Below are 288,358 nucleotides of genomic sequence, written 5' to 3' on the forward strand. Positions count from 1 at the left end.
CTTTATACCGCCTCGGCACAATCAAGCTTAGCCAGGTGCCCCTTCTTGGTAGTCAACCACAGAGGAATGTTGTAGTTGACGATGACAACGGGCCATACACTGTAAGATGTTGATCTCTGATCAAATGGATTTACGCCATCCATAGCCAGGCCTATGTGCAAATTTCGAGCTTCCCTAGCAAAATCCGACCATGTATCGTCTATATGTTTCCATGCTGCGCAATCTGCAGGAATCCGTAACACACCATCCAAAGATCTATTCTCCTCGTGCCATGATGCTAGGGCGGCCATGGACTTACATTCGAAGAAATGCTTGATGCAAGGAAGCAGAGGAAACTGTCGCAAAACCTTTTCTGGAATTTTTGTTCCGTGGAGATCTACTCGATATCTCTCAAAATCACATTTCGGACATTTCTCCATGTCTATGTATTCCCCCCTGAAAAGAATGCAATCGTTAGGACAAGCGTGAATCGAATTGTAATCCATCCCCAAGTTTCACAAGATCTTTCTTGCTTCCTCTATGGAATCTGGCATCACATTATCGGTTGGCACTTGCGCTCTTTGAGAAATCTACACAAAAAAAACCCGCAGTACACTTGTGTAAGTAATCTATCATATCATTATACATCTAGAGTTTTTTATTGAAGTAAACACATTGTAATAGATCACCTGAAAAGTGTTGTGACGCTAGTGTCACTCCATCCAAACTTTACCTGCATGTTGAGAAGAACCAAGAGCGCCTTCAATCTAGACACACATGCTCCATCATACAATGCCGTATCGGCTTCACTTTTCATATCATCATAGATAAGCCTTTCTGAATCCATGATCGTCTCGATCATTTCATCGATCTCGAGCTCAAACATTGCCTCATTGGGAATGTGGTCTGCATGATCATCCTTCGAGCTGTCAGAGGTTACATCTTGTGGCCTCACGTATGCTTCTTAACCAAAGCGCCTGTGAACACGTCTATTGGGTTGCAAGATTACTGCATGTTGGCCAGCATCAGAGTCTGACGAGTTATAATTGGCAACAACTTGATCTATAATAGATGGATCAAACTCGCCAAATTCGCGAACGTGCTACAAAGAAACGCGTCTTGTCCATCGCACAACATGCTTGCATTGATTACAAGGACATAAGATCCTTGTTGAGAGATAGGTGTTCGGTTGGACGGTCCCACATCCTCGTCACTACTCATAATGAATGTAAAAACCTTATAACTTGGACATAAATTTAATCTTTTGTGGCATCCTCCGTCTTGTATCTCTCTCTCTCTCTCTCTCTCTCTCTCTCTCTCTCTCTCTCTCTCTCTCCCTCTCTCTCTCTCTCTCTCTCTCTCTCTCTCTCTCTCTCTGTTCACACTATAAACTACCTCACATTCTCTAGTTATGTATGATCCCCGCACACTTCGGTCTAGAGGTACACGGAGATCAGAACCACCAGGTTATAATCTCATCTTTATTGGTCAATGCCTATATTTGTGGGTACAAGAAATCTACACACCCATGTCAACATGATAGTGCATGTAGTGGACAAAACCCCTTTGCCTCTTCTCTAGCTGTAGAAATTCACATCATCTTAACATCTCTTCACAGTAGATCCTTGTTCGAGGGATTACTTCGCACATTACATGTTGGCCTCCAATCTGAGTATCATGCCTTTGAAAGTTTTCCAACTTAAGGCCACATCCAAAGAGAGGAAGAGAGGGATCACCGTTTGCCTAACTTTAATTTTTTCGTAATCCCGAAGATAGACTTTAATATAAAAACTAAATCCAAAATCTAATCTTAAATCTAACTTAATTGAACATATGGTGATTCTGAGCTAATTGAACATGGTTAGTGGGTGAGTTAATAGGTGTCAGATTTTGATGGGAATATACATATTGTTGTGTAACTAGTGTTTGCTCTTTGGGCAAAGCCTTCATTGACATGTCCTAAAATCTAATCTAATTTTAAATCTAACATAAATCTAAATCTAATCTAATCGATCTTAAACTCAACATAAACCTAAATCTAATCTAATTTTAAATCTAACCTAAACCTAAATGTAATCTAACCTAAATCTAAATCAATCTAATCTAATCTTAAACTCAACATAAACCTAAATCTAATCCAATTAATCTTAAATCTTAAACCTAAATGTAATCTAACTTAAATCTAATCTAGCTAATCTCAAATCTTGTCCTAATTTTAAATCTAACGTAAATCTAAATCTAACATAATCTTAAACTCAACATAAACATAAATCTAACCTAAACCTAAATGTAATCTAACCTAATCTTAAATCTAATTTAAATCTTAACGTAATCTTTAATCTAACCTAATTTTAGATTTAACATAAATTTTAAATATAAGTTAAATGTAATCTAACTTAATCTTAGATCTTAATCTAACTTAATTTTAATTAAATGTAATTTAAAATCTAACCTAACTTTAAATTTTAATATAGCATTTCATTTCATATTTTCTCTACTTTCTCTCTCTCTCTCTCTCTCTCTCTCTCTTTATTTTTTTCCCTCTCTCAATGTGTGTGTGTATGCATTCTTTGTTTATGCATGTGTATGTGCGTGTATGTGTTTTTTGTTTATGCATGTGTTCTCTCTCTCTCTCTCTCTCTCTCTCTCTCTCTCTCTCTCTCAAAGACACAATGTGTATGTGTGTGTGTGTGTGTGTGAGAGAGAGAGAGAGAGAGAAGGAGAGAGAGAAAGAGGGGAAGGGAACATGAGAGAGAGGAAAGGGAAGGAGCATACCTGGATCTCCTTCCTCTCCTCGTGTGTGTGTGTGTGTGTGTGTGTGTGGGGGGGGGGGGGGGGAGGGGGGGAGAGAGAGAGAGAGAGAGAGAGCGGGTTTACCTCTTTTGCTTGAGCGTTAAAACTCAGATATGAGATCTGAGTTGTTGGCGCTCTCTGTTTATCTTTTATCCATGTCGCCGTCGTTGGGCGTCACTATGAGCATCGCTATGTAACAAAGAAAATAGTGACGCCCATAGCGACGCCGTGGATTTTCACTTTTGAGCGTCACAGTGCGAGCGTCGCTAATGTGAAGCACCTCTTGTAGTTTCGATGAAGGGATTGTTTGGCCGCTATACTCCGCGGTAGCTTGCGGCCTACGATCTTTCTCAGTAGACTACGCCATGGGGCAGCCGGGGAGGGACTCCTTACGTCCATAGCCTCGCACCGATGGAACCTCCTTCTACGGTCCCTTCTTACTGCCCTACTCCCCTTCCATCACAAGGCCCCACGCCACTCCATTCCACTCCTCCTTCACCTGAGCATCATTGATGCACTTCTTATAGCAGCGCGCATTGACGTTCGTCTCAGGGCAACGAGCGTCGAGAGAGGCGGAGTGGTGGGGGATCCTGAGGCTTCGCTTGTTTTGGTAGTGGGGAAGAGACGGAATTCCCTATTTCAGAGCGTGCTGCCCCAGACGTAGAGGACGATGATATAGTAAAGTATGGCAGGAAGGTGAACTTTGGTACAACACAAGGAAGGGTGTTTTGACGCCATCTTCAGATTCTTATACAATCAACATATAAGAACTGTTTATGAAGTTCAGAGATCAACTTCTCGATCATGCACGCTGCATCAAGGACGCGTGCATGCTAGATTCCCAAATTTCCCCAATGAGCATCTTTCAGCACAATGGTTGGAGGGTTACATTAAAATATTTTTGAAAAACAATCAGTCCAATGTACGGTGCGCAACGGCCAACCAGGTTAGAGATCCAGACATGAGCTATCGCGGAGACAACATGGTAGATGCGGAGTGGGAGTGGGCAATGTAGGAAAAGTGCGAACAAGCTACAATGGGCTCATCCTACAAACAAAAACGTGAAGCTCAGGCCAGACAAACTCCCACACACTATGGTTTGGCAGGCAAAGCGGCTTGGATGGACAAATATGGAAGTTTGTTTAAATTGAAACCTAAACGGGGGATTAGAAAGGTTTTAGTTAATGAATTGCATTTGATATTGCTAACTTAGGAAATATCACTCTGAGTCCACCAACTAGAGAGATGGTCAAGTTTTGAGAGCGGCACATAGAATTTGAAACTTGGCGATGGTTGTTGGAGAACAATCACATCTCTCACAAGCAATTTGACTCAGCGGTTGGATCTCTACAGACGGTAAGTTTCATATTGTATTAATTGTTTTGAGTTTTTCATTTGTTTAATTTGGTTTTGGTTAATGTAGAGTCAGGGCAATCAAATGTAAGTGCCTATGGACGAGGAGAACGAGGACTTGGACACATATAAATTTATTTGTAGTCCTCTCTTAAAGTCCCAATGTGGCACAAGAAAAACTCTATGAGAATATGTATATACAATTGAACTATAATTTCTATCTTATTTGTAACTTTTTAAATAGTTGATCTTTTGTACTTTAAATTGTCAAGGTAACGTATATTCAAATTCTAATGTTTATTGTTTCTGTACACTTTTCCAAAAAACAATTGATGTTTCATATGTTTTACGCAGGTAAAAAATAAAGGTGCTCATTTGGCCCACCCAAAATTAGGTGGCCCAAATGAGCACCTTTATTTTTGAATAGCCGTTTAGCGGTAATATCTGCGGTAATAGGTGTGGCGATATACGCGAAAGTAGTTGTATACCCTCAACTATTACTACACTTATTGCTGAGAAACCATTGCCCACGTGTTGCCATGTCTATATCTATCGACACAAGTTTTTCTCTCTCCATTTTCATTTGTTAATACGCAGTAATAAAGGCGGTTCTCAATTTCTCCTCTTATAGTGTATTGTGATGCACAAGAAGTCATTGATTTGGTATGCATGCACTCTGGTGTCTCTCACTGCTAGATTTTTTACCATAGATCATTGCCGAATGTAGTGGAGTGGAACAGACTGACTCCTTAGGCGGACTACCACCATTATGTTGCCTCCTCATAGGACATAGCTCTCTCTTGGTATCATTGTTGAGTCTTTTGCTCATGGTGCCTCGGATGGAGTTGTCCACAAGTGTGGAGTTGAGTCCTAGCTCTTCATGACATACATTCATATAAAGTTGTCCACACTATACACATAGAGCTCTCTTCTCTCTCTCTCTCTCTCTCTCTCTCTCTCTCTCTCTCTCTCTCTCTCTCTCTCTCTCCAAACCTGGTTGTTCTCGCCTCCCCTGCGCTATTTGCAATCATTGCATCATTAGGACTACCCATCACGTATGTATGTGTCAACTCCGACACTAGGAAACATATATCCTTCTCACCCATAGGCAAAATTGTGCGTCCTGGCACCAACTCATCAGCCTCTAAGATGAGCGTATCAAAGAATTCCATATCTGTCAGCTTTGCTTCTGTCTCTAGGGAGCATACCTTCTCTACCTCTGCATGCACAAAGTTTGACAACACCTGCTGTGTCTCACTAGAGCACTGTCACTCTACCTCTGTCTCTACAGAGTCTACTGGCATGTCTTACACAGCTAAATGCTCTGTCTCGTGAGCATGGTGGAGCTCACCCACGAAAGAGACACGTCTCGTCTCTCACTCAAAGCATGCCAACAACAAAATCGATACTACACCGTCTCGAACGTCAGACACATGCATAGGATATACCAGGCCGTTGCGGGCTCCTCTGGCAATCACTAGTGAGCCGCAATGCATCTAGAAAGACTCCTCTCAAAGAAGTGTCTGACAACCAAAATCTGCTAACTATCTCACTGAGATCAAGCTTTGTCTTAGCTAAGGAACATAGCACACATGCCATAGCGTGTATGATACATCACTAGGAAAGACAAACGTCTCCAACACCCTCTATGTCAAACGCTGAATCATCGGCCAAGTGCACACAACCAAGTCTTCCACTAGAAAATGTGTTAAACCACTCATGACATGGTGTGATGTGGAAAGCAGCATTGCTATCTAGTAACCAGTGTGGAGAAAGTGTGCAAACCATAGACAAATCTACAAGAGGTACACTCGAGGCAAGCATGACATCACCGTCTCACTGGCATAGACTGCCACTAGAACTGCATCTCTAACCTGTGTCAAAGCCGTAATTGCACTACGCATACATCTCGACTGCTGCCTCATATGTCTGAAACAACGGCGTCTAATGTTCCCTGTGTGATCGCAATGCCAGCAACGCAAGTATCGGCAAGAACGAGACCTCCGTCTCTCGTGAGCCGTCATTGAAGACTCAATTGTGTCACACATCATGTCAATGCATACGCGTCAAAAGTGGGAGATCACTCGACCATTGCGCTAATCAAACATAAACCAACGAGTAGCTCAATAGTGAAAACTTGTAACGTGCATGCTGTAGTCTCACGTTCGAAATATGCGTTGATGTGAGAACATGAAGCAAAATCAAAGGAAACCTGTAACCACTACAAGCATACCATAAATGTATGGCTAAGAACCAAAGTATGGAGATAAATTTAGGAAAAATCTGACCGAATCTCCCCTGTAAAGTGAGCAAAACCTCAAGTACAATCTCAACCATAAACCATGCCAAACTGGCAACAAAGTGGGAGGTAACTCGACCACTACACAATGCTCAAAAGCATGATCAATTGCATCAAAATCGATGCTCACATATACATAAAACAACTCCAAAATCTATAAACTCTGCAAGCATAAACTAGGATAAACTGCTCAACCGAGCGTAAAGCGCATAAACATATACGCAAGTAGAGAGCAAACTAGCTCAAAACGCGTCCTACAAGAGAAACTTCCTGCAAAAATCTGCAAAAACCTATGACTAGCCTGTATTGTAGCCACAGAAGCATATGCAAATCCTCACTCCTATGAGAGTGGGTACAAGAACACCAAACCGTGTCCAAATTGACAAAACCTATCAAAAGTGAGAGTAAGCACTCAAGCATTGTCAAAGTGGGAATATATCGACCATTGTACAAGATGGCGTAACACTGTAAAATTTTATGGCGAGAAGACGGGGAAAAACGAACAGAATTTCCTTTGCAAAATGAGTCAAAACTCAACGCAAACCGCAAGCCAAAAAACTGCAAATAACTGTCAGAGTGGGAGTCAACTCAACCACTAAACTATCAGAGAGCAAACTGTGAATACGCATAACCATGGCGAGAAATCTTAGAAAAATCCGACAGAGTTTCCCCTGGAAACTGAGAAAAATTCAAAAAATCTCACCAAATACATATGACAATAGACATTGTCTTAGTAGAAAAATCCACAAAATGGTCTACATGCAATGCCAAAAGCATGGCAAATTGGCTCACTCCTGACCGAGTAGCTCTATGGACGTGTACATGTCCAAAATACACTGCAAACCTGTAAACCTTCTACCTGCAAGCTATGGCTAGCTCAAATTGTATCCGCATAATGCATACATAGCATGAAATTGCACAAAACCGTGCTAAAAAAGCTCTTTGAAATGCCCCACATAGTCAAACAATGCGCATGAAACCGCATCCAGATGTGTAACAATCCGAAAGTCACATCCCAAAGTATCACTTGCATATGCAAACACAAGGTGAATTCTCTCTCAAATAGCACCATAGTGTGCCATAGATAGCCAAAAATGAAAACCGCATCACTCTCTACATTGTAGGAATCAAACTGCAAAACCTCAATATGTCGAGATTGTTGACAGGCTGCTACAAAAAATTCAGTACTCAAAATTTCAAAATTATGATACAACCAGTGCGTCTGGAACGTGCCAAAACCTAGGGTAATTTCTTGGATCACATATATCCGAGTCCAAGTGTGAGAGATATGCAAAAAATCTCCGTTTTTGGCCCAAAAACGCAGCATAAACTTGCTGTTGTTGCACCTATTGTAATTCAGAGTAGAATTCAGAAAATGGACATCACCAGTGCATCTAGAATTTGCCAAAATCCCAACCTAGACTCCTGGATCATGTCCATCCGAATGTATGTGACGGAGATGTGCAAAAACACTGTTTCGGGAGGGACCCAAAAATAGCAGAAACAAGCTGCAACACTTCTTGTTTATGCTCTTTCTCTACACTCAGCAATGGCTTGTTACACAAGCTGAATATACATACCTAAGATGAGATCTGGCACCGTCGAGCTGTAACCACCTTCACAGAGCTCAAACCGCCATAGCCGAGCTCTATCACTTCTGTCTCGCCAAAGGAAGCCGTCGCACGCACATCCTAAAGTTCTGATACCAATTGTGAGTGCGCGAATGCTGTGCGTGTGCGAAGAGTGAGAAGGGGAGAGAGAGAGAACACAGGATGTGGGTGGAGTAGCCTCAAGAAGTAACTCAAGTGTATGAGTGTGGTGCTCCTTATTCTTGTCTATAGAAAGAATAAAGAAGTGGGTATACACAGTGGACGGTCGGACATTGGACGTCTGGGCAGGCAAAAGGCGAAGCGCTTTTACCCCAACACTCGTAGCATTAAAAACATTAAAGACATAGTTTGGAGATGTTGAGCCAAGGTATAAGATTGCTTACAAGTGGTTTTAACAAGAGTTTTGAGTAGATATTTGAGACTTTGCTAGAGGAGTAACTACAAAATAAAAGGTACATTTTGTATCTCCAAAAATAAATTCTATTCTATTATGACTATCCTAGAACACACACGTAGTAACCTATAATAGGGACATTAATTATCCACAATTCAGTGTTTTGCTTTGCCTTATCCCTATATTGGTTGGGTTGCAATGGTTGAGTTGACATCTTTTGTTATCCCTAGTTTAACTTATGCAGTAGTGGTGGGCCTTCATTTTAAAAATTTTCATTGATAGCCTAATAGTGTTCATGGTGCTATCCATCCTCCTTTGATATGTCCCTCTCTCTCTCATCTCTCTCCATTATCTATTATCTTTTCTATCCCCAATCATGCAGGGGTTAAGCTCAAGCGTCCATAGCTATCCATCCTCCTCCAATCTCACCCTCTTTTTCATCATCATGTCTCCCCCTTTGATCTTTTTATCACCTGAATATGGTAGGGCTTGACTTCAAGGGTAAACAACTTAGGGTCAAGCATATCCAATCATGGTGGAGGAAAACGACGAGTGCAAGCCAATCCCAATTTGTAGTGTATATCATGAGTGAGTGCATATAGGAAAGAGAGTAGCTATGGATTGTTGCAAGGTATTCAACATAAGATGCACTCACATGGGCAAGAAACGAGGTACATTCGATTGCATAGTTGGTCTCCCAAATTTATACTTTCTTGCTCCTATCGTGATGTGTCTCTGCACAAAAGTCCCCTTTTCGCTTTTTTCTCCTTCCGTATGGTTTACAACTATAGAATAAGGTGGGGCTTTTATTTTGTTTATTAATCTTTTTTGCTCATTTTGCATGGATCACAAATGTAGAGTGAGTTGATGTCCATGTGTATGTATTGAATAAGCATACCACAAGCATGTTTGAGAATAAACTTTACATTCATTCTTTGATCATAAGAAACGAGTAGCAGGGTAGGTTTTCAAGGAAAGATAATGACATGTTTTGATAAGAATCAATCATGTCTAGGGAGGAGTCAACTGAATTGAGGAGTGCCCATAAGAGGTCAAGTGGGAGGGGGGATGCCTTAAGAACCATCAACTAAGTTGAGTTTAATTGGAAATAGTTGTGGTAATGATGTTGAGCGGCAATGGTGTGAGGGAAAACTAGGACAACTTGGTAGTTATGAAGATGGGATCGATATATGGGAGGGCGAATGTAAACACGAAAGGACCACAAATGCGAAGTAGGAAGCAATGGATTTCAAATTGGGATTAATCTGTGTGCGACAAGATGCAACAATCGTTTTTAAGAGTGTATTGACACCATATGGTTTTGCAAGAGCACGTGTGGGAATATTGTTTAAATTCAAAGTACACAAAGTTATCTAGCATAAAGTTATTAACTCCTTTAGAACTACAGTGTAGGTATGTCTTCATAAGGAAATGTTGTTGATGCTCACAACATAAAGGAATTGCTATTGGAGTTTTGGACATGAGTTCGTGTATGTGCACACACAGGTCCCTATGCGACTCAGTGCAAGAATACCTACACTGTAAAAAATAGTGTGAGAGCAACTTTTTCTAAGGGCTAGAGCACTTTTGTCTTTCCCCCACATGCGTGCTAGCACTAGGGGTTGCAGCTCTGCAACAATTAGGTGGGATGTAGCTCTAAATTGCAGCTCTGCAACAATTAGGTGGGATGTAGCTCTAAATAGCAAGGGTTGTTTTTAGGGCGGATCCGCACGGAGTAGAGGGCGGAGGTTAAAGTTTCGTCAATTGCTTTGACGCTATTATTCTAACGCTGCCTTCACTAGTCCAACTCTGCCAAAAACGGCAAAGTTAGCTATGAAAAGCTTCGTTTGGGAGCTACAAAACATAGACGCAAGTGCAACAGGCTTTTCTGCTGGCAAAAACCTCCAAAAAGACTGACCGTGCGAATGTGCCCTTAGAATTCCAAATCTAGTAGAAAGTTCGTTAGAACATTCTCGGTCTTGAATGCAGGAAAGAACGGCACAAAATTTTTGGAGGGAACACGTAATACCTCAAGGAGGGCGCATTTCAGAAAAGTAGCCTAAAGGTTGGTACGTCGCCGATGTCTCTCGCCCTCCCTCCCCTCTCAAGTCATACAGACACGTTTTGGCGCAGGAATCTTCCATAGCGCAGGCGCAGCTACTCCAACCAGGCTCTCTCTCTCTCCTCTCTCTCTCTCTCTCTCTCTCACACACACACACACACACACACACACACACACACACGCATACACCTCTTTTTCCCCAGCAAAGCTGTAACGATCGCTACCCATATTCATGCTGCTGCTCCTCTCTCTCTCTCTCTCTCTCACACACACACACACACACACACCATTAACCCACCCATTGAATCCTTTCACACGCTTAGCTGTTATTGCAAGGCTGTTTGAAATGTGCAAGAAATATTATACAACCCGCAGCCTCATTCAATCGTACTTGTGATTGTATATGCAGAGGACCGTCGAAGAGAGTTGTCAATGGAAGAAGAATCTGTTTCGAGCCCAAATGCCTCTGGCGAAGAGGCTCTACGTCGGAGGAAAAGATCAATTGTGAAGGCGGCCAATTCTCACACTAGTGCCAGCTCTGAAGCAAAGGAATCTCTAGCTTCAAAACTGCAGTATGCATCTCGGTCTCGGTCTTCTGCGCCAGCACACAGAAAGCTAAGAGAAAGTCCCTTGAGCTCAGACGCAATTTTTCACCAGGTACGGCTGCTTCGTAAAACTATGGGTCTAGCCACTTATCTGCTGGCAAAAATGCTGAATGAACGTTCTTTTATGTAGCTACATACAATAAAATGTTTAACTTGGAACTTCTCCCGAGCGTAGATTAGCATTCTGATCACTCCTAAGTTTTGTTCTCATCACTCTCTCTGTCTCTCTCTCTCTCTCTCTCTCACACACACACACACACACACACACACACACACACACACACAGCCAACCAGCCACCTTGGCTCCCATGCTCTTAAGTGTAAGCGATCCCAAACCTAAGAAGCACTCAATCACCTTCCTTCAACAGTTGTGTGGAGGGTTTGAGCACATGGATGCCATACTATTGCCGCGTTGTCGATTTCTACAAAGCTTTTGATATAGGACCTATAGTGAGATTGATGCATAGGTAGAGTGTGCATGCAAGAGGGGCTAGTTCATTCCACGCTTAAGAGTGAAGTACCTGGATGTCTGCTCTTGAGATCCTACTCTTTACGGTTTGTATATTGATGAGGTATCAGACTATTTTGACAGAGAGGGTGATAAAGGTGCAGGGTTTTTAGGCACTTGGACACTTGGATATCGTTGCTTCTTTATGCGGATGATGATGTTCTCATTGTGGACTCACTAAAGGGGCTACAAAGATATAGTTAGATGCATTACATGGCTATGCACAGAATAGAGATTTCTTGGCGAGACCAAGGTGATGATATTTAACATTAGAGCACAGTGGGGGAGGGCATCAGCATCAATGGTCAGGAGGTGGTTAAATATGTAGAGTCATACACATATGTGGGAGTCATTTTTACAAGACCCTCTTTCTCTATGAGAGAGGCAGCAGCTTCGAGATTGACATGGGGGTATGCAGAACAGATATGCTCATTGTGGTACAGTGTCAGGAGACTTGGGCTAAGGTACTATGGTTGTTTGATACATAGATGATTATTTGGGGTACAGATTTGGGGACCCAGTCTAGACCGTCGTAGCGGGTCTGGCCGGATGTATGATGGGATGTAGAGATATGGAGAGACCGTTACTCACTATGATCTCTAGGATGATGGATGGAGAGGTATGGATATACGATGTATGAAGAGACCCATCAGTCACTATGATCTCCAGGAACAATGCCACATGAGGTCGTTAAGAGCGGAATTGAGAGCTACACCGATTGTGGTTGAGGCACTTACCAGGTGAGCAAGTGGAATGGAGTCAAATCAAGGAGGTAGGGTTTTACCAAGGAGTTAAAAAGAACCCCAAGTTTGCATCGAATGAAGCGAACAGAAATGCTGAAAGGTCTCCCCAGAAACAATAGTAGAATAAGTTGAAAAAATATTATATGCTAAGATAAGCTTGTGTATACACAAGTCTGTAAACACTTTGATCTCAAATGTATTTATTTGGCAAGGCCCTGCGTTTCAAGATACACATTCTCAGTATGACTTTCTGATGGAATTTGATTCAGAGTCACGCAGGGCTTTTCAACTTATGCATTGTGATACTTGTGGCTGTGAATAGCCGGCTGATAATAGAGAACTTAATGAAGGTATTATCTCTTCGTTCTTATGTTTTTGTGAGCTCATGCTCAGCTTGTAGATCAATAATGTTGCTTGAACGAATATCTGCACAGTATGGGATACTTATACGAAGAGGATTTTGGTTCAGCTCCAAATCTCTCAGAGAATGGCCTCTTTTCATGTGTGGGTAAGCTTTTAACACTATGTCTTGATGTTTTTCTATATGATTGATAAAGAATTGCCTCTTTTCATGTGTGGGTAAAGCTTTAGGTGCCATATCTTGATGTTAATTGGTGATGATCCGTGGAATTAACCACTTCAAGTGCGCAGGCTTTCCCTCCCGATTTTAGCTGCTTGTTCTTACATGGTAGAGAAAATGAAGATCTTATTTCGCATTCCGGAATGGGTAGGGTTCTCGCTATTTTATTTCTTTACAAGAAACAAATTTAAAGTGAACAAATACTGTTAAGGGCACTAGTTTTGGTGCCAATAGTTTCCGTGTCTACAATTGGTGTCATGTGAAGTGTCCTTTCAAGTTCCCAGCTTGGTTGTTCAATTTTGTTGAATACATATGTGATTCGTTGGTGGCTTGAACGCCCTGCACGGTGAGAATGTTTTTTTGGCTTTTTTGAAAAGGCTACTTCAAAGAAAGCTTATTACGGAGCTAAAGAACAAGTTTATTCAAAGAAAGCTTATTACGGAATTAAAGAACAAGTTTATCCAAAGAAAGTTTATTATGGAATTCAAAGAAAGCTTATTACAGAATTAAAGGAACAAGTTCAAAGATTGAATACAGGAGGATGCTATAAGGGGGACATTGACTAGCTTTAACAGGGGAAGAGTTTCTTTTGCACATTAGAATCACCATGAAGAATAGGGTTTACATCTGAAGCCTGACACTAAGGGAAAGTAGATCGGGAGAAGTAATTTGGGATAACTTAGAGCATATGAAATTTGGTGTTGGAGTCTCTAAGAGGGTGGGCAGGTCAGCCAGTTGTCAGAAATCATTGTGAAATTGTCTACAGAGCAGAGATGATTGATTAGAGCCTAGATCTGGCTTGATCCTTCCATGCAAGCTTACTACGCATGCAGTGGGGACCAGAGGTATTCTTGTCCTATGGGATGCCAATGAAAGCATGGACTAGCTGAATGTGTGTTCAAGCTCAGCCTGTGGCTCCTGGGTCGAAAATTCTGATCATGCTATGAATGCAATCATCTTATACCTATGAGGTGAGCCATTACCTGCACCCCCATGTATCTAAAGAGGGGCTGACCGTGCGTGCGTGCAAATAGCACTAATATTTATGGAGAGATTATTTTGGCATTTTCCATCTTGGATGCTTCTTGCAACAGAGGCAAATTGCTGATGCCATATGTCTTGGTATCTTTACTTCACCTTTTCAGGTGTTATTCTTATTCCAAAGGTTTGAAGTGGCAGCTATCCCATGCTTTGTGGCATCATTTTCTGAAGAGGCCATTTTGGAAACGCTTTTGGCTATTGCAATATTTCCTGGTCGTTTTTTTCAGTATCGTACCTTCTTTCTTTGGCTCTAACATCTGTTTCTTTATATCATATTGTAGTCTGGCATTTCCCTAGAATTTTAATGGCATCATTATGGATCCTATTGCACATTCAAGTGCAGAAGTAAAAGTGTGATGTGCTGTATGCTCTCTGTGGGTACCTTTCTATGTAATGTGCACAAAGTCTCACCCTCAAAAGAATCACATAGACATTGGAAATGACAACTACGCAGATAACCACGAAACAGAAATTGACTGTAAAACAACACATTTGGTCCTCAAGGCTCAGCCGAAGCAATCAACTCACAATGTATCATCTACAAGAATTGACAGGTTTCAGTCTCATCTCCAGATCAAGGACGGACAGGATACAGTGGGTTTGTCTAGGCTCAACTATGCATGGAGTGTGCTGTGAGACTGTGCCAGACACAAGACTCCAAACCAAGATCGATTGTTAATAGATCCATGACTGATATCATCCATAGTTTATGCAAGAGCAAAAAATTTCCATTGGAAGGGGATATGCTGAGTTGACTATGGTGGATGGTAAGCCAGGTAGGTGATGGCGTGAATACAAAACATTCATTTCCCTACCAAAGTAAGGTCCAGTGGTCTAGTGGTCCAACAGTCCTTGACTTGAACTAGTCCAAGACTAGGACTAGTCTCATTACCCTGTCCACCATCCATGTGAAATTAAAGCACTATAGATGGGCTACAGGCTGCCCGGCACAAGATCACTCACGTCTTAGTGAGTCTGCTGAGAAGGCTAAAGAGATTCCAAAGCAACATAGAATCTGGTACGGAACCGAAGATTGAAAAGTATAAAAAATACTGAAAGAACAGTATTTGCATAGATGGAGGAGAGTCGTCAAAACTGCTGCCCCAAACTATCGTTGGAATCGTGGCTGGAGGAAGGAATGTCATCCGTCTGTGGTGTTCGCACATACCTCGTGAATTGAGAAGAGGGGGGTGCCATCCGAGAAGGGCGATGAACATGGTGGTCGTAGTGAGACTTGTCTGAGGGGATGGAGCATACATCTGATTGAATAAAGCTCTATCAATAATGGGCAACGGGAACTGTGGCACTGACTGAGGAAAGCCCTGAAACTAAGGGAAAGTACAGTGGGCAGGCAGGCAGATGCATTCTGCAAGGAAGTGATACTGCCAATCACGAAATCCTCAATCTGAGACCTCAAATCTTCCATCTCCTATGTAAGTAGGAGGTTAGTGCGACTTCAATTCGTAGGTGGTAGAGGAAAAGCATCTGGAAAAGGAACATTACTCTCATAGAGCTTGGTAGTACCACAGGTTGCACATTGCTGGCCAAAAAGTTTGCGGTAGATAGAGATGCTTGTCAGCCAGGGATCTCAGGCACATTTAGGATTTGCACCAGCACGTTGCCTGTGTCAAGGCTTGTTTTGGCCATTTTATTATTTCTAAGATGAGGGTTTTATTTTTGGTCATGTTATTGGGGACAAATATTTTCCTGACCTTGCCATGGCTCACCATATGTGGCCTAGGGAGCTCTGTCCTTTTGTCTTGTTTCCCATCTGGAGTCATTGGGCTCCCCATCCTTTCACTCATCTATCTCTCTCTTCTCTCGTGCCATTGTCTCTTTTCTCTATGTAGCGGAAATAATGTGTCGTGCTCTCTACAGTGGGTGCTCCTGAGTGCAATGTGAGTTCGTTCTCACTCCAACAGATTGAAAACACAGAAGACTATGAATAACAAAGCAAACAACACCACGACTCAAAGTAACCTGAATAGCATGGGACTCGACTAACTCAAAGAAACCAATACACACTCTGGCATGGCAGCACACTCAGCTCTAGCCCAGAACTCACGGGTACAATGGGGGTGTCGAGGCTCAACTGTGCAGGGATGGTGTAGACGTGCTGTGCATGAACTCAAGATGCCAGATTCAAGACGAATGGCCATACAAAGTAGATGATGATGATGATGATAGATCTCGACGACTGGCACCAGCCACACATATGTATCTTCTTAAGAGCCACCAATGGCTAGCACATATCCCAATCCAGCTAAGCTTATCTCCAAACTGAGGTGGTGGTGATCTGGCCACGGTGTCCACTAGACCACCATCCGTATCACTTGCCACATGTCACTGCCCAGGCGAGAGTCCGTCAAGAACTCTTTATGAATTGTGACCATTTGAAACTAACTGCTTGTCCTTTGCCAGTGACACTGTAGCCTTGCTACAGGTTGCCCGCCACAAGACCACTCACCGGCCCTGTGAGAAAAAACACTGATACTGGAAGGAAGGAAAAAATGTAGCTAATGAGACTGAAGAAGCTGATGTAGGTATTTGCAGGAGATGATGAAGAAGTACGAGCAACTCCGCTAGAGAGAACACTGAAACTAGAAGGAAGGAAAAAATGTAGCTACCCAGACTGAAGAAGCTGATGTAGGTATTTGCAGGAGATGATAAAGAAGTACGAGCAACTCCGCTAGAATGAGATAATTTATCCAGCAAGCAAAAACTGAAGAAGACCCAAGCAATGACCAAAACACCGAAAGTCACAAAGCTACAAAATATGAGAAACAGGGAATAGGGGGTTGATGGAGAGGGGCAGACTAGAAAAATGCATTTTTCCATTACAAAGAAAATAAGAGAAACCTTGAAATGCTTCTAGTTTTAGGTCAAGATTCGAAGCTGTTGCAGGTAATTACACTAAAATTGCCGAGTTCCCTTCCAGGCAAGCTTGAATTCGAAGCTGTTGAAATATCTCGGACCGAGGAGGGAAGGCTGAGAAGGTGGATAGGGGAGGTTGAGGAGGGGGGTAGGGGCAAGGGGGGTGGGTAGGGACGAGGGTAGGGGTGGAGAGGGGCGAGGGGGGGAGGGTGGGTAGGGGTGAGAGCAAGGGGGGAGGGGGTGGGGAGGGGCAAGGGGGGACTGGAGTAGGTAGGGGCGAGAGCAAGGAGGAGGGGGTGGGGAGGGGCGAGGGTAGGTAGGGGCGAGAGCAAGGGGAGGGGTGGAGAGGGGCGAGAGCAAGAGGGGAGGGGGTGGGTAGGGGCGAGGGGTGAGGGGGTGGGTAGGGGTGAGAGCAAGAGGGGAGTGAGGGGAGAGAGGGGAGGGAGGGAGCGGGTAGGGGCGAGAGGGTGTGGGTATTTGCCCGAAGTTATATGGTTTCTGACATCTTCCTTCGGAGTGCAACTTCTGGCAAAGTGGGGGTATCCTGAAATGCTTACCATGGAAACTGTTGCTAAATGGACTATTTTCTTATTTTTCTGAGTAATTTCTTTTTATTGAAATTAGAATATTTAAATATGTGCACTTGAACCGTAAGGTTAGGAATTGTAGATCTATTGGAATTATTAAAAGCCATCAGGAACCGAAAACTCTAATGCGTCATATGATGGGTGACATTAAGCATCGCGAAGAGGTTGTACCGTTAGTTCGGTAGGAGAGAGCGGGAAACAGATATTCTCGATGCGTCACGTGATGGGTGACGGGAGCATCGGAAAGGGGATAGTCCGTGGGTCTGGCAGGAAACCCGAACTAGAAAAAGAAATAGCGTAAAGACGCAAGCACAAGAATAAAGATGGGTTCTAAGAAGCTTTTCTTAAAAAAAAACCAGAATATTTTAAGTGTTTTTTTGGGATAAGCAGACGCTTTCTCGTGAGGATCTGTGCCTGAGAACTGCACCTACGGATGCTCTGAATGTGCGTGTGTAGCATCAATTTTCAGCTCACTCAGTTCTATTGAGTTTTGTCCAAGTTCACATTTTTTTATTGGAAGTGATTAGCCGCCCACTTAATAAGTGGGCAGCCCATTAAAAATAAAGCAAGACTCATAAAAAAAAGCATCAATGATCTTTGTACGGCTGTTTTTACAGCCAACGCAACTCTCTCTCCTCTCTCTAGTTGCAAAAACAGCCAGCTCAAGACTCTCTCCTTTCTCTAGTTGCTAGCGCTAGCCCTCCGGGTTCGGACCGGCTATTCCTGCTGGTCCTCGAAACCTATAAAAACAACACTCGCCCCCTCTATTGGACAGAATTTTGCCAGCGCTAGCTTGGGAAGGAGCTCTGCCGAGAAGAAGAAGAGATTGATCGCGAGACTACGGAGCACGGAAGTCGCTTTTCCGTGCAAAGAGCGACAGGTATCAATTGTGGATTCGCCATACGAATTGTTGTCCCGTGTTTGTGTGTGTTTGCAGGTACTTCATCGCGAAGGAGAAGCGGGAAGGCCTCGGCCTACGCTTGGGAGTTCTGAGAACGAAATTCGAAAATTGTTTGGGGAACCTGAACTCCGAGGACAGACGAAAAAACTTAAAAGGATTGAGAGCTCGTCTCTCGGATTTCCCTCACGGGAAGGAACGGCCATCGAGTCTGAGAATTAGAACGGAGGGGTTTTCTTCGGTTCTTTTGCTTGTAAAAAGATTCTCCCTAATAAAGATTCTCTTTAAGGGGGGGGACCAACCATCTTCTGGTTCCAAATATCGTGTTGAACTTCTCCCTCAACTCTATTTAGTTGAAAGATTATTTATTTTCAGCTTGTTGATTATTTGTGTGCTTTGTGACAGTGGTATCAGAGCTCGGATTCCTCGCTTTCTTTGCAAAGGAGGACGATTCTGGGAAGGAATGGGAAGAACCATGACGAGCCACGGAAGAACCGTTGAAGACGAACTTCAACAAGTGCTAGCTCAACTCGCGGAACTGTAACAAGTTATTTCGTTGCCGACTGTCCAAAAGGCTTTGGATGGAATCAAGAAGCCGCAAGGAACGGATGCTGATGGGCGTAAGGAAAATCCTGCCAATGGAAGCAAACGCAAGAGGATGGTTCGAAAAGAGGTGCCGAAATGCACAAGGGATCTCCGGATCAGGACAAACAACTTTCCAAGAGCAAGGGTCAAGAAAAAGAACTTTCTCTTAACAAAAGCAAGGACGTCTCTATCTCTTCTCCATCATACTCTCTTCACTATACTACTACATCTACTTCTCATACAGTATCTAAATCTTCTCCCGAGAAGAAAACTCCTACTACTTTCCTACATAATACTAAAGAGAAGCCCCAATTCAAGAGGGATAACTGCAGACGTCACCGCAAGATGCGGATTTTCAAATCCGGGACAAGGATGTGACGTTTGACAACTACACAGGATGGAAAGATATCTCCAAGGCACCAGGCAGTTTGAAGTTGCTTTTGCCAATGGAAACTTTACTGAAAAATCCAAGTTGCGTCACGTTGGGATGCATCTCAAGGAGACTGCAAGCAACTGGTGGTTAGCCAAAATTTTGAAAGGTACACATGTCAGAACGTGGACTCAATTCAAAGCTGAATTTTATGAACAATTTCTTCCACCTGATTTCGAGAAGGACATTTGGAAGGAATGGGGTTGGCTTGCCCAGAAGGAACAAGAGAAAGTCACGGGCTTATGTCGACAAGTTTTGGTCGGTTCTTCTGGAAGTTACGTCTTTTATGAAGATTTCCGACGAGGAGAAGATGCGAAAGTTTGAAGCAGGCCTTCAACCCCTGCTTCAGAAGAGCATGAAGGTGTACCCACACGACACCCTTCAACGGATGATGGAGTTGGCAATCATTGCGGAGGATCTACATTCCACTGGTACCCCCAGACGAATGGAACATAGCACATATCGTGCAAGGCAAAGAGCGGTTTATGATGACCATGGCAACCAAGGCAAAAAGCGTCCCCCAGAGGACCCGGACCAACCTAAGAAGCCAGAGGGTACCGGAAAATGGCTCAAGTATCTCACGCCGTAGCAAGTACATACCTTCAAAGAACAAGGAAGGTGCTTCTATTGTGGTGAGAAAGGACACATGAAGACCGACTGCCCTGTTCGGCAGCAACGGCAGGAACAAGCATCTTTGAAGAAGGAACAATCGAAGAAGGAACCCGCTCCACCGAGCTTGAATTCCGTTCCTGATGTGCAAGGGATTACAAAAAGTGAGAAAGGGAAGCGTCAGCTCCTTAAAAGGTTGGGGATCAACCAGCAGGTGTTGATCCTCTATGACCTTGGATCGACAAACAACTTCATCTCATCAGAAACTGCGGAACGCTTGGGCCTCACATCGGCTCAGCTTGGAACTCCAGTCACTTCCGGATCGGCATTTGAGGGGTTGACCACCAATGCAACTCCCGTGCAAGGACAACTCAATCTTCGGATTGGCGAGTACAAGGACCGCGAATGCTTTTTGATGGCACCCATCGAGGGATGTGATATCATCTTGGGTATGCCATGGCACTACTATATGCAACTGGTCCCAAATTATGTAGAAAAGACCCTCGCTTTTGAGCATGAGGGCAAGAACATTAAAATTTTTGCCGATGCAAGGGACTGGCTATTCTCTATTGTAATCCATATCTCCATTAAGAAGGAATTAAAGAAGTGCATTTTTGCTTGATTTTCGCACGTGAAAGGGATAAAACTAATGAGGGTGCTCTCTAGTTTGGACATTGAACTTTTTCAATTTCTTGAAAAGTAAAAAGATTGTTTCACGGATACTCTACCGGACAAGCTACCTCTGGAACATCCGGAAGATCATCGGATTGATCTTGTACCCGGTAGCTCTCCCCCAAACCAACCCCCTTATCGGGTTAGTCTTGCTTAGCAAGAGGAAATTTTGAAGCAAGTGAATGAGCTTCTGGAAAAAGGTCTAGTACGACCAAGTACTTCGCCTTAATGCTCTCCAGTTCTACTGGTGCTGAAGAAAGACGGCACGTTTCAAATGTGCATAGATTACCGATCTCTAAACAAGATCACTATCAAGAATCTCTTTCCGATACCCCGGATTGATGATATTCTCGATAAGCTGCAGGGTGCAAGCATCTTTAGTCGCATTGACTTAAAGAGCGGGTATCATTAGATACGCACAGCCCCTGAGGATGTCCATAAGATTTCCTTTCGCACAACCTTTGGACTTTATGAATTTTTGGTGATGCCTTTCGGCTTGACCAATGCTCTTGCCACATTCAATCAAATGATGGATCTAATTTTCAGCCCACACCGAGCTTTCATAGGAGTGTTCTTTAATGACATACTCGTCTTTTCAAAGACCGAGGAGGAACATTGGAAGCACTTGGACATAGTTTCAGGAATTGCGAAAGCATGAGCTACATGTGAATGTAAAGAAGAGTGAGTTCTTCCTCCCTGAGATACACTATCTCGGCCATATAGTCTCACACAATCAAGTGAGAATGGATCCCGTAAAGATCCAAGTCGTGCAAGATTGGCAAACTCCCACTACGGTACATGATGCATGTAGCTTTTTGGGATTGTGTTCCTACTATCGGAGGTTTATCCGCGAAGGTTTATCCGAGGCTTTGTTCAAGTAGCAGGACCACTCCATGACCTAACAAGGAAGAAGATCTCTTTTAAGTGGGGATCGAGACAACAAGGTGCCTTTGATAGGCCAAAGTACCTACTAAGCCATGGAACTATTTTGATAGTGCCAGACTTAAGGAAACCATTCAAGGTTCATTGCGATGCTTCAAGTGATTGCATCGATGCAATGCTTAACCAAAAAGTCCATGTAGTGGTTTATGAAAGTAGACGGCTTAAGGATGCCTCGATCTACGAGAAAGAACTTATGGCTGTGATTCATGCCTTGTCTACCTGGAAGCATTATCTTCTAGGAGTGGATTTTGTGATCAAAACCGATCACTAGAGTTTGCGGTATTTCCTTACGCAACGGAAATTATCCGAGAAGCAGATGCGATAGGCCAACTTTTTGTCCATGTTTCACTTCCAGATCCTTCATACGGCTGGGAGTAAGAATGTGGCTGCAGACGCATTGTCAAGACGGTCTAGGGTGAATGCAGTTACTTTTGTGTATCACCAAGAATTGGAATCACTTCTTGAGTTGTATCCGAACGACCCAGACTTCTTCCCCATTTGGAGTAAGTTACAGAACGGAGAGGATGAATATCCCTATTCTATTCGGGATGGTTACCTCTATCACCATCAAGCAATTTGCGTGGGAGAACCATTGAGAGAGAAAATCATGGAAGAAGCACATGCTTCACCTTATGCGGGTCATCGGGGAATTCTTCCTACGACTTTAGCATTCGAAAGATATCTCTTTTGGCCAAGCCTTAGAGCAGACATTGATCAATATGTCAGGGAATGCTTGGTTTGCCAAAAAGTAAAGTATGATTGGCATAAGACGCTTGGGTTACTCCAACCTCTGCCTGTAACAAACTTGGACACTCCAAGTCAAAAATCAATCGCGACAGCACCAAATAACCACTTCAAAACAATTCACAGATCACAATAGATTTGCAATGGCCCGGCGGAGTTCCGTGCCTAGAGATATTGGCCCCAAAGACTGGCGCCCCTTTCGGTATTTCTTTTTATATTAATCAAATCAAAGTACAAGAGAGTGGCTAGGGTTTCACTCTCAGACTCTGCGTCCAGATGCTCTGAGAAGTGAGGCCCTCGCCACTAATTTAGAGGTTACAAGGGATGCACAACAGCAGAGCCCCAAAAGCTTCAAATCAAAAGCAATTGCTCTCTCTCTCACAGAGAGTCAAAACTTGAAAGCAAAAGCATTCTCTCTCTCTCTCTCTTTCTCATATTGTAGAGAAAAAGCAAAATTTGCTTCACTCATCATTTTTCAAATTTTTTTTTTTAGTAGCCTCTGCGATTTCCGAAAATTAGGAATTCTGGCAGAAATTAGGGTTTGCAAGAATTTTAGGGTTTTTGGCAGAAATTAGGGTTTTTGTTGTCTGCCACGTCATCACTTTGTGACATACCCCCCTCTTGAAAGCATTGTAATCGACCGCGATTACGCCTACAAAACCGACAAAAGCCATAAACCGTCTTAGCAGACACTGACTGTTAGTACCTACGTACTAGGAACACACATCTAGCACATGTACAAAATCGACAGTCACATCACACGACATCAGAGGACATCACAGGACATCACATGACATTCAACATTCATTCGGATCTTAGACCATGATTTATCGGCAATGTAGCTAGCAATCACATCTAGGTCCAATCGGGACCTCATCGATGTCCGATTGACTAACCCCTATTGCAACCATGTCTATTCGAGATCAATCAGACCAAAATGCGGCAGTCATTTCGTCTATCAGTTCCTGCACTCACAAGAAGTTAAGAACAAATCAGTATCATTATCAGGAATTTCATTTCATAAAGTCATCCAGCAGAATACTGTCAGCTCTTAGTATCCCTGAAGCTCAAAGAGACATGAGTGACTTTAGTATCGAAATCGAGGCATCTGTTGACAAAGGAGTGGAGTAACTCCTCTCTTGTGCATTCCACTGTACCAGATCTTCGGCCAAGCTGAATTTCTGGGTTCCGTTTGGAGTAGACTATGCTAAACCAAAACATCGAGGTAAAGTTTCACAATCCGAGGAGTATCTGCTAGGTCCTCCTCCTCCATCCACTTCGCATCAAATGCAGGAAAGTTCTTGAACTTAACCAAGAACCGCCTTCGGACTTTACCTTTCTTCGTATCGTTATGTGCCAAAATCTGTTCAGGAACAAGGATCTCCTCGTTTTCTTCCACTTCGGGTTGCTCATCAGGCTCCCTATCATCAGGCACATCACCCTTAACAGGTTTCAAGAGACTCACATGCAATGCATTGTGAATCCTCCAAGTATCTGGCAGTTTCAATCGGAAGGAGACATCATTTATCTTGTCAGTGATCTGGAAAGGTCCGTAGTATCGCATACTAAGCTTTGGAAAAAGCCTCTCCTTTCCCTTTTTCTTTCTTAGGCGTGTCTTCTCAAAAGTAAGAGCACCCAATCATCCTCCTTCAGTTTCAAGTCGCGACGATGGCGATCCGCTGCCTTTTTCTGTCGTTCTTGAGAGTCCTGCAAAGTCTCGCGAACCTTGGCAAAAGCCGTATCCAAATCTTGCGAATATTCATCCGCTTCAAATATCTAATCTTTCGTGCTCAGGAAGGATGGAACCTTCGCAGCACTTTCAACAATCTCACATGGCGTCTTCCCCGTCGAAGAGTGTATCGTGTTACTGTAGGCAAATTCCACCAAAGATAGGTGCTTTTCCCATTGAGTCTTCTGATCCGAGATACAAGACTTCAATAAATCTAAAATCACTGAATTGGCAATCTCAAATTGCCCGTCAGTCTGCAAGTGGAACGATGACGAGAACTGCAACCGCGTGCCAATGTTCTCCCAAATTGCCTTCCAAAACAAACTCATAAATGTGGGGTCTTTGTCGGAGACAATCGTCTCAAACATGCCATGTAATCGAAAAATCATCGTGATCATTCTATGTTCTCGGGAGATCAAAAATGAAATCCATTTCAATACTTTTCCAGGGGCGGGTGGGTATGGGTAAAGGCTTTAACAATCCCTGTGCCTTATGCCTGTCAAAATTGACCTTCTGGCATACTAAGCAACTGCGCACAAACTCTTCCACATCCTTTTTGAGTCTCGGCCAAAAAAAAGTATCTCTCTACCCCTTTCATGGTGGTAGCAATGCCGCGGTGACCCGTAAAAGGTGGACAGTGGCATTCAGTCATAACCTTATCCCTCAACGGCTGTGTAACGCACAACATAGTCTTTTTCATCAAGTAGCCTTCCTAAAGGGAGTATCCAGCTACTGTCTCCCCATCCCGTATCCGTGTGAAAATATTTGCAAAATCTGTATCTGTGGCATACTGATCGACCATATCCTCGAAGCTCCTATGATGTATCGTGGAAACAGCCAGAACCAACGGTTTCCGAGACAAAGCATCTGCCACCACATTCTTCTGTCCCTGCACATGGACAATCTGGAAGTGGAACTCTGACAAGATGTTCGCCCACCGCATCTGCTTTTCCGAAAGCTACTTCTGTGACAAGAAGTAGCGCAAACTCTGATGGTCTGTAAAGACAGTAAAATCCGCTCCGAGTAGGTAATGTCGCCACTGAGTAAGAGCATGGATAACCGCCAAAAGCTCTTTCTCATAGATCTGTGTTGTCATCTCCGGCCTAGAGGAACAAACGGCTCGCGTAAGCTATGACATGGCCTTCTTGCATCAAGACCACACCTAGACTACGACCACAACCATCACAATGTACTTCAAATGACTTCTGCAAGTCCGACAAAGTCAAAATAGATCCCGTAGTCAATTTCTCTTTCAATGTCCGAAAGGCAGTCACCTCTGTGGGTCCCCACGAAAAAGGTACTCCTTTCTGTGTCAAGGTATGCAAAGGGGAAGCAACCTCTGCAAACTTTCGTATGAACTGCCTGTAGTACGAACACAGTCTCAAGAAGCTTCTAACTTCATGGACATTCCTCAAATCGGGCCAATCACGGATAGTCTCTATCTTGGCCGGGTCCATTTGCACTCCTGTTGCTGACACAGTGTGTCCCAAAAAGTGTATCTCTGGTAGGAAAAATTCACTTTTCTTTGCATTAATCACTAACGTGTGATCTCGTAATGCCTGAAAGACTTGAAGCAGATGATCTCGTGTTTTGCCTCATTCTTGGAGAAAACAATGATGTCGTCAAAGAATGTGCCAACAAATAGCCTGTACTCTCGAAAAATCATGTCCATCATCCGGTTAAATGTCGCAGGAGCATTGGTTAAGCCAAAAGGCATCACCAAAAACTCAAATAACCCAAAAGTCGTCCGAAAAGCTGTCTTGTAGACATCTCCTGGCGCTATCTTGATCTGATGATATCGACTCTTCAAGTCAATCCTGCTAAAGCACGAGGATCCCTGTAACCTGTCAAGTATATCATCGATCCTAGGAATCGGAAATCTGTTCTTGATGGTGATTTTGTTGAGAGCACTATAATCGATGCACATTCTCCAAGATCCGTTGAGTGGCATAAAATGGTAACCATCTTTTTGCAACATTTGTCAGCCTACTCAACGTCCTCTTCCTCATATGTGTATATATTTTTCTACGCTATTAAGTTATCTAGAGTAAATTCCCCCTCTTCGTTTAACCTTTGTGGCGACACATACATTATACTCTTCCCAAAAATGTCACCTTAGTTATATATTTATATTACCACCCTTTTCTTTTTTGCTTTGTAAATAGAATAAGCATACAATAACCAACTATATACCCCTAAACTTTCTTACCTCTTGTGAATTAGTAGTAGAAAAATAATATATCCATCTTCCACCCCATATAGATAAATTCCCATGGAAATCAACTCTCCACTTGTCTTTACCAAAGATTATGGTCCCTCTCTACAAGTCTTCTATGCCCCCTACATAGATGGCCCAATATCTCTCAAGAATATACATATAGTTTCTCTCCTTTCAAAAAAGACTCCAATTGTATATTCTTTTCACAAGCAAATAATATTGGGCCCTCCTCTATTTGTTTAAGCATCATAGCCTTTTGAAAAAGCATGATTCCCCTTGGATGCATACAAGCAAAGGGCCCATACAAGAAGACTTGGAAGCAAAAGGTTCCCTAGCCTAGTGTGGACCTTCCAAACCGAATTCCTTGGTGCATGGGCGTGAAGAATAGTCCAAATTCATATCAAACATGTTGAGAAGGTCAATTTTGCCTTTTGAAGCATGTCATTCCGAGCTACAGGTAAAAAGTTATGGTCAAAATAGTGTAAATCTGTCAGATTCGCAGAAAAAGGGAACTGTAAATCAAGTAAATCAAAAGGGTGAGATCTTATTTTTCCCCTACTCATCTTTTAGAAGAGCAATGAGTATTCAAGGTCACTTGTATGTGATGGGACCAACCTAAAGATGCTTTCTAAATGCCAAGACAGACAAGTTGAGATACCTCGCAGGAGCCACCCGTAGGGCCTCATGGTGGGGCCCACCTACATTATGCACCCCTATGGAGCCTTCACGGTTTAAAATGATATTTTTGGTAAATAAATAGTCCCTTTTATGTCCAATATTCAATGAGTGGTCAAAGGACACTTAATTAGGTCTAATCACTTACTCTAATTAAGTGTAGCATAATCCCACTCCTACACAACTATAAATAGCCCCCCTTGGAGAGACTCAAGGACACACACCTATATTTTCAACTTCATGTTGTTTCTTGATCAATAGTAGAGAAAACCCCAACTCTCCCTCTTTCACATCCTCCCTCCTAACCCTCCTCTTTGGAGGAAGTGCAACTCTATTCTCCACTCTTTCCATTCTACAATCTCTTACTCCATCAACCCAATAAATCATTTGTAGCACCTCAATAACTTGTAAATACATCATGATCTCTCTCATGGTTATGTTAATGATCATGAAATCATCTTCAAAACTTTCAAGTGTCGCAATTCGTGACGGTTAGCAAGCGTCTGTCCTCCCCTTAAAAGGTGTGCGAGAAATCAAGTAAGTGCTCTATTCTCAATTTACCATTGGTTTGTTTCTCCACACTTATTCAATTGGTCTAAAGAAATTTCTCACTCCAACTCTCTTTTGCTTCATTACATATGCATGTGGCTACCTCTCATGGTGATTTTATTTGTGTCACGGCATTGCATAGATGGAGATGAGCTCTCTATGCAAAGTGTGTTAGTTTGATGTAAGTGATTCTCTTGTGTGTTTGAGAGGCAAGTCTTGTGCGCATGATTTTTTGATGAGTGCTTGAGAGAGGAAGAGTTTGGATGTATTATGGGTATTCTTATGGGGAGAAGGTGAATGCTATTCCACAAATTGCATATTTCATTTTGATGCACGGCATTGGGTTGCATAATCGTTGATGGTGTTCAAGTGTCCAAAGTGTATATAGAGTAAGGGGGTTTTCAAAGTGTGTTGCTTGAGTGGGTGAGTGCAAGTGTTATTTTTGATTGGTTTCCTTCTCCACTACCAAAAGAAGGTGGTGCCCCAAGTAGTGTGCGTACCTCTTTACGAACATTTTGTGAGGGTAGGCCCATTGGTTTGGGTTTCGAGGCCCCATTTCAAAAAGCTCGCTCTCATTAAGTGGTGCCCCCACTGAGGAACATATTTCCAAGTTACCTTCAAATTTTTTAGTGATGAACAATGGGGTTCCCATCTATCCATTTCATTTTGCACAACACATTAGAGTAAATGTTCACATAGATAGAAAAGTCTTTTTCCAGCAACGCATTGTTTTTATGTTTGGTGTAGATAGACTTAGAGAAATACTGGCATCACCCAATCCAATTATACTTCCAATCATCAATTATGAAACTTCTTTTGATGTTCACGTTTTCATTTTGTTTTAAAGGTAGGAACAAGCAGTGGTGAAGGGGTTCTCAAGGGCCATTTGAAGGAACGAGGTCTTCAAACCAACAACGAGGAGTAGCACATGAATCGCGATTAAAACAATGAACTTTTTAGGCCTATTGCTCGGCAATCCATTCATATAATCATTGCAACTAAGTTTAGGTTTCAATCTATCATAAGGAGGATATTTGGATCCACTCGCCTCAATGAAATCAATGCTTCAATTAATCCATTTATTCTACCTATGATAAAGTACGAATTAACAATGGATGTGTACATCTTCATTTTAATGTAATCAGATTTATAGTGTCAACAATCTTGTGCAGCCCGTAAGAGAAAAGTTTCTTTAAAAAAAAGAAATTTCAAAAAGTCTAAACAAAATGTCAAGTTCTTTTCCCACGTTCTATGCAAGAAGTGGGGAAGATGCGCAAGAGTTTCTTGACAACTTGGAGATGGCACATCTCATATCCGGGAGAGATGAAGAGGAAGTAAAGCTACGAGCCTTCCCGTTGGTTCTAAAAGCAGAAGCTAAAGCATGGTATGAGACCTTGCAACCCCAAATCAAGTCCAATTGGGAGAGACTGCGAGCAAGCTTCCTCTCCAAGTTCGGGCAAGGTGATACTTCTAAAGGACTATGGAAATGTCTTATTGGACATAAGCAGGTATCACTTGAAGACTATCCCTCTTATGAAGCAACCTTTGTCAATCTATGGGGTAGGTGGGAGGCTACATTAGAAAATCATGGTGGTGCACCTAACTTTCTAAAAAAAGAGAGATTCATGGTTGGCTTGTATCCACTTTTAAAGGCTAAAGTAGAGCTAAAATTCCCATCCACCTTCGAAGAAGCACGTGAGGTAGCCATCATCAAGTTTAGAAAACTACACTTCCAAGCACATAGAGCAAGGGGTTTGAATGAAGTGAGTGACAGGGAGTCTTCACAAACCATGGAAGCACCAATTAGGGCCCCTCTTGCACAATCTTCACAAATAGGAGATAACTCTCAACAAGAGGTTTTACAAAGGCTAACTCAACAGCTTGAGAACCTCACTCTGAATCTAGTACAAGGCCTACCTCAACAACGACAACCAAGAGAAGGGAATCGCAATCAACGAAGACAAGCTCAAGAGTTGCGATGTTGGAATTGCAATGAAATGGGCCATGGCATGTACAATTGTCCACATCCAAGGCGACTTCCGGGAGACATATACCCCCCCAGACCGCCTCCTCTCACTGTGCAGCAAGAACAAGTTCAAGGCCCACAAATCCTTCGTCGACCACCACCACCAGCAGATATACCTCCCGTCCCACATGAGGAGGAAGAAAGAGGAGTCAACATCATCAAGCTAGAAGAGGTAATAGATGAGCATACTCTAAACTTTGATGTTATGCCGGCAGAAAAACGCACAAGAGCACATGATAAGGATGAAGACATGAGAAGTGAAGGAACAAATTCAGCCAGAAGGGACAAGAAGAAGAAGTCAAAGATGGAAGAAGCTGAAGGTAACAGGAAGAAAAGATCAAGGCGAAGGGAGATTGGTATCAACGACTTCCCATTGGGAAAGGAGCTAGAGCCCTACAACATCCTGGAGGATTTACAAACCCAAAAGCCAAACATTTCATGGCCTCAACTTCTACACCTATCAGACAAAGTAAGAAGGCAATGGCCAAAGTTGGTAAGTACAAGAATTCCAAAAAAGAAAGCAAATCTTTCCATTAAGGTTGTGGCCTCAAAGCTACAAAAAGATGTGGAACCCATTGTGGATGCTTACATAAGGGGTAAAAAGGTGTCTAATGTATATGTTGATGGTGGAGCTCAAATGTGTGTGATCACGGAAAAATCAATGAACAGGTTAGGGCTTGAAATTACAAAGTCCTCTAATTGTCAAGCTAGGCTAGCCAACAACTCAAGTGTGAAGTGTTTGGGGATCATTGAAAATGTAAAAGTCTCTGTATGTAACATAGATGCACGAGTGGATATGTATGTCATGCCAGCTAAGGGGGAGGGCTATCCCATCATCCTAGGGAGGCCTTGGCTCATTGCTGTGAATGCAGATAAAAAATGGGGAAGTGGTCGTTTGATTCTTAAGAAGGGTCAACCGGTGGTGTATGATTGGCGAGAAGGAAAGCAACTAGATATCAACTATGAAACCACGGCAGATGAAGAGAGCGAGGAGGAGAGTCCTTACTCAAGTGATGAGGAAGCATCAACCAGTGCATCAACCAGTGAAGAGGAGTCTTTTTTGGAGGTAATGGGAATTGTATTCAACGCCAACACTCAAGATGTTCCAATAGAAGAAAAGCCAACAGACAATCACACACGAGGGGATGAAAGATGCCACCACCTTGAAGAAGGATTTGAGAAGATGCTTGCAAAAGATCTTACTTGTGAGGAGAAGAGGTCCTACATCAATATGTTAAGGAAGTATCCCAATTTGTTTATCACTGACTACTCACAAATAAGAGGTGTAGATGTAATAGAGCATCGAATTGAATTGAAACCAGGGACCAAACCCGTGGCTCAAAAGTTAAGGCGACTAGGATCTGTGCAACAAAAGGCTCTCCTACAAGAAGTGAATCGACTCTTGAAGGCTGGCTTCATCTATCCAGTATCCAGCTCCGAATGGGTATCACCTATTGTAGTCACTTCCAAGAAGAATGGTAAGTGGAGGGTCTGCGTGGATTACAAACCCCTCAACGCTGCGACAAAGAGGGACCACTTCCCTCTCCCTTTCCAAGATGAAATTTTGAATGAAGTAGCAGGTCACGAATACTACAGTGTGTGATGGGTATTCAGGATATTTTCAAATTAGGATAGCAGAAGAGGACCAACCAAACACCACCTTCATCACACCTTGGGGATGTTTTGCATTCAGAGTAATGCCTTTTGGGCTCACCAATGCTCCTAGCACCTTCATGAGATTCACAATATTTGTATTTCAGCCATTCTTTGGAAAATCCATAAGAGTCTTTATGGATGATTTCTGTATTTATAGTTGTAGATCACTTCATTGCCAAAAGGTTGAAGAGGGGCTTAAGAGGCTCCATCAATTTTGGGGACAACTCAACCCAGAGAAGTGTCATATCGGTGAATCTCAGGTGGTTTTGCTAGGCCATGTGGTTTCTTCACAAGGAATTCAAGTGGATCCCTCTAAAGTAGAGGCCCTTTTGTCATTATCTCCACCAACAACAACTAAGGAGCTAATGACCTTCAACCACAAAGTGAAGTACATGTCTCGCTTCATCCATCTCCTAGCAGAAGCCATCGCCCCTTTGCATAGGTTGGCAAGCCAATCTACATTTGAATGGGGGAGGGAACATGCAAAATGTTTTGAGGAAGTGAAGGGCATTCTTAGCTCTCTCCCGATCCTAATGCCACCAGATCCAAAGGAGACCTACTATGTCACTGCAAGTGTAGGTTTCGAAGCAATTGGTGTTGTTTTGATGCAAAAAGATCCTAAAACATCATACATGAGACCGATCTATTTTGCAAGCAAGGTGATGACTCCGGCCGAGAAGGGATACACTGAAATGGAGAAAGTGGTCTTTGCAATCTTGTTTGCGGTAAGGAAGTTTCGATCGTATCTTCTCCCTGTGCCATTTGTTTTTCTCACCTTAGAGCACAATCTACCATATGTAGTACAACACATGAGCCTCTCATCTAGAATAGCAAAGTGGGTGCTTGAACTCCAAGAATTTGAATACACTTTCCTTGTAGAAGATAGCACAAGAGCAGGACTTGCAGACATTCTCACCTACAAAGTGAGAGAAAGGGAAGGATCACGACTACAAATAGAGGAAGGCTCAAAACAGCTCAAAGTGAAGGAGATTGATAATGCCCATACTTTATGCTTTGACGGAGCTTATCAACGCCAACAAGACAAAGCAGCAGGGGGAATCATCATTTTGAACCCACAAAAGGAGGTAATTGTTAGAAAAGGTATCACTCTACCCAGTGTTCACTCTAACTTTGAGGCTGAGTATGCTGCTCTAACCCTTGGGTTAGAAGAATGCAAAGAATTAGGCATACAAAGACTTATTATAAAAGGTGATTCTTTACTAGTGGTCAGGCAACTCCAAGGGACTTGGAGGTGCAAGAATCGTACATTGTTTGAGTGGCTCAGTAGTGTAAGAGCTTTGATGAAGGGTTTTAAAGCAACACAGGTACAACACATTGTGAGAACTCATAACAAGGAAGCAGACTTACTCGCAAATGGAAAGCTTCAAATGGCGGTAGGAGGTGTGAAACTATATGAACCCAAATATCAAGGTCAAGAGGAGCTAAAAGACATTATCTTCTTTCTACAAGCAGGTGAGTGTCCCAAACACTTAGACAAGGTGCAAAGACATAGACTAGTTAAGAAGGCCACACCTTACCAGTTGATCGGGGATGATTTATATCACAAAGGGAAAGATTTGGTCTTGAGGAGAGTACCAGGTGTGCAAGAGATAGAGAAAATTCTTCTTTCATGTCATGATGATGTCTGTGGTGGTCACTTTTCTCCAGATATTACAAGTAGGAAGATTTTACAAGCAGGGTTTATTTGGCCGAGCTTACATCGTGATGTCCAATATTGGTGTAAGGCATGTAAGCCATGCCAAATTGCTGGGGATAGACGACTAACATATGAGCCTCGAGTCCCAATAATATCTTATGGCCCTTTTGAAAAGTGAGGTGTGGATGCAATAGGTCCCCTGCCTCGTACTTCTACAGGGAAGGTTTTCATCATCATGGGTGTTGACTACATGACACGATGGGCGGAAGCAACAAGCACAACCTGAATCACAGCTGAAGAGGTATCAAAGTTTATTTTTGATCATATTTGTAGTAGGTTTGGAACACCCCTAGAAATCTTATCAGATCGAGGCCCGGGTTTTAGGGCTGACCTTCTGAATGATCTCTTGAGGAGGTTAAAAGTGAAACATCTGCATTCCACACCCTACTATCCTCAATGCAATGGATTGGTGGAAAAAGTGAATGGAATGATATGTAAGATCATTTCTAAGCAGGTTGTGGACCGGCCTAATGATTGGGATCGCCATTTGACGGCTGCTCTTTGGGCGTATAGGACATCTTTCAAGGTATCTACCCAATTCACCCCTTTTCATCTAGTTTATGGACAAGAGACACTTCTCTCCATTGAGGTAGAGCTCTCAAGCTTGCGCGTTCTTGCAAGAGTGGCAAAAAAACCAAAAGAGGTTCTACATGAAAGGATCTTAGATCTCCAACGACTTGAGCTAGATAAAGAAGAGTGCATTGATCACTACATCACCAAAGCGACAAGCCAAAGGGATAAAATCAACAACAAGCTCAAGGGGAAAGGATTGAAGGAAGGTATGTTGGTTCTTCGCTATGATAACCGACTTGATACTCGACTTGACAAAAAGTTTTTGCAAAGATGGGAGGGACCTTTCATGATAAAAACAAAGTTTGGGAATGGTAGTTACAGATTAACAGATTTATCAGGAAAACTCCACAAGACCAGAGTCAATGGATGGAGATTAAAGTCCTACTTTCAACGTATCAATCCGTTGATAGGCAGTCATCTACCTACATCGTCTAAGCTCCAAATTGACATGGCTCCCTTCGGCTTGGCAAATGCTCCACCTATTTTTAAAGCTTTGATGTGCAAAGAAGAACCAACCTTGGAATCTGAACATACCCAAGGCAACCCTCCCATCTCCGATTTATGGGATTGAGGTAATGAAAAGCAGGTCTAATGGAGTAAAAGAGTGCATGACACTCCTCCTATTGAAAAAAAAAAAAAAAGTGGAAAAGGAAAAATGACAAAAAAAAAGAGAGAAAAAAAAGAAGAAAAAGAAGCAACACCGTCCTCCTAAAGATATGAATATCTCTAAGCTTGGGGGAGGGCTAATATGAGTGGCATAAAATGGTAACCATCTTTTTGCAACATTTGTCAGCCTACTCAACGTCCTCTTCCTCATATGTGTATATATTTTTCTACGCTATTAAGTTATCTAGAGTAAATTCCCCCTCTTCGTTTAACCTTTGTGGCGACACATACATTATACTCTTCCCAAAAATGTCACCTTAGTTATATATTTATATTACCACCCTTTTCTTTTTTGCTTTGTAAATAGAATAAGCATACAATAACCAACTATATACCCCTAAACTTTCTTACCTCTTGTGAATTAGTAGTAGAAAAATAATATATCCATCTTCCACCCCATATAGATAAATTCCTATGGAAATCAACTCTCCACTTGTTTTTACCAAAGATTATGGTCCCTCTCTACAAGTCTTCTATGCCCCCTACATAGGTGATCCAATATCTCTCAAGAATATACATATAGTTTCTCTCCTTTCAAAAAAGACTCCAATTGTATATTCTTTTCACAAGCAAATAATATTGGGCCCTCCTCTATTTGTTTAAGCATCATAGCCTTTTGAAAAAGCATGATTTCCCTTGGATGCATACAAGCAAAGGGCCCATACAAGAAGACTTGGAAGCAAAAGGTTTCCTAGCATAGTGTGGACCTTCCAAACCGAATTCCTTGGTGCATGGGCGTGAAGAATAGTCCAAATTCATATCAAACATGTTGAGAAGGTCAATTTTGCCTTTTGAAGCATGTCATTCCGAGCTACAGGTAAAAAGTTATGGTCAAAATAGTGTAAATCTGTCAGATTCGCAGAAAAAGGGAACTGTAAATCAAGTAAATCAAGAGGGTGAGATCTTATTTTTCCCCTACTCATCTTCTAGAAGAGCAATCAGTGTTCAAGGTCACTTGTATGTGATGGGACCAACCTAAAGATGCTTTCTAAATGCCAAGACAGACAAGTTGAGATACCTCGCAGGAGCCACCCGTAGGGCCTCATGGTGGGGCCCACCTACATTATGCACCCCTATGGAGCCTTCACGGTTTAAAATGATATTTTTGGTGAATAAATAGTCCCTTTTATGTCCAATATTCAATGAGTGGTCAAAGGACACTTAATTAGGTCTAATCACTTACTCTAATTAAGTGTAGCATAATCCCACTCCTACACAACTATAAATAGCCCCCCTTGGAGAGACTCAAGGACACACACCTATATTTTCAACTTCATGTTGTTTCTTGATCAATAGTAGAGAAAACCCCAACTCTCCCTCTTTCACATCCTCCCTCCTAACCCTCCTCTTTGGAGGAAGTGCAACTCTATTCTCCACTCTTTCCATTCTACAATCTCTTACTCCATCAACCCAATAAATCATTTGTAGCACCTCAATAACTTGTAAATACATCATGATCTCTCTCATGGTTATGTTAATGATCATGAAATCATCTTCAAAACTTTCAAGTGTCGCAATTCGTGACGGTTAGCAAGCGTCTGTCCTCCCCTTAAAAGGTGTGCGAGAAATCAAGTAAGTGTTCTATTCTCAATTTACCATTGGTTTGTTTCTCCACACTTATTCAATTGGTCTAAAGAAATTTCTCACTCCAACTCTCTTTTGCTTCATTACATATGCATGTGGCTACCTCTCATGGTGATTTTATTTGTGTCACGGCATTGCATAGATGGAGATGAGCTCTCTATGCAAAGTGTGTTAGTTTGATGTAAGTGATTCTCTTGTGTGTTTGAGAGGCAAGTCTTGTGCGCATGATTTTTTGATGAGTGCTTGAGAGAGTAAGAGTTTGGATGTATTATGGGTATTCTTATGGGGAGAAGGTGAATGCTATTCCACAAATTGCATATTTCATTTTGATGCACGGCATTGGGTTGCATAATCGTTGATGGTGTTCAAGTGTCCAAAGTGTATATAGAGTAAGGGGGTTTTCAAAGTGTGTTGCTTGAGTGGGTGAGTGCAAGTGTTATTTTTGATTGGTTTCCTTCTCCACTCCCAAAAGAAGGTGGTGCCCCAAGAAGTGTGCGTACCTCTTTACAAACATTTTGTGAGGGTAGGCCCATTGGTTTGGGTTTAGAGGCCCCATTTCAAAAAGCTCGCCCTCACCGTCTTTCTTCAAAACCAACAACACTGGAGAGCAATACGGTGAAGTACTAGGCTGGACAAGACCCTTTTCCAAGAGGTCTTTCACTTGGTTCATAATCTTTTCATTCTGTACTCGGCTCACACGGTAGGGTGACCTGTTCGGTGACGTGCTTCCAGGTATCAGATCAATGGTATGATCTTCAGGCCCTCTGAAAAGCAATCGGCATGAGTGTGGAGAAAAATCTTGGCGTTCTTTAGATCGAGTCAAAACATATTCAACCTTTATCCATCGTTCAGTTCTCTCCCAAAAGAATGAGTAAGAAACTGAAGTTCATCAAGTACAATCTCTAAGCCCTTCATTTATCAAAGTCGCTTTCTCGGCCCGGTAGTCAACCACGGTGTAGTTCTTGTGGTACTAAGGGATCCTGAGTAGAACGTCACTCGCGTGCCCTGAACACCCCTGTCATTGCAAACAAAGTTTGCCAATGCTCGGTGTAATGGCAACATCCCATCCGGGTGCTACGAACTACCTCCGCCTGTGGCATCAGTCTGTCGGGCGTAATTCCAAATCGAGCCGCCAATTCCAAGTGAAAAGAAGTTGGCCTTGGCTCCTTCAAAAGAGCTTCCTGATCCTTCACTTTGCCCCAAAAGCGGCAAAGTTTGTACTTTCATTCATTAGATTCAGTGCAGGTCCCACGCCATGTGGTACTAGTTCTGCTTTACTATTTGCCTTTTCTGCCACATTCCTCAGCTGCTCTTGAACTCTCAGGCCTGTTGTCGTCTTTATCATTCTGTTCTTTCTGTGCCTTATTAGGGCACTTCGTGGAGATATGTCCCTGTTCCCCGCATCCAAAGCACTTCCCCTCTCTGATGAAGCGAGCTCTCTCCTCAGGAGTAAGCTTGGGTCGTGCATCTGTTTTCTCTGGGTTTGCTCTTTTTCTTTCTACTTTCATTCCCAGAAGTCTGTTCGGCTCGTTGTGTCATGGCCTCATCTGTGGGGTAGGTCAGACTACCAGAGTGAATGGCAAAGCCCCGCTTCGCATGACTCATCAACTCCTGAATAGAAGCTGACTTCTGTTCCAAGCAGTGATCTCGGATCTCTGTAGGTAGACCCAAGGTAAACCGCTCAATCTGTTCTCAAAACGAGATCTTCTTGAATGAAGAGGCGGGTAGAAAAGAGCTCCAGAATCTTTCACAATAAGCATTGATTGTATCTTTCTTGGTCATCCGAAGATGGTTCCAAGCAGCTCGTACATCTCGTTCATATTCTTGCGTCAACCAAGAAGAAATAAAAAGCTTCTTAAATTTCAGCCATTTAACTAGCGCAATCTTGTTTAAAAGAAGCGTGGACCACCAAGTACGAGCATTCCCCTTAAGGTAAGAGGTAGCTCTCCGAATATTGGAGTGCTCTGAATAGCGTCCTCCCGCGAAAGCGATGTCAAACCGCTGTATAAAAGACAAAGCCTTCGAAGCATCTGAGTATCCTGAAAAAGTATCAAACTTGATCGAGTGGCCACCTTCCTTAAACTCTCGGACTTTCTTGCTTTTATCTTCGAGAAAGTCATACTGGTTGGCTTTGTAAACATTCTTCTTGTTCGCATAAAAATTTCCGTCATCGGAATCTGAGCTGTCTGTACACGAGTCCTCAGTAGAACTGTCAGTCTCTAGGCGAGATGTAGCCTTCTTTGCCTTTTTCTTGCCCTTTCCGAAGCTTTGTTTCTTGCTTCGCTTTTTACCTTTTCTGTCTTCTTCGCTCGAATCCGAGGAGCTAGAAGAACTATAAGAAGAAGAAGAAGAAGAAGAACTGGGTACTCCTTCAAATCGAACACGCTTCTTCTGTTTCTTTGCCTTGTCAAACGTCGATTGACGACCCAAATATGCCGAGAAGTCAGCGCTTTTCTTCTGCTTTTTTGCCGTGCTTATTGTCCTTCTTTTGCACGTTGAAAAGCTGAGCAATCGCATCAACCACGTTCTCTAGTTCCTTCTCCGTATATTTTCCTTGGAGGTAGAAGGTTTCTTGAGAGCGGGTTTTGGGAGTGGTGTTGTGGTTCTCTGTCACTCTGTTTGTACCTCTTCCAAAGAGGTCTAGTTTCATATATTTTGCCATCTTCGAGTCCTTGGCAAAATTGAGCATCATCTTTGTTGCATCGCCGATCAACTGGCGACGCTTCATCTCTCGCCGCTCCGCCTGAGTAGGCCGAGGCGGGCCATACTCTCTGCCGGAATCTTCGTTGTGATCCTTGCCCGCATCTCCAGATGCAGAGGGAGTCGACTGATCCTTGCGTGAAGCCATAGGTGCCGCGGAAAAAAAATTGGGGATCGGATTTCCCGTAGAAGAGAAATCGGCCGTGCTCTAATACCACTGTAACAAACTTGGACACTCCAAGTCAAAAATCAATCGCGACAGCACCAAATAACCACTTCAAAACAATTCACAGATCACAATAGATTTGCACTAGCCCGGCCGAGTTCCGTGCCTAGAGATATTGGCCCCAAAGACTGGTGCCCCTCTCGGTATTTCTTTTTATATTAATCAAATCAAAGTACAAGAGAGTGGCTAGGGTTTCACTCTCAAACTCTGCGTCCAGATGCTCTGAGAAGTGAGGCCCTCACCACTAATTTAAAGGTTACAAGGGATGCCCAAAAGCAGAGCCCCAAAAGCTTCAAATCAAAAGCAATTGCTCTCTCTCTCACAGAGAGTCAAAACTTGAAAGCAAAAGCATTCTCTCTCTTTCTCATATTGTAGAGAAAAAGCAAAATTTGTGTCGCTCATCATTTTTCAAATTAAAAAATAAAAATAAAAATTTATAGTAGCCTCCGCGATTTCCGGAAATTAGGAATTTTGGCAGAAATTAGGGTTTGCAGGAATTTTAGGGTTTCTGGCAGAATTAGGGTTTCTGTTGTCCGCCACGTCTTTGTGACACTACCTGTGCCTGATCAACCCTGGGAGAGTATTGCCATGGATTTCATTATGGATCTCCCAAGGACTTAGATTGAAAATGATGCAATATGGACCATTATGGACGGATTTAGCAAGCAAGATCACTTTATTCCAGTCAAGAAAACAATCAAAGCGGATCATATGGCTAGGATTTTTCTAGCGCAAATCTTTAAGCATCATGGGATGCCCAAGTCTATTGTGAATGATCGAGATGCTCCCATGACAAGAAACTTTTGGCGTGCCTTGTTTGATAACCTTGGCACGAAGTTGAACTTTTCTTCTGCATATCATCCTCAAACGGATGGGCAGAGTGAGATTGCTAATTCCATAATATTGGATATGCTGAAACCTTGTGTCAAACAGACAGTCTGACTGAGAGAAGTATTTGCCCCTTGTCGAGTACGCAACAATACCGTACATTTGTCTACGGGAAGAGCACCTTTTGAGATTCTTATGGTGAGCCTTTGCATCCACCAATCCTTGTCACTAAGGATAAGATTTTGCAGCAGATGAGTTTGTTCGAGATTTGGACACGGCCTATGGGCAAGTTAAGAGAGCAATTTTGCGCTCTCAGGAAAAACATAAGAAAGGTGCAGAGAAGCATAGAAGAAATCTGGACTTATTTAACAGTCGGTCAATTAGTCTTCCTCAAGTTTGAGAAGGCAAAGACTAAACAAACAAGCGACTCATAAAGGGAAAGTGGCGAAACTTTCCAATCGTTATTATGTGCCGTTTAAGATAATTGGCCAAGTGAACGATGTGACATTCCGATTAGATTTACTATCTAATTGAAAGATTCACAATGCTTTCCATGTTAGTTTACTCCGGCCATATGTGGGATCGCCTCCAAGTCAGCCTATTGTTGAGAAACCTCCTGAGGTTGAGGAAACGGAAGAAATACTCCAACCGGAGCAGATCATGCGTCATCAGGAGCGGCTACTCAAGTCTGGGAAGATTACATGGAAGTATTTGGTAAAGCTTAAGAATTATTCTACTCTAGACGCCCAGTGGATGACTGAGCAAGAATTAGCATCCTATCCCGAGATCTTGGAAGGATATGTACAAGCACTACAGTTTAGGACAACTGACTAGAAGCCAGAGGGATGTTGCTAAATGGACTATTTTATTATTTTTTTGAGTAATTTCTTTTTATTAAAATTAGAATATTTAAATATGTGCACTTGAACCGTAAGGTTAGGAACTCTAGATCTATTGGAATTATTAAAAGCCACCAGGAACGGAAAACCTTGATGCGCCATATGATGGGTGACATTAAGCATCGTGAAGGGGTTGTACCGTTAGTTCGGTAGGAGAGAGCGGGAAAGGGATATTTTCGATGCGTCACGTGATGGGTGACGGGAGCATCAGAATGGGGATATTCCGTGGGTCTGGCAGGAAACTTGAACTGGAAAAAGGAATTCGCTTAAAGACGCAAGCACAAGAATAAAGATGGGTTTTGAGAAGCTTTTCTTAAAAAGCGGAATATTTTAAGTGTTTTTCTGTGAAAAGCAAACGCTTTCCCGCAAGGAATCTATGTTTGCATTGTATCTGTGCTTGAGAATTGCACCCGGGGACGCTCGGAATGTGCCTGTGTAGCATCAATTTTCAACTCACTTAGTTTTGAGTTTTGTCAAGGTTCACATTTTTTTATTGAAAGTGACTGGCTTCCCACTTAATAAGTGGGCAACCCATAAAAAATAAAGCAAGAGACTCATAAAAAAAAGCATCAGCGATCTCTGTATGACTGTTTTTACAGCCAGCGCAAGACTTTCTCTCCTCTCTCTAGTTGCAAAAATAGCCAACGCAACTCTGTCTCTCTCACTCTCACGGATTTCTTTGGCCGGGTTCGGACCGCGGCTATTCCTGCCGGTCCCCGAAACCTATAAAAGCAACACTCGTCTACTCTCTCTGGGACAAGGAGCTCTACCGAGAAGAAGAGAAGAGTGATCGCGAGACTACGGATCACAGAGGTCGCTTTTCCGTGCAAAGAGCGACAGGTATCAATTGTGGATTTGCCATATGAATTGTTGTCCCTGTTTGTGTGTTTGTAGGTACTTCATCGTGAAGGAGAAGTGGGAAGGCCTCGGCTACGCTTGGGAGTTCCGGGAACGGATTTCGGAAATTGTCTGGGGAACCTCGACCTCGAGTACAGACGGAAAAAGGATTGAGAGCTCGTCTCTCGAATTTCCCTCACGAGAAGGAACGACCATCGAGTTTGAGAATTAGAACGGAGGGGTTTCTCTGGTTCTTGTGCTTTTGTAAAAAGATTCTCCCTAATAAAGATTCTATTTAAGGGAGGGGGGACGAGCCCATATTTTGGTCCCAAATACTGTGTCGAATTTCTCCTTCAAATCTATTTAGTTGAAAGATTATTTATTTACAGCTTGTTGATTATTCATGTGTGCTCCTGTTTGTGACAGAAACCCTAGCAGATTATAACTTGAATTTTCTCGAGATCTCTCAGTAGGTGTCTCTTCTCGAGTTGATAACCTTGGAGGTTCAGTGTGATTGCTATGTCTTAGGACTACCATTGCTGCCAGAGGAAGTCTGTCTGTCCAAGAGCTGATGGACCATGTTGTGGGCACAACCTTATGGGAGGAATCTAACCCTAATTTTTGGTGCAGGTTTCATGATGGAAAGTCAATCGACTTTTCGAGCTCGACTAATGTCGAGATTGCTTTTTAAATTTGATTTCTGTTTGAAAACTTGTTTGGTGATCCTGTTTAAAATTTGGTTGAAATGGATAGTATTTGTTTTGAACGTGTCTCGATGCTGATTTGAATTGTTTAACTCTAGTTTTAATATTGGTTATAATGATTTGTGATTTTAGTCCTGGGTGGAGAAGTGAGAAATGTTGTTTTGATATTGTCTGAACCTCGGAATGACGCAGACGGGATGTCTGGGGAGCGTTTCGTTGTATGCTTGAAAACCTTGGAACGACGCAGACGGGATGTCTGGGAATGTTTCGTTGTATGCTAGAAAACCTCAAAACGATGCAAATAGGATGTTTGGAGAGCGTTTGGCTGTATTCTTGAACCTTAAAGCGACGCAGGCTACGGTCTGGGGAGCATTTGGTTGTCTAGTCCTCTAAGCTCATGGCCCGGACCTTTTTAGGTTATTTGCGGGGGAGTGACGAGGTAGTCGTTGAGTATCTTCATTCCGCAGACCGTTTGTCTCAGGAGAGTGCTAAGCGGCGCTGTTCGTTGCGTCTTGTAACATGCATATGTGAGAATTTGTGTTGCATTGTGATGTGCCAACCACTAAATATTCCTTATTGGATGAGATACTTCAGGAAAGTCAACGACACAGGATATCAAGAGTTTCAATCTGGAATGAGACTCCTTATTGGATGAGATTCTTCTGGGAAGCCAACGACCCAACGGTCCAAGTGACATAAAGGCATTAAAATAAAGTTGGATCCACACACACACACAAAGCGTAAAAGCTGATGATGTGGCAACTTGTACAGAATCCCAGATTTCGCGCGAACATGCTGATGTGGCAATTGTACGGACGTCCGCAATTTGCGCTAACATGTTGATGTGGCAGCTATACGGATTTTCGCAAAATGCATGTTGGCGCTAGTGCTTTCGGGACTAGTTGCTTTTAAGTTTGACTGCTTTTCAAGGCCAGGGGCCTTTAAATATGTGCAGAGGGTGTCACAAATCAGTGACGTGGAAGCCATTTGGGCAGGACAAGGTGTTGTGGCTTGGCCCTGGACATGGGGAGCAACAGATGCACACACACACACTTTCTCTGGCCAGCTCCCAGAAATTCAGTGTTAGGGCTAACGTAACATGATTGTACACACTGCCCAGAAAAAGCGGCGCATATCACGGAAATTCCGTACTGCTGACGTGGCAGAATTGCGTAGGATTTTCAGATCAGCGTAGCTTTTTGGACATGCTTTTTCCTACGCATATTAGCAAGGGAGAGTGTTACAAGACGGGCACCACGTGCCAATAGAAAGAACAGACTGAACAGACTTGTAGCACTTCATTAACAATTGAACTGAGAGAGAGAGAGAGAACACGCGACACGGAGTGACAGAATTCCACCCCAGAGAGTATTGGCCCCAAACCTTGGCGCCGCTTTCGGTATTTCTTTATATTGCATCAACACAATACAAGCCGGTACTCCAGACTCTGCACCTTCTCTAGGAAGCATGCCAGAGAATGAGCCCTAACCTCATATTTAAAGGCCCTAGGCCCCAAAAGCAGTTTACAGTAAAAAGCCTTCAAACTCAAAAGCATCTAGTCCAAAAGCAAAGCCAAAAAGCTGCCAGCGTAAATCACGGAAATCCGTATAGCCTGCCACGTCATCAACCAGCGCAAAACGCGGAAATCCGTGCAGCTTGTCAGCGCAATTTTCGAAAATCTTCCACGTCGTCAGTTTTTGCATGTGTGTGTGCAGGTCCTGCTTTATTTTAATCCTTTGTCACTTGGGGCCCCATCAGATGGGGTCCCATAAGTTGGTAGGACTTCTTCTTGTGTTACTTGTTCTTCTTAGGGTTCAGGCTCCTCGGCTGGCATCTGTAAGCTGGCTCCATTCTTTAGGCTTTGACACGTCAACAGTTTGTTACAGAGAGAATTTTTAATTGCTTTATTTTCCAAGCAGTGGCATGAGAGAGAAATGCAAAAAGAAGTGCTTTATTTGTAAGCTTTTGATTTACAGCTTTTTGGGACTCTGCTTTTGGGCATCCCTTGTAATCTGTAAATAAGGGGGCAGGCTTCCCACTTCTCAGAGCATCTGGAAGCAGAGTCTGAGAGTGAGTGCGTGCCTACTCTCTTGTACTTTGAACACAGATTAATACAAAAAGAAATACCGAAAGGGGCGCCAATCTTTGGGGCCAATATCTCTAGGCACGAAACTCTGCCTGGCCAATGTCGAATCAATTGTAAACTGTGAACTGTCATGAAGTGATTATTTGTGGTATTGCGGTAGTTTCTCGACTTGGAGTGTCCAAGTCTGTTACAGTGGTATCAGAGCACGACCGATTTCTCTTCTACGGGAAATGCGATCCTTTTTACGCGACACTTATGGCTTTAGACAGAGATCAATCAACTTCCTCTGCATCCGGAGATGCGGGAAGAGATCACAACGAAGATTCACGCGAGGAGTACGGCCTGCCTCGGCCTACTCAGGCGGAGATCGAAGAGATGGAGCGTCGATGATTGATCGGCGATGCAACAAAGATGATGCTTAATTTTGCGAAGGACCTGAAATTTGCAGAATTTATGAGCCAGACCTCCTTCGATGAGGTGCATGCATAGTGGCACGGTAGACAACAGAACCACCCCTCAAACGGGCACTGAAGAAACCTCCTACTCCAAGGATGTACACAGAGCAAGAATTAGAAGAGGTGGTTGATGTACGAATTGCTCAGCTTTTTGACGCGCAAAACAAAGCAGAAAAGCACGACAAAAAGCAGAAGAAAGAAACTGAACTTCCTTGGTTATTTGGGTCGTCAGTCTACATTTGAATCGGCAAGAAAGCATAAGAAGCGTGTTCGAGAGTACCCAGTTCTTCTTCTTCTTCTTTGAGTTCTTCTAGCTTCTCTGACTCGAGCGAAGAAGACAGAAAAGGCAAAAAGCGAAGCAAAAAGTAAAGCTTCGGAAAGGGCAAGAAAAAGGCAAAGAAGCCTTAATCTTGCCCCATGGTTGACAGTGACTCGTCTTCAGATAGTTCGATTCTGACCCAGCAGCTTTTACGCAAAGAAGAAGAATTTTTATAAAGCCAACCTGTATGACTTTCTGGAAGATAAAGCAAGAAAGTCAGAGAGTTTAAAGAAGGTGGATAGTCAATTAAATTTGACACGTTTTCTAGATATCGAGATGCTTCGAAGGCTTTGGCTTTCATACAACAGTTTGACATAGCTTTCTCTGGAGGGCGTTACTCAGAGCACTCCAAGATTCGGAGGGTTGCTTCTTACTTTCAGAGAAATGCTCGCACTTGGTGGTCTACGCTTCTATTGAACAAGACAGTGCCAGTTAAATGGCTGAAATTTAAAAGGCTTTTTATTTCTTCTTGGCTGACTCGAGAGTATGAAGGCAACATACGAACTGCTTGGAACCATCTTCGGATGACCAAGAAGGATACAGTGGACGCTTATTGCGAGAGATTCTGGAGCTCTTTTCTACCAACCTCTTCATTTAAGAAGATCTTGTTCAAAGAACAGATTGAGCGAGGTTTTGCCATTCACTCAGGCAGTTTGACCTATCCCACAGATCAGATCATGACGCAAAGAACTGAACAGACTTCGGGAAATGAAAGTAGAAAGAAGAAGAGCACCCCAAAAACAAAAGAAAAGGATGCACGACTGCAGCTCACTCGTCAAGAGAGGATCAACTATATCAAAGAGGGGAAGTGTTTTGAATGCGGGGAAACTGGGCATATCTGCGCGAAGTGCCCTAACAAGGCACCGAATGAACAGGATGAAGAAAGGCCAGAAAGTTTCAAAGCAGCTGAGGGACGTGGCAGAAAAGGCACATAAAACAGCAAAACTGGTACCACATTGCGTGGGGCCTGAACCGAATCAAATGAATGAAAGTACAAACTTTGCCGCTTTTAGGGCAAAGTGAAGGATCATGAAGCCCTCTTTTTCTTTGATGAAGGAGTAAAGGCCAACTTCTTTTCACTTGGAATTGGCGGCTCGATTTAGAATTACGCCCGACAGCAGGCTGAGGCCACATGCGGAGATAGTTTGAAGTGGCACCCGCACGGGATGTTGCCATTACACCGGTCATTGACAAACTTTGTTTGCAATGACAGTGGTGTTTAGGGCACGAGGATTTCTATGTAATTTCCTTTGGAGATTGTGATGTCCTAATCGAAATCCCTCGGTACCACAAGAACAACGCTGTGGTTGACTACCGGGCCGAGAAAACGACTTTGACAAAAGAAGGGCTCAGAGATTGTACTTGATGAACTTCAGTTTCTTTACTAATTTTTTTTGGGAGAGAATTGAACGATGGATGAAAGTCGAATATGTTTTGACCTGAAGAAAAGAACGCCAAGATTTTCTCCACACTCATGCCGATTGCTTTTCAGAGGGCCTGCAAGGCGAGTTGTCACCAGCTCGTCCTGAGGATCATACCATTGATATGATACTTGGAATCGCACCACTAAACCGGCCACCTTACCGTGTGAGCCGAGCTGAGAGATAAACCTGTTTGGGACACATTGATTGGCCTGATTTGGAGAATGTCTATGAAGTTGAAAGCTTTTTGGGCTTATGTTCTTCCTACCGACGGCTCATCCGAAAATTTGCAGAGGTTGTTTACCCCCTTGCATTTGTCGACATTGAAAGGAGTCCTTTTCTCGTGGGGATCCACAGAAGTGACTGCCTTTCAGGAATTGAAACAGAAATTGACTACAGGACCAGTTTTTGACTTTATCGGATTTGCAGAAGTCGTTTGAAGTATATTGTGATACTTGTGGTCGTAGTTTGGATGCAATCTTAGTGCAAGAAGGCCAATGTCATTGCCTATGAGAGCCGATTGTTTTCAAGGCCTATAGCTCTACCAAGCGGCATACTCCACGGACTTGGCAGCTTTCAAGAAAATTTTTGCCCGAAGTTACATGCCTTCAGACATCTTCCTTCAAAGTGCAGCTTCTGGCAGACTAGGGTATCTTGAAATTCTTGCCATAGTGACCCTAACAGATTACAACTTGAAATTTCTTGACATCTCTCATCAGGTGTCTCTTCTCGAACCGATAACCTTGGAGGCCCAGTGTGATTGCTATATCATTGGACTATCATCACCGCTACAAGAGCATTGTCTATCCAAGCGAGTTGCGGCGAATTCAGGAGTTGATGGACCATGCTACGGTTGGCTACAAATTTTTGGAAGAAACCTAACCCTAATTTTTGTCTCAGAATGGAAAGCTAGTCGTCTTTTCGAGCTTGATTGACATCGAGAATGTTTTTTTAAGTTTGATTTAGCAGTTTTCTGAATTTTGTTTGAGAACTTGTTTGGTGATCTTGTTTTGAATTTGTTTGAAATGGATGGTGTTTGTTTTAAGCCTGTTTCGGTGCCAATTTGAGTTGTTTGACTTTGGTTTTAATATTGGTTCCAATGCTTGGTGATTTACTCTCGAGTGGAGTAGTGAGAAATGCTGTTTTGGTACTGTCTGAACCTCGAAACGATGTAGACAGGATGTCTTGGGAGCGTTTGGTTGTGTCAGTCCTTTGAGCTCATGGTTTGGACCTTTTTAGGTTATTTGTGCGGGGGGCGTGATAAGGTAGTCGTTGAGTAGCTTCATACTGCAGCCGTTTGTCTTGGGGAGTGCTTAACAGCGCTGTTCGTTGTGTCTTGTAACATGCATATGTGAGCATTTGTGTTGCATTGTGATGTGCCAACCACTGAATATTCCTAATTGGATGAGATTGCCTGGGTATGTAATTTTAATGCATCAAGACACTGGATCAACGCGGTCTGGGTGTGATGGCTAATTTTGCTACGTCGAAATGTCAAGAGTTTCGATTTAGAATGAGAATATACTCCTTATTGGATGAGATTTTTAGGGAAGCCAAGGACCCAGGATATCAAGAGCTTTAATCTGGAATAAGAAAACTGAATGTCCCTTGGAATCACCTTCATCTTTTTTTTCTAAAGCTAACTCGAGTTGTTTACAGTTATATGGTAATCGCGAACGATTAGGGGAATGTCACCAACTGCTGACGTGTCAAGCCACTAAAGACTTGGCGGGTCGGGAGTTCCCAGACTCGACCCTAGCCAACTTGGAGATCTCGGCCAAGGGGCCTGATCCCTAAGAGAAGAAGCAGCAGAAGAAGTTCTACCTACTTATAAAGACTTGCTATGTGGCCTAATTTTTAAAAGTTCCCACCAACTAATGGTGGGACCCGTTCGATGAGGGCCCAAGTGGCTTAAATAAAGAAGGGCACATTTCTTGTGTAAAAATTGATGACGTGGGAGCTGTACGGACAACTTGCGTTTTGTGTTGAGTGATGACGTGGTACTTATACTGATTTCCGCAAATCGCGTTGACAGCTTTTGGACCAGATGTTTTTAGAACTTGATTCTTTTCATGTAAAATGCTTTTAGAGGCTAAGGGCCTAATAATATGACCCCTGGGCTCTCACTGTAGTAGTCTACCCGCAAGAGATGCAGAGGAGAGCCATGGGAGTTGTACCTTGTTGATGCAATATAAAGAAATGCCGAAAGGGGCGCCAGGGTTTGGGGCCAGTGCTCTCTTGGGATGGAACTCCTCCACTCCCCGTCTTGTGTGTCCTGTATCTCTTTCAGTTCGGTTGTTATTTGAAGTGCTTAAAGTTGTTCAATTTGTTCTTTTCCGTTGGCACGTGATGCCCATCTCGTTGCACTCAGACTTCTTCTGCAGACAATGACTCCGTATCTGTTTGGGGAGTCCACAACAGAATTGCTTAACTTGAAGGTGATTTTTAAAAAAGAAGAGGCAATTAGAAAAGTATCCCAAAATCTTTGACGGTAGACATCAATGTCTTCCTTGGTCATCCTCAAATGATTCCAAGCGGTGATTATCGTGTGTCCTGTATCTCTTTCAGTTCGGTTGTTATTTGAAGTGCTTAAAGTTGTTCAATCTGTTCTTTTTCGTTGGCACGTGATGCCCATCCCGTTGCACTCGGACTTCTTCTGCAGACAATAACTTCGTATCTGTTTGGGGAGTCCACAATAGAATTGCTTAACTTGAAGGTGATTTTTTAAAAAAGAAGTGGCAATTAGAAAAGTATCCCAAAATCTCTGACAATAGACATCAATGTGTCTTCCTTGGTCATCCTCAAATGATTCCAAGAGGTGATTACATCTTGTTCATATTCCTGAGTGAGCCATGAAGGAGTGAAAACCCGCTTAAATTGTAGCCACTTAGTTGGTCCTTCCCTGCGTAGCAGTAAGGTAGACCACCATGTTTGGGCATTCCCTTTGAGATAGGGCGCCGCTCTTCTTACCTTGGAGTGCTATGAGTAGCGCCCTCCCAAGAAAGCGATGTCTAACTGCTAGACAAAAGCGAGGGCTCTGTGGGTATCCTTAAAGCCGGAAAACGTATCAAACCTACAAGCGTGCCCATCCTCCTTGAAATCCTTGGACTTCTTGCCCTTGTCCTTCAGGTAGTTGTATTGATTGGCTCAATATAGATACTCTCTTCGTTGCATACATTGGCTCATTGGAATCTGAGCTCTTCGAGGACGAGGAGTCCTCATCTAAACTGTTAAAGTGCTTCTGAGATTTTTTGCGGGATCTGCTCTTCTTTGCCTTTGTTCTTTCTCTGAGTCTTTCTCCGCTTCCTGCCCTTTCTGTCCTCGTCACTAAGAGTCAAAAGACGAAGAACTCTTTGAACTATCAGAAGAGGACGATGATGAATGTCGCGAGGCTGTGACAACCACTAACCTTAACTGTTGGTTTCTTTCCCTTGATTTTTGTTTAATTTTTGAGACCCTCTTTTTGAAGTGACAAATGGCCGGACATTGTATGGCCAGTGTGAAATACCCGATGGCCGAGAGTTTCACCTGCAACAGTGCTGAACTAACTTGATTGAGTTTTGCAGGAACCGATTGAGAGGTCTAAAGACTAGAAGGTGCAGAGGAAACAGAAGAAATCCCAACTTAAAAGGTCTTGCCGAGTGGCCCTAAGTAACTAAGGGGTATAACCCTAACTCCTACCAACTTATGGAGCATTGGCCTTGGGGCCTAAAACCCAAATAACAAAAGCTTGAACTCTAGAGCTGATTTCTGCAAATCACGTTAACATGCCACGTGGCACTGCTATACGGATTTCTGCGTTTTGCGCTGGCAGATTTCAATAGCTTTTAGGAGCAGATGCTTTTGGACTTAGGTGCTTTTAGAACTGATGCTTTTGGGCATCCCATGTAAGTTTATAAGTGCCTAGAGGATTACTTCTCAGAGGGCATCGGGACACAAAGTCTCGGAGAGAGCTGGACCCTCGGGAGTTGTAATTTGTGTAATAATAAAGAAATAGCAAAAAGGGCGCCAGTCTTTGGGGCCAGTGCCGTCTAGGGGTGGAACTTCGCCACTCCATGTCTTGCGTGGATTCTCTCTCTTTATTTTTTACAACTGTTTTGAAGTACGCAAGTGTTATCAAGTGTGTAGATTTCAGTTATCTCTGTGTTTCCGTCTGATCCGTCGCCGGAAGTGATTACAGCTCTTGATAGGCTCTTGAAGCATGAGAGGTTCTATGGGCAAGAAATCTGCATCCATGGAAGCTAGTTGCCGTACTGTGGAGGGACCCCAACTTTGGAGGGCTGGGTGAGGGAGCCATTGAGGTTCAATGACTAGCTAGGAGCTGATAAGGAGGGTGTAGTAGACATCCCCTGGAGGGGGGGGGGGGGGGGCTTTCATCAGAGCTTGGCTGGATGGTGACGACAAAGCATGGGAGAGACCGTGGCAGCCAACCACTCAGGAAGCTCCTCATTTCCTCCATCTGCAGGTTGCTGGTCTGGTTTAGACTCCATCGACAGAGAGCTATGGTGGACTTTCCCGAGCTTAATGGGTCATGCAGATGATCTAGCCGTTGAGATCCATATAGCGTCACATTCCCAATTATGAAGAGCCTTAGTGTGCCTTGGGCAAGGTCGGCTGATGAGCAAGGGCAAGCCACCCTCCACCCAAGGTAGACGCAAAACCAAGGGTGAAAAAGTGAAGTTCCGAACGTGGAGAGGGCCGATGGGACTGCTCAACAATGCCCATGGGCTCTGGGGTACACTATCCTTGGGTTTTCCAATGCAACCATGGACAGTGCTGGCCTTGTAGGCTGTAGAGCTGCCATAGTGAACTCACGCATGAGATCAATCCCTGAGCCTTCATGCACAATATCTCTGTAAATGCTCCTTGAAAATTTGGTAAATACTTTGATGGTGTAATGGTGTTCTATGAACACCCAAGCCTTGTGACATTCTTTCGCTATCTTATGAATCAAATCAACTTCTATTATCCTAATTCAGGGACTTTTGCACTGGTTTTAAGCTTGATTTAACCATTGTTCCTGAATGCTATGGTCTTCAATTTCTGGTTACAGGTCATCTTTGCACTATCCAAGACTAATGACATTCTTTTGCAATCTTATAAATCAAGTCCAGGGACTGTTGTTCTTTATTAAGGTGAATCAATCAGTGTTCCTAAATGCTATGGTCTTCAATTTTTGGTCACAGGTCATGTTTGCACTGCATTTTGCAATCAGCACTTCATCAATCCTCTATCCAGTATACATCATAATGAGGTATTTTTCTTCCAATTTCTCAGCTCTTTTTTTGAGAGTTTTCATTTGGAGGTAACTTTTTGAGGAGAGGGGCGTACATGCAGACACGTGCACGCACATAGTCTCACAGAGAGAATTGGGAATTAGGAAGGCATACAAATACAAGGAGAATTGAGAATCTACAGATACAAAGAGAAGTGAGAATCTGGAAAGGCACATGTATACACATCAAGAACTAAGAATAAAGGTAGGCATATTGATTTTTGCAAAAGGTTCAAGTGTACCATGAACCAAAGGACTAGGGATGTACATGAACGAGGTACATTGATAGAAACGCAATTGGAATGGATGTTGGTATAAAGAACCAGGATATTTTAGAGCGGAAGAGCATTGAGCTTCATCAAAACTTGTTATGGGAAGGCACCATGTGTCAATTGAAAAGAACAGAGCTAACACTTCAAACACAATTGAAAAACACACACACACACACACACTGTCACAAACTGATGACGTGGCTGCCCAGTGCGCACACACACACACCCCTGTGGCGGGCTGAAATGCTGATGTGGCTGCCAGTCCCGAGAATTGCGGAAAAGCAGGACACGTGGCAGGCTATACGGACCCCCGTGATTTGCGGCGGGTTTTACGGCAGGCTGTTTTTGCTTTTGGCTACGAGAGAGAGAGAGAGAGAGAGAGAGAGAGAGAGAGAGAGAGAGAGAGAGAGAGAGAGAGAGAGAGAGAGAGAGAGCTGGAGCTTATTGGATGGCTTTATTTCTACATTAAGCAAGAGAAAGAGAGAGAAAGACCCTTTGCTTTATTTTGAGGCCTTTTAGACTTGGAAGCTTTTGGGATTTTGATTTTTCAGCTTTTGGGGCTCTCCTTTTGGCAACCCTTGTAATCTATAAATATGTGAGTAGGCCTCTCACAACTTAGAGCATCTGGACGCAGAGTCTGAGTGTGAGTGCCTGCCCGCATTCTTGTACTTTGAAGTCAAATTAATACAAAAAGAAATACCGAAAGGGGCGCTAGTCTTTGGGGCCAATATCTCTAGGCACGGAACTCCGCCGAGCCAGTGTCGAATAAATTGTGAACTGTGAACTGTTTTGAAGTGGTTATTTGGTGCTGTCGCAGTAGATTCTTGACTTGGAGTGTCCAAGTCTGTCACACACACACACACACACACACACAAAGAGGGGAGAGAGAGAGAGAGAGAGAGAGAGAGAGAGAGAGAGAGAGAGAGAGAGAGAGAGAGAGAGAGAGAGAGAGAGAGAGAGAGAGAGAGAGAGAATTCACGCAGTACATAGAGTGGCAGAGTTCCACTCCCAGATTGCACTAGCCTCAACACCTTGGTGTCCCTTTCGGTAACTCTCTTACATTGCTTTAACAAGGTACATGGTCGGGGCTCTGCTTTGCTTCCGCTCAATCTAGAATGCGAGAGAGAGACCCCCTTTCCATACTTAAAGGCCCTGGCCTTCTAAAAGCCCTCTGTCATGAGGGTGTGGCAACCACTAACCTTAGTTGTTGGTTTCTTTTTCTTGATTTTTCTTTAATTTTTGGGACCCTCTTTTTGAAATCACAAAAGGCCGGACATTGTGTGGCCAGTGTGAAATGGGCGACAGTCGAGAGTTTCACTCGTTGTCGGGAAGGACGAGATGGTTGGGCAATCGGCACTAGAATTCGAGCAGTAAAAGGGTGTCTAGGCTCATTTCCAAGTCAATTAGGCCCCTCGCGACACTATAAGTTGGTGGGTACTAGGAATTTAACTCAAAAGAGGCAAAGTGGACACTTGACGGCTCTAGAGCAATCTTCCAACTTCCATGAAGAGGGGGCGCCCAAATTTGTGAGGGAAGGCTGATTTCGTTCATTCAAGTGCTACTGTGTGTGTGAGTAGTGGGTACAGGTAAGCTTGCCTTCTCCCTTGCTCTATGTAGTACGATGATTCCGCTCTCGTGCATCTCTCTTTGTCACGAGTCTGTGGCAACTTTACTTGTCGATTTCTTTTTGGGGGAATTTTATTTGACTTGTTTTAAAGCACCCCTCTGGAAATGCCAATGCCCGAGTTGCATGGTGTGAGGCGGACAATGAGAGTCTAGGCCGGACGGCCAGTGAGCACTGAAGTTGGGCAGATGGACTAAGGTTAGCCACGGTGTGGCTACGAGTGTAAATCACTTGATTGTTGGCCGACATTGCATTTTCCGATGTGGTTCCAATACTATAAGTTGGTGGGTACTAGGAATTTAACTCAAAAGAGGCAAAGTGGACACTTGACGGCTCTAGAGCAATCTTCCAACTTCCATGAAGAGGGGGCACCCAAATTTGTGAGGGAAGGCTGATTTCGTTCATTCAAGTGCTACTGTGTGTGTGAGTAGTGGGTACAGGTAAGCTTGTCTTCTCCCTTGCTCTATGTAGTACGATGATTCTGCTCTCGTGCATCTCTCTCTGTCACGAGTCTGTGGCAACTTTACTTGTCGATTTCTTTTTGGGGGAATTTTATTTGACTTGTTTTAAAGCACCCCTCTGGAAATGCCAATGCCCGAGTTGCATGGTGTGAGGCGGACAGTGAGAGTCTAGGCCGGACGGCCAGTGAGCACTGAAGTTGGGCAGATGGACTAAGGTTAGCCACGGTGTGGCTACGAGTGTAAATCACTTGATAGCTGGCCGACATTGCATTTTCCGATGTGGTTCCAATGGTGATTGATGGTCAGACGACCAGTGTGAGTGCCGTGGAAGCATCTCCTAAAATTTAGGGAACTGCTATTTTGGACCTGAAAATGTGTTCGCATCATTAGCTCTGGAATGACAAGGGGAACATTTTATTGCTCTGCTACCAAGTCGACTGACGCACCAGTTGAGATATTTTTAGCCAAGTTGGCCAAAGTCGGAAACTGGGCGAGGTGTCACTCTGTGAGCACTTCTGCCACTCTGGGCGAGTCTACAAGAGAAAGGGGGGCGCCATTTTCAGCTGTAGGCGGATTGCAACAGGTTGGAAGAGCTATGGGAGTGCTTCCTTTCCCTCTTATGTACAATCGGTGCCAGGAGTGATGCCCTGCACGCTACGCACTGCTCTCTCTCTCTCTCTCCCCTATGAGCAGTATGTTATGCCCCTCTAGTGGGCTTTTCATTTGACCAATGTACAACTATGTGGGTTCATGCGCGATTGCTGAGGCAAGAGCCTCTTGCACATGTACTAGATTAGCTAGTGGCTAATCCCCAACAGGTACAGGTGAATTCGGAGAGGTTTCATGTGAGAAATCTCGTCCGATTCAAAGGGCAAGTAGCCCTACAGGTGCGGGAGCTCGAGGACTTGCTACGGATGCGACCGGCACACGAAACGGAGCCCGAAACAGGGAATTACAGCCTGCTGTGTATTTTTGCAGGTTTAGGGTTTTGGCCCTAAATGGTCCCTAATACCCCCAGGAGTTCGGGGACGCGAGGGGACCGCTGTAGAGGTGATCTGGCGCATTTTCGTGGCCGAAAACAGAGAATTCAGCGTGCTGCAGATTCTCGCCAGGTTTTGCAAAGTGACCGTATGCGTGGGGATACTGACTGTGAAGCGTCCTAGTACAGTTATGTTGTCGAAATTGGGCCAGAACAAATGGAATTCAGCCAGGATTATGCGGGACAACTTGTAGGAAATCACAGGTTTTATTCCCTCTGTTAAAGAATAAAGAAATACCGAAAGGGGGGCCAACCTTTGGGGCCTACAGGTGTCGCTGTTTGCTTGGGAGCATTCTAGCTTCCTGGCCGTGCTTCTGTTTTGAAGTGTAATCCCATTCGCAGTTACAGGTTCCTTTTAAGTCATTGCTTTGTGTCGTAAAGTCGAGTGTTGAAGATCGGGTGAAAGCTAACGTCTACCGCCCTACGGGCCGGTTTCATGGTTCTGTTGCCGGGACAAGATCACTTTTTCCTTAAGAAGTGAGCCTTGGTTGGTTTGCGGCGAAGACACAAGGCACAGGAACTTGGAATTACACTATGGCTGATAGGACAGACAATGCTAGAGAAGAGGGTTCCTCTTCCAAAGGTAGACAGGCTATTCCTTTACAGCATGAAGTTGGCGAGAGTTCACGACCGCCACTGTCTACGCCTTTTTTTCATGTGAATGCACAGTGAGAACAGGTTCAAGGATTCATGATTGGGGACTTTGAAGAGGATGTGTTCAGGACACAATTAGTTGCTGCTGTGAATGTCTTCACTCAGTTGGTGCAGAATCCTAGGTTTATGGATTATCTGCAAGCACCATTAAAGTCACAGCAGGCAAGGGAATGCCCTCAGCGTACGGAGCCCGTTGAGACTCAAGCCTAGGTCCCCCATGCGACTGAGCAGGATAGGGGGCATTCACATGTTGTGGAGTCACGTCAGGCTTCTAGACAGGTCCCTCCTGTCCATGAACAAGTGGCGAGGTTCCCTACTCCACAGGTTTTGCCAATTCAGCCCGCCACCTTTCAGGGTCAAAATGTTGCAATGCGTCAGGTTTTTCCACCACCCACGGTACATCCTGGGTATTTCGGGGGTGGATCCGTGTTTCAAAGTATGGCTGGTTATGCGCCTGGAAACCAGCAGTACATGCCTGGAACAGTGTTTGGGGGTATGCATGGCATGACGCCAAACCCCATGTATGGTAACATTGGCATGCAACAAGGATTTCAGAGCAATCAGGGCCAGTTCGGGGTGCCACAGGTCAATTTTGGCATGGCTGGTTTTTTTGGACAGCAGCTATATATGGCACCTTTGATGCAGAATATCAATGACCAAGGGGCACAAATGGTCCCTACTACAGTGCCCATGCTGCAGACGCTTCCCTGTGACAATTTGGGGCCAATAGAGAAGCCAAAACCATACAAAGAAGGAGGTGCAGCTGTGAAGTTCAGCACCTTTAGTGGCTTCAAGGATAAAGCAAAGGCTCTTACTTTCCTCCAGCAGTTTGATAGAGCTTATGCAAGAGGGAATTTTACAGAAGCCTCTAAAGTAAGGAAAGCTGTCACTTTCTTAAAGGACAATGCGCTCTCATGGTGGACGACATTGTTAATGCAAGGACAAGCACCCGCCACTTGGGTTTACTTCAAGAAAATGTTTGCATCTGCTTGGCTGTTAGATGAATTTGAAGCCAACGTCATGACAGATTGGCACCAGCTTACTTTGGCTACATGCAAGAGCTTGCTGGACTACAATAGGAGGTTCTGTAAAGCGTTACTCTCAGTGACCTCCATTTGTGCCATTGCCAGAGCAGATAGAGAAGTACAGTTGTGGGTTGCCTAAAGGGCTTCGCGATTACTGTACCAAGAACAGAGTGGCTATCCTCACTTAGCTTATGGAAGTTGCTAACATTGGTCTTGCCTTGTTGAAAGGAGAAGACAGTGGGTTTCCTAGCAACGAGAAAGGAGGGCAGCCAAAGAAAAATTCAGCAAAGCAGCCCTTTACGAGAGTGGCTCCTGAAGCGTCCCAGGGGCCAGCTAGGTTCAATAAAGGCAAAGGTTCAGCCGAGACTTCTAGAGCGCAGGCAAGGAAGCAGAAAAGGAAGCCTTTTATGCGTAAGACGCCCGAGGAAAAGAAGGTCTTGATGGTTGAAAACAAGTGCTTTATATGCGAGCAGATTGGTCATTTTGCAACCAACTGTCCACAAAAGAAAAGGCCAGCTGACTCAGATGACAAAGAGGACAGGAAAGGAAAGAAGCCTATGCCCTCGGCAGGTTTAGTGCCAGACATGTTGGGCGATAGGCCTAGTACAGATGCCAGTGAGTTATGCAGAGCGTGGGGTAAAGTTAGAGACCAGATGGCACTTATCTTTTTTGATCCAGGTGCCAAAGCGAACTTTATCACGCCAGAATTAGCTATGAAGCTGGGCATCAGAGCTGAAGAGATGGGGTATACCGCAGAGGCAGGATTGGCATGTCCTGGCCACTCAAAGTGCGTTACTCCCATCATTGAAAGCCGTGTCTGCATATTCAGTCGTATGTGGACACAGAAGAGTTCTACATCATGCCACTGGAAGGATGTGATGTCTTGTTGGGGATCCCGTGGATGTTCCGAGTGCATGGAGTCTTGGATGCCTACAACAAAAAGATCATTGTATAGCATAGGGGCAAAACTCACATCTTGGATGTAAAGCTAAAAGGAGAGTCAGTCCCTATTGTATCTGCTTTTGCTATCACTTCTGTAATAAAGAATTATCTTTCTGCGTACTTGGTTTTTACACGTGATGTTTCAGACAATTGCTAGTCAAATTTATCTGTGTTAGATAAAGACATGTTAGCATTTTTGCAAAAGTTTAATGGCTGTACTTCTGATTCATTACCGTCTCAACTACCGCCGGAGAGGCCCGAGGATCATGCGATTGATTTGGTGCCAGGTTGTAGCCCACCAAATAGGCCACCGTATACGGTTAGTGAGGCGCAACGGAAAGAGATTATGAGCCAAGTGGAAGAGCTCTTAGAGAAAGGGCTGATTCAGCCTAGCTCGTCACCCTATTGCTCTCCAGTGCTCTTAGTACAGAAAAAGGATGGCTCATGGCGCATGTGTATTGACTACCGTGCGTTGAATAAGAATACTATCAAGAATAGGTTTCCTATTCCAAGGATTGATGATATTCTTGACCGCCTAGAGGGTGCAGCGATTTTCAGCAAGATCGACCCTTAAAAGTGGGTACCATCAGATTCGAATTAGGCGTGAGGATGTGCATAAGACTGTGTTTAGAACGACATTTGGTCTCTATGAGTTCTTAGTGATGCCATTTGGTCCTACGAATGCTCCTGCTACGTTCAATAGGATGATGGATAGGATCTTCCGTCCATATCAGAACTATGTTGGCACATTCTTTGATGACATAATAGTCTACTCGAAGAATGAAGAGGAGCATAGGCATCACCTGACCATTGTGTTCGAAGAGTTGCGCAGGAACAGATTGCTCATCAATGGCAAGAAAAGCGAGTTCTTCTTGGAAGAGATCCACTTCCTCGGACACATTGTGTCAAAGGATGGTGTCTGAATGGATCTTGCGAAGGTGGAAGCAATCAAGACATGGCCAGCTTTAAGGACTGTGCACGATGTCTGTAGCTTCTTAGGGCTATGTTCTTACTGCAGAAGATTCATTCGTAACTTTGCAGAGATTGCTTCATCTTTACATGCTTTGCAAAAGAAAGAGGTCACTTTCAGATGGACCCAGAAAGAGATTTCAGCTTTTAATCTCTTAAAGGAAAAAATGACTTCAGATCCAGTCATTGTTTTGCCAGATCTCAGGAAGTCATTTGTGGTTCAGTGTGACGCTTGTGGCAGTAGCATTGGTGGCAGTGCTAATGCAAGATGGCAGGGTAGTAGCCTATGAGAGCAGAATCTTGCAAGGGCCAGAGATGACCATGCAGGTCTATGAAAAAGAGTTACTGGCTGTGATTCATGCGCTCTTAAGTTGGCTGCTAGGTGCTGATTTTGTTGTCCAAACAGATCATCAGACCTTGCGATACTTTCTCACACAGTCAAAGCTATCGGAAAAGCATATGCGATGGGCAAACATTCTCTCCATGTTTCACTTCCAGATTGTGCATGTGGAAGGCAAGAAGAATGTTGTGGCTTTGCGTTATCAAGAAAGCCACAAATTTTAGCTGTGTCAATTCCTTATCATCATGAGCTTGATGACATGAAGGAATAGTATGCGAGTGACGAAGATTTTGCAAGGATCTTCGAACAGTTACAGGAAGGACAATATCATGAGCACTACCTCTTGAGAGATGGTTTTATGATGATGCATGGTAGACTCTGTGTCACTAGGCCATTGCGACATAAGGTCATGTCCCACCGTATGCAGGGCATCGTGGTATAGATGCTACAGTGAAAGCGGTCGAGACATTCTTTTATTGTTCTACCTTGAGAAGAGATGTGGATGTCTTTGTGCGAGCATGCGTGATTTGCCAAAAGGTCAAGTTTGACAGGCAAAAGGCACTAGGGTTGTTACAGCCATTGCAGATTCCAAATAAACCATGGGAAAGCATAGCTATGGATTTTATCTTCGATCTTCTCAGAACACAGACAGGAAATGATGGAATCTGGACCATTATTTGCAGATTCAGCAAGCAAGCAAGCTCATTTCATCCTGTTAGGAAGAAGATAAAACCAGATCAGATGGCACGTCTCTTTATGTACAATATCTTTAAGTACCACGGTATGCCACAGTCGATTGTTAGTGATCGTGACCCACGGATGACAAGTCTATTTTGGAGAGGCATATTTGAGAATATGGGCACTACGCTTAAGTTCTCATCGTTGTTTCATCCATAGACAGATGGGCAGTCAGAAGAGGCAAATTCTATTGTCTTGGATCTGCTTAAGTGCTATGCGTCAGAGCACAAGTCGAAGTGGGAGCAGTATCTGCCGCTGGTTGAATATGCGTACAATAACACAGTGCATTCCTCAACAGGCAAAGCACCTTTTGAATTTGTCGAAGGTCATGTGAAAGTTCCTCCCATTTTACATATCAAGGAAAAAATCTTTCAGGTAGATCAATATGTACGGAATATGGATGAAATGTATCAGAAGATAAAGCATGCCCTTGAAAGGACACAGGCAAAGCAAAAGAAAGCTGTTGATCTCCACCGTCGTGAATTGCTGTTTTCACTCGGTGATTGGGTACTGTTGCGGTTTTGAAAAGGCATTCTTAAAGAAGCGAAAAGGTAAAGAAAGTCTCTTTACAAAGCTTAGTATGCGCTATTATGGGACTTTTCAAGTGACTGAGAAGATCAGTGATGTCAGTTATAGGTTGAAACTGCCTGAGCATTGGAAGATTCACAATGCTTTTCACGTGAGTCTTCTCAGACCATTTATTGGTGATGTGCCAGAGGATATGCCAGTTGAAGAGCAGCCAGAAGTTGAAGAGCTTGATGAAATTCTGGTCGCAGAACAGATCATGGCACACAAGGAAAGAAAAGTCAAAGGCAAGGTTACTAGGTGATGTTTGGTGAAGTTCAAGAACAATTCACCTATGGATGCAAAGTGGATGAAAGAGAGTGAACTGTTAAGAGTCACCAAATGTATTGCAGCTCTACCTTGAAGCCTTTGGTTTACCACCTGCGTATTCTCCAACTCAAGAAGAGCAAAGGTCAAAAGGAAAGAGACCTGCGCTAGAGGGGGGTGATCCAGGAGCTAGCACTTCTCATTTATCTATGGATTTAGTGCAATAGAAGTGTACCCTGCTTGACAATTGCCCTTGGGGAATAAAAGTTTTGTCCAAAAGTCTGTTCAGTGCTATAGAAGTAAGTATATCTTGTCAGTTTTCAAGAGTACAGCAATTGCTTCTAATGAGTACATGTTGACGCATTTTTAAACTGTTGGTTTATTATGCTTGAAAGTATTCGAAGTGTACTAAAAGTTATGGACTCTATTAAAGCCAGTGGCACAGTGTGAAAGCTATCCACTATGTCAATGGAACAGTCTCACAGGTAGACGATACATGAGTTAACAAGTGTTGATTACACAAGAGTGTTAACTACGAGCATGTATGTCTCGTACCATGTCGACCAGGTGTATACACATGAAAAGGTTGACAGCCGTGATACGGTGTCCACGAAGTGTTGTACACACTAATGGATTGATATTCATGCAAACGAGGACGTTCGCGATTTCAAGAGGGGGGTATGTCACGAGTCTGTGGCAACTTTACTTGTCGATTTCTTTCTGGGGGAATTTTATTTGACTTGTTTTAAAGCACCCCTTTGGAAATGTCAATGTCCGAGTTGCATGGTGTGAGGCGGACAGTGAGAGTCTAGGCCGGACGGCCAGTGAGCACTGAAGTTGGGCAAATGGACTAAGGTTAGCTACAGTGGGGCTACCAGTGTAAATCACCTGATAGCTGGCCGACATTGCATTTTCCGATGTGGTTCCAGTGGTGATTGATGGTCATACGACCAGTGTGAGTGCCGTGGAAGCATCTCCTAAAATTTAGGGAACTGCTATTTTGGACCTAAAAATCTGTTCGCGTCATTAGCTCTAGAATGACAAGGGGAACATTTTATTGCTCTGCTACCAAGTCAACTGACGCACCAGTTGAGATATTTTTAGCCAAGTTGGTCAAAGTCGGAAACTGGGCGAGGTGTCACCCTGTGAGCACTTCTGCCACTCTCGGCGAGTCTACAAGAGAAAGGGGGCCCCATTTTCAGCTGTAGGCGGATTGCAACAGGTTGCAAGAGCTATGGAGTGCTTCCTTTCCCTCTTATGTATAGTGCGGTGCCAAGAGTGATGCCCTGCACGCTACGCACTGCTCTCTCTCTCCCCCCTATGAGCAGTATGTTATGCTCCTCTAGTGGGCTTTTCATTTGACCAATGTATAGCTATGTGGGTTCTTGCGCGATTGCTGAGGCAAGAGCCTCTTGCACAGGTACTGGATTAGCTAGTGGCTAATCCCCAACAGGTACAGGTGAATTCGGAGAGGTTTCACGTGAGAAATCTCGTCCGATTGACAGGGCAAGTAGCCCTACAGGTGCGGGAGCTCGAGGACTTGCTACGGATGCGACCGGCACGCGAAATGGAGCCCGAAACAGGAAATTACAGCCTGCTGTGTATTTTTGCAGGTTTAGGGTTCTGGCCCTAAACGGTCCCTTATACCCCCAGGAGGTTCGGGGATGCGAGGGGACCGCTGTAGAGGTGATCTGGCGCATTTTCGGGGCCGAAAACAGAGAATTCAGCGTGCTGCAGATTCTTGCCAGGTTTTGCAAAGTGACCGTATGCGTCGGGAAAGTCATCTAGTGCGTGGGGATACTGACTGTGAAGCGTCCTAGTACAGTTATGTTGCCGAAATCGAGCCAGAACAGATGGAATTCAGCTCGGATTATGCAGGACAGCTTGTAGGAAATCACAGGTTTTATTCCCTCTGTTAAAGAATAAAGAAATACCGAAAGGGGCGCCAACCTTTGGGGCCTACAGGTGTCGCTGCCTGCTTGGGAGCATTCTAGCTTCCTGTCATTGCTTTGTGTCGTAAAGTCAAGTGTTGAAGATTGGGTGAAAGCTAACGTCTACCGCCCTACGGGCCGGTTTCACTCTCCCCCTTTGAATACGGAAACGTGATCCCCCGCTCGAGGGCTTTCCATCTGTATGTACAATTGTGTGGGTTCATGCGCGATTGCCGAGGCAAGAGCCTCTTGCACAGGTACTGGATTAGCTAGTTGCTAATCCCCGCAGGTACAGGTGAACTCGAAGAGATTTCACTCGAGAAATCTTGTCTGATTCAATGGGCAAGTAGCCCTACAAATGCGGGAGCTCGGGGACTTGCTACAGATGCGATAGGCAGCGAAACAGAGTCCAAAACAGAAAAATACAGCCTGCTGTGTATTTTTGCAGGTCCAGGGTTTTGACCCTAATTCATCTCTAATACCTCTAGGAGCTTCGGGGAAGCGTTGGGATCACTGTACAGGTGGAAGATTTTTGGCCCAAAGGAAGTTGGTTTGCGTGGCCTACAGTTACCCATTCGGGGAGAGGAGCTTCTGAACGTTGAGATTGCTAATTATTCATGCATCATTTTGAAGGGCTATGAGGCCAATTTTCACAGGTGTGAGCAGGCCTTGGAGGTTCTTTGCTGTGCGTTGGGAGCATTGATCAACTGGCAAAAGATAGTGACTTTTTGGGTTGGTGATGCTCCCACGCCTGACTAGATTCCTGGAGAGGGCTTTGGTTGGATCCTCTTCTTGGGACGCTCGTTCGCTAGTTGGGATGCTAGGTTGGCCCGGACTTGTCACTAGAGCAGCAGACTGCTCCCCTCCTCCTAGCCATCAGGAGGAAACTGTTGCATTGGAGCTCTGTGTGCCTTTCCCTTGCTGGCAGGGTGGTTGTGGCCAACTAGGTGCTCTTGGCCACCATGTGGTACGTCACATCTTGTTGTATTTTCTCGAGTTCTTGTATTGGCCGACAAGAGAGGCTGATTAGGAACTTTCTGTGGACAGGGAGAGACACGTAGTGGGCTCGGGCCAAAGTCTCGTGTGTAGGTCATCACTTTATCTTGCTCTAAGGGGGGGTTGGGTATCATTGATCGGGCATGGCAGAGTAGAGCTTGCAGCAGGGCTACAGTGTCACTTCACAGGACAGACAGACAGTTAGTTACAGTTGGTGGTCTGGTTCACACTGGACGGACCCTCTGGGCTAGGGAGTGACACGTGGCAGGGTACCGACGATGGTCTTGTGGACATCGTGGCTAGGTCACCATCACCACTCAGTTTGGAGATAGTGAAACCGGCTCTTAGGGCGGTAGGCGTTGGCTTTCACCCGAAATTTTTTACTTTAAACACACACACAGAGCACTTTGCAAAGAGAACCTGCGACGGAAGTTAACACTTGAATACACACACGGCTCGGAAGCTAGAATGCTCCGAGCAGACGCCGACAACCTGTAGGCCCCAAAATTGGCGCCCCTTTCGGTATTTCTTTATTCTTTAGGAGGGTAAATTACAAGGTAAGGTCCTGGGAATCCTTCACGTGTATCCACCTAGATACCATTTGATTTGGCCAAATTTCGGCAGCATAACAGCCCCAAAACTTGCGCGAAACCAATTCCCCTGCTGGAACTCGCTTGCACTGTCGTATACCCTCTGATTCCTGTCCAAAAACAGTAAATTCAGCACGCTGTATTTACTGGTTTTTGCCCTGTTTTCAGCCCCAAACAATCCCCTAACTGTCCTTTGCCAGTGGGGCACGATTCCCAATGATCCTGGCGTCCGTACGGCTGAAAAACAGTGAATTTACAGCGCATACACAGCGCTGATTTTGCACATGTACGGTGAGGTTATGACCCTCACCAGTGCCTGCTTTGGAGCAGCAGTTAGCTACCCCTGTTCCTGCTCAAGGAGGCTTTTGCCTCAGCACAAAAGCATGAACCCACACAACTGTACATCAGTCAAATGAGTAGCCCTCTTGTGGGACATCACATAACTGCACGTAGGGGAGAGAGAGAGCAGTGTGTAGTGTGCAGGGCATCACTCCTAGCACCACACTGTACATGAGAGGGAAAGGAAGCACTCCATAGCTCTTAACCTGTGACAGGTTGCAAATGAGGCCTCTCCCAGCATAAAAATCAGCGCCCATTTTTCTGCAAGAGGAAAGTTCACGAAAATGTGACACTTGGCGCATTTTCAAGCATTTTCCCGTTTCGGGTTCGCCGTTTAAAAATATCCCAACCGACGCGTCAATTGACTTCGCGGCAGAGATATAAAATGTTCCCCTAGTCATACCGGAGGTAATGACGCGAACACATTTCACGGTCCAAAATAGCAGTTCCCTAAATTTTAGGAGATGCTTCCGTTGGGCTCCCACTGGTCTTCGGACCATCTATCCTCATTGGGACCGCATCCAAAAATGCAATGTGGCCCAACTGTCGGATACTTTTTGTTGGTAGTCCCACCTTGACTTTACGCCTTAATTGAGTTCACTTCCTAGTATCCACCAACTTGCTAAGTGCGACGGGGGGACCTATATGATCTTGCTCTGAGCCTAGACATCCTCTTACCATACGAATTCCAGTGCCGACCACTTCCCATCTGCGGGTGAATCTACCGTTCACATTGGCCATACAATGTCCGACCGTTTGCTACTTCAAAAAGAGGGTCTTAAACAAATAAAATAAACCCCATTGGAAAGAAACCAACAACCAAGGTTAGCAGTTGCCACATCTCTGTGACATGGTTAATAACTGCCACGTCCTCGTGACAGATAGACTTAGCTGATTGGACATTTATGAGCCGTTGGTGGCTCTTTATGGTTGTACACATGATAGTCGTTTTGGGGCCATGGACATTATCTTTCACGTAGTCGTCTAAAGTGAGTCGATACACAGAGCACGTCTTCACCATCCCTGCACATCTGAGTCTCGACACCCCCATTGTACCTGTGAGTCCTAGGTTGGAGCTGAGTGTGTTGCCATGCCAGAGTCTGTATCAGTCTTTGAGATAGTCTAGTCTCATATTTTTCTTTTATTTTTTCCGAGAAAAAGATCCTTCTATTAGTTAATGAAAACTGCCCATAGGGCTACAACCTCCTCTGCAAGAGAGGGCTACAACAAGCATGATGGGGAGACTCTCCCAATGAAAAAACAGCATATATACAATGAGGCTAAATCAAGAGATGGGAGGAGGGAAGAGCCACACAGGTGGACAGTAGTGCCATCTGAGCACCCCCTGGACTATGGTGTAGAAACGCCCAGGGCGCCAAAGTCGAAGGAAAGCCTCGCGGCGCTCTCGCATGTGGTCGGAGCTGCCCTGTAGTCCCTCAAGCTGTCCTCTGAGAGTATGGATCAACTCTAGGTAAAAGTCACGAACAGTCTCTGCTGGTGGCACAGGGCGAGCCTCAAAGATGCGGAAACAGCGGGCCCGCCAGATGAACTAAAGTGTCAGGCCACTGATGAGCTCCCAACACTCCTCTCTCTCACTGCACCACTCCTGTGGAGTAAGCTCTGTAGTAGGCTGGAGTGTAGGACGTCCCCTGTGCATCACTATCATCCTGCTGGTGGAAGATAGCTCAAACTGAAGTGCCGGGCTCATGAGGGTGGACCAAGCCGCTGCCCCCCAAGTGTACTGTCGAGCCGTGGAGAGAGCAGGCATCAGCCGAAGAACTCGTAGCCACACCTGCTGGGCCGAGGGAGAGTCCCAAAGACAGTGACGTTGACTCTGCACCAAATGGTCACAGGCTGCACATGTGGCCGAGAGACCACTATGCACTAGCCAGCTCCCTACTGCTGTGGCTCTGTGTGCGACCAGCCACTGAAACAAGGTGACTCACCTCGGTTGTCTAGAGTCCCACAACCTCTCCCAAAAGTCTGCCAAAAACTCGAAGGTAAGACCCTCCTCCTGCCAATGACGTGCTGCAGCGGGGAGGGCCTCTCTGTGTGCTGCTAGTATGTGCCGTCCAAGCTGAACAATGTATTGAAAGAAGGGGACTCCTGGGTGGTCTGCAGAAGAGAAGGGGTCCCTCCATAGCCACTCACCAGGATCCCACTGTACTCGTGCCAGTGGACAACACTCCCAAGCCCAAAGCCTCCAGTGTCCAGTCTCAAGAGCTGCTGGGTCAGGGTCTATGACGCAAGTCCTCCCACAGATGCCCACAACTCGGATCCTCTGAAAACAACACTCTACTACCTGCGGGTCCTCTACTGCAACTCGCTGTAGTCGTCCCCCATCCTGAAGCTCAAAGAACAGGGCTGGGACAGTCTCTGAGCAGGCCCTGACTGAAATGAGAACCTCCAGTCTTGTGAAGGCTCCCATCCACCGGGGTGTTATTGGCTCGAGAGGCGTGAGCCACTTAGCTGGAACTGACTCTGAGATGTCCTGACACATGCTCTTCACCCCTCTCATGCCCTGTAGCTGGAAACCCTGCACCTCCTCTGACAAACCTGTGAACTCTAGCCAGTCACCTAGAGAGCGCGCTGGACCTGCTGCCATGGGACCCCAGGAAACATGAGGTCGACTACCAATCAAGTGGCCTCTCTGAGTGCTAACCATGGGGTTCCAGATGAGGGGCTGCTGTAGGCGCTCCTCCGTGCACATCGGCTGTCGCTGCTCCAGGCCACGCCGTAGGAGCTCCCAAGAACGAAGCAAACTCACAGTGAAACAGTCCTCGAGTCTCCTGCTCAAACCAACTCGGCGCATCTTTGTAAAGATCCATCTGGTCGAAGGTTGCCAAGGGCCTCCTGACTGGGGCACCCTGGCACGAAGCCTCTGCAACAAGAACTCCTTCCAGGGCTCCTCACCTGGAAGAAGTCCTCTGACTATGAACTTCCCTAGAAGGGCTCTGCTGTGCTGTGCTAGATCAATGATCCCAAGCCCTCCCTGAGAACAGGGAAGCGTGATGACCGACCAAGCCACCTTGGCTCGGGCCATCTGAGTGTCACGTCCTGACCAAAGGAAGTTCCTGATCAGCCTCTCTACCTGGCTGATACAAGAAATCGAGAAGATCCAGCAGGAGGTGATGTACCACATAGTCGCCAACAGCACTTGGTTGGCAACTACTACTCTACCAGCCAGCGACAGACGTGCTGAGCTCTAATGTAACAGCTTTCTCCTGATGGACAGGAGAAGAGGAGCAATCTGTTGCTCGGGAGACAAGTCCAAACCAACCTGACAACCCAAGTACCGAACTGCAGTCCCTGGGGGAATCCACCTGAAAGCCTCTCCTGGCATCCAATCTGGCATAGGAGCACTACCAACCGAGAAAGCCACTGTCTTTCTCCAGTTGATCAGTGCGCCCGATGCACAACAGAAGGTCTCCAAAGCTTGCTCACATCTGTGAAGATTGGCCTCCTGGCCATCTAAGTACAAGGCTGAGTCATCGGCAAACTCAGCGTCCAGTAGCTCCTCTCCCCGAATAGGGAGTGCTAAGCCCCAAAGACCAACCTGCTGTGACACTAAAAATCGGCTCATCGCCTCCGCATAGAACAGAAAGAGAAAGGGGGCAAGAGGGCAGCCCTGTCTGACCGAGCGTGTGAGCATGAAGCGCGCACCTCTCCCCCCTGCCAAAAGCACCTGACTGTGAGCCTGTCTGTACAAAGCTGACACCCCTCTGATCCAAGCATCTGAGTGGGTCCTGCGAAGAGTGCCCTCTAGAAAGTCCCAGTCAACTCGGTCGTAGGCCTTCACAAAATCGAGAAGAAGAATCACAAGGTCCTCACCACGGAGCCGTGCCAGGGCAGAAGCCTCCCAGAAAGTAAAGATGTTGTCAAGGATACTGCGTTCCTTGACAAAACCTGTCTAAGTCCCATGTATAAGGCTCTCTAAAAGTGGCTGAATCCTCAAACTCAGAGCCTTGGCAAGAATTTTGTAGGCTGAGTTGAGGATGGTGGTGGGGCGCCATTGACGAATCTCATCCAAGGAGCCACCCTCCTTGGGAATGAGGTAGATCAGGCCCTCGCTCATGCTGTCAGGCATCACTCCTGTGTGCAAAATGTACTAAAAAGCACTACAAAGATCTGGGCCAAGCAGGTCCCAGTACTCCAAGAAAAAGCTGGGAGTCAACCCATCCTCACCTGGAAAGCTACCACGAGGAAGGGCCCTCGGAGTTGTGTGCAGCTCCTCAAGCTGAAGTGGCATCTCTAGCCTCTGGCGCATCTCCTCTGTCACAAGACATGGCATCTCTGCCCAAACTTGCTCCCTGCATGCATCCTGCCGCTCTGACTGAGGCTCAGCCGACAGTAACTCATGGTAGAAATCAGTAGCGACTGTACGCATATCCTCGGGCTCACAAGCAACTGACCCATCGGGCCTCCTCAACTGACTAACCTTGGCATGCGAGTGCCGAGGCCCCACTGTCTCAAAAAAAGCACCAGTCACTCTGTCACCCACTTGAGTCCACTGAGATGCCTGTCGGTGGAAGGCAAACTCATGACGCCTCTCCTCTGTGCTAGCAAGCTCCTATCGAGCTTGCTGTAACTGCTCCTCCAACCATGGACTGTCTGGATGCTGCTCCTGCATCCTCTCCAATGAAGCAATGCCCCGTCTGAGACGTTGCTCCGTCTCTCTCGCTGCAGCCCGGCGAGCCAGAGACTCCTGAAGAAAAAAGTGGCTAAGTTGAGCTAGGCTTGAGGCCACTCTGTCTGCAGGTGAATCCTGTCTGTCCATATCCTCTGTCCAGAGAGCCTCTACTCTCTCTCTGAGTGCGGAGTCCAACAAGACCCTCTCTGGGATGCGGAGCATCGTGCTCCCACTGTGAGGATCACTGGTGCATGGTCCGAGAAGGAAGTCCCTGCCAGGATGCCCACTGAACCCCGCAAGTCACTGAAGTGGTCACTAGTGTAGAAGCGATCTATCCACGATAGATTCACTCCTCCCACTCTGCGGTCCGATCTAGAGAAGGCAAGACTATCTGGGGGCCTCACAAAACCTGAGTGCTGCCATGTATCCGAGACCCTCAAAGTCATACAAAACCTCTCCCAAGCAGCCAACTCGACTCCATGCACAGTAGCATGGCTGCCACCAATCCTGTCAGAAGGGTCCTCCAACATGTTGAAGTCCCCTCCTATACACCAATGATCGGCCTGCGGCAAAGACTCAACAATGTGTGACCAAAACTCTGCACGAGCACTCGCCACATTGGGCGCATAGATGTTCAGGAAGCCCACAAGGCCACCCTGAACCTGCATAGTAATCCACTGAGCCTTGCCTGGCACAATAATCCCTCTGCCTACAATGGCCTGCTGGAATGAGTCCGCAATAGTCATACATACCCCTCCTTGGATGCCTCTAGGTCCAAAAGCAGCTGACCAAAAGGTATCATACCGCCCACGCAAAATCTGACCACAACGCCGAATGCGGCTCTCTCACACAGATGGTGCTCCTGAAGCATAAGGAGATCAATCTCTCCTCCCACAAGGCAACGCTGAAGCTCCTGACGCAATCGGCCCCGCTGTCGCTGAAACTGGGGCCCACCTAGTCCCTGCACGTTCCATGAGACGATCCTCATGGGGAGCGAGAGAGAACAGATGCTGCCGCAGCAGCAAGACGGGCTATCTTCAAGGCAGGCTTGGATGGGGAGTAATCCGCATCCGAGCGGCCTCTAGATAGGCGTGATTGGAGTGAGTGCCCAGCCCAAGCCCAAGCAGAGCGAGCCGTACGTAGCGCAACCTCCTCTGTCCAAGAGTCCTCATGAATGTATACATAGCAAGGCAAACAATGCGTATCAGCAAAGAAGTAATCTTGCTGAGTCTGGGGGTGTCACCACAAACTTGGCCAATGGCCACAAAGTCTGCAGCATATCTGTAACTCCAAATTCTCCCATGTGGTGAGAGAACTCTAAAACCTGTGTATGCAACCATCCCACCACTGAGTCAAGGGACCACTCTGTCTCGGTCCTACCATAGAGGGGGAAGGATAAACCAACTGTTGAGTCTAGGGCCTCTGTCCCCCTAGGGGCGAGGAACAAAACATGGACCCTGAAACAGGCTGCCTCATGGTCTGTTGCGGAGTCGCCGAGAAAACGAGTGAACCCGTAGTCGAAGAAGTCCCAGCGGCGTCTGATGTCAATGCTCGTCAGCCCACGAGGGATGGCTGCAAGGGAGGATGTTTGAATCTGCAGAGGGGGCCGCAAGAAGGGCTGACCCTCTCGTGCTAGGCGACTCGTGGTAAAAGCGCTGCCAAGAGATATCCTAGCCGTCGGAGAGGGACCAGTCGCCTGAGTCGACTGAGGAACTGGAGCAGGAGGATGAGAGGGAGCTGGGGCGAGAGGAGGAGAAGAGGGGCGGGATGGGGCGACAGAGGTAGAGGGGCGGGGTGGAGAGGCGACCGGAGCATAAGGCGGGGAGGATGAGGCAAAGGGAGGGAACTCTGGGGGGGGTGCAACTGTCGAGGGAGAAGCGGAGGTGGAGGTTGGCGTAGGGATCTTCTCCTGCTCAAGAGGACCAAAATGATTCCCCGTGGGAACCCACTGCTGCTGAGTCGGCACCTGAGGGCCACTCTGAGCGCCAGGCTGTCGCTGTGGCCCCTGGCGTCGGCGGCCACGGGCCTGCTGCCACCCCTCCTCCGCTGGAGCCCCAGGCTCGGAGGGTGGCTCTGTATCTGTACGCTGTGCCGCTGGCTGTGGCTGCGGGCCAGCCCTGGCAGGCTAGGGCTGAGGCTGTGGCGCAGGTCGCGGCCTCCTCCGTGGACAGGCGTTTGCTGGATGGCCCATCTGGCGGCAAATGAAGCACTGGTTCGGGAGGCCCCAGTACTCCACACTCTGTCGAAACCAACCCCCACTCACCTGAGGTAGAAGGATAACCTTCGGGAGTGTGGGGGTATCTCTAACCAAAGCTCGAACTGAGGGAATGCCAGCCGCCTTGGCAGCTATTGATGTTGCCGTGCGAGGTGTCTCCAGGACAGTCCCAATGGCGGAACCGATCCTAGAAAGAAGTGGTAGGTACTCCCTCCGTAAACCCGGAAAGCAGACTGAGATGGGGATGTCTGCCTCCTCTACTAGAACATGCGAAGCTGGGTCAAAACCATGTCGCCACTGTCGAAAGTGGGCACGTGAGGCTCGGATGGCCAGTGGACTCATAGCTATGACCTTGGACGCCATCTTGGAGGACTCAAACTCGATCTGATAATAGCCTCGTCCGAGAATCTGGACATCCAAAATCTTTCCCACCTCTGCGAGAAGGCGGGCCTGGAGAAGGTCTCGCAGCTCTCCTCTGCTAGGTCGGGTGCCGAGAATCTTGCAGATGACCGAGGTCGCCTGCAATCGCTCTACCTCGACGGCAAGGCTCGCTTTCTCTGTAGGCGAGAGAGCAAGTCGAATGGTGGGCTCAGCGGGGTCGGGCGAGGGGGCTTTTGGCGAGTCCCTGTGTGGCGAAGTTGGAGCCTCCATCTGTATCTACTGCTGTGGCGAAAGAAGAGGACAACGGGAGGATGCTGCAAAAGGGTGCGCCAACATTGCTCCAAGGAGTTGGAACAGCTGCCGAAAGTGCCGAATCTGCAGGGAGTAACCGAGGCGGAGGGCCCAAACTGATGGATGAACGGGCTGAGTCGGGGGGGGGGGGGATAAAGCGAGGGGGCTGAGGGCTGAGGGCTGAGGGCGTGCGGTGCAGCAGGGGCTGAGGCTGAGGGCGTGCGGCGGCAGCAGCAGGGGGTTGAGGGCGATTGGAATGGCTGGAACAGGGCAGCGCGAGGGGGGGGCAGAGGGCAGGCGGGAGGGGATAGGCAAGCGGGGGCTGAGGGTAGAGCGAGGGAGGGCAGCGGGCAGCACGCGAGGGAGGGGGAGTGTGAAGGAGGCGATCGCGATGGCGCAGCGGGAGAGCACAGCAACAGCAAGCCCGATCCCAGAGATGTGTCGAGTCATATGTTCTGGTCTGCTGTTGTGTTTTTGTGAGCTCTGTTGATGTCTATTGTTCCCTTTCTATTCCGTCTGCTTGAGTGAGATTGTCACGCACATTGCACTAAGGACCACCCATTGTAGAGAGCACGACACATTATCCGCGCTACAGGTGCTCTCATTTTGGCGATTACGGTGGGACCTCAACTGAAATCTCACTCTGTGAGGTGCAAATCTTGAAGCTAGTTGGGTCTATCTAGCTTCGCCTACCTTGCCTAGCTTCGCCGACCTTGCCGTGCACTGATCTCCTCTCGCCTGGTCCAACTGTTCTCCTCTCGCCTGGTCCAACTGGTCTAGTCCTCTCTCGCCCTGGTCCAACCTGTCCTCGTCCCTGGTCTAGACCTCCTTGACCCTGGTCTAGTCCTCCTCGTCCCTGGTCCAGCCTGGTCTAGTCACTTGCCTGGGCTAGTAGAGTCTAGACCAGTCTTCAGCAAGTTCTTGGCCAAAGGTTGGTTGGATTGGTGGTCACTGCATGACACATACAAGGCGGTCAGCCGAGCGACAAAGCGCACTACTGAGCCCTCTGAAGTACTATAATAGAAGACGACCTTTGGTGCCTAGTAGAAGTCCATCAACCTCATCACCTAGTAGAAGTCCATCTTCCAGATCACCTTCTCCAATAAAGCTCTCTCCTATTCTGCTACGGCAGGCTACTGAGCAACAGGCTCAGGCTCAGCACAAGGGGCCATGGAGCCGTTGGCTAGCGTTTTGGCTACGGTGAACATCAAGTTCCCTACATTCAAAGGACTCTCTTCAGAAGATGCTGACGACCATGCAAGGAGGTTTGTATCTCTCTGTAGGGGTCGTGGTCTTAACAGGGAAGATGCTTATTTGGTACTCTTTCCATCCACCTTGGATAGCTTAGCTGGCAAATGGTACAACCAGTTTGCAAATAACCATTTTGCAACCTGGGAAGCCTTAAGGCAGCAGTTCTGTGTAGCTTTCAGGCCCGGTGACTACTAGGAGAAGGTGTTGGATGAGTTAGCCAACATGGTGCTCGAGCCAGAAGAGACTTTTGCAGAGCTTATGACTAAGACCAAGTCTCTGGTTGCCAAGCTTCCTCAGCCACCCGGTGAATTTATGGTTAAGAAGTGGGTGGAGAAGGCGCTTCCCAAAACTTCTCCACAAAAACTCCGAGAGAGTCTCCGACCCGACGCCACTTTGGAGGAGTTCATCGCAGCTGCTACTAGGATAGAGGGGGCTAGGAAGCTGTTTAACAACTCCCCTCACATAGAGACCCCCTCTGTGTTTTCGGAAAGTCCTGCTAAACTAGTGACTTCTTTATGTAGAGAACTTGAAGCCCTAAAACTACAACGCGCTCTTCAAGAGGAGAAAAGTATCTCTCTTCGCCAGGAGAAACCCCCACATCTTGAGGCTTTGGAGCAAATCAAGAGAGAGCTAGAAGAGCTTCGGTCTCAACAGGAGACTAAGGCTATGATATGGTGCACCTTGTGTCGCTCTCCAGGACATCCTCCACAGGATTGCACCTTTCGGGCTTATTGCCACTTCTGCGAGAAGTCTGGGCACGAAGACAAGGATTGCTATTATATCAAGGGATTACAGCAGATACAACAAAGTCTAGGTCCTTCTCTCCAACAAGGGCTTATGCGTGCATCAAACCTGGTGTCATCATATAGCCATCAGAACCCGATGCCACCTCTACTGACAACACCTCCTATGCAAGGTATGCACAACAACTTTACATCCCCCAGCTTTTATCAGGCTAGTACTCCTTCAGTTCCCCAAAGCTTCTACACGTCAGCATCCGATCCAATGCAGCAAGGGCCGAGACCACCTCGCCCCTCAAATAGGCCAATTTTGTGCTACAGGTGTGGGGAGTATGTACACTATCAGAGCAAATGTCCCGTACCAGAAGGGTCCCCTCCTTGCCGACATTGCCCTGAAGCTAAGGATCACTATAGTAAGGATTGCCCAAAACAACGATCGTCCACATCTGCAAACACAAGCCAGAACCAGAGCCAGCAGGAGTTTACTTTTTCAAAGCTTAACCTCATCACAGTAAGCTATATTCCACAGGCACCGCCTTCCACTCTTGTAGTTGCCTCTCAATAAGGGTTGCAGCAAGTGGAAGAGCCGGCTGGGGTGCTCACACGAGCACAGAGAGCTGCTCTTGGCCTCAGCCTCCCTAGCGGTCCAATCTTTCCATCTCCTGTCACACAAATGAGTCAAACTCCAGTGGCAGCTGACAACCCAGCAGGTAGTGTCAAGAGCCAACCTACCTCGCTTCTATCAGATATTGATGGGGCTTTCATCGAAGCAGTAGAGGACTTGCAGAAGCTAAAGATACCAGAGCAAGCTCTTATCAAAGGAAACAAGCCCACAATAGAGTCTATCTTAAAAAACACTTTTCAGCAAGTGTCACTGTACGACATGCTTCGACTTGATGCAAATTTTAGAAGTGACACCTTTTCCATCATCCAGTCTCTGTACCCTGGTGCAGGGCCTAGTGGCGGGCACCTACCTGTCCAGCCCTTGGAGTCCTAGATGATTTCATATCCAACTGCTCTCCTCACCCACTACAAAAGTCCTCGTCTCACTGTGTCGTTTCTTGGGCATCAATTCTCAGGCGTCATAGTGGACGGTGGATCTGGGATCAATCTGCTACCAGAATTTACTATGTTGGCCTTAGGTCTGCAGCCTACCCGCCCTGCTCCATTCACTGTTACATTGGCAGACCAGAGGACAGTCTAGCCTGTGGGCATAGTAGAGAAGGTGTCTTTGATGATACAAGACTTCACATTTAGCTTGGATTTTGTGGTGGTCAGTCTTCCTGAGGTGGAGGGAGGATTTCCTTTGTTGATTGGGAGACCATGGTTGAGGCATAGTAAGGCACTTCATGATTGGGGCAACGACCCCGTGTGGATACATACTCCTGGATCTCCCATGCAACCAATTCGGCTCGAAGGAGGTATGGATCTAGAGGTATGGATCACAGCTCATTGTCAGTACAGTCCAACCTCGACCCTGAGCAACCCATCCCACCTGACGGGTCTGACGAAGACCTGATGCAGTGGTTGGAAGCTACCGCCTCGATGCCATGCTATGTGGTCTCTATTCAAAACTCACATGTGCCGGTAACACTCTCTCTTCCAACTCCTCAGGCGGACACAGATGTCACAAGTCCTACACTAGACAATAGTCCTATAGCAGACAGTGGAATAGTCCAAGAAGTAAGTGGGTCAGCCCCAAATTCTCATGATTCAGGTGATCCTCCTATGGAAGCCCTCGGCCTCGGGGAACCTATCACACATCATCGAAGGGGGGAAAAAATCTCCTTTGCGTGAACTCGCCAATGATTCCCCCCATCCTCTAACACCTCGCAGGTTGGATGCCCCGCCCACTCTAAAGCACCCTATTATGTGTGTGTCTGAAGATTTACCCTTCGATGAGCTTCCATCAGGATGGTTACAAGAAGAGTATGCGGAGTTTGCAATCGATCAAACGCCAGCACATGATGTCTCGAAGTTCCAAGAGGCAGCTCAGATTTCAACTTCTGAAGTACCCTCCACAGTTACAGCTCGTTACCCTGTCAAAAAAGTAAACCTGGGCGACCGTGACAACCCTCAACACGTTCTCTTAGCAGCTTGGTTATGGGAGCATCCCGCATTACTTGACGAGGCAGTTTCTTTTATTCAGTCTCTTAAGGATGTTTTTGCTTGGTCCTACAAGGATTTGGAAGGGATCCCACCAGAATTGGTTCTCCACACAATCCCTCTGGTTGAAGGAGCTAAGCCTGTCAGAGGCCGAGCTTATAAGCTCAACCCAAAGTATGCAGAGGTTGTCAAGTCAGAGCTCGAGAAAATGCAAGAGGCCCCTATCATTGTACCTATGGAGCACTCTGAGTGGTTATCACCCATGGTGATAGCGCCTAAGAAGCAATCCAATAAAATTCGGGTGTGTGTAGGTTAGCGCGCGTTGAATAAGGTAATTATTCGAGATGGTTTTCCCACACCTTTCACTGAGCGTGTGCTCGAAGATGTAGCAGGGCATGTTTTGTACAGTTTCATGGATGGGTTTAGTGGATACAATCAGTTGGGCATCCATCCAGGTGATCAGCTGAAAACGGCTTTTGTGACTCCTTGGGGTATTTTTATCTACACTAGAATGTCTTTTGGGTTGAAAAACGCTTCACCTTCTTTCAATCCAGCGGTATATCTCATCTTTTTTCCTCTGGTTACGGATCATCTTCGCATCTTCATGGACGATTTTTCGACCTTCTCAGGTGCTCAATGTTCAACCCCAGTGGAAAGCCTAGAGAAACACCTCGCTCAGCTCTCTGCTGTCTCAATCCTAACAAATGTCACTTTTTGGTCACTGAGGGCACACTTCTAGGCCATGTGGTGTCTGCCAAAGGTTTAGCACCAGACCCATAGAAGATCGTGGCAATCTTGAAGTTACCACCTCCTATCAATCCGAAAGGTGTTCAAAGCTTTGTAGGCCTCACAAGATATCATCGGAGGTTCATACGAATGTATGCACAGGTGGCTCAACCATTGACCCGACTCACTAGTGCTACAGTATCCTTTAAATGGTCAAAACCTGAGGCTGAAGCATTTGAATACCTCAAAAAGCGCCTCACTGAGGCACCTATTTTAGTGGATCCAGATTGGTCTCTCCCTTTTCATGTGCATACAGATGCCAGTCAACTGGCTGTGGGGACTGTGCTGACTCAGCCTAGTAAAGAGTACAACTTGGATTGCCTTGTTCACTACGCAAGTCGCCTGCTCACCAAAGCAGAGCGCAACTACAACACCACAGAAAGGGAAGGTTTGGCTATGGTGTATTCTTTACAAAAGTTTCGTCATTACTTGTTAGGGGTTCACTTCACTATCATCACTGATCATCATGCGCTACGCTATCTTCTTAATAAACCCCAAGTTGCAGGAAGAGTCTGGAGGTGGCTACTGATATTCCAGGAGTTCGACTTCGAAGTAGTCCTTAGTCCAGGCAAGCGGCACGTCATGGCCGACCATCTCTCTTGCATACACTCAGGTGAGCCCAAAACTGGGATTGATGATGACTTTCCTGATAGTCATCTCTTTAAGGTCGACACGACCCCAGAATGGTATGGAGATGTGTTACATCTGCTTTCTACTGGCCTATATTCTGAGAATGCTTCTCCCTTGCAAAACAGAAGACTCTTGCTGAAGTCTAGACCTTTCTCCCCGATTGGTGGACAACTCTATAAATCTGGGCCAGATGGTGTGCTGCGAAGGTGCGTCTCCCCTCATTAGGTAGATCACATCTGGAGGATGCACTCAGTGGTCCTACAGGTGGCCACTACCCTGGTCACATCACGGCGCAAAAAATCTTACACATAGGCTTATGGTGGCCCTATATATTTAGAGATGCTATTGCTCATGTTAAGATTTGTGATGTCTGCCAGCGAGCGCCCAAGCCTAGCAAGCAATCAAATCGCCCTCTGCAGGTTTCTATGGCGTGGTTGCCCTTTGAGAGATGGGGCTTGGACTTTGTTAGTCTAGTTACTCCATCTGCTCAACCAGGCAATCGTAAGTATCTCTTGGTAGCAACAAATTATGCAACAAAATGGGCTGAAGTGGTGGCTACCATCGATTGTACAGCCGCCACTGTCGCAAAATTTTTGTATGAAAATATTTTTTGCAGGTTTGGGTGTCCTTTGGAAGTCACCAGTGATCGAGGTAGTCATTTTGTCAACGACTTGATCTCCACTCTCCTCACGAACTACAAGATTTTTCATCGCAAATCTTACTCTTACTATCCTCGAGCAAATGGGCAGGCTGAAAGCATCCAACATCTTGGGCTCAGGCTATCCTTGGCACAGTTTGGGCTTATCGCACCTTCTTCAAGGCAACCACTAACTACACCCCATTCCAGCTAGCTTTTGGCTTAGAAGCGATTGCACCATACGAGTTCAACTCAGGTTCAACAAGTGGGAAGTGTTCGTGTCACAGTTAGGATTGCTTCAGCAAACCTCTCTCGTCTCTCAATGTTAGAAGAAAGCAGGAGGTTAGCTTCACATGCTCTCCAAGCTTAGCAACTTCGTCGCAAAGCGTGGCATGATCGCCATCTCCGAAAGCCAAAAATAACGCAAGGCACCTTGGTGCTACTCTATCAAGCTAAGTATCTGAAGAAAGCTAAGAAGTTGATCCCAGCCTGGCAAGGGCCATTCAGGGTACAGGAGATTTTGCCACAGGGGGCTGTCCAGTTGGTCACTTTGGAAGGCGTTCCTTTGCCACTGGTAAATGGCTCTAGAATCAAATGCTATTACTCTAAGTAAGCAGTCTGCAGCGACTTCACCATCAGTAGGTTCTAATGTCCCATATATCTGCTCCCATCTACCTTTCCACCAGAATGGGTGTTCTGTTATTGTCTCAATCTTTGCTAATTCTGTAGAAGTTTGCATCTTTCCGCCTAAAATATCCTTTCTCCATTCAGCCTCAGTAATTGGGTATTGTCTTGGAACTTCTTACAATCCTATCACTCTTTCTCTAAGTGTTTCTATCATCTGTGTTATTTGACCTTAGCACTACGGTATTTCCAGTTAAGCTCCTAGTCTCTTTTGTGATATTTCTTTAAGTTTACACGCTTTTCTCTGTAGCATAGAGTTGTTTGTATCTATGGTCACCCATTCGACCATTTGACCTCTATACTCTCCGTATAGGATCTCTTTGTTAACACGGCAAACCCTAGTAGACAACATTTGCCCGACACTGGTAATCAAGTCATACATCTGTGCTTCATTGAAATGGGAATTAAGGTCCCCCACATTTAAGAAGTTTGTCGTGTAAACACTTGATTAGTAAATTCTTAACTTGGCTTGGCCTTCATAAAAAATGGCGTGGCATTGTTCCCATTGTGACCTTGTGGGCCCTCCCAAATAGTCTCCCTCCCCTACCAGTTCGTCCCCGCTCTGCTATCAAATTTCCCCTACCTTCTTCAATCTCGTTCCCCTCTCTCCTGTCCTATTTCGAACCTCCCTCTCCATTCGCCCTCTATTTAGAACCTCCCTCCCCAGTCGCCCTCTGCAAAAAGTTTGCCCCCTGCTCATATTAGCTATTCCCTCCCTATTCGACCTGCCTTTGCAAAATCTCCCTGCTCTCTCCTTCGCCCCTACCCTCTACCCACCCCCTCGCCCTACTCTCTCCCTAAACCCTCGCCCCTACCCCCTACCCGCCCCTCGTCCCTACCCTACCCACCCCCTCGCCCCTGCTCTCTCCCTCGCCCCTACCCTCTACCCAACCCCTCGCCTCTACCCTCTCACCTCTCGCCCCTACCCCCTACCCACCCCCTCGCCCCTCCTCTCCCCCTCGTCCCTACCCCACCCCCTCGCCCCTACCCACCCCCTCGTCCTTGCTCTCCCCCTCGTCCCTACCCTACCCGCCCCTGCTCTCCCCTCGCCCCTATCCTCTACCCAACCCCTCGCCCCTTTCCTCTCACCTCTCGCCCCTACCCCTACCCCTACCCACCCATTCGCCCCTACCCTCTACCCTCTACCCTGGCCCCTACCCTCTACCCTCTACCCTCTACCCACCCCCTCGCCCCTACCCTCTCTCACCTTGGCCCCTACCCTCTCTGCCTTCTCACCTATCCACCCCTTCCCCCTACCCCTACCCCTACCTCACCCCTCGCCTTATTTCCTGGCCCCTACCCTCTCTGCCTTCACACCTATCCACCCCTTCCTCCTACCCCTACCTCACCCATCGCCTTATTTCCTTTGGCTCGTTGCCTGAACCCTCGCCCTCCTACAACTCTACCAGTCTGTGCCTAGCCCCTACTCCAACTAACACCACTCGACCCTACCAGGAATCTCAAAAACGCGCCTATCGAATCTACATCAACCTCTTGCTAGTGTCGGGGATCTCGTACCTGAAACACTCTTCCAACTCTTCCAACTGTACTCACTATCGCAGGAGGTAGCAAAAAACAGACAGAAGGTGGTAGCAAACAAAAAGAATTGTTGCGAAAGAAGAAAGCTGTGGCTGCAGAATCAGAGAGTGAGGAGATGTCAACCAGTAGTAGCAACGGCTTGGATGACATATCTTCCAGCGACCCCAATGATGAAAGCTATAAAGCAGACTCACCGTCTGAGTCAGAAGAACACTCCGAGTCAGATGCTTCGAGTGATCAAGAGGACCATACAAAATCAGCTCAAAAGAAAGGGAAACAGCCAACCATGAGTCATATAATCAAGAGGCCTGCAACATCAAAAAATCGCACCGCGTTCTCTTTGGATTTTTATTTACAGCAGCCTCGACCATCTCTGAGCGAGGTCTTTACCAATGCTTAGCTAAAGACTCTAAGTCTCACAGCATTGGCCGATGCCGATCTCGCTACCACTGTTCCTGCGGATTTGATACATCAAAGGTTAAAAGATTTTCCCAAAGTAATGGCATCGGGTTCTGATGGCTATATGGTGACACCACTGTAGTTTGACTCATTTTTGTGACAGGAGATGGAAAGATTGGACCACCAGGGAGGCTAAGGCCAAGAGCAGCTCTCTGGGCCCATGTGAGCACCCGAGCCGGCTCTTCCACTTGCTGCAACCCTTCTTGAGAGGCAACTACAAGAGTGGAAGGCGGTGCCTGTGGAATATAGCTTACTGTGATGAGGTTAAGCTTTGGAAAAGTAAACTCTTGCTGGTTCTGGTTCTGGCTTGTGCTTGCAGATGTGGAGGCTCGTTGTTTTGGGCAATCCTTACTATAGTGATCCTTAGCTTCAGGGCAATGTCAGCAAAGAGGGGACCCTTCTCGTACGGGACATTTGCTCTGATACTGTCCATACTCCCCGCACCTGTACCACAAAATTGGCCTATTTGAGGGGCGAGGTGGTCTCGGCCCTTGTTGCATTGGACCGGATGCTGACGTGTAGAAGCTTTGGAGAACTGAAGGAGTACTAGCATGATAAAAGCTGGGGGATGTAAAGTTGTTGTGCATACCTTGCATAGGAGGTGTTGTCAGCAGAGGTGGCATCGGGTTCTGATGGCTATATGGTGACACCAGGTTTGATGCAGGCGTAAGCCCTTGTTGGAGAGAAGGACCTAGACTTTGTTGTATCTGTCGTAATCCCTTGATATAATAGCAATCCTTGTCTTCGTGCGCAGACTTCTCGCAGAAGTGGCAATAAGCCCGAAGGGTGTAGTCCTGTGGAGGATGTCTTGGAGAGCGACACGAGCTGCACCATATCATACATAGCCTTAGTCTCCTGTTGAGACCGAAGCTCTTCTAGCTCTCTCTTGATTTGATCCAAAGCCTCAAGATGTGGGGGTTTCTTGAAGAGCGCGTTGTAGTTTTAGGGCTTCAAGTTCTCTACGTAAAGAAGTCAATGGATCAGCAGGACTTTCCGAAAACACAGAGGGGGTCTCTATGTGAGGGGAGTTGTTGAACAGCTTCCTAGCCCGCTCTATCCTAGTAGCAGTTGCGATGAACTCCAAAGTGGCGTCGGGTCGGAGACTCTCTCGGAGTTTTTGTGGAGAAGTTTTGGGAAGCGCCTTCTCCACCCACTTCTTAACCATGAATTCACCGGGTTGCTGAGGAAGCTTGGCAACCAGGGACTTGGTCTTAGTCATAAGCTCTGCAAAAGTCTCTTCTGGCTGGAGCACCATGTTGGCTAACTCATCTAACACCTTCTCTTGGTAGTCACTGGGCCTGAAAGCTGCACAGAACTGTTGCCTTAAGGCTGCCCAGGTTGCAAAATGGTTGTCTGCAAACTGGCTGTACCATTTGTCAGCTAAGCCATCCAAGGTGGATGGAAAGAGTACCAAATAAGCATCTTCCGTGTTAAGACCACGACCCCTACAGAGAGATACAAACCTCCTTGCATGGTCGTCAGCATCTTCTGAAGAGAGTCCTTTGAATGTAGGGAACTTGATCTTTACCTTAGCCAAAACGCTGGCCAACGGCTCCATGGCCCCTTGTGTTGAGCCTGAGCCTGTTGCTCAGTAGCCTGCCGTAGCAGAATAGGAGAGAGCTTTATTGGAGAAGGTGATCTGGAAGATGTGGAAGCGGATGAAGGAATGGGTGATGTATGTGGAGGTATAGGTGATGAGGTTGATGGACTTCTACTAGGCACGAAAGGTCGTCTTCTGTTATAGTACTTCGAGGGCTCAGTAGTGCGCTTTGTCGCTCGACTGACCGCCTTGTATGTGTCATGCAGTGACCACCAATCTAACCAACCTTTGGGCATGAAAACCTTGAACTGGCTGAAGACTGGTCTTGACTCTACTAGACCAGGCAAGTGACTAGACGAGGCTAGACCAGGGACGAGGAGGACTAAAACAGGGTCGAGGAGGTCTAGACCAAGGACGAGGACACGTTGGACTAGGGCGAGAGAGGACTAGACCAGTTGGACCAGGCGAGAGGAGAACAGTTGGACCAGGCTAGAGGAGAACAATGCAAGGCAAGGTCGGCGAAGCTAGGCAAGGTAGGCGAAGCTAGATAGACCCAAGTAGCTTCAAGATTTGCACCTCACAGAGTGAGATTTCAGTTGAGGTCCCACGGTGATCGCCCCTACCGTCTATCCACCCCCTCGCCCTACTCTCTCCCTAAACGCTCGCCCCTACCTTCTCACCTCTCGCCCCTTACCCCCTATCCGCCCCCTCGTCCCTACCCTACCCACCCCCTCGCCCCTGCTCTATCTCTCCCCCCTACCCTCTACCCAACCCCTCGCCCCTACCCTCTCACCTCTTGCCCCTACTCCCTACCCACCCCCTCACCGCTGCTCTCCCCCTCGTGCCTACCCCACCCCCTCTCCTGTACCCACCCCCTCGCCCCTGCTCTCCCCCTTGTCTCTACCCTACCCCCTCGCCCCTGCTCTCCCCCTCGTCCTTACCCTACTCAGTGAAAGGTGTGGGAAAACCATCTGTAATAGTTACCTTATTTAGCGCGCGGTAATCTACACACCCGAATTTTATTGGACTGCTTCTTAGGCGCTATCACCATGGGTGATAACCACTCAGAGTGCTCCATAGGTACAATGATAGGGGCCTCTTGCATTTTCTCGAGCTCTGACTTGACAGCCTCTGCATACTTTGGGTTGAGCTTATAAGCTCGGCCCATGACAGGCTTAGCTTCTTCAACCAGAGGGATTGTGTGGAGACCCAATTCTGGTGGGATCCCTTCCAAATCCTTGTAGGACCAAGCAAAAACATCCTTAAAAGAGTGAATAAAAGAAACTACCTGGTCAAGTAATGCGGGATGCTCCCATAACCAAGCTGCTAAGAGAACGTGCTGAGGGTTGTCAGGGTCGCCAAGGTTGACTTTTTTGATAGGGTCAGGAGGTGTAACTGTGGAGGGTACTTCAGAAGTTGAAAAATGAGCTGCCTCTTGGAGCTTCGAGACATCATGTGCTGGCGTTTGATCGATTGGAAACTCCGCATACTCTTCTTGTAACCATCCTGGTGGAAGCTCATCGAAGGGTAAATCTTCAGACACATACATAATAGGGTGCTTTAGAGTGGGCGGGGCATCCGACCTGGGAGATGTTAGAGGAAGGGGGGAATCATTGGCGAGTTCATGCAGAGGAGATTTTTTCCCCCTTCGGTGATGTGTGATAGGTTCCCCGAGGCCGAGGGCTTGCTTTTTGAGGTATTCAAATGCTTCAGCCTTAGGTTTTGACCATTTAAAGGGTACTTTAGCACTAGTGAGTCGGGTCAATGGTTGAGCCACCTGTGCATACATTCGTATGAACCTCCGATGATATCCTGTGTGGCCTACAAACTTTGAACACCTTTTGAATTGATAGGAGGTGGTAACTTCAGGATTGCCACGATCTTCTATGGGTCTGGTTCTATACCTTTGGCAGACACCACATGGCCTAGAAGTGTGTTCTCAGTGACCAAAAAGTGACATTTGTTAGGATTGAGTTTTAGCCTTGCGTCTCTGCAACTGAGGAAGACAGCAGAGAGCTGAGCGAGGTGTTCCTCTAGATTTTCCACTGGGGTTGAACATTGAGCACCTGAGAAGGTCGAAAAATCGTCCATGAAGATGCGAAGATGATCCGTAGGCAGAGGACAAAAGATGAGATATACCGCTAGATTAAAAGAAGGTGGAGCGTTTTTCAACCCAAAAGACATTCCACGGAGTCACAAAAGCCGTTTTCAGCTGATCACCTGGATGGATGCCCAACTGATTGTATCCACTAATCCCATCCATGAAACTATACAAAACATGCCGTGCTACATCTTCGAGCACACGCTCAGTGAAAGGTGTGGGAAAACCATCTGGAATAGTTACCTTATTTAGCGCGCGGTAATCTACACACACCCGAATTTTATTGGATTGCTTCTTAGGCGCTATCACCATGGGTGATAACCACTCAGAGTGCTCCACAGGTACAATGATCCCTGCCTCTTGCATTTTTTCGAGCTCTGACTTGACAACCTCTGTATACTTTGGGTTGAGCTTATAAGCTCGGCCTGTGACAGGCTTAGCTCCTTCAACCAGAGGGATTGTGTGGAGACCCAAGGGATTGTGTGGAGATCCAATTCTGGTGGGATCCCTTCCAAATCCTTGTAGGACCAAGCAAAAATATCCTTCAAAGAGTGAATAAAAGAAACCACCTGGTCAAGTAATGCGGGATGCTCATATAACCAAGCTGCTAAGAGAATGTGCTGAGGGTTGTCAGGGTCGCCCAGGTTGACTTTTTTGACAGGGTCGGGAGGTGTAACTGTGGAGGGTACTTCAGAAGTTGAAAAATGAGCTGCCTCTTGGAGCTTCGAGACATCATGTGCTGGCGTTTGATCGATTGGAAACTCCGCATACTCTTCTTGTAACCATCCTGGTGGAAGCTCATCGAAGGGTAAATCTTCACACACACACATAATAGGGTGCTTTAGAGTGGGCGGAGCATCCGACCTGGGAGATGTTAGAGGAAGGGGGGAATCATTGGCGAGTTCATGCAGAGGAGATTTTTTCCCCCTTCGGTGATGTGTGATAGGTTCCCCAAGCCCGAGGGCTTCCATAGGAGGATCATCTGAATCATGAGAATTTGGGGCTGACCCACTTACTTCTTGGACTGTTCCACTGTATGCTATAGGACTACTGTCTATTGTAGGACTTGTGACATCTGTGTCCGCCTGAGGAGTTGGAAGAGAGAGTGTTACCGGCACATGTGAGTTTTGAATAGAGACCACATAGCATGGCATCGAGGCGGTAGCTTCCAACCACTGCAGCAGGTCTTCATCAGACCCGTCAGGTGGGATGGGTTGCTCAGGGTCGGGGTTGGACTGTATTGACAATGAGCTGTGATCCATACCTCTGGATCCATACCTCCTTCGAGCCGAATTGGTTGCATGGGGGATCCAGGAGTATGTATCCACATGGCGTCGTTGCCCCAATCATGAAGTGCCTTACTATGCCTCAACCATGGTCTACCAATCAACAATGGAAATCCTCCCTCCACCTGAGGAAGAGTGACCACCTAAAAATCCAAGCTAAATGTGAAGTCTTGTATCATGAGAGACACCTTCTCTACTATGCCCACAGGCTAGACTGTCCTCTGGTCTGCCAATGTAACAGTGAATGGAGCAGGGCGGGTAGGCTGCAGACCTAAGGCCAACATAGTAAATTCTGATAGCAGATTGATCCCAGATCCACCGTCCACTATGACGCCTAAGAATTGATGCCCAAGAATTGACACAGTGAGACGAGGACTTTTGTTGTCTGTGAGGGGAGCAGCTGGATATGAAATCATGTAGGACTCGAAGGGCTGCACAGGTAGGTGCCCGCCACTAGGCCCTGCACCAGGGTACGGAGTCTGGATGATGGAAAGGGTGTCACTTCTAAAATTTGCATCAAGTCGAAGCATGTCGTACAGTGACACTTGTTGAAAGGTGTTTTTCAAGATAGACTCTGCTGTGGGCTTGTTTCCTTTGATTAGAGCTTGCTCTGGTATCTTTAGCTTCTGCAAGTCCTCTACTACTTCGATGAAAGCCGCATCAATATCTGATAGAAGCGAGGTAGGTTGGCTCTTGACACTACCTGTTGGGTTGTCAGCTACCACTGGAGTTTGACTCATTTGTGTGACAGGAGATGGAAAGATTGGAGCGCCAGGGAGGCTGAGGCCAAGAGCAGCTCTCTGTGCCCGTGTGAGCACCCCAGCCGGCTCTTCCATTTGCTGCAACCCTTCTTGAGAGGCAACTACAAGAGTGGAAGGCGGTGCCTGTGGAATGGAGCTTACTGTGATGAGGTTAAGCTTTGGAAAAGTAAACGCTTGTTGGTTCTGGTTCTGGTTTGTGCTTGCAGATGTTGATGCTCGTTGTGTTGGGCAATCCTTACTATAGTGATCCTTAGCTTGCGGGCAATGTCGGCAAGGAGGGGACCCTTCTGGTACGGGACATTTGCTCTGATAGTGTCCATACTCTCCGCACCTGTAGCACAAAATTGGCCTATTTGAGGGGCGAGGTGGTCTCGGCCCTTGCTGCATTGGATCGGATGCTGACGTGTAGAAGCTTTGGGGAACTGAAGGAGTACTAGCATGTTAAAAGCTGGGGGATTCAAAGTTGGTGTGCATACCTTGCATATGAGGTGTTGTCAGTAGAGGTGGCATCGGGTTCTGATGGCTATATGGTGACACAAGGTTTGATGCAGGCGTAAGCCCTTGTTGGAGAGAAGGACCTAGACTTTGTTGTATCTGTCGTAATCCCTTGATATAATAGCAATCCTTGTCTTCGTGCGTAGACTTCTTGCAGAAGTGGCAATAAGCCCGAAGGGTGCAGTCCTGTGGAGGATGTCTTGGAGAGCGACTGGAGCTGCACCACACCATAGCCTTAGTCTCCTGTTGAGACCGAAGGTCTTCTAGCTCTCTCTTGATTTGATCCAAAGCCTCAAGATGTGGGGGTTTCTCCTGGCGAAGAGAGATACTTTTCTCCTCTTGAAGAGCGCGTTGTAGTTTTAGGGCTTCAAGTTCTCTACGTAAAGAAGTCAATGGATCAGCAGGACTTTCCGAAAACACAGAGGGGGTCTCTATGTGAGGGGAGTTGTTGAACAGCTTCCTAGCCCCCTCTATCCTAGTAGCAGCTGCGATGAACTCCTCCAAAGTGGCGTCGGGTCGGAGACTCTCTCGGAGTTTTTGTGGAGAAGTTTTGGGAAGCGCCTTCTCCACCCACTTCTTAACCATGAATTCACCGGGTTGCTGAGGAAGCTTGGCAACCAGAGACTTGGTCTTAGTCATAAGCTCTGCAAAAGTCTCTTCTGGCTCGAGCACCATGTTGGCTAACTCATCCAACACCTTCTCCTGGTAGTCAGCGGGCCTGAAAGCTGCACAAAACTGCTGCCTTAAGGCTGCCCAGGTTGCAAAATGGTTCTCTGCAAACTGGCTGTACCATTTGTCAGTTAAGGCATCCAAGGTGGATGGAAAGAGTACCAAATAAGCATCTTCCCTGTTAAGACCACGACCCCTACAGAGAGATAGAAACCGACTTGCATGGTCGTTAGCATCTGTTGAAGAGAGTCCTTTGAATGTAGGGAACTTGATGTTTACCTTAGCCAAAACGCTAGCAAACTGCTGAGCCTGAGCCTGAGCCTGAGCCTGAGCCTGAGCCTGAGCCTGAGCCTGAGCCTGAGCCTGAGCCTGAGCCTGAGCCTGAGCCTGAGCCTGAGCCTGAGCCTGAGCCTGAGCCTGAGCCTGAGCCCGAGCCCGAGCCTGAGCCTGAGCCCGAGCCCGAGCCCGAGCCCGAGCCCGAGCCCGAGCCCGAGCCCGAGCCCGAGCCTGCTGTAGCAGAATAGAAGAGAGCTTTACTGGAGAAGGTGATCTGGAAGATGTGGAAGCGGATGAAGGAATGGGTGATGTATGTGGAGGTATAGGTGATGAGGTTGATGGACTTCTACTAGGCACGAAAGGTTGTCTTCTATTATAGTACTTCAAAGGGCTCAGTAGTGCGCTTTGTCGCTCGACTGACCACCTTGTATGTGTCATGCAGTGACCACCAATCCAACCAACCTTTGGGCATGAAAACCTTGAATTGGCTGAAGACTGGTCTAGACTCTACTAGACCAGGCAAGTGACTAGACTAGGCTGCCAGAGAAAAGGAGGACTAGAACAGGGTCGAGGAGGTCTAGACCAGGGATGAGGACAGGTTGGACCAGGGCGAGAGAGGACTAGACCAGTTGGACCAGGTGAGAGGAGAACAGTTGGACCAGGGCTTCAAGATTTGCACCTCACAGAGTGAGATTTCAGTTGAGGTCCCACTGTGATCGCCAAAATGAGAGCACCTATAGCGCGGATAATGTGTCGTGCTCTCTACAGTGGGTGGTACTCAGTGCAATGTGCGTGACAATCTCACTTAAACAGACTGAACAGAAAGGGAACAATAGGCATCAACAGAGGTCACAAAAACACAACAGCAGACCAGAACATATGACTAGACTATCTCAAAGACTGATACAGACTCTGGCGTGGCATCACACTCAGCTCTAGCCTAGGACTCACAGGTACAATGGGGGTGTCGACTCTCGAGGCTCAGATGTGCAGGGATGGTGTAGACGTGCTCTGTGTATCGACTCACTCTAGACGACTACGTGAAAGATAATGTCCATGGCCCCAAAACGACTACTCATATGTACAACCATAAAGAGCCACCAACGGCTCATAAATGTCCAGTCAACTAAGTCTATCTCCAAACTGAGTGGTGGTGGTGACCTGGCCACGATGTCCACTAGACCACCGTCGGTACCTTGCCACGTATCACTCCCCAGCCCAGAGGATCCGTCCAATGTGAACCAGACCAACTGTAACTAACTGTCCAACTGTCTGTCTGTCTTGTGAAGTGACACTGTAGCCCTGCTACAGGTTGCCCGCCACAAGACTGGTCACCGTCTCGGTGAGCCAAACACTGTAGAACTGCAAAAAGTAACCATATATACAATGAAAGGAGTAGCAAGTAGTGCGGTCCTATCATCCAAGAGAAAGTGTCGTCACCACTGCCGCCCCAGAAGTCTCGACGTCTGGGGGAGCCATCAAATCAATCGTGTAACGCTGTAGCTGTTGGACTATGTTCTGAACAACCTCGCTCCCTGTGGTTGGAGCAGCCACCTGCTGCACAGCGGATGGAAGCACCTGCCCTGAAGTGTACTCCGGACGCCTAGTGACACAAGCATGGCGGTGCGCACCAGCAACACCGTCACAGCAAGGGACGCTCTGTACCGGTGGTACATGACCTTGAGACATTGACCGACACGGTGACCAGTCTTGTGGCGGGCAACCTGTAGCAGGGCTACAGTGTCACTTCACAGGACAGACAGACAGTTGGACAGTTAGTTACAGTTGGTCTGGTTCACACTGGATGGACCCTATGGGCTGGGGAGTGACATGTGGCAGGGTACCGACCGTGGTCTAGTGGACATCGTGGCCAAGTTACTACCACCACTCAGTTTGGAGATAGACTTAGCTGACTGGACATTTATGAGCCGTTGGTGGCTTTTTATGGTTGTACATATGAGTAGTCGTTTTGGGGCCATGGACATTATCTTTCACTTAGTCGTCTAGAGTGAGTCGATACACAGAGCACGTCTTCACCATTCCTGCACATCTGAGCCTCGACACCCCCATTGTACCTTTTAGTCCTAGGCTGGAGCTGAGTGTGCTGCCATGCTAGAGTCTGTATCAGTCTTTGAGATAGTGGAGTCATATGTTCTGGTCTGCTGTTGTGCTTTTGTGAGCTCTGTTGATGTCTATTGTTCCCTTTCTGCTCAGTCTGTTTGAGTGAGATTGTCATGCACATTGCACTGAGAACCACCCACTGTAGAGAGCACGACACATTATCCGCGCTACAGAGCTCTCCTTGGGAAGCTCATTGTCTGAGGTCTTCTTCCAGGGCCCTGGAAAGAGCTTTTGTTACACTAGATTCCGAATTCGTTAAACGGGTTGTCCTTGGAGCCCCTCCACTACTTGGATTTTCACAGAGATGCACAGAGTGGGCCTGAGTAGGAGATGGGAAGACCGTTTCGTGATGAGCTTACTTCGGCCTTGGGAGCAGCTGAGCGGGGGACTTGAGCAGCATCAGCCTCTCAGCCAATACACAGTGAGGTCACATGGTTGGCAGTAGACCCCATGTCTCATGGGGTCCCATGGCAAAGGGTCCAACCCGCACCTTGGGAGACTGGTTGCAGTTTGCAACACTTCCTGAAGAGAGTCAGAGCATCCAAATGCGGGGCATGAGGGGTACAGAGCATGTGTCAGGACATCATCGAGGCTATACCAGCAGAGTGGCACACACCGCTCCCAATTGGATGGGGGCCTTTACTCCTCTTGAGGTCCTCATCATGGTTCGGGCCTGCTCAGACTCAGGCCTTTTTCATGTTCTTTGAGGTTCAGCAAGAGGGTCGCCTCCACAGAGTTGCTACTGAGGCCATAGTCACAAGGAACGCATTCCGGGACGGGGCTCAAATGGATTTTTAGTGTAAAAAAGAGGGCGGGACGGCAAGTGGGGACGGGAAGCCCGAAAAAGGGCATCCCCTGTCACTATGACTGAGGCACCATAGGTAGTAGAGTGTTGTTTTCAGCGGATTTAAGTTGTGGGCGTTAGAGGGAGGATCTGTGTGTTTGATCCTGACCGGACAGACCTTGAGATTGGAAATTGGCGGCTTTGGGCTCGGGAGAGTCGCCCTTTGATGCGAGTGCAGTGGGACCCTGGGGAGTGGTTTTGGTGGGACCCTTTTACTCGGGATCCCTCTCTTCCAGTATATAGTAGGATTGAGGGGCCACATACTGGCTGTTTGGAGAGAGGCTCCCTCCCCGCAGCAGCAGGTCACTGGCTTGGGTCTTACAGCTGAGTTCTTGACAAGAGTTTTGGGAGCACTTGTGGGACAACAGACAACCGATGAGAGTTAGTTCCAGTGGCTTGTCGCCCATCGAGCTACTGCAGTGGGGAGCAGGTTGTTCTTTAGTGGCCAACTGGCTGTGCCGCTTGTGACCATCCACTTGAGTCACAGAGGCATTGTCTATGGACTGCCCCATGGCGCAGCAGGTTTGGTTGTCGTCAGCGAGTCAGTACACTCGGGGCGATGCTGCTTGGTCCACCCTCCTTGGCCCAGCACTTCGTTTTAAGAAGTCCTTAGCTAGCAGGATGATTGTAATGCAGGAGGGCCAGGCAGCCTGCCACAGAGCTTACACCTAAGGAGTGGAGCAGTGATGGAGATCTTGTTGGGAGCTTATCTGCAGCCTGTCTCTTTGGTTCATATGGAGAGCCCGTTGCTTCCGCATCTTTGAGGCCCGCCCCATCCCAGCAATGGAGACCGTACGAGATATGTGGCTGAAGCTGATCCATACACTTCGAGGGTAAGTTCTAGAGGCTGCAGGGCAGCTCCGACCATATGTGAGATCGCTGCGAAGCATTCCTATGGCTTTGGCGTCCAGGGCCTTTCTACACCATGGTGCATGGGACTCCTAGATGGGACTACCGGCCACCTGTGTGGTTGTTTCCACCTCCCATATCCTGATTTAGCTGTCATTGTACATATCTCACTTTTTTCTTGGGGGAGTCTCCCCTCATGCTGATGTAGCCCCCTCTTGTTAGGGCAGTTTGTAGCCCGATGGGCAGTTTTATTAAGTAATAGAAGGATCTTTTCCTGGCAAAAAAAAAAAAGATCTATAAGAACTCGTACTGGTTTGTTTCCCTCTCTAAAGTTAGCTTTGAGCTCCTTATCATAGTTTTCCATGGTTCAAGCTTAATGTTCAATGTATTTTCCTTCCATAATACACTATGAAACTTAAAGACTAAAGTACAGCTTGTCACCCTGATGGATTCAGAGTTTGTCATGGATTTTGGTGCATCCATGTTTCAATTTTTGCAATGTCATTGTTGATTTGTTCTCTGCCTTCAGGGTTGGGCCTGCACTGCTATCTGGCATCATTCTTATGTTGTTCTCAATCACATATTGGATGAAGTTGGTCTCATATGCACATACCAATCATGATCTGAGGACTTTGGCATCGGAAATCCATAAGGCAAGTGCCATTTCTAGTTTGTTAAGCCAGTGATTTTGGCAATTAAGAAAATGAAATATGGATTAGTTGTTTTGTGGTCGTCTTCTTTCATACATGTATGTGTTTGTAGAGCTAATCTTTCAAATTACTTCTTAATTCACATGTGTGTACATTTGTGTGCATGCACGCGTATGTGTGTGTGTGTGTACAAACATGTGAGGGCAAGGTTTGATTTATTCTCAGGCTTATTGCTATGATAGGATGACATGCCAACAGACATACAACTTGATTACCCCAAAAATATTACTTTAAAGAACCTTGCATATTTTATGGTGGCACCAACCTTATGTTATCAGGTAAAGAGTTCTTTTTTTTGTTGATGTCTTGCTTATACTCATATTGTTAATGTCACTGACAGGTCACCTATCCCCACACGAATAAAATACGAAAGGGATGGGTATTCAGGAAAGTGGTGAAACTACTAATCTTCTCGGGACTCATGGGATTCATAATAGAGCAAGTATGTTTGGCCCATGACGGTGCATGTGACTTGCATACATTCCTTAAGTGTGACAAATTATTTTTGTTGGGGTTATCCTGGATTCATCAGGTGTATTTTTGTTGGGGTGCATACAACTTTCTTAACAGTTTGACAGCTTATTTTTGCCAGTACACCAAACCTATTATACAGAATTCACAACACCCTCTTAAAGGAAACTATCTCTATGCAGTAGAGAGGGTTCTGAAGCTATCCATTCCAAACCTTTATGTCTGGCTGTGCATCTTCTACTGCCTGTTTCACCTATGGTATGTGTTGTTTTAAGAGTTTTGTCTCAACTTTAATACAAATTATGAGTCTTGAAGGCATCTAAAGATCTAAGGTACCCATCTTCTGAAACATGGTTGTTTGCTTTTTCTAAAAGAAATACATCCAAAACAAGTGGGTTCTCTTTTCTGTGTGTGAAGTTTTATTTATAGAATATACTTGAAAGTGTGACCTGCTTGCTGCTGGATGTGCACCATCTACTTACCAAGAATTTAGCCAAGACCTGTTTGCTGTTGGATGTGTACCATCTGCTCACCAAGACTTTGGCTAAGAAAAACGTTCATGTTCTAGCCCTCCAGCTCATGCCACTTTCACCTCACAGAAATACAACTAGCACTAATATCTTCATCTGCCTGCTTGCTGGCTTTATAGATGGGTTTGTTTACATTGAAGGAAAGTTCCTTCTTGTCATCTGTCAACTGTTCCATACTACTCAGCAGACCGTTTGTCTCTTTCCTTGGTTTTCAACACCCACCTCCAAATAGGAAATAATGCAAAAGCCCTTTGAGGCTCTTTTGATGAGTGATTCATGGATTTACGCATCTGCTGATTTTAAGGTTAGGCTCCCATCATTAACCTCTCTCACCTTCTTCCAAAGGTGTTCAAGCCAATCCTCCTCCGCTAGGGGAATTCTTTCTAACCCTTCTTCAATATCATGTACTATGATTTCAAGTTTCCCATATTCAACTAAAGATTCCCTTGGTTCTTTAGTCCTTCAAGACCTATAGTGGTGATCCGAACACATGTCAGTGTTATCCCAAGGATCATGAACGTTTGGTGACATTGATGGCTCATAATTAAACTTTGGATGCCAAACCTGTTGTGCCATGGGGCAGTCCCATAGATAGTGGTGTCGTGTCTCAAGTGGGTGGTCACAGGCGGCACATACCGCCGAGTGGCCACTATGCACCGACCTGCTCCCAACTACAGTTGGAATAGGCTTGGACACCCCAAGTCGAAGATCCACTGCAACACACGAGAAAAACTGCAAACAACTCGAATATGTATGTATGTATGTATCTATATATGTATATATACGTAAATGTGTATATGTATCTATATATATCTTTCTACTTTCATTGTGAGCGGTCTGTTGGGTTCTCTGAGTCAAGATCTCATCAGTGTGGTAAGTCAGATTGCCTGAGTGTATGGCAAAACCCCGTTTCGCATGACTCATCAATTCTTGAATAGAATTTGACTTTTGTTCCAAGCAGTAGTCTCGGATCTGTGTAAGAAGTTCGCAGCAAAACCGCTCAATGTGCTCTTTAAACAAGACCTTCGTAAATGAAGAGGTTGGTAGAAAAGAGTTCCAAAATCTCTCGCAATAAGCGTCCAAAGAATCTCCCTTGGTCATCCGAAAATGATTCCAAGCGGTTCGTATATCCCTTCGTACTCTCGAGTCAGCCAAGAAGAACTAAAGAGCCTTTTGAATTTCAGCCATTTAACTGGCACTTCCTTTCTCAGTAGAAGTGTGGACAACCATGTTCGAGCATTTCCCTTGAAGAAAGAGGTAGCCCTCGAAGTATCTCGAAATCCAAAAAAAGTGTCAAACTGAATTGACTGTCCACCTTCTTTAACTTCTTTAAATTCTCCAACTTTCTTGTTTTTATCTTGGAGGAAGTCATACTAGTTGGCTTTGTAGAAGTGCTTCTTTTTCAAGAGTGCTTGTCCATGTCTTTCTGCGAGTACAGGCTCTACTTTTCTGCACTCCTCTGTCTTTTCGTCTTTCCTCCCTACCTGAGAGGAGAAGCAATGGCCACACGCCATCTCGAGTAAATCTTATAAATCAGGTAATTCTTCAGGTGTTTCGCCAATCTCGGGTCCCTAGAGTACACATGCCAATCTCCAGTTGACGTTTGTACTCCTTTCGATTCCCGTGCCGGATTTTCAACTTTTCTTTGCCTTCCCACTGAGAGGTGTCATCTCTGTCAGATTCTCCACAAGAACCCATGTGTAATCTGGGATTCTTAATGGCTTTATTCCCTGTAAGACAGAGCGATGAAGACGGGAGCACGCCCGATGTGCGATGTATGAAGGATGGGAGTCGCTAATAAGTCCGGGGTCGGGGCACGAAGATTTCGCAAAGGTATGCGTGTGCTGCAAAAAGGATTGGATCCTGAATCTTTTTCTGCTCTAATACCACTGTAACAAACTTGGACACTCCAAGTCAAGATTCTACCGCGACATAGTAGAGATTCACTTCAAAATTGTTCACACTTGAGTCGACACGGCCCGGTGTAGTTCCGTGCCTAGAGATAATTGGCCCCAAAGACCGGCACTCCTTTCGTAATTTCTTTTTGTATTAATCTGTGTTCAAAGTACAAGAGAGTGGGAGGGTTCTCACTCTCAGACTCTGCGTCCAGATGCTCTGAGAAGTGAGGCCCTGCCCACTAATTTATAGGTTACAAGGGATGCCCAAAAGCAGAGCCTCAAAATCAAAAGCTCTTAAGCTTTTCAAAATAAAGCAATTAATCCCCAAAAGCCTTGCTAAATCTGCCAGCGTAAAAGCAGTTTTTCGTACACTATCAGCGTAAAAAGCGGAAATCCGTACGCTTTGCCACGTCAGCAAGCCAGCATGAAAAGCAGTGCAATTTTCGGGATTGCCCATTTGTGATAGCATGTCAGCGCTTTTTGCGGAAATCGTACGGTAGCCACGTCAGCAGCAGGCAGCGTAATTTGCAAGATCTCTGTACATCCTACCACTTCATTTGGTTCCGGCCAGCGGGTGGTCATGCCACGTCATCAGTTTGTGACATACGCCCCTCTTTAAAGAATTATAAATGCTCTCGATTACGCTTGCAAAATCAGACATAAGCCATAAACCGGTTCAGTAGACACTGACTCGTAGATACTGACGCACTAGACGACACAAATCCAACACTTGTACAAAGACGACAGTCACATCACTCACATTCAAGTCATATCACATAGAATCCATTCAGATCTAGGACCATGATTCTTGGCAAGGTATTTAGCAATCGCATCTAGATCCGCATCGGACCTCACTGATGTCGGATTAACTAATCCTATATTGCGATCATGTCCATAAATTTCTTGAGATTGAAATGTTGTAGTCGTTTCATCTGCACTCAAACACAATCATGTGTGAGTAATCATTTCCTGGAATTCTAATCCATCAATCATACATTGAGTTCATACTGAACAGAGTGTTTCAATTCAGTTCTAGTTGTGTGGCCATCTCATCCCTCGGGAACTCTTGATACACTCATGACAGTTCCAGTCATTCATTCATCATGATTCTTATTGTTATTAGGTTCATTCTGGAGCTGTCATCGCTCCAAATTCATCATCATCTCATTCTCGATTTTCAGCTATTATCTGTCACAAATAGCAAGTTCTTCCAGAAAATATTAATTTCATACATAAATCAGATTCATCTTGGAGGAGTCTGCATTGGAGGAATTTGGTGCATGAATACATAGAGTCGGTGTCCACTGAAGAAAGTTTCTATCCTTTGACTGTTTTTGTAGGTGTAATCGAGGGTGATTACAATTCTTTAAAGAGGGGGGCATGTCACAAAGTGATGATGTGGCATGCCCATCTGGAAGAGAAATGGCCGATGGACAAAAGAGATTGAAACAAACTTAAAGAACTTCTTAGCATCGGTCGTTGGGGCCTAAAACCCTAAAAACCCAAAGCTTGAGGTTTGAGGTTGATTTGCGTAAAACGCACTGACTATTGACGTGGCAGGTGTATGTATTATTGACATTGTAGGTGTACGGATTGCTAACGTGGCAAATCTGTACAGAATCTTGCATTTGCGCTGCTTTGCTGACATGGCATGCTCTACGGATTTCCGCAAAAAAGCGTTGGCTGTTTTGGGCAGATTTCAACGCTAGCTTTTGGGGTTTACTGTTTTTGGGGCTTTGCTTTTAGGCATCCCTTGTACTGTTTATAAGGAGCCCTTGGGGCCTTACTTTGCAGAGCATCAGGACATAGAGTCTGAGAGTAGAGGACCCTCGGGAGTTGTACTTTGCCATGAGCAATAATAAAGAGATACTGAAAGGGGCGCGAGTCTTTGGGGCCAATGCTTTTGGGCACGTAACTCCGCCATGCCGTGTCGACTCTCTCTCTCTCTCTTAAATGTCAATGGTTTTGTACTTTTTGTTTGTGTGGTGCTATTGATTTCTCGCTTGGAGTGTCCAAGCATGTAAGAATGAGCACCAGCCGTGGGGTCTAAAACCCTTAAAACCCAAAGCTTGAGGTTTGAGGCTGATTTGCGTAAAATGCATTGATTGCTCACGTGGCAGGTGTACGGATTGCTAACGTGGCAAGTCTGTACGGAATTCCCGCAAAAAGTGATGGTTGTTTCTAGCTTTTGGGGATTTGCTGCTTTTGGGGATTTGCTTTTAGGTATCCCTTGTACTGCTTATAAGTGGCCTTTGGGGCCTCACTCTACAGAGCATCTGGATGCAGAGTCTGAGAGCAGAGGACCCTCGGGAGTTGTACTTTGCCCTGAGCAATAATAAAGAAAAACCGAAAGGAGCGCCAGTCTCTGGGGTTAAAGCATCTGGGTGCGGAACTCTGCCGTGCTCTCTCTCTCTCTCTGTGTGTGTGTGTGTGTGTGTGTGTGTGTGTGTGTGTGTGTGTGCGTGCGCTGACCTTGTTGGGGGCAGTGTGCATTTTTTTTTCCATCTCGGGCGCAGAGCTTGGAGCAGCTCCAGCTCGGGCTGCCTCCTTTACCTTCGGCAGCGATATATGTTGTTCACCTTGCGGGGTTGGTTGCCTAGGAGAGAGCATCCTTATAAAGGGGGCTGCCGATTTTCTCTGTCTGGAAGGTTCGACAGGCTCAGTACAAGACAGTGCTATTTGTTTCAGTGGCTAATGCCTGCAGAGGGGCTGATTTGATGTATACACCCTCATGGGGTTGTGGATATTCTATTGCGGCCTGGTCTCAGCCAAGAGCCAGAGCTTCCCGCATTTTTGAAGGTTCACGTGTTGCTAATTGGACTATTTTCTTATTTTTAATGATTAATCTCCTTTTTTTAGGATATTTTATTATGTGCACTAAGAACTGTTAAAAGATTGTAGCTACAGGAAATGCCATCAAGAACGGACAAACTCTGATGTGTCATTTGATGGGTGACGGTAAACATCGCGAAGGAGTTTCCGTAAGTTCGGTGGAAAGGGCCGGGTTACGAATGCCCCTGATGCGTCACATGATGGGTGACAGGTGCATCAGTAAGGGGGCATCCCGTAGGCTAAGGAGGAAATCCGAACTGAGTAAGAAAGTACGCGTAAGAACGCAAGCACAAGAATAAAGATGGGTTTAATGACGCTTTTTACGAAAAGCAGGAACGGTCGCGGGAGGACAGATGTTTTCCCGCGAGGAGTCTGTGTCTGCATTGCATCTGTGTCGTGTCCTGCACCCGGGGACGCCTGGAATGTGTCCGTGTAGCATTGTTTTCATTGACTAAGTGAGTTTTTAAAGTTTGAACAGGTTCACATTTTATTTTATTAAAGTGGCCAGTCACTTTTAGGTGACCGGGCCTTTATTAATAAAATAAAGCAAGTACTTCAAAAAAAGGCAGCGCTAGAAATGCTACGCAGAGGGGGGGGGGGTTGAATTTGCGATCTTTCTCTCTCCTCTCTCTAGGAGCGCTGGGTCTGCTTTTTGGGCCGCTATTCCCGCCAGGTGCCAGAGTCTATAAAAGGGTAGCAAGCGTTCCAGTTTTCATACGCCGGGAGCAGCAGAAAGTGGTAGCGTTGGGATTTTGGAGTAGAGCCTGGCGACGGAACTTGCAAGTGTTCGCGTGACGACTGAGTACGGAGGTCGATTCTCCGAGCAAGAAGCGACAGGTATAAGGTGTTGATACGCATTGAGAATTGTTGCCTTGTGTGGTTTGTTTTGCAGGAATCTCCCGTCTTACGGGAAGGCCCTTCACGGGAAGTACGGCTTCACGTCTAAGTCCCTTACGGGAAAGTACGGCTTCGTGCCTAAGTCCCCTGCGGGAAGAAATGGCCTTGTGCCCAAGCCCTTCACGGGAAAGCACGACCTTCGGGTCTAAGACTACAAACGGAGGGGTTTCCTCGGGTTCTCGTGCTTGTATAAGAATTCTCCCTGAATAAAAGAATACTCTTAACGGGGGGGGGGGGGACCAGCCCATCTTCTGGTCCCCAATACTGTGTCGATCTTCTCCCTTCTCTCACCTTTGCAAAGTATTTTATTTTTCAGATTTCTAAGTGCTCGTGTACCCTCCCGTTATGTGACAGTGGTATCAGAGCTCGGACTCCTCTCTTTCTCTGCAAAGAAGGACGGTTCCGGGAAGAACGGGAAGAACCATGTCGAGCCAAGGGAGAAGCGTTGAAGAGGAGCTTCAACAAGTGCAAGCTCAGCTTGTGGAGTTGCAACAAATCTTACTGTTGCTTGACGTCCAAAAGCTTTTGGGCGGAATGAAGAAAACGAATGGAACTGATGCAGCCAAGCATCCAGACAACACTGTTGGCGTGAGACCACAGGAGGCAAGAGAAGAAGAACGTTCCGAGGTACACAAAGGATCTTCGGATCGGAATGAACGGCCTACTTCAAGGAAAGGCCAGGAAAAAGCGCTCTCTTTGCTAGACGAGAGCAAGGACATCTCTATCTCATCTGCATCTTATTCTCCTAATTATACTTCTACTTCTCGATCATCTCGTCAGAAGAAGGGAGCAGCTACTACTGCCACTACCCTACACCAACCTAAAGATAAGCCTCGATTCAAGAAGCATGGTCGCAAGTCTCAACATCGCATGAGAGTCTTCAAATCGGGCGACAAGGACATCAAGTTCGAAACCTGCAACGGACGGAGAGACATCTCCAAAGCACTGTCCTTCATCAGACAGTTCGAAGTTGCCTTTACCAATGGGCACTTCACAGAAAGATCCAAATTACGCCATGTGGGGATGCACCTCAAAGAAACGGCAAGTAATTGGTGGTTAGCCAAGATTCTGGAAGGTTCTCAGGCCAAAACTTGGGAGAGCTTCAAATCTGAATTTTATGAACAATTTCTTTCACCTGACTTCGAGCAGGACATACGGAAGGAATGGGACTGGCTTGCCTAGAAGGAACATGAAAGAGTAACGACTTATGTGGACAAGTATTGGTCGGTTCTTCTGAAGGTCACTCCCTTCATGAAGATTGCCGATGAGGAAAAGAAAAGAAAGTCCGAAGCGGGTCTCCAACCGCAGCTTCGAAAGAGTATGAAGGTGTATCCGCATGATACTCTTCAAAGGATGATGGAGTCAGCAATCATTGCTGAGGATTTGCACTCAATTGGGACGCCCAGAAAGATGGAGCATAGCACTTACCGTGCAAGACAAAGAGGGGTCTACGATGACCATGGGGACCAAGGAAGAAAACGTCCTCCATCTAGGGACGATGATCATTCTAAGAAGCCAGAGGGCACTGGCAAGCGAACTAAGTATCTTTCTCCTACTCAACTTCAAACTTTCAGAGAGGAAGGAAGATGCTTCTACTGTGGCGAGAAAGGACATATGAAACCGGATTGCCCGCTAAAGCAGCAACGGCAAGAACAAGCCTCTACGAGGCAAGAGAAAGCAAGGAAGGAACCCGCACCACCAAGTTCGAACTCAATCCCAGATGTTCAAGGAAACACAGAATCTGAGAAAGGAAGCGTCAACTTCTGAAGGGCTGGGGGTTTTTGAACAACCAGCGAGTACTGATTCTTTATGATCCAGGATCCACGGATAACTTCATCTCCCTGGATACTGCGGAATGATTGTGCCTCACACCGGCTCAGCTTGGCACACCGGTTACATCCGGATCGGCATTCGAGGGGTTGACAACCAATGCAACTCCCGTGCAAGGACAACTCAATCTTCGGATTGGCGAGTACAAGGACCGTGAATCATTTTTGATGGCACCCATCGAGGGATGTGATATCATCTTGGGTATGCCATGGCACTTCCACATGACACCTATTCCCGATTATGTGGAAAAGACCCTCACTTTTGATCATGGGGGTAAGAAAATAAAGATTCAAGCTGATGCAGGAGATTGGCAGTTCCCAATTGTAAGCCATATCTCCATTAAGAAAGAAATGAAGAAGTGTGTTTCTGCTTACTTGATTTTTGCACGTGAAAAGGATAAAACTAGTAGGGACTCTCTCTCTAGTCTGGAAATTAAGCGTCTTCAATTTATTGAAAAGTACAAAGATTGTTTCACGGAAACACTCCCTGATGAACTCCCTCCGGTACGTCCGGAAGATCACCGCATAGATCTCATACCGGGTAGCTTGCCTCCCAATCAACCCCCTTATCGGGTAAGTCTTGCTCAGCAAGAGGAAATTTTGAAGCAAGTCAACGAGCTTCTAGAGAAAGGGTTAGTACGGCCAAGTGCTTCACCCTACTGCTCTCCAGTTCTACTGGTGCAGAAGAAAGATGGCACGTTTCGAATGTGCATAGACTACAGGTCTTTAAACAAGATCACGATCAAGAATCGCTTTCCGATTCCTCGGATTGATGATATACTTGATAAGTTGCAGGGTGCAAGTGTCTTTAGTCGCATAGACTTAAAGAGTGGGTATCATCAAATACGGATCGCCCCTGAGGATGTCCATAAGACTGCTTTCCGTACAACCTTTGGACTATATGAATTTTTGGTAATGCCTTTCGGCTTGACCAATGCTCCTGCGACCTTCAATCGCATGATGGACCGCATTTTCAGTCCGTATTGAGCTTTTACGGGAGTATTCTTTGACGACATACTCATCTTCTCTAAGTCAGAAGAGGAACATCGGAAGCACTTGGACTTAGTGTTTCAAGAATTGCGAAAGCATGAGTTGCATGTGAATGCAAAGGAGAGCGAGTTCTTTCTCTCAGAGATACACTATCTCGGCCATATAGTCTCTCACAATCGAGTGAGTATGGATCCTGCCAAGATCCGAGTGGTCGAAGATTGGCCTATTCCCACTACGGTACATGATGTACGTAGCTTTCTGGGATTATGTTCGTATTATCGAAGGTTTGTTCGAGGATTTGCTCATGTAGCAGGACCACTTCATGACTTGACAAAGAAGAAGATTCCTTTCAGATGGGGATCAAGACAATAAGGAGCTTTTGATCGGCTCAAGTACTTGCTAAGCCATGGACCTATTTTGATAGTGCCTGACTTAAGGAAACCATTTGAGGTTCACTGCGATGCTTCAGGCGATTGCATCGGAGCAGTGTTAAACCAAGAAGGCCATGCAGTGGCTTACGAAAGAAGACGGCTTAAGGATGCAGAGTTGCATGCATCAATCTATGAAAAGGAACTCACGGCTGTGATTCACGCCTTATCCAAATGGAAGCACTATCTTCTAGGAGCGGATTTTGTGATCAAGACTGATCACCAGAGTTTGCGGTATTTTCTTACGCAAAGGAAACTATCTGAGAAGCAGATGAGATGGGCAAACTTTTTGTCTATGTTTCACTTCCAGATCCTTCACACGGCTGGGAGTAAGAATGTAGTCGCAGACTTCCAGATCCTTCACACGGCTGGGAGTAAGAATGTAGTCGCAGACGCATTGTCTAGGCGGCCAAGGGTGAACGCTATCACTTCGGTGTATCACCAAGAATTAGAAGCCCTACCGGATTTATATCCGAATGATCCAGATTTCTCCACCATTTGGGGAAAGCTACATCGTGGAGAGAATGAGTTTTCCTATTCCATTAGGGACGGTTATCTCTACCACCATCAAGCCATATGTGTGGTGGAACCATTAAGAAAGAAGACCATGGATGAAGCACATGCTTCGCCTTATGCGGGACATGGGGGTATTCTCCCTACGACCTTAGCAATGGAAAGATATTTCTTTTGGCCTAACCTTAAAGCTGACATTGATAAGTATGTGAGGGAATGTTTGGTTTGCCAAAAAGTGAAGTATGATCGGCATAAGACGCCTGGGTTGCTATACCCTTTGCCTGTGCCTAATGAACCTTGGGAAAGTATTGCCATGGACTTCATCATGGACCTCCCTAGAAGTCAGACTGGAAATGATGCAATCTGGACCATTGTGGACAGGTTTAGCAAGCAAGCACACTTTATACCAGTCAAGAAAACGATCAAAGCAGATCATATGGCTAGGGTATTTCTAGCACAGATCTTTAAGCATCATGGAATGCCTAAGTCTATTGTGAGTGATCGAGATCCTCGCATGACAGGAAATTTTTGGTGTGCCTTGATGGATAATCTTGGTACAAAGCTGAATTTTTCATCTGCCTACCATCCTCAAACGGACGGGCAAAGTGAGATAGCCAATTCCACAGTATTGGATATGTTAAAAGCTTATGTGTCAGACCGGCAATCTGACTGGGAGAAATATTTGCCTCTTGTCGAGTATGCGTATAACAATACCATACACTCATCGACGGGGAAAGCACCTTTTGAGATTCTCTATGGTAAGCCTTTGCTTCCACCCATCCTTTTAACTAAGGATAAGATTTTTGCTGCGGATGAATTTGTCCGGGACTTGGACACAGCCTACGGGCAAGTTAGGAGAGCTATTCTACGCTCTCAAGAAAAGCATAAGAAAGCTGCAGACAAGCACAGAAGGAATCTAGACTTAACAATCGGACAGTTAGTCTTACTCAAGTTTGAAAAGGCAAGACTTAAGAAACAAGCGTCTCATAAGGGGAAAGTGGTAAAACTTTCTACCCGTTATTATGGGCCGTTTAAGATCACTGAGCGAGTGAATGATGTCACTTTCCGATTAGAGCTACCGCCTAATTGGAAGATCCATAATGCTTTCCATGTCAGTTTACTCTGGCCGTATGTGGGACCGCCTCCAAGCCAGCCTAGTGCTGAGGAACCTCCTGAGGTTGAGGAAACAGAAGAAATACTCCAACCGGAGCAGATAGTAAGTCATCAGGAGCGGTCTCTCAAATCTGGAAAGATAAGACGGAAGTATTTGGTGAAGTTTAAGAACTATTCGAATCTAGATGCTCAGTGGATGACGTAGGAGGAATTAGCAGCTTATCCTAAGATACTGAAGGTATATGTCCAAGCACTACAATTTAGGTCAACTGTTTAGAAGCCAGAGGGATGTTGCTAATTGAACTATTTTCTTATTTTTAATGATTAATCTCTTTTTTTAAGGATATTTTATTATGTGCACTAAGAATTGTTAAAAGATTGTAGCTACAGGAACTGCCATCAAGAACGGACAAACTCTGATGTGTCATTTGATGGGTGACGGTAAACATCGCGAAGGAGTTTCCGTAAGTTCGGTGGAAAGGGCCGGGTTACGAATGCCCCTGATGCGTCACATGATGGGTGACGGGTGCATCAGTAAGGGGGCATCCCGTAGGCTAAGGAGGAAATCCGAACTGAGTAAGAAAGTACGCGTAAGAACGCAAGCACAAGAATAACGATGGGTTCAATGACGCTTTTTACGAAAAGCAGGAACGGTCGTGGGAGGACAGATGTTTTCCCGCGAGCAGTCTGTGTCTGCATTGCATCTGTGTCGTGTCCTGCACCCGGGGACGCTTGGAATGTGTCCGTGTAGCATTGTTTTCATTGACTAAGTGAGTTTTTAAATTTTGAATAGGTTCACACTTTATTTTATTAAAGTGGCCGGTCACTTTTAAGTGACCGGGCCTTTATTAATAAAATAAAGCAAGTACTTCAAAAAAATGCAGCGCTAGAAAAGCTACGTAGAGGGGGGGGGGCTGAATTTGCGATCTTTCTCTCTCCTCTCTCTAGGAGCGTTCGCTGTGCTTTTTGGGCCGCTATTCCCGCCAGGTGCCAGAGCCTATAAAAGGGCAGCAAGCATTTTAGTTTTCATACGCCGGGAGCAGCAGAAAGTGGTAGCGTTGGGATTCTGGAGTAGAGCTTGGCGACGGAACTTGCAAGTGTTCGCGTGACGACTTTGTACGGAGGTCGATTCTCCGAGCAAGGAGCGACAGGTATAAGGTGTTGATACGCATTGAGAATTGTTGCTTTGTGTGGTTTGTTTTGCAGGAATCTCCCGTCTTACGGGAAGGCCCTTCACGGGAAGTACGGCTTCACGCCTAAGTCCCTTATGGGAAAGTACGGCTTCGCGCCTAAGTCCCCTACGGGAAGGAACGGCCTTGTGCCCAAGCCCTTCACGGGAAAGCACGACCTTCGGGTCTAAGACTAAAAAAACGAGGGGTTTCCTCGGGTTCTCGTGCTTGTATAAGAATTCTCCCTGAATAAAAGAATACTCTTAACGGGGGGGGGACCAACCCATCTTCTGGTCCCCAATACTGTGTCGATCTTCTCCCTTCTCTCACCTTTGCAAAGTATTTTATTTTTCAGATTTCTAAGTGCTCGTGTACGCTCCCGTTTTGTGACACACGGGTCTCTCGAGTGGGTCTCGAGCCCTCATTTTTGTATGTCAGCAGAAGGGCGGATCTCCGTGCTCTGACCCCTTTCCTTTTTGTATTGTAAGCCGTGTTGGGCTAGATGAGCTGAGGAGGAGATACCCTCGCTCGCGTATCCTGGTTTGTATTGGTTTCTAGTGTGCCGGCCACTATAGATGCGGCCATAGATTCTCTCTCGTGGACTCAACCGAGCCAGAGCATCGAGCTATACTCGCATCGCCAATGGAGGCCATGAGCGCTTCGCCAGTGGAGGCCATGATCATTTCGCCAATATGTAAGCCCCATACGAAGGCAACTTTGTGCTTACAAACAAGCGGATAACACAATTGGAAAGGGATATGAAAGAATGGAAAGCAGAGACGGAGGGATGGTGGAAAGAGAAGGCCAACCTTCTTCAAATGTTTCTCAATGAAGGCGTGCAATGGAAGAAGGAGAAAGAGGACTTGCACGCATAGCTACAAGCATTTAAGGCGGATTCACAAGCACTTAGAGAAGAGGTCACAGCCCTCAAGCGAGAGCTTGCGGATAGAGTAAGTAGTGGACTCAAAGAAGGGGAATTTCAGCCCTCTGTGATAGACGAGATCAAGGTCATCAAGGAGCAGGTACGGATGATCAGAGAGGAGGAGAAACAGAAGGTGGTAAAGACGTCTTCGTGGATGGATGTGATCACGAAGATGCAGAAGAAGGCGGATGAGGCCGAGAAATGGATAGAAGTCGCTAAGAAAGGGAAAGGGAAAGAAACCACATCCGTCCCCACTCCTACAATCATCAACATGACTTTAGAAGAAGAGCAGCGAAGGAAAACTAGAGCCTTGCATATAAGAGTAACCGGTCTAAAAGACCGAGATGATGTGGAAGGGGAAGTCGAAGAACTTTTCCGCATGATGGGTAGTGAGGCTACTCGTACAAAGGCATGGAGGGTAGGAAAGAAGACACAAGACTTCAAAAGGGAGAGCTTTAATTATCTGTTTCCCATCCATGGAGGCAAAGAAGGACTTCTTGAAGAAGCGCCCTACACTAAAGAAAACGGGCATTTTCCTTGGAGATGACCTCACTCTCACACAGCTTGCGCATATGAGAGAGATAATGCCAGAGATTCAAGTGGCAAGGGAGAAGGAAAAGACGGCCTTCTACAGAGATGGCCGGGTGGTGATTGTAGAGCGGCGCTCCACATGACGGTGTGAGACCTATGTGACCACACTCAAAGTTGCCACCTAGAATTGTAATGGATCTATGCGCCTTGATGTGGGTGCTTTTGAGGATAGTTTTGCGAGAAGAGACATCGTCTTCTACTCTGAGACACATCAGGCCCCGGGGCAATCTATGTCTCACATTAGTGGATATAGATGGGAGACAGCTTGTAGACAGGAGACACGATCAGAGCACAGAGGGCGGGGCTCAAGAGGAGTGGCAGTGTTATTCAGGGAGGAGTTGGAGCCGTTGATACATATAGCCCGCAGGGATGAGCAAGCTAGGTACATGTGGGTGAGATTGAGAGCAGAGACAAGCAAATATCTTTACATTGCTATTTGCTACTTTCCCCCGAGTACGCCAGTTTATGCACCACCCAGAGGACAATCCCCCTTCTCTATTCTGGATGATGACATATGAGAGTACTCTAGAGATGGTGACATCATCATTCTAGGGGATTTCAATGCTAGGACTGCCCATCATCAGACAATATTTTATGATACTTCAGAGGAGATGCTGAGAGAGTTGGATGTTGCAGAGACATGCCTATCCAGACCATCATAGGATGGAGAACACACTGAGTATGGACGACACTTGACATGGGGACTGCACATGGATTGGCCATGTTGAATGGCCTACAGAGATTTCCCGCTGCGGGGGGTTTTACATGCTTTCCACACAGACATGGAGCCAGCACAATGGATTATGTCATGGCACAACCGAGCCTCATCTCTAGTATCCAGGACCTCCTCACGGTTGGTGAAACCGGCCTGTTCAATCCAAAAAGGGCGGTAGACTTTACTTTAAACCTTGATTTAGCTTTCACCCATTATTAGTCGTCTATTTTACCTGTACTTTCAAGACACAACAAAGGGGAGAGGGATACAGGCTGCTAGATTGCACCTGTATGAGTAGACGGACACCAGATTGGCCCCTAACTTAGGCGCCCCTTTCGGTATTTCTTTATTGTTCAAAAGAGGGAATAAACGCTGTGGTTCCCTACAAGCTGCCCCGCACAAACTCGGCTGAATTTCCACTGTTCCAGCCTGATTTCGGCAGCATAACTGTACTAGAACCCTTCACGGTCAGTATTCCCACGCATTGACCGACTTTCCCGACGCATACGGGCACTTTACAAAACCTGGCGAGAATCTGCAGCACGCTGAATTCTCTGTTTTCAGCCCTGAAAATACGCCAGATCACCTGTACAGCGGTCCCCTTGCGTCCCCGAACCTCCTGGGGGTATTAGGGTCCGTTTAGGGCCAAAACCCTAAACCTGCAAAAATACACAGCAGGCTGTAATTCACTGTTTCGGGCTCCGTTTCGCGTGCCGGTCGCATCCCTAGCAAGTCCTCGAGCTCCCGCACCTGTAGGGCTACTTGCCCTTTGAATCGGACGAGATTTCTGGCGTGAAACCTCTCCGAATTCACCTGTACCTGCGGGGGGATTAGCCGCTAGCTAATCCAGTACCTGTGCAAGAGGCTCTTGCCTCGGCAATCGCGCATGAACCCACACAACTGTACATTGGTCAAATGAAGAGCCCACTAGAGGGGCATAACATACTGCCAAAGGGGAGAGAGAGGGCAGTGCGTAGCGTGCAGGGCATCACTCCTGGCACCGCACTGTGCATAAGAGGGAAAGCAAGCACTCCATAGCTCTTAACCTGTGACAGAGACTTGCAAAATGAGCCTCCCAACTATAAATCACGTTTTTGCCTTCTCTATAAGTAGTAAACTGGCCTCAAAGTGCCAAGTGTCACTCATTTGTGCATTTTCCCGCTTTAGACCCTCGGGTCTAAAAATATCTCACCTGCAGCCTCTGTTGACTTGGCCACAGAGTAACAAAATGATCCCCATGTCAAACTGCACGTAATGACGCGAAGACATTTTCAGGTCCCAAAATAGCAGTTCCCTAAATTTTAGGAGATGCTGCCATTGTATCTTTCTAGGTCATCCGACCCTCTTTGTACACTGCGGCCACATCCAGAACTGAAATGTAGCCTCTGTAGCAAAGGATTCCACTTTGGCTAGTCAATGACCCCACTTGGCTAACCATAGTCCTTGTCCAACCTTAGTGCTCTCTTGCCCTCAGGCCCGGACTCCCTCTGGACAGTTCCACACTAGCTATGCAATGCAGGGCAGTTAGATTTCCCGAGGGGTGTTTCCAAAAAGTGAAAGTAAATAGATAATAAGAAAGAAATCAACAAAAAGGATAGATAGTAGTCACACACTGGTGACATACCCCCCTCTTGAAATCTCAAACGTCCTCGTTTGCATCTATGTCGTACAAGCTCCTAGTCAACATTGATGTATTCAACACCTGTCGACACATGTACGACACATACATGCTCATTGTCAACCCTGGTGTATTCAACACCTCGTCGACTCATGTATTGCCTGCGTGTGAACCCTGTCCCAATGACATAGTGGTAGCTTCACACTCTGCCATTGCTTTGAGTCACTAACTTTCCAATGACAAAATGGTAGCTGCACATTTTGCCACTGTCTTATAGTACACGTTGGATCCCGTAACACTTTCGAGCATACCCAAACCGACAGTTTAAGAATGCAGTTACACATGTACTCTTCAATAGAAGCAATCACTGTATCCTTGACAAACTGACAAGAAATTCTCACTTCTATAGCACTAATCAAACTTTTGGACATTCCATAAGAGCAATTGCCAAACTGACAATCTGTACAGCTCTAACATTCATGTAACAGGTATTTGATTTGAGCTCACTTTAAATACCATGTACATCATTTGTTTCAGAAGCCATTGTCACACTGACAATCCATGTAGCTTTGAAACTCAAGGGGTCAAGGTAGGTTGCAAATCGAAGGCTTCCAGGTAAAGTGATAACACAGTTGGTGACTCTGCAAGTTCACCTTCTTCCATCCACTTAGCATCCATTGGTGGATAGTTTCTGAACTTTACCAAGTAACGCCTAGTAACCTTGCCTTTCACTTTCCTTTCTTTGTGTGCCAAAATCTGTTCAGGGACCAAGATCTCGTCAAGTTCCTCGACTTCCGGCTGATCTTCAGCTGGCATATCTTCTGGCACATCACCCACATAGGGTCTGAGAAGACTCACATGAAACGCATTGTGAATCTTCCAGCTGTCAGGCAATTTCAGCCTATATGCAACATCACTGATTATGTCGCACACTTGAAAAGGCCCATAGTAACGCATGCTGAGCTTTGGAAACAGTCTTTCCTTGCCCTTCATCTTCTTTAACCTTGCCTTTTCAAAGCGTAAAAGCACCCAATCACCAAGTGAATATACCACTTCACGACGGTGACGATCAGCTGCTTTCTTTTGCTTTGCCTGAGTCCTTTCTAAGGCCACTTTGACCTTCTTGTACATTTCATCCATGTCTTGAACATACTTATCTGCTTCAAATATCTTGTCCTTTGTATGCAGTATGGGAGGAACTTTCTTGCCACCTTCAACTATCTCAAAAGGTGCCTTGCCAGTTGATGAATGCACTGTATTATTGTATGCATACTCCACCAATGGCAAATACTGCTCCCACTTTCCTTTATGTTCTGACACATAGCACTTCAGCAGATCTAGGACAGTAGAATTTGCCTCTTCTGACTGCCCATCTGTTTGAGGATGAAATGACGAAGAGAATTTGAGCGTGGTACCCATATTCTCAAACAAGCCTTTCCAGAACAAACTAGTCATGCGTGGATCACGGTCGCTAATAATCGACTGTGGCATGCCATGATACTTGAAAATATTGCTCATAAACAAGCGTGCCATCTGATCTGGCTTTATCTTCTTCCTGACAGGAATAAAATGAGCCTGTTTGCTGAATCTGCAAATAATGGTCCAAATACCATCATTTCCTGTCTGCGTTCTCGGAAGATCAAAGATAAAATCCATAGCAATACTTTCCCATGGTTTATCTGGAATAGGTAGTGGTTGCAATAACCCTGGTGCCTTTTGCCTGTCAAACTTGACCTTTTGGCATATTAGGCATTCTCGCACAAAGGCATCCACATCCCTTCTCAATGTAGGCCAATAGAAGAATGTCTCTACCGCTTTAACTGTAGCATCGATACCACGATGCCCTGCATACGGTGGGACATGACTCTCTTCCATAACTTTGCGTCGCAATGGCTTTGTGACACACAATCTGCCATGCATCATCATGAACCCGTCTTTGAGAAGATAGTGTTCATGACGTTGTCCATCCATTAGCTGCTCGAAGACCCTTGCAAAATCTTCATCATTTGCATACTGTTCTCTCATATCATCAAGTTCATGATGATAAGGAATCGACACAGCTGAAATTTGTGGCTTCCTTGACAAGGCATCAGCCACAACGTTCTTCTTGCCTTCCACATGCACAATCTGAAAATGGAACATGGACAAGATATTTGCCCATCGCATATGCTTCTCAGATAACTTTGTCTGTGTCAAGAAGTATCGCAAGGTCTGATGATCCGTTTGGACAACGAAATCTCCACCTAGCAGGTAGTGTTTCCAACTTAAGAGCGCATGAATCACAGCCAGTAATTCTTTCTCATAGACCTGCATGGTCATCTCTGGCCCTTGCAAAATTCTGCTCTCATAGGCTACTACCCTGCCATCTTGCATTAGCACAGCACCAATGCTACTACCGCAGGCATCACACTGGACCACAAATGACTTCCTAAGATCTGGCAACACAATGACTGGATCTGAAGTCATCTTTTCCTTTAAGAGATTAAAAGCTGAAATCTCTTTTTGTGTCCATCTAAAGGTGACTGCCTTCTTTTGAAGAGCATGTAAAGGTGAAGCAATCTCAGCGAAATTTCGGATAAACCTTCTGTAATAGGAGCATAGTCCCAAAAAGCTTCGGACATCATGCACCGTCTTCAAATTTGGCCATGACTTGATCGCTTCGACTTTTGCAGGATCCATTCTGACACCATCCTTTGAGACAATGTGTCCCAGAAAGTGAATCTCTTCCAGAAAAAACTCACTTTTCTTTGCATTGATGAGCAACCTATGACTGCGTAGCTCTTTGAACACAATGGCCAAGTGATGCCTATGCTCCTCTTCATTCTTTGAGTAGACTATCATGTCATCAAAGAACGTACCAACAAACTGCTGGTGTGGACGGAAAATTCTGTCCATCATCCTATTGAACGTAGCAGGAGCATTTGTGAGACCAAAGGGCATCACTAAAAATTCGTAAAGGCCAAACGTCGTTCTAAAAGCAGTCTTGTGCACATCCTCTGATCTAATGCGGATCTGATGATACCCACTCTTTAGATCTATCCTGCTAAACATAGCTGCTCCTTCTAATTTGTCCATAATATCATCAATTCTAGGTATAGGGAACCTATTCTTGATGGTATTCTTGTTCAGTGCACGGTAGTCGATGCACATACGCCATGAGCCATCCTTTTTCTACACCAACAACACTGGAGAACAGAATGGAGATGAACTGGGCTGAATCAGCCCCTTTTCTAACAACTCCTGTACTTGGCCCATTATCTCTTTCTGCTGAGCCGCACTAACCCTGTACGGAGGCTTATTTGGTGGGCTACAGCCTGGCACCAAATCTATCGCATGGTCCTCGGGTCTCTCTGGCGGTAATTGAGACGGTAATGAATCGGAAAAACAGTCACTATACTGTTGTAAAAACATTGACCTTTCTTTATCTAGCACAGATAAATTTGATTCATCACAATCTGACACTTCACGTGCAAAAACCAAGTACGCAGAAAGATGCTTTTTCATTACAGAAGTAATAGCAGAAGCTGATATAGTAGGAATAGACTCCCCTTTAAGCTTTACATCCAGAATGTGAGTCTTTCCCCTGCTCTGTACAGTGATCTTTTTGTTGTAGGCATCCATGATTCCCTGTACACGAAACAACCAAGGAATACCTAACAACACATCACATCCGTCCAGTGGCATGATGTAAAATTCTTCAGCATCTACATAGGACTGGATATGTAGACGCAACTTTCCAATGATGGGTGTCACAACCTCTGTATGGCCAGGACATGCCAAACCTGCCTCTGCTGTATACCCCATCTCTTCAGGTCTGATTCCCAACTTTGAAGCCAATTCTGGGGAAATGAAGTTGGCTTTGGCACCTGGATCAAAGAAGATAAGCACTGTTTGATCCCTAACCTTTCCCCATGCTCTGCAAAGCTCACTTGCATCTGAATTTGGCTTGTCGCCCACCATATCTGGCACTAGACCAGCCATGGGCTTCTTTCCTTTCCTGTCCTCCTTGTCTTCAGAATCAGCTGGCCTTTTCTTTGTAGGACAGTTGTAAGCAATGTGGCCAGGCTGCTCACATATAAAGCATTTGTTCTCTGTCCTCAGGACCTTCTTTTGCTCTTCTGACTTGCGAGGAAAACGTCTTTTCCATTTCTTTGCTGGTCCTTTTTCTGATTCAGCCGTAGCTTTGTCTTTCCCTGAGTTGGCCGACTCCTGAGTCCCTTTAGGAGCCTCATTGGGAACGTGCTTCTTGGCTGAATTTTTCTTGCCTGATCCTGCCTTGACGCCAGTGTTAAATTCACAATCTTCTCCCTTGAGCAAACCATTGCCAGTGTTTGCTACCTCGATGAGCTGCGTCAAAGTAGTGACTTTTGTCTTCGTGCAGTATTTTCTCAATCCTTTGGGTAGGCCACAACAGTATTTTTCAATCTGTTCTGTCAATGGCACAAACCTATAGGAAGTTACTGGAAGTAGAGCTTTCCAAAACTTCCGATTGTAATCATCCAGATTTCTGCAAGTGGCAGCATTAAGCTGGTGCCATTCTGTCATGACATCTGCTTCAAAATCATCAGATAACCATGCTGCTGCAAAAATCTGCTTGAAGTAAATCCATGTGGACGGAGCTTGCCCTTGAAGCAATAAAGTTGTCCACCATTGTCCCGCATTCCCTGTCAAGAAAGTGGCTGCCTTGCGGACCTTTGAAGCCTCTGTAAAGTTTCCCCCTGCATAGGCCTTGTCAAACTGCTGGAGGAATGAGAGAGCCTTCTTCCTGTCATCAAACCCTGTAAAGGTCGTGAATGACACTCCTTTGCCACCTTCTTTGTACGGAGTTGGCCTCTCCAGCGGCGTTAAATTGTCATATGGAAGTGACTGAAACATGGGAACACTATTAGGGTTCATCTGTGTTCCTTGGCCGCTATTAACTTGACCTGGAAATGCCATATTTGGCTGCTGATTTGTAATTCCAGCCATACCAAAATTTGCTTGTGGCATCCCAAATTGTCCCTGAGTGCTTTGAAACCCTGGTTGCATACCCATGACACTGTACATGGGGTTAGGCATCATCGTTTGAGCACCCGCAAACACTGTTCCTGGCGTATAAAACTGATTTCCAGGTGCATGACCAGCCATGCTCTGAAATACCGATCCACCTCCAAAATAGCCAGGGTGTACTGAAGGTGGTGGGAAGACCTGATGCATAGCCTGTAAGTTGCTTCCCTGCCCATTAGAACCAGCTATAGGCTGCTGAAAGGTGGCGGGCTGAATTGGTACAGCTTGAAAAACTGGCATCTCAGCCACCTGTTCTTGCACCTTAGGCACAGGTTGTGGAGACTGCATGTTCTCCGTCAAGTGTACAGGTGTTTCCATTGACTGTGCGGTATGAATCACCTGTGCTCGAGCCTTAACAGGCTTTTGAATATGATCCATTGACCCAACTTGCTGAGACGGAACAGGAGGTTGCAGAAAGGCTAAAAACCTCGGATTCTGCATTACTTGTGTGAACATAGCCACAGCAGTAGCCAACTGGGTCCTGAATATATCATCATCAGTCTGTGGTGGTCTTGACGACTCACCCACTTCATGTGTCTGTTGACCCTGTGAAGAGGAAACCTCTTCAGTCACATCATCTGGTCTGTCAGCCATAATTGCAATTCCCTGTGTCTGGTCTATGATCCCTTGTGTCTTCAAGCCCAAAACTGACCAAGGCTCACTTCTATGGGAAAAAGTGATTTAATCCCGTCGATGGAACCATGAAACCGGCCTGTTCAATCCAAAAAGGGCGGTAGACTTTACTTTAAACCTTGATTTAGCTTTCACCCATTATTAGTCGTCTATTTTACCTGTACTTTCAAGACACAACAAAGGGGAGAGGGATACAGGCTGCTAGATTGCACCTGTATGAGTAGACGGACACCAGATTGGCCCCTAACTTAGGCGCCCCTTTCGGTATTTCTTTATTGTTCAAAAGAGGGAATAAACGCTGTGGTTCCCTACAAGCTGCCCCGCACAAACTCGGCTGAATTTCCACTGTTCCAGCCTGATTTCGGCAGCATAACTGTACTAGAACCCTTCACGGTCAGTATTCCCACGCATTGACCGACTTTCCCGACGCATACGGGCACTTTACAAAACCTGGCGAGAATCTGCAGCACGCTGAATTCTCTGTTTTCAGCCCTGAAAATACGCCAGATCACCTGTACAGCGGTCCCCTTGCGTCCCCGAACCTCCTGGGGGTATTAGGGTCCGTTTAGGGCCAAAACCCTAAACCTGCAAAAATACACAGCAGGCTGTAATTCACTGTTTCGGGCTCCGTTTCGCGTGCCGGTCGCATCCCTAGCAAGTCCTCGAGCTCCCGCACCTGTAGGGCTACTTGCCCTTTGAATCGGACGAGATTTCTGGCGTGAAACCTCTCCGAATTCACCTGTACCTGCGGGGGGATTAGCCGCTAGCTAATCCAGTACCTGTGCAAGAGGCTCTTGCCTCGGCAATCGCGCATGAACCCACACAACTGTACATTGGTCAAATGAAGAGCCCACTAGAGGGGCATAACATACTGCCAAAGGGGAGAGAGAGGGCAGTGCGTAGCGTGCAGGGCATCACTCCTGGCACCGCACTGTGCATAAGAGGGAAAGCAAGCACTCCATAGCTCTTAACCTGTGACAGAGACTTGCAAAATGAGCCTCCCAACTATAAATCACGTTTTTGCCTTCTCTATAAGTAGTAAACTGGCCTCAAAGTGCCAAGTGTCACTCATTTGTGCATTTTCCCGCTTTAGACCCTCGGGTCTAAAAATATCTCACCTGCAGCCTCTGTTGACTTGGCCACAGAGTAACAAAATGATCCCCATGTCAAACTGCACGTAATGACGCGAAGACATTTTCAGGTCCCAAAATAGCAGTTCCCTAAATTTTAGGAGATGCTGCCATTGTATCTTTCTAGGTCATCCGACCCTCTTTGTACACTGCGGCCACATCCAGAACTGAAATGTAGCCTCTGTAGCAAAGGATTCCACTTTGGCTAGTCAATGACCCCACTTGGCTAACCATAGTCCTTGTCCAACCTTAGTGCTCTCTTGCCCTCAGGCCCGGACTCCCTCTGGACAGTTCCACACTAGCTATGCAATGCAGGGCAGTTAGATTTCCCGAGGGGTGTTTCCAAAAAGTGAAAGTAAATAGATAATAAGAAAGAAATCAACAAAAAGGATAGATAGTAGTCACACACTGGTGACAGTTGGACCCAGACCTGTTGGTGTGGTAGTGGATCATGCTCTTGTGTCGCTGACCATTTCTTTTCAGTTTAATGTAGCACACAGGCTATGGGTATCAACACCTACTCGCTACACCTTCACGCGGGAGACGGACTCTGTATACATAGATGGGATCTACGAATGCCTGTGAACAGAGGAGCCAGGGCGACCTTTGGAGGAGCTTACTACTATACTGACACAGACACTACACAATGCAGCAGCAGAGGCATACCCACATACCCAGCCTGAGTAGAGACACTGTTCGGGGAGCATGTCCCAGAACAGTTGGTATGATGAGGAATGCCGGGACACTAGAGCTAGACTTCAGAGGGAGGTGCTTTTGGGGGACATCACTCACAGGCACTCACAGATTGACTTCCGACGCCTAGTGCGGCGGAAGAAGAGGGCATTTTTGGCTCGCCTAGGGCAGGATCTATACCAGCTATTCTTGAGTCAAGACTCACGTGAGGAATGGAGGCTCTTTCATGAGCACTCCCCCCCCCCCCCCCCCCCCCCCCCCCCCTGCCATCACTTCTACAGAGGCCTCGAGCCAGTATGCATCATCTCTGTACACAGTTCTTGAGCAGCCCCCCCTTCTCGACCCCCCCGATCCATGCCCACACACATGTGCTTTTTTCACCGTTGAGATGGTGAGGAAGGTCATTGACAGGATGAGGACTGGGAGAGCATATGATCATGATGGCTTAGTGGCTGAGCATTTCACGCATGCCAGAGATTTACTAGCAAAGCTTCTAGTAGTTATGTTTAACCATGCCATGTGTGAGGGCTTGCTTGATACTTGGAGCCTATCTACTATTGTACCTATCTTCAAGTCGGGAGACTTTATGGAGCCTGGGAACTATCGCACTATCATGATTGGACACACATTGGCACGGTTGTACGCATCTATTCTGGAGCAGCAGCTGAGTAGATGGGCAGAGAGGAAGGGGATACGCACAGGCGGGTAGGCAGGTTTCAGGAGGGGTTTTTCTACTCTTGACCATATCTTGACACTCAGAGCCATCATTGAGGGCAGATCGCGTGGGAGACGGATCTATTGTAGCTTTGTGGATTTCCGCAAAGCATTTGACACAGTGCCCAGAGCTAGATTGATGCGTAGATTACGGCAGATGGGAGTACCCACAAAGCCCATTTGGGGGGTCATGGAATTATACAGGTCAGTAGTGGGGCATGTATGCACCCCAGAGGGTCTATCCACACCGGTTTACTCCACTATTGGGGTGAAGCACGGCTGCCCGCTCTCTCCTACTCTATTTGGTATGTATGTAGATGAGGTTTTTGACTACATTGAGAGAGATGGTGATAGAGGTGCACAACTGGCAGGGACATGGATTCCACTATTGTTATATGCTGATGATATTGTGTTGATCTCCGACTCTCCGGAGGGGATGCAACGTCACTTGGATGCTTTGCATAGGTTTGCCCAGGAAAGTGGTTTGTCCGTCAACCTTGGTAAAACCAAGGTCATGGTATTTAATACCACCCCACAATGGATCAGGAGGTCAGCGCCCGCCTTCACATACGGCCAGGAGAAGGTGGAGTATACAGATGCTTACACTTACCTCGGAGTGGTTTTTAGTGGGCCAGCATTTTCATTGAGGAGGGTAGCAGAGACTAGATTGACCAGAGCCCATGCAGCATTGAGTAGATTGGAAAGGATGTGTTCACAGGTTCAGTTTCAGGAGCCTCGGACGAAGCTCTGGCTCTTTGACACTTTGGTGGCTTCTGCATTGCTTTATGGAGCTGAGATCTGGGGACCTTCACTGGATCACCACGGGAGGATAGGCCGCAGTGATGGATGGGCGGACATGGAGAAGCCTCTGGTCTCTATGATCTCGCGGCTCATTAGAGCCAAGGCTTCAATACCACGTGCTATTGTACGAGCAGAGCTAGCTGCCCCCCCACTGGTGGTTGAGACACTCACCAGATCTGTCTCCTTCATACACCGCATGTGGGAACTTCCTAGAGACAGATATGCACACCCTTGCACTTGAGTCCTCTCGACAGCTAGCCATGCAGGGAGATACATCATGCTGGTATGGGGAGATGACATCATGGTTTCAGGCGCATGGGTTTAGCATAGACAGATTGCCTCCCTTCCAGTACTCACTTGATGCGCCCTCTCTGACTCTTACACAGTCCGAGATCACCAGGCTCATTTGCTGGGACTTGACTCAGCCAAACACCAAGAGGACATGGAGACAGCCAGCACAGGAGCTGGGCACGAATACGGCTTTCTATAGAGAGCATCTCCTCCAGCTTACGGAGGATGGTTTTGTGACGAGGCCCAGATACATGGAGACCCACTTGTCTCATGGGATACGATGTGCTATTGGCCAGATACGCACATCTTCACACCAGCTGCGGATCGAGATTGGGAGATATAGCGGAGTACCAGCAGAGGCCAGGACATGCCCCTTGTGTGACATCGAGCCTGAGACAAAGTTGCACTACACATGCCACTGCCCCGTCTACTACGAGATACGAGGCCGCTTCCATTGCTTGTTCAGAGAGGGCTTTGGACCATTCTCTAGAGTCATGCGGTACGAGGATTAGAGATGCCTAGGTTTGTTCTTGCTCGAGTTGCGCAGACACAGAGAGAGCGTGATGAGAGGAGAGGCTAGCCAGTCTTAGAGACAGATCACAGACTTCTTTAGAGCTGCCCCACTGGACACCCGGAGGAGTTACTACCACAGCAGAGCTCGTCGCTTTACACTAGAGGCATATTGATTGATCGAGCGACTAAGCTGGGGAGATCCAGACGCCCATGACTGTGGAGGACTACACAGCATCGACGGAGGCTGCATCAGAGGATTCGGGTCACTTTGGCTTGACATGCACGACGCCCAATCAGAGTACTGACCATGGAGGAGATTGATGAGGTCCGCCAGCGACCGATGCTGGATCTCATGTGATCTAGCTATCCCAGCTAGTTGTTTAGTTGCTTAGTCCACACCTAGCAGTTTAGGATTCCATAGTATTTTATTTTGTCATTTTGTCATTTTGTTACTCTGACTTTGTATCACCCCCCCCCCCGCCCAACCCCCACCCACCCAGCTATATGGATACACATCAATTGCAGAACATCTTCACACCAGCTTGAGATTGAGACGGGTAGATTCAGAGGGATACCAACAGCTAGTAGGATAGACAGAGATGCATTATATATGTTAGTGCACAATGTATTACGAGATACGGGGTCACTTGCATTGTCTCGTAATACACAGAGAGTTGAGGCGAGCAGAGAGACAGACTTAGCAGCAAGCTACGGACTATTTCAGGCCAGCCATTACCACTAGACAACTAGGACAAATAGGTTCTGCAGCAGCTTTCGAATCCCACCTCCACTAGAGGCACACTGATTGACTATGGGATGGACCTAGGGAGATCCAGGCGTCCATGATTACAGAGGAGGGTATCCCAGCATAGATGGAGATTACAAAGGAGGATTCAGACTATTTTGGCACGACAGGCACGATATTGAGTCAGGTTTTTGACCGTGGAGGACATCGAGGAGATCCGACACCGACCAATTTTGGATTTACTTTGAGCGGGAGGATTATCCACTTCTTAATAGCTTAAGTTTCTTGCATTCCTCATTACTTTGTACTTTTGTATTGACTAGAGAGTCTCTAGTCTTCCCCCCACTTTCACTTTCACCACAATGTTTAGGATGTTAGTCTTTCTTTCAACGCACAAACTTTGTATTAGATTCACTAGTTCAACACACAAACTTTGTATTAGATTCACTAGTTTGTAACTTGTTGGTTTCATAGGTCATTTTGGCCTTTTGTAGACGTTAATATATCATCTCAATATATCATCTCATTTCATTTCATTTCATCTTATATCATCTTATATATATATATATATATATATACCTTTCTATCACCCAAATGTGGTAGATTGGTTATGCCATTTCCCTCTTGAATAACAAGTCTTGAGTTCAACTCTCGTCAGATAGATCTTTGAGGTCTCTTGAATTAGTTTCCCACGACGCTAAAAATTCTCTTCTTCTCTTCTCTTCTTCTTCTTCTTCTTCTCCTCTCTCTCTCTCTCTCTCACACACACACACACACACACACACACAGCTCGATCAACGTAACCGCGAAACGTTCAAGGCCGAAACGTTTCACCCTGAGACGAGGTGTTTCACCACGAAACGTTTGAGTCCAAAATTTGAGCACAGTGAAACATGTGCGTTTAGTGACTTTGAAACTAAAACTATGACTTTGAAACTAAAACTACAGTAACTTCTTGTTAGTGAAACGGCTTGTGTTTCACTTACTGAGCGAAACGTTTCAAGGCCTGAAATGTTTCACCTGTCCCGACCTGTCGAAACGCGTTTCATGGTGACACTGAGCTCGATTGATGCGCAGACTGCGGGAGATGGGGGTGCCCATAGTGTTGATTTGGGGGATTATGGCTCTATACAGATCAATGATGGAACGTGTATGCACCTTGGAGGGGATATTTGATCTAGTTCACTCCATTGGGGTGAAACAGGGTTGCCCATTGTCTCCTACTCTATTTGGTATGTATGTTGATGAGGGGTCTGATTACATTGACAGAGAGGGTGATACAAGTGCCCAGTTGGCAGGGACGTGGATCCCATTGTTGTTATATGATGATGATATTGTGTGGATCTCTGACTCACCAGAGGGTATGCAGCGACAGTTGGATGCATTACACAGTTTTGCAGAGGATAGTGGATTGTCTGTAAACCTTGGTAAAACCAAGGTTATGGTGTTTAACACCACACCACAGTGGATCAGGAGATGAGCACCGACTTTCACATATGGTTAGGAGATTGTAGAGTATACATATGCATACACTTACCTTGGGGCTTTCTTCACTGGGCCGAGGTTTTCTTTGGGGAGAGCAGCAGAGACTAGACTGACTAGAGCTTATGCGGCCTTGGGAGGCTTGGAGAGGCTGTGTTCACATGTTCAGTTCCAGGAACCTTGGACAAAGTTATGGCTCTTTGATACTTTAGTAGCGTTAGCTATGTTGTATGGGGTGCAGATATGGGGACCTTCTATAGGCCAGGATGGTTGGAGACGTATGGAGAGGCCCTTGGTATCTATGATCTGTGGACTGATTAGAGCCAAGGCCTCCGTACCCCACGCTATCATTGAAGCAGAGCTAGTTGCCCCTCCTATGGAGATTGAGGCGCTTACCAGATCAGTCTCCTTTGTGTACAGCTTGTGGGATACTACTAGAGACAGATATGGTAGACTGGCCCTTGAGTCTTTTAGACAGTTAGCTCTTCAGGGGACACTTCATGTTGGTATGCACAGATGACATCATGGTTTTAGATGCATGGCTTCACCATGGACAGGTTGCCCCCTTTCCAGTACTCTCTTCAGACACCCTCGATGTCTCTTACACGGGTGGAGATAACTAGACTCATTCGTCAGCACCTGATCCACCTGATCCACCTGATCCAACTAGATACCAGGAAGACATGGATAGAGCCGCCACAGGAGTTGGGCACGAAGATGGCTTTCTATAGAGAGCATCTTCTCCACCTCACAGGAGATGGGTTTGTGATTCGACCCCAGCTACATGGATACACATATGTCTCATGGTTTGCGGTGTGCCATTGGTCAGATACGCACATCCTCACATCAGCTGGAGATTGAGACTGGTAGATTCAGAGGGATACCAGCAACAACAAGATATGTCGCTTATGCCAGCTAGAGCCAGATCTACATTACATATGTCATTGCACAATGTACTATGAGATTCGGGGCTGTTTCCATTGCTTATTCAGAGAGGGTTTTGGTCCTTTCTCTAGGTCATGAGTTATGAGGATCAGAGATGTCTTGGGCTATATCTACTTGAGTTACGAAGATATAGAGACACTTTACTGGGGAGAGCTAGAGAGAGACAATCCGAGAGACATGGATACACACGTCTCATGGTTTGCGGTGTGCCATTGGCCAGATACGCACATCCTCACATCAGCTGGAGATTGAGACTGGTAGATTCAGAGGGATACCAGCAGACAACAAGATATGTCGCTTATGCTAGCTAGAGCCAGATTTAGAGCTACATTACATATGCCATTGCACAATGTACTATGAGATTCGGGGCCGTTTCCATTGCTTATTCAGAGAGGGTTTCGGTCCTTTTCTCTAGGGTCATGAGTTATGAGGATCAGAGATATCTTGGGCTATATCTACTTGAGTTGCACAGATATAGAGACACTTTACTGGGGAGAGCTAGAGAGAGACAATCCGAGAGACATGGATACACACGTCTCATGGTTTGCGGTGTGCCATTGGTCAGATACGCACATCCTCACATCAGCTGGAGATTGAGACTGGTAGATTCAGAGGGATACCAGCAGACAACAAGATATGTCGCTTATGCCAGCTAGAGCCAGATTCAGAGCTACATTACTTATGTCATTGCACAAGTACTATGAAATTCGGGGCCGTTTCCATCGCTTATTCAGAGTGGGTTTTGGTCCTTTCTCTAGGGTCATGAGTTATGAGGATCAGAGATGTCTTGGGCTATATCTACTTGAGTTACATAGATATAGAGACACTTAACTGGGGAGAGCTAGAGAGAGATGGTCCCAGAGACAGATTACAGATTTTTTTTCACTAGATATGGAACAGCCAGAGGAGCAGCCATCACTATAGAGCTCGGCCCACACTCATTCGACCACTACCGGCACTCTCATCGACCGAGGAGCTATGGAGATCCAGACAGCCACGATTGAGGAGAGGGACTACAGAGCATCGACGAAGACTACAACAGAGGATTTGAGCCATACTCTTTCGACATCCAGAGTGCAGATGAGGATGGATTCTAGTAGTAGTAGTTATTTTGCTCTAGTCTTTTGTACTCAGACATGGTATTAAATTCACTATTTTGTAACAGATTGGTCTCATAGGTCATTTTGGCCTTTTGAAGACGTTAATATAACATTTCATTTCATTTCATTTCTCTCTCTCTCTCTCTCTCTCTCTCTCACACACACACACACACACACACACACACACACACACACACACACACACACACACACACGCACACATGCACGCACGCACGCACACACACACAATTCGTACAATGTTCCATTTGCCATGAGGTCCATTTGGTTTGCATTTAAAGCCATTTATGACTCTATAACGTGCATCTTTCACTCTTTGACAAAGGAGAGGATGAGTTGCAGGCAGATATTTGTCATGTCTAGTTTCACTTTTTGCACATATAAAGCAGCAACAAGGTGTTTTTCAGTCCTTCGACTCTCCCTCCTTTCTACATGGTTACCAGCCCGATTTTCCTGCTGTTACTTTCATAAACTTGTAGTGATTGTTCAAGCGTTTCTGGCTTCCTGCATTTAATTTCTATGGATTCTGGTTTTGAGATGTTTCTACAGGTTAAACATTATTGCAGAACTGACTTATTTTGGGGATCGTGAGTTCTACAAAGATTGGTGGAATGCCAAGACAGTTGAAGAGGTAGGGATGATGCTATGAGCCATTAGTAGCCCTTAAATCTGTTTTGTTGTCTTCTTGAAATTTTAATTTTTGATCATTCTTGTCCAACTCATGCCTTCTGGTTGTGCTAACATGTTTATGACTTCACCTGCTACTCGTCAGTATTGGAGATCATGGAATATGGTACGCTCAGTCATGGGGCATCAGCTCCTTTTCTTTTTGTGTGCGCTTTTTGTTGGTCACTAAATAACAGGCCAATGTTTTTGCAGCCTGTGCACAAATGGATGGTTAGGCATGTGTATTTCCCATGCCTACGCAAAGGCATTTCAAAGGTGAATCTCCAATCATTCAAAGTCTTCCAAAGATAGTATCATCTGTATGAAACAACTACAGTATGCATGTTAGGGTTCATAGGAGTATGCCATTGGGGTTTTGGCGGCCCACTCTGGGAATAGTGATACATGAAGTTAACACATATGACCTGGTCATTTTTGTAGCATTGAACGAAACTATAGCTCACTATTAGTAGAAATGCAGTCTAGGGCATGCAGGGTAACATTAATAAGAAGTTTCCTTTACGTTTTTCTGAGGGTGTTCTTTGTGACACAGGAGGGAGCTATTTTTATCGCTTTTATCATATCCGGTGTCCTCCATGAGGTATGGAAATATCTTTACCAAGCTTCACGAGCAGTATTCAAAAGTTTATATACGTTTAACGTCAGGAGTGAAAGCCAAAGGCATTTGAGAAATTAAGTTGGCTAGAAGATATATGTAGACACAAATGCATTGGATGTTATTGCACAAGGTGCTCAGGTTAATAAAATGCTAGACGTTGGGATGTCCTCATTATAGTACCTGCTTTGTTATTAAGTATGCAAGAATCAAGGAAGCTGATAGAAATGAGTTGTTTATGCACATATGCTAAAGGCCTAGAAGACCTATGAGACTATAAAATTACATCATCATCTATGATCCAAATGTTCAATATAGAATATACAAAAGGCTACTGTAACAAAAGTTAAAATGTGAACAAATAAGTGAACCAGTAGAGCCAGCTCGTTACCTATCTGCCAAAGCCTGATCTTTTCAATGGGTTGCCCCTGAAGGTACCCTCAAATGAACTCTCTCAGAGGCTGTTGCATCATGGAATCAATCTTCTCGTCTGTAAAGAACCTTGTAGGATCTGCTCGATGCCTCAATAATGGCATAGATGCGATGATGATAAATATGTCGATGACGTGATCTGCGAGAGGAATGTGGGCGTTGAGATCTTATAATCTTTGTAGCTCTATCCATTCAAGTTCATTTTGTATATCGTTCGATACCATGCCTACTAGGGGGCAGTGCACTGGAGCTGACCATGATGGACCGAGCCATCTCTTTGGCTTAGCTATCAAAAGAGTGCTGCTTTCAGTCTCTTTCGAACCCGATCACTCATGCTAGAGTGCTTGACTCCAGACTTTGATGATAGACAGTAGTGGATTTCCAGATTTCTAGTCACTCTCTCATTCACCTCTCTCCCTATCATGATGCAGGGTTGCATTTCTAGTCTGAAGCCATATTGGGGCGTTTTGTCATTCCATGGTCCTTAGCTATAGTGATTGGCATTCCTGAGTGCATGGCAACGGGCTTTGCTTCGACATACCTTTGCCACAGCAACGACAGAAGCCTATTAATGCACCCTCAGCTCTCTCACGTGTGGCGTCATGTGTTGCTTCTCAAATGCCTCTGGAGCGGTGAGGACTTCTACCACTCCTCCACATAGTTCTGGAATCTCCACGTGCAACCGCCTCGCCAACACACCCATCCTGATCCCCTACTTTTTGTTACTTTCAGCTGCTATGTAGTGAAGACTCTATTTCATGGTAACATGGGACATTCCCCGACCAGCTGGGATGGGGCTTAGAGAGCGGAAGCTTGTTTCCACAAGACAGGTTTCAAACAAAGGGATGGCCCAGGATGGTGCTGGTATGGGGGGAACGAGACAATAGTGGGGTCGCGATGGGCGTCCCTTGTTACAATGCGAGTCTATATACAACTTTGTGTTGATGTATGCTTATGTGTGTGTGTGTGTGTGTGTGTGTGTGTGTGTGTGTGTGTGTGTGTGTGTGGTGTGGAGTGTGTTGTGTGTTGTGTTTGGGAGCATACGTTAGTACTTAGTTCTACAGCCACTAATGGGCACTGACGACATTAGTGGGGATGTTGTGGTATTTAGTCAATACTATGCATGATGGAGCTGATGGTTATATTGTCTTGTGGGTGACTACCATGGGTCTATATTGGATTCATCTAGGTATATACATGATAAGTCTTATTCATTCAGCGATTCCCCCTCTATCATTTACTTCCGCAGCTCACCTGGCTCTCCGGTTCCTCCCCCACCTTCCGCTTAGGCTAAGCATGTGGCTCTACATGGTTTTGCTTCTTACCCGTTGCCACCACCTTTTTTCCACACTCTACTTTGTGCCTTGCCATCACCTCATGTTCCACACTTTTTTGGCACAAAGTAATGACATGCCATGATTGTCCCGATCGGATGAGAGGAGCAAGGGCCCATCAGGAGCCATACCAAACCAAAGGACGATAGTCTGACTCTTGCCGCGCATAAACCGCGGTGGGAATCCTAGTGGGATTTGTGTTGTGATCCATGGTGCAAAAAGCGGATGACATGGCAACTAGTGGTGGGTAGCTTTTAAGCTATTAACTAAAAGTGGTTGACTTTTTTGGTCAAAGCTTTGGCGAACCTAGCTTTTGATGGCAAAGGCTTTTGGGCCTTAGTGCCATTAAATATGAGCCTAGGGGGTCACTTCTGGCAGATCAGTGCATGGTTGCACAATTGCAAGGTTACTCCTCGGTAGTTGTACTTTGTGACTTTGTCAATAGAAAAAGTATCGTAAGGGGCGCCTGTATGAGGGCCTAGTGCATTTGAGAGTGGAACTTTGCCACACGTTGCCAGTGGCTTGCCACTTTCATTTTCATGGATGGTTACCATCGGCATTTACCACCAGATGTTGACCCACTAGGGCTTCTTGCTTTGACCACACGCCCGAACGGTCCGGACACTAGCCAAATATGTCTTAATTCCTCAGCTAACTTTCAAATGTATGGCTTTGTGGTTTCGTAGCTGACTTTCATTGTTTGTTTTATGGATTTGCACATCGTCACATGGAATGTCAATGGTTACATCACACCTATCTTAATGGTCCAAGACAGAATCTGCTTAGACTGGATTTGCGCATGATGTAGTGGGTGATGTGCATTGTGGATATCCTTATTGTGCAAGAGCATTGAAAATTATAGATGTTGTGAGAAGCTTTTACATGGTGCTTCTCACATGTTTTAGGAGACTACTATTGGTGACCATCAGTGGAGGTGTTTTATATCTATGGGATCCCATTGGCGACAGTCTTAGTGTAATTATGGCATTGTGGTTCCAAGCAGAGATTTGTACATTTCTATACAGTTAGAGGACACTTTGGTTGGCATTTTGCGTATGTATGCTCCCACCACAACTTGTGATTGGGCTTGGTTTTGGCAACGGATTGTGGATGTCATGCCTCTTGTGGATATTTGGATTGTCGAGGGAGACTTTGGCAATGTCACAAAGTGAGGCAACAAACCTGTAAAGCAAAGAAATTGAAGGGGACCAATTTAACACTTGAAAGACGATGACGTGGCTGATTGTACAGAATCCCAGAAATCGCACTGCGAATCGTGGAAGCTAGCGTGGCATACCAAATGTTTTGGAAATTAGCTTTTCAGCGCCAGCTTTTTCATCTGATGCTTTTAGATCTTGGGCATTTAAATATGTGACTTGGGGGATTGCTATGGCATTCTAGCATCTGCGAATTGCAGAGCAGGAACTCCTCGAGAGTTGTACGTTTGCCAGAGCAGTATCAAAGAAATACCAAGAGGGGCACGAGGTTTTTGGGCCCAATGCATCCGGGAGTGGAACTTTGTCATTCCGTGTCTGTGCCAATTCCCTCTCTTGAATAACAGGTCTTGAGTTCAACTCTCCTCGTCCAATAGATCTTTAAAGGTCTCTTGGGATAGTTTCCTACGACGTTAAAATACTCTTCTTCTTCTCTCTCTCTCTCTCTCTCTCTCTCTCTCTCTCTCTCTCTCTCTCTCTCTCTCTCTCTCTCTGTGTGCTTGCCTGCTGCTCCCTGCTCGCCCGCTGCTTGCTGCTGCTCTGCTGCGCGCTCACTCCCCCGCCACAGTTCCACCTGCTCGCGCTGCCCTGCTGCTCTGCTGCGTGTTGCAACTTTGCACCTGCTCGCGCTGCCCTGCTGCTCTGCTGCGCGCTGCAGCTTTGCACCCCCTGCTGCCCCCTGCTGCCACTCCTGCCTTGCTGCCTTGCGCCCCTGCTCCGGCCTCTTTCCCTCCCTGCTGACGCGCTTTCCCTCCGCCCCCCTTGCTGCCCGAGCGTAGAGAGAGAATGGAAGTAAAGAAACACGCATAGGGAGAGAAGCAGAAAAGCGTAGAGAGAGAAAGAGAAAAAAGGTGCGTAGAGAGAGAAAGAGGGCAGAGAGAAAATTTGGGTTTTTCAAGCGTAGAGAGAGAGAGAGGTGAGAAGCGTAGAGAGAGAAAGAGGGTTAGAAAAAGGGAGACTTAGCCGTGTAGAGAGAGAAAACCCAGCCGCGTAGAGAGAAGAGAGAGGAAAAAAAAACATCTTGTGCCTCTCTTCTTCACTTTTATATCCCTCTCCCTCTCCTGTGGCGGCCCTTCGACCACGAGGAAGCAAAATGGAAAAGATGACCCGGTGGAGGATGCAATCCAAATATGCAAAGAAGAGCTGAGCGAGTCCATCAGCATGATCAACCGCCACCTCCTAGGTACTATCAACATACTCGACGCGCGCGTGACAGCACAGGAAAGGACGATACATACACTCGAGGATTGCGTGAAGGCCCAAGATGAGGAAATCGCACTACTCAAGAAAGAGCTTGCAGAAGTACTATTGCAGAATGTCCTCGAAGAGGGAGAGCTTCAACCCTCAGTAATTGAAGAGCTTAACACGATTAAGGAACAAGTGCGGGCCTTCAAAGAAGGTGGGGAGAAACAAAAAGAAATGACGACCTCGTGGGTGGATGTTATCAATGACCCATCAAAAAGCTGAAAAGGCTGAAAAATGGATCGAGATTGTCAAGAAAGGGAAAGGCAAGGAAATAAACCCCACCCCCACACCAACCATTATCAACTTGACACTAGAAGAGGAGCAAAGGAGACGTGTGCGGGCCTCACACGTGAGGATATGTGGCCTCAAAGACCAAGATAATGTGGATGAAGAGGTGAAAGAACTCATGACTGTGGTGGGGGTCAACGAGCAGACGCATACGAGGGCGTGGAGAGTGGGCGTTAAGAAAAGCGGGAGCAACGGAGAAACCTTCTCCTCTTCCCCTCCATGGAAGCGAAGGACTTCCTGAAGAAGAGACCGACTCTAAAGAAAACTGGCATCTTTCTTGGAGATGACCTCACCCTCTCGCAGATTGCTCATATGCAAGAAGTAATGCCGGAAATTAGAGCAGCAAGGGAAAAGGGGAAGATTGCTTTTTACAGGGATGGAAAGGTGGTGATATTGGAGCGACGCCCCGCATGACGGTGCGAGACCTATGGGACCACACTAAAGATGGCAACTTGGAATTGTAATGGGTCACTCCGCCTTGATGTAGGGGCCTTTGAGGATAGCTTCACAGGGGGAGAGACCATTTTCTACTCTGAGACGCATCAAGCACCTTGACAATCCATGCCACAGGTGAGCGGTTATAGAAGGGAGACAGCATGCAGACAGGAGACTAGATCGGAGCATCGAGGACGGGGCTCATGGGGAGTGGCAGTTCTATTCAGGCAGGAACTGCAGCCACTGATATATATAGCACGCAAGGATGAACATGCTAGGTACATGTGGGTGAAGCTCAGGGCAGAGACGGGTAGATACCTCTACATAGCTATTTGTTACTTTTCCTCCTAATACGTCAGTATGTGCATCACCTAGAGGACAATTTCCCTTTGCTATTTTGGATAATGATATATGGGAGTTTTCCAAGGATGGTGACATTATCATACTAGGGGATTTCAATGCTAGGACTGCCCACCACCAGACAATATTTTATGATACTTCCAAAGGAATGCTTAGGGAGCTGGACGTCATAGAGATGGGTCTATCCAGACTATCACAAGATGAGGAATACATTGAATATGGCAGATACTTGATAGATATGGGCACACAGATTGGCCATTGTGAATGGCCTACAAAGATTTTCGACAGTTGGAGGTGGAGGTTTTACTTGCTTTCCACACCGACATGGTGCTAGCACAGTGGATTATGTTATGGCCCAGCCAGGTCTCAGTCCATTCTTTCAAGATTTCATGGTGGCCACTAGGCCAGTTGGAGTAGCAGTTGATCATGCTATCGTGTCTTTCACCTTGACCTTTCAGTTCAGCACAACTCCATTAGGAGAGGTCCCCACACACACTCGGTATACCTTCCAGAGGGAGACGAATTCTGTGTATATGGATGCGATATACAGGCAGCTATGCACCCACGAGCCGGGACGGCCACTAGATGAACTCATTCAAATACTGACAGAGACGCTCCATGATGTAGCATCAGAGGCATACCCCCACAACCAGTCCACATGGAGGCGATCTGGGAGCATACCCCAGAACAATTGGTATGATGAGGAGTGCAGAGAGACGAGAATCAAATTACAAAGGGAAGTGCTCATGGGTATTACCACACATAGACAGTCACGGATTATCTTTTGCCCCCTATTGCGATGAAAGAAAAGGGCCCATCTATCTCAGCTAGAGTGGGATCTATATCAGCTATTTATAAGTCAGGTCTCAGGCGAAGCATGGAGGCTATTCCACGAGCATTCACCACCACTAGCGCTCACCTCCAGTGAGACATGGGGGGAATATGCCACATCCCCCTACACAGCATCAGGGCAACTGCCTCTGCCGGACCCACTAGAGACATGCCCGGAGACATGTTCTTTCTTTACTGCTGAGAGGGTAAGGAAAGCCATTGACATGATGAAGACAAAGGAGGGCACATGATCATGATGGTCTGGTAGCAGAGCACTTCATCCATGCCAGAATATTCTTACAGATCTCCTGGCTATGATGTTTAATCGAGCCATGTATGAAGGCTTCCCGAAGACTTGGTGTTTTCTACGATTGTGCCTATTTTCAAGTCGGGAGATCCCATGATTCCCGCGAAATATCGCACCATCATGGTTGGTCACACATTAGCTAGGTTGTATGCCATCCGTTCTTGAGCAGGAGCTGCGTAGATGGGCAGAGCGAGACGGCATAAGGGCACCAGGGCAAGCAGGTTTCAGGAGAGGTTTCTCCACTCTTGACCAGATTCTGACAGTCAGAGCTATTATTGAGGAGGGTAGACACCATGGCAAGAGGATCTATTGTAGCTTTGTGGATTTCCGCAAAGCTTTTGACACAATACTGAGAGCCAGACTTGTACAGGACATGGGTGTGCCTACAGAGCTGATATGGGGGATTCTCGCTCTATACAGGACAGTGATGGGGCGGGTACGCACCATTGAGGGAATGTCTGACATGGTCCACTCCACTATTGGAGTAAAGCAGGGATGCCCCCTATCCCCGACTCTTTTTGGGATGTATGTGGATGAGTTTTTGGACTATGTACAGCGTCAAGGGGACAGGGGGGCACAACTAGCAGGGACATGGATTCCGGACATGGATTCCGCTGTTACTATACGCTGATGATATTGTGCTGATTTCTGACTCTTCAGAGGGGATGCAGCGTCATTTGGATGCTCTGCATACATTTGCTCGTGACAGTGGATTGTCTGTCAATCTGGGGAAAACCAAGGTTATGGTGTTTAACACCACACCACAGTGGGTCAGGAGGTCGGCACCCACATTTATGTATGACCAGGAGACCGTGGAGTACACAGATGCATATACTTATCTTTGGAGTAGTCTTCGGTGGACTGGTGTTTTCACTAAGGAGAGCATCAGAGACTAGACTGACAAGAGCATATGCAGCTTTGGGTAGACTGGAGAGGATGTGTTCGCAGGTTCAGTTTCAGGAACCACGAACAAAACTTTGGCTTTTTGACACCCTGGTGACTCCAGCTATGCTCTATGGAGTTCAGGTATGGGGACCCTCAGTAGACCACCATGGGAGATCTGGCAACACAGATGGATGGAGATGTATGGAGAGGCCTCTGGTCGCTATGATCGCTCGGATGATTCGGGCTAAGGCCTCAATACCACATGAGATTATCCGAGCCGAACTAGCCGTCGCGCCTCCCCCCCCCCCCCTGAAAGCTTTGGTGGAGGCATTGACGAGATCAATATCCTTATGCACGGTCTATGGGATCTCCTAAGAGATAGATACGCCCGGCTTGCCCTGGAGTCATCTCGAGAACTAGCTCTACAAGGCAATACAGCATGTTGGTATGGACAGATGACAACATGGTTTCAGTCGCATGGTCTCAACATGGATAGATTACCTCCGCTCCAATACTCCCTGGATGCACCCTCCCTGTCTCTCACACGGACAGAGATCACCAGACTCATACGTCATAATCTGATTAAACTAAATACCAAGAGCACATGGATACAACCGACACAGGAGTTGGGCACAAAGATGGCCTTCTACAGAGAGCATCTTCTCCAACTCACGGAGGACGGCTTTGTAACTAGGCCTACATACATGGATACACACTTATCTCATGGGATAAGATGGGCTATTGAACATATACGCCTGTTCAGAGAAGGGTTCGGACCTTTTTCTAGAGTCATGAGATACAAGGATCAGAGGTGTCTCGGATTGTTCTTGCTAGAGCTGCGTAGACTTAGGGAGAGCTTGTTGAGGACATCAGGGGAAAGACAGCCTCAGAGACGAATCACAGATTTCTTTACACTAGCCAGAGGAGAGCCAACGGAGCAGTCATTACAGTAGATCTCAGAGCCTACTCATACTAGAGGTACATTGTTGGAACGAGCCACTACGCTTGGCAGATCTAGACGTCCACGACCTCGGGGGGTCTCCCACTACCGACGAAGGCTGCAACAGAATATACAGATCACTCTAGCTCGACATGCAAGACGCCCAAACAGAGTACTGACCATGGAGGAGGTCGATGAGATCCGACAGCGACCGATGAGAGATTTCATCTGACCCCCCCCCCCCCCCCCCCCCAAGTTTCCCTTTTCCTTAGTGCTTTAGTGTCTTAGTGTTAGTTCTTTGTAACTTTCTAATTTCCGTACTCGGCCATGGTATCAGATTCACCAATTGTAACTTTTTTGGTCTCATAGGTCATTTTGGCCTCTTGAAGACGTTAATATAACATTTCATCTCTCTCTCTCTCTCTCTCTCTCTCTCTCTCTCTCTCTCTCTCTCTCTCTCTCTCTCTCTCTCTCTCTCTTCCTAAACCATCTCTCATTCTTACATGATCGGAGATCACCAAGCTCATCCGCCAAGACCTAACCCAGCTAGACACTAGGAGGACATGGATATAACCAGCACAAGAATTGGGCACAAAGATGGCTTTCTACAGAGACCACCTTCTCCAACTTACGGAAGATGGTTTTGTGACGAGACCAAGATACATGGATACCCACTTGTCTCATGGGATACGATGTGCTATTGGCCAACTACGCACATCGTCTCACCAGCTGCGGATTGAAACTGGGAGATACAGCGAAGTACCAGCAGAGGCCAGGACATGCCCCTTGTGTGACATGGAACCGGAGAGTTTCATTATACATGCCGCTGCCCTGTCTACTACGAGATACGAGGCCGCTTCCATTGCTTGTTCAGAGAGGGTTTTGGACCACTCGCAAGAGTAATGGGATACGAAGATTAGAGATGCCTAGGTTTGTTCTTGCTCGAGCTGCGCAGACACAGAGAGAGCCTGATGAATGGCAGGGCCAGTCTCAAAGACGGATCACAGACTTCTTCAGAGCAGACACAGGACAGCCGCAAGAGCCACTCCCACAGCAGAGCTCTCCCTCGTCTCACACCAACGGCACATTGATTGACCGAGCGATTGAACTGGGGAAATCCAAGCGCCCACGACTACGAAGGACTACATAGCACCGACAGAGGCTACGTCAAAAGATTCGGAGCACGCTGGCCAGGCATGCACGATGCCCGGTCAGACTACTAACCATGGAGGAAATTGATGAGATTCGCCAACGATCGATGCTAGATTTTTTGTAATAAACCACCCATTTTTGCTTAGTCTTTTACTTAGCTCACATCGACCAACCTAGGATCCCATAGTATATATCTTTGTTTTGTACTGTTGTTAGGTTATTTTCGTTACTCCGACTTTGTATCAGATCCACCACCTTGTAACTTTATGGTCTCATAGGTCACTATGGCCTTTTGAAGACGTTAATATAACATTTCATTTCAGCGCCAGCATTTTTCCCTCGCCAGCCTCAAGCTTCAGCCTGCCACTCTCCCCTCTCTCTCAGCGCCAGCGTTTTTCCCTCGCTAGACTCAGGCTTCAGCCCGCCACTCTCCCCTCGCCAGCCTCAAGCTTCAACCCGCCACTCAATAGCTAGGAAGAAGCAGGGGGGGGCGGGGGGGGGTGTCCTTTTTCTTTTGCCTCCCCCAGAGGGCAGTGGGGGCCCCTGTGGGGTGGACATATACAACACCCCCCAACTCACACTAACATGGCCCCACCCAAGAAGATTTTTGCGGCAACGGTGGCCTCGAGTATCCCACCCATCCCACCCCCTCTCAAACCACAGTCGCCATGGAAAACCTTCATCATGAACGAGTTGAAGAGGCTACAGCAGGAGGTAACCAGCTTGAAGTCGGAGTTGATCACCAAAGAAGCCCGGATATCCAATCTAGAATCCCTCTAAGAAGATCACAGTAAGCTTGGAATCATTCAAAGGATTTAGGGAGGTGCTTCCTCCTGGCATTGGTCCGTCATAGGTGAAACCTCCTGGCTGTTGACTACCCATCATGAAGAAAGATTTGTCTGACGAAGTGTCAGTATCACTACCTTCCTCAATAATTGGTGCTAGCGGATCTAGCCTTGCTGAGTTACACTCTCCTCAGTGGACACTAAGCTACCTTGGTCACCTGCCACCTTCTGGTTTCTAACAATGTATCTTCCTGATCTTAAATTCATCAAACTTATCAATGCAATTTATCACAAATCCAACCACTCACCTGGCAAAGGATCAGTCTCCGCAAAACTTGCTTTGCTGCTGAATATACCTATACACAAGCGTTTAAAGAGCAATTACAGAATGTTGTGACCAAACAACAAATTCAAGAGAAAACCCAAGAAGAGACATTGGAAGCAGCACAACAAGACCATATTACTTAAAAGGTACAATCTGAGACTTTTGTTGAAGAAGTGCTATCAATTTTGAAGGAAAATGAGAGGGAAAAAATCTTGGAGGGATATGCCAGAATTGGTGGTTTACCAAATGATTGGTCGGTGGGCACTTTACCAGATGAACAATTTCAAGGCTACATCCTAGATGTAGACATACTTAAGGAAATATTAAGTAAAGTGGTGTCCTTCTTGGACCTTGGTGACCCAACTCACATTGAAGTTAAAGTAAAGTAGGCAAAGGTTTGCTACTACAACCTACATGAGAACATCAAGGTAATGAAGCAGACTAAATCATTGCAAGGTACATCGGTATGGATCTCAGATGAATTGACACCCCTTCAACTCAAAAATAGAGCCAAAGAGTTGGCTAAAGTGAGAGAAGCAAGGAAGCAAGGAAAATGGGCAGTGTATAGAGGAGGAAAATTTGTTATTCGAGACTTCAAGAATCCATCCATTCCCACAAAGACATGGACTTAGGTCTTCTATAGATGTAGACACAGTATGCATAGGGTGATTTCTTACCATCGTAAACCTAGCTCTCATGAGTCATGAGAGCAATGAGGTTATGTTTTGCACATGCACTCATTTTCCTTTTATGATACCCGAAGTGGAATGTAACCAAAGATGTATTGGTTTTGTCCGATAGGTCAGCTTTGGCTTCCACAGGGCGTTAATAGATTTTCTTTCTTTCTCTCTCTCTCTCTCTCTCTCTCTCTCTCTCTCTCTCTCTCTCTCTCTCTCTCTCTCTCTACTTTACATTGCAATATGCTATTTTCCACCAAGTACATCTCACTATGCATCCCCCAAGGGACAATCACCTTATATGATTTTGGTTGAGGATATATGGGAGTTCTCTAGAGATGGGATGTTATCCTTCTAGGGGACTCCAATGCCAAGACGGGCCACTGTCAAACAGTCTTCTACGATACCTCAAAGGAGATGTTGAGAGAATTGGATGTTAGTGATATGGGTTTGGCGAGGTGTTCGTAGGATGAGGACAACACGGGTTATGGGGGATATTTTATAGACATGGGGATTGCACACGGATTGGCCATTTTGAATGGTCTACAGAGATTTCCAGCATCGAGTGGGTTCACTTGTTTTCCTCACAAACATGGGGCTCGACCCAGCTTTATACCCTCTATTCAGGATTTTACAGTCGGGCCCAGGCCTATCGATGTAGCAATAGATCATGCTCTTCTCACGTTTACCGTCTCTTTTCAATTCAGCACAGCTCGATCAACATAAATATCCACACATACCCGATACAGTTTCACGTCAGAGACTGATTCTGTCCACATAGATGGCATATACAGACGCTTAGCTACTGAGGAGCCGAGACTTCCATTAGAGGAGCTTACCCAGATACTGATAGAGACACTACATGATGCAACAGCAGAGGCATATCCACACAGCCAGCCTGAGCACAGACGACGTTTTGGGTGCATGCCCCAGAAGAGTTGGTATGATGAGGAGTGTAGAGAAACGAGAGCCACACTTCAGAGAGAGGTATCTTTGGGAGTCATTACTCATAGACAATCACAGATTTCCTTTCAACGGCTTGTGCGACGGAAGAAAAGGGTTTATCTCGCTCAGCTAGAGAAGGAGTTTTAAGCTATTTTTGAGCTAGGACTCACGTGAGGCATGGAGATTCTTTCATAAGCACTCGCCTCCACCAGCTATCACATCCACTGAGACTTGGGGTGAGTATGTAGCATTTCTTTACACAGTTCCAGGACAGCCGCCTCTACCAGACCCCCGGATGCCATGTCCAAAGACATGCTTTTTCTTTATCGTTGAGATGGTGAAGAAAGCTATTGATAGGATGAGGACTAGGAGAGAATATGATCATGATGGATTGGTAGCGGAGCACTTTATACATGCCCGAGATATGCTTGCAGAACTCCTAGCACTGATGTTTAATCGAGCCATGTGAGGGTTTTCCTGATACTTGGAGTATGTTCACTGTTGTGCCTATTTTCAAGGCAGGAGATCCAACGATACCTGGGAACTATCGCACCATTATGATTGGCCAGGTTATATGTTTCTATTCTTGAGCTCACACTGGCCAAGCTATATGCTTCTATTCTTGAGCAGCAATTGAGTAGATGGGCAGAGAGAGGAGGCATACGAGCATCAGGACAAGCAGGTTTTAAGAGAGGTTTTTCCACTCTTGATCACATATTGACACTCAAAGCTATTATTGAGGAGGGAAAATCACATGGAAGGAGGATTTACTGCACTTTTGTGAACTTCCACAAAGCATTTGACACAATCCCTAGAGCTCGACTGATGCGCAGGTTAAAGGAGATGTGTGTACCCACAGAGCTAATTTGGGGGATCATGGCCCTGTATAGGACAATTGTGGGTCAGGTCCGCACTCCCGAGGGGGTGTTTGAACTTATTCACTCCACTATTGGGGTGAAACATGGTTGTCCACTCTTCTCTACTTTATTTGGTATTTTTGTGGATGAGGTTTCAGAATACATTGAGAGGAGAGGCGACAGAGGAGCACAGTGGGTCAGGTGATCTGAACCGACCTTTGCATATTGTCAGGAGACGATGGAGTATGCAGATGCATACACTTACCTTGGTGTGGTCTTTAGTGGCCCAGTGTTTTTTTTGAGGAGAGCAATAGAGACTAGGCTAACGAGAGCGTGTGCGGCTTTAGGGAAGATGGAGAGGATGTGTTCGCATGTTCAGTTTCAGGAACCTCGAACAAAACTATGGCTTTTCGAATACTTTTGTCACATTAGCTATGCTTTATGGGGTGTAGATTTGGGGGCCATTGATGGATCGCCATAGCCGGACTGGTAGTACTGATGGATGGAAGTGCATGGAGAGGCCTCTGTTATCTATGATTTCTCGGATGACTAGGGCCAAGCCCTTCGTACCACATGAGATTATCCGTGCAGAGCTCGTTGCTCCACTATTGGTCATCGAGGCACTCACCAGATCTGTTTCTTTCATGCACGATATTTGGGATCTCCTTAGAGACAGAGATGCCCACCTAGCTTTGGAGTCTTCTCGATAGCTTGCCTCACAGGGAGACACCTCTTGTTGGTATGCACAGATGACAGCTTGGTTCAAGCTGCATGGTTTTGACATGGATAGACTACCTCCCTTCTAGTATTTGCTGGACGCACCCTCCTTGTCTCTCACACGGACCGAGATCACTCACCTTATCAGACAAGACTTGATTCAGTTAGACACTAGGAGGACATGGATATAGCCTATGTGTGTGCTTGGCATGAAGATGTCTTTCTACAGAGAGCATCTCCTTGAGCATATAGAGAATGCTTTTGTGATCAGACCTGCCTACATGGACACTCATCTATCCCGTGGATTACAATGTGCTATTGGACAGATGCGCACATCGTCACAACAATTAGAGATTGAGACAGGTAGATTTAGAGGAGTACTAGCAAAGGCCAGGATTTGTCAGCTATGCCATATATAGCCAAAGACAGAGTTACATCACATCTGTCATTTCCCAGTCTACTATGAGATACGAGGCCGTTTCCACTGCCTATTCAAAGAGGGTTTTGGACCACTGGCCAAAGTTATGAGATACCAAGATCAGAGATGCCTTGGGCTATTTTTATTGGAGCTGCGCAGACATAGGGAGAGCCTCTTGAGGAGACCAGACAGTAGGAGACACTCATAGAGGGAGATCACCGATTTTTTCAAGACTACATGCGCGACATTCAGATGAGTAGGCATCACAACAGACTTCAAAGTCCACCTGTACCAGAGGTACACTGACTGACAGCGCCACTGAGCTAGGGAAATCCAGACGCCCACGATTGCGAGGGTCATTCGAGACATCGATGGAAGCTGCACCAGAGGGTCCGGACTATTCTGGCACGACATGGGAGACCAGTCAGAGTACTCATTGAGGAGGACAGTGATGATCTCTACCAAAGACCGATGCTGGACATCATAGGATAGGATCTTGATTCCAGCGTTTCAGTCTTTCATTTCATTTTAATATATCCCATTTCATTTTGTTCCATTTCACTTTAGCTCATTTCAGTTTCAGTTTTCTTGTCTTTTACATAGACATTGTATCAGATTCACCATTTGTAAACTCTTTTGTCTCATAGGTCACTTCGGCCTTTTGAAGACGTTAATATATCATTTCATTTCATTTTATTTGTGTGTGTGTGTGTGTGTGTGTGTGTGTGTGTGTGTGAGAGAGAGAGAGAGAGAGAGAGAGAGAGAGAGAGAGAGAGAGAGAGAGAGAGAGAGAGAGAGAGAGAGAGAGAGAGAGAGAGAGAGAGTGCTAAAGTCTATTCCAGTGTGTTCTTTTGAGCTAGCATATGTTGCCTATCAATTACAATGGTATCAAAGCTTCAATTGTTTGTTGTGTTGACAAGTAAATCGTCCTCCCGGGACGGACAAATTTGTGGTTTCTTGATTCTATCGAGTACTTGTTGTCCATCCTCGGTTAACTTCACGACCTCCTCTTGAAGCATCTTCAACCTATTTTACAAAGTTTCTAGCAGTGCTTGAACTACATGCTGCCGTCAGTTGATGCCTTAGACTTTCCCTCCTCCGGCATCAAATAGTACAAGAGCTTCTTCTCAACAGCCCTCAGAAGTTTCTATTCCTCTGCGGGAGTTTTCCGACAGATGGTTGCACCGTTTGAGTTTTCACCACCGATATCATTGTAATAGACTTGGACATCCCAAGCCAAAGATCTAATGCAACACACGCGAGAGAAATTGAAAGAATTGCACAAAACTGAGAGAAAGAGATAACACGACATGGCAGAGTTCTGTGCCCAAAGATACTGGCCCCAAAGACTAGCGCCGCTTTTCGGTATTTCTCTATTATTATGCTTCCACAAGGACAAGGTCCGAGGGTCCTCTCTCTCTGTAGTGCTCCCAAGCTAATCTGCCGGCAGAGGATGCCTTGGCACGCTTTTAAAGGCCCTTGGCCAAAAGCACTTACATGAAAAGCAATAGTTCTATAAGAATGTGGGACCCAAAGCTAGCGCTAGGTTGCTAGCAGCATAAAACATAAAAATCTGTACACCTGCCATGTTAGCACCTGTCAACGAAAAACACGGAACTGTCCATGAAGTCTGCCACGTCAGCATGTCAGCACGATTTTTGGCTTGTCCGTACAAGCGGTGCCCTGTCAGCAGTGTTTATGCTAGTCTTTTGTGTGTGAATGTCCTACTTTATTTTAAATATCTTTACTCACGTGGGCCCCATCGGACGGGGGTCCCATAATTTGGTAAAAACGTTTTAATTAATTTGCCCGACTTGGCAAGGATCTGTAAGTTGGTAAAACTTCTTTTGCCTCGTTTGCTAGGGTTTAGGCCTTGCCACGTCATCACTTTGTGACATACCCCTCTCTTGAAGAATTGTAATCGCCCTCGATTACGCCTGCGACATACGACAAAAACTAGTTCAGCAGACATTGACTCTTAAGTACTAACGTACTAGACCACATATATCCAATACTTGCACGAAGACGACAGTCCAGACCGTGCCGATCTTTGACAGATGTCTTCATTGACTAAATCTCATCACTATCATATCCACATCACCCTTCAGGTGAACAAGACAGAAATGTAGTCATTTCTTCTTTTGAACATGCACTCAAACAATACACACATGAGAGAGCACATGTAACAGATTCATTTTGGGAATTCCCATTTGAGAGTACTTCTTTACAGAAAGTCATTCAGCAGAATGCTGTCAGCTTGTCAGTATCTTTGAAATCTCGAACAAAAATTAGTGACTTTATTCCATCGAGGTAACCTGTGACAAAGGAGCGGAGTAACTCCCCATTTGTGCAATCGGCACCGCACCGCACCGCACCTGATTCAACCTGCTGATTCATCAGGAAATCTTGGAATAGTCGGTGCTAAACCAAAAGCTTCAAGATATAGCTCTAAAATATGCTAGGTCCTCCTCCATCCACTTGGTATCCCAAGCCGGTTAGTTCATGAACTTGACTAAATATTGGCGTGTCAGCTTACCTTTCACTCTCGTTTCCTTGGGAGCCATGTCTGTTCTGAAATGAGAATCTCCTTTGTCTCTCCCACTTCGGGCTGCTCCTTTGGCTCTGTCTACTAACACTTCACCTTTTAAAGGTCTCAATAAACTTATATGAAATGCATTTTGAATCTTCCAAGTATCTGGTACCTTTAGCTTGAAGGATACATCATTGATCTTTTCTTGGATCTAGAAAGGTCCATAGTGTTGCATACTTAGCTTTGGAAAAAGTCTCTTCTTACACTTCCGTTTCCGTAGGCATCCCGTCTCGAACCGTAGTAGCACCCAATCATCTTCCTTCAGTTGCAAGTCACGTCGATGCTTGTGTGCTGCTTTCTTATGTCGTGCTTGAGACTTCTCTAGAGCCTCTCGTACCTTGGCAAAAGCAATATCTATATCCTGTGCATATCGATCTGCTCCAAAAATCTTATTTTTGGTGCTCAGAGTAGGTGAAACCTTCTTGACACCCTCGATAATCTCAAATGGTGTCTAACTAATATATGTATGAACCGTATTATTGTAGGCAAACTCCACAGAGTGAGAGCGATTAAACTTATGTACCTCTGGACGAGGACAAGGAGTACAAGGAAGAGGACTAGATATATATATTTTGTTGTAGTCCTGTTTTACAAGCGCAAAAATATGGCACAACAAACCCTTATGATTTTTATATAAAACTCATTTGGAATTATGGATTTATTTGAACTTAACTTTAAGTATTGTTCTTTTGTGCTTCAAATTATGCACGTAAGGTGTGATATATAATTTCAAAGTTTATTATTAATTTTTATACACTTTTCAATATGCAATTTCGAAACTACTAGTAATTTGCTAGATGCTTCATATTTCCTTTTTAGCCCTGTGAAACAAGTCATAGTCAATAAGGGAGCTAGAAATATACTTATTTTTTGCTCGTGGCAGTGAATGATTGAAACTACTTTGGTATTCCAATATGTCTTTTTCTTGTTTTAGAATGCCCATGTGATTCTTCGAAAAACAATTCAAATCAACATTTGAAAAAAATTTATGGGACATAATTTTATATTGAAGAGAGTAATTACAAAAGTATCTTAGAGATTTATCACACTCTAGCCTTGATTGTACAAAGAATGAAATTTTGCGGCACCTTATAGTTTGGTTTCCACTATACATGCATACAAATGAGGCATAAGATACCAAACTTGAAATTGTGGATGGTATGGTCATATGTTCTTCACCAATAATTGTGATTGTGGCAGAGTAAAAGAGCACATTTTTCGGTTCAATCAAGGAAATTTCCAATTCAATGCACATTTGTTCATAAATTCATTCCGCAAAATACTGTCAGCCTGTTAGTACCCTAAAATCTCAAGGAGAAATTAGTGACTTTATTCAATCTAGGAAATCTTTGACAAAGGAGTGGATTGGCTCCCCTCTCGTGTAGTCCGCACCGCACCAGATTCAATTCATTGGTAACTTTTGGCATAGACACTGCTAATAGCCCAAAAGCTTCAAGGTACAACTCTCTTTGATGAAAAAATTGCAATGATGACACAGTAGCACCCGATGCGTGATGGACTAAGGGTGGTAGTGGCTAATAAGAAAGGGGCAGGGACACAACGAAACAAAATCTTGACTACTGTGTCAGATTCTCCTCGAGAACCTCTGTGTGTTGTAGAAGGGATGGGATCCTCCGTAGAAGAAGAATCTTTTTGAGCTCTGATACCACTGTCACAAGCTTGGACACTCCTAGGGAGAATTCAATAGCAACACTTGAACAGAAACTGCAAAATCACTAAATTTTACGCGCGCGCGCGCGCGAGAGAGAGAGAGAGAGAGAGAGAGAGAGAGAGAGAGAGAGAGAAATATGAAATGTTGAAATGTTATATTAATGTCTTCAAAAGGCCAAAGTGACCTATGAGACCAGAGAAGTACAATGCGGTGTATCTGATACAAAGTCAGATTAACAAAATAAATTAAACTAGGATAACAAAATATAAATACTGCGGGATCCTAAACTAAGCAGTACAATGTGAAGACAATATGGGAGGGGAGTAGAGATCCATCTTCATCTGCACTCTGGACGACGAAAGAGTATGGCTTTAATCCTTTGCCGTAGCCTCCTTCGAAACTGTGTAGCTCCTCTTCTCCATCGGGGTCGTCTAGAGAGAGAGAGAGAGAGAGAGAGAGAGAGAGAGAGAGAGAGAGAGAGAGAGAGAGAGAGAGAGAGATGGCACGTCGGAGTTCCGCGCCCAGAAGTACCAACCCCAAAGACTGGCGGCCCTTTCGGTATTTCTTTACTATTATACTCGCAACAATACAACTCTTGAGGGTCCTTTGCTATCAGACTTTGCGTCCAGATGCTCTGCAAAGTGAGGCCCCAAGGGCACTTATAAAGAATACAAGGGATGCCTAAAAGCAGAGCCCCAAAAGCACTAATCCCCAAAAGCATCTGCTCCCAAAAGCTACCGCAAAATCGGCAAAAAGCAGCTTGCATAATCTGTGGAAATCCGTATAGCCTACCATGTGGCAACACCAGTGCAATTGCGGAAAATCCGTACAGTTGTGCCACATCATCGTTTGTATGAACTGCCACGGCAGTATGTCAGTGCGTTTTATGGAAATCAGCCTCAGACTTAAAGCTTTGGTATTTTTAGGGTTTGGCCCCTCGGCCAATGCTTAAAAGTTCTTTAAGTTGGCCGGCTCAGTTTCTCTTGTCCACTCGGCCATTTCTCTTCCAGTTGGTAATGCTACGTCATCACTTTGTGGCAGGCACTATCACCTAAGGCCTCTCACCCCATTCACTACAGGCTTCAAGGTTTTGGTGGTTGCTTCCCTGGAAATTAGAGCTTTTGCGACAGGCATCCTTATACACACTGAATGCATTGCTTGTTGTTTACAGTGAGAAAATCAGAAAGTCCAGCCTTGAATCAATTGTTGCTGAGCTGTCATCACTCATCAGATCTCGTGAGGTTGAGCAGCTTACAGCATGTGACAGGCCATACAGAAGCGTTCAGACTGCGCGCTCTCAGGTTATGCTGCCCAGCAGGGTGCCAGAGCATCTTTTAAGAAAGCATGCTATTGCTCATAAGCACAGGACAGGAAAGAACCCAGGCTGAAAAATAAAAGAAACCCCCGTTCCAGATTAAAGCATCTAGTGATCTCTAACTCAGATGCTGATATAAGAAAAGAACCCAGGCTGGAAAATAAAAGAAACCCGCATTCCAGATCAAAGAGCCTGGTGATCTCTAACTCCGATGCTGATATAAGAAAATCCCGGGGTGATTGGCTTTGAGGTGTTGGGACTGCCAGAATGATCCAGCACGTCCATCCCGAAGTCTGTCCTGGCTAGCAGAGTCAGAATTCTATTCATCTTTTTTTGCTTTGGGACCATTAAGAACTGATATGAACATTGATAGAGAGTAAAAGATTATTTGCTAAAGTGAAGATGATGTTTTAAGATCTAGCTTGCCTTGCAGCTATGCATCGGAATCCCGTGCCTTATGTTTAGATGTTGGGCTTTTCTGGGAATCATGTTTCAGGTACGATCAAAGCTATTTATTTTGTGAGATTCTTACTGGGCTTAAACTGATGAAACCTTATCGGATTGTTGTTGTAGGTTCCCCTCATTGTCCTGACGAATTATTTACATAGAAGATTTCAGAGTGCAATGGTAATATCTCTTTAAATCATTAATACATACTTATACAGATAGTCAATTCTTTGTTTTTCAAGCACGTCCGGTTATGGAAATTAAAGAAGCTTGGGACTACAATATCATAAAGAATGTATGTTTCTTTCAGCTGACTGTTTATCTCCTTTAGTTTGAGATACTTTCACAAATACTAAAGCAGCTCATGCTCAACTTGAGTCTTGGGTAGAGCCATACAAACGCCCAAAAAAAGCTTTTACAAGAGCACTAGTGTACTCATCTGATTGTACTGTGAAATGAGAGAGAAGTGTCTGACTGTGTGGTGGAGACTAATACCGCCCCATCTATATGCAGAGTGAATACCCTCTAGTAGAAATCTCATGGATAGGAAGGAGATCACCCTTACTAGATGGCAAAAATTTGAAACTAAAGGGTAGTTGATGCCAGGGTTGACACGTACGGTCATGTACCATCAGTACATGTATCACCACCACATGTACCTAGACGTGCGGTACTGATCAAACTACAGAAGTTAAAATGTGCTGTGGATGTGTGTGAGTTATTTCAGCCTAGAGCCTAGTCCTTAAAGAATGAATGTGAAGGAACAGAGGTTACTGGGATAAAGGGCTAAAAATGCTCAAGCCCAAACACATGGAAAGAGGAAGGGCAGTCCGAGTCCAATAGCACTGGCGGTACCAAGAGTGCCAATAACGTCAATAACACCTCGGCTATGCCACAAAGCCAGAACATTTTAGTCATTTTTAAATCTGTTGCAACTATTGTTTTGGTTCTGCACTCCAAGATAGTTCTACAGTCATCAATTGCTTCCATACACAATACTTCTTGAAAATTTTCTTGTCAAATCTTGCATTGTGCATTTTGTGAGGCTTTTGCAGAGGGCAAAATTTGATCATGCTATTGTTTTGCAGGTTGGCAATATGATTTTCTGGTTCTTCTTCTGCATTGTGGGTCAACCCATTAGTGTACTGCTTTACTATCACGATTACATTAATCAAAGCTCAACAGTTTGAGCTGAGGTCTACTCGTATTCTTTTTGCGTAGGAAGAAAGGGCATATAGTTCTTGTAAAGGGATCTGTATCTTTGAAATCGATGGTTTGGAAATTTTCACCTTTCACTTTTTTGCTACTGGTATGGTGCCTCTCTTGTTTAATAGTTGGGTGCCTAAGTAATCTAGTTTTTTTCTAGCTGTGGTGGTGTACATGGAATGTTATAAAGCTTGGTAAGTTTGGTAATGTGTTCCAAACTCGTCTTGCATCACTTGGCATCAGTTAGGTATTGGCTCTGGCATCAGTTGAATAGCATTTGCCCTTGGGACTGGGAGGTTGTAATTCAAGGCCCCCCCCCCCCCTCACCGGTCCAAAAATTTTCCCCCAGAGTACTCAACAATCCAAAGTTATTGATGACCTAGGATATAGATCCTTTTTAAAAGTGAGGTGTCGGATAGTGCACAAGTGAAAATGGACCTTGAGGCATTTTTGCATTGGTCTCATTTAGTGTTTAAAACCCCCATGTGTTTAGAGGTACTCTTAGTTCATGTTTTGTACCTAATGCATCATTTTAGTTCTCAAGGTTGGTTGAAAGACTTCTCAGTATCCTTGGTACTATATGATAATATAGTCACAATACAAAGACCTCCCTTGAAGATTGCCTATTCCTATGCATGTAGATCCTATCTCGTTCCCCATCCACTCGCCATGGTCAAGGATGGAAGCATATAATCTAGCTATGTATCTGACCTCTTATGAGAGGAATATTTACTTTGAAGAGTTGAGCTCTAAAGTTGCAGGTTTGTAGTATTAGTACTCTAGCCATAGCAAAGCCTTCACACGTGGTCATATTAAATGTGATGCAAATGTCTAGCCAATATGTCTAGCATGTGAGTGATGAGAGGAAGCCCAAAGATTGAGCAAGCTTTTCTGAGCAACCAAAACCCAAGCAAGAGATGAGTCAAAGAGGAGCATATGCAGCCCTATTGACTATCAATAAATGTTCAAAACACAAGATATGCATTACAAAGATAAATCGTCCAAAGTACACTACATATAAGAACCTAGAAAATACATTCTTTAAAGAAGGCACACAATTGTATATACTAGCATGATGAAATTAATCACAATAAAAAACGCCCCAATAACAACTCGAGGTTGTAATCTGGTCACCAACAACAATCCCCTCATGGCCCTAGGGACCACTCGATCATAATCTACCAGAAAGTCACACATAAGATGTGAATATTGGGTCATGATAAACGAGTCGTAGAAGGGTAAGAGAAAATAACCCATCATGTTTGTAATAAAAAAAAAGATATGAATTAACTTTTGTACAATAATGGTGAAGTGTTGGCTAGAAGCTATAAAGGACATGAATTGCAAGGGGAAGACGCTCACCTTTCGATTGCGTCTAGAGCAATTAACTTTTGGACAATTGTGCTATGGATATAAGAAGTCAACAAAATTGGATCGGATGGGTATGGCTTTCCAAGCAATGGCTAGATAATAGGGAATTGCTTTAGTTAAAGTTTGTAAATAGTATGAAAGTAGCCATGGTAATTCTAAAAAAATTATTTATAGAGAAGAGCAATGAGTGGTAGCAGCTAAACAGCGATAAAAAAAATTAGCTTTTATAGCCAAAGACACAAGATCACATTGGAATTCAAGTTATATCTATTGATGACTTTAATAGTGATATAGTTCTAGAATGAGGAACCAGCACTATGAGTGTTTGCAAGTTGCAACTCTAGTATAATATGGAAAAAAAAGATAACAAAATAACACTTTGTTCAAAAGACAATTGGCTTTAAACATTATGATAGATAATTTGCGCACAAACTTTTTCGCATTCGATTTAATTCTGTACAATATAGTTAGAATGAAACATCATTTACATTATCAAGATATAAAAATCCCTCGATGGAATAGGTCCATCTTTAGTGTCAGACTAGAGAAAACTTAATGCTCTTCAAGCAAAGATCGAATTTTCACTTACATGCATATAAACAAGACAATAAATTCGTTGGCTTTGGTGTGTCAAAAAACGTATGAATACTGATCCATGTCATACTAGCTATCATCGTAAAAGTCTTTTTAGAAGTTTCTTATTTGTTAAAAAGGATTTTAGAGTTTCCATCACAAGGTCATTATTCCAAGGAAAAGTTTTTGGTGATCAATGTAAGTTTCAATGCTTTTATGTTAAGAACGTGTGATTAGAAAAATTCCAAATGTTTTAAACCACGAAGAAGATAGTCCTTGATTTGATGAGTCATTTTTAGATTTATAAGTGTTCAAATATCTTCCCCCTGAAAAATATCATGAGATAAGCCATTATTGCACACTAGCACAATTAAAAGACTTCACAGTAACTTTCTTTCATCATAGAGCCAAAATTGTCCATCCATGTACCAAGCACTCACAACTTATTTGATTCTTTATTAATGTTATGTCAAATTTATCAAATGTTTGATGTTCATACGAAAATGACAATTAGGTTATATGCTACAATAGCATTGTTGGGGTCACTTTCATAATTACCCACTACTATTCCCATCATAAACAACTTCAAGTGGATAGTGTTTGAACATTTAGAAACTCGGATGGTGCTAATTAGTTGTATTGCTAAAATATGCTATTCCTTAGCATCTATAAAAGAGACTATGTCAAGGTTAATTTCAAATAATTCCAAAAATTCTCAAAAGTAGACTTCCTATCTTAGCCAATGAAACAAGTGATGTATTGAAATACGGAGCTAGCAATTGCCATGCTATTCATGTAATAACCAAAATGAGGGCTCCCCATCCAAAACTTGAAATAGAAGAAATACAGGATGGTAATATGAGTGTTAAGGTGTAACGCAACAAGCATGTGTCCTTTGAGAAGGAGCCAAAAGACAAGTTGATTAGGGCTCCAAAAGACCCCTTACTCCATGCACTCCTTTTGGGTTTCATAACCGAAAACTAGGCTAACGCAGCAAGCAATTAGGCTAGCCATCATACAGAGATATTCTCTAGTTAGTCAAGCAAAGTAAAGCTTTGGTGAAAATGCATTCCCCAAATTCAAAGGCCATTTCAACCCTCAAACAATCGGTCAAAGAAAATGTCTCCTAATTTCAGGACAGATAGAATGCTAGAACCTTTCTCGAAAGTAGTATCAGGTTCTTGTTAACAAAACCAAAGAATTATGGCCGGTAACTACTTAGTACAAGCATAAAGATGATAGGGAGATTAGAATGAAGTAATAGAGAAAATATTCTAACATGTGAAAATCAAGCAAAGAATTCCAAATTCATCCAGTACAAGCATAAAGGTTATAGGGAGATTAGAACCAACTGATGAAGTAATAGAGAAAATATTCCAACATGTGAAAATCAAGCAAAGAATTCCAAATTCATCCATAATTATAGCCAAAAGTTAAAAATAGAGTATTACCAAAGTTAAAAGGAGCAATTATACTCAAGTAGGCACTAGTTTATTGAAGTAAAAACCTATGAGGAGTATACATCTCCCACTATCTTCATAAGAGAGTTGAAAAGCATAACTACCCTCACATCTAAGCATGCCAATAACACAAGGCGTTGCCTTCTCTAGCACTCCCTCTTTCTTGCTGAAGAGCAAGAAGGCAACAAAATATTCTAGTCAAGGAAATACGATTCCATGTTCGTTGGGAGGGGAAACCATGATCCTAAGAATGCCAAACACTAGGAAAATTTTCAAAACCCATCATCGAGAAATTGAGAATTTTCGTATTAAAAATTTGAAGCCATGTCATGTTTTCCCCCTTTACCACAACCTAAAAAACATTAAATTTTTTTGCCAAAGCAAAAATTCATCGAACCCAAAGAAAGGATTATAACTCAATACGTCAAGAGTAACAATTTTTTGAAGCAAAAAAGCTATGAGGAAATTGCATCTCCACTAGCTCATTGGAGAGTTAAAATTCATAAAAAACCATTAGATCTCAGTAGGACAACAAAACTAGGTCTTGCCTTCTCTCTCTCCCTCGCGCTCTTACAATCCAAAGATCATGAAATCACCAAGATGGCAGTACCACAAGGGCATTTTCCTTATCACAATTTTGTTTACTTTGAAGATAAGAAATTAAAATCATTCATAGGCTAAGTGAGGGATATAGAATCCTCAAATAATGACAATGCTCCAAGTATCTTGGTTATCAAGCCTAGCCTTAGGATGGCCATTACAAGTCATAGATATCAATAGATAGGGAAAGAAAGCATCAATACAATAGTACCCACCAATCGAGACTTACAAAAAGCCTCATTCCAAAGCAAGGTGTCAAAAAACCTGCAACACTTACCATATGGAGGAGAGCTAGTTGGCTTAATCTGGGGAAGGGGGGCGGGGGGGCATCCAAGTATTCAGGAATTGACAGCCCCATGAAAAATCATCAAAGAGATGGGGGGAGTAAGTGTGAAGCGGCATCGTAGGGTTGAACAAAAAACCTATGCATAGAATGGTGACACCCGCAAGTCTTACAATAGAGATGAGCTCCGGTCACACAGGTTCTTGTGAGGAGTTAGCAAACAGAGAGAGAAGACAGTGCAAAACATCATCTTTGGCTTAAAGCCAAAGAGACGAGTGGAGAGAGAGAGAGAGAGAGAGAGAGAGTTAAAATATTCAAATTTCCATGCAACCTTGGATGGACGGAATCCCTACAAGGCTTTGAAAAATTGAAGAGAGTTAGAAAATGTCCCAAGGAACAGTCCCACACAGGCTAGAAGCTTACTAAAGAATACCCATTAAGTCAAGCTATATCCCATGAAAATTTGTCGAGGGTTTTAAAATTTCCCAAGGGAAAAACCCCACATTATATCGTGAAAGAATAAAGTTAACCATCAAGTCTAGATGATCCGTGCAAACCAAAGGCATATGATTGCTTCAAGGTATAGAGCATTGCTAGTTTAGATGTAGTTTTCTACAAGGAGGAATTTAGAAGGCAAGGAAGAGTGTCAAGGCAAAAGGGTTGGTGCGTAGGTGTATAATCCATAGGCTGTGTACGATCCATTGTAGATGAAACTTAGAGATGACCAATCATTAAGCAATTAGAGACATCTACCATACAAAGCCAGGTATAAGGGACATAGGGATTGGTAGCCAAGAGATTTGAATGTTTAGCTATGTAAAATAATCAGTAGCAATAGGAAAATGACAAAGTGTGTGTGTGCACGCAAAGAGAGAGAGAGAGAGAGAGAGAGAGAGAGAGAGAGAGAGAGAGAGAGAGAGAGAGAGAGAGAGAGAGAGAGAGAGAGAGAGAATATTTTACTAGAAAGAAAAATAGACCAAAATTGAAACAAAGAGATTCATAATCTCATTCACTATTCTCTTGATCATGTGCATTGACTATTAGCAATGATAGTATTCCAAAGCTCTGTTCTTAGTAGCTATGCTTTGATAAAGATACTCTAATGCTTCTAGATGTATATTGCGGTATGTTTGATAATTATTGAATATTTGCTCTCTCTCTGTCTCTCTCTCTCTCTCTCTCTCTCTCTCTCTCTCTCTCTCTCTCTCTCTCTCTCTCTCTTCCCCCCAACCTACACACACAAACATAGAGTTATCACCTCCTTGACAATGATGCCAATGAATTTGACTGCATTATTATTCCTAAACTTCAGAAGGTGGCCGACATAACCTCTTTCCTTAGTCAAGAATAACTTGCATTACCATGGTTGCCTCGGTTTGTACCACATTGGATTGTACTAGCCTCTATGAAATTCAAGGTTCCCATTATTTTCATGGCAAAGTGTGAGAAGCCTTGGATGGATATCATGCTATGTATATTCATGCATATCATATCTTTTTGTAATCCATTTTCATATGCATATTGTAATGCACATAAGTGATTGACTATCATGTCATATCAAGACATTAGGTCTTCATCATTCTTCTTCCTCCTCTTCTTCCTCTCTGTGTATCTGTAAAAGACTCTTCGCATACTAGATTGTAGGTGCATGCAAAAGAAACCCATCATTACATATATCATTCTCTCTATAACTCCAATTAAGAGGTCTCTCTCCATCATTATTCGAGTAACAAGTCTTGAGTTCAAGGCTTGTAGGATATAGTTGCCTTTGGATTGTTTTATAACATTAAAGAGTCTCTTCTTCTTCTTCTTCTTTTAGCTTCATCCTACCAACCTTGGCAATCAATCCCTTCCCTTCTATGTTTTGTTGTAGGAGGCATTAGGAAGGAATGGGGTTTAAGAGGGTCTCTTTATTTTCCCTGGGATTATGGAATGGGCAATTGTTAGAGTTTTGGCATTTCAAGTGAACTTCCCAATGTGAACCCATTATTTAGTTTGGCTTTTAGGTATTTATTTTACTTATTTGTCAAATTCTGGGTAGCGCAATTTACTAAGGTTGCTATATAATCAACCCTTAGCTCCCATTATACACATATCACTTATTCATTGCCAAGGTTGGTTGGTTCAAAAGAATAACTCTCTCTCTCTCTCTCTCTCTCTCTCTCTCTCTCTCTCTCTAGCACACATATCATGGATAGTAGCCCCTACTTACTACACCTTTACACTGGAGACGGACTCTGTCTACATAGATGGGATCTATAGACGCATGTGCACTGAGGAGCCAGGGAAACTTCTGGACGAGCTTACTACTATACTGACACAAACATTGCATGATGCAACAGTAGAGGCATACCGACACACCCAACCTGAGCAGAGACGACGTTCTGGGAGCATGCCCCAAAACGGCTAGTATGATAAGGAATGCCACGAGATGAGAGAAAGGCTTCAGAGGCAGGTGCTTTTGGGGGACATTACTCATAGATAGTCACATATTGCCTTCTGATGCCTAGTGCGGCGGAAGAAGAGGGCATTTTTGGCTCGACTAGAGTAGGATCTATATCAGCTATTCTTGATTCAAGACTCAGTTGTGGCATGGTGACTCTTTTATGAGCACTCCCCCCCTCCTTCCATTACTTCCACAGAGGCCTGGGGCCAGTATGCGCCACCTCTCTACAAAGTTCTTGGACAACTGCCTCTTCCCGACCCCCCCCCCCCCCCCCCCCCCCCCCCCAGCCATACCCACACATATGGTTTATTTCACCATTGAGATGGTGAAGAAGGCCATTGATAGGCTAAGGACTAGGAAAGTATACGATCATGATCGCTTAGTGGCTGAGCATTTTATACATGCCAAGGATCTTCTTGCAGAGCTTCTAGCAGTGATGTTTAACTGTGCCATGTGTGAGGGTTTGCCTGATACTTGGAGTTTATCTACTATTGTACCTATCTTCAAGTCAAGAGACCGTATGGAGCTGGGGAATTATCACACTATCATGATTGGACACACATTGGCATGGTTGTACGTATCCATTCTTGAGAAGTAGTTGAGTAGATGGGCAAAGAGGGATGATATACGTGCAGTCGGGCAGGCAGGATTCAGGAGAGGTTTTTCTACTCTTGAACACATTCTGACACTCAGAGCCATTATTGAGGAGGGAAAATCACATGAGAGATGGATCTATTGTAGCTTTGTGGCCTTCCTCAAATCATTTGACACAGTGCCCAGAGCTAGATTGATGCACAGATTACAGGAGATACCCACAGAGATGATTTGGGGGATTATGGCATTATACAGGTCCGTAGTGGGGCATGTACTCACTCCAAAGGGGTTATCTACATTAGTTCACTCCACTATCGGGGTGAAGCATGGTTGCCCGCTCTCTCCTACTCTATTTGGTATGTATGTGGATGAGGTTTCTGACTATATTAAGAGAGAAGGTGATACGGGTGCATAGCTGGCACATGGATTCCACTATTGTTATATGTTGATGATATTGTGTTGATCTCTGACTCTCCGGAGGGGATCCAACGTCACTTAAATGCTTTGCATAGGTTTTCCCATGACAGTGGTTTGTCTGTCAACCTTGGTAAAACGAAGATCGTGGTGTTTAACACCATCCCACAGTGGACCAAGAGATCAATACCCGCATTCACATATGGCCATGAGACAATGGAGTAAACTGATGCTTATACCTACCTTGGGGTGGTCATTAGTGGCCTAGCATTTTCATTGAAGAGAGCAGTAGACACTAGACTGACCAGAGCACATGCAACATTGGGTGGATTGGAGAGGATGTGTTCACAGATTCAGTTTTAGGAGCCTCCGATGAAGCTCTTGCTTTTTGACACTTTGGTGGCTTCCGCATTGCTCTATGGATTTCAGATATAGGGGCCTTTATTGGACCCTCACGGGAGGTCAGGTCGCACTGATGAATGGGGAGACATGGAGAAACCTCTAGTCTCTATGATCTCACGGCTTATTAGATCAAAGGCTTCCATACCACATGACATTATTCAAGCAGAGCTACCTCCCCCCTCACTTGTGGTTGAGGCGCTTACCAAATTAGACTCCTTTATACACCACTTGTGGGACCTCCCCAAAGACAGATATGCAGAGACAGATATGCCCACCTAGGACTTGAGCCCTCTCGACAGTTAGCTACGCTGGGAGATACAACATGCTGGTATGGGGAGATGACATCATGGTTTCAAGTACATGGGTTCAACATTGACAGATTGACCCCTTCTAATACTCATTGGATGCACCCTCTCTGACTCTTACACAATCCGAGATCACTAGGCTCATCCGGCAAGACCTAACTCAGCTAGATACTAGGAGGACTTGGATACAACCGACACAGGTTTTGGATACGAAGATGGATTTCTATAGAGAGAATCTTCTCCAACTTAGTGAGGATGGTTTTGTGACGAGTCCCAGATACATGGACACCCATTTATCTCATGGGATACAATGTGCTATTGGCCAAATATGCACATCTTCACACCAGCTTCGGATCGAGACTGGTAGATACAGTGGAGTACCAGTAGAGGCTAGGAAATGTCCCCTATGTAACATGTAGATTGAGGCTATGAGATACGAGGCCGCTTTCACTGCATATTTAGAGAGGGCTTTGGAGCACTCTCTAGAGTCATGGGGTATGTGGACCAAAGATGTCTGGGTCTATTTTTGCTCGAGCTGCATAGACACAGAGAGAGCTTGATGAGAGGGGAGGGTAGCCAGTCTCAGAGACGGATCACAGACTTCTTTAGAGCGAACACTGGGCATTCAAAGAAGCAACTACCACAGCAGAGCTCACATTCTCCTCACACCAGAGGCACGTTCATCAATCAAGTGACTGAGCTAGGGAGATCCAGATGCCTATGACTACGGAGGAATACATAGCATCGACGGAGGGTGCATCAGAGGATTCGGATCACTTTGGCTCGATATGCACCACGTTCGGTCAGACTACTGACCATGGAGGAGGTTGATCAGATCTGCCAGCGTCGAATGATGGATCTCTTGTGATGTAGCTCTTTTGAGGATTGTACACCTTTCTCATCTTGTATCAACCTTTGTGTCAACTCTCACCCATCATATTCCCACAAGCACACCCACATTTGTTGTAATAGCCTCCAGTCACTACTTTCACCCCCCTACTCATATCCTACACAGTTCGAGCTAGCTGCTTAGTTCACATCTAGCAATTAAGATTTCTTTTTTTTTCACTTCATTTTATTTTGTACCCAGACATTGTATTAGATCCACCAAGATTGTATTAGTTTAGTCTTATAGGCCATTTTGGCCTTTTGAAGACGTTTAATATAACATTTCATCTCTCTCTCTCTCTCTCTCTCTCTCTCTCTCTCTCTCTCTCTCTCTCTCTCTCTCTCTCTCTCTCTCTCTCTCTCTCTCTCTCTCTCTCTCTCTCTCTCTCCCCCCTTGGTCTCTACGCTTCCGCATGGGCGACTTTGCCATGGAATCGGAGCTTTGTGCTCCCTGGCCCTCATGGAGCAAGGCGACAATGTGAGAAGAGGAATTGGAGAAGGCGAAGTGCTAAAGAGTTGATTGGTGTTTTTGAAAGCACTATTCCTAGCGTTTTTCTCTTGCGACGACAACTTGTGAGGGCATCGAAAGTGAATTGAACAAAGATTTTGGAGCAGCTTGGTGGAACATTTCAAGCCTTTTGGAGTGCAAGAAGGTATACTATCCAGATCTTGCAACTTCAACATGGCCTTCCCTTGCTCGAGCGCCCTCTGTAAGGGTGCTATAGGCCATACTAGCCGGGCGCCGCCCATTAGTAAGTTTCATCTTATTCATTCTATAATACATAAAAGAATAAGGGGTTCTGGATGATTTATCCACTTAGAGCCTCCACCCACACTGCAGCACTCCCACTCTTGCACTTGCACTTGTGCATGCTCCCTCTCGCCTCACAAGTGGTATCAGAGCTATGGCGGCTTCTAGCTTCTCCGTGTGTACAAGAGCTTCTCGACAGCCTTAGATTTGTATTGGCTAAGGTCTGTGGTCTATACAAGTCCCTATTCAATTGATAGTCTGCAGCGTGTTCGTGGAATTGCGACACTAAAGGTCAAAAAGTAGAAGGCAAAGTAAGAATAGCGCTCCAGAGTGTCACAAGACCAACGCTAGAAAGTGGAAACTAAAGAGAAGATAGCGTTGCACTTTTTTAGCCAAAACAATATCGTTGGAAAATCGTTGGAGTCATTTGAGCTTCCATTGTAGCTCTACAGAGAGAGACAGGAGGTACGCTACCGTAGAGTGATATAGAGAGCAGCAAGCGAGAGATTTAGACACACACACCTTCAACACGGCAAGGAAAAGGAGCAAAGCAAAGGAGAGCGAGAGTGTATGTACCCGCACGTGCACGCGTGCGCACACACACACACACACACACACCCCTTTGGCATCAGAAGAGAGAGGGAAGCTCTCGACATCGGCAAGCGAAAGGAGAAGCAAGTGTAGAGAGTGAAGCAAGAGCCGGCTTTTGTCAGCATCAACATCTTCCTTAGCCGGACTCTCTCCTGCTATCGGCATCGAAGAGAGAGCAAAGGGGTTAATTTTGATACACACTCAGATCAGCTTGGCATCCCTACTTACATACACACTTTCGGATTCGCTCGACGGCAACTTCTCAGGTACTCTCGATTTCGGCATCGACTCTCATCGACATTGACTCGTCACTTTTCAACATTTCAACGTCTTCAACATCAGCTTCGACAACTTTGACATCGTTTTACGGTATCAAAATCACTCTCTGATACAGAAAGAGATTGGATGTATGTTTTTGTGGATTGTTGATGCATACACTCGTGGATATTGCCTGAGTCCACGATTTCCATCGCGAGACAGGCATTTGCTCAATTAGTGGGATATAGAGAGCACCTACTTTCTGTGCTAGCGGTCTCTCGAGAGATGCGATTTTCTGAGCACACTGCTCGAGGGAGTAGATTCGGCATCGCATCGACACTAGAGATGGAGGCATAGCATTTTGCATTGACATTATAGGTCGAGTTTTCTACAGGTTTCAAAGGTTTATAGGTACATGTTGTAGTACTACTCGGTTTCAGTGGGAGTTACATATCAAATTTATGTGTTTTTAGACAGCACATGCGTACGACTGTGAGCTCTTTTGAGAGCATATCCTAGCAGGGACTTTGTTTACTGCATGCAATAGTTCTTGGTACCTATTTACTCATGTACGTTGAGTTGCGGTCACTGCCTATGTACATTGTTTGTGGAGCCAATTTGGCTTGATTTTTTGGCAGTTATCCGACCGTTTTTGAAACTCGGATCGGAAGAACCCTTTTCGAAACTGTGGCTAGTCTTGAGTTTGCTTAGCCTTTGGAGGTTCGTTTGCGTAAGGTTTTCCTTAGCTAGGGTGTTCTTGAATGTTGAGATAATTTTGGTGATATAGGTTGTTAGAGTACTTGTCTTTCGATATCCTCGCCATAGGTTATGTATCTGGTCGGACACTTTTGCTTTTGACGCCGAGTTAGCTGTCACACGACAATTTGTTTGAGCATTTTATGTCATTATTCTGTCAAGTGGTTGCTTTTGTCAGTTTATGATTTTATCATGTCGGGTTTGAGATTTTGCTCCTCGTACAAAGGAGACTTTGCTTTGTTTTTCCCTTCAGTCGACCATATGCGTTCTTGGTACACGACTGCTTACAGCCAGTGATTCTGATGCATTGTCTTGAGTTTCTGCTCTTGTTTTAGGGGAAACTCTGCTACAATTCTCCCAGACATTTTGCCATAAATTTTTGGTCACATTCTCTTGAGTTATGACTGCTTGTAGTACTTTGAAAAGGAAAGACTACTACATAAAGAAGTTTGATGACACAAACTTTATGATTTGGAAGCAACATATGTTTGATGTCTTGGCTAACAAGGGTCTGGCAATGCCATTGAAAGAGCGTAAAGAGAATGCTTACACTGATGATCAATGGAAAGAGTTGGATGCCCGCGCTATGGCCACGGTTAAATTACATCTTGACAAGACTATATTCTTCACGATTATGGACAAGACTACAGTACCAGAGCTTTGGGACTATCTATGCATAACTTAGGATGGAAAAAGTGTTTCTAACAAAGTTTTCTTGATGAATAAACTTATGCGTTTGAATATGAAAGAAGGCAGCAATGTTAGTGCACACTTAAATGAGTTCAATGGCACTTTTCTCAGCTGACGTTGAATTTTGATGATGAAATGAACGCCATTTTCTTGTTATGCTCTTTGCCTTCTTCAATACTGTGATTAGTAACTTCGCACCAAGCAGTAAACTGAAATTCAGTGATGTTACTATTACATTCCTCACTGAGGAGATTGAATGTTAGTCTTTCGATAGCGGTGGGCATGGAGATGCATATATGGCAAGTGGCCATAATTGCCATAGGCAAAGAGGTGGACATAGTCGCAGCCGCGATCGTTCAGAGGACCGTAAGGATTGCCAGAATCGTAGCAAGAGTCGAGGTTGTGGCTTGAGAAATGTAGAATGCTATCATTGCAGTAAGAGAGGCCATTTAAAGAAAGATTGTCAGAATCGTAGCAAGAGTCGAGGTTGTGGCTTGAGAAATGTAGAATGCTATCATTGCAGTAAGAGAGGCCATTTAAAGAAAGATTGTCGTGCTTTTCAGCATGAAAAATACAAAGCTTTTGTGAAGTCTGACGCTTTAAAGAGCAGTGTAAAGATAGAGGAGATCAATGTGACTGAATCTCCACCTCTAGATGTTGTTCTTGACGTGAAACAACCATCTGATGTGGTTGTTTTCACTGCCAATTTGAGTCCATATGTGTTATTGGCTCTTGATGAGTATTATCTGCGAAATTGGATCATGGATTCGGCTGCTATTTTCCATGTTACTTCTCATAGGGAATGGTTCTCTACATATACTGCTATGCATGGTTCAATCAAGCTTGGAGTTTTCTATCAGCTTAATATATGTTGTATGGGAGATGTTAAGTTATGTATGAAAAATGGGACTGAATTTATGCTCCATGGAGTAGACATGTTCCTAAACTTTCTAAGAGTGGTGTTCATTGGTTAGCTTGATGCTCTAGGCTATACTACTATGTTTGGCAAGTTCATAGCAATTGATTTGGACCTATGCCTCACAAATCTCTACGGGGAGCACTATATTTTCTCTCATTCATAGATGACTCTACTTGGAAGGTCTAGGTCTATCTCTTAAACGGGAAAGACAAAGTGTTTGCTACATTCTACAAATTCTTAGCCACGGTTGAGAACCAATCTGGTAGAAAACTAAAAGCTTTTCGAACTAATATGGTGGAGAGTATGTCTCCACAAAGTTCAAGAATTTTTGTAGCAAACGAGGGATTCGATGATAGTTAACTACGAAGTACATACCTGCTGAGAATGGCATTGTTGAGCGTATGAATTGCATGATTCAAGAAAGAGTCACAAAACATTGTTATCTATGACAAATTTATCTCCTAAGTGTTGCGGAGAGACTGTTATGACAATTGTACACATCATCAATAGATCTCCTAGTCCTCCGTTGAATCTCAAGATTCTGCAAGAGATGTGGACTGGCAAGAAGCCAAATTATGATAGATTATGTGTGTTTGGGTTTGAAGCATTCTCATACATTCCCAAAGAACTTTGCAAGAAGCTAGATCCCAAGTCACACAAGTGCATCTTCATTGGTTATGGTGTAGATGGAGAGATGGGATATTGTCTCTGGCACCCGAAATCTAGAAAGGTTATTCGCAACTCACAAGTGATATTCAATGAGTTCAAAATTCATAGACGGTTTGTTAAAAAGACCGAATATCGAACAGTTAGATTTGAGGATGTAACCTCCACAAACCAACTCTGCTCTAGACAGAGTAGAATACAGCAGTCAAGTAGTGAGGAGATCTACACGTGTATCTCACGCACCTGAGCGATTTGAGTCAGGATTGAACTATGTGTTAGTCACTAATTGCGATGAGTCCACTTGTTACAAAGAAGCTATTCAAATGGAAGATAGCGTGAAGTGGGAGCAAGCTATGCGATCTAAGTATAACTTGGTTTTAGCCAATGAGACTTTAAAATTGACAGAGTTACCAGAGGGTAAATAGACATTGCCTTGCAAATGGGCGTACAACGTACACAGCACAAGATCCCGAGCCTAAGTATAAGGCTAGATTGGTTGCTGAAGGCTAGCTGAAGAAAGGCATAGCTTTTAACGAGATTTTTGCTATAGTAGTCAAGAGGACTACACTACGTCTTGTGCTTGGTTTAGTAGCCATTGAGGACATGGAATTGGTCCAAATGGATGTAAAGACGTTGTTTCTTCAAGGGGATCTTGAAGAAGATGTCTACATGAAGTAGTTAGAAGGTTTTGTGATCAAGCCAGAGAAGCCAACAAGGGCAGAACTGGTGTGTAGGCTCAAGAAATCTTTGTATGGACTAAAGCAATGTTCAAGGGAGTGGTACATCAAGTTTGATAAGTACATTCAATCTCAAGGTTATGTACGGAGCTAAGAGGATCATTGCTTATACACAAGGAAGTTGAACGATGGTTCTCTCATCATCTGATCTTGTTATAGATGAAAAATCAAAAGATGAGATTGCACTGCTCAAGGATTCCTTAAGCAAGCAGTTTGCCATGAAAGATTTGGGCGATGCACATCATTTTCTTGGTATGCATATCAAGAGAGATCGTAAGCGTGGAATACTTGAATTATCATAGGAAGACTATAGTCACAAGGTCTTGCAACGTTTTAACATGCAAGAGGAGAAAGCATTGAGTACCCCAATGACTGCATATGAAAAACTAAGCAAGAATGATTACCCCAAATCGGATGCTAAAAAGGCAGAGATGAAGAAGGTGCCATGTTCTTTGGCAGTTGACAGTCTCATGTTTGCCATGGTTAGCACGCGACCATGGTCTCATGTTTGCCATGGTAAGCACGCGACCAGATATTACATTTGCAGTGAGAGTTGTCAGCAAGTATATGGAAAATCTAGGCAGAAAGAAGTGAAGCATATCTTGAAATACATCAAGGGTTTAGCCAGTAAGTGCTTACGCTTTGGGAACAGTGATGTATCCATAGTTGGATACACTAATTCTATTTATGAGGATTGTGTGGATACTAGGAGATCCACATCTAGCTACGTTTTCTTCTTTGTTGGAGGGGCGGTCTCTTGGAGATCATGTCTCCAAAATTTCAGTTCGTCTTCCACAACTGAGGTTGAGTATGTTGCAGTTTCCAGTGCCAACAAGGAAGCTGTATGGTTATCTCGTCTAGTAGGAGACCTTGGTATACACCCGACTTTAGTGTTACATCGTGACAACCAGAGTGCGATTGTGTTAGCAAAGAACCCCATGTTTCATTCCAAGTCAAAACACATCGAAGTTAGGTATCATGTGATACGAGATATTTTGGCTAACAAACACATTGAGTTAGCTAAAGTTCACACGGATGAAAACTCTGTAGATGCTCTTACAAAGAACTTAACAATTGAGTGGTTCACACATTGCATTGAGATAATGGGCATAGGGTGAAGCCTTATGATGCTTCACATTTGTACAGGTTTGTACTAACATAGGCCACTTGTTGGGCCACTATTGCCTTCAAGTGGGAGGTTGTAAAGGTGTTGCAGGCCATACCATTCGGGCACCACCCATTAATAACTTTCACCTTATTCATTCTATAATACATTAAAGGATAAGGGACTGTGGACAATTTATCCACTCAGAGCTCCACCCACACTGCAACACTTCTGCTCTCGCACATGCTCTCGCTCGCCTCACCCGCCCACGACCACAACCAAAACCAACAGATGACTATGGATAGTAGATCAACCATCCAATTAGCGGCCTATGCACTAACACAGTTCTCAAGGAAATTGGCAAATTGTTTGGCTAAGATTGTGAAGCCAAAATCAACGGCACGAGTTCGCTAGAGGACAAAGGTAAGCTTGAAGGATGACAGTACCAGTACTCAGTTAGCTACCTCGGTACACAAGAGGTCCGACCACAATTGTTATAAATGTGGCATGACGCTTTGTTTGGCTAGATAGTTTGAAGCCAAAGTCAAAAGCAGGAACTCACAGATAGACAAAGACAAAGGCAAGCTCGAAAGAGATTACAGTAATAAAGATTTGACAGAGGAGATTGCCATGGCACATGTGGCGACGACCACAGTGGCCCTGACATCAGATTTCTAGTCAAAGGGTAGTTGTCCTCACTACATTCAGCCAAAGAGAGGCTTGTGAGTGGCAGAGAGGTCTAAATAGTGCTCCTTATAATTAATTTCGACCCTTGTGTTGGAGTTCCAGTTATCGATGTTTGAACTTGTGGGTTGGAGTTCAAGGCACATGCATCTGGCACAGGGAACCAATCAGACGTATCTAAAACACTATGGATAAGTGCACTAATCCATTGTTTGTCCTATTATGGACATGAACCATATGGACTGAAATGGTGGGTATGGCATGGTCGAAAGTTGAGTTAAAATTTGGAAGGTTAGAGGACGTGGGAAATAAATCTTTAGTGATATAATGAGAAGATCTCTTATAAAATTGACAAAATGAACATTTTTCTAATTTTTTTGGATTAAAACCATTCTGTTCTCTCTCTAGTAGCTTCCGGTTTTTGTGCTAGTCATTCCCTCCCTATCTCTCTCTATTATACCATCTCTATCCTCTCTCCACTCCACCTTGCAAGTTGTATCTTTTCTTCAATGTCACTTTTCCCTCCAAAAAGGCTCTTACAGTAGAGATTTGAAATTTCATTTCCCTCCTCAAGCTTGTTGCAACCTCCTCAATGGTAGCCACCACCATTGCTTTATGAATCTCACTTCACACCTCTCTCTAATGCCATAGATCTACACCATAACCTACTCCTAGAGCTTCTCTTTTACTGGATTTAGTTTCCTCAATAGCTTCCCTGCTCCTTTCCCATTTAGCTCTCTTGAGTGGATTCATTTCCTTCATAACTTCCCTACTCCTTCCCCATTTAGCCAACTTGCAAGTGGAGGGACATAGAGGCGACATTGATCGTCTTTGTATACCTTCTAACCTTGCTTATTATGCAACTGAGAAGATAAGTATGCATTGACTAATCAAAAATTTCTTTGTGTAGGTGGTACTACCTCCTTCCATGGAATCAATAGGTGCTCGATGACCTAAGAGTGTTATTGACTTTGTATCTTGTTTTATGCTTTTAACTAATAGGTTGTTCAAATGTGTGCATGATATATTTGTTTGTTCGATTTTTTCAGATATTTTTCCATTTGATTTTGTAGAGTGGGACCAGTAGAATCCTTCACAAGGATCTTTGAAGCTATCCATGTAGAACTTGGAAAATTGCTATATGTTGGTTATCTATATTCTAAGTTGCCTCACAAAACATTTTTTTTTCTAGCCATACTTATGTCACGCTTAAGTGAAATGGGTATGGCAATCTATCTTCCATTTCCTCACCAAGTATGGAGAGTCTAGAATCTCTTACACCTGAAAAAGCATTGATAGCAACAACCAAAAGGAGAATTGAGGTGGATGTGCATGCAACCATGAATTGCACCTATGGGTCACACAAAGCAACAGTAACATGGTTTATGCATCTTCATGTGTTTTTGTATATCTTTCGATTGTTGAACATCCATAGGACTCTAACAATGTGGATTTGCAAAGGGGACAGTGCAATGAACGGTGTCCTTGCAGTTGGATGAGAAACCAAGGTGGTCAACCACCAGGGAGATAACATTAAGTGATATGTAATTGGACAAAAGTTGGTGTTTAGATACTGTATTGCAAAGCAAATATTGCCAAGGGTCTTTCCCTACATAAGGTTGAGGTAAACATTAGGAGTATGGGAGGCACTTGACTCTGATATTACTGCTTGCAAAATTGTAGACCTTCAAATATTTCCACGATGATGCGGTGCACGACATCTCTGAATAATGACTATAACCTCGACCATCTTTATGAGTATCTTATCCTAAAATATACATTACCCAAGTTGTACCTCTTTGTTGTCAATGACAAATTTATTGCTTCCAAAAAAGAAAAAGCCTTTATTTTTTAGGGCATTGTGTTTCGGCGATGTATTATTGTAAAAGATTATAAGTGATACGAATCTCACTCTTAGTAGTGAATACGATGTTTTGTAATCTCTGTGCACATTTGTTTATTTTCAAATAAATTTGAAGCGTTTCATTTTCTCACAAGTTTAGGAGTGATAATGTTCAACTTGATTCGTTGCAAATGTTAACTAGTTCAAATGGTGTTTTGTATTGTTTTTTCTTGAGAATTTTTTTAATTTATACTCTTTAGTTATGTTTTAGGTATTCTTTAACATTTTTAAAGTGACTTTGGGTAAATAAGTCACTTTGTAAATTTTATAGCTCATTTCTCACTTTCACAAAGCTCTAGCTCTAAGCTCTCTTCACATCTTCCTCGTAAACATGGCAACATTGTGTGAGTCCACTCCTAGCACGGCTCAAAAAAGTTGTCCTTGCAGATCAAGCACATAACCTTGTGACATTGTTTGAGGGCTCTATTGACATTCACGCTATAGCCAACTTGCATGCAAAGGCCTTCCAAAACTTTCTTGACTACATGGAGGAGCATATGGCCGAATATGCAATTGTGTTTAAGGGATGTGACACGGTGTGTATGTCGATGGATTTCCTCAAACACCTTTACTGTGCCAACAAGAACTTTCACTTTTGTCTTTTGAGGTTTGTCAAAGGGCTCACTGAAGGAGACTACAAGATAAAGGATGAGGATGACCTCATGGACTTGGGCATGGGGTGTATAGGCACCCAATTCATAGCTTAGGGCATGGTTCTAGCTTTTCTTGAGGGCATGGACAAGGGAATATAAAAAGAAAAGGCTAGCAAAAAGAAATGTGTAACCGTTATGGATGAGGAAAATCAAAATGTCAAAGAAGTTCATGAGCAGATAGAAGCATCTATGGCACTCGTTCTCTTAAAAAAGCCAGCTCTATTGAGGATAAAGATCTCCTAAGCTTAGGTCAAGGGGTGACAAACCCTAAAGATATTGTAAAAACCCTTGGCATGAGGCGTGCCATTCATCCCATGACAACTAATGTAAAATGTAGAAAGACAAAAATTTCATGATATAAAATCAAACACAATAGAAATAAAATTGGTCTTTTGAATTATCTTTTGCATTCCATTTTGTACTATATATATATATATATATATATATTGTGCATTCTCTTTGTAAAACATCAATTCTGGCCACGTGTGTCCACAATGGATTCCAGAGAAACTTCCAATTATTGAGTCACAGTTTGAGTGTCGATAGGAGACCGTCATGTAATTTTTTTGTCAAAAGGGGCCACAAAGGGGGGCCAGACATAGTGTACGGGGGATCATCGGCACCCAAACTACGACCTCGCAGTCGGTAGTTTCTTCGGAAACCATTGCGGACATGTGTGGCTAGAAATAACGCACACCATACTTCATCATTTAAATTAAACAATTTGAAATACATAATTACAAATACTTTAGAATTTCAAACAAACAATCGTGCAATTGCACAAATGAAGAAGTCAAATCATTGATACAATATGAAAAGATTCCAACTATCAAAAGAGTGGTAACAAGGGGAGATTCTTATTTCTAAAGAGGAAACCCTTGTTTCTTAAGTTAATGGCTAGGGCTAAATCACTGTTTTAGAGTAGCTCTCGTAGCATGCAGCGTACAAGATACGCCATTTTGAAACAACGATACTAGATTATCTTCAGAAGTGTCATGTAGGGCTGTTAGGGTAGTGTGTTGTATTTGTATAACCGAATCACTATAGTCATCCATTATTTTTATGGCCACTCCAGAGAAGGTCGATTTAAGGATGATGGGTTCAATGCTCTGATATTTTCTAATCTCTCTAAGAGCATTGTTCCCGGTCTCTATCTTTGTTTCTTTTGTGTTGTTATACTGGCGATGTTGGAGCTGGCTACTGAGCCAATTGAAGAGGGTCATTGTTGTACTTTTTCCTCCTCTCGTCTTGTGCATGTTTCTCTTTAGGCATCAAATTCCTTTCTTCATTTTTGCACATTTGTTGGCACGTTGTGGAAACTTTGAAGGGTTCGAGCTCCCAATTGCACGTTGTTGGGCGATTTGAGCCTTGTATTCTTCCACCTTCTTCTCAGCTTCTGCCCTTGCTTGGAAATTGGCAACTGAGGTGGGATCTCTCAGCCTCTGCCCTTTTCCACTCCTCCTCCTCCCTTTGCCTTCTCTCCTCCTCTTGCTTCTATTGTGCTTCTTTCTCTACCTCCTCTTTCTCCGCTTCTCCTCAATTCTCTTGTTTCGCTTGGCCTCTCATGCTTCAGATTTAGGATCACCTGATATGACTTTTTGAATCTTTTGGTTGATGCAAGGGCCAAACTTGCACGGTATAGTGTGATCAGTTGTTTAAGCAACAAGATGTGAGACAAATAGCGGTATCTTTGCATTAAGAAGAGGGCCTCGATATTCTTCTTTGATGGCCTTTGTTTCTTCTTTTGCTCTTTTTTCCCTTTATAGAGAAGAAAGGCGGGGGGGGGGGGGGGGGGGGGGGGGGGGGGGGGGGGGGGGGGGGGGGGGGGGGGGGGGGGGGGATTCTGTGGCAAAGGCATATGGATGGCATGATTTAACGGACGGTGGATCATCGACAAAAAGGTTGCATGTAAGATATGAGTGCATGCTTGTGCGTACTCAAGAGAATCGCCTAGAACGTGGAATGAGAAATGAACTTCAAGTTATGAGTTTTGACTTATAAAGTACTTATTAAAAATTTAAACTAAAAAACTTAATGAAATTAAAAAAAAACTCAAAAAAGAATAACTTTGCATATTGAACTATTGATTGTGCTATGAAAGAATCATTTATTACCATACATGTTTACAATAGAGATGATAAATTTGACAAAAATTTATCAGTTTTTTACTCAACACCTGTCGGTTCGTTGCTTAGTTTTTAACCATCGATGGAGATGGGATATTTTGCACCTAAGGTATGATATGATTGTGATCGCCTCATGTTACTCACTTTTGTTATTTTGTATTTTTAACTGCTTTCGACTCTAATCTAATTTTTCTATCGTCCCACTAAAAGTCTATAGAACTAGTTGAACATCTCACGTAGAGTATTGCTCCTTTTTCTCCCACCTCCATGACATGTGTTTTTGAAGTAGATTCTTTTTGCTTAATATTGTGAGTGCTCCATTTCTTGGCTACATGTCAAGAAAAAATACACCGTGTGCAAAAAGTATGTGCTATACATAAATATAGACGACTTTAGTTCAAACCCACAATCAATTAGACTATAGAAACTAAATTTTTTGTCCACCATGTAATGTGTTATGTGCGTCTTTGCCAGATCAACCATTTGAGCTATGAAACTGTTGATTGCAAACTTCAAAGTGGAGAGCTCATTAGAGATTAGTTTTTCCTTTTCAAACAAACTAAACAACTCATCAATAGACTGCCACATGTGAGTACGCTTAAGTCTAAGGATTGCTTCGTTACCTTCACATGTGGTTATGTCACACACCTTATTCCATAACTAAAACTCATTGGGACTCTAGGAGTCAGAAAAGTTCAAAAGCAATTCTAAAACCACTATCCTCAATGCTATGTACCATTAGTATTCAAAAGTTTTTTACTTGTTTTTTTCTTGGCCAAGTAATTTAATGACAGGGAGCCATTTACAAAACATTGTTAAGTAATCATAGTAATAAGAGGTGTTGAGAGGAACACTTGTCCCAAACCTCCTACTCTATAGACAATTTCTCAACGACATCACCAAAAAAATGGGAAGTTTTTGCCAATGTAGGATAGCACAATTTTGATTATCACTTCAATTCCTATTATTGTCAATTTCGTGGTTGATGACTTCAACTAGCTATGGCAAATACTGTCTCCTACATGACAAGAGGTTAAGAAGCCAAGCTCCCTTCCAATGTACTTCACGCATTCCATTTCTCTGATCCCTACTCACCCATCTTAGTCCAATCAATCCCCTTAATAGCAAGTATGAGTAGTGTGTTGCAAGCACCAACTTACACTTGAGCTAGGAATTGTAGCACCTTCCTAAGCATAGGGATACTTCCTCTTGACCACCACTAAGCTATAATCTCCAAAGGATTTAACTTCCTACACACACATTGCAAAAAATAAAATAAAAATCTTGAGCAACAAGCTAGAGATTAAGCATTACAAACAAACATACACTAAGGAAGCTAAGTGTATATGTGATTATAAAGGTCTTCTGCTAAGAAGACATTGGTGTTCACTAGGTGATAGTTTTTAGGCATATGAGCCCAATTAATCCATTTCCTTTGAGCACTATTCATATGGTACATGATTTATCAGATTTCCTTTGAGCACTATTCATATGATACATGATTTATCAGATTTCCTTCGAACACTATTCATATGATACATGATTCAGGACCTCATTGGAGGCTTGTTCTTTACTTGATAAGGTGGTTGGTGTGAAGATGTTCATTGTATGTCTTTGAGACTATCTGAAGACTTCCTTGTTCGGCGAGTCTCACGATTGTGGATATCTCTCCAATGGACGAGAGGCTTTTTCAAAGCTCAGTTCGAGACATCAGATCAAGCAAACGAGCGTTAGGACGAGTTCCTAGCACAAAGCCCTTTGGATTGGAGCATTTCTTTCAGCAATACTTATAGATGGAGATAAGAGATGGATCTATTTGGTGTTGCCAAGAGTCTCAGAGATTATAGTAGATTTATCTGACCTCATGCTTGAGTTTAGAGTGCATCTATCACAGATTGGGACAAATCATCTTTTCATACTCGTACACAATTATGTTAGGTATAACATATGTAAACTTTGGACATACTTAAACCCATTCATCGCGTGGAGTTAATCAAATTGGGCTTAAAAATTTGTATAATATGTCAACTGCATTTTTTGAGTACATATTTTAAAGCTTTTTGTGATATCGTGTATGCCTCTTTTGTTTTTGACTACTGTTGATACTTTATTTTCATGGCTTTAAAACAAGGTCTTGTATGTTTGGGATTATTGCTATGAAACATACTTAAATTGTACTTTCATGCTCGTATGTGTTTGCCGTATGGAAAAACTATGGGCTTAAGAAGTCTAGTTAATAGAAAACTTGCGAGACAACGAAAGTGTTGCTAAAGCCTCCAAATCAAAACTCAACAAAGTATGCAATGTGCTGCTACTCTCATTGGTTGCATTACCTAACTTGCAGGTTTGCTTCACAATTGGTCACCTGTAAATCATCAATGGTTTTATGACTAAAATTATATACCTAAGACATCATGATCCTACGATCTGAGTTTACACATGGCTTCTCTTCATAATGAGAGCGTTACAAGTAGAGAGAGCACCATGAGTCCATATCCAATGCTGCTTGAATGCCCTCGATTGTTCCCATGTATCACCCCCCCACTCTTTTGTCAAGATTGGGCACATTGCCTAAATACCATGTTCTCTACCCAAAAAAAAAAATTACCTCCAACTTAGTTCTCAATCCACAAATCCTTGCGCATCTCTTCCTAATCTTTTCTCAGAAGGCAGCAACTATCATCATTCAATTCCCTGCAAGCTTTAATAGTGGACCAATGAAAATGCACTCTGCATCACCTTGATGGCTCTTCTTGCCTGAGATACCCAAACTCCCAGCCAAATCATGTCTCCTGAATGTCAATCAAACATGCACCTGTCCAATTCTTCTGCCAGCAAATGTACTAGAATTTCCTTTGCCAGAAAATGCACTCAAATTGTTTAGGCCCACAAGGTAGGATTGAGGGCACCTATCCTGCTACAGATAACCTGTCAATTTCGAGCATTGACCCATAGTCACAAGAAAACTCCATTTCGGAGTCTACCCGATCTGAACCTGCATTTCCAAAGTCACCCGTTTCGTGTATATGCCATTTCTTCATGTAGTTTTGAGGGTTACATACATATTATAACTATAAAGAGCCGTTTCTAATCCGTTTGATTGAAAAGAGCAAGCCATTTCTTTCTTCGATGGCCTTGCCAGTTCTGTTCTGATTCCTGTTCCATGTGACTATGTATTGACCCTCTATTGTGTGGGCACTCGGGCAGTAGAAATAAAATCTCCCAACTTTTCTGGCTTTTCGTTCAATGCTTGCATTGCTGCTGAGCATTACTAATCTATTACAACCTCAGGATTGTTGAAGTGCATTGCGTGTTCAAAGGCTTGCATTCCAAGCTCCATGTTTCCCCAGTCCTTGCAGGCATCCAAAACAGTATGCCATGTTGAAAAGTCCGGGGAAAAAGGCATCTTCTTGACTAATGACATGGCCTCGTTTAGCCGTCCGACTTTAGTGAAAAGGTCAATCATGCAGGTATGATGTTCCAAGTGGGGTGCAAGCCCGTATTCTTTACTCATGGATTCGAAGTACATGTTGCTCTTATCATAGAGACCTGTACGGCTACATGCATTGAGAACTGACATGAAGGTAATGGGGTCCGGAGTAAAACCTGCACCTAGCATTTCGTCAAACATTTGAAAGACACTTGCGCTCTCTCCAACCTGGGCATGGCCCGCCAAAAGTGCATTCCAGGAAATGACATCTTTGGCTGGAAGTTTTCTGAAAACTTGTTGTGCCAGGGCAGGGGAACCACATTTAGCATACATTTCGACCAATGTGTTTCCAACAAGAAGGTCACTTTCTAGAAAGCCTTTCTGAGCAATCTCCTTATGTATCTCTATGCCTTTTTCTGTGGCACCTACGCAACCACAAGCTTTCAAAACAGACAGATAGGTGATAGCATTTGGTGGAACAGCCTTGGATTGCATCTGCTCATAGACTTTGACAGCTTCCTTAAAATATCCAGACTCAACATATCCTGTAATCAAGGCATTCCATGACACGATGTCCGGAGCGAGGAGCCTATCAAATACTTCTTGAGCAGTTGCAAGTAAGCCACATCGTGCGTACATATGTATCAAAGTGTTGGCAACAAGGATATCCGTTTTTAGTAGCCTTCTTCTCTCAATTTCAGCATGTATGGCTTGACCTTTGCTTGCAGCCCCAATGGTGCCACAAGCCTTCAAGCCACAAACTATTGTGACAGGATTTGGTGATAAGCCCTCAGATTGCATTTGATCATAGCAATTTAGTGCTTCCTCTCCATTCCCGCCTTCAGCATATCCAGCAATCAATGTGGTCCAAGTGATGACATTCCGGACCGGTAGCTTGTCAAAAACTTCGCGAGCATAGGCTAACAAGCCGCATTTCACGTACATGTCGACTAAGGTACTACCAACAACAAAGTTCTTCTTCAGCAAACCCATCCTGGCAATTTCTGAGTGCATCTCTCGACCCTTATCTCTTGCTTCTAGCATGCCACATGCTTTCGAGATGCAAACAAACGCGACCGCATCAAGCGCGACACCCTCAAGTTGCATCTCCTCCAAACACTTCATTGCCGGAGCAGCATGCCCATTTTCAACATAGCCTGAGATCAATGTAGTCCACAAGACTATATCTCGCATCCGCAATTTGTCGAACACTTCTTGTGCTCTAGTGAGCAAACCACACTTGGCATACACATCAAGCAGTGTGCTTCCGAGAGAAGGGTATTTCTCCAGCAGACCCCTTCTCGAAATCTCTGAGTGCAATTCGCAAACTTTGTCTGTGGCTCCAAGGGACCCAGAAGCTTTCAAAACGCAAAGGTAAGTGACATAGTCTAGAGAAATGCCCTCAAGCTGCATATATGCAGCATAATCTAAGACCTGATTATAATGGCCATGCTCAACATACCCAGTCATCAATGCATTCCAAGTTATAGCATTTCGAAAGGGAAGACTGTCGAAAGCTTGCTGTGCTCTGCTGAGAGAGCCGCATTGTGCATACATGTACACCACTGCTCCGCCCACAGCATGATCGCTAGCGAGAAGGCCTGCTCTAGAGGCTGCTTCATGAAATGCGAGGCCCTTTTCGGAATCTTTCAAGATTGCGCAAGCCTGCAGAAGGCCTGTTATGGTATGCCCATCTGTAGGTGTATGCCCATCCTCCTTCAGCTTCTGATATAGAGCAAGAGCTTGTCGCGGTTGCCCACTTTTGATGTAGCTGCTGATGGTTGAGGGAATCGTCTTCCTACAGCTGCCCAATGCCTGCTGCATACGTCATGCCCACACTTTCAAACCATGACCTACCTCCATTTATATGTGGTTATAGTTATGCATTGGAGCACCAATGCATAACTACATATAAATGGAGCGACCTCCATTTACATTATGCATTGCAGAACCAAAATGGGACACCAAGCCTCCTCACACTCTTGGTGTCTGATGGAATCAACGGTCCTAAATAGACCACCGTCAGATCCTAGATTAATCTACGAGTTGTCAATTAGTCCTATTAGTCCTGTGGGTATCCGAGATCTCTAGTTCCATGTGAATAGCCTACCCAAATTCTCCCCAAACGAAGAGTAGAGTTTAGCAGTAGTGTTAGAAATTATTATAGCATCCTAACGTCTCCATTACTATGGCACCCGTAGAATGGATTTAGTGAGAAGATATCACCCCTCACTGCCCTCCCAAGTGCCACCTCTCTGAGGTTACATATGTAAGCCCAGCTTACACCGCTGGGCCAATCTTGAATTAGAAACTCTTATAGAAAGTGCTTGATATGTTACCATTGACGAGGATAATTATGAGCTTCAGGTGCTGTCAAGAAGAGGATATGTAGCCTTGACATGAGCATGCGCGTGCACACACACACAGAGTTAAAAGTGGGTGCTTCTCTTTGACTACTTTGTTTTGCAAAACATACTATAATTGCTAGCTTGCTTGCAATGGGGTCGGTGTTGTGATGAATAGGGCTTGTGATGATATATTCGTAGGCTCCTTTCTTTTTCAAAGCGAGTGGGTGGGTGTCGCTTCTTCTAGAGGCGTTATCCTATCGATACCCATGAAGTATAGTGTGTATTGTTTGTAACCTTTTATTTGAAAACTAGGGTGCTTCATTAGCTACATGTGTGTCAAATTATAGTTCAAGCCAAATGAGTTAGAAAAAACAACTTAGAGAGAGAGAGAGAGAGAGAGAGAGAGAGAGAGAAAGAGAGCACTTGTTACCTTGTTTTTGGTTTTTGGTTGGTACCATCTAGGAGATTGCGATCATGATGTCCCAATTTTGAAATGTATACCTCGTAAAAGAACCACAAAAGGGTTAGAATTTATTTAAATTGATGATCCAAAAAATTGCAATGTGATTTTTCATTAAATGTTGTTTCCTTTTTTTGTTTGAAAAAAAAAACATGCAAGTTTTTTGCATGGAGAAGTTTGCACTGCCCCCCCCCCCCAATTATTATAATATGTGGGAACGTGCCAATCCCACGATAGCATAAAATTTTCAGTGCATTGGTTTCATTTGTGATGTCAATTTTGAGTAAAGAATTCAGAGGCTTTTACATACCGCTCTAATTCTGCGTTCAATTATCATCTACCACAACCAATGCATTGGTGATGGAGTCTAGAGAGGAGTCTTCTCTTTGAATTCGGTGAAGACAACACAATGCTTCATTGCTATAGCCATGCTGTGCACATTCAACAATGACCGGGTTCCAATAGACAGCATTTGGGACAAAAATCTCATCAAGAACTCTATGTGCTTCTGTAAGGGCACTCCATTTGACATGCATATCAACCAAAGCAATGCCAAGCACACTATGCTTCTTTAATAGCCCTCAACTAGCAATCTCATTGTGAATTCTCTCACCCATGTGAAGGTCTTGCGGTAGGCCACATGCCTTTATGGTGCAACCATAGGTAATTGCGTGAGGAGAAAGGCCTTCCCATTGCATCTCGTTAAAATAGCCTACAACTTCCTTCCCACAGCCATGTTGGGCATATCCTATAGTCAACACATTCCAAGTGATAAGAATCCAAGGAGAATCGACCAAAGCCACCAATCACGTCATTTTGCATCAAGAAACAAGCCTTCCCTTCACATCCCGTGTGCTTCCTTGCCACAACTCTATTGGGCATATCGGTCATGACATTTGGGACAAGAAGCCCATTGAGAACTTACTTGTGCTTTCGTGAGCATACTGCATTTGGTATCAACACTCACCAATGTATCCACATCTTCTTTAAGTAACCCAGTATTGTGGAGTCAATGTTTATCCTACTTACTTGGTACAAATCTTTCTTCTTTTTTGGTTAAAAATAAAAAATAAAAAAAATCTTTCTTCTAGGCATTCACTTTTTTTGCCATAAAGGGCGAGAGCACATTTATATTAAAGAAGAAGCGCAGTTACAAAGGACTACCACTTGGGGTATAGTTCGGTCAATAGATACAAAAAACCCTTTGGTCGCCCACCTCCATGAGTTCCTGCTTACCCTAACTGAATAGAACCCTAACTAAGGCATTCACTTTTAGCCAAGCGCCACGAAAGAAAAAAATTATCATTTTGACTCCTCATGCATATCCTTCTTCAGTGATTTGATAGTGGATTTGCTGTCATTGTGTTGACACAAAACTAGCGACGCTTAGAGGATCCTCATCAACCTCGGTGACATTGTATAGAGTTGTGCTGGCAACACTTACTTTTCCCTAAAGTGCAGGTCACTTGGTTTTGTTCATAGTACGTGTTGCTATGCCTGGCTATTATTTTGCAATTGTGGAGGTGTCATCGTATTGCTACCATTAAAAACAGTTCAATGCTTCCTCATCGGCCAGCTCTTGCTAAGCATATCTTGTTTTAATATAAGCACTCCAAGAGACTTCTTATGGCAAGAAAAAACCCTCACTTCACATATAATTAGAATAACCCAGATCTTTCTTACCACATCTTGCAATCAACACACTCCAAGTGATGACATTTTTCATAGAAATCTCATCATTATTTTTTGTACTTTTGTATTGGCACCATATTTGGCACAGATATTGACCAAAGCATTGCCAAGCATAGAATTTTTCTCCAACATCCCTTGACTAGCAACCTCAACGTGAATTATCTTAGCCATGTGAAGGTCTTGTGCATAAGGCCACATGCTTTCAAGGTGCAAGCATAGGTGCTTGCATTTGGATAAAGGACATATCAACCAAATCATTGGACATCTCCAACATCCCATGACTAGAATATCATCGTGAATTATCTGACCCATGTCAACATCTGGCGTAAGGCCACAGGCCTTCAAGGTGCATGCAGAAATGATTGCATCGAGAAAGAGGCCTTCCCTTCACATCCAATGAAAATAGGATAGAGATCGCCACAGCCATGTTGGGCATATCTTATAATGAACATGTTCCAAGAGATGACATTTTGGACAGAAAGCTCATCAAGTACTTTTTATGATTTAATAAGGGCACCACAATCGGCATATTTATTGAGCAAAGCATTGCCAAGCACAACATGTTCCTCCACTAGCCCTTGACTAGCAATCATATCACAGATTCTCTTGCCCATGTGAAGGCCATGCATAAGGCTATAGGCATTCAAGGTGCAAGAATAGGTGACTGGATTTGGAGAAAGGCCTTCTCTTTGAATCTAATTAAAACAACCTAGTTCTACCTTGCCACAATCATGTTGGGCATATCCTGCAATAGCCTCTGACTAGCAATCTCAACATAAATTCTCTCACCCAAGTCTGCATCTTGCGTAGGGCTATATGACTTTAAGGCATAGGTAATTTCATGTGGAGAGAAGGAAAGGCATCAAAACAGAGCTTCCTTTCCATAGAAATATTGGGCATACCCTGCAATCAACATGTTCCAAGTGATGGCATTCCGGACAAAATCTCAAACAACTGCAACTAAGAGAGAGAACCTCCAACTAAGAGGAATTCGAGAGTGGCATGATAGTTGTCAAGTGCAACTCAGAGAGAGAGAGAGAGAGAGAGAGAGAGAGAGAGAGAGCTACAGTCCAAACACAAGCTACCTAACCTATAACACTGAACACTCTTAATTAACGGCGCTATGGTTGCACTATTGATGTGCAATTTTTCCCGTTTCAAAACTTGAGACATGTGGATGCACGATGTGAGAGAGATTTGAATCTGAGATATCCTTAACAAAGTAAAGATAGAAATTCCATTGTTTGAGTGTGATATTTGTCATGACACACCACAAGTGTAACACAATGTACTTATTTTTTTATCCTTGTTTATGAATGTGTTCTTTTATTGATGCTTATATCGTAGTGGTAGTGCAAGGCTCGGGTTATTAGAGGTGAGATCATCATTGTTTAAACTTGGACTATTAGTTTCTTAGTGTTTTCCAAACAATTTCAACAAGATTCAGACTTCATTGATCACAATAACATCAACAAATTAATTATTTTACAATAAACGTAAGAATCAAACATGAAAGAAACAACTAAAATAACACAAAACAAAGATTGCAACTTGACTCAAGACTCGGTACCAACCATCTTTGCTAAGCAATCAATTGATCATTGCCCTCCACCTCCTATTATGATGGATTGATTCAGGTTACAAGAAGAATTTTTATGATAATGTAGATAAATAAGAAATCTAGAAGAGATGAAAGAGTATGGATGAAGATTGATATAAGTAGAGATCAATCAAAGGATCAAAAGTCTAACTTTTGAACCATCGCTTGTCTTGCTCATGAAGTCTTTGGAGCATGACTACTACTAGAAAAGTCACGCACGCGATGCAGTTTTTGAAGTGCTTGATCTTGTGTGTTTTCTTCAAAAATAGAGAAAGTAACTTTTTTTTTTCAAAAACAGTAATTGAAGTGAATGCCTATTTGCACCATCACAAAATACACTATTTCAATTGTTTATGAGAATGAAATGAATATTTGTATTTATAAAATAATAAGGCATGGTCTAAATGCCTAAGATTGTCAAAAACTATCCTCATATAAGAAAGGAGTGTAAGTCCATCAAAATATGTGTGGGAAAGAGATGGATCCCAGCACAATAGAATATGAATCAATTAAAGTACCTCTAGGGAGGGGGGGGGGGGGGGGGGGGGGTCACTTAATAATTATGTGACTGTCACACAATTTATACATAGTGACCCCCTCAAGTAAAGTACTCAAGAGAAATTATTCACTGCTCATAATAATATCCTAAAAAGAGTGCACAAAGAAGGTAAGAGAAAGTAGAACTGAAAGAGGTCTTTGAGTGGGCACTATCAATAAAGACAAGCAAGATCATGATAATGTGCGCGTCTGTTGCATATGTCAATGCAAGGAACTTGCCAATACACTATGTGCGAGCCACAAATGGCTCCAAGCACGCAACTAGCCTAAACTAGTAAGCTCAAAGATGGCGATGATGTGTCACTCACCGCTCTACGTTTGCTGTCGTGGAGGATTCCTCGCCGCGAAGAAGAAGGAGACGCCGCTACACCACGCTCAACCGCCTCACCGCTGTTGTACCGCCGTCGCAATGCTCGATCGCACTCTCTCTCTCTCTCTCTCTCTCTCTCTCTCTCTCTCTCTCTCTCTCTCTCTCGCATACACACACACAAGGAGATGAAGAAGAAGAAGATAGAGATGGAGCAAGAGCACTCTTCAATTGCACAAATGAGAGAATGAGTCAATTTTAGGTTTAGTTGACTTTTATATGAGCTCGCCCCATTCACACTTGGGCGCCCATGCTTAGCCAACTAATCCCTTGAATGTTCCAGTTAGAGTGCGACTCTCATTGGCGATCACTCTTAACCTTTTCCTATTGGACCGACAACCCCGGTACCTAACTCTACCAAATAAATAATACGACGTTTGTCTTAGGTGATAGGAATGTGCATGAGGGTTAACATGCCCCCCTTCCTAATGTAGATTTCGTCCTCGTAAGCTATTGAGTTGAAGCTCGTTTGTCGAGGTGGAAGAGCATTTGAGATGAATGTCCTTAGCCTTCTTCAGTCACTGCAAAATCAAACAATATTGGCACAGTAATTGTATTCTCATATACAATTAAAAAGCATATGCAGTTGTAGGCAGACAATTTTATTGGTAACAGAATTTTAAACCATTTGTCAGCAACGAACATTAAATTGCAATATAATCAAACACATAAACAATTGTAAAGGTAAACAATTAAACAAGTCTAGGGTCGCTAATTTAATCGGTTGAAAGGCACTAAAGATCGACTATTAATACCATGGGTAAGCTTCTCAATTTTCTCTGGTCAATTAAGTTGTTTAATTGCGAGAGCCAAGTATTTCATGTCCGAGGGCTGACTAGAGGCTTTACCTAGAAGACCTTGTAGTTAAGCTACGATAAAAGGAATTTCTCATGAAATCGTCGCCTGACTGATTACCTTTTCTTTGACCCCCCAAAGTCTTTTCACAGTGATTCAATTTTGATGTGTGTGCATATTTTGTATGCCTTGGGTTTTTTGCTTTTCAAGGAAAAGCGCCCACACTGGGAACCTCTAGGGCTCTAGTACCATAGACGATACATGTGAGTGGAGTACCAAATCAAGCTGAGGTTTCTCTTCCAGCTTAAGATTTTACATTGTGGCACTTTGATTTTTTGTTTGTTCGTTTTCAGCATTTTAATTTTGTAACTTTGGGAGGTCATATAATAATGTTACCTTCCCCAGGCTCATCACACTAATAAACTCCCTTTATAATACTTAAGCTAAAGGTCAATAGGGACTAAGCCCACTAGAAATCCCTAGTACATTTCACACAATGCTACCTCAATCTGATTAAGAACCTAAGTAACCATTGATAATTAGGAAGGCATTCCCCATGGTATTAAGAGAAGATCTCTAACACCTAGCTTGGTCAAACTAGCTTAGTCAAACTGCTTGATTTTTAAATCTAGACAAGTGATTATGACAAAAAATTACACTGAATTTAATGTTTGATACTAAGTAAATGTGTTGAATATTATGCTACCAATCACAATTAAAGCAGACAAACATGGATGCAAAAAGATAAGGGACAATGCTAATGGACAAGAAACACCTGTTTGTGTTGATGATCGCGCTTGATTTGAAAAGTGGATGAGAGAAAGATTCCATGAAGGTCCAAATCCTAACCACAGCAACACGTTCCTGTACACACAAGGAAACACAAAGAATACCTTTAGGAGGCACATCAGTAGGAAGAAAGAACTTTGCTAATCACTAAACTCTAAAACAGAAACACTCCTATCGTACTAATCCTACCTACCCTCCATCACTCGAGTGAGAGGATCAAAGGTGTTTTATGACATAGGTTTCTGTTTCAGTGTACCGTATGTGAATGTGTAGGTCTGGGTCATTGTTTTGACTTTTGTTGTGCATACTCGTTTGCTAATTGCTCTTGCTCTTTATTATTTTTGTTTTTTGTGAGTATAAGGCTTTATATACACATTCCCTAAGATTGGAAGATTGAGAAGTCAGGGAGGAAGGTTGAGAGGGGAGTGAGTGAATGATGACTGTTAGCAAACACTCCCCCCTTCCTTGGGTAGATCATACCGTTTGAAATGTGCTCGTCACCCTTTGAAACCAATTTTTCCAGTTGGTAATAGGTGAGGATTTTTGCCAGTAGTTTTCTATTACCTTAGGTGCCTCATCGAGTTGCAAGGGTGGTAAGGTACTCTCCCAGGATCGAACTTTAACTGGGAGGTGTGGATTCCTTTGTAGCTTCATGGAGGTCCACTATTGTAGGTGGAGGCCGTGGAGAAGCTTTTACCTCTATGGATGCATTACATGAGGAGCTAGAAGCTTCATGGGACTCCCCCCTTCCTGAGCTAGGTGGAACAAATTGTTCTTTCTTCGGTACCCAAACTAGCTCTGGAGCGAGTGTGTAGCATTCTGTGATTTTTTTCTTTCCACGATCATCAATTCGTTTTGGGGCTACAAGATTGGGCGCACATGGGTTAGGTAACAAGTAAGAACACAATCTACGTTTTGGCACCCAGATTTGATCATTTCCTTGATAGTAGCCTTGGGCTTCCAATAGTCATTTAGGAATCCACCGCCACGTTTCCTTACATTTTTTGGGGCGAGTGGGACGTTTCTTACAAGGATTCTATTTTTTAGCACTAGCTATGGTCACTAAAGAAGCTTTAGGGACCCACTTCTATGTTTTCTTTGTTATATTAGGATGAGTCTTGTCAGAAGCTAAATGCATTGCTTGTAGCATATTTAAGGGTACTGGCATTTCATCCCCCTCAGGTGTTACCTAGGTCATCTCCCTGTTTCCCCGAGTGTCTATGGTTGCTGCTAGGTGGACCGAATCCACATTGTCCGACTCAGTCATCCTAGGTAGTACATCCATATAAGGAGAATCTTCCCCAACATCAGTGTCCGCTTTACACGTGTAACAATATTGCAATGGGGCCAAGTGAACTGTGGTGTCAGATCTATGATCAATTATAAACCTGTTTCCTAGAGGATGTGCTCAACCAATTACAAGATCCACTCGAATGATAGAATCTTGGAAGTGCAGGTAGACATGGTTTTTAGACCAGTCATGCACCATTTTTGCTTCCCTCATGAAAGGCCGTCCTAAGATCATCTCTGATGCCATAGTGTGCTTGGAGAAATCCATAACAATGAAGGTAACTCTTATTTTATGTCCAAAGACCTTGATCTTGAGGTCTTCTAGCATCCCAATAGGTTTAACAATAGACCCATTGGCCATCTTCACTACTATGGTTGTGGTCGCAAGGTGAGGTCTACCCATAGTTTCCCAGAAATTTTTAGTCACAATGCTAACCCCAGCGCCACCATCAAGGATTCCCTTCACAGTTAATCCCTTAGTAGTGATTGGTATGGTCGCATTGGATTCATCACCCTCAAAGTATTGTCCCAACTTGTTAACAGGTATTTCTATAACAAGGTTCTCATCTAGGTTGGGTTGTAGATCTAAGTGTTCCTCCTCTATTGGCATCTCCCCAGCTCCATCCATCTGTGAAAATTGTGGTAGCCCAAACTTTAGTTCTCCATTGAGGAAGGCTCGAAGAGCTGAGACTAGCTCAGGGTCTTTATATAGTTTGGACATGATGGTGGTTCTAACTTCTGAAGACATGAAATCCATCAATTTGGCAATGTTTAATGGAACCTTTCAGACTTCAGTCCCTTGACGTGGGGAAGATGGGATCTCCATTTCTTCGACAGGATCAGGTAGTCCCTCTGCAAACATTCTTTCCATCAAGAAGTGAGTACGCCCACTTTCCCATGAATTTAAGTCACTTTCTTCTTGGATGACACTAGGTATGGCTAAGGGTCTATGGACTTGGTGAGGTTGTTGTTGCGTAGGGAACACGGTGTCTGTAATATGGATTTGCCTAGGTGCTGGTTCTAGATCCCTTTGGGTATCTTCTACCAAACTCCTTAATTGCTTGACTCGCTCAATCTCCTTTGTAGGGTTTGGATAAGTTCCTATCTTCTTCTTGGATCGTGGCCATTGTGGCTCATGAAGATCTTCCTTGTTGGTTTCTATCTTAGTGGTCGTTTTGGTCTCCTGGTTTCACCCGAATCAGAATCCTCTTTAGCGTCGTTCATATATACGGGGTCGTCACCAGTCCCTATGTTGGTCTTTGAACTGGGGTCCGACTTCACTGCTTTTTGCGATCTCTTCCTTCGTGTTTTCTTCTTTTTTTGAGATTGGGAAATTGATGCCGTGTCTCTTTCCTCAAGAATATAATTCTGTTTTTGGAGCATCAATTGTGTGAGTATGTTTACTGGTACCACAGGTGTACTTTGTGATGGCTCCTTGGTAACCTAAATCAAGTTTAATGGCGTGATCTTCGGTGCATTTGGATTATTTGGACAGTTTGAGTGTGGTGAGAAGGTTCGTTTGTAACCTTGCCTCCGCTCTTGAGGCAAGAACTGGTTGCTGTTCGTTCGTAGCCTTCTTCCATCTAGCAGAAGCTTTAAGGAGGCTCCTGTAGCACCCTCTGATGTTTCTGCTACTCCTACCAAGATTTTTCTGCGTACAAGGTATGTCAAGAGTCTCTAGAAAATTTTAAAAGCTTAAAAGAGTAGTTTCGCATGGGGTGGGGGTTGACCCCAGCCTAACGGGGGTGTGGCAGATCCGCACACGGCATAGTTAAAAGGCTGAGTTGAACGCAGCTGAGCATTGCTCCACTCTGCCAAAAACGGCAAAGTTGGCACTCCATGGCATGGTTAGCCGGCGGCACATTGATTTCAACGTGTGGGGCCATCCCAGCGTGGTGGGAAATTTTGCGAAAGTCGGGTGAAATTTTGTAGCATGCTGAAATTCCCGGGTACAGGCGGGTCAACCCTATGCACATAACGGGGCGAAAAATAGTGTGCGAATGCTTTGCTACCTCAGGCAGCGTTAGGTGCTGGGGTTCGCTGGAGTTGAGTGGGCGGGGGTCCAACTGCCGTGCACGGATGTGCTCAAAGACAGGAGTGGAAAAAAAACTGTCTCTAGCCATTCACGCCGGCGCGTATAGCTAGAGACATTTTTTTCGAACACCTTGAAAAGAAATCTGGACATATTTTTTCTAAATACCTTGAAAATAAAATCTCTATCCAGCCATCCGCGCCGGCGCGAACAGCTAGAGACAAAAGAAAATTTCATTCATGCTCTTCGAAGGTGTTCAAAATCCCTCAGGCTTCTTTGCCTCTCTCTAGCCATCAACGCCTGGAGAGAGAGAGAGAGAGAGAGAGAGAGAGAGAGAGAGAGAGAGAGAGAGAGAGAGAGAGAGAGAGAGAGAGAGAGAGACAATGGATTTCGATCGCGACAGAGTTGAATTGCAGAAGCTCCTTGACCGTGAAAAGAACCGAGCAATGATGAATGAATTTGTCAGCAAAGTGACAAGTACATGTTGGGACAAGTGTGTTGGGACACCTGGCAGCAAATTCAGCTCAAGTGAGAACTCATGCTTGACCTATTGTGTGCAGAGATATTTGGAGACAAGTGCCTTAATTGTCAGACGGTTTTGAATAGATTGATGTGGTCTTTTGGGCCTGCAAGCTACAATTTGGTAATATGCGAAGATTCTTTGTTAGAATATTTCAATGGGGATTATTTTTATATGCAATTGCTCAATTTTTCATGTGATGTTGTACATTCTGATAAAAATGCTGCTGTATATGCTCCTTTACTGGCGGGATGTGACAATGAGCTACATAGTTTCTGGGCCAGAGCTAAGATGAAGGCTTAGAAAAGGACATGCTGGTTGTATAAATGTGAATGCGTGGAAAGTAGCTCTTGCCTATGTCATGCAAGCATCTGTCTGGAGAAACTACATTTGTTATGCGATATGAAGACATTTAGTCAGAGAGAGAGAGAGAGAGAGAGAGAGAGAGAGAGAGAGAGAGAGAGAGAGAGAGAGAGAGAGAGAGAGAGAGAGAGAGAGAGAGAGAGAGAGAGAGAGAGAGAGAGAGAGAGAGAGAGAGAGAGAGAGAGAGAGAGAGCTCTTCTTTGATCTTCCCAAACACCTTGCAGACTCACTGCTACTTTGCTCGTCTGGACGACTTCATAGAGTTATTCCTGTTTGCTATGTCCTTCCGGACAACCATCCTTCCATGTCTATAGTTCCCTTGTTGTCCCGCTAGCCTTGCCATTCTCTCGAGTCCCTCATGCTCCTTGCCCCCTTCTAGTCTCAGCTTGAAAACCCCATTAGAGGTGCATCCCGGCAAGTGGAACTTCAATTTAAATCATTCAGGACATTTGGACAGTATTCCCCTGAGAGAGGGACTCGAATCGTCTGGATCTTCCTGCAGTGGGGCTGACTCTCGGTCTTTGCCATTGCTTCTCCTTGTCTAAGCACAATAGTGCTATTGCATGCACTCCTTGGCTAACTCTACCTCTTGGACATGCTTTGAGCTCTACCTCTACAGATCTGTCGCCTCTCTGTTGAGCATCACCTCTGAGCCGTGCTAGCGATCTTCAAGCTCACCATGTCCCATGCAGCAAGCCCATTGCAAACCTTACTCGCATGCACTTTCTCATCCATCGCCACATTCTATGCCTAGTTATACGTCCTTAAAGGTTTACTCATCCCTTTATTTATTTTTTGAAGCCATTGGGCTTGGTTCAATAGCAATTATGTGAAGGCAGTATCTTCCCGCAGCTCTAGTATGCCCCAACACTATCACTATACATCAAAACTAATATCAATATTTTTGAAAATTCACATCAATATATCTTTTGGAGCATCATCACTCCACATGCTACTTTGTCGTCTCTCTCTCTCTCTCTCTCTCTCTCTCTCTCTCTCTCTCTCTCTCTCTCTCTCTCTCTCTCTCTCTCTCTCTCTACTTCTTTTCATCCTCTCCACTACATTCAAGAACTTCACGAAACATTTTCAAATGGAGCTATATAAAACAACGATCATTGCTTTCATCAACAAAAACCTTGCTCTTTGAGCATGCAGTTGAGGTACTCTTCAAGGAATCATTTGAGAGAGAGAGAGAGAGAGAGAGAGAGAGAGAGAGAGAGAGAGAGAGAGAGAGAGAGAGAGAGATTGGGTTTTGGGAACCCAAGATAGTGGATTATTATCCACTCAGTGTCCCAGCTGGTAGCCCCTACTTGCAGCCTCTTTATTATATTCATACATTCAGGAGATTCCTCCTCGTTCCCATCCTTACGTTTTATAGCCAGTGTTGGAACTCATCTTTCAAAAGAATGACTAACGGATTCGAACACGTACAGTAGCACCAATCTCACCCATGAGGTGACTAGTGTAACCAACCTAACCGACGGTTACTACTGCTTCAGACCTCGAGCCACACATTAGAAAAGAATTCAACTTGCATCAGTAGCGGCCAACTTTCCTGCCCGTGGACACATCGTGCCCTAGTGCCTCTCGACGGTCGTCACCTGCTTGCGAGCGGATCTTCTTGATTCCCATTAATAAAACATTAAACAAGATTGGGGCCCCCCTACTTGCCAAGGAGGAGTAATTTCTTTTAGTCCACCTATGCATAGGATGTGCGCACATCCATAGTGTCCAGTATATTGAAGTACATAAGACAAATAACTCAATATCAAAGATGCAATTATTTTTGAAACAAACAATTTTTTTTGTTGCATCTCTATAGCGTACCCACGTTGTGGTACTTGTGGTGTTGGAGGGTGCAAAAACCTAAATTCTTTTGCTCTGGGTTTGGGAGCAAGTCGCTCGGTTTTTTCCTTGCTTGAAAATATCCGCTCGCCACTTGGTAAGACTCGCTATTTGATATAAAGGTTTGACTTGTCCCCAATAGTCCTCCATGTAGTATTGTGGACTTTCTTCAAGCACATCCATCCCATAGGCAATATTAGGGTCCATATCTTCCTCACAGCCCTCCAAACAAGAAATAGATGACTCACAACCCACTTGATTCACAAAAGTGATTCTTGAATGTGGTGGTTGAAGTCCTAGCACTGGAGGTGGTAAGGGTGTTGTTTGAACAACAATTTGGGCCCTAGGGACCATGTGTTGTGCTGTTTGTTCAAGAGGTGGGGCTGGCATCAATGCAGGCACTCGAGGTGTGTCTGTCCCTGCTAACGTTGGTCTATTGGCCATCGCACGCTTAAATACTATGCAATCCTTAGCTTGATGACCATACCTTCCACAGACATTGCAATTTTACTCTAAAAGTAGGGCATTCACTGGTACTATGCGGTCCATAGCATACTGAGCACCATTGTTGCTCCCTTCTTGGATAAATATGATTGTTTTGCGGAGCACGATTGTCTCTAAGACTCTCTTGAATAGCCTTGGTGAGATCTGCTAAAGTCATCTCAGATATCTTTGTCTCCTTAGCAATAGGCTCAACAGATTAAATTATCCTCCAATTGGATCGCATTGGTGGTGACTGCTTCCCAAGTGGTGATAACTCTAATGACTAGGCCATTGTAGATATCCTCATGTCGTAATCCCCTAATGAATCTATCAAGCAATTGGTTATTGTTGAAGCGTTCATTTGGATAACAACAAGAATTCAAATGCTTTAAGCGACTAATAAAGTCTCTCACCGACTCTCCTTCCTCTCTTTGGGCTTTCTGGAGCTGAGAGGCTACACCCCAAATCACTCCCTCTCGTATGTATTCTTTCAAGAATAGTCTCCTAAGAGCAGGGTAAATCGTTTTTTCTTCCACCCTTAGGGTTTTATACCAATCCCCTGCCTTCCCACTTAGGGTTAGGCTTAAAGCATTACTCTTATGCAGGTCATTGTGTTCTCCTAGAGAATCACATATTTGTTCAAACACTTTGCTATGCTTTCTCACATCCCCGTCTCCACTAAATTTTTGTGTGAGCTTGGCTATTTGTACTGCCTTACTTCTAGGCTCTCAATCAGGCGTGTTACGCATATTCTCAGCAATAGATCGACCAATAGCTTGAGCAAATGTTGCCAAGTCACCTAAGTGAGCAGGCACTGTGGGTGAAGGTGCTCCAGAGACCACATGTGGAGTAGGTATTGGCATTGGGCTTGGCGCATAGGAAGTCCTTGGGTTCCACGTTTGGTAGGATGTTGTGCCATGTGGTGGGTGGTGGCCCAAGGTTCATATGGGTGGCCCAAGGCATAGCAGGCATCGGATGTGACATGCTAATGCTAGCCGGTATCGTCCATGGAAATAAGAGCATGGGTGTTGTGGTTGTGGAGCATAGGTAGTGAAACAATGGGAGGAGTAGGGGCTACATGAGTACGAGGACCCATGGGTGTATACGATTGGTACACACTTGTAGGTACTGTTGCAGGCATTGAGCTACCATGTAGCGGCACTTTACTAACAAATGAGGTCCATGGCGTGTTTCTCGGCATGCCCATCATTGGGGTAGGCATGGTAGCCATGGTGTCATCAAGGGAAAGATGAGCTAGACTTGGAAAGGTAAAGCTATCACTTGTGGGCTCGGATTTCACTGAGACCCCTGGCGAAACAACATATGGAGGATCCATCAGACTTACCGAGGGAGTCTCCATTTGCAATAAGGTCGATTGTTTATCCTCTCCTGTATCCAAGAATCTCATGAGACCCGTTGAAGGCATGTTGATCCCCTTGTTCTGTCTCTCTAACTCAATGACCCTATGGATGACCTCACAAACTCTTTGTTGTTGATCCTCCATACTAGTAGCACCCATTGTGGATTGTAGGACATCTAACCAACCCATGTGATAGGTGTGACCTGTGTATAGGTCGGTTAGAGTTTCCGTTTGTAGTTCGTACTCCCAGTTCTCATTTAGGAACGCTCCATCTAAGCTTGAGGTGCTAGGGGTGTCCTTTGAGCTAGATGCAATGTTGCTTTCTAGGGGTTGGCTCTTAGCGGTTGCTAAGTCAGGAGCACTCAATTTCTCTCTTAGCAAGGATATTGACATAAGGGCTTTTGATTTTAACTCTCTTCATTGATCCGCCTTGCGTAAGCTCTCGACTTCCTTTTCCCTAGCCGCAATGATATATCGCTCAACCTCTTGCACTTCGGCAAGGCTTCTACCATCGGGTAATATGACCTCGGAGGGGAATAGCTCTGAAGAGTAAAGAGGTGCAGTGACTGAAGTATTCACGTGCACATTCTCTAAGGGCATAGGGTCTACGTTGGTCATTAATGGAGAGTTTACTTCCCCACCCCCTCATTTACATCATTAGCTCCATGTTCGGAGCGAGTGGCTTTACTAAAGGTTTCCTTCAAGCGACTAAGCACGCTCGGCCTGGACCGCGGGCCCATGGCATGCATGTCTTGGCTTGAGCTATCGGGATTAGGCATTGGGGAACCCTTCATGACGTTGTAGTCAGAGGAAGAGTCACTAGCCGCTATGTTCGGGTCTTGGTTTGTACTACCTTGGGTCCTCGCCGAGGGCCCGGAACCTAAGGTAGGTGGATATTGAGAACTTGCATAAGTCGAAATTCTCTCTAGTTGCTCTGTCTCTAGCACACGAAAAGAGTGCAGATGCATGTGCCTTTGGCACCCTACAACCGTCGACGAATAACCTCGAAGGTTAATCGCTTACTTTTTTAGGCGTCCGTTTTCACTCGTTTTTTTATGTTTTTAATATCTTTTAATGATTGGTTTTTTGATTAAAGTGTGTGATAGCTCAAAATGAGCGTATCACTCAGAGGGTCGCGGTGTGCTTTACAGCACAACGTTCGGTCACCTGAAGCTCCGTTGGTCCTCAAAAAAGTTGATTTTTAGCTACGTATGAAGCTAAAATACGTAATTTTAAAGGGTGACTAAGGCCTGAGCCTGAGCGTGAGCTTGGGCTTGGGTTTGGGCTTGGGTCTGGGAGATATTCCCAATCCCGGTCCTACCTTTATTATTATTATTATTTTTTCTTTGTTTTTGTGAGATAAGGTCGCCGCAGCCTGCACGCGAGCACACACACACTCTACCTACCTACTTACAACTAATACACCTACTGTTACACACTAACACACTTCATTAGCTCTAACAGATCTACTTCCTACTTACTGTACTTTGCATTACACAGAACTAACAACCTTAATACTAACACCTTATCATAGAGAAAACATAGTACCTTTCAAAACTTCATTAACAAAGAAATACACATTAGCAAAAACAAAATCCTTCTTCTCACCACACACACCTTCCTTCTCTACTTTTCCTACAATTGAAATTGCACCACAAAAGAAGCAGAGAGTGCCATTCAAGCTTAGTGTATGGCATTCCCCGACAGCGGCGCCAAAAATGTGCGCGTCTATCGCACGTGTCAATGCAAGGAACTTGTCGATACATTGTGTGCGAGCCACAAATGGCTCCAAGCATGCAACTAGCCTAAACTAGTAAGCTCAAAGATGGCGATGGTGTGTCACTCACCGCTCTACGCTTGCTGTCGTGGAGGATTCCTCGCCGCGAAGAAGAAGGAGACGCCGCTACGCCGTGCTCAACCGCCTCACCGCCGTTGTGCCGCCGTCGCAATGCTCGATCGCGCACACACACACACACACACACACACACACACACACACACACACACACACACACACACACACACACACACACACACACAGGCTCTCTCTCTCTCTCTCTCACGCATACACACACACACAAGGAGATGAAGAAGAAGAAGATGGAGATGGAGCAAGAGAACTCTTCAATTGCACAATTGAGAGAATGAGTTAATTTTAGGTTTAGTTGACTTTTATATGAGCTCGCCCCATTTACACTTGGGCGCCCATGCTTGGCCAACTAATCCCTTGAATGTTCTAGTTAGAGTGCGCCTCTCATCGGTAATCACTCTTACCCTTTTCCTATTGGACCGACAAGCCCGATACCTGACTCTACCAAATAAATAATACGGCGTCCGTCTTAGGTGATATAAATGTGCGTGAGGGTAAACACATAACAATGTGACATTAATCAATTGCCACATTTTTCATAGGGCAAACCTTAGTCAAATGTTGCTTAATTGATGCATTGAGTAGTTGTCAAGGGAAAACCTCATGTATAGATACCATAGACTATCAGCCGAAAGGCGGATCTTAGCATTTAATTGCTATTTGATGAAGTTTCAAATGGCAAACCTCGGGTATATATTACCACATTAGATATTTCAAAGGAAAAATCTCTAGTAAAATCTTGCAATTTGTAGGATTTTAATATGCTTCCAAGATATGAGGATTAGAGCAGAAAAACCTCTCTAGCCATGATTCTTATACTTACATAAGGCCATGATTCTTATACTTACGTAATGATGCAACGTGCCACTATAGGTGAAAGTGTCTTGATGGTTTATGATAGCTTCATGAACAAGGATTTCAAAGTCTTCATTTGAAAGTGGTGGGTTATCAATGGTAGGAAGTGTAGGAAAAGGCCCTGTAGGAAAAGGGCCTTGAAAAGGTCAAGGAAGAATAATGTGAAATGTGTTGTGAATTTTCCAAGAGTAGAGAATAGCTAATCCAAAATAATTGGCAGTAATCCACTGTAAAACTTTAAAAGGGCCATACTACCTTGGTGCTAGCTTGAATTTTGGGTTTGGTCTCTACACTTATAAGATGTCTCTGTTCAATACGTAGCAAAACAAAATGAGAAAAAATCTATCCTCTTTGAATTCTACAGATTGTTTCTTTTTGTTGGCTTGCTTAGCATAGAACTCTTTCACTTTGTGAAGTTTTTGTTTTGACTCTTCTAAAATGTGGATGTGTTTATGCATTAGAAAGGGAACAGCGTCTAGGAGGGCCTCTTTATCTGCAACGGGATTAAAAATGGGATTATGTAATAGGCAAATGGGTGGATGCCATGTAGATTGAAATGGTGGGTTTGGTAAGGCTTAAAAGTGAGTGGTCAACTTGTAGGCTTAGAGGTAGTAGAGAACAAGTCTTTAGTAATATATTGAGAAAATCTCACATAAAAAAAAATTTGATTCTTTTTCTAAAAATTTAGGGTAAAACTAATTTTTTTCTCTCTCTAGTGGCTACCAATTTCTCCCCCCTCTCTTTTAAAGAGGTTCCCCCAAAAAACGTGCTAGTCATTTCCTCCTTCTCTCTACTCTACCATCTCAATCCTCTTTACATTCTAGCTTGCAACCTATATGTCCTTCTTCAAAATCACTTTTTCCTCCTAAATGCCTCTTGTAGGAGAGGTTTGAAACCTCCTTTCCCTCCTCAAACTTGCTACATTTCTCCTTAATGGCGGCCACCACCTATTGAAGCTCTCCATTGCTCCGGGAACCTCAATTTACACCTCTCCCTAAAGTTGTAAATTTAAAGCATAGGCTACTTCTAGATCTTCTCTCAGTAGAAGAATACTTTTCTCGAAGCTTCCCTTCTCCTTCTTTTCCATAGATCTCAAAGTTTTTTACTCACACTCTCTTCTCAAGCACTAAAGAATTGTTTTGTAAGACCATTAAGCTTCTTTAGGTGCATTGGTAGGTAAGAATTGTTAAGTATGGAGCTTGATTTACCCCTTGTAATTTTCTGTGGTAAAAACGCACATTTGTAAGGCCCCCATTATGAGGAGAAGCCATCGTGCGTGAAGGAAAATCACTCGCCGAAATCCAAAATTTTCACTGCCAAAATTTAGGGACAACTGTGGGGCCAAAATTGTTTTCCTTCGCTGGAATGTTCCTTTTCGCCGAATATTATGGCCGGATGGAGGCCGAAAAGTGGTCAGAAAACGAATTGCCGATGGCCATGATTCAGAAGTCAATAGCCGGCGGTAGCCGAATTCGATGGCCGGTGGACAAATTCAAAAGTGGACTTGTCTTCTCAAGGGCGGCCACACATGGGTGGATTGGAGGGTCCGATTTGGACTTATCTACACAAGGGTGGCTACACATGGCTGCCTCTCATGAGAGAGGGCAGCCCTTTTGGCTTATAAAAGGAGGCCATTTTTTCACACATTTCATAGTGTGAAGTTGATACAACAAGGTGAGTGTGAGGTGGTGAGAGTGAAGCAAGGCGGGAGCTCTATTAAGGGTATAATCCCTTTGTAAAATACTTCTTCTTTTGAAGTACTAAAGCCATTGAGTGGCTGATTTTCCGTGGACGTAGCCCACATTGGGTGAACCACGTATATCGTGTGTACTCTCTCTCTCTCTCTCTCTACTCTATAATCTTGTGTGTGTGAAATCTATCTCTCTTCAATAAGTAATCTACTCAAATATCTATTTAGTTACGTCATATTTCCTAACAACTGGTATCAGAGCAAGGTTTGCTCGTTGCTAAATTATCTCAAGGAAAGGATTCCTTGGATTGAGTGGGAGTTATGGCGGAGGAAGGGAAGCTCAAGATTGAGAAGTTCAACGGCAAAAACTACCAACATTGGAAGATGCAGATTGAAGACTATCTCTACCAGAAGGACCTCTATTTGCCACTAGGCGGTCTTGCAAAGAATCCTGCAACGATGGCAGATGAAGCATGGATTGTCCTTGATCGAAAGGCACTGGGAACAATCCAGTTAAGCTTGGCGTCAACAGTGGCCTTCAACGTTTCGGAGATGAAGACCGTGGAGGACTTGATGAAGTCACTTGATGACTTCTACGAGAAACCATCGGCATCCAAACACCTCAACAAAATGGGATTTTAGAAAGGATGAACATGACAATCATGGAGTGAACACGAAGCATGCGGCTACATGCAGGACTATCGCTTGAGCTTTGGGTATAAGCTGTAAGTATGTATGTGTACTTAATCAACCGGTCACCCTCAACGGCATTGGATGGGGGAGTTCCAGAAGAGGCATGGACAGGTAAATCGGTGAATTATGCATTTCTCAAAGTGTTTGGGTGTGAGGCTTTCATGCACATAGATAGAAACCTAAGATCAAAGCTAGATGCAAAGTCCAAAAAGTGTTTCTTCATTCGCTATGGAGAAGGTGACTTTGGGTATCGCCTATGGAATCCTGAAGATGGTAAAATCTTAAGGAGTAGGGATGTAATTTTTAACAAACAAAATATGTACAAAGATTACTTGGAAAGAAAACAAAAAAAAGAAACAGGTGATGAGCACATGGAGCTTGAGGACGGTGAAGACTCAAGGACTGCAAACGGTGACAATGTGCAACAACGTCAACCAAATGAAGAGCCTCAACCTATTCCCCGAAGATCTACAAGAGCAAGTAGACCTCCAGAAAGGTTTGTTCCTTCCTTCAACCATCTCTTGATCTCAGATTCTTGAGAGCCGGAATCATACGAAGAAGCTATGCAACATGAATCCAAAGAAGAATGGATGAAAAGCATGCAAGTGGAGATGGACTCACTACATCACAACCAAACAAGGGAGTTGGTTGAGTTGCCTAAAGATAAGCGGGCACTTCAAAACAAATGGGTGTACAAGCTGAAGGAAGAAGATGGTGGGAAGAAAAGGTACAAGTCTAGGCTTGTGGTAAAAGGGTTTTCTTAAAAGAAAGGTATTGACTTCAATGAAATATTTTCTCCCGTTGTAAAAAGGAACTCAATTAGGCTTGTCTTAAGCCTTGTGGCTTCTCATGACTTAAATCTCAAGCAAATGGATGTAAATACGGCATTCCCTCACGGTGACTTAGAGGAGGAAATCTACATGCTTCAACCAAAGGGGTATGAAGTAAAAGGTAAGGAGAAAATGGTTTGCAGATTAAAGAAAAGCTTGTATGGATTAAAGAAAACATCAAGACAATGGTACTTGAAATTCGATCGATGGATGTTAGATCATGGATTCAGAAGATGCAACTTAGATCATTGCGTCTATACAAAGAATTTGGGAGATGGGAAGTTCATCATCCTAATGTTGTATGTTGATGACATGCTGATTGCAAGTGCTAACATGTAGAACATCAAATACCTAAAAGAGGACCTATCTAAATCTTTTTCAATGAAAGATTTAGGTGCTGCAAAGAGGATACTTGGTATGAAAATATCAAGGGACAGGACGAAAAAGACAATAAAGCTATCTCGAGTCAAGAAGGTACTAGAAAGGTTTGCAATTAAAAATGCAAAACCAGTTTCTACACCTTTGGCTGGTCACTTTAAATTAACGAAGGATATGTGTCCAAATACACAAGAGGAGATAGCCTATATGCCTAAAGTTCCATATGCTGCAGCGGTAGGTTCTCTAATGTATGCTATGGTCTAGATAAGGCTAGATATTGCACATGCAGTGGGAGTTGTGAGTAGGTTCATGGACAACCCAGGTAAAGAACACTGGCAAGCTGTGAAGTGGATACTTAGGTATCTAAAAGGGACAACAACAAATTCTTTGTATTTTGGAGGAACTGATATTTTTCTAGAAGGGTTTGCTGATGCAGATATGGCAGGTGACAAAGATACTCGAAGGAGCACTATTGGCTATGTCTTCATGGTTGGAGGCACAAAAGTAAGATGGGCTTCAAAGCTGCAGAAAGCGGTCTCACTTCTACAACGGAAGCAGAGTATGTAGCAATGACAGAGGCAAGCAAAGAAATTCTCTGGCTTCAGAGATTCTTAGAAGAGCTTGGATTTGTTAGAAGCTGGACACACCCCACGGCATCTAACTACTCGGCGGACTATTATTTTTGTAATTATTCATTCATTGAGGAAAACCCGATCTTTCACCTTGTAAATATTGGGACTTATAGAAGTTTCCGGATTGTATCCCAGTTTTGATAGTTAGATTGAGTAGATGGTTGATTTTGGAACTTTAGGGTTTGAGAAGTTGTAAGGTATATATACCACTTTTTGATCTTAATGAAAATACCTTTTGTCATTTTAAAACAAGTTTGAAGTTTGTGAGTGAGCGTACTGTGTATGAGAGAGAGAGTGTGAGCTTCATCTTGACGCTACGTGTGCTACGGTGGTCGGAATGGAGTGCGGAGAATTGCAGTGTGTTGCCCCTGACTAGAGCTACGCGCTGATACCAACATTGCGCGCGTACGGTCCGGCCTTGTGAGCTCCTTCTACGAGCTTCATCGGTTGTTTGGGTGAGCATATGTTGTCCGATTTTGCATTGCAGTATATCCACACGTTCACAATGAGTAGAACTACACATTAGGCACTATAGATTTCGGAAACGAAGACCTGCAGATTTCAGCCAGACATCCTACGTGTTTCTGCACCGGGTGTTTTGGGTCGTGATTTTGGTTCATAAACCTTAGGGAGAGCGGCCTATTGGTATTAGTAGGGTCTCCTTCAAGTTCTATGGTGTTTCGAGATTGTTTGATGGGTGTTCGGCTCTAGAAAGTGTTGTAGGAAGTTTCCTCTTTTGCACTCTTGAAGGCTGTGACTTAGACAATTGGTAGAGACCTCTGTAGGAATTGGTTAGGAGTCGGTCGAGTGTAGGTTGACACCTTATGCTTGCTTCCACGCGCCTGCGGGTCGAGCTTCGTCCTTAGCTAACATTACATGTTAGGTGAGTTCTCGCTGTGCTGACGTCCGTCGCGGCGTATCCGTCCAACATTGGTGCCGCTGCCGGGGACGAAAACCTTAGGTAGGTGACCGAGACTAATCCTTGAGGATTGGGATTTTTGGCTTGCCAAGAGTCTTGCTTTACATTTAGATAGGATCAGAGGGTGGAGGACTCTCTAGGTCTTAGAGGGTGTCTAAGAAGCGTGTGTCTGGCCTAGATCCTTCGACTTAGGTAGAGGAGGTAGACTTAGGTAGTTTTAGGTAGTAGTCGAGTTCTAGAGTAGGAGTCGGAGTGGTAGAAGTGGTGAGAGGAGAGCTTGAGAGTCCGGAGAGGTCAAAAAGCAACCAAAAACACCAATTTCACCATTTCACATGATAGGTAGGAGTAGAGTAAGTAAGACATCATGATTCAGGATCTAGAGCATTTCATGCATGTACACTTTCTTGGTAGAATCATTACAAGTTTGTAAAAGACGCAAAAGTGTGGTTCAAAGCCTAATTAAAGTCCAAAAATTACTGTGAGTGTTTCTGATAGACCTACAGAGCATCAGGAGCATTCCTGTCATTAAAAAAAAACTTTAATTTTAAGTTAGGAGACATCTCTGCAGGCTAATTTGGGAGGAATTTTGGGATTTTGAGTTGACCAGTGTGTTCAGGAGGTAGGTTTTACCCTAATTTCAACTGGAAAGTGGAAATTTGGCCATATCTTGACAGGATAAGGCCAGGTAGACTGAAATTGCTCGACATCATACCCAAATAGTGCCAAAACATTATTTTGAGACCAAAACCATAAGATGGCTGCATGGGCATGTCTTGCATGATATAATGAGTGACTGAAAGGGGTTTCACCTCATTTGGATAAGAAAATTGGGTTCAAAGCGGACTTTAGCACTTTTGACTGAAAAAAGCAAAAACAGTTGAAATTTGGGACTTTTGACATCCAAATCAAAATCTAAGCACACCACTGGGTTACTGACATCAAGGGGAAGCTGTGGGACAAATCTGGGGTCAAACAGGCCAAATAGACATCCTACGCGTAGTATGTCTTCTGAGTGATTTGGGACTCCAAACTAAATTCTGAGTATACCCAAGTGATCAGAAACTCAAGGGGAGCCTGGGCTTTGAGTTTGAAGCCATTCTGATGAAAAAGACATCCTACGCGTAGGATGTCTAATGTAAGAAAATGAAGCCAGACTTTGACTTTGAGCATAGTAAGGTGTTATATAGCCTAAGGCAAGCCTCCTAGTCAGTTTTGGTCCAATTTGGAGTTGATTAGACTGATCAATACCATCAACAGGCCGTCGGAACAGATTTCTGACTCATTGACCAGCTAATAGGAGTCCAAATCAAAAAGTAAAATCAGTTGTAAGCTCAACACAACAAGAGGAAACAACAGTGCAAAAATCCAAGCAAAACACAACAGGAGACATCCTACGCGTAGGATGTCTATTGGGGCATACTGCAAAGAAAATTTGACCTGGCATAGACAGTGAGATTCCATTTGGCTTAAGGGTTCCAGAACTTCTTTCAGAAGTGAATTTGGACCTTGTTTGCCCATTTGACTAAGCAAAGATTGAATTCATACTTTTTCGCGTAAATTGACCAACATCTGAGGGAAGTACTATTTCAGATTAGCAAACCTAATCCAGAACATCAGCAGTGTATAAAATACAGTAGTGGTTGAGATTAACTCTCCAGTTATACCAATCATTACTAAGATAACCTCTAGCAGATAAATGCTTTGATTCAATTGCCAAAATTAAAACGCTTGTGTACAGGTATATTCAGCAACAAAGCAAGAAGTTGTGCAGAGACTGACCCATTGCCAGGTGAGTGGTTGAAATTGTGATAAATTGCGTTGATAAGTTTGATGAATTTAAGATCAGGAAGATACATTGTTAGAGACCAGAAAGTGGTAGGTGACCAAGGTAGCTTAGTGTCCACCGAGGAGAGTGTAACTCAGGCAAGGCTAGATCTGCTAGCACCGATTATAGAGGAAGGTAGTGATACTGACACTTTGTCAGACAAATCTTTCTTCATGAAGGGTAGTCAACAGCCAGGAGGTTTCACCTATGATGGACCTATGCGAGGAGGAAGCACCTCCCAAAATCCTTTGAATGATTCCAGGCTCACGATGATCTTCTTAGAGGGAACAAACTCGAGAGGAGCCCTAGTCTATTCTGACTATCGAGGCTGCAAGTGCATTTGTATCGAAGAGAGTCCAGCTCAAAGATTAGAGATAATCCGAGTGTATGATGATGGAGATAGATTCCGAGACGAAAAGGGGAACCACTATTTAATAATTAGTAACCCTGAAGATTACAACAGATATGGAAATAACGTGGCGAAAGGGAAAATGGTTTCAGAAACTCAAGAACCGCCACCAAACATTGATCGGCCCGGAGCTATTTTTATGTATGATAAGAAAACAACCAGGGTTCCAACTTATAACGAGAATGTGGGAATCTACAAGCATGAGAGTGAGGGTATTGTCTCTTACTTTCGTAGCAAAGAACCATACGTAAATGAACTAAGCAAAGACAAGGTTCTTTACTTATTCTCTTATGAAACTGCTACGGGGAAGGGCATAGTTTTTGTTGATCTATACGGGCGAGAATACCAACGTATTCTCCCAGAGGAAGTAGAAAGAGCAACAGGTCCAGGAGCATCAGCATATGCCCCTGAGGAAGTGCCAAGAGCAGCCCACACCCCAAGCAAGTCAACGAATCCTTTTTCCAACGAGTATGACACTACCTCACACTCCACCCGACCGCAAGCATTCAACAACCAAGACCAATCAGCAAACCAGCCATCATTGCAGGCATGGCTTTGACAGAGTGCAACAATGGAACCAGACCGAAACAGAGATGGTTATCAAGCCACATGAGGGCTCAGGGATTTGCAAGAACCACCACACTATTCAAGGTATCAAGCAGAGAGTAAGCCAAAGACACAAGGGTCGACAGAGCTTGGAGGACCACCCATAGACGAGTTCGAAGAGAAGCACCACCTCCAGCGAGAACCGTTAGAAATTATGGCTTAGGAGCACCATTGGGAGAGGAACCAGCCTATTACAGAAGGCCTGAGGAGATGTATCGACTTGGACGGGGCGATCCAATGATGAGATTTATAGACCATCGAAGCATTAGACCTTCTCAAGTGCAAAAATGGGTAAACAAGAAATACACAGGAAACAGAGACCCAAGAGATCATGTAGCAGCCTTTATGCGTGTAATTAGAGCCGAAGAGGTGTTAGATTTTCCAACCCAATTCGCAGGGTTTGGACTAACCCTAGAGGATGATGCTGCAACTTGGTTTGACTCTGTGGAGCATAGAGACTTTGAGTCGATGGAGGAAGTGTTTGACGAGTTTATTGAGGAATTCTCTCAAAGGGGAATAGCTCATAATACTGTCTCACAAATCCATAAATTCAAACAAAAAGATAGAGAATCTGTACGGAAGGCAGCCCTAAGACTAAAAAGATATGTTAAGTTATGTCCTATGGAAGAACTGCCAACTCAGTCCAGACTTATGCTGATATTCATCCAAGGACTAAGGAATGCAGATCTCCAGAAAGATTTACATATGAAGAGGAGCACGACGTTGAATGAGTTGACCAAGGAGGCTCTATACCTTGTGGAAAATTGTGCAGTCTACAAAGAAGGGGAGTTCAAGGACCTTGATGACGATTCATCTTCACAGCAAAGTGGAAGCAAGTCTTCTAAAACAGCACTGAAAGGAGAAATAGCGGTAAACCAGGAGCAGCTCGTAGATGAAGTGCTAAAAAATATCAACTTGTACGCCAAACCCCAGGCTAAACAGCCCAAGTGGTGTGCTATTGAATAAAAATGGACAAACCATGGGACCGAGGAATGTTATTATAACAAGGGATATGTGAGGGAGAGACCTTACGCTCCCCAAGCTCCAGTAGCTTCCCCTCAAGTTCCAACGATGCCCAGATATCAAGCAGGCAACTTACCAGGACCTGTAGGTGTAGAAAGACCACAACCGGTGTTGGGGAAACAACCACCCCTACCAGGATTACAACCAGTTGGTATTAGATACACACCAACAGTAACTAAATGAGAAGAAAAGGCTTTGGTGCCTATGCATGCTTATTATGAAGATCCCAATGGATATGCGGCAAACCCTGTCTATTATCCACCGGAAGAACCCTCGACACCAGAACCATGGAGCATGATAGGGAATCAAGGACCACCAACTGCTGCACAGGCTGTAGGAGAAGGAAGATATAGCTTAGATGAGCGAACACTGATGTTCATAGCCAATGGAGGCATGGGCGGACAGAGACATGCTTACCAACAAAGAGGGGCTCAAGGAGCACCTCAACAACCCAAGGGACCCTGTTTTACAAGTGTGGAGGAGACCATTGGCTGAGAGACTGTCCTCATGATGAAATCATTAGATTCAATGCGTATTGCCCAGAATGTGGAATTACTCATTTGATTCCCGATTGCCCTAAAAACCCGAGCAAAGGAGCAAAAACCACCTTGAACATGTTAGAAACAGTACATCCAGTGGAGGATCGGAAAATGAAACAATCATACCTATTCAGGTGGTAACATGAGCCCAAGCCCAAAGAAGGACGAACGAACCCATAGTTGAAGAAACAAAAACCGATGCCTAAAGTTCAGAAACAAAAAATCAGAGAAGCACTTGGAAAGCTAGAAAGGCGCGTAGGAAAGCCAGGAAAGAACGAGAGCAAAGCCCTATTCGAGGAGTTGAAACATACAAAGAACAGATTGGAGCGGTTAGAGGATCTAGCTAGCTTAAGCTCACACACCACAGCAACCATAGCACCCAGGGAAATAGCAGTGCCCAAAAGTGCAGGATCAGGAGGATCTGTATTGGCAGACAAGGTAAATGAGCAGTTAGATGCGCTGCTAAAATCTTATGAAGCTCGACTTAAAAAGAACCAAACCCAGGAGCAAAGGTGGATGACTTATCCATATGCATAAATAGAAAAACAGAGGTTGGATATGTGTAAAAAGATGATTGAGACGGCTCAATCATTGATGGAAGAACCGTTGGGTAAACCTGCAAATTGTCATGAAGCACCAGCTCCAACCCTTATCCGACCAACATTAGAGAAACATGAGGAAACAAAGGAAAGACTCACTAATGAATATGAGTCCAGAGGAGAGCCTATCATAGTGCCAAATACCACTGATGGGGCAAGTGACGGGTTCCAGCCTAAAATATTGGCAAAAATGGGTAAGAACGGTAACGGTCTAGATGATCTGTGGAAGCAAATCCGTGAGGCCAACGAGGCTAATAGGATGAGTAACCCCATGAATAGCACGAGAAAAGAAAAGAATGTGATCTTACCTCCTATTGAAGAATTTGAGGCAAGATCGGAGATGGACTTTGAGATACATTCACAAGGGGGAGACCAAGGATCTATTAGTTCGGGGCACAGCCAACCAGACTTATTGAGAACTTTATCCTCTTACCTGGGAGAGTACGAAGCTAAGTCGGAAGTGAGAGCAATCCAATCTCAAAGACTTCCTTCTAACAAGGTGATGGATTCACAAGGATTGATTGAGTTGTTATCCACCCCGATGGCATGCACAATCACGTTAGCAGAACTCCTAAGGTTAAGGCCAAACATGTGGACCACAGTGGGAAAATGCCTAGAAAAATTTGGAGTGAAAGACCCCACCTTGAAGCTACAAGAAGGGATCAGGGCGTTGGACATGCCTAATCTAAACACTAGGCCAATACCATTGAATAAGGTTGGAGAATATTGCGAGGGAGAAGACGGAAACATTACGCTAACGGTAGAATTCCAAGGAGTAGTTTCCAAGGCTATTCTTGATAGTGGAGCGGGGGTTGCTATCGCCACCAAAGAAATCTGGAAAAAATGGGGAAAACCAGCTTTGAGGGCTACCAGAATGAAACTGCAATTGGCAGATGGGTTCATGGAAAAGCCTCTAGGACTCTTAGAAAAAGTAATTGTCACTTCGTGCGGAGTCGAGTATGAGCATACATTTGCAATAGTCGATTTCGACAAAAAGAACAATTATGAGATCATCTTGGGATGACCATTCATGCGACAACTGAAGATGGTCCAAGATTGGGGTTATGACCACATATACCTCAGACATGGCGAGACGACAACTAAAATACACCTTAAAGACCATAGTTACAAAGATGTAAACCAAACACCAGTGGAAGAGTTTGATTCGACTACAGTAGTAGGATCGGAACTACCAGCATGGTTAGGGCAACCAAAAGAGCTATGGATGTGCGGAGCTTCACATTGTGGAAGCTTAAGAAAAGAGGAATGCGTCTTAGAAAGAGCAATTGAGGACAAGGAGTATATTCCGGAACCTTTCCCTGAAGATGCCTTGGAACCTCTAGAATGGGAACACATACTGGCAACATTGGATGTCTGTACCATTACCGACAGTCCAACAACAAAATTTTGCGATAAGGAGGGCTATGATGTGCTACCCTATTACATGGTAAGCGTTGTACCAGAAAAAGAGACGGTAGAACCTCCGGAACAAGAAGAGTTTTACAACTCCTCTGAACATTTGGAAGTAAATGATGATGCAGATAATGAGTGTTCAGACACCTCAAGTGAGCGTGGGAATGAAACCGAGAATATCAAGTTTTATGATTTTGCTAATCAACACCCTAGACGCCAAGAACGCCATAGGAGGAAAAGAGCAGGAAACAAAGCGAGAGAGAACCTGATGCCCAGGATAAAAGGTAAAACTCACTATTTGATGCTTGTAAAAGCAGAGGATTGTGTGAAAGATCAAATATCAGGAAAATTCTCAAAAAATCGAAAAGAAAGAACGCGAGAGGAAGCAAAACAGGTACGAAAAGCTAAAACCGAAACAAAATCACAAGAATCTGAAAAATCAAAAAGAGAAACAAAAAAAGACCAAGAGTGGACCAAACTGGAGCGTAAACAGAAATACCAAGAACTGAAATGGTCTATGAGAGAGATATGGACTACTGAAGAAGATAGTGATGGTAAAGGGGAGTCAGAAAAGGGGAACATGAACGTACCATCACACTATCGGAAGTTTACTATCCAAGACAGAAAAATCATCATGACACCACCAATCAGGGAGAGAACCAACCAAGAATCTTACGATGGGCCTGAAAATGCAAAAAAGATAGACCTCGCAGAACCAGGTGAAAAGCCTCAGCCGGTCTATATAGCTAACGATTTAGAGCCTGAGGAGGTAGTGCAGCTAACACAACTTCTCAAGAAGTATAAAGATGTGTTCGCTTGGTCCTATAAAGACCTCAAAGGAGTTGATCCATTGATATGCCAACATACAATTCCATTGAAATCGGATCCAAAACCTAGCAAACAACATCCTTATACATATAATGACACATTTGCCAAACGAATCAAAGAGGAGATTGATAAACTGATGGAACCTAAATTCATCTATGAAATCGAACATACAGATTGGGTGTCACCCATTGTGGTAGTTTCCAAAAAGAATGGAAAACTGCGAGTGTGTGTAAACCTCAAGAAGGTGAATGCAGCAACCATAAGGGATAATTATCCCTTGCCAATCACAGAACATGTCCTTGAGCGAGTGGCCAGGAAACGGGCTTATTCCTTTCTGGATGGGTTTTCAGGATACAACCAACTGGCAATAGCAAGAGAAGATCAACACAAAATAGCGTTTGCCACAGAATGGGGAATTTATGCGTATCGAGTTATGCCATTTGGCTTAACTAATGCACCAACCACTTTCTAGAGGTTAATGACTCACGCATTCAAGGAATACTTAAGAATATTCTTAGAAATTTACATGGATGACCTGTGTGTGCACTCTCTTCTGCGAGAGGATCATATGGACCATTTGCAAAAGGTCTTTGAAAAGTGTAGGACATATCGAATCTGCCTTAACCCGGAAAAGTGTGTATTTATGGTTAAGCAAGGACGAATCTTAGGACACATTGTCTCAAGAAATGGCATAACCAGAGACCTAGACAATGTCAAGGTCATTGTAGACCTGCCCAGGCCTACTAATGTGAAACAAGTGCAATCCTTCATGGGGCACTGCGGTTATTATCGAAGGTTCATATACATGTATGCGGTTATCGCACAACCTCTGTATCGTTTGCTAGTCAATTTCGAGTGGACCGAGGAGTGTGAAACTTCATTCCAAAAGCTGAAGGAAAATCTTATATTAGCACCTGTACTAAAGGCACCAGATTGGGAAAAGATATTCCATGTGCACATTGATGCTTCAGCATATGCCATTGGAAGTATTCTAGCTCTACCTGGAGACGGAACAATGGATTTTCCGGTTTGCTATGCGAGCCGATAGTTAAACAGTGCAGAAAAGAACTACACAACCACCGAGAGGGAAGGGTTAACAATGATTTATGCTGTAAAAAAATTTCGGCATTATTTGCTTGCAAACAAATTTGTGTTCTGCACGGATCATCAAGCTCTTTTGTACCTAGTAAATAAACCTTGCAATACAGGGAGAATCGTACACTGGTTTATTATATTGCTAGAATTTGACTTCACAGTGGTGGTCAAAAAGGGTAAAACCTATCTGTGAGCAGATCATCTTTCAAGGATACACAACGGGGAAGCTCCTGAAGGAGTAGATGATGACATACCAGATGCTTATATTTTCAACATTGAAATGGTACCCAAATGGTCTCAGGAAATTGTTAGCATTCTTTCCTCCAGAAGTGAGTTTGATAATACGGAATGCAGATCCAAACAGCAAACAATTCGACAAACAAAAAACTTCCAGCTGATAGCAGGACGGCTGTATCATCTTGGATCGGACTTAATCCTACGATTATGTATAAATCCGGAAGAATTCGAGTGCTACCTTGAAGAGGCACATGTCCAGGGTTGTGAATTTCATTGTTCAACAGTGAAAACACACCAGAGACTGAAACAGTTAGGGGTTTATTGGCCAACTATGTATACGGACACACATTCCTATGTTACCAGTTGTACAGTATCTAGTGCCAAACGACCAGTGGACCACGCAACTTTGTTTCAAGTAAACATAGTACCGGCATGGAGTCAATATATCATTGACTTCTTAACCACCAGGAAGTTCCCTGAGAACATCACAAGAGCACGGGAAAAAGCTATACAGCTGGAAGCTCGTGACTTTTAGTTAATTGGGAATCAACTCTATAAGCGGGGGAAGGACAATCAACTTAGAATCTGTGCAAGTGAAAGCAAATACCTGCTGATTCTAGAACATGCACATAGCGGAATAAGTGGAGGCCATTTTTCGGGCGATAAGACGGCAAAAATTGTCTTAACCGCAGGAATTTGGTGGCCTACATTGCACATGGATACCGAAGAGTTTGTAAAGCGTTGTGATGCATGTCAACGCACAAAGATACCAATAAAAAGAGACGAGATGCCATTACGGCCAATGATGGGGGCAAGAGCATTTGCAAAGTGGGGCATTGATTTTGTGGGACCTATATCACCCCCTGTATATCGCACCCATACCCAATATATCATTGTGGCCACGGACTATCTCACAAAATGGGTCGAAGCCAAAGCAACACAAAAAGCTGATGCACGCACCACGGCACAATTTTTGTATAAGAATGTTTTTGTATGCTACGGGTTACCAATAGAAATTGTCAATGACCGTGGAACACATTTTCTCAATGAAGTCATTGAATATCTGCTAGAGGAATTCATGGTCATATATAGGAAATCAGCACCATACCATCCACAGGCCAATGGGCAAGCTGAGGCCACAAATAAAACACTATGCACGGTTCTCACCAAAATAGTGTCAGAATCAAGAACAGATTGGGATCAGCAGCTACACTCAACACTATGGGCATACAGGGTAGCTTACAAAACATCAATAGGAACGACACCATAAAACATGGTGTTTGGCCTAAATGCTATACTACCCATAGAGTTTTTAATCCCAACTCTACAAGTAGCAACAAGATTGGAATGGGCAGGGCATGAGCTTTGTTCAAGGATTGATGATCTTGAAAAGCTAGATGAACTCCGCTTACGAGCTGTCGCGTCAATCTATGCTAAAAAGAGAAGACAAAAGGAATTTTTTGACAAGCATGTGCGTACCAAAGAGTTTAAAACAGGTGATTACGTACTTGTTTATACCTTAAAACAACATGCCAAGAAACTTAAAAAGCGAGGACTGAGACCATTTGTGATTAGTGATCTATCACAAAGTGGAGCAATCAAGCTTTCTACATTAGCAGGTGAAGAAATGCCAAACTGGATTAGTGGATGTCGACTGAGGAGGTATCATCTACCACTCACACAGGAGATGCTCCAACAAATTCATCAAGGAAAACAACGAATGAAGGAAAAAGAGAGAGTACGCGAGGAAGCTCAAGCCGAAGCACAAGAACGCATTGCAAAAAGACGGCTTCTGTGACAACAACAAAAAAGCGGAGCACCATTGCGAATCAATGCCATTCGACTGACTGAGTTGGAGGAGGAAACAGTGGAGCCAATAATTGCGGTCAAAGTGGGGAACAATCAAGTGGGATCAACAGCTTTGCTTGATTTGGGTGCTCAAGTAAATTTGATCTCTTACGGATTATACCAACAGCTCACAGTCACAGATCAACTTCATCCTACTCCCCAAGTGCTGGAAAGTAGCACATCACACCCATTGATAACATTGGGATGGACTATATTGCATGTACATCTACATCGATATATTTATCCACACAAATTCTATGTGGTGACAGATGAAAGCACACAACACCCAATGATGCTAGGGCAACCTTGGCAAAAAGCATATAATGTGCAGATAGATTGGAAAGCAAAGGCTATCAAAATTCAACATGAACATGAACAACAAGTGATAGATTTTGCTCAGCAATACCATCATGATCAACTGCAAGCCATGCAATCACTGGCAATAGAGCCAAAAACACGAATGCCATCAATGAACAACAGGAAAACCGAGGCCAAATATCAGGTAAAAGCCAACCATGCTAATTACAGACCGATGAGGTCACCGGCCACAATGCAAAAATCTAGGCTACCAAAACAAGGTAAACAAGTATGGATGCAGAAGGATAGAAATGCAATGGCAGAAAAACAACAATGTAACAAACGGATTCCAACAAAGCAAATGGTTCAACCCCAAACCAAGGGCATAAAACGAATGTGGATCCGAAAGAAAATGCTTAGCCATAACCCAAACGTCACTCACATTTGGATACCAAAGCAAAAGCAACTACCTGCAGTACAAGAAACAATGGAAGGCAGACAACTGCATATCAAAAAGGAGAACCGACATAAGTGGATGCTGATGAAAGACAAACAAGTGGCAAACAAGCAAGAGCCAAAACATCTACAAAAAAAGGCAGCAACAAAATACCAATGGAAAGTCAAGGCCATAAGGTCCATAACCATTACATCCCTGCCAATTCTATCCTTAGACACAGCTATGACTCCATCAACAGCGTCGGCAAAGCAATTGCCTTTTGCCAAAAAGACAATTAAACAGACAGCAGTAGAGTTACAACTATTACTTGCAAAGAAAGCAGGAAACCTCGACGGCGAATGCCAATAAGCATTTTGCTTATTCCCTTCTCTTGCACAACATTAATTTTTCCATGCATTGACCGAGTATGCATAAAATAGGGCCACATTAATCGGCCAGGCATTAGCACAACTTTTTCAACCTATGCACGGCACATACTCTGAGGCGAAACCTTGTCGTTCGGGAGGACTCCTGCTAGGAGGGGGGGAGGCATTCTAGAGGCACTCTCAAATGCGGAACCAATGACAGAAACAACAAAAAAAGGGCATGATTTTTGACTATTTTAAGGGTTGTTGTTTGATTGCGAAATTTTTTGGAGTAACCCAAGCACATATGCCCTTATACAACATGAATCTACACGTATATGGGGCCAAACGCCAAATCAAGCCCCTAGGTGTGTGTATATAAGTAGAAATAGCCATTTTTCGGGCAAAATATTGGTAAAATGGAGAAATCCGGCCATAAAAATTGCATGTGAGTGTATATAATGTGTTGCGGTGATGTTTGTGATTTATTATGATTTTTGGGGATTTTTTGGATTTGATTTGCTATTTTTCTTTTAATTTTGCTCATTTTTGACAGAAAAACTTCAAAAAGCAGGTGAAAAACAGTTGTAATGAAAAATAAAAAATATGGTGATGATCAGTGACTATAGGACAACCTATGGTACAGTGGGGGTGCAATTATGAGACTGGAGCGGAAGGCGTGTTTTGGCCAGGTTTTGACCGAAATGCCAAATTTCTGGTAAATAGAGAAAACGGAATCCAAATCAATAAATTTTTGAGCCTAAACCGCATCTTGCAAGAAGATAGGAGCACATGTCAAATTTCATGAAAAGTGGTTCAGGGACCTCCGTTATAAGAAATTTTCACCCCATTTTTAGCTCATTTTTACTATTGACTTTGTGGAGAAAGCTTCTGCCACCTAGAGCGGATCGACTTTCCAGCAGCTTCTACGACACACACGACTACCCGACGAGCTCCAGACATGAGAGGTAGGCTCACCACCTTGAGCTATCGCGCATGTTTGTCGTTATGTCGCGAAAACTAGCGTAGGGGTCACACACAAAGCGAGCGGTAGAGACCTGCAAGTAGAGACGGCGGCCTAACGGCTAACCCAAAAGCAACAAGACTTCATCGGCAGATTACCCTAGTCTAGGAGACCAGTCCTGGATAGCCAAAGGCAGTGGGAAACCATCGGGAAAAACCCTAATTCCAAGAAACCCGCAAGAGGCCACCAAATGGGAAATTGGCGAAATGGCAACCAAATGCTACCAAAATTCATGGGTAGGAGCATCTCGACATGCTCGACAAGTCTATATGACCCGCATGACCAAAAAGTGACCCGAAGCGGCACTAAACCTCAGAAACCGCATCAGACACACAAAGCGTCAAAATGCACTTGTGGCCAAACCGCAAGTCCGTTTGCCACCAAACTTCACGAGCGGCTTTCCTAGACCATCAACAACCAAGTCCTATGGTGGAAGACCACCACAAATCATTAAAGGTATGTAAACGCAACCACGGGTGCTTCTAGAGCGACAAATTGCCAAATGGAGCTCCAGTGAAGCCAAAGTCGACAAAAACCATACGGCAAGGATTCCCAAGGGATTGGGAAGCTATGGAGACCAACATCGAAAAATTTCATCGTAAAAAACCACTCCAAAAGTCAGAAAACGGCTCGGAGGCTCTAAAGTCCACACATGGAGTTATACTCTATCCATTTGACTTTTTTGTTGAAATTAGGCTCAAAAGGGACTTAGGGGGGCAAAGGGCAAGCACTGGGAGCACTAGCACTGAAAAAAATCACCAGGAGACATCCTACGCGTAGGATGTCTCAAGGGCACTTTTTGGCACAAACCTCAACAATTTTTGTCATGCACATGTTCTGAATGACATTTACAAGCCATACACCAAGTTTCATCACATTTGGACCAGATTTGACCTCGTATGCATGGAAAAACGCAAAGTTAGGGCATAGAGGCAATAATGGGCCATTGACCTACCAAATCTTGTCCAAATCTCATGAAACTTGCACAACACACTCACATACACATCAACAAACAATCTGTGTGGTCAGGGAGGAAAAAGGATGAAATAGACATCCTACGCGTAGGATGTCTAATGGACCTTTTTGGCATGAAAGGGATGTTTTATCATTCTAGATCTAATTACCTCATCATCAAGAGCCCATATGACAAGTTTGAAGCCATTCTAATCACTTTTGACCCCCAACACCTTCAAGATACACTTTTTGAGCCCAAAAACACCTCACAAAACCTTATGTAAGCATCAAATCTTGTCCAAATTCAAATCCAAGAACAGGGCCATGTTCCATAGGCCAAGGACAACCCACAGAACAAGTTTCATGTAATTCTGGTGAAAAAGACATCCTACGCGTAGGATGTCTCTACATAAATTTAGCCTTCTGTGCAAGGAATGACATCATGGGAGCCAATACCATGGTGCAATGAGCCCATATACCAATTTTCAATCCATTTGGACATCAATTGCTACCTATGATGGACATTCTACCCAAATTGTGACCTAAAGCTTGAATAAGCCCCAAAAATCCACTTTTTGATATCCAAATCCAAATCCAAGCCTATAGCCATGTTCCATGAGCCTTACACTACCTGCATGTCAAGTATGAACCAATTCTAATGAAAAAGACATCCTACGCGTAGGATGTCTAAATGGAAATTTTTGGCCAGATTTGCACTTTGAGCACATGCATAGCTTCACAAGTTCCTTTTAAGCTTTAATTTCAATTTTCAAGTCATTTGGATAAGTAAAACTCAGTTTCGCAGCTAATATGGAAAAAATGCTAACTTTGGATTATTGAGTGCAACAGGATCTATGGCAGCCTCGAAGTCACTGGCAAAGCAGAAAAGAATGACAATCAAAGATTATCTGGATGAGGTGGAACCCTTTTTCATTCCAGAAGGAACATTAAAGCCCACCAGCACCTGGATACAAGAGGATCTGTTAGAGTCCAATGACCTAAAGATCTACCAGAGAGTGTTCAAAGACAATGAAGGCAATGTAATAGAGCTGCCAATGATGCCAAGAGAGCTCAATGAATTTGTACGAAGCAAAATGGCCGGCTACTTGGAGAAAATTGACCTCCATAACTACTTCGAGGCGATACGAGCAGGGGTGGACATCAAAAGAGTATGGGAGTTTGTAACAAGCATCAAAGAGGATGGAGTGGCCAAGGTGACAGATTTACAAGGCAGACCAGATACAGAGATCATAATCACGGAGCGGGTTGTAGCCCATGCACTAGACCTCTCCAATCAAGGAGACAATGTAACAAAAAGAAGGGACAAAGTCAAGGTGTACAAAGAGAAAAAGGCCAATTACACCTTTGAAGACATTGCCAACCCAAAAGTGGCAATTATGTGCCAGTTGTACAACCAGTACTTCCACATGTGCACTAAGAGGCCACAGAAGTACAGGATGCCGCCAGGTGCAATTGCCACGACGTTTACTTGGGCAATGACAAAAGGCACCCCAAAGATAATCAACTATGTGGCATACATACATGACAGCTTGGTAAAGATGGGCAACAAAAAGCCAACCTACATAGTGACAGGAGAACTGATAACCAAGGTGGTTTATGCAACACTACACGCTAAAGGAAGGTGGCCTGACCCCCCATCTCAGAATGCTTGGCTAAGGGTAAAAGAAGACAAGGAAGATGAGCCACTAAGAGCACCAAGGGTGGCTACGAGATTGAAGATACGGTTAGAGCCAGTTGAAGAGGAGCAACCTGAGCAGAAGAGAGGAAAGAAGGAGTCTACTCAAGTGCCGACCAAAGAAACCAGGTCTCAAAAAGCGGCAAGACTCGAGAGGCTGATGGAGAGTTTCTGAGCAGAAAGAGCCCTCAAGGGTGATTTAAATGAACTCTGGAAGCCATCTCTCGAGTCTCTGTCCGGATCATCCAGAAGAGTGCAGAGGGACCGCTTTGAAGATTATATCAAGAATTTCAAGATTCTTGATGCTGCAACGGAAAACATTCCCCATGTCCCTTTCACCGAGGAGGAAGTGGAGCACATAAGGCAGACATTGCTAGATGAACAAGAAATCCAAGAAAGGGAAAGAAAAACGAAAGCAGACAGGGACTTAAAGGGCAAACCGGAAGCTTTACCAGATAGCCCTAAACCCAGCCCACAGCCATCTCCACCGCCCTCACCACCTCCTAGCAGCCCTCCACTAGAAGACAAGGAGGCTGAGGACAAACAAGAAGAAAGGCAAGCTGAGGAGCAAGAGCAAAGGCAAGAACCTGAGCCAAAGGAAGAGGCCAAGCCTGAGTCTGAGCAAAATAGATTAGACGAGGCCTATTATGCATTTTTGGACCTGCTAGCTGCAGGCTATACAAAGGAAGAAGCCGCCACAGTCGCATTCGACTTGGCGAGAACAAGGCATAAAGATCAGATGCAAGGCATCCGGCTAGTGGAACTTAAAGAAATTGCTACAGACACTGTAGACCTGCACCCGCCCTCCAATGACTGGGACGTGGTGATGACAAAGCTAGCCGGATTGCGAGCGCAATCCATGTCTTCAGAGGAAGAAATGACGACTCTCAAAGCCACTAAAGAACATATCAAAAAGGAAGTGGATTCTCTGCAGGCACAAAGCCAAAGGAAAAAAGAGAGAAAAGATGACCTGCAGGCCAGCTTGGCAACGACTCTACAAAACTGCCAAGCAATGGAAGAAGCAAATGAGGCAGCAGCAAAAAGAATACAAGCAGCTGAAGAAGAGTGTCTGCAGCTCAGCAAGTCATTGCGAGATGCTGAAAAAGAACGAGATAATCTGACACTACAGCTGGCAGAAGAAACAAAAGAAGTAGAGGCCATGAGAAATGCCAAGGAAAAGGCAGAGATAGAACAAGAAGCAAGCCTGGATGAAGTCCTTGAGCTCAAGGACTAATTAAAAGTCAAAGATCAAACCATCCAGAGGCTACGAGCATCACCTGCTAGAGTTAGAGCTACTAGCTCGACTCAAATCATTTCCGAGCGTCAAATATATGAAGAGAAAATGCAGGAACTTCAAAAGGAGCTGACTCTCGAGAAAAAGCAAAGGTTAATGATGGCTGAAGGTTCTATCGCAATGCAAAAAAGAATGGAGGACAGCCAAAAAGCCCTACAAGAAGAAGTGGAGAGCATAAAGATAAAGCTCGAGGAGGCGGAAAGAGTAAACGATGAACTTAATGACCTCCTCGTGAATATGGGCGGAGAAGCTGAAGCGGAAAAGCAGACACTCCTCAGGCAAATTGAGGAGTTGAAAGGCCAACAACAAGCAGAGGCAGAAAGCTCAGGGCCAGCCGCCAATGAGGGCATCGACCTTGAAAATGTGGCGGATCCTGTGGACACACCCATGCAAGAGGAAAGCATAGCAGGATCCTCTCAAGAGCCACAGGATCTAACACAAGAAGAGGAGGAAAAATTGCGTAAGGCAATAGAGACAGAGCTAAGAGAAAGCACAAAGGAAGCCTTGGAATGGGAGCAGAGGGTCTTCAAAGCTATGACAATTCAGAAGATTGACGCCAGCAATCTCAGGCGAGAGTGGCTTCAGCCCTCTCTCCCATATCCATTGTTGAAGTATGAAGCAGCAACAATAAACAGGTGAATCAGAGAAGAGCAAATGATACCTCTCTACAATGCAGACACCTCGAGGCCAGAAGGAGTTAAGCTCATAGTGGAGTCTCAGCCAAAGTGGAGGAAGGCTTGGCTTACCAAGTACCCACAATACCTAATCCACTTGGTAGAGGCACCTAAACACATCAGAGACAACCTCAGCTTCCGTCCTCTACCAAGGGTTAGGACGTGGAAGGCACAAGAAATCTTGCAAAGAAGCCAACCCACTTGGCTGAATTACCCAAAGTTGCCGAGCGTGAAGGCAGGTGAGAGAATATGTGTCCAATACATGGTGAAAACCCTAACGGGTGCCATAAAGTTGTTCACTGGCTCACCTGACCTTACATGCATTATGATGAGAAAAATCTGCAGAACCATCCTAGCAGTGTTCGAGACCTTCAAGCCGGGCCAGGTGACCGACAACATATTCTTCTTCCAAGATACATACAGATGTGCTTACGATCTGTCAGGTCAGCCTTCCAAGGAGGTGATACATGCACTGTACCAAAGAATCACGTTTCTACCATCCTATCACCTCCAGGCTTTTGAAGAACCATTTTATACGGGGTTCTTCACCATGCATACAGATATCTTTGGCCCAACAATGTTGAACCTACATGCAAGGTACGAATCACTGCTAAAGATGCGAGAAACAATAAAATGAAGCAGCTGATCAAGGCCATGTCGGGGACGACATGAACAAGGAGGGGGGTGGATGTTAGAAGCTAGACACACCCCACGGCATTTAACTACTCGGCGGACTATTATTTTTGTAATTATTCATTCATTGAGGAAAACCCGATCTTTCACCTTGTAAATATTGGGACTTACAGAAGTTTTTGGATTGTATCCCAGTTTTGATAGTTAGATTGAGTAGATGGTTGATTTTGGAACTTTAGGGTTTGAGAAGTTGTAAGGTATATATACCACTTTTTGACCTTAATGAAAAAACCTTTTGTCATTTTAAAACAAGTTTGAAGTCTGTGAGTGAGCATACTGTGTACGAGAGAGAGAGAGAGAGAGAGAGAGAGAGAGAGAGAGAGAGAGAGAGAGAGAGTGTGAGCTTCATCTTGACGCTACGTGTGCTACGGTGGTCGGAATCGAGTGCTGAGAAGTGCAGCGTGTTGCCCCCGACTAGAGCTACGCGTCGATACCAACATTGCGCGCGTACGGTCCGGCCTTGTGAGCTCCTTCTACGAGCTTCATCGGTTGTTTGGGTGAGCATATATTGTGCGATTTTGCATTGCAGCATATCCACGCGTTCACAATGAGTAGAACTACACATTAGGCACTTTAGATTTTGGAAACGAAGACCTGCAGATTTCGGCCAGACATCCTACGTGTTTCTGCACCAAGTGTTTTGGGTCGTGATTTTGGTTCATAGACCTTAGGGAGAGCGGCCTATTGGTATTAGTAGGGTCTCCTTCAAGTTCTATGGTGTTTCGAGATTGTTTGATGGGTGTTCGGCTCTAGAAAGTGTTGTAGGAAGTTTCCTCTTTTGCACTCTTGAAGGCTGTGACTTAGACAATTGGTAGAGACCTCTGTAGGAATTGGTTAGGAGTCGGTCAAGTGTAGGTTGACACCTTATGCTTGCTTCCATGCGCCTGCGGGTCGAGCTTCGTCCTTAGCTGACATTACATGTTAGGTGAGTTCTCGCTGTGCTGACGTCCGTCGCAGCGTATCCGTCCAACAGGATTCAAACAAGACAATTGTGTCTTGTACAGTGATAGCCAAAGCGCTATCCATCTTGCAAAGAACTCAGCCTTTCATTCAAAGAAAAAGCACATTGAGGTGAGATATCACTTCATACGCACTCTTTTGGAAGAGGGACAACTAAAGCTAGGAAAGGTGCATTAGTGAAAATCCTACATACATGTTTGCAAAGGTGGTCAACAAGGAGAAGTTGAGCTTTTGCTCATCTTCAATCGGCATTTAAGGATAAGAAGCCAAGACGGAAATCAGTTCACAAGTTTGGTTTGGAGATCAGTCTCCAAGTGGGAGATTGTTAAGTATGGAGCCTGATTTACCCCTTGTAATTTTATGTGGTAAAAACGCACATTTGTAAGGCCCCCATTATGAGGAGAATCCATCGTGCGTGAAGGAAAATCACTCGTTGGAAATAAAAATCACTCATCGAAAACCAAAATTTTCACAGCCAAGATTCAGGGGAAACTTAAGGGGAATATTCCTTTTCGTCGGAATATTATGGCCGGACGGCGCCGAAAAGTGGTCGAAAAATGCGGTGGAGATTTCTAGTTTTTAGGTATGGATTCTCCATGAGATGCTGGTTGCAATTTTTTTGTGGTATGGTGGGTGGTGGTGCCATTAGCGTGTATTGTGGTTTGCTGCTCTGTGTTGGCCATGGCATGCAAGAGATGAGTGTGTGCTCCTAGGTGTTGAAGAGGGCGCCTTAAAATTCACAAATGACAAATGAACTGAAAGTTATGAGTTTTAATTCATATAGTGCTTAAAACTTTTAAAATTTTCAATAAAACTATTGAAAATACAATTTTTTTAAAAAAAGACAAAACTTCATGCACAGAACCACCAATTGTGTTGTAAAAAAACCACTTTGCATTACTATGCATGTTTACAATAGTGGGAATATTTTCCAAAAAATTATCCAATTGTCTATATAGCACCTACCATTTGGTTGCTTAGTTTTCAAGAGATGTTGAAGACAATATCTTATGTTTGAGGCGAGTCTTACGATGCACTGAGTGAAATTTATTGAGCGAATGGTAAAATCGAGCAATACCCACCAGAAAGAATGCAATTGAACACTACCCTATGTCCATGCTTAGGGGATGGACCTATGGTTGCAAACATCGAGTGTCTGATTTAATTAAATAACTTTTGTTCAAACTCTACCATATGAGTTGACAATAGGTTACTCTACTAGCAAATGTAGCCACACCACTTATTACCACTCCCTCTTCTTGATTTTTCATGGAGCTACGACAATTAAACATCACATACATTCCCTATGACTCTCCTCCAAGGCTCCAAGGGTCATAATATTGGACCACTGCCATGTACTAGAGCTTTTTGCAAAAAAAATCTTTAAGATATTATCTCTAGCTTAAAAGTCAAAAGCCAAACTAGATTTCAAGAAGAAAACTGGTTTAAAAAATGAATGAAATTAAATTTACACTCTTTTTCTTGATAACTTAAAAAGTAGTTGCACTAGATGGTTGTGTGCCAACCCAATGAGGCTTCTCTCTCTCTCTCTCTCTCTCTCTCTCTCTCTCTCTCTCTCACACACACACACACACACACACACACACACACACACACACACAAAACAAAGTCACTCTATTGTGGAGACATCCTGGTATACATGAGAGATAGACATGAGTAGGTACCCAATAATATATGTGGGACTTACTGGGAGAAAGAGATGCTAAAAAACATTACTAAACCCCACTCTGGATCAATAGTCTAAACCACATTATACCATTGGTTAAATACAAATTATTAACTTGAAGCACACTCATCATCTATGAAGAGATGCAGTCTTCGAGGCCTATCTTTTGGACGACCATCGTAAAGTGGGTCCAATGTCATGCGTCTAGCCTCCACCTCAATGTATTCAAGTAATGCACTTCAACGAAACAAAATACACACAATTCAAAAAACATCCATGGCCCATAAATTCATATGCAAAAAAACCTACAAGTGGTAATAGCAATGTTTATCGATGAATCATACAATGTTTTGGAAGACAACAAAAAGATAATCAACCATAAATGTCCGCTAACATAACCCAAACAAAAGAAAAACACTATGAATGTCTTGTGGCAAGTCGAGAATGGGAATCTCACAAATCATCAAAAGGGTTCCCACCCACGGGTCGGTCTTCGTCGTCCACCACATCTATGGATGTGGTCGTGTCCTCTCTCCCTCGCTTCCTTGGTTGAAGCAAGGGCTACAAGAAAGTGGAAACAAGTGCTTCGTCAAAATCAGAGATGCACATGCACAACCAGAGACCAAACAACATGTCAAAATAGGAGTCGTTCCACATCCAAACTTAAGGCATAACCCCCTAGGATGACACAAAAACTCAATAAAACATGCCACAAAAGTATGGATCTTCTTTGCAGACCCTCTCCATGGCAATCCAGAATCCATAAGGACTCGACTTGAATCTGGAAAATAGTGGTGCATAGTGCTATCCATAGCGCTCATGCCTAGTGCATGAAACAAAGAAGCACCCTCTACAATGTAAAGTGGTGGGGGTGGTCCGTGTCTATGGACCAAGAACATAATAGAAGTGTCTCACTACAAGGAAACAGAAAATCAATTTTAAAAACTGCACACTTGCTTAACATGAAATTATAAATAAAGGGATCACCTCATGTTGCTTGCCATATGACTCTACATATCCATAAGGTGCATGATGTAAAACCACTACACGTCGATGCATAATCAACTCCGATGCCCCGCAAAATCGCTCGACCCAAAATATTGTGTCTCCTACAAGGGCAAAAGCCATCAATGATTAAAATTAAACATGTTAATGACAATATCAATATCTATGACTGATTTTTTTACCTGCAAGGCACCAGCACAAGTAGCCACCTTGAGTCCGCCAAGGTACTATGTCTCAAATGAATAGCTGATCATACATGATCCTTTGTACATGTATCCCACGAAGGTTGAGGTGATGATGAGTGTAGAAAGCCTCCAAAAGGAAAGTCAACAAAGATAAAGTCAGCTGCCCATGACACTGATCTACCACTCCTCCGATATGTAATCTCTGAAGATCTAACTCTAGTCATATTCTCATGTATAGGTATCCATGATCTAGACTACACACCACTATAAAAATCCCCAGCAATCGCAATATAGTCATCAAGCAAAGCAACACACCTAGTATCACTGCAACCATTCTGCACAACATGCTGAAGAGGCAATGGTGCATACACAAACTGTAGGGCACGTCGCAATCTCTGTGTGCCCCCACTCTCTACAGGAACAAACACATTATCTACATAAATATGAGGAATATAATAGAGCTGCAACAACAAGCCTCCCAAAAAAGATAAAAAATTATACCCAAGATAGACGATAGATCATCAATAACATGATCTGCAGTAGCAGATGCATTCTGATCCTTATCCAAAAATCTTGTTGCGTAAATTTACAAATAAGTGTCAAAATAATAAAAATTTTCCAAAATTAGCAAAGTTTACAACACAAAGAAAGTAAGAATGACTCCAACTCACAAGTTGGAGTAGGTGGACGAGATGGCAGAGGATGAGAAGATGGACTTGCAACATCTGTGGCTTTAAGTGGTGGAAGATCCGTAGATGCGGCTCCTCTAAATTGCACATTATGCAATTCTCTCTCTCTCTCTAGAAAGGACATGGCCTCTCTCCATGTTGATCCACCAAGGGCAATGCTCAAGCTCCTACTGCAAGAGTTGATGCATGGTCGGTGGATACATGCATCCCTCACCGCTCTCAATGTGAGTCCAAGAACATGCAAGCATAGGTATCGCAACAATGTGATGCATGGGCAAGAGGTGAGCAAAGTATCCACAAAAGCCAACAAAGATTTTTGCTAAACTCAAACAAGAATCTATACGCAACATTAGTTGAAGCACATATTATGATACAAAAATAGTCAAATCATTATCTACCTGTAAACTAGTCGCTGAGAAGCCATGTGGTAATAGTCAATCCTCTTTAAGGCTTGCAACTATACATCCTTCGTTTTGTTTTCCAAAGCCACCTCTAGAGGGAATAAAAAATTTCTTCCCTCCACCACAATCCCGGTGTAGTACATATCCATGGTGCACAAGGGAGGAATATCAATCCTTCCAGGCACATCCACACAATCCACAAGAAGCTTCTTAGATTTATCTAAGATCCTTTGCAAAGCTCCCTCTCGTTTTAGCCACCTTTCATACCAAGCATGCATAAGAAAAATCAAACTTCTTACTAACATTCACCAGTTCATTCATAAACCAGTTGCATCAAGATGCTCACCCTCAAAACTTCTGGTCTCCTTTCACAATGCAATAAGCAACACGAGTGATCTTGCTTGCCTCTAATAAGGACACCCATAAGTTTTTATTTTCTATGGAAGCATCATGTAGAGAAATCAAGTTAAGTTTCTCTAGAGTGGCCCAACTATCTTCCCCCCATTGAAGGCTCATCACAGATCAAACCAATCCTTCCCTAACCTTGGATCAACAATGTTAAGAATCTACCAAACAAGAACATTAGTCAATTAAAATTTCATCTTACCATGTATCAAAGAAAACACCAAGAGATAGTTATATACCTTCCCTACACAATCTGAATATTTATAATAAAGATCATTCATGATCTTAGTCTCTTCTTGTTTCAAGTCCTCTTTAGAAAGCAATGATTTCTTTCTCTCTAGCTTAGTGTGTAGTTCTTTTGACATTTGAACCTTCAAAATAAATTAATACTTTTCAAAACAAAAAGCTTCAAATAAAGCATAAAAAAAAGAGATCCAATGTCAAACACAATTACATAAAAAAGAAGCCTAGCTAGATATCTTCGTGTAAGAGGATGCCATGGCTCCTCTCCCTTTGTGGTTCTCTTGCTGCGCAGAGTGTCAATCAATTTTTGGTCATTCTCCGGCAATGCACGAAGGTAATCCTCATGATCCGAAGAGAAAATGTTTGCACAATTTACCAACTTATCTCGTAGATGAGAAGACACTAAAGCATGGGTATTCATACTCATGAAGATACTAGTAAGTTAGTCAACCTTGAATCAAATAAAGTTTATCTACAAATAAGAGGATAGTCTCACTCACAAATTCATGCGTTGCAAGCTCGTCAATAATGATATCTTAGAAACCTTTTTGGGGTCGATGATAGTACACAAGACCTTGCAATGCTTCTCCCTGCTATTGGAAAACATTTCTCTAACTGCAGCTTGCCATGCTACTGTCCTATGATTGCCTTCCCACATGTAGAACATTCTACCAGGCAATGACTCTAGTTGTGGCTGCAATGCTAATTCCTCTTCATACTCTTTATTTATGTTGTTCCATAGTGGGTCCCATGTGTCAACAATATCATCTATTTTCAAAAATAAATGAGACTCCAAAACTACATTAAACATTCTAAAGCAAAAGTAATATGTCAATTCACAAAATTACTTTGAAACAACAATGATTACATGTCACCAATGTATGTTCCTTGTGACATGTTTGCAGTGAAACTATAAAGGCATCTTTTTCCTTTATGTAACCTTCTCTGGCAAATGCGGCCTTCAATCCAGAAACATCCAATCTAAGGCCACGTACACGAGCATATGGAATGAGTCTACACAAAGGAACTAGAGGGCACTCAAAAAAACTAAAAACCCCTTGTGGTTTTGAGAATGTCCTCTCTTCTATCCATATGCAAATGCCATACATAGTCTGTAGTGCAAGAAAGTGCAACATATGAGCAAAACGGATTGGAATTTGGCACACTACACCATCAATTGAAAAATATGTTGGTCGGAAACTAAACACATAGCATTACCAACCAACTATCGATGGTTGAAATTTTCGTCCGTCGAGAGCCGCGCTCACTGTAAAAACTTCTCCAAAATGGTTCGTCAAAGCTGCTATGTGTTGGTGTGTGCTACCGAAGCTGTAAATTGGAGAATCATCGAAGCCAAAAATTCTAAATCAAGGTCGGGATGCCAGGGGATGTCTGTCAAAGCAAATCCGCTCTGGAATGGAGCATCAAAGGAGGGGGGGGGGGGGGGGGGGGGGGGGGGGGGGGGGGCTGATGATGAAGCTATGCTGGAGGAGAGCCTCTCACTCTCGTGTTGTCCAAGCAGAGAAAAAATCACTTGATGCCGAATTTTTCCACTAGACAAAGGCACTGATGCCATAGGCGCCTAAATTGGTGTCAAAATTGATGCGTCAAGCCAATGCCAATCGTCGAATGCCGAGAAAAGAAGTCAATTCCGGGCTCACCAAAGCGGGGAGCCTAAAACCAATGTCAATGATCACAAACTCGAGAGATTACCAATCTCTCTATCTCTCGCTCTCGCCCACTCTGAGCTGATGTTTCTAAAATCGTAGCTGACGAGGCTGTGAAATCCAACTTTCCAATCTTTTTCTCACTTTCAATGCGGTCTACCTTTTCTTTCCCTCTCTTTTGTGAGAGTGTGTGTGAATGCACCCTTACAGAGATTAAAATAATAATAATAATTCTTTCTCTGCTCATTGTCTATCATTGATTGTGTGCGTGTGTGTGTATGTAAGCACACGGCCACACACTCTCTCTATGGACTCTTCTGTAGTGCTCAACAGTGCCTGCACTCGTTGACCCCCCCTACTTCATGTACTACTTGATTATGAGCTGCATTAGGTGCTTTAGCTTTGCAGTGCTATTGAAGACCTACCTAATTCTTGTTGCTCGATGTCGCCTTGCAGACTTTGCTTGTTTTGTTGCATTTCCCCGGGCTCTGCTCGATTTGGGCTCTACCAGCACTGCTCTGTTTCAATGTGTGTGTGTGTGTGTGTGTGTGTGTGTGTGGTGTGTACACACACCACACACACCCAAAGCTTTATAAATTTTGCATTTTCAAAAGCCCTCCCAAATCGTGCTGCTCTATTTCCCAATTCACTTGCTGCCAATTTGACATTTTATTATTGCAAGCCCTCAAAGATTCCATTACTTCAACGCTACAGGCCTTATCCAAAATTGGCTCAGCTCATGGGTTTGATTTGAGCTCAATTCCTTGCCTTTTTATCAAGTGATTGATTTGATCTTTTTGTCAAGCTGCCAATTCATCCTTGCAATGCTCACTGTGTGAGTGTGTGTGGGTAAAACACACACAACCTACTCCTCGGTTTCCTCCGTTGCTCCAATGCCTTGAGCTTCTTGTTCAATTCCCCTGCACACAAGCTCTCCAAACTTGTTTGCTTGCAATCCCCCTTTGAATCTAGTTGTAGATCTGCTTGAACTAATCTACTCAAATTTTTGCAGACACCCTTATGAAATCTCAAGATTCTCTCTCCTTGATAGGGGGCTGCACGCGTCGGGACCTGCGAGCTTTGATATCCGCTTAAATATCTTCTAATCCAACTCCTTCATGAAATCTATCACCGCCAAGCTCAAGTTTGAGCTCCAAGCTCAACCATACCCGGTGAGCTCCGTCGCTTCCTTGCCAATCGTTGTGGGAAGCCGTCACACGTGTGTGGTGCAATGTGCACAGGAAGGGAAATAAGGAGAAGGAGTGCAAGGTGTGTGGGTGGAGTCAGTAGACTCTAGAATGATAGGAGGTCCCTATTCGTTTAAGTATAAGAAGAATAACAAATGTACATTGGGCGGGCGGACAACGGATGTCTGGCCCTCGAAGAAGGTGCAACACTTTTATCTCAACACCCAGATCTTTTTTGTCATCTTCAACCAAAAAACTCTTTACTTGCCATACTTCCTTCTTATAGCTCTCCTCACACCCTTTTATTAGTTTCTCAATTGTTGCCTCCTCATCACTCTTCTTACCAGATTCAAAAGCTGGGAGCTCCACTCTTGGAGCTTCTAAAGTTATCCGCAAAAGCCTTTGGTGGATGGTTCTAGTCTCTAAGTACTCTGGTCTCTCTGGTTTTCTCTACTCTAGATCCTGACTGATTTGAGTTGTCAACACCCTCTGCTCCTACCACTGATCCACTTCCTTGGCCTTTCCCTTTGCCTTCCAAAGAGCTCTTTGCTTCTCCCGCTTCTAAGCCTTTTTGATTTGCTTCAGTTGATTGGTTGGCTCATATGTATCTCTTTGATTCACGCACACCAGAACAGGCTCTACCACCTTTTCCTTGGCCACCTCAGCTTTTAGATTGTCTGCAGGACATTTCACTGTAAAGTGTCCATACTTTCCACACATGTAGCATGTGAAATTGTGCCTGGTAAAGTCAACTCTACCTCGACCAAAACAATTTGGGTACCATCCTCCTTTGGCCATATTGATGGTACTTACTCCATTGTTGATGTTTTTAGGTACCTTCTCCTATTTGATTGGCTCTGTGTTTATCGAAGATATCATGGAAACATCATGTGCTATCATTGGACCTCTCTCATGCTTGGATTTCACTTATTGATTTTTCTCCCTTTCCCAACATCATTTGGTTTTATCATTGTGATCCAATTTTATCTCCCAATGTTTGTGCTCGTCGTATTGTCAGTGTTTGCCTATGTTGTTGCCTCAGTCTCTGTGAGTGTGTCAACTTCTTGTCCCCCACTAGGCTTTGTCTAAGAATCTGATCATTGATGGTGGCTGCTTGTTCCTACATCATTGGTATCAATATTGATGTTTTTCTTTTGCCTTTTTGAGCTAAATGATGAGGACCAATCGATTCAGAGCATCTTTCATCTCTTTTTGAATGTTGTCTTCTGGCATACACTGAGTGTTCAAACGTTCATCTTTTGTCACCCCCTCCGATACCTGGATTTCCTTCAATTTCTTTGCCCTGAGAGTGCTCTGCTTATCATTGTATTCTTATTTTGACTCCTTTGCCATTGTACTGATGTGATCTTGATTTTTGATAAATGATGTGGCAGCTCTCTGTCCTCGTGTTGAGCATTGTACAAGCATTGTGAGTGATTAACTTTGAGCTCTAAATGGGAGATTGGTTCCTATCAAGAGCTTTAGCTCATCATGTGATTACCAAAATGTAATGAGTTGGATTGCTTTGACAGTAATTCCAAAGTTAGACTTGGAGTACTCTATTGGTTCACGTTCTCAGATGACTAGATAAGAAATTCAGACTTTAGATAATTGATGAGGACTTCAACTGAATTGAAGTCCTCAACTGAATTGATGAGGACTTCAACTGAATTGACATCACGCTAGATGAACAAAAGGAACTAAATTAAACTAAAAGACTTTAGATTATAGATATGGGTGAAAGCATGAAAAGGTGGTCAGGTTTTGGGCCAAAATTGGTGGATCACTTTGGTACTTTCATATTGTGTGAGGGTCTAGTCTAAGTCAATTAGAAGGTACCAAGATTTGGAAACATCACTTCAAGATTTCATCAATTTTTGAAATGCAAGCATGCAGCAAAAGGTAATCTGCTCAGTGCCGGCACGCGCCAAGGTCGCGTTGCATGGATTGATCCTGCTTGCAAATCTTTAGAAGCTCACTTTCTGTTGTGATGTGACACTAGTGCCACGATATTGCTGACAACCATTTCTTCCTCAAGGTAGTGAGCTCTCTCTCTCTCTCTCTCTCTCTCTCTCTCTCTCTCTCTCTCTCTCTCTCTCTCTCTCTCTCTCTCTCTCTCTCTCAGCTAAGGGTGTTGCATTCATTGTTGGTTGAGATTTGATAGTTTTTTTATTGGGATACGAGAAATGAAGACACCACCACGAAAGTGCACCTTACCAAACAAATCACCGATTGAGGTGTCATCCACCATCTTGCATTCCAGCAGTAGCAAACGGCCCAAGAGTGGTGCAAGTTTTTTCTCAAAGGACACCTTTCTTGCCTCTGATAAGAGCAATGGTATAATCACCCATTTCCTTTTTGGTTAAAAATTAGTACTTTTTGGTTAAAAAATTAGATGTTAAAGGATTTCCACTGTTTTTCCCATGTCCACATCTCATTAGTTTATTACATTGAATGCATAGTTTTACATGGCGGAGGAAGTGTTTTGACTAATCCCCTTCCCTCTGAATTTTTGTGCTCAATAGTAGCATCTCCAAAGGCTCAATATCCCAAGCAGACCAGATTCTTCTTTACTCGACATGACCTACACGAAGAGTACGGTCTAAGTTTGGAAGAAAGGCAAGATGTACCAACATTTGTCTGATGAGGATTGGCTGGCAGTCTTCACAAAGAAAAGGGAGAAGGGTGCCAGGATCTTCTTGCATATGGTGCAGCCTAAATATACAGAATAATGTAGGTTATTGTTTCACAAAGTATATCAAGCCATACCAACCAGCCAAGAAATCACACACAAGTTTTCAACCTTGTTTGTATATGAGAGATGCCCAACTCCCATGCAAAGTCCAACGGGTCAGTGGAAGGTTGCATGGGCTGCTTTTGGGGAACAGGTCATAGATCACTGCAAGAAGCTCCCGGACGGGATGGACAAAAAGCTCAAGAATGGACTGACTGCGATGAGAATGGTCATCATGTGACTTGGACCACACAATCCATTCCAAAGGCTCTCATTGACCATGGGGGGATAACTTCTATTTCCTACAGTTTGAGCCCTCACTCATTTTTGAACTGCAACTCTTTTAATCTCCAAATCGTGGCAAAAGTGGAGCAGATGTTGGTTGCAAGAAAGAGTACACTAGAGAGTGTGAAAAGCACACTAAATGCAGACCAAGTGCAACTACAAGAGAAAAGTCAGAGCATATGGAAGATAGAGGGAACATCTTCAGCTGCAGTAGTGCTTCCAGGGAAATTGACTGAGCTTCAAACACTGAAAGACAGCATGGAGGGAGGATTATGTGGTGCATCTGATTCTTAGCTGATGGTAATTGATGCAAAGATCATTGTCAAGTGCATTGACAGCTCTAGGGGCTGATGCAAGCAACTCAAAGATTAGAGATGACGTTGATCGTATAGAGGTATGCAATGTAAAACTAAACCTTTCATTTAGGTTTTTAAGTGCAATGTAAGTACCATGTGAACTTTCTAAGTGGTTCATAGAGTTTTGGGATATTACCTGACAAGTACAACTCTCAAGATTCAACACCTGACTCTAATTATGTTTTGCATGGTACTTTCCACAAGTCCCAATGGAGTTTTTTTGGTACTTAACAAGGCACAAGTAGATAGAAGTACACAAACTCCACCATTTAACAAGGATTAAATATGTCATGGTACTTTATATAAGTACCAATGGATCCATATGGGTGCTTCACAAAGCCTAGGGATGGTAAAAACGAGGCATAACTCTTAGATTCCACCATGTGATTTTGATTATATACACCATGGTACTTTTTGTAGTTATCAATGAGGCATTGTTGGTGCTTCATAGAGTGCTTATAAATGGTAGCAAATAGGTAGAACTCTCAAAATCCAACATTTGACTATGATTGAGTAGATCATGGTACTTTTGGTAAGTATCAATGCAAGTTTAGTGACCAGTGGTTCACAAATCTTAGTGATGGTGGTGGAAATCACAAACTCCTCCATTAGACTAGGATTAAAGGTACTTTGTGAGGCTAAGTAATATGGTAGCTTTTTATATGGTAGTTCAAATTCAAGGTACAACCAAGAGTACCCACATAGGCACTTTATACATATTGTTGTATTACTTGGTAGAGTTTATAGTACCTATCATAGATTCATTGACAAAATATATGCCTTTATCTTTCAAGGTACCTTTCATAGGTCGATACTTTGAAAGTACATATGTCCTGTTTCCAAAGTACCATGCATGTGTTTGTACCATGGGAAAGTACATATGCCTTTGTTGCAAAGTGCCTTTCATATGTGCTTGGTAAGTTCTTATGATTGGTACATGAGCTTGTCCTTGGTACTCTCACAGGTACTTAGAGTGTATCCTTGGTACTTTTTTGACATGGACTAATATTTACTTGTCAATTGTGGTGCAGAAAGAACTAATTGAGCTGGAAAGATTAGAAGCTACATGTGCTACTCAAGTCACATTTTGTGTGAGCTTGCTAGATCAAGTGAAGAGAGGTGACTCAATGTTGCTACAACCGAGCTGGCGAGCATGGGAGTCACCGACAGGCCAAAGTGATTGTTCCAAGAGCATGTGATGCATGTGGTTTAGGTTTTGTGGCTTCCAAAGTAGCGTGTGTGTATAAACTAGCGTGTGGAAATGCATACCATGCTTTGTGTTTTGCTAGATGGGCTGGGTCAGAGAAAGAATGTGCCAACCCTTCCTGTAAGCAGAGTATTCCGGAATTGGCAAAGTTGATACATGTGCATAATGGTTGGTTTTGTATTCTCCATGTCTATCAAGATTAATAGAGTTTGTTAAGAATGTAAATTTTTTTTTTTGATTACACAAGCTACAACTTCTGTGGTGTAGTTGCATGTTCCAGTCATATGCCATATGTGGCAACATTACCAGCTGAGGTGACAAACCTGAATGTTGATCGAATTCCGGAAGCCCACACCATAGACACAGACATGCAACTTGATGATCAGTAAACTCCAGGTGGCAGGGAAGGTTCATCCTTGGCAAGTGACAAAACTCTGGCTTGCAAGGAAGGCTCGCATGTGGCAATTGACAAAACCCCAGCTGCTGAGGTGGAACCCTCTCAACAGACAGTAAAACCAGAACCAAAGGAAACTGAACCAATGGAAGATGTTGATGTTAAGATGATAGATTCTATAGCACAAGAGGGGGTGGAAGCAGAGAAATGCATGGTTCATGGTGATGCAGATCCAAATTCCCCTGTCTTCCTTAGTGATATGGTGAAGAAGTCAAGGAAGTGAAAGCAACATGCTAATGGTAAGTTGTTTTGTCTATCTAGGACTTGGCTCCCTATAGGCATTGAATGATTTTTATTGATGTGTCTCTTTATGGTGCAACTGGACAATCCAAAAATATGCGAGCATCAGAGGTGAGCCGCTCAAAGCAGCAAAGTAACAAGGATGAGGAAGAGAATGATGGTGAGACCTCTTTTACTCATGTTCATGAAAATCATCTCAGCATGTAGAGGAAGTTTGTAGGGTTAACCTCATTGATAGTTTTATCTCTATAGCTCATGTTCATGCTCATCAATGTGTAAGTCGCTTGGGTTTTGGTTTTAGGTGGAGATGGAAAGTCGATGAGCGAGGAAGTTCCAAAGTCACCGCCTCCTGCAAAGAAGTCCCCCAGAAAAAGTACTCCCCTCTAGCATTCCAGTATTATTTCCCACCCCCCAAAGCCTCGTGTTTGCAAAAAATCGTGACATTGAAGACACTTCATGTCTGCACTCTCTTGTAATGACAAAATCTTTGATTCTTGCTTTTTGAATAGAAATGAGAATTTTATGTTGGCCTCCATTTCTCTATCTCTCAATTTATTGCAATCGTCACTCTTGTTTTGATTAAAAAGTGCTTAGTCTACTCCTTGAAGCATGTAAAACCCATGTCTTTTATAGAGATACCAAAAGAAAAGGGGACTCTCAAATTGCATGTCGAAGAAATAATAATTATCAAATATCCACTGTCCTATATTCCAAAAACCATCACATCGCTGCCATTTGATATCCCCTCACGACCAGCATTAGTGTTTGATCTTAACGGTGTCCTCTGTACTTCATGGATTGAAGATCTTGATAACCCGGATGCTGAGCCACCTGATCTTGAAACTGTTGGGTTCGACCTCATCAACAAAAAGGATGATAGGTTTGATTGAGGCTTTAAGGTATTTTTGTTGTATGTATGATTTGTGCATGCCCACAGAGCGGGAATTGTTGTTCTTCAAGTACCTCTTTGTTCCCAAGGATGCAAAATAGTTCTTATCTTGGGTTGTGGGTTGGGCAAATATTTACATCTGGAGTTCAGCAATGCTAGTCAAGGCGGCTTTTGGGGGGCTTTGTGACTGCTTCAACGGACAGGCTGGACAACAATTATGTGATGTAGACACATTCAAAATGGTAGGTGGAAAACCAATCTTTTTCAAGAATCTGTGAAATTTTCTAAAGCTGGTTCTGCGATACGGTATGAGAAATGTGCTATTGATTGACAACATTCTTTATAAATTTCATTATGATTTTCTTGGTTCCTACATCATTGTACCTGGCCTTGAGGATCGGAGTATTGAATTCTTGTCCAAGGATTTGCAAGAGGTTATTGCCAAGTGGCATGATGCTACGGATTGGTAAGCCGAAGCTTTCACCTTCAATATGAAGCCTACATTGGAGGACAACTATGTTAAAGATGCACTCAAGCGAGGTGGAAAGACGACCAATTTATGGAGAATACTTGATGAGGCCACATTTGATGCCAATGAAATTTTAGCCCTAGTATCTCATCCTTAAAAAGCTCATGTAATTTTAGGAAGCCAAGCTTTGTAGAGAACCATTGTACTACTATGTTTTGTCATTACAACTTAATGCTCTCTACTAACCCATGTATATGCCTACTTCCCATGAGCGATGGGTTTTTGGATAACATTTTGAATGCCTCTATACTGAGTGATTAACATGTAACTTATCAGCAACACGAAAGTTGAATTTATAGTTATTCCATTATGTCAGTTTAACATGCTTTGGACTCTAATTTTTGTGCTTTGGACTCAATTAATGTTGTGGGTAGTGTGTGTGTTTGGTTGTGGCTATGGATGGTGCCAAACATGTAAGTTAAGTGTTTTTGAAGCCATGTTGTGTAGTCATTAGAGGCCTCTTGTCATTACAATCATGTGTTTTAGCATTCTAGCACTAGAAAGTAACAATACAGGTACCAACCAAGGTACTTGGTGTACCTGATGTGTAGGCAGGTATTTTAAAAGGGAACTTTCAAAACACCCACAATGGTAGTTTAGGGTACCCTATCTGCAGACAAATACAAGTGAAGAATGTAGGAGACTAACAATGGTACTTAAAGTAACTAATTTACAAATATGTTCCATGCATGTTATTTTAAGTACCTAATCTGCACACTTCTACATTATAGAACATGCACTAAAAACTTGTCATGGTACTTTGAGACTACCTGGATACCCCCTTTAAGGACCTGAACAAGCAATTAGATGCTTGAAACCTGAATTGTAGTAAGTTTTAAATTACTTTGAAGTACACATGTTGGTACAATAAATGGGAGATAGACAGTTTGTTGTCAGCACTCTGATATCATGTGAGAAGTGGTGATGGGAGAGAGAAACACACCACACATGGACTGTAGAAAGAGAAAAGAGAACCAAGAGGCTACATTTGTGATTAGGTGTTTTGGGAGGACTCGGGTATAACAAACAAAAATTGCAGCAAAACAATGGTTATTAGCCTCAAAGATACAAAGACCTACAATACCATTGGCATGTTGTTGTACACATTATTGTAAACCTCTGGAGATAATGTGAACTTATGTGGCTCTCCATGCAAGGGCTCCAAAGGTATCTTGATGGATAGAACCAAGTGTGATGCCAATAACAATTTTGGCTGGTCAGGAGGTATGTAATGAACATCCTTGGTACCATTGACTAGCTCATAGTAGTAGCCCTCAACCAAATAGGAATTTGGAAAAATGCAGTTGTCCCAAGAATCTCTTAGAGTTTGAGCACCTCAAGAGGTAGAAGTTTTCTCCGTCTTCATTCGTATTTGTGTGATAAAGTTGTCACCTACATGCAGAGCATCAATAATGGCATCATGATGTCCACCATACATAGGCAAATCTGATCCTTCATCGTCACTTGACCGATCACTTTTTTTGTCACTGCTGTTCAAGGGTTCGATGGCAATAAACTTTCATTTTTCGACACGTGTGATGTTAAGGCATCACCTCCAATATTGTGACATACAAAACTAACAAAAAAATTAGAGAGCTCTGTAGCGAAGTGCACACTTATCAATCCTAGCGTGTCCATTCACACAATGCAAAGAGCGTGACCCTTCCACTCGCTTGCAATTCCATTTCCTCTCCCTTGTCACATATGCCACTTTGATGTCCCAAAAAATCCGAGTCACATCTAACCGGGTGTTTTCAACATGAAATTTATGTTTCAAGAAGCTAACCACATCCTTGGCACACTTCATGTGCCATGCATCAGGTTTCAATTTCTCATGTGCCAAAGACTTTTTGACAATTGCACCAGCCCAGTCATGCTCTCCTTTGCCATGGACCGATGCAAAGAAACTCCATAGCATCTCAATGCCATTCAAAGAGTAGTACCTAGATCAATGACACGTCTCAAAGGCTAGGAGAAAATAAGAAACCGGATATCATTTCAACAGATCAGAGAAGATAGAATACCTTGACACAAAGAAAAATGGCATGGATGCCTTGAATTGAGCAGCACACCCGTCTGACCAGACCCAGTGCCGCTTCAAGGAGTTGAATCCTTTCTCTTGTAGCCACACAGTATGCAACTGTATGCAATGCTGCACAAACAATGTGTCATGCTCTTTGTCATTAGAGATGTAAACATGTATATACTTCAACACCATGTCAGCCTCATCTCGAACATAGGTGATGTGCACCAAGATTGTGACTTGTGAATAGTACCAATGCATTGATTAGATTTCATTTTTCTCTTTGAAAGAGTAATTCCTAGTAAAGTCTACAACAAAGACTACCACGTCTCTAGGAAACCTTTGAATGCAATCTTTGAATTGCTGAGATTGCCACCTGGCAATGAAATTGTGTCTGATGTAGGTGGTTAGATGCTTTTTAAGGAAGGATGTAAAATCTGCACATCCCTCCTTGACCAATAGATCATTGTGCTTCTTGCCTTCTTGATGGGCTGATGCAATGTCTTCAAACACCTTTACTAAAATCTAGAATTAATTTTTAGATTCTTCTTTTGGACAGAGCACTAACCGTTGTGATCCACATTGATCACATTCTCCCTTTAAGCAAGAGAGCTTATGAAATGTAGACTCATCTAGCTTCGGACATAATACCATCTCAACCAATTTGTCGATGCTATTGCATGTATGCAATAGCTCCACACTTTCCTATATCCTCTTCTATGAAGCATACTTGACACGTGCAGCCACACCCTTCACTGTGCACTGTCTTGCTTTGTCTCATCTGGTTGAATGCATCCTTGAGGTATATCGTCTCTATGTGAGCAATGCAACAACAAGTGTACCTATGCTTCAACTTGCGAACAAAGCAAGGCTTCAATCTCTCAAAACATATGAGAGAGATCTTGATGTGTGAATATTGCATTTGGAATCTCCTATAGATTTCCACCTGTTCAATGAAAAGAAAATCTCATTAAAACTTTGAGGCTGTGAAGAGAAGGTTAAATTCATTGCAACTTGAACATTCTACCTAACATGGTACTTTTGCTAGGTACTAAAGTACCTAAGCCATTGTAAATGGTACTTTATGAAGTACTAGTTTTTGCAAAGTACCTAAGTCCTTGAAATTGATAATTTAATAAGTACCACAGAGAGTACATTTAAAGTACCTATATACCTAGAGTTTGTATTCCAAAAGTACATGCTGGTAGTCGCATGCTATCTTCTACCTAATCTCAAGGTACTTTGGAAGCTTCCAAGTAGCCCAAGAGCGCCTATTGGTATGTACTTTCATAGTTGTAAAGGACCTATGAGTTTACAAAGGTGGTTTTAAACTACCATTAAATGTGCATTCGTTGTCGAAGAGGACCCTAATATAACTTATGAGTCTATATTGGTGCTTTTGAGCACCAACCCCTTTGACATGGTAGTATTACTAGCATCTACATGTAGGTACTCTAGGTAATTTTCAATGTAATATATTTCTACAAGGTACATGTAGCAAAATTGGTAGTGTTGAAGTACCTAGTCTATGCACTTTGGCTTAATGCACTTTTTTTTGCCTTTATGTATACTTGAAGTACTTGTTTGACCTCATGCTAGCTTCTACCCAAGGTGAAGGTATTCTTCATGGTTCTAAGTATTTTAGGAGATCCATGAGTATATATTGGTGGTTGAAGAGTTTGTATACACTATACCTATGGTGCTTGCTATGGTGATAGTAAAATATATTTGAGTTTATATTGGTGCTCCAAGAGTACAAAAAGATTTTCTTTTGGAGTGTACATGCCTCTAGGGCTTCACAGACAACATTATACATGATGTAATACTACCTAAATGCAATTACTACCTATACGCATGGTACCTATACTAGAGCATGCAAGAGAACAAAATAATTCAAGAACTTTTAAAGCATACCTGGGACTCGTCAAGCAAATGTATTGGATGCTTTATGTAAGATTTTCACCCCAAATGCCTTTGATACACATCCTTTTTGTTTGGGGACACTCGCGTCTCCGTCTGCCAAAAAGAAAACACAATGCCTCTTATCTATTACGTGATGCAATTACTTTGAGGTTGTTGACGTCGGCATAATTGCAATGGAAATGCTTCTGCTTCAACCTGCTGTAATCTTGAATTAGTAGCTGCAAAATTTTTTCAATGCAACCTTGTGAACCTCACCATCTCCAAATTGCTTATAGACCTTGATGGATCCCCTTCGCTATTCACCAACATCATGCATAAAGCTCTTTTTAGCTTCAGCACCTCCTCAGACAAGGATTCTTTGACTTTGGTGATTGTGCCTTGTATGTTGGAGGGTATAGACTTCTCTAATCCACAGTGCAGTTGTTGAAAAGCTAGTTTCTCTAGAAGCAATCAAAAGGTGCCTTTTTTAGCTTTGCAATTCATGCCTTTTATAACTTCTTGCCAGCAAAGCACCATTGTTTTGCAAATTGTACTCATAAGCATGATGCATCTTGTTCTCTTTTTCTTTGACACTCTCTCATTTCATCATGGCCCAATACTATCGCATCCTATATGTGGCTTCCTGGCAAATCATGGTTGAGGGGGACATCCATCATTTCTTGGATTGTCCTGGACATGATCGTGAGATGAGTGAGACCACCCCATTGGATTTGGAGCTTGCTGATGGTAACCAAAACCATTGTTTACAATTATTGGCTACCCGATAATGTGGCAATCATTTGGAGGATGTTGTTGGTGTCCAATTGTTGCTTCCATGGACGTGGGCTCCAATCCAAGCTGAAGGATTTGCCAATGCTGCATTGGTGTAGCACAAGCCCCTCTTCCAAGGTGCTCTCACCCACATAAAAATGTTGCTGCTGAATTTTCTCTCCCAACCTGCTGATGCTTGCATCCATGGGTAGCCATCCACCTTGAGTGTGGTGAGAAGGTTTTTGTTGTTCAATGTCATGCTACACCAACGTGGGGTAGAGTAGACAAGAACCTTGCCCTTTTGAAGGTTGGAGCACGCTGGTTGTAGCTTTTGAGTGCATTCACATCAAGCCAGGACATAGACGTCATTGAGACAGATGGATGTGCAAGCCATGCTTGCTTGCTTCAAGAGAAGGAGAGATGAGGGTAGATTGTTGAACAACATGCAAGTAGAGAGAGAGAGAGAGAGAGAGAGAGAGAGAGAGAGAGAGAGAGAGAGAGAGACTCAACTACAACAACACACATGAAAGGTAGATGAACAAAAATTTCAAGAAATCTTAAAGTGGTTGGAGCCAACATTTAAAAAAAAAAAAACATAAAGCGTAGTCTTACAAGAACATCTTCAAAAGTATGCTAAAGCACCATCCATAAATGCCTCACAAAGAAGTATCAAGGACACTACTTTTTGCACCACCTTTTCATGCTATCACCCATATGGAGGAGTGAGAAAAGTGGAAATATATTTATTCAAATACAGATACAAGGGTTATGGAAAGAGTGATTTGAAAGTACAACTATTATAAGGCTCGGCACTGAGTGCTCCTAAGCTCTATGAAATGCAAAGCTTCGAGTCAAGAATTAAGTGTTAAGAGTCCCCAAAATGGGATTAGAAGGTCCTATGTACAGGTCTCTGCATCACTCGATTCTAATTGGTTGTACATTCGCACCAAATCGGGTAACTAATGGTAACTCCACCAGGTAAACCCTCGTGCAAGGCATCTCCAAGGTTTGACTCTCACCTTCTCCAATCCCATAGCACATAGTAGAAAATATGATAAGGGATGTGGAATAGATATGAAATCTTCAGAGCTCATAGAGTAATATAGAAAATAAACGAAATCACAAAAAACACACCATAACTTAGATGTGGAGCACCTACAAAACTCAAACACATCATGAGGTTAAGCATAAAACTATTTGATTACTGAATAAATTTTGAATTTGTGATCGACTCTAGGACACACATAATATGCCCGTCCATGCAAGTGCAAAAGCTTCAACAACTCTTCTAAACTTGGAATCACAATTTGTGTTGCAAATTAAACATGCGCAAAGATTTCTTTCAATCATCCATCACAAATTATGAAATTTCATACTTTGAGTCATAAGGAATAGAAGATCATAGTGATACTTTTTTTCCTTGCATGATGAAGAGGATGGTGAATATGAATTTACATGCTTCAAGAGCCTTGAGCAATGCCAAAAACTACGTTTTTTTATTACCTAGTAGTCTCCATAGTATAATGCAAAATCAATGTAGAGTGTGAATAACCTTTGTTCTACAAGGCTGGAGACCATGATGATTTTGATAGGTTTGTGAGTAGACTATTGGCAATTTTTTTCAATTTTCAAATATTCCAAAAATAGAAAAAGATCTGCTCTCCCCTCATGAGAGGTTCCTTAAGGTCTCTATCGTTTCTCTAGTCTCTAGCTCCTAGTCATTGGATCTTAGCTAGACTTTCCCTTACTGGATTTTGTCATGAAAAAAACTCCTCCTCTCAAGTAGCTTAGCGACGATGGGTCAAACCTTATCCCATAGCAACTTACCCATTGGTTCATCTTTGTCATGTAAAATATTTTCACTTCCATTTAGCATGCATTTAAAGCACCAAAAGGGCAAATGGAATGACATTTGCATGCCAATTGAGCACAATTTTTCACAATGGTTACTACTTGACGTTCATTTTTTGCATGGATGTTGGCATGATTGAATGTGTTGGCATGGTGGGTGTGAAAAAATTTATATGTTGACACATTCTTTGCTTGGATCAAGATATTGATGACATTAAATGTTGAAGTTTTTTTTATAGTTGAAGGTTTTAATACTCGAAAACACCAAGTGTAACCTTCTTGGTGTAAGATTCCCAATTTTTTTGCAATTAAAAGAAGGTGTATAAAGCTAATTAAAGAGTCTTGAATCTTCAAACTAGTAAAGAGTTCACTAAAATTAGTAGTAATTGGTAATTTTAGAATCTTAAGAACATTTTTACTTTGGCTTGTATGTTTTTGAGTCGAATTCGGATAGACATTGACCCCCAAATCCTTGTCGGAGGTTTTCACGGTCACTTTAATAAAATAAAAAATTGAAAACCCTTTGACAATCATTAAAACACATGGGCTTTTCACATAGCCTACCACATATTTTATCACATAGACCAAATATTTCTAGTTGAAGTAGTAAATTAAATTGAACATAGCAGATTTGAAAAATCAAGCTAGACAGGTGCTAGGGGAGATATCTTGGACCTACCAGAGTCTGAAATAGAAACAAGGGGTGCTAGGGGAAGCGGGGGGGCTACTTAAAAAGCTAGGAACTACTAAATACATGACCTTCTTGCCAAAAAAACCATAAAATAGATCCCTAGTATTGGAAGTCAAGCCAAACGGGCGCCCTTCGAGTTGACCCTTTCTCCCATGAGCCAAAATTTTGATGTATCTTCATTAGATTTCCAAAAAGCCTTGTAATTATTCAATAGCCTCTGATAGATGGGAAATCTCTAAGAAGCTAAGTTGTAAATTTTGTAATGGAGTCCAAATCTTGTAAAGTCGATTAATGGCCAAAAGAGCCCTAGGTATAAAGTCTATTTTAGAAAGTGTAAAAAGGACACATTATCATTACCAAGTTTTGAGTTTGAAGTGTACTACTGAGAGCGACTACTCTCTTGCAATTTGTAATCATCAGAACCAGAGCTCTAGTAATCACATTTCAATTTCAAAACCTGCATTGTGTTACTTGTCCTTTGCTATTTCATTCAAGTATATTCATTGTTGATTCTACGGTGATTTGTGATACGTGTTAGTAGGCTAAATCTACTATTTTGAGTGTGTTAGTGACTATTTAACCTCTCTTCTTGCTTGGAGAAGGAGAGGGAGCTCTTGCACTTTGCACTTCACACAATGAGAGTGTGTCTGTGTGTGTGTGTGAGAGAGAGAGAGTATACCCCTCAAGCATGCCCCCTACTTGCTTTGGTCGACCCCTCCTTGTAGCTCATGCTTGAAGCTCATTGGACCCTCAGGCTTAGCCAATCACAAGCAAGAGTCATACCAAGCAGGCGTACTAGTCTTCGGGCAAGTGTCCCCCTTTCCCCTTTGAGAGAGAGGACTTGATAAATGCTAAAACAATTAATTAAATTAACTAATTTATCATTGGACCCCTTGGGAGGCCAACCAATAGGCTTTAGACACACCATGATGGTAACATGAGGAGGAACTTGACAAGTGTCCCTTTTGCTTTCTTTGTACTAAGCATGCCTTGTGTGAGTGTATGTGTGCTCTCTCTCATCCCCCCTCTTGTAGGGCTCGCCCCCTCCTTGTAGGGATTGATAGTTGACTTTGCACACCTCCTTACCCTCAAGCACCTTAGTCAGTAAGCATGACAAAGCACCTCAAGCTTGGGTGGTGTTCCCACAAGCACCTCAAGCTCCCTAGTCGGCAAGCACGACAAGCACCTTAGTCATGAAGCACGACAAGCACCTCAAGCACCTTAATCTTGGGCCGGGTTCCCACCTCAAGCTCAGCCCTAGCTTACCTAAGGTCAAAGGACTTTTACACTAACCTACGGAGGTCTTTAATGAAGCTAACCCTAAGGTCTTTAAGCTCCATTAGTTAACTTGCTCTTTGACATATCATCTCTCGTTTGGGCCCCTTTACATTGGCCCCGTGTTTAGATAGATCTATAAGCACATGTCTATATCCTAACCCTTATTCCCGTTTATTCTCCCACATTAAATGATCAGTTTAATATGAGAAAATCATTTGGGGTGGTTAGATATTAGATTTTATGACATTTGAATTCAGCTCAAGAAATCACAAATCCAACATATAAAAGCAAACCCTCAATTAGATGGCTTAATTTTGTCATATAGGAGAATCCAATAATTCTATGGGTATGGAGGATATACACCATCCTCACTACGGCACCTCATAGCATGGGGAGGTTAGCTCTCTGCTACAGCTCGCTAAAGTTTGCATTCAATTGTCAATGGTTGGGAATCAACCACGTGCTTTTGACATGCGAGAGACATTCATCATTGCATACCATCATTCTCCAATTCTAAGAATTATCTAATAAAACTTTGGCATTTCCCCGTTTGAGAATATCTTGTGGTCAAGCTCTTCAAGAGATGTCACCAGAGGAAAGGAGCTTCACCAAGAATTTGTGCATGAGGAAGAGTGCATACATATTGTAAATAGTAGAAATTCAACATAGAGTTATGCTCTAGGATGATAGGCTTGACTCAAGATCTTACTGTACCATTGCATCAACATGCACCATCAAGATAATCATACAAGTCTATGATAGAAACTAATATGCTCCAACAAACCTTGCTCGAAACCTCGTTGAGCATGTGCTTTTCGTTTCAGTAGCTCCAACCACAACACACCTCCATTAAGCTCATGTTGGTCTTTCAGCATCATGGCTTTAGTTAATTAGAGAGTTCTAGACAAAAATGGCCTTGCCTTTGAAACATATTCTATGAATTTAACCCACTTGGCTCTCAATTATATTTGTATAGCTCTGCTATGCATTCATATGCTCAAGGTGCTATGTTATGGAAAGGAGCTTCTCTAAGATCCCTTTAATGTCTATATAACTAGCAATCAACAGAAGCATTCTCTTGCATGCCCACCAAGATTCACCACCAAAGTTTGACCATCAACGGTGGTCTTGCATTGATCAACACATTCAGGATGTAGCCTATTGAAAGATCCATGAAAAGCCACCAGAAAGGAGGCACAATATTTTGTATATACTGAGAATGACACAAGCTCAACTGTAAATTTTTTAAGTTGTAAGAGCCAGAATTTTTCCAGACAAATGAATAAGCCATGTGAGGCACTCATAAAAGTGCATCATACAAAAAGCTATGCACACCAACCCCCCCCCCCACCCAGCCCCTCCCCACACACCACCACCAAACCAGTGTTCGCAAAATACCAGGGTTCAGTTTATTTTTAAATTGCCAATCCCGGCTAGATCCTTGAAGAAAACGGGCGAAATTTTACAAGTTTTAGTGTAAATACTGGCAAACGTTTTAAATTTTGACCTAAAACCCGGTTTAACTGTGCCCTTTTTTTCTTCGGTAAGGAGAAAGGCTTTTGGCAAGCCCTGCCCCCAACAGTTCAGAACTACAGCAACAGCGCTTTCTCCTCCGAGCAAACTCGTTGCAGATGTGAGAGAAGAGACAATGCTTCAAAGCATCACCAGCAATCACCAAAAACAAGAGACAAGGCTACCTGAGCCGATTTCCAGAAACAGGAAAAGAACCGATCCCTCTTCCTATTTGTGAGATTGTAGAAACAAATACTGAACATCTAGCCTTGTAATGCATGCATAAATCAGGCAACCAACAGCTTGCTAGTCTCTTGTATCATGAAGACTGTGCTTCAATCCTGTCTCCATGGCAATAGGCTTGCAATCTTGAACACCGATCATATCCCCGAAAATCAATCCTCCAGACCTCAGAAGGTCCAACATTGGGGTACCACAAGGGCAAAAGATGGAGTGAGCATCTCAGCCTGCTCTATGCGCTTGAAGGGCAGGGCAATGAAATTAACCAACTGTAAAACCCCATCAATTATCAGGCACTTCTCATATTCATCAGTCTCCTGAAACATTCTAGAACAAAGGTTTGCAAGAGCCTCTCTGAATATATTATTATGCTCAACAAGGTTTGAATACCCTAGCAAAAAATCTAAAGAATACATAACTATAACCCAAACCTGCAGGAACCCCAAGCAAGACAAAACAGTCTTTCGCACTACTGCGCAACCAGACTATACACCATACATTTAAAAAAACACCGAAGAGCTGATGGGCTCACTTAGTAAACTAACTTGTTCCACATCTCTCCATGGTTCTCAAGTAAAAGCCCTCAAAGAGGTAACTCGGGATACCCTCACTAGACCTCACCCACAAGAACATGCCATTCAGTTTTCGTCTGATGCTGACATACCCACTGAAAATAGAAACTCTGATCCGCAACTTGAAATACCCTTGCTCTATCCTACCCAAACCAAAACAGGATGCCTCAGAATGCTCTCTTTCTCCAATGCTGGCCGACACAGAGACCGGCAAAAGGTAGCAAATAATATATCAAAATGATTCCATTGCACAGAAAGGTAGACCATGTTATAAAGCGTAAGGTGAAACATATTACAATTGGCCAGCCTCTCTGTCGAACATATTACAATGGAAAAGAACAACAGACTATGCTCTCGGCAGCTTGTACGTCGCAAACAACCACCCTTGAAGATCACCCATTCCTCACAAGTAACTAAATGTGAGCTGCACCATAACTCTCAGCTCTTTTGTGTATGATAAGAGTCTTGTCTGAAAGTCACAGACAAGTGCAGTAAGTGTGGAAGGCGACACAATCTTTTAATAAAGTGCATGTAATACTGACATAGCAATCGCTGTGCATGGACCCTCAGCGCCCTAAGTGCAATAATCCATTTCCAAACTCGTTCCCTGTCTAGAGCTCATATGAAAATAAAAACTGAGCTTGGACTATGGCTGCTTCAAAGGAAAGGGACTGACAATTTCCTGTTGGAAGCAGTACTCCAAACCAACTGCTGCAAAGGCGAAAATGGCAATGCTCTCTCCCGTAAACAGGCAGCCCTGAAGAAGCTGCTGGGCTACATCTTGCTGTGGTAAGCCAGCAAACAACCTGACAGCATCAACTTGAGCAAGACCTGCATCATCACATAAAAAAGGTACGAATGCCAGGAATACGATCAGTACTGTTAAATTCTTGAAGAGATACCTACAAAGCATGGCTTCAAATAGAGGACAGTGCACATACATCGGACAAGAGAGAATGCTGCAATACAGCCAGCTCTCAGCTGTGTGTTGCTAAGGTCTCTTCTAACCGCATACCGATATGTAAGCCCAAACACAGCACAGCTGACAAGAATGAATGCAGCACTCGCAACCATCTCCATAGCATTCAGATCCCTTGCCAGAGAGAAGAAGGGCAGACCTGCGAGGACGCCTACCATGCCGCACACTCCTGCCGCCTTTGCAGACTCCAACCGCTCCAAATCTTTATCAAAGATTTCCTCACCCAAAATGCTTACCATGCCTGCACGGGCCCTGACGAGGGCGACCTCCGCATTCTTCAGATCCATCTCGGCAGCAAAGATGTCTCTCTGGCATGCGGCTACCTAGTTTCGCATTGCCACACCCTTCACAATGAGTACAGGGAAGTTAAAACAAGCCGCTTGACATGTAGGCATGTGCTGTTTGACATGTGGGTGAGTGTGTATGCTTGTGCGTGCATATGTTTGGCATACCAGAGAATTGGCAGTGTCTATATTATGGGTAATTGACGCCTGTCTCTCCTGCTCCTCCAAAGCCTCAAGTTCCCGACGAGCATTGGCGACGCGCTCCACTGCAGCATTGAGGTCTTGCATGAGGGCCTGGTCGCCCAGAATTTTATCAACCTGGCCTTCAACGCTCCACTCAATTTGGTTTTCCTGTTGTTCCCCAAGCTCGCCATCTCCACAGCTGCTGCTGCAACTCACCTCCAGAAGCTTCCTCCGTTCACCTAATCCTCTCCAAGCTGCCTGAGACGCCCCGACCCTCCTTGCCTTACTCACCTGCCAGCACCCCAAATACAAAGAAGATGTGATGGCAGGCGACAAACTGTTGGTGAGGAGCAACATTTCAACACGAAGTGCACGCACATTTGAGGATTGGTTATGCCATTTCCCTCTTGAATAACAACAGGTCTTGAGTTCAACACGAGTCCTCGTCGGATAAATCTTTAAGGTCTCTTGGGATAGTTTCCTACTAGTTAAAATTCTCTTCTTCTTCTTCTTCTTCTCTCTCTTTGAAACTAGAGCCCCTATGACATGGCACTACCTTTCACTCTAATTGGAGAGAGAGAGAGAGAGAGAGAGAGAGAGAGAGAGAGAGAGAAGAAGAAGAGAAACTACATGTTAAAGAGAAGAAAAATAAAACATACCTTACAAAATTTGAATGGTGCTCCGTTGTACACTGACTAAAACTCCCTCGGCATTTACCCTCCCTTTTTGTCGAAAGGAAGTGCCAATAACAACAACAAAATAAAGAGTCACATTGACAGACTAAAACGAAAGAATCTTTTAATGTTTTCATTAAAAAAATATAGATTTAATAAGCATAGGATATAATAAAATAATTTAAAGAAATTAATCTTTATGAAGTCCTTAAATGAAAGAACTCTTTATAAAGTAAAATATTTATCAAACTCTTATGAATGCAGTCGTCTTAATCATTTGTTCTCTAAAGCGCCGCTTCTAAATGTGAGGAACTTTGCCCTGCTGGATGTTTTGTTGTTTTTTGTTATCTCGAGGCTGGCTTGATGTAATTCCTCATCTTTCTTAATATAATTTTTTCGCATTTATGGTTTTTTTTTTTAAAAGACACTTTTTGATATGCCAGAGAAGTGAATGCAGCTTTGCAAAAATAGCATTTAAAAGGCATGAATTCTTTCTCTTTAAGATTTTTAAGGCCCCTTGAGGGACACATGTCAATCAATCAAAATTGCACTACCTTCATCGTATGAGTACAAAGGCCTTTAGCATGCCAAAAAGGGGAATTAGGAGGAATGTTTGGTAGATTCTCTCTCAATTGCAACTCGCACCAGGGGTCTCTCTCTCTCTCTCTCTCTCTCTCTCTCTCTCTCTCTCTCTCTCTCTCTCAACCGGAGATCCAACTTGTTATTCACAGTGGGCCACTCTTGCTCTCTCCAAGCGCATACGTCGTCAGTGCTAGGAAATCTCTCTCTCTCTCTCTCTCTCTCTCTCTCTCTCTCTCTCTCTCTCTCTCTCTCTCTCATTGTGATTGTGGAGGGTTGTTGTAACATTTAATGCACTAGTAACTTGTTTGTAGCGGAAATTGATAACATAGTGAGCATTTCATTAAGAACAAGTTCCTAATGCGCATAGAGAGAGTACTTAATTTGAGAAAGAAACATAGCAATTTACACCTAGCTAATTTGGCATTGACAATACTTGAAAAGAGAGAGAAATAAAACAATTGACAACAATTGAGGACCGGATTTACATGGAGCCGGGACCCCTTGAAAAACACACCTAGTGTCCCTAGCATCAGTCCCAAGACCTCACACACCTTCAAAAATGGTGAGAGCTAGAAGGGAATGAGGATAGATTGAGAGGAAGAAGATGTATCTTACGAGAAAGAAGTATTCTCCTCACATAATCACTCTAATAGCATAGCTTAGCTTAGTAATTAGCATGGTAGAGGAGATAAGCATGCCATTGAAGCTTGGCTCTTGGTTGGATTTGCATTCCATAGCCAAGAGTTGTTGGTGTAGGCCTTTACTTCTCAATGCTTGGAGAAGGAGATGGAGTTCTTCTAAAAAAAACCATAACCATATCACCATCTTTTCTCATTCATTGAAAAATTATACCCCATATGTCATGTAATATACCATGTCTATACTTACCTTGGTACTTATAGTTTATGAGATGGGCATCATTAACCTAAGTATATATATATCCAAACTGAATTCAGTATAGTCCTTAGTGCGGCCATGGTAAAAGCAACCCAACATTTTTTACAGAAACAAACTACAGCGTAGCTGGATAGAGAACAATCACGGCTAGCCACCAGTCTATGTATGATTTAGACAATGTAGTGAATAGCTTAACCACGTCCATTAGGTAAAAAATAACCGGATGGAGCAACCGAGCTAAAAATATTCCAAGAGCTAGAGCAAAGTAAGATAAAAAATTCCGACCACTTAAGTAGTTAAATATGCCAAGCAAGTTAACAAAATCTATGAACCAACAGGTATTCGGTAGGCCCTTTTCTGTATCAGATTTCCTCCGAGAATTTTTAGTCAAGCAAGGTAACGTAGTGGCAATCCCAAGAGGACAACCCATTGTTACAGTAGAGTAGTCACATACTCAATCCTAGTTGATGATAGAATTTAATCAAGCGGCCCATTAGTTGGAAAACATACCCAGCTATCAGAAAAAGACAGTTTTTACGACCAGTAGCAAAAACAGCAACAGTTTTTGTTAATCCATGTAGTATGCTGACGCCTATTAGGCCATCATGGTATTCTTAGTACCCCTCAACAAAATAGAGTCAGGTTCAGTAGAGCGGCAAAAAAGAGACCTCATTAAAAAAAGGCCAGAAAACCTCATGCATTAAGCAACCAGTAAACACCTTTATCATTTTCAATGCCCGCAACTTACTACAGTCACCATGACATAGCATGATTAGCATATATGCTTCCCATCAAGGAGTATCACACACAACCAGGTATTAGAGCAAGAGCAACATGCTTAGTAGTTATTTCAAACCAATGCTCCCCTTTTCATTTTTTATAAAAAACCTGCGACAAAAAACACATGGCTAAGGAAGCAGACCTCTGTGCCAGTAGTAGTGAGCTTCATGCTTCAATGTCAAAACACAACGTAGATTTTTCTAGGCAAGGCAACAACCAAACAAAGCTAAGTGAGGGCCAGAGAAGCGCCCTCACCTCTTCATATAGAGGAGGGACGGAGGCGGCCCGCCAGATCGTAGTCATCATATCGTAGTCATGAGCAGAATCGCCATGAGTTGTACCAACTCCATTGTGCGGCAGTGAGGCCGCCCATGGTTGCAGAGAGAAAGCCCATGCACCTTCACGGAAAGTATTAGTAGTAGGGTAGTAAACCACTAAGTAAAAACCTTGCAGGTACTAGATATGGGCGTAGTCCCATGGTGAGGAGGTGAAGTTAAAAAAATATAAGCCATAAACTATATTAAGTACCACAGTGTGTGTGTGTGTGTGTGTGTGTGCGTGTGTGTGTGTAGCAATGTGTTGAACTAAAATGCAGCCCTCTCTCTCTCTCTTCTTGGTCGACCCCTCTTGCTAATTGCTCATGCTGGCCTCCCATTGGCTCCTGTAACGCTTAGCCAATCACAAATTAGAAGCATAATTGATAGCCTTGTGTTCCCCTTTTGTGAGAGCTTTAGGTAATTAAATAATTCAATTAAACTCTCATTGGACCTCTTAGTCCTTTGGCCAATAAGAATCAGGCAAGCCATTGGGCTATTCGATGTTCATTGGACCCCTTGGTAGACTGTCCAATAGTCTTCTAGGGAGCTTAATTTCTATTGGTTTTTTTATCAAGAATTTTTAAATTGATTAGAATAATTTTACTCTAGACTAATTCTCATTGCTTCACCTCTATGGCCATCCAATAGGATTTGAGGGGAGATTGGGGGCAACTAACCTAGGAGCCTGACATGTGTCCAGTATTCCCTTTGTGAAGGGGGAGCTTTGGAGTGTGTGTGTGTGTGTGTGTGTGTGTGTGTGTGTGTGTTTCTCTCTCATCCCCTACTATTAGGGCTCACCCCCTCCTTGATAGGGACGTGGGTAGATTTTTGAGTCTTCCCTCCACCATCCAATTTTCCCAGCTTTAACCATTTGGACTTTTCAATTAAAGTTTTGGAACCTTAGCCTATGGAAGTCTTAATGGACTTGAATCTTAGGATTATTAAGCTCTAGTGATGCACATTGCTCTTTTGCAGACTGCCCCCCTTTGGATCCCTATTTTCTCTCCTTTGGATCCTTGCAGAGACCGGTCTAGCAGCCTTGCCAATATTCTAGCTTTTACTCCCTTGGTACTTCCCCATATTAAATGATCAGTTTAACATCATTTGGAGAATTAGATATTAGTTTTTAGGGAAAATTACCAAAATACCCCTCTAATTTGTGGAAATTCCCAAAATACCCCTCAAATTTTAAAAATTCCCAAAATAGTCTTGTAGCTGGATTGTTCACGATTTTCTAATCTTTATTCTTTTTTGACAATCGATATCCGTTTTTTAGTGCTTAGAATGTAATTTGTCACAAATTACCTCCCAGAAAAAGACAATTATGTCTAAAGATAATGAAGCAATTCATCTCCAAGGCGTACATAACCAGCTCAAATTCTAGTTTTAGTATCTTGTATTCATAGACAATCAATCTTCTTATGAAAAGCTACAATTTTTTTAATTTTTGGATAAATTTACGCTCACAATCAGGGGTATTTTGGGAATTTTGGAAAATTTGAAGGGCATTTTTTGAATTTTTGACAAAATATGAGGGGTATATTGGGAATTTTTGAAATTTGAAGGGTATTTTGGGAATTTCCACAAATTAGAGGGGTATTTTGGTAATTTTTCCTAGTTTTTATGACATTAACTCTCTCTTGAGATCATAGTCGTCCTCGACTATGAGGTAGAGAAGATAAAGCCTAATCATTAGTCCGTTTGCTAGCGGGTAGAGGATCCCTATTTTACCCTACGACATCGTTCTAGAATGGATGACTAGTCCAACTGTAAGCATGTCTACACATTAGTCTGTATCAATCTTCCATAGTAAAGTGACAAACTCTACTTGGTTTTCGGGAGACATCGTCTCCACCAACATGATCCTAAGCATGCATACTTATTAACATTTGTGCACAATAAAGAAAAAGAAAGTCTTATAAGATAAAAACTTTGTTCGTTTAACCTAAACCTTGTCAATGCTTACTCTAGGGAATAATTGTAAGCATTGACAAGGTTTAGGTTATCCTTTAGTTGTATGCCTTGCATCCATCTAGCATCTTCAAAGGATCATTTTTAAACTTGATAAAATATCGTCGGATAGTCTTACCACCTCGTAATACCTTGTCTTTGTGTTGGAGAATGGACTCGTGCTACAACACCTCTTCTTGGTCCTTGATCTCCAGTGGGTCTTCAATAATTGCTTCTTGAGGTGGATCGCCTTTGTAAGGCTTTAGTAGGCTCACGTGGAAAGCATTGTGTATGAGCCAATGGCTGGGCAACTTGAGTTGATAGGCCATCTCATTGATTGGCCTAAGAATCTAAAAGGGACCATAGTACCTTTTTGCTAATTTAGCATAGTACTTTTGGTGTCCCGTAGGATTCTTGCTTGTTGTGTACCTTAACCTATCCTTGGGAAACTTAAGCAAGACCCAATCATTTTGTTTAAAGGCTAGGGCTCTTCTGTGCTTATCAGCAACAGCCTTTTGCCTTTGCTGAGAGATGGATATATCATCCTTAATCTTTTGAAAAGATTCTTGTAGGTATCGGCTATATTCATCTGTAGCGAAGATCTTCCCATGTACCTTGAGTAGCAAGGGACTTTTTTATCTTCCCTCTATCACCTCAAAAGGTGCTTTCCCCCTGGAAGTATGTACAATGTTATTGTAAGCATACTCCACTAAGGGTAAGTACTTCTCCCGTTGGGACTTTTGATCTACTTCTATGACATAAGCTTTTAGTAGACCAAGAATTGCAAGGTTAGCTATTCCACTTTGGCCATCCGTTTGGGGATGATAGGCCGAAGAGAAGTTTAGTCTTGTACCTAAATTCTCAAAGAGGCCCTTCCAAAAATTACTAGTCATTCTAGGCTCTTGTTGAGCCAGCGGAGGATCACACCCACATTTTTGCTCACACTCATCATTTTTGTAACCATTGATTATAATAAATGTCTTTCCGACATTGATTTTGAATTGAGCTAATCATTAAGTAACGGAACTCCATTGAGTTTCCAACTTGTAATCCCGAAGTAATTTCACTTGCTGATGTAATTAGTTAGAGATGTTCTCACCTCCAAGGCTGAGGTATATAAGCCAAAGTTTTGTAACCTAAGGGATTCAGATTATTAATCAAAGGGAGTTTTTTTGAGCGCCGTGACTGTGTCTGAGAGAGAGAGAGAGAGAGAGAGAGAGAGAGAGAGAGAGAGAGAGAGAGAGAGAGAGTCTTATCTACTTGCTACGTGAGCTACGGAGCCGCCATTGGAGAAGCGACACCGCCATTGTGTTAGCAACGGCGAGAGCTACACACTGATACCAAGAGTGCGCGCTATCGGCTTCTATGTGTGGTAAGTTCCTACGAGCTTCGGTGTGAGTTTTCTTCCAACTCGTGTGTCGGAATAGAGCGTGCAGCATATCTATAGAACCACAACGAGTAGAGCTACACATTAGTACCATCGGGGTCAAGTTTCGATCACCTGTATTTTTCGGCCTGTCTTCATACGCGTTTACTGCACGGAGTGGTTATAGGTTGATTTTGCAGTTCAAGTCTTTAGGGTGTTGTTCTTACCTAGTGTATAGACTTCCCCTTGAGTTTGAGATCGATTCAATGATTCTAGATCCTGTTTCGTATAGCATTCGTTCGTAGTACGGATTTCAGTCACTTGCGTATTTTAGAACTTAGATTTGATTTCCTTAGTAGTGATTGTCATTAGAAGGTCGAGTAGGTGATTTGACACCCACCTAGTTGTTTCCATGCGCCTGCGGGTCAAGCTTCGTCCTCGTCTGACAAATTCTGTTGTTGGTTGAGTTCTCGCTATTTAGCTTCCGCTAGCGGCATAACCGCCTTAACATTTGGCGCCGCTGCCGGGGACGAGAGCCCTAAGTAGGTGACCTTAGACTAATCCTATAAGGTGAGTCGTATAAACTACTTTGTATACTTTAGTTAGAAAAGATCTAGGAGTGGTGGACTCCGAAGATCTCGAGAGATACTAGGAAGTGGGGTATTCCTGGGTCTTCCGTGTTGACAGTATTTTTAGTTTAGCTTAGATTTGTTGTTGTTTTGTTGGTGTTGAGTAGTTGTTGATAGAAGAAGAATTTGCTAGTCCGTGAGTGACAGTGGATCTCTTTAAAATCACAATTACCAAACCCATTTTATGATTAGGAATAGCTTAGGTAGGACTTCATTTGATCCTGATTTGGAGCTAGTAATCATTGGAGTATTTTCTTGATATGGTTGATTGCATGTTAGATCACTAAACCGTCGAGTTAGTAGTGAAACTTGCAATAAACAAAAGTCAGAGAAATTTTCTGTGTATCTGGGAGTTGCTGAGCACTAGAGGAAGCTTTAGGAAGGATTCTGTGCCAAAAAACTGGAAATCTGCAACTTTAGACATCATACGCGTATGATGTTTAAATGACCAAACAGAGACCAAAACAGAAATTTTGACTTTACCAGAGTGTTCAAAAGGGGAGTTATACCCTAATTTCAACTCAAAACAAGAGCATTAACACTCAAAGAAACCCAAAAAGACAAGTCGGAGTCCAAGAAACGCAAAGAATAGGAAATTTTGGATTCAGATCTTATTTTTACATTCAAACCTGACAAAAACACTTGAAACTCAATTATAAACATTGGAGAAGGCTTAAAACCAAAATAGTCAAAATCTGGGAAAAAAGACATCATACGCGTATAATGTCTTTTGGCACATCCACTGCTTATTTTTTATATCTGACCTGACAAGATTGTTACAAGCACTGTAGGAAGCATAAATATCAAGTTTTGACCCAAATTGATGAAAAAGACATCATACGCGTATGATGTCTTTTACCTAATTTTGGACATATTTTGATACTTTGCCAACACAGATCCATTGTAATAGCTGTCTAGAGGTTATATTTCAAGTTTCATCCCATTTGGATCACAATTGACCCAAAAAACAAGTCAAAAACCTGAATTAGCCATAACTTGCTCAAACAGAGTTCAAACTGAATTTTGTGAGTGGAAAGAGCATAAGGGGGCTACTGAGAGTGAGCATAACCAAAATAGTCTAAATCTGTGAAAAAAGACATCATACGCGTATAATGTCTTTTTCAGCATAACTGCAACAAAATTCTCACTTGATGAAAGAGAAGTTGTCCAACTGACAAGATTAAACAATTGACCAAGTATCAATCAGTTTGGATCAATTCTGACCACAAAAACTTGGGAAAACAAATTGCCGAGACGGAAAAGTTAAAGTCCTTTAGGGGAATTGATGAATTTGAGATCGGGCAGGAATCTCCAGAATAACCAACAAAAACAAGGGGAACAAGCAAGTGTCATATCAACCGAGGGAAGTGTAAACCAAAGTTGGGTGCAACCATTAGAGCCGATCTTTGAAGGAAGTGTTTCTGATACTTCTTCGGAGAGATCTTACGAGATTTTCACCGAACACTTGGAACACTTGAACCTGAACAACAGAGAAAATATGGCAGCAGGATCATCAAGCCCTTCCGCCACAATGAAGCTATTGTTCATAAAATATCAGTACGACAATGAGCAAGGTGCCAAGATCTACAAGATGGAATGGACCGCTATTGTGTGAAGATAGAAGATAGACCTAGTGAGTTCAAGGACTTAGTGCCTGTGAGCTATAGCGGAGATAGATATCTAGATGACGAGGGTACCATGTACTTGGTAGTCCTAAACCCTAACATTGTGGACAAGTGGGGATTGATGGGCACCAAAGCCAAAGTAGATGAAGAACTCGAGGAGAAAGCACCAATAATGAACTTCCCTGATGCGAGGTTAAGAAGAGAGAATGAAACTACAAGGATCAACACTGATAACATCTATGTGGGGCTATACAAATATAATAATGGGGAGCAAGATCTCTATTATAGATGTGAAGAACCCTACACCGGAGAGTTGACAGACCAAAAAAGACTTTATGTCTTTACCTACACAGAGGGATCGGAAGTGAAAATTGCCGCTTACGACAAGTATGGGAGGCAATACTCAACAATGGGCAAGAAAGAATTAGAAGGATATACATACTTTGGGGGACCACTACATCAGTATTATGTTACTTCTAGCTCACAAAGACCAGCACCAACAAATGGAGGGCAAAACCCAATGACGACAGGAGGACAAAGAACTCAGGCTGCTGACTCTTTCAGTCAACCTCAGTACTCGAAGCCCGGACCAATGGGATCATTACATTCCAGAGAGTCAATGGATACGAATCGAGGTAGTGCAGTTCCAATCCCCACATATACCACTCCAGGTCCAAGGTTCGAAGCGGAACCATCACATTTACCTCCTAGTAGTAGATTCAGGGCAGGGGAACCGACAAGGGTAACCCATGAAGTCCATGATGCTAGAGAAAGCTTTAGCCGGGACACAGGAGCAATGAGATTGGTAGCAGACCATAGACGTATGAGACCATCTCAAGTAGCCAAGTGTATGCCAAAGAAGTATGGTGGTTCAGGAGATCCGTATGCACATGTGTCACTCTTTAAGCAAGTCTTAAGAGCTGAGCAGATAACAGATTTCCATACACAATACGAGGGATTTGGTCTTACTCTAGAAGGTACGGCATTGACATGGTTTCAACCACTGAACATAGGGGGATTCCATGACATTGACCATTTGCTAAGAGAGTTTGCTGAGGAATTCTCAAAACGAGGGATTAAGCACAATACGGTCTCACAAATATATGCTTTTAAACAGAGAGAACACGAAAAAGTGAAGGAAGCTTCACTTCGCTTCAAACAATACATTGAGAGATGTCCAGTACGTGAACGACCACAAGATGACAGACTATCTGTTCTCTTTATTGAGGGACTGAGAACGACACTCTCAAGAAGGACTTGCACTTGAAAGCTTGTACAAGTTTCGAGCAAGTAACGAGAGAAGCATTGTACTTAGTGGATAACTGTACGGTTTATGGAGAGGTGTCAGCGGATACAGATTTTGCATCCAGTAGCTCTTCCTCCGTAGCGAGCGAGACTACCACTAAAAAGAATGTTCAAACAACAACCATGCCAAATGTAGAGCAAATGATAGAAGATGCTCTAAAAAGGATGGCACCATACCAAAAACCATTGCCAAAAACACTGAAATGGTGTGCTATTGAACAAAAATGGACAAACCATCCAACAGAGGAGTGCTATTACAACAAAGGGTATGTAAGGGAGCGTCAGTATGCACCTCCTGCTCAATTAGCACCACCTCAAGTACATCCAGTACCTCGATACCCAACGGGAAATGTACCAGGACCTATGGGGATAGAAAGACCGCAACCGGTATTGGGACAACAACCACCTTTACCAGGAGCAAGACCAGTGGGCATTAGATATGCACCAACCTTAGAGAATCAGGAAGAACAAGCCTTAGTGCCTGTTCAAGCCTATTATGAAGAATCTGGTGCACACATGTCTCCAACTGTGTATTACCCACCAGAAGAACCAAACAACCAGAACCATGGGGCATGATTGGGAATGTTGGAATACCAACAGTTACAAGTGCTTCTGATGAAGAGAGATACAATTTGGACGCAAGAACATTGATGTTCATAGCTCATGGAGGGTTAACAGGACAAAGACCATCCTATCCACAAAGGACGAATCAAATGGGACCAAGACCAGCACTAGGACCCTGTTACAAGTGTGGAGGTGACCATCTGATGAATGTTTGTCCACATACGGAAATCATTAGAATTAACGCTTATTGCACTGAGTGTGGGGTTACTCACTTCATTGAGGATTGTTCAAAGAATCCAAACAAAGTGCAAAAGACGACATTGAATATGCTAGAAACTATTCCTACCAGCAGTGGGTCTGAAAATGAAACTCTGATACCAACGCAAGTTGTTACTAGAGCTCAAGCTAAGAAAACCACTAGAGAACCTGAGAATGGAAAGTTAGCGACTGAAATGGTTAGTCAAGGACCGCGGAGTCAGAAAAACACATGGAAAGCTAGAAAAGCACGCATGAAGTTGAGAAAAGAACGTGAAGACGCTATTCTAGCTGAGGAACTAAAGCGAACTAAAGATAGATTAGAAAAACTTGAGAGTCAAAACGGGAAACGAGAGATGAGCCCGGAAAGAACGAAACAAAAGAGTATCAAAGAAACAACGAGCTTAAGCTCAGGGGGATCAGTGCTAGTCGACAAAGTACACGAACCATTGGACGCACTGATGAGAGCTTACGAAGCTAGGTTAAAGAACAACCAAACACAAGAACAGAGGTGGATGACATACCCAAACGCGGAATTGGAAAAGCAGAGACTTGAAATGTGCCAGAGAATGATCGAGACTGCACAAGCCTTATTAGAACCACCAAAAGAAACAATGAATTGTGGAACGGAAAACCCAATTCAGCAAGAGACTATCATTTCACGGGTAGCTGAAAAGACTCCCAGTGCACAAAAGCCTGAAAATACACACAAGGATGACCGCATAGTATTGAACACAACCGATCAGGAGATAGAGAGTTTTCATCCAGTCATACAGAGGTCTTACGGAAGAGATGAGGATTACAATGAATTTTGGAAACAAGTGAGAGAGGCAAACTTTGCAAACGAGCTAAGTTGCCAAGCTAATCAGACAAATTGGGAAAAGGACATCAGGAATCCTCCCATAGTGGAATTTGAGGCAGGATCTCAAGTGGACTTGGATCTGCAATCTTACTGGGGAGATGGGGGCTCTGTTAGAACAATGGAGAGCAAACCTCATTCACTGAATACCTTACCTTCATACTTAGGAGAGTATGAAGCAAAATCCGAGATTAGAGCACTTCCCTCACGAAGAATCTCATCAGAAAAAGTCATGGACTCGCAAGGATTGATAGAGATCTTGTCAACACCAGTGACATGCACTATCACTCTAGCTGAGCTTTTGAGGCTAAGACCACATATGTGGACCACTGTAGGAAAATGCTTGGAGAAATTTGGGATAAAAGACCCAACATCGAGACTGCAAGAGGGTATACAAGAGCTGAGCAAACCACAAAAGAACGCTAAGCCTGTACCCTTAAACAAGGTCGGAGAGTATTGCGAAGGTGAAGAGGGGAATACAACCTTACCAGTTGAATTCCAAGGAGTGAACACGATGGCAATACTAGACAGCGGAGCTGGGGTAGCCATTGCTACAAAAGAAATCTGGAAAAAATGGGGGAAACCAGCAATAAGGAAGACTAGGTTGAAACTCCAATTAGCAGATGGACACATGGAGAAACCTATGGGGTTATTAGAGAAAGTTGTAGTGACTTCTTGCGGCATTGAATACGAACATACTTTTGCTATTGTCGATTTTGGCAAGGAGAATAACTATGATATCATACTGGGAAGACCATTCATGAGACAGTTGAAAATGGTCCAGGATTGGGGCTACGATCACATATACCTGAGAAATATGGAAACCACTACACGTGTGAACCTGAAAGACCATAGCTACAAAGATGTGAACCGAACACCGGTAGAGGAGTTTGATTCAGCTACTTTGGCGGGATCCGAATTTCCAGCTTGGTTAGGTAAACCCAAGGAGTTATGGATGTGTGGAGCCTCGAAATGTGGAAGTCTGAGGCGAGAAGAATATGTTTTAGAAAGGGCTATCGAAGACGAAACTTATATAGGAGAACCCTTTCCAGAGGACACGCTTGAACCATTAGAATGGACACACATTCTAGCAACCCTAGATGTTTGTGCAATTCCGGATGGTCCCACAACGAAATTTTGCGACAAGGACGGGTACGACGTGGTTCCGTACTTCATGTTGAGAACTGTACTCGAAAAAGAAACTGAAAAGAACGATACACTGGAAAAGGAAGATGAAGAAGAGGTGTTTCACGACATTCCCGATCATCCAGAGTGGGGAAATGAAGCAGACAACGAGTCAACGGACAATTCAAGCGGAAACGAAGAAACTATAACGGATGTCCGATTTTATGATTTTCCGAACCAAACTAAACAACGCCAGAAACGCTATAGAGCAAAGAGAAAAACAAAGGGGGTTAGAACCAATCCGATGCCTAGAATAAGAGGAAAAAATCAATTCCTAATGCTAGTAAAGGCGGAAGATTGTGTTAAGGACAAGATTTCTGGAAGAATGAGAGGCAATGATCAAAAGAGCTTACGAAAAGACAAAAAAGGCTCAAGAAATCAAGTTCAAAGGAATGGAACGAAAACTGAAACAGAAAAATCAGAAAAGAACAAGCGCAACAGAGAACACACGGAGTCCAAGTTAGAACGTAGAAACAAGTACAGAGAGCTCAAGAAAACTCTGAAAGAAGTTTGGACGACAGAAATTGAGAGTGGAGAGGACGAAAACGCCAAAATCAAGGAAAACATGGATGTTCCCTCTCACTATAGGAAATTCACAATAGAGGATAGGAAGGTGGTATTAACCCAACCTATTCGAGAGAGAAAGGAGAACGAATCTTATGACGGACCGGAGGATGCAAAAAAAGTTGATTTAGCAGCTCCAGGTGAGACACCTAGACCGGTGTACATAGCCACAGATTTGTCTCCAGGCGAGGAAGAGAGACTTTTGAGTCTTCTCAGAGAGTATAGGGATGTGTTTGCATGGTCTTATAAGGACTTAAAGGGAGTTGACCCATCGATATGCCAACACACAATCCCACTGAAACAAGACGCAAAGCCTAGCAGACAGAGACCATACACATATAATGATACGTTTGCTAAGCGAATCAAAGAAGAGATAGATAAGCTAATGGAAGCTGAATTCATATACGAGATTGAACACACCGATTGGGTATCTCCATTGTGGTAGTACCCAAGAAGAACGGAAAACTCCGAGTGTGTGTCAACTTAAAGAAAGTGAATGCTGCAACAATCAGGGACAATTATCCCCTGCCGATAACTGATCATGTTCTAGAGCGTGTATCAGGGAAAACAGCATACTCTTTTCTTGATGGTTTTTCAGGATATAACCAGCTAGCCATAGCACTGGAAGATCAACATAAAACAGCTTTTGCAACGGAGTGGGGAATTTATGCTTATCGGGTTATGCCTTTTGGTCTAACCAATGCTCCCGCAACCTTCCAGAGGCTGATGACGCATGCTTTCAAAGAATACTTAAGGTTGTTTCTAGAAATATACATGGATGACTTATGTGTACATTCTCTTCTGAGAGATGAGCATCTAGAACACCTAAGAAAAGTATTTGAGAAATGTAGGACATATCGCATTTGTCTCAATCCTGAGAAATGTGTGTTTATGGTCCGACAGGGCAGAATTCTGGGACATATTGTCTCACAAAACGGAATATCCACGGATTTAGAGAAGATAAAAGTTATAGTGGATATGCCTAGACCAACCAATGCGAAACAAGTACAGAGCTTTATGGGACATTGCGGATATTATAGACGATTCATTTACATGTACGCTATAATAGGCCAACCACTTTACAGGCTAATAGTGAACTTTGAATGGACAGAGGAGTGTGAGGAATCGTTCAAGAAATTGAAAGAGGCACTCATTACTGCTCCAGTCTTGAAATCACCAGATTGGGAGAAGATATTCCATGTGCATATAGATGCTTCGGCATATGCAATAGGATGCATTCTGGCTCAGCCAGAAGAAGGAAACATGGATTTTCCTATCTGTTACGCCAGTCGACAGCTCAACAATGCAGAGAAGAATTACACCACAACAGAGCGAGAAGGATTAGGAATGATATATGCTGTGAAGAAATTTCGGCATTATCTTCTAGCCAACAAGTTTGTGTTTTTTACGGATCACCAAGCCTTGCTCTACCTAGTGAATAAACCATGCAATACCGGGAGAATAGTGAGATGGTTCATTATCTTACTGGAATTCGACTTCACGGTAGTAGTAAAGAAAGGAAAAACACATCTTAGAGCTGATCATCTTTCGCGATTGACGAATGGAGAAGACCCTATAGGAGTAGATGACGACATGCCAGACGCGTACTTGTTCAACATAGAAATGATACCGAAGTGGTCTCAAAATGTCGTTAACCTATTAACCTATGGAGGAGAGTTCGATAGAAGAGAATACAACCAGAAACATATTGCTATTCAGCAATCCAAGAATCTTCAATTGGTTGCAGGAAGGTTGTATCAATTGGGAAATGATCATGTTTTACGACTATGCATCAATCCTGAGGAATATAATATATATCTGCGCGAAGCACATGTTCAGGAATGTGCATTTCATTGTTCAAGAAGGAACACATATAGGAATTTGTTACAATTGGGAGTCTATTGGCCAGGAATGAAAGAAAGCGTACATGAATATGTCACTGTATGTATTGTATGTTCATCAAAACCGCCAGCAGAGTATTCGACATTATATCAGATAATGATCGCTCCAGAATGGAGTCAGTATATTGTTGAATATCTCACAAATAGAACTTTCCCAGAAGGAACGTCAAAAGCTCGTCAGAAATCTGTAGAGACAGAAGCTAGAGATTACGCTTTAATAGGAGATCAACTCTATAAGAGAGGTAAAGACAACCAGCTTAGGATTTGCGCATCAGAGTCTGAGTATGTGATAATCCTGGAGCAAGCTCATGGAGGAGTAGGTGGAGGCCATTTCTCAGGTGATAAGACAGCAAAACTTGTCTTAGCCGCAGGAATATGGTGGCCAACATTACATATGGACGCTGAGGAATACGTTAAACGGTGTGATGACTGTCAGCGGACCAAAGTACCACTTAAAAGAGATGATATGCCGCTTAGACCAATGATGGGGGCAAGAGCTTTTGCAAAATGGGGGATTGATTATGTCGGACCCATTTCACCTCCTGCATATAAGACTCATGCACAATACATCATTGTGGCTACAGACTATCTAACAAAGTGGGTCGAAGCAAAGGCAACTCAAAAAGCAGATGCCAGGACCACGGCACAATTTCTATATGAATACGTCTTTGTACGATATGGATTGCCAATAGAAATTGTGAGTGATCGAGGCACACATTTTATAAATGAAGTGATAGAGATCCTTCTAGATGAATTCATGGTAATCCATAGGAAATCAGCCCCGTATCATCCACAAGCAAACGGACAAGCTGAAGCAACAAACAAAACCATATGCACGGTCCTTACGAAGATTGTATCTGAGTCGAGAACTGACTGGGACCAGAAGTTGCATTCAACATTATGGGCATATAGGGTAGCATATAAAACATCAATAGGAACGACCCCATATAACATGGTTTTTGGGCTAAATGCTATCTTACCAATAGAATTCTTGATTTCAACCTTAAGGGTGGCTAAGGATCTAGAGTGGACAGGGCACGAGCTTTCTGATAGAATAGATGACCTGGAAAAGCTAGATGAGCTTCGCCTAAAAGCAGTAGCTTCTATCTACGCTCAAAAAAGGCGACAAAAGGAATTTTTTGATAAGCATGTGCGGACTAAAGAGTTTAAGGTTGGGGACTATGTCCTAGTTTACACTCTGAAACAGCATGCTAAGAAGCTTAAAAAGCGAGGGATGGGACCTCTGGTGATTAAAGATCTATCACCAAGTGGAGCCGTCAAGCTTGCTACATTAGACGGAGAAGAAATGCCCAATTGGATTAGTGGATGCAGAGTGAAAAAGTATCTTTTGCCGCTAACCCAAGACATGCTTCTCAAAATACATCAAGAAAAGCTGCGTGTCCAGAAAAAGAAAAAGATTGTGGAGGAAGCGCAAGCCGAGGCGAAGGAAAGAATGGAGAAAAGAAGACTACTGCGTCAGAAACAGCGCAATGAAGGAGCAATACGAATAAACGCAGTCAGTATAACAGAAATGGATAATGACAAAGAAGAACCCATCATTGAATGCAAAGTAGGAACCAACCAAATCAAAGCCAGAGCACTATTGGATTCAGGAGCTCAAGCTAACCTACTTTCACTCAGTTTGTATAGACAATTGACAAATGACACTAAACTACAAACTGCCAAGCAAGAGTTAAAGAGTTACTCTGAGAATTCAATCAAAACTGTCGGATGCACAGTTTTACATATACAGATTAACCAGTATGTGTATCCTCATATGTTTTACGTGGTTGAAGACCAAGCTACACAACATCCATTATTGCTAGGACAACCATGGCAGAAGCAATACAATGCAATGATTGACTGGAGTTCTAAATCAGTGCTTATCAAATACGAAGGTGAAAGTCAATCAGTTAAGTTCACCAAAGGAGCAGAGCCAACTCCAAAGGACAAATCCAAAGACAAAGGTAAACAACAACCAGAGAAAAAGAAGAAGCAATGGCAACCAAAAGTTTCTATACAACCGGATTACTCTTCGACGAGGAATCTCAACAGTGGATAAGGAAGACAAGCAATAATATAACAGCTCAACCTTGGAAAAAAACGGAGTCAAAGTTGGTATGGAGACCAAAAAAGGTTGTGCCAGAGAACACAAAGGTGGAAAACAGAGTCTTCAATACCAGACAACAGAGTGATTCCAGACAATCAAGGACAGTGAAACAGATCTGGATTCCAAAGAAGTTCATGACGGCACAAAGCTATAGCAAGCAAATTTGGATCCCAAAGATTTGTAAACAGGAACTCCCTTCAGTACAATCAACGGAAACTCCTAGGTATTTCAAGGCGAGGAAATCAACACAAAGAACAAAGCAGGTTTGGGTCGCAAAGAGTTTGTGGCAAGCACAAGCGAAGCGGAAGCAGATTTGGATTGTGAAAAAGAACAACAAGGTAAAGAAGAATCCATCTACTGATTCTACTACCGAAGTGCCAAAACCAACCCAAAACCCGACCACCAATCCTTCAATCAAACAAAGAGCAGCTTTATTGGAAAGACTGTTGTATCATCGCTCTACAATTGCATTGGGAACTTATGACCAAAACAACTACAATGCTTCGCCCACAGACACTTCATAGTCGTCCGGGAGGACTCAGACTAGGAGGGGGGGAGGTATACAGGTATACAGGAGTTACAAAGCAGCTACAAGCGCCAAAAACAAAGAAAAACAAAAATTATATTACAAGGGCAGTGTCTTACATGATTTTGCAATTTTTATGTTTGATTGCGGATATTGATAATATTTATGCCCTTATATACCTTGTTTTGCAACAAGAAGAGATCAAATGATGAATTTGGGTCTCTAGACGTGTAAATATCACTAAATAAGAGTGTTTTTGGAGCTAAAAAGTGGAAAAAAGTGGTAATCCAAGTCCAAAAATCACAAATAAGTGTATATTCATATACACAGGGTTACCAGCTATTTATCGTGTATGTTTGGAATTTTTTGGCTTCAATTTGCTATTTTCCTTTATTTTTTATGATTTTCTTAATAAAAGTAAAAGAAAAATAAAAAAGCAGGTGAAATGAGATCGGAAAAAAGAAAAGAATAGACGGTGATGGTCCTAATGACAAGGGCAACCCATGGTAAAAATTGGGTACAATTCTGAAAAAGTTGCGGAAAGCCCGAAATGACAGAATTTTGGCAAAGTGGACAGATTTCTCAGAAACAGGTCAAACGGAGTCCAAATTGAGAAATTTCAAATCCTAAAGTGCATTTCACGACGAGATAGGAGCACATGTCAAATTTGGTAACAAGTGATCCGGGAAGCCCGAAGTTAAGTATTTTTCACTTCACTTTCAAGCTCATTTCCACTATTACCTTCTTGGAGAGAGCAAAGAGCACACAGGAGCATCCGACCTTCTACCGCCTTCTACGACTGCTACGAGAGCTCAGAGGACACCAGACATGAGAGGTAGACTCGTTGCCATAAGCTTTTGATGCTTATCGTTAACTTTTGTCGCGAAAACTGACCAAAACCAAGAAACAAGAGCAGACGGGGAATGGGGAAGAACGCTAGGTAGGGGCACAACCGCCTAACCAAACCTTGCAAGAACTTAGAGGTGGGTTACCCTAGTATAGAAGATGGGTTTCTAACACTCAAAGCTCGAGAAAGAACGACTTGAAAAACCCTAGGTCAACAGAGCCTGCAAGAGGCAAACAGGAAAAAGTTGTCGAAACGACACAAAACTTCTCAGGAAGCTTAACAACATCGAGGGCAATGCAACCATGGAGTATCTCCGGTTTGGACCACCAAAAGTAGGTCGGAACAACCGATTCGGCTGCGGACACACAAAGCGTCATTTTGGCATAACGGCTGAAATTGACGACCGAATGACATGAAACTTCACAAGCAGCTTCAAATATACATGGATGACTTATGTTTGCAAGCAAAACCCAAAAGAAAGCTGATTCACTTACCGATGGTGAAAAAGACGCTTTCGGGCAACCAAATGGAGAAAGATGGAGAACGGGGAGCCAAAGTCAAGTTCAACCAAATAGGTGGCTTCACAACATATCCAATGAGCTGGAAATGCAACTCTCGAGAAGAAAAGTTGAAGAAATTCAACTCCAAGGCAAAAAGACGACTTCGGAGACTGAAATGCCTATAAGGGGGCTTTTTAGCTAAACTGATGACTTTTTAAGTTGAAAACTAGTTAGCAGGGCTTAGGGCACTAGCACAAAGCATTCTTTGCACAAAAAGACCAACATTTCAAGAAAAGACATCATACGCGTATGATGTCTCACAGCATGAATTTCACATCCATTTCAACATTTGAGTGCATAGCCTCATTCCACATGTTAATCACATCCTATGAACCAAGTATCATGAGAATTGGAGTTAGAAAACCCAAGGAAAACCAAAAAGACGCAAAGTAGGCCATAAAATTGATTTTTGGTCCTAATTTTGTCAAAATAACTCCAAACTCATTGAAACTTTGTAGGATTGTTGATTAACACATCTACAAGCTATCTGGAACCAAAAAGCACCATTTTGACACAAAAGACATCATACGCGTATGATGTCTATTTGCACTTACAGAGCCAAAACTGCTCATTTGTCATCATACATCCATTATATATATCTAATACATGCTACATATGAAGTTTGGAACCATTTGGTCAAGTGGATCACCCCATTAGCCCAATTGAGGGAAAATCCTTCATCCAAAGCCTATTTTTGCCCAAATCCAACATACTCAAGTCCAAACCAAGATTTGAGTAGGGACAGTCCTTCACTAGTACATGGGGAGTCCACAGAACCAATCCCATGAAAAATTGATGAAAAAGACATCATACGCGTATGATGTCTCCAGAGCCATTTTTAGCCCAAAATCTATCCAAACTTCATAAATCCACTGAATAAGCCTATCTAAAGCCAAATCCAAGCTTATAGAGAAATTTGGTCCAAAAATACACTAAAAGACATCATACGCGTATGATGTCTCACTATGTGATTTTGGCACCTCAGGGCTTCAACCACCAAACAGAAGTGATCTACATGCCATTTGAAAGTGAACCACCAAGTTTTATCCAATTTGGATCATAAAATCCAATTCCCTTTCAAAATTTTGCCAAGAGCCTGAACTGGACTAAACTGGCCAAAACTTGACCAAATGGGATCCAAACTCAAATCCAAGCATATGATACTCATGTATACACTATCAGCTACAAGCACAACCAATATGAAGTCATTTTGACACAAAAGACATCATACGCGTATGATGTCTCCAGCATGATTTTGAGCCCAGTTTGCATATTTTTTCACCTACCCTGCATCCTTAGGCCCTGAATAGCTCATGTTTCAATTTTCAAGTCATTTGAATAGTTAAAAGCTTCATTTCGGCTTTCAGTACTAAAAAGACGCTAACTTCTGAAATTGGAGTTACAGGATCCATGGATTCCGCCAAGTCATCGGCAACAAAGAGAAAAAGACCGACAATCAAAGATGCTCTTGCAGAAGCAGAACCCTTTGACATTCCAGCAGAAACCCTCAAGCCAACCAAACTTGGGTGGAGGAAGCAGTACTGGAGAAAGAGGGAATAAAGATCTACCAGGGGACTTTCAGAGATCCTCAAGGGCAAGCGGTGGATATACCGATGATCCCACAAGAATTGGTGGATTATAGCAGGTCAGAGAACATCAGCAGGTACCTGGAAAGGGCAGACTTGCACAGATTCTTCACCTCGAGACCATCAGGTGTAGATACAAGAAGAGTGTATGAGTTGGCAACCTCCATTCAGAAGGATGGGAAAGCCACATTGACAGCAATAGATGGAGAGAAAGTAGAAGTACAGATCACTCCACAGCTCATTGCAGATGCATTGAAGCTGCACAACAAAGGGAGCTCTGTCAGGGAAAGAAGGGAGGCTATAGAGGTTTATGGGTCCAAGAAACAAAATGCAACCTATGGAGATATGGCAGACCAAAGAGCGGCAACCCTTTGCCGACTGTACAACCAATTTCTCCATATTTGCAGTAAAAGACCGCAAAAGTATACGACACCGCCCCATGCCATTGCAACTACCATCACATGGGCATTGAAGAGCAATATGCCAAAAGAGGTGAATTACGCTCAACACATCCACGAGCAAGTAATTGCCATGCACAACGAGAAGCCAAAGTATATAGGAGGAGCTGAAGTTCTGACAAGAATAGCTTATGAAGCTATTGGAGCCAGAGATCAATGGCCAAAGGTTCCCTCCCAGAATGAGTGGCTTAGAGAAGCCGATGAGGAGGAAGAACAGCCTGAAGTATCCAAGAGGGCGTCCACAAGAGCACGCAGGAAACTAGAAATAGTTTCAGAACCTGCAGAGGATGTGGATGAGCCGCTTATGAAGAAAGCAAAGAAGAAGGTTGCTCCCAAGCAAACCAAAAGTCAGAAAGCGGCAAGAATGGAAAGACTAGTGGAGCAGTTTAGAGCGGAAAGAGCTCTAAAGGGGGACTTTGAAGTGGGTTCCAGACCCCACTAAAGTCGTAACTAGCTCAGCCAGGCCACATGTTGATCAATATGATCAATATATTAGAGCTTATGAGGAGTCAGAGGCTATACTGGAGCAGCAACCTGTCGAGCCATACACTGAAGAGGAAGTACAGCTTTTAAAAGCTGAGCTGAAAAAGGACGACAAGGGGAAGAAGAAAGTAGATGAGTCTACTGAACCTCAAGAGAAAGACGGGAAAGCAAACAAAGGGAAAGCCAAGATGACTGAGGACAATCAGCCCTCCTTTACTGATGTACCAAGCCCAAAGAAGACGGAAATCATTGTGGAAGAGACCACAATAGAGATGGACACGGCTGGTATGGAAAAGCCGGAGGCCGGGACCAAGGAAAAGGAGATAGATCCAATTCAGCAAAAGAAAAATGATTATGAGGATCTGGTAGCGATAGGATACACTGAAGAAGAGGCCCTTGAGGCAGTTTATGGGATCCACCTACAAAAACAAGATGATCGGAGAGGGACAGAGGAAAAAAAGAGTACAAAAGAGAGTGAAGAGAAACTGGACGAGCAGAACGTACTAGAAGAGCCGAAGCCAGTGGAGGTGGTGGCAGAAAAGCTTTAGAGTTGACAGATGAAGATGAAAAAGACATGCACATGGTGCATGAACTGCTCAGCAAGATCAAAGAAAGATCCAAGGCAAAGGAAGTGGAGATTGAGACAGCCAAACAAAGGGAAGCCGAGTTGCAGAGAAATTAGAGAATGCTATGACTGAATCTGAAAGTCATAAAGCATCACTCTACGACGCGGAAAACGAGAGAGACGGCTTGATACTCCAGCTAGCCGAGGCTTCAAGAGAAGTAACAAGTGCACAGGAAGCAAGGGAGCGGATGGAAGATGACTTGGAGGCGGCCAAGATGAGCTCATTGAGCTAAGGGAAAGAGTCGAGCTCCAAGAAAGAACAATCACTAGACTCAGGACTACCCCTAGAGCTAGCAGAGCAGGAACCGAACAAGAGGGAGCTCTTGTACCAGCTCTGGAAGACCAGGTCCGAAGCTTACAAAGAGAGCTAAGATTAGAGCAAGTGCAAAGGTTGCACATTGCGGAGGGATCATTGGCAGCAGAGGAGAGGCTCACTTTAGAAAATCAAACACTAAGACAGAGAATGAGACCCTCCGCAAACAGCTCCAAGATCTACAAGAGCAACAAAGAAGAGAGACAGAGACACCACAAGAAGAATCAGGTGGAGCAGCCATAGAGCTACCAGAAACTGGAGAGGCAACCACAATTGAAGATCCAGCCCCAGTTCAAGAGGTGGCCTCAACTTCAGGAATCTCTGAAGAAGAAGAACAAAGGCTCCATGACCAAATAGAAAAGTCAACAGAGGAGAGTGCCAAGGCGGAAATGGAATGGGAGAGGAGACTCCTAATCTCCATTAGACTTCAGGGATTAGACACAAAAGTGCTCCATGAAGAGTGGATGCAACCCAGCCTGCCTTTCCCTTTGATGAAGTTTGAAGTGATAAAGACGAAAAAGAGAATAGAGGAGGAGCAGTATGTCGCTCTTTACGAAGGCGACATCACAAAAGAGGAACAATCAAAGAAGATTGTAGATTCGCAACCTAGATGGAGGAAAGGTTGGCTGAACAAATACCCAGCCTACCTCATCTACTTGGTAGAGGCACCAAAGGAGATTCGGGAGGATGCAACCTTCTGCCCGGTGCCAAGAGTCAGAAGCTGGAAAGAGCATGGCAGGATTGCAGAAAAGAAGCCAAATTGGCTTAATTACCCAAGGATGCCAGGACCAAAGGCAGGAGAGAGAATAGGTAAAGCCTACATGGTGAAAACCCTAACGGGCACCATCAAGCTCTTTACTGGCTCTCCTGACCTTTCGTGTCAGATGCTCAAGAAAATTTGCAGGACTCTCTTAGCTTGCATTGAAGTGTTCGCGCCAGATAAAGCCACGACCTCGAGTCTACTATCGACGGCCGACACAGTGACTGATATGATGTATGATCTTTCATTGCAGCCTTCTCCAAAAGTGTTGCACCTCCTATACCAGAGGATTATGTTTTTGCCTAGCTTCCACATGCAAACATTCGAAGAAGCTTTCTACACCGGCTTTTTCACCCACGAAAGCAAAATATTCGGCCCAACCTTGACCATCGGCAACCTACGATACGAATCACATTTGCAGATGCTCAAGACGACAGGACTTTATTGACCAAGCATAAAAGTCATGTCAGGGACGACATGAACGGAGGGGGGGAGTGTTGAGCCAGCAGAGGATCACACCCACATTTTTGCTCACACTCATCATTTTTGTAACCATTGATTGTAATAAATGTCTTTCCGACATTGATTTTGAATTGAGCCATTCATTAAGTAAGGACTCAATTGAGTTTCCAGCTTGTAATCCCGAAGTAATTTCACTTGCTGATGTTAATTAGTTAGAGATGTTCTCACCTCCAAGGCTGAGGTATATAAGCCAAAGTTTGTAACCTAAGGGGATTCAGATTATTAATCAAAGGGAGTTTTTTTTGAGCGCCGTGACTGTGTCTGAGAGAGAGAGAGAGAGTCTTATCTACTTGCTACGCGAGCTACGGAGCCGCCATTGGAGAAGCGACAACCGCCATTGTGTTAGCAACGGCGAGAGCTACCAGTGATACCAAGAGTGCACGCTATCGCTTCTATGTGTGGTAAGTTCCTACGAGCTTCGGTGTGAGTTTTTCTTCCACTCGTGTGTCGGAATAGAGCGTGCAACATATCTATAGAACCACAACGAGTAGAGCTACACATTAGTACCCATCGGGTCAAGTTTCGATCACCTGTATTTTTCGGCCTGTCTTCATACGCGTTGTCAGGAGTTTTTTTGGAGCAAGGGATTGCACATATGTACATACACATGCATGGTGCATCAAATAAAGAATTGCCCATTTTCCAGAGCCATGGTTACGTGGGGCCCACATGTGTACAGGTAGGACAGCATGTACATAGTTCATCGATTTTCACTATTACCAGTACCAGTGTTTTTGTTCTACAATAATGAGGAGTTTATAGCACGTAAAACTTCTCGAGGAAGCTATCCGCGGCCGACGACGTGAGTCAGCAGGTGCGTCAGATGACATCTAGTGGCGTCAGAGGGCGAATGAGGTCAATATTTGCACGCGAATGAGGTCAAACACAACGTGGTGTTTTCTGGTGAGAGTTATGCAAAAAGATCATCATTAGGACCACTTTTTGGGGCCACTTCAACTGGGCGAGATGCATTATTGAAAAAAAGCTGAGTGCCAGGTGTGCGAATGATGCAAAAAGGGACAACTATGCACTGCGAGGTCATTTTTCCTGTTCGGGTCCGTTAGCATCTTTAAAGGCCAAGGGTGCCCAAATAATAAAGCTAAGTGTGGAACGGAAAAAACAGAGAGAAGACCAGAAAAAACGTGGAGAAGAGAGAGGAACAAGCCGCAGGTGTTTTTTGGGTTTTGGAGCCTGTTTTGGGCCGTAAACTGCTCATACCGAGGTCGGATTTGAGCACTCTGACATTGTAGACTGGGGTTTTGGGCTGTTCCGGACGCGATGCGCTGTCCATTTGCCAAATTCCTCACTCTTTTCCTGCTATTTTTCTGTGTAAGTTTCTCCTATGAGCAAGTTTCTGCTCCAGTTGTGATTGTATCTGGCTTATTTTACCCATATTGTGTGACTGTTGGCCCCATTGTGTGGCCCCAGCTCAATTATATCTAAACATCAGAAATTCTCCTCTTTTGAGCTGAGTTTTTTTTGGGTGTGTGTGTGTGTTCTGTGGAGTGGCAAGTGGATAGTCTCTCTCCTCTCACTCCCGAGTGTGTTCCCTGTCTCGGCCAGGTGTGTTGTCTAAGCCGAGTGGTGCCCCATAGTGTGTGTGTGGTATCTTTCCAAGAGTGTGTGTCGGTCGTTATAGAGCGCTGTGTGTGTTTTCATCCCGCTCACAGCGTTTACCGCACGGAGTGGTTATAGGTTGATTTTGCTTCAAGTCTTTAGGTGTTGTTCTTACCCAGTGTATAGACTTCCCCTTGAGTTTGAGATCGATTCAATGATTCTAGATCCTGTTTCGTATAGCATTCGTTCGTAGTACGGATTTCAGTCACTTGCGTATTTTAGAACTTAGATTTGATTTCCTTAGTAGTGATTGTCATTAGAAGGTCGAGTAGGTGATTTGACACCCACCTAGTTGTTTCCATGCGCCTGCGGGTCAAGCTTCGTCCTCGTCTGACAAATTCTGTTGTTGGTTGAGTTCTTGCTATTTAGCTTCCGCTAGCGGCGTAACCGCCTTAACAGCTCTCTATCCGACACTATAGACATGGGGAAGCCATGGTATTTGAAGATTTGTGATATAAAGAGGGTTGCCATTTGATGGCCTTTATAGTCTTTTTGACAGGTATGAAATGTGCTTGTTTGCTAAACCTGTCTACTATCTTCCATATTCCTGTATTCCCATGGATAGACTTGGGCAATCCAAAGATAAAATCCATGAATATGCTCTCCTATGGTGAATTAGGGATTGTCAAAGGTTGAAGCAATACAGGTTGCTTCCCTCTATCGAACTTCTTCTTTTGGCATACCACACATTTTGAAACATACTCTTGTATGTTTGCTTTCATGGCAGGCCAATAGAAGTATGTTTCTATCCCTTTTAGGGTAGATTGAATCCCTATGTGCCCCGCATAAGGAGGAGCATGAGATTCATACATTATTTTCTCACGTAGTGAGTTAGTAACACATAGTCTATTGCAATAGAGAAGATAACCATTTTGTAGGGTAAATGGTTCTTCCTTCCTCCCTAATGTAAGGGATGAGATCAAATCTCTACAATCAGGATCGATAGCGTACTCATCTATCATAGAAGATAGATAATTGTGAATTGCTATGGATACCGCATTCACTCTCAGTTGTCTTGAGAGTGCATCGACCACTTCATTATGCTTGCCAGCAATGTGAGCAATATGAAAATGAAATTGCGAAAGGAAATTTTTCCCACCTCATTTGTTTGTCGAAGAGCTTGGTCTGCGTCATGAAGTACTTAGGCTTTGGTGATCCGTTTGCAGAATGAAAGGAGTCCCCAGAAATAGTGCTTCCATGAATCTAGAGCATGTAGAACTGCTAAGAGTTCCTTCTCATATATGCCTAGAGCTTGCTCAATAGGGTTGAGCCTTCAACTTTCATAGGCTATGGCTTGCCCTTCTTGGAGCAAAACAGCTCCAAGGCAATCACCACAAGCGTCGCATTGGACCTCAAATGGCTTTGAGAGATCTGGCAGTGTAAGCACAGGTTGAGAGATAAGCTTCTCTTTAAGATTTTCAAAAGCATTTTTCTCCTTGGTGGACCATATATACCTAACATTTTTCTTTGTTAGGTCATGCAATGGTCCTGCAATTTGTGAGAACTTTTCTATGAAGCATCTATAATATGCACACATACCTATAAAGCTTCTTAGTTCATGCAGATTCCTTGGATTAGGCCATCCTTTATTACCTCCAGCTTTGATGGATCCATTTTGGATGCCATCTTGTGAGATAATGTGACCTAAATACTGAATCTCTTGTAAGAAAAACCTATCTTTCTTTCAATTAATATAAAGTTTATTCTCTCATAAAACTTGAAATATTACCTAGAGGTGTTGCTTATGTTCGTCTAATGAACTAGAGTAGATGATTATATCATCAAAGAACACTCTTGTAAAGATTCGGTGAGGCCTAAATAGATTCTCCATCAAGCAGTTAAATGTGGCTGGTGCATTGGTCAAGCCAAAAGGCATGACAATGTACTCGTAAAGACCAAATGTAGTGTGAAATGCGGTCTTTACAATGTCTTGATCAACTATCCTTATTTCATGGTAGTCACTTTTTAGGTCAATCCTACTGAAGTAGGTTGACCTCTGTAGCTTATCAAATAGGTCTTCTACCCATGGAACAAAAAACCTATTCTTGATAGTGATCCTACTTAGTGCTCTATAGTCGACACACATATGATATGTGCCATCTTTCTTTTGAACTAATAACATTGTTGAACAAAATGGAGATGAGCTAGGCCTAACCATGCCTTTCTCAACCAATTCATGCACTTGTCGCATAATCTCCTCTTGTTGAGCTTGAGAAACTCGATAAGGAGGTTTATTAGGCGGTGAGCTTCCTGGAAGAAATTCAATTGCATGGTCATTATTGCCTCATTTGGGAGGTAGTTCACAAGGGATATCATCAATAAAAACATCTTGGAACCCCTTGAGGAATTCGATAACTCTAATTCCTTTTGATTGTTTATATTTTCTTTTGCTAAAGCATTAGGTTCATTTTGAGAATCTTTAACAAAAATCATGTACACGAAAATAGAGCTCTTTATTGACTTATTGAAAGCTTGCTTATGTACAATGGGTATGGTACTACTCAACTCCTTAGCATGTATGTCCATATCTTTTTCGCTGAACCTAACATAGATTTGCCTTTCAGGGAATTTAACATTGGCAGCCATGCGATCAAACCATGGTGCCCCTAGGATTACATCCTCATGCTTGAGAGGAGAGATAAGGAAATCCTCCTTGTCCACATAGCTTTGGACATGGAGCCTCAATTTCCCAATTAAGGGAATGACTGAGGCTTCTTGCCCCTTGAAAGCACCATCGACAAGTAGGACATCTCCCATCTCATAGGCTTGGATGCCTAGCTTGGTGGCCAACTCTGTGGATATGAAATTGTGAGTAGAACCAGGGTCAAAGAAATGAAAGCATCATGTTCTCTTACCTTTCCCCAAGCATGGCATAGAGGAGATCCTTTGTGATGAGCATCCTCTTCTTGAATTTCAACCAAGTAGCTCTAGGAGGCTCATTATGTGTATTCTTGTGGGGACAAGCATGATAGGCATGCCCTTGCTCCCCACACTTGAAACAACGGTTATCTTTTTGATAACTCTCTAGATCTTTAGGAGAGAGTTTATTTTTGACTTTATAAACTCCCTTCTCCTTAGCTTTGTTGTTGTTGGCATTGCCTTTGGGAGACTTTTGGACGTTGTCCTTCCCCTTAGGCTCTTTATGGTCCTTATTTTCCGTGGGCTTAAGATTTCTCTTAGCCCCTTGTTGGAAATTGATTCTTGAAGCCACCATGGTATGGTGTATGAAAGCAGATATGGTGCATGGCCTTTGCGAGTTAACATACTCTACCATATCCTCAATTAAACCCACAAATTTTTTTTGTTTTTGCTCTCATCTTTTTGAAGATAGTGGCTTTGAGGTGTAAATCCCAAAACTTGTCTACATATTTGTGAATAGATTTGTAGGGAGAGAGCTTCAAGCTTCGCCATTCGGTGAGTACTTTGTCTTTGGCATCGGTAGCCAAAAACTGCTTCATGATGGAAGCTCTTAAAGCTTTCCATGTTCGTGGAGCTTCACCGTTTGCTTGTAGGCTAGACCACCATTGCCTGGCGGACTTTGAAAATGCATGGCTACATGACGTAGCTTAGAGGACTCCGTGAAGCCCTCATTTCCAAACACTGCATTGAATTGTTGGATAAATTCCCTCACCAAAAGTGACATCTTAGTAAGGAAAGAGATGTTCTTTCCTCCCTCTTTGAACTTTTAGAGCTTGGACGACCTCTTCCAGGTGGCATAGGATTTCCTATGGCCTCTTCTTTTAGGTGGTTCAAGAGCTGCACCATCACTCTTCAGAGGAAAGAATATGAGGAGGATGGAGAAGAGGGTGACCTCTTTCTTGTCTTTTTCTTCCCTTGTTCCTCCTTGTCTGCACCATCACTTTCTTCACAAGAGGAAGAGGATGAAAAAGGGTGACCTCTTTCTCGCATTTTTCTTCTAGTGTTTTTCTCTCTTCCCTCTTTGAATTATGGTGTAGAGAAGTATGCGATGGTTTTCTCTGTTTAGGGGTGTCTTGGTGGAGAGCGTTTTTCCCTGTCTTTGTGGAGCCATTTCCGCTGAGGTGGCAAGAGACTCACTTCTTTCTCGTTCTTTTGGTGGGGCTCTACCGTTGAAAATTGGTTTCTCCTTTGGGAGGGAGATGCCTCATCGAGTAGGAAGTTTTTGAGCCCTTGGTACGGATCCTCCTCTTCTTCCCTTAGCGGAGAGAGCCCTCTTTTGGAAGTCTCACCAGGAGCTTTCCTAGGTACTCTCTCTTCTTGCTTGGGAGTTTGGAGAATACCATGGGTGCGCAATTGTTGTAGCACTTCACCTTGGAGGGATGGGTTGCCCAAGGCTTGTTGAAGCCTAGAAACAAGATAGTTTACACGCATAGGGGCATCATTAGTTGCTCTTTCATTAGCAAAATCAAAGCTATCAACATTCATTTCCATCTCTTTTCCCTTGTCAGCCATGCTAGCAAATTTTAGGTATAGATTTTTACTTATACTTTGACACTTCAAGGCCTAGTTGCTACTCCTGTTTACCTTCAAAGATAAGTACTCAAGCATCATAATTGCAAGGAATAGAAGAGAGGGTTCAATAGAGCCAAGAGAGCACTTGTTCTTGCCAAGCTTCTAATAGCTCAATAATGGTTAAGCCATAGGCAAGCCCCGTAGGACTCCATTATTAAGACCATAGCTCTTGACGGTATCCCGTTAACTGCATAAAGCAGGCGTGCTTCAAGGATGAAAAATACCTATTCTACTTACTCTTTTGCAATCAATAACACCAACCATTTGTAGCAAGCTTGAGGACCTCTCTTATTGAGCAAGAAAAGAGAAACCAATAGCTCTAATACAAATGTAACATTTAATGCACTAGTAACTTGTGTGTAGCGGAAATTGATAACATAGTGAGCATTTCATTAAGAACAAGTTCCTAACGAGCATAGAGAGAGTACTTAATTTGAGAAAGAAACATAGCAATTTACACCTAGCTAATTTGGCATTGACAATACTTGAAAGAGAGAGAAATAGAACAATTGACAATAGTTGAGGACCGGATTTACGTGGAGCCGGTCCCCCCTCCATAAAGGCTTTGTATTATAGTTTTCTCCCATCAAAGGAGACTTTTGTACAATACAATCTTCGTGTTCCTTGACAAAACTAGTTAGTACAATGAAGATGGAAGCTTCATGCACTAAATTATGCTTGAAAAACACACATAGTGTCCCTAGCCTCAATACCAAGACCTCACACACCTTCAAAAATGGTGAGAGCTAGCAGGGAATGATGATAGATTGAGAGGAAGAAGATGTATCTTACGAGAAAGAAGTATTCTCCTCACATAATCACTCTAATACCATAGCTTTGCTTAGTAAGTAGCATGGTAGAGGAGATGAGCATGCCATTGAAGCTTGGCTCTTGGTTGGCTTTGCATTCCATAGCCAAGAGTTGTTGGTGTAGAGCCAAGAGTTGTTGGTGTAGGCCTCTACTTCTCAATGCTTGGAGAAGGAAATGGAGTTCTTCTTGCACACATGAGTTGTGTGTGTGTGTGTGTGTGTATGTAGCAATGTGTTAGATTATAATGCAGTTCTCTCTCTCTTCTTGGTCGACCCCTCTTGCTAATTGCTCATGTTGGCCTCCCATTGGCTCCTGTAAAGCTTAGCCAATCACAAATTAGAAGAATAATTGATAGCCTTGTGACATGTGTCCCCCTTTCCCCTTTCGTGAGAGCTTTAGGTAATTAAATAATTCAATTAAACTTTCATTGGACCTCTTAGTCTTCTTGCCAATAGGAATCAGGCAAGCCATTGGGCTGTTGGATGCTCATTGGACCCCTTGGTAGACTGTTCAATAGTCACTAGGGAGCTTAATTTTTATTGTTCTTTTATCAAGCATTTTTAAATTGATTAGAATAATTTTACTCTAGCCTAATTCTCATTGGTCCACCTATATGGCCATCCAATAGGATTTGAGGGGAGATTGGGGGCAGCTAGCCTAGGAGCCTGACATGTGTCCAATATTCCCTTTGTGAAGGGGGATCTTTGGAGTGTGTGTGTGTGTGTGTGTGTGTGTGTTTCTCTCTCATCCCCTACCATTAGGGTTCGCCCCCTTCTTGATAGGGATGTGGGAAGAATTTTGAGTCTTCCTTACACCATCCAATTTTCCCAGCTTTGACCATTTGGACTTTTCAATTAAAGTTTGGAACCTTAGCTTATGGAAGTCTTAATGGAGTTGAACCTTAGGTCTTTTAAGCTCCAATGATGCACATTGCTCTTTTGCAGACTACCCCCCTTTGGATCCCTGCAAAGACCAGTCTGGCAACCTTACCAATATTTTAGCTTTTACTCCCGTGGTACTTCCCCATATTAAATGATCAGTTTAACATGAGAAAGTCATTTGGGAGAATTAGATATTAGTTTTTATGACAGTTGTGACCTCTCTCTCCTTTCCCCTGAGCTCATATGTTGCATTAGCTCTCTCTGATAGCTGCAATTAGAGCACCCAAGCATCTCTCTCTCTCTCTCTCTCTCAGTGTGTGTGTGTGTGTGTGTGTGTGTGTGTGTGTGTGTGTGTGTGTGTGTGTGTGTGTGTGTGTGTGTGTGTGTTGTCCTCTATTCTTTTGCGCACCCAGCATTGTCGGGCTGTGGAGGACAAGTTGCAAGGGGATCCAGTGCATGAGAGAGGGCAGGCGGAGGTTTATTATTATTTTTTTTTGGAGGGGGGGGGGAGCTCTCAATGTGTGTGGTCTCACTAGTATGTCTGCACGATTTCAAAAGAATCGTGAATTATATAGAATCTCTGAAGATGCGAGCAAAAAGGGGTCATGTGATGTCGTGCAAGGGGCACAAGCAGGAGGTGTGATTAAAGGGCAAGCATAGAAGCTGGGTGACGAGCAAACAAAGATGGGGCAGAGCTTGAAGAGCTCCAGGCGTGAAAACATCTACTTTCAACTTACCAAAAATACTCCCAAAACTCTTCATATATTGAGGTCTGCCATACATTAGTTTATTTTTTATATTCTTGGAAGAGTAATGTAAATTATGAAGTGATCTCACTAATAGCAATAGTTTATTCTAGATGTAAATATAGAAGTTTCTTGTTATTCAAATATGATCCAATATTGAACGGTGTATCGTTGTTGGTTGTAAAATGATTTGTGTCAAGTTTTTAGTGTTCATAAATTTGGCAAGATATGTATATTGAGTGTTTTTAAGATCAGCATTTACATTAAAATCTCCTATGATTTATGGTTTGTATATGTTTGTCAAGTCTATTAAAGATTTAGCCAATTCTCGATTTAGTGATGACAAAGGTGGCAAAGGATGTAGATATAGAGAAATTATGTTTACTATATAATAATTAGGATTAGGTCTCTCCAATCTCAGCAAAATAAAAATTCTTTTAAAACATATTAAGTGCATAAGTGAAGGGTGAATTTAGGAAGTGAAAAGACAGATGAAAGTGAAAAGTCAAAAGACATATGAAATCTGGAAAGTCAAAAGACATTTTGTGTCCATATAAAGAGGTGTTTCTCTTCTCCTTTATTTTTTCTTTAACATTTTTTTCTCTTCAAAGTGTCCTCTCTCTCTCTCTCTCTCTCTCTCTCTCTCTCTCTCTCTATGTTATATCCGTCCTTCCTAGCTAATATTGTTGCAAATCTATGTGCTTCATCATTGCCTGTTGCTATGTGCTATAGACTAGCATACTGTTTTTGTTGTTGCTAGTAAAATCTTTGAATTAGGAATACCTGTTAATTTTGAAGTTTAGGAAGTAGGTTTATTTGTGATTATTTCAATACCATTGATTGTTACATTTACTGTATTGTTTGTGTGAATATTTTTCTTATGTAGTATCATGAACCCAAATGCACCTTCTGATAAAACGCAAAAGAAATCTGGAAGCAAGCAGGCATTTATTTTTTAATGTGTTTCTTGGATGCACAAGATACTTACGACATTAGATTTGAATCGTTTCTTATATCTAAGTAATGTGCATTAAGTGATACCTTATTGTTGCTTGAATGCACAAGATACTTGACGGCATTAGACTAGTATGTGACCAGCTAATTAGAAGTAAGACTAAACTATATGACACTTTCCTCCAATGTTCGAAAAAAACTAGGTCTAGTGTAATCCCACCTACAAATTTCGAGATTTACCTCTAAATTTTAAACTTGAAGGTGAGAAAACATACAAACTTCAGTGTAAAAACCGTCAAAATCCAGTCAATTTGTCTCTAAAATTTTTCATATATAGGTTTGCCAAGTTTTTGGGGGGGAAAAAATTGAGCAATGCTCTCCTCCCTCACCTTCCCCCCAAGGTGGCAACATGTGCAAACATTCGCTATGCATCGATAAGCTAAGGTAGTGCCAAATATATTGTTGGATGCTTCATTATTAAATAAAATCATCCTCCAAAGCTATGATAAGGCAACTCCTACTAACTACTATCAATAGTGACATCCAAATATTGAGGAGTTGACATTTAAAACCTGTCCAGAGACAAACCAACAAAATTCACCCACATCAATGTGTTTATCCTTGTAACCTTCTTGAAACTTAAAGTAATTGTTGATTGCTTCAAGTGAGTCCTACGGAATGGCGAGCAAATATTTTTTGAGCAAGGCAATAATTGAGCAAGTTCCTCCCAAACAAACTCAAGGGATTCACTTGCAAGAAATTAGCCATACAATAGGAGTTTTGATTACATGCTATAACAACCACAGTGCCAAGATTATGTTGGCCACTTTTAGATCAAGATTTGGATGTTGCAGCAACTATTGTGTCGTCAACATATATTCCACACTGCATCAATCATTGTCTAGACATGCATATGTGAGGCCTTGAGTCTTGAATACTCTAACCAAATTTATGTTCACATATCTCTAATATCTCAAGCAGCAGTGAGTTGTACAAAGTGATGCTGGTACACAACAGTCCACGATTTCACTCATCTGATACTCAAGGTGGCTATTGTGATGATAGAAGATTCTTGTCCATTGAAAATTCTCCAAATACTGGGAGAGGGTATGTTGATGGGGTTAGCTTTTGCCCATGATTGGTCAAACGTGCACAGTGCCCATACGTGTCTAGAAAATAAATGCTGATCAAAACAGTTGGCGGTCTCTCTCTAAATGTGAAAACAATAAAAATTTTCACAGTGTTTAATGGAATTTGCTACATTAAGTTTCAATAGACTTGCAGAAGCTAGAACTATAATCAAACGAAATGCACTATTGGAGATATTCCTCCCCTCTATAATCTCCTGTGGTAGGTATTCATTATCCATTTGCAAGAGGCTTTCCAACGTATGAATTTTACTAGACGATGTCCCTTTGATAACCCAATGCCTACATTTCAATAAAAAGATCATCCTTCTACTCAAAAGGAATGGGTGAATTCACTAATGCTACAATTGGAGGCCGATGGGACAACATGCTACTATACCTTCATTGACGTTGTTGGGCGCATTTCTGACACCCTTTTTTTATAAATTTGTACATACAGACATGAATCCCGATGTCAAAATGGTGTGTGGGCTTTATTTTTGTGGGTTTTTTAGTTTGCTTTAGCAAGCACATGTACATGCACTGCAAGTCGCTAGTCTAGTGACAGTTGTCGGGCTACTGTAAGTGCCCGTGAGTGAGTTTTTTGAAGTGAGACTTGTATATAACTAAAACTCATGTAAAAACTAAAAAAGGTTCAGTCAAATATCAGAAATTTTCAGGTTTTGGGTCGTTGTGGCTTCTTGATGATTTTGGATGCAGTTTTTTGCCCTCGACTAGCCTTCCTACGTGTAGTCGGGCCATGGCAGCTTGCTGTTCATGCCAATTTTGCACTTAGTGGTACATAGAATTGAAATTTGTGGTCTTCAGAGCTTTTTTTGTAGAAAATGCAGAGAATTTTTGAGGCTTGAAAGCATCCCTTTTGGATTTGTGGTTTGGGAGATACAGTCTATTTCCCACAACGCACAGGATATGGTAGCTTGCAGGCAATTTGGTGTATGGTAGATTGTGGAAGCTCTCTTGTTTGGAGATGTGTGTACACTTCAAAATTGTGTTTTTGAAGATTTATTTGGTGAAGGTGAAAGCTCTTTCTCTCAAGTGAATTGGTAGGCGTGTGCTGTAAATCCATGCCAGGGTAAGTGCTTCCTAATTTTCATGGTGGTCTTTTGGTGGGCGTGTGCTGGTAAATTCCCAAGAGATCACTTGTCTTTGAGTTGTGGTTTTGTTGAGGTTCTTTTGATAACGTTTGTGGTGCTGATCTTGTGTCTTGAACGCCCTTGGGAGACATAGCTATAGAGGTGCCCCTGGCTCTTGTTTTCCCAACAGTGTTTTGGTGCCCGCCACCGAGGAGTGCTTCAAGTTACCTTCAATCTTGATGGTGTAGACATAAAATTGCAGCCATGGTGAAGCTCAATGATGCCTTGTTGAGGATAAATGATGCGATGAAACAATTGAAGCTAAGCAAGCTAGAAGAGATGGACATGCATTACATGAGGTTTTGCTCTCTCAAGCAAGAGCTAGAGGTTCTTGAGGATATGGTTCTGGATGGAAAGGAAGAGAAGTTCTTGTTCATTGGTACCCTTCCACGATGTTTGGGCATTGAAGTTGCTTGCATTGACTTTTTGGGTGTGAAAGGCATTGTTGATTTCTTGAAGCAAAAAAGATGGTTGGAAGATGTCAATCAGTCTTCTACTTCTTCATGCATTTCACACAAGAGCTCCTCTATCACTAGTGATGATTGTAGTAATGATGATGAGGTTGAGTCAGATGTAGAAGATGAGGTTCTGTCTCTTGATGATGTAGATATTAATGAGGAGTTTTGTGCAAGAAATATTGTGAAAGAAAAGACCTTGGAGTGCATGTATGACAAAGAGGGCAATGATATAGCTGATTTGGATGCATGTCTGAATGATTGTAAAGATGAGGACTTGTCTAGCTCTATGTGCTTGCATTATATGCCTTTGGATGATTTTGATTGTGAGGTAGATGACATGCATATTGAGATTATGGATGATCTTTTCTCTCCTCCATCTATTGAGTTGTTATGGTACCCTGATGAGTTGTGGGTATGTGGACCCATTTGGGATACTGAGATTAATGTTTGTGATGTTGATGATGCTATTGGTGACACTGAGTTGCCTGCTAGTTATGATTTTCATTGTGAGCAAGAGGATGGTTTGCGTGATGTGGATTTTGATGGTAGTCTTGATTGGGGCTTTGATGACCCACAAGTTGAGATGGATGAGGAGATGCAAGTTAGTGTGTGCCATGCATTGTCAAGGGTGAAGAAGCTTATGAAAACCTCACATGCATGTGTGGATGTTGAAGGGGATTGTAGCTTGGAAAGTTGGGATAGCCATGATGACATGGATACAGTGGATGTTTTGTCTTGGCTTAATGTGAGTGATACATCTCATGATGGTGAGCATGTTGACCCATGGTCTTTTGGTTTGTATGACATGAGCCTTGATGGTTGGAGCTCACTAGTGATTGATGATTGTTCTTATGACTTTGAAGAATGCCATTATGTGTGCACGATGGATGCAAGGGATAATACTTTTCCATTTGATTGTGGTAAGGGTATATGGTGCTGATTCCATTGTACATGATGTATCTTTGTGCATAATATTTTGCAAAGTCTACTGCTGAGCATGAATGCTCTAGCAGACTGGGGTTGGCAAACTATGTTGGGCGCATTTCTGACACCCTGTTTTTTATAAATTTGTACATACAGACATGACTCCCGATGTCAAAATGGTGTGTGGGCTTTATTTTTGTGGGTTTTTTAGTTTTCTTTAGCAAGCACATGTACATGCACTGCAAGTCGCTAGTCTAGTGACAGCTGTCGGGCTACTGTAAGTGCCCGTGAGTGAGTTTTTTGAAGTGAGACTTGTATATAACTAAAACTCATGTAAAAACTAAAAAAGGTTCAGTCAAATATCAGAAATTTTCAGGTTTTGGGTCGTTGTGGCTTCTTGATGCTTTTGGATGCAGTTTTTTGCCCTCGACTAGCCTTCCTACGTGTAGTCGGGCCATGGCAGCTTGCTGTTCATGCCAATTTTGCACTTAGTGGTACATAGAATTGAAATTTGTGGTCTTCAGAGCTTTTGTTGTAGAAAATGCAGAGAATTTTTGAGGCTTGAAAGCATCCCTTTTGGATTTGTGGTTTGGGAGATATAGTCTATTTCCCACAACGCACATGATATGGTAGCTTGCAGGCAATTTGGTGTATGGTAGATTGTGGAAGCTCTCTTGTTTGGAGATGTGTGTACACTTCAAAATTGTGTTTTTGAAGATTTATTTGGTGAAGGTGAAAGCTCTTTCTCTCAAGTGCATTGGTCGGCGTGTGCTGTAAATCCATGCCAGGGTAAGTGCTTCCTAATTTTCATGGTGGTCTTTTGGGTGGGCGTGTGCTGGTAAATTCCCAAGAGATCACTTGTCTTTGAGTTGTGGTTTTGTTGAGGTTCTTTTGATAACGTTTGTGGTGCTGATCTTGTGTCTTGAACGCCCTTGGGAGACATAGCTATAGAGGTGCCCTTGGCTCTTGTTTTCCCAACAACGTCTACTAGAGTGATGAGGTGATGGAAATATATGTATTACTTTAGCACGCATCTTTGTCAAGTTCAGAATTGACATGATCACAATATGCCTCACATATCAAGCACATGGCAGGCCAATATGGACTCTTCAGAATATACAAATACTCTCTCTCTCTCTCTCTCTCTCTCTCACACACACACACACACACACACACACACACACACACACACACACACACTCACACAAAATCAAACATATATCAATGTCAAAATTCTTGATTTAGTACAACAAACTATCATGCCTCACAATATTCGTATGTTTGATGTTCATTTACACAAAACTTGTGATTGCTTGAACACCAATCATAAATTATTCCTCTCTCTCTCTCTCTCTCTCTCTCTCTCTCTCTCTCTCTCTCCACTCAAGCTAGGCATAGTATTAAGAAGTGAGCCTTCTTTTTTCCCTCTGTTTGAAGATGCAAGCGCTCCTTTATATTTATTGTTTTTGAAACATGGCAAGCTACATCCTTATCAAAACAAACTCACTAACATAGTCTGGAAGTGCAAATGATTCACGGCCCCATATGCCATTACACCGCGTTTTTGCCCCCCACTTGCCTTCTCTAGATTTTGATAGTAACAATTGACCAGCCACATGTGAAACAAACACATATACGCACCAATTTTTTGAAAAAACGTATATCTTTAGCGTGCTTAATCTCCATCTCTTTGGCCTATTATGCTGCCATGCACGCTCATGACATGTTGACCCTGCTCGCTATTGAACCTACCCAAGCACCAACCACCTATCACCATGGTTCCCCACCTTTGTCGATATCGATCACAACCCACTTGCTGACCCGCTCAGTATGTAGCCTCAAATACCGAACCCACTATTGTATCTTGGCCATGCCCACCATCCTCAGATTTTCAATGGCCTCGGAGATACTCGCCATGACTTCATAGGTGGTCACTTGACTAGTTGACCCCACTTGCATGAGAGCCTTAGCACATACAAGTATTCTCTTTTTTAGAATCTCAATTGGCCTATCAATATTCTATTTATTGGCAATTTTTGTTTATTCGATTCGAGTTATATCAATTGCAAAAAGCACATAAACCTCTTTTTTGTTTCAACATGTGACGAAAGGCACTCAATAGGTGTGTCTCTATAGGTATTTATGCCACTGCAAATGGGCTTTGAAAGCCCCTCAAGATTTTGAACTTCTACACAAGTACCAGAAATAAATGCAGTGTCATTGGTGCGTAGGCTGTAACTTACAAAAAACAAGCCTTCATGGGGTACCGTATTGCTCCTCACTCTTGCTTAGCCTCATTAAAACAAACTAACGGAGTCGAGAGGTCGCGGGGAGAGGAGAGAGAGAGAGAGAGAGACTGAGACTTGTATCCATCCGCGTTCACGCAACCTGGCAAGCTCTAGGAAACAAACTAATAGGGTCGGGCGATGGGGTGGGGAGAGAGAGAGAGAGAGAGAGAGAGAGAGAGAGAGAGAGAGCGCTCAATTAAAGACTCCAGACTTGTATCCACCCGCGTTCATGCAACTTGTATCTTATCTTCTTGCTCTATCTCTCTCTCCATGGATCTGTCTCGCCTTCACCTCCGTAGCTTGAATTCAACAGTTGGACGTATCAAAGCTGAGGGCATTAGATCCTTGGCATAGCCTCAAGTTGTGGCACTTAGCTGCAAACAGTTAACATATACAGCAGTTTGAAAGGCTGTCATTCATCAGGAGCAGAACTATAGTAGTACGTTCCTGAGAAGTAGAAAGCTCGCGACAACAGTGCAACACTTGGGCTCACAAGCACAGTTGCAAGAGGGCATAAATGAAGGAGAAGATCAACATCGCAAACGTCGTGTGTGCCACCCATGTGGAGGTTCCGATGATGGCATTGTGGAGTCGGCGCAAAAATGGAGTCGCAGATGCCCTTCATACTACAAAGTGGTATGAGTAGCATCATACGGCTGCAGGGTCTCAACCCCTTGCGCACCAATTAGTGGCGTCGCAACCACAAAGCTTCCCAACCCTAGTGGGTCCGAGGCAAGGCTCGCTCGTGAGGAATCCCTGGAGGCATCTTCATGGCAATCCCTCCCTGCGCAATACCTGCCTCCACAAGCGCACGTCGATGTGCTGCATGTGCATTGCTACAGGAGCATGTAATGTGCTGCAGTTGACCGTTCATTTAAAGGATAGACTATTGGCAATATTCAAGAGGCTTCCATGCGAATAATAACATGTTTCCATTAATTCGCAAACACTTGTACTACATTGGTTCCCTCCTTACATTGGTTCCCTCCTTCCTTATGCAGTACTTGCCTCCACGACCACATGCCAACGTTCATTGCTAAAGCGCTAGCGTTCACCATTTCTTTAAAGATAAACTATACTACGATATAAAATTTAAAATTATACAGATGCTCCCTCCTATATTGCTTGGGTGAGGCCCCTTGGACGTCTCTCCTCGCTTTCCCCTCTACCCTCACTCCGCATCAGAAGCTTGCTCTTTAGTGTGGTTGTGTCGCGCAAAGGTCGTCCAGTGCTAGGGATTTCCCTTGTCACACGACGTCAAGGGCTAGCAACCTACACGTCAAGGCGACCATTCTTTGTGTCATGGGGCTGCATCAATTGCACTCGCAACAATGTGCGCGTGCGTGTGTGTGTGTGTGTGTGTGTGTGTGTGTGTGAGAGAGAGAGAGAGAGAGAGAGAGAGAGAAGAGGAGAGAGAGAGAGAGAGAGAGAGAGAGAGAGAGAGAGAGAGAGAGCACCCCATGGACCAAATAGCCATCTAGAATGCATGCTTGCCCATAGCTCCCTTGCGTGCGGCTCTTAGCCCCGCCTGGCTCATCCTTGTCTTTCCCTTGCATGGACTGGCGCCTCATGGCCTTGTCTCATATGTCCCCTTGTTAAATGGACTCTGCCTTGCATCAACAGAAAATCCCATTTCCAAGCCAAACTGAAGTCAATGTGGGATCGGTTAATGGGTGGTTGGTTAAAGTGCATTGTGCCCAATTATTCTTGCATTCAACAGAGGCCCTCATGAGTGGTTTTTTGAAATCTTCAAATCAATCAGTGCTGATTGAGTTAAGATTATTAAAACAACCCTTGACAAAACGAAACACAAAACAAAATGAAACCCAAAGAAAATTTATGTGGACCTTTTAATCTTCACACCGAACCCTGGATCCACCATTTTGTCGATTGTAAGCTATAATTATTGTATGTACGAAGAGCAATGGGTATCAGATTGATGTCTATGAACCTTACCATGGTCAAAAGCTTGCGTTAAGGTGTCTTGGAATAGTATTCAGAATTGTAGGTGGCCTTCTTTCTAAGACTTTAGGCTATGGTCATGCGAGGCTTAGTTCCCACTTACATCACCTGACAATTAGTGATAGTAGAGAACTTTCCACCGGCATAGTTGTGTTACAATGCTCAAAAAGGCACAATTGTGTTACTATGCCTAAAAAGGCACAATGTTCAAACCATGTCGGTCCCTTGCCGGTCAACTCTCTTTTTCTCTCTCATGCTTGTGTCTCGCTCTCCCTCTCACTACTTGCTGCCTCCTGTGATGCACTAAGCCTCTGTACTTGTCATAGTCAGAACCTATTGAGAATTATTGATGATAAGTAAGCTGGTGATGCCCTTATTGACTATGTCTTTAACTTTTGCGCTTTGCATTGTAAAGAGAATCGCTAAGCACTAAAGTATTTAAAACATGATCACCATGGTTTGAATTGCAAAGTTTATAAGCTTCATATCTCAACCCTTGGCTTTGCCTTGTAAGACCCATGCTAATCTATATGGTTGACTAGATATGCTTAGGAAACTTTTGAGGATTAAAGTTGTGGATTTAAGTGGGATGTTGGATATACCTTGATCCAAAATTTACTTCGAAAGGGTTTGTTTCCTTAATGATGATCAAGTACCGCATGTCCTTATTTTTTTTTGTCTTTGTTGGCTCAGATTATTGCTTGCTCAAAAATATTTGCTCGATGGTCGGGATTCCTCCTTCAAGTTGCTATATTGTTCCATCAAACAGGCTATTCTGTAAGACCAAGGCCCAACCTAGGGGGTCATGGACCTAGGCCAAGGCCCTGACTACGTGGTGTGGAATCCTAAGAATGGACTCGGGCTAGGAGTCCCAAGGCCTATATAAAGGGCGATAGGGAGGAGGATTTTGCAATGCAGTTTCCCTAGGTCTCATATTGGTATCAGAGCTCATGCTAGTTTTAGAAAAAGAAAGGGCATGTTCTCTCTAGGCATGCATGGCTTGCATGCTCATGAAAAGGGCCTTGGACAACAAGTCGAAGATGACCATGTGCAAGGTATCTTAGCAGATCGAAAGAGGAGGTCAAAGGCGTGTGCAAACCCGCTAGCATTGAAGAGGGAAAAAGGGTCGACTGCTATCAAATCGTCACTAAGTGAGCTCGGCAAGGTCGCACCAACACGAGGAGAAAATCCAATCACTAAAGCTCAGTGTGTTGCTCATTGGAACTCTCTCTCTCTCTCTCTCTCTCTCTCTCTCTCTCTCTCTCTCTCTCTCTCTCTCTCTCTCTCTCTCTCTGTTGTTGTTGCACTACCATAGCCTTTGGAGATTTCTTTTCAAACCAAGGCGCCCAACTTTGGGTACCTTGGCCACCCTAAAATCCATTTAATGGTGCATGCCCACCCCGAGGGCACACCTTGCAGTTGCAAAATTAACGAAGCTTGACAAAGTGCATGTGGATGCGAAAAAGCTTGACAAAGTGTGAACCTTCAGCAATATCCGAATGTCACAAAAATTTGTGAATCGATGTGCATTTTTGGCAGTTTTTGAAAGCCGTAATTGGCCTAGTTACACACACAGATTCGACAACACAGTGAGCTCGACCAATTTTTCAAAGCAAATTTGGTAAATCATCAAGGTGATTTTGAAGAAAGCTACGATTTTGTTTCGGCATCAACATCATCTATTGTCGGTTTGGATTTGGCATGGCGAAGCAATATTGTGATAGCGGTTGTTCTTCTTTTGTCATCCGGTTTTTTGAAATAAGGTATTATCTTTTCTCTTGCTAGCACAACACATACCGCCATGGATTTGGACATTACATATAGCATATGTTTGATTTTGAGCATTCTAGACATGTACCTGCGCGGCAACGGGGTCAGGTGATAGCTATGTGTTTCATAACGCAAGAGTTTCGCACACTACTTGGGAAGCCTTTGAGACTCTATTCAAAAAAGAATTTTATGCCCACAAATGAGGCGGACACAAAATTGGTCTGCTTGGGATAAGTGTTCTATGCATCAATATAAAACACTATTGGAGTATATCTCGCACTATCGTGATGTCGTTCTCAAGTTGGAGGGAGGACTCGACTCAAGATGTTAGGAGAGAGAAGGCTCATTCCAAGATGGATTTACAATGATCCGTGGCCTCCTTTATATAAGGAATGCTTGGATTGAGGCTCAAGGTAACACCTTGGTGGGTAAAGTAGTGGATGTCACTTTTCATGAGTGGGTATCACTGTCCAAGGTGGATTATTGCTTTACAAAGTGGACAGGTCAAAAGGTAGTAAAAGGTGGAGGATAAGGAGTGGTAGGTGGAGAATCTTATCGCACATGCTTTTTTCTAGACATTGAGTGCTAGCACAGCCATGTGGGTTATGACATAAGTGATTATGCCATCAGTAAGATTCTTTATGATTTGGTGAGCGATTATGTCATCCCACCCCGTCATCCCACCTCCCCACTAGAATGAGATGGCTTGATATGTCCGGTCATTGAAAGTTGGGATCTTTATTTGCTTTGGTCCGGCAGCTTCTCATTTGGATTTTTGTGTTTTTTATTTTTTAAGAATTTGCATCCTTAAGACAGAGAGATATACATTTGGATGTGGTTTACATCTTCAACTTGATTGGCTGCAGATGCATTGATAATATTATTCCATTCTGGTCAACAAATGAGGTGGCTTAATATATCAGCAAGGATGTTTCTAGATCCTTTGATATGCCCATACTAGTGGTCCCATTGTGCAAACCAAGATGCCCAGTGTATCAGGCATCTGTCTTCATTCGAAGTCTTGGAAGTGCGAAATCGTGGGAAATTGTTGAGGTCCATACGAAGAATAAGAATTCTTCCCAATAGAAATAGCCAAAATTTATTGATATTGAGTTTGGTTGGAGGATTTCTCGTTGTGCAGAAGGGTAATTTTGTTTTGCCTAAGAAAAGGAACCATGGAACCTGCATACCTGTATTTTTTTTTTCTTTAGTAGCTTCGCATAAAGTTGAACCCCATGCATCAAGAGATGTATCGGTGTAGAGGATTAACTTATCAGTTCTTGGAAGTTTTAGTGGAGGTATTTGTTTGCATATCATTTTGATTAATTCCATTGTTTTGCTGTGGGAGTGTTCCCATTTCTTGGGAGTATTCTTTTGTAGTAATGTCCTTATCTTCTTTGTTAGGGTAGCTAAATATGGGACATTCTTGTTGATCCAATTTGATTCCAATTTAAACACCCCCAAAATTGGTGAAGGTGAGTGACAATTTTTAGCTGGCTTGGAGTATTTGAAATTTTTGACAAAACATGCTCCTGTAACTTTATATCCATTGCAGATGGTAATTCCTAGGAAATCAACTTCTTTCTACACAGAACTACATTTTTCATATGATAGGACCAAACCTATTTTTCTTTGGAGATTGTGGAATGCCTTCAGGTGTGTTAAATATGAAATTCCATATTTTTTTTGAGTATATCAGCATATCATCTAGATATACTAAGCAAAAATCTTTGATTGGTCCAAAAATCATCTCTACTCTTAGCTAGAATTCTAATGGAGCATTTGCTAATCCCTTCGGAATAGAAATCCATTGAAACATACCATGAGGAACTAAAGGCTGTTTTGTACATATCTTTAGGATGTTTAAATTGCCAAAGTCCACTTTTGAGATCAAATTTTTGAGAATACTGTTGCATCATGGATTTGCTGCATTAGATCTTCTTGAAAAGGGATTGAGAACTTTTTTGCTAACAAAATTTGTTAAGAGGTTTATAGTCAATGATTAACCTCTTTTTGCGTCTTTTCTGCTCAATGTGATTGTTGACGTAGAAGGCTCTGCAGGCCCAGTTTCAGTTGGAAGGTCAATTATTCCTTTTTGTAGAAGCTCATCAAGTTCCTTTCTACAAAGCTCTGTGTCTTTGATAGTCATCATTGCATGGGTGTGAGGCATTAGTAGGGTATGCTTCAGGGATAGTTGGAAGAGTAATCATGTATTTATCTTGATACCGGAAAGCTAATGGGTTGTCGGAGGTTTGGGTTAAAATTTCTTCCTTGATGGCTTCAATATGGTTTTTGTATTTTGCTTTTTCTTCGGAGAACCATCACAATAGTTAATAGACAGTAGAGATCTATTTATAGCATAGCTGGATTTTTTCAATAGAGGTACTATTTATTTTTTTTTTATATATGGAAAAGCAAAATTACTTTCTAAAAATATGCTAGGGGCTAATTTTGATATTAGGTCAAAACCTATTACCATACCATAACACACATTATTAGAATGTAGGGATAATCTAATAGGGAGTTTACCAATATGTAGTCGTATCCATGTATATACAAATTCTCTGGTGATGGCTTTAGAGCCATCCTTGTAGATGACTTGTCTGGCTTCTAGATGTTGCTAGATCATTGTTTGTGGAAAAATAGGGCTTTCTTTGCAAAGCTACATCTTGATCCTATACCATTAGTGCATCTATTGCAATAGGTTGGAAGCCTTTTAGTTTGATTAGTAGTCTCACTGTAGGAATTGCCATGTTATTGGCATTTACTATTTTCTTTCATCAGCCATATTGATTTTTGTGTTTTTAGTAACCATTGATAACTTTGTGGATTCTTCATTTGGTTGTTGATCCTTTTGTTGTGGAGTTGTTGATTCTTATGCTACCTGATCCTTTAGCTCCAAAGCTAGAAAATCCCTAGGCCTTTGAATTTCTTCAGGGGTTTCAGGGGTAAAAGGGTTACCTTTGGATAGCTACTCATCTATTGCTCATTGTTTAATTGTTGTATCTTTTGGGAGTGAAATATCCCAAAAGATTGGAGTACTTATACCGGTTGCAGCTGTTGTGGTTGAGGTTGAGAGTTGGTTTCTTGATGTAGTTGTAGGCAGTATTTCTCTTACTTCACCTTGCTATAGAAAGTGTAGAGTGTGCTTTTTAACCTAGAGATCGGCTTCCCATTTAAGCAATTCTTCTTGTTTAGGGAGAAGTTCTTCCCTTTGTTGAAGCTCTTTTTCTTTTTGATGTAATGCATCATAGGAGAAGGGAATGGGTTGCCTGGATGTTGATGCTATGGTTAAAAGTTATTTGTAATTTGAACTTGATGAAGAGGAGGATTCTCTTCCTCGTGGTAGATCATAGACAGATTCAGCTTTAACTTTCCCACTTGCCAGATTACTGATGAAGCTGTTATCAAAGAAAGGTTTACTTTCTTTTAGTTTCTTTATCTTCATTTTATTGGCCAAGGTTGGAATCACCATTCTTTCTGATACTAGTGCATTAGCTTTTTCTGCTTCTTTGAGAGCTATTTTTATCTGTTTTTTCAAAATTTATATTTCAGATTGGCCTTTTTTAACCTAATTTGGTAGTCATTGAAGAAGAAATGGAATCACTTGCTTCTAATTCTTCAATCCTGTTTTTTTCTTGAAGAATATATTTTTTTAAAATTTCTAAGGCTTGAAGATTGTAGGCATGAAATCTTCTATATGATAATCTTCATATTCTAATTCGGAGCTTGAATTTAAGTCGGAGCTTGAAGAATCTTCTGTTGTAGAAGAGGCTTCACTTTCAAATTGTGTCATGCCAAATTCAAAGTTTGTAAGTTCATTGGAAGAATTTGTATATGAAGGAGATTCTTTACTTTTTATTTGTAATGGATGTTGCACTTCTTGATCTATCTCTCAATCATATTTTTCACTAGTGTCACTATTTAATGGAAGGAGGAGATAAAATGTAATCGGGAATTAATTTCTATTGGAGACCATAATAAACTAATTCTTCATAATAATAGTCAAATTGCTGATAGTTTCCATTGTAGCATTTGAACTAGTCTTTGATTCCCACCCTAGTTTCTGCATTTTTCATATCCCATCTTGGCTCATTTGAGTCTTCTTCCCAAGCATAATCAATTGTCTCAAATGATACACCTGCTGGGAATTTGGAAGGAGTTTTGCATGTGTTGTCAATAAGAATCTTGTGATTTTTGTGACAATGAGCAATAATGTATAAATATCTCCCTGCCTCGAACTTGAAATTTGGCAAGCTTCTTTAACAAGCCGCTCTGCATCTTCCCAATCTTTTCGCCCTGGTGCTTTGTCTGAAGAATTCTCCTATTCATCAGTAAACTTAACAACATTTAAGAATAAATGCTTGTCAGAGTGACCAAGAGTTTTATGCATGGATGGTTTGGTGAATGAGAAGCTTGGTATAATGGGAAATGAGGAAGGAACAATAAGTTCTGTATGTAAAGAAGAAGGATACACTTGAAGTAGATTTTGCATACTATTGACCACCTTATGCAACTCAGATAACTGCTTTTCAAGTGCGTGTACCTTTATTGTGTGATAGTTTCTTTGTAAAACCTCAGGTCTAGTTTTTGTGTCATAATCCATTATTACATATGGTGCAATAAAGATTTTATCATTATCAAATATAATGAAATCTTTTCCTTCAATCATATAAAACTGTATTTATAGGATGAAGATGAAGCAGAGGCTTTAAAAATTTATTTTAAGCAATGTTTACAAAAATTTTGTTTGTTAGATTCAAACGTTTTTTGTATGCATACAATCCTTGATTTGCATTGCCCTTGATTTTGTTGAGGGTTTATGAGTTACTGAAGATACTAGTGGCTTTTGTGAAGAAATTATAGATGTATAAGAGTTTAAGTTATCTATATAAGCATTTATATTAGTGATACAAAAATTAGTATTCCATCTACAAATCCCAATCTAAGAATTCCACTAATAAATTTGAATTTGAGAATTATGAGTTTTAATCTATCTATGTTAAGAACTCTATTTACTAACTCTATGATACTTACATAGCCAAGATATTCAAAATTAATGCCTCCCTAGATGGATTCTATTTTGTCATTTTGAAGGATCTCGATGAGTTTGGAAATGCATTTGATTGTCAAAAGGGATAGATGCAATAGATCTATTATCTAAATTTATAGTTGATGCACGAGCTTTAAATAGATGTTTATGTTGA

The 288,358-nt window shown here is 43.6% G+C and overlaps 4 protein-coding genes across 8 annotated transcripts; 2 read left to right on the forward strand and 2 right to left on the reverse strand.

The window, feature by feature from the left end:
- The first annotated feature begins 10,477 nt into the window (after positions 1-10,477).
- Positions 10,478-145,650, forward strand: LOC147449428 (diacylglycerol O-acyltransferase 1-like). Of its 5 annotated transcripts, XM_086521872.1 has the most exons (17): positions 10,478-10,598; positions 10,900-11,147; positions 12,616-12,696; positions 12,781-12,854; positions 12,998-13,073; positions 51,363-51,430; positions 92,023-92,146; positions 92,386-92,481; positions 92,544-92,645; positions 92,796-92,932; positions 123,380-123,461; positions 123,603-123,623; positions 123,710-123,772; positions 124,050-124,097; positions 144,270-144,332; positions 144,410-144,463; positions 145,372-145,650. In XM_086521872.1, the coding sequence occupies exons 2-17, from the start codon at positions 10,923-10,925 to the stop codon at positions 145,471-145,473; spliced, it is 1,416 nt and encodes a 471-aa protein (XP_086377998.1). In that variant the 5' UTR covers positions 10,478-10,598; positions 10,900-10,922; the 3' UTR covers positions 145,474-145,650. The 5 variants fall into 5 exon arrangements, with proteins under 5 accessions (XP_086377998.1, XP_086377999.1, XP_086378000.1 ...); XM_086521874.1 differs by lacking the exon at positions 10,478-10,598 and having other exon boundaries at positions 11,009-11,147; positions 12,626-12,696; XM_086521876.1 differs by lacking the exons at positions 10,478-10,598; positions 12,998-13,073 and having other exon boundaries at positions 11,009-11,147; positions 12,626-12,696.
- A 23,302-nt stretch (positions 145,651-168,952) lies between these two features.
- Positions 168,953-171,977, reverse strand: LOC147449429 (pentatricopeptide repeat-containing protein At3g03580-like). The gene has a single exon (XM_086521877.1). It carries the CDS (start codon positions 171,916-171,918, stop codon positions 169,936-169,938), a length of 1,983 nt encoding a protein of 660 aa, XP_086378003.1. The 5' UTR covers positions 171,919-171,977; the 3' UTR covers positions 168,953-169,935.
- A 10,431-nt stretch (positions 171,978-182,408) lies between these two features.
- Positions 182,409-182,860, forward strand: LOC147449430 (uncharacterized). Its single transcript, XM_086522615.1, has 2 exons — positions 182,409-182,502; positions 182,586-182,860. The coding sequence occupies exons 1-2, from the start codon at positions 182,409-182,411 to the stop codon at positions 182,846-182,848; spliced, it is 357 nt and encodes a 118-aa protein (XP_086378741.1). The 3' UTR covers positions 182,849-182,860.
- Positions 182,861-238,510: 55,650 nt separating this feature from the next.
- Positions 238,511-240,112, reverse strand: LOC147449431 (homer protein). The gene is made up of 3 exons (XM_086521878.1): positions 239,712-240,112; positions 239,222-239,582; positions 238,511-239,111 (listed from the first exon to the last, which is right to left on the reverse strand). Exons 1-3 carry the CDS (start codon positions 240,081-240,083, stop codon positions 238,927-238,929), a joined length of 918 nt encoding a protein of 305 aa, XP_086378004.1. The 5' UTR covers positions 240,084-240,112; the 3' UTR covers positions 238,511-238,926.
- Positions 240,113-288,358: the final 48,246 nt, after the last annotated feature.

Source organism: Adiantum capillus-veneris, chromosome 10 (genome assembly GCF_014529385.1).
Source record: "Adiantum capillus-veneris isolate H3 chromosome 10, ASM1452938v2, whole genome shotgun sequence".
Taxonomy (NCBI): Eukaryota; Viridiplantae; Streptophyta; class Polypodiopsida; order Polypodiales; family Pteridaceae; genus Adiantum; species Adiantum capillus-veneris.

Excerpts from the sequence above, each read along its gene's own strand:
- LOC147449428 (XM_086521872.1), top strand. The coding sequence starts at position 10,923 with ATGGAAGAAGAATCTGTTTCGAGCCCAAATGCCTCTGGCGAAGAGGCT. Across the intron at positions 92,646-92,795 it reads TGGGATTCATAATAGAGCAA|TACACCAAACCTATTATACA; the intron begins GTATGTTTGGCC and ends TATTTTTGCCAG. Across the intron at positions 123,462-123,602 it reads ATGCCAAGACAGTTGAAGAG|TATTGGAGATCATGGAATAT; the intron begins GTAGGGATGATG and ends GCTACTCGTCAG.
- LOC147449429 (XM_086521877.1), bottom strand. The coding sequence starts at position 171,918 with ATGCAGCAGGCATTGGGCAGCTGTAGGAAGACGATTCCCTCAACCATC.
- LOC147449430 (XM_086522615.1), top strand. The coding sequence starts at position 182,409 with ATGGATTTCGATCGCGACAGAGTTGAATTGCAGAAGCTCCTTGACCGT. Across the intron at positions 182,503-182,585 it reads ATTTGTCAGCAAAGTGACAA|AGATATTTGGAGACAAGTGC; the intron begins GTACATGTTGGG and ends TATTGTGTGCAG.
- LOC147449431 (XM_086521878.1), bottom strand. The coding sequence starts at position 240,083 with ATGTTGCTCCTCACCAACAGTTTGTCGCCTGCCATCACATCTTCTTTG. Across the intron at positions 239,583-239,711 it reads TAGACACTGCCAATTCTCTG|GTAGCCGCATGCCAGAGAGA; the intron begins GTATGCCAAACA and ends ATGCGAAACTAG. Across the intron at positions 239,112-239,221 it reads AGCATTCTCTCTTGTCCGAT|GTCTTGCTCAAGTTGATGCT; the intron begins GTATGTGCACTG and ends GTGATGATGCAG.